Source organism: Lynx canadensis, chromosome B2 (assembly GCF_007474595.2).
Source record: "Lynx canadensis isolate LIC74 chromosome B2, mLynCan4.pri.v2, whole genome shotgun sequence".
Lineage (NCBI taxonomy): Eukaryota > Metazoa > Chordata > Mammalia > Carnivora > Felidae > Lynx > Lynx canadensis.
The window spans coordinates 128851295-129139652 of NC_044307.1; the positions used below are offsets into that span (position 1 = coordinate 128851295).

The window sequence follows — 288358 nt, forward strand, 5'->3', positions numbered from 1 at the left end:
ACAAATCTTTCATTAGATGCTAAGCTCCTTAATGGTGAGAGCTATTTAAATCTGTAAATCCCTAGTACTTTGTGTGATGCCTGATGCAGACTAAGTATCTCTAACCTGTAAATTAAAAAAAAAAAAAAATTCTTAGTGTTTATTTATTGTTGAGAGAGACAGAGAGACAGAACATGAGCAGGGGGAGGGCAGAGAGAGAGGGAGACACAGAATCCGAAGCAGGCTCCAGGCTCCGAGCTGTCAGCACAGAGCCCAACACGGGGCTCGAACCCACAAACTGCGAGATCATGACCTGACTGAAGTCGGCCACCTAACCAACTGAGCCATCCTGGCACCCCACTAACTGGTAAAATTAATAGATGATTGAGTGAAGAAATTATACTGAAATCATCAAATTAAGGTTCATTATGTTCAGAAAACTGTTCCCTGCTATTGTAGTGTGAGATAAAACTAGAATGAGAATTGCATCGAAAAACTCTGAAATCATTGATCATTGTTATCTAAAAAATCCTCATTCGGTAATATCAGAATAGTGGGATATTGGGTAGAGTTCATCCATGCCGCCCAGAAAGTCTTGATTACTAATTCAAACGCATGGTTCTTTATCTGTTGAAATCGTGAAGGGTAACAGTGAATCAGATGTCCTCAGAGCATCCTTATACACTAATAACATCCGAATAACAACATCCATGTTCTCTGCAGATAGTTTATGTGTTCTTGGTCTATCCATACTCTTGGAGAGATTAATATGCTCAAGCCATCCGAATTATTTAACAGAAAAACCTGCATGTATTAAAAATAGGGGGAAAATACGTGGACTGTATTGTAATTGAAAATAATTAGTGTGTCTGAGGGAATTGTAACTGAAAAATTATTTTTACAGGTGAATGGACAAAGAAGCGGACGTTTAAAATGATAGAAACTGCCACTGAACACTGAAACCCGAACACTTTTGGGGAAGTTGGAACCCATTTGAATTTTTTTCCTCAATACATATACTCTCTTCTGTCCATTGGTCCAAAGACAAACAACCGAAAAAAGGAGTGACAATTATAAAGCCATGGGCATAGGGTGACATAACGTAAAGAGTATTCTTTTGTGAGACAGGAAACTGGGTTTCTGGTCCCCCTGTTGCCATAGTCGGTTCTACCACAGACTTTGCCTTTCCTGACCCTCCTCTAAGCATTAATCCTGTCACAGATAGCGTGAGGGGGCGGGGCTGGAGACCTAACATCCTTCTGAAGATCTAAGATTCTTTATGCTTCTGAATAATTCTTAGATTTCTGTAGACAAAATTTGAGGTCTGCGGTCCTCGCATCGCCTCTTATTGAACTAGATTCATTGTTACATTATGTTTTCAAAATTTAAATCCTTACATCCATCCTATTTCATAAATAAATATCCCCTGAATATCTTAGGTCAATGTGCCAAGAGTTCAGCAATACATCCCTTTGAATAAATATTGAAACAAAGGATCAGGACGGCTAAATAATTACTGTTCCTTTGGGTAGAGAATTTTCTTCTGCCAATGTGAAGATTCCCAGTGAGCAAAGATCTGACAACGAAGGTTTCAGAGCAAAGAATATCCCCAGGGATAAAGAGAGTCATTTCAAAATGATAAAGGGGTCAATTAGTCAAGAGAACATAACAATCCTAAAGGTTTATGTTTCTACCAAGAGAAGCTCAAAATACATAAGGCAAAAACTAATACAACTGCAAGGAGAAATAACAAATCCACAATTATAATCAGAGATTTTAATACCCATGTCAATAATTGATAGAACAGTAGGAAAATATGACTGGTATACTGGACCCTTAGATTTGTCCTTATGACCCTGTTTCTCTCATGATTGGAGAGTTTATTTCTATATGTGTGAAGATTGCAAACATGTCTGACTCTTTTGGTGATGAATTAAAATGAGAGTGGGGGCACTTGGGTGGCTCTGTCGGTTAAGCCTCCGACTCTTGGTTTCGGCTCAGGTCATGATCTCATGGTTTCATGAGTTCAAGCCCCACATCGGGCTCCAAGCTGACAGTGCAGAGCCTGCTTGGGATTCTCTGTCTCCCTCTCTCTGCCCCTCCCCCACTTCACTATCTCTCTCAAAATAAATAAAGTTAATTTTTTAATAAAATGGGTGTGTTCAGTTATTTATAAATGAGTATATGTATTTATTGAGTATATATACTTATTGATTATTTTCTTAATACTGTCTTGTGATGCTGCTTGTAAACAACCCATGATAGGGGCAGCTGGGTGGCTCAGTTGGTTGGGCATCTGACTCTTGATTTTGACTCAGGTAATGATCTGACGGTTCATGAGTTGAAGCCCCGAGTTGGGCTCCATGCTGACAGCATGGAACCTGCTTGGAATTCTCTCTCTCTCTCTTTCTCTCTCTCTCTCTCTCTCTCTCTCTCTCTCCCCTACCCCTGCTCACGTGTGCACTCCCTCTCCTCAAAATAAATAAATAAACATTAAAAAAATTATTAGTGTTTATTTATTTTTGAGAGAGAGAGAGCATGCACATGAGTGGGGGAGGGACAGAGAAAGAGAGGGGGACACAGAATTGGAAGCAGGCTCCAGGCTCTGAGCTGTCAACACAGAGTCCAACGTGGGGCTCGAACTCACAAGTGGTGAGATCGTGACCTGAGCCAAAGTCGGACACCCAACTGACTGAACCACCCAGGTGCCCCAATAAATAAACTTTTTAAAAATCCCTGATATTCTATGTATTTTCAAAATGAATTAGTCTGAGAGTTTTTGCTATAGTGACTTAGAATACATTTTTTTCCCAAGCTGCCTGTAAGTCTGCAGCTTGGGAAAAAATGTATTCCAGGTTACTAGAGCAAAAACTCTCAGATTAATTTTATTATTTATTCGTATCATTTTTGAGAAAAATACCAGTACTGCAGATAGAATAACATAGAGAATCCCATTAAGTATATATTTTGTGTGTGTTTATAAAATATTATATATCATATATCTCATATATGCATATATTGATGTTTATGTATCAGTAGTAATCCTTTTGAAAATAACCTTTAAAATTATGTGGACCAAAAAGCAAAGAAAATTAGGAAACAACTTATTTTCTATTATTATAACCTAAGAGCACGAAGTTTTATTAGAAGTCTCTGCTGCTCAGGAGTTTAAAATCTATGTAAGGAGTCAGATGTGCACAAGTAAACATAACTGGAGGCATAGTTTTAAGTGCCATAAAGAGAAAAGTCATGAATTGCTATTGAAACTTAATAATTTTTTTTTCCCCAGGGCACCTGGGGTGGCTCAGTCGGTTGAGCATCTGATTTCGGCTCAGGTCATGATCTCACCATCAGTGGATTCGAGTCCTGCATCGGGCTTTGTGCTGACAGCTCAGAGCCTGGAGCCTACTTTGGATTCTGTGTCTCCCTCTCTCTCTGCCCCTTCCCCACTCACACTCTGTCTCTCTCAAAAATAAGATATGATAAAATAAAATAAAATAAAATAAAATAAAATAAAATAATTTTTTTCCCCAAACTACGGAATCTGGACAGGACATTTTCCTGGGGTGGTGACCTTTGAGCTGCACCTTATTCCAATAAAATGAAGTGGGTAATTAATGTAAAGGGAAAAGCATAAAAAGAGAAATATAGTAGTGGGAAAGTGCATGATACCTTTTCTTCAATTATAGCAAAACAGCCATAAGGAGAAACCACCTAACAGAGTATAGTCATGTCGTCCCAGAGAGGCAACAAAATCTCTTAAAGATGGAACAGATTCGAGTCTAAACCCTTTCCTACTATATAAATCCTAAGGACATTCTAAATCCTCCTAAATAAAGTGTTTTTATTCTTTCTGAAGCTGAACGTGTATCTGCTTGTAGATGCCAACTTGATATAAGCCCAGGTCTCTTGACAATCTTCATCCATGCTGCTCTGTGCCTTACATCTCCTAGAGACTAGGATAGAAGGAAGGAAGGGTTCACCCTGGGGAGAGTCCTGTGGAACAGACAAGACAGAACAGGGTTGTGGGGAGAGCAGGGTAGGCAGGAGAATGGGAGGCAGGTGAAGGGGTGGATATTTTAAGATTTTTAGAAGACAGAAGTAAGGGAGCAACTCCGTCTCAACAATTTACAGGAAAAGTCACTAAAGTCCTGCTCGGAGACTCACTGCTGCCCTGTCTGTTCAGGGAGTGCTTAAGGTATGTTATCTGGATGTTTAAAGTTCTGTAAGAAAGTTGTAGAAAAATTCACAGCATGCTTTCATAAAAAAGTTTCTGAAGACCTTACCAACTAATCCCTCTTTCATCTGGGTATGAAAGAATTGGACTAGGATTGGAGATAGCCTGTCACTTCAAATGAGTCTTTTGAAAGAAGGAATAAATTGTATTAGGAGAGTGTGTGATAGAGTCACGATTTACCTTCTCAGGAAAGTCTCAATCTTCAGACATTTAAATTGTTAAACGGCTTGGGGAAACTGAATAATCCTGGAAACTCGAACTCAGTCCTAATGAAGTGTTAAAAATGCTAGTAATGTGACATGAACGCTTTGATTCCCAGCTTTATGGAGAAAGCAGAGCTTGAACATAATAGGGTTTCCTGGCGTTGTTGAAACCCCCACTTACCCTCTATCTTCACTGTGCCTCATGCTCCAGGATACTTTACTTGACTGTATAAGGCTCTGTGGTCTTTCTGCCATTGTCAGAGCGACATCAGGGTATCATTTCTTGATGTCTCTTTAGAACATTTTTTTTTTTTATTTATCCTGAAAAAGGATCTGTGGTTTTGGATGAGAAAAAAAAAATACGTCTTTTCTTTCTTAATCTCTAGCTGACATTTAACATTCCCGCAGTTATGAATACAAAAAATAATTTAGTAGAATTAGCACTTCTTGTGACTCTGTCACCAAGAAAAATTACAGAGATTTTCCTACCTCATTACAGCCATTGCAGTTGTTACTGATATATTGAAAAGTCATTTATGGGGGCACCTGGGTGGCTCAGTCGGTCGGATGGTTGACTTCGGCTCAGTTCCTAATCTTGCAGCCTGTGGGTTCGAGCCCCACGTCAGGCTCTGTGCTGACAGCTCAGGGCCTGGAGCCTGCTTCGGATTCTGTGTCTCCCTCTCTCTCTGCCTCCCCCACTCGTACTCTGTCTCTCTCAAAAATAAATAAACATTGAAAAAAAAAAGAAAAGTCATTTATGGTTACCACTATTTTGAATTCACAGACAATATTTGACCTGTTCTAGATATTAGTGTGTTAATAAAGGCAAACATGTATTATTATATTGCTCATTTGGATTTTAATATATCTTTATTACTTATTTCTGCGTAACTATTTCATCCATAATCCTAATTAGGTAAAATAATGGCCTTCAAGGATGCCCACACCCTAACCCCCAGGATCTGTAAATATGTTACCTTACATGGCAAAAGGAACTTTGCAGATGTAATTAAGGTGAAGGCCCTTGAGGTGGGGAGCTTATCCTGGATTATCGAGGTGAGCTCAACCTAATCACAAGCATTCTTAAAAGTAGAGAACCTTTCCCAATGTGGTCAGAGAGGAGAATGTGAAAAGGACTTGATCAACCTTCGCAGATTTTGAAGGTGGAAAAAGGAAGCCAGCAGCCACGGCATGTGGGTGGCCTTTAGAAACTGGACAAGACAAGGAACGCAGATTCTCCCTTAGATCTTCCAGAAAGAAGTGCAGCCCTGTCAACACCTTCATTTTAGCCCACTGAGACCTCTGTCAGACTCCCGACCGTCAGAACTTGAAGATAGTTTATTTGTGCTGTTTAAGCCAGCTAACTGTGTGGATATTTGTTCTGGCAGCAATAGAAAGCTAGTATACTATTTATTTTATATATTTAAAAATAATACTCTGAGGGGCGCCTGGGTGGCGCAGTCGGTTAAGCGTCCGACTTCAACCAGGTCACGATCTCGCGGTCCGTGAGTTTGAGCCCCGCGTCGGGCTCTGGGCTGATGGCTCAGAGCCTGGAGCCTGCTTCTGATTCTGTGTCTCCCTCTCTCTCTGCCCCTCCCCTGTTCATGCTCTGTCTCTCTCTGTCCCAAAATAAATAAACGTTGAAAAAAAAATTAAAAATAAAAAAATAAAAAAATAAAAATAAAAATAATACTCTGAGAAACTTCTCCAAGGGCATTTATGCACAAAAATAGCTTGAAAACTCCTGCCCACTTCTGTCTGTTGCTGCAGTTCAAAGGAAAACCTTAGGTAGTTGCCCAGTGACACCCGTCAGTATGTATTGGGGCCCCAAAGGTAGATTGTGTATTTTTTTGACAATGGTTCAAATGTTCCCGTAGAAATTTTTGTAGCAAAATCACAACTATAGTTCTCATTCAAGCTTTACTTTTCTTCCCACCTTCTTTCTCAGTGCTTCGTATTTTTTCTGGCTTCCAACATTTCCAAATCTGGATTACACTCATATATGCAGCTCATTCATGTGGGAATGAGAGCCAAGGGAGGAGTGATTTTAATCCTTTTAATCGACATTATTACTTTATGAGCTTCCAAATGAACCCAGCAGCCTCCAAAATATCATGCGAGGGAACTGTTGTAAGGAAATGAAAACCGAATAAAGAGGACCTGTGCCAAAGGAGATGTGTTTTCCATTCCCAGTGGTGATAGAGTCTCTGAAGATTCTTTACTGAAATTCTTGGGATCAATTCCTAATTTGTTATAACATGTTAATGCAAAAATGATTTTTAAAAAGAGTTTTCATTTCCTTACTTGTTAAAAGTAAATGGCACCTTTTGAAGTATCTGATTAATTAGAATTGGTAACAATGTTTGGGTTCTGGAAAGTTCTAGGGAAGTACCTGATAGAATTCTACCAGTGCATTCTTATCTATTATTTTGTGTGTATCAGAATGAAAAAAAAAAATCTTTCTTTGTATTTCCAAAAGAGATGTTTCTTCCTCCATAGAAAACCACAATCATGAAGCAACATGAATATGCCTTTGTCAACAGCAGCGGCATCTGTCTGCTCTGAGGCACAACTTACAACACACCCCTCTGCGTGTCCGCGTTCTCTTGTTACCAGCAGTCTTGCTAAATGTGTGCTTTTGGATCTTCAGAAAACAGAAAACAAAAAAAAAAAAAAAAAAATAGAACTGCCAATGCAAACATTGTAAAATTCTAAATTATTGATCAGTGTGCTTTGGAAAATATGCATAAAACAATCTAACCTTCCTTTCCCAGGACTGGCTCCTCTGGGTGATTAAAGACAGAGCTGCTAGTTCTGCTGAGGTCAAGTACATACAGTATATAATAAAGTATGATATCTGGACCTTGGACAAAATGGAATGCCAAACCTAGAATGTTGCCAGCTTTCCACTGTGCAAGGTCTCATTTAGTTGATACATCTGCTTTCCATACTTCACGAACCCCAATGCATTTTCAGGAATCCAAAGCTAATATTTCTCATTACTAAAGATGCATAGTCATTCTGGCCTCAGGGACATAAAGTTGTGTTAAATGACGCGTATTTTTACATGGAAGATTTTTTAAATGCCTTATACAGAGTTTTCTAAAATGTAAAAAAGTATGGGGTGCCTGGGTGGCACAGTCAGTTAAGCGTCCAACTCTTTATGTCGGCTCAAGTCATGATTTCAGGTTTTGTGAGATCGAGCCCCGTGTCTGGCTCTATGGTGACAGCACAGAGCCTACTTGGGATTCTTTGTCTCCCTCTCTTTCTACCCCTCCGCCACACGTGTGTGCTCTCTCTCTCTCTCAAAATCAGTAAACATTAAAAAAAAGATTAAAATGAATAACATGTGAAAACGTGATGCTAAAATCTAGCTTAGAAAATCCATAAATATTTAACTTGTGTTTTATAGGAAGTTTTTTTCACTAAAGCAGTTGCATACTTTCACACCTGAAAAACATCTCACATCTCTAATAGCAACCCTCAACTGAGACTAGCATTTTGTTGGTATTTTCATATAACTACACACTTCCTAAATGCTTGTGCATTGTATGGTAAATGCTGTTAACAGGCAGAAAATGCATATTGGTGATGCAAACAGTTTGCACCTAGCAGCTCTGATTTTTTTTAATTAATTTTCTCTCACAGAAAATGGCATACTACCAAAACCAGACAAGGATGCCCTAAGGAAAGAAAATCACAGGCCAATATCCCTGATGAACACAGACAGAAAAATCCTTAACAAAGTATCAGCAAACCTAATTCTCCAGTGGTGAAGAGTTTGAAAAAGAAAAGCTCTCCTCCCCAAGAAATACTGATAGCTCGCTGCTTATCTCACCCACTCACCTCTTTTAGCATCTGTGTGTAAAGAGAAATCCCAATGTCTGTTGTACTTTTTCAGCTATATCTATGTAGAAAAAGCATGTCAAAATCTCCTAGGCTGGCCTGCTTTTCTTAGTGAAATTCCATTTGTCTGTGCTGGTCCGTCTTCCACTCTCTCTGGCCTAACACTGTGGATAGATAAGAATCATGAAAACCATAACCCCCACTGTACACAGTTACTTCAACTCTTCCCCATGAGGCCACCTTCCACCCTCATCCACCCACTGCACGGAGCTTGGAGGATGACAACCCCCCCCCCCCCATCGCCCCCATCATGGCTGACTACTTTCTGCGATGTGTGGGGAATTGGGATCTCTGACAGGACACACAAGAAGAAAAGCCACCGGGAGGAAGAGGAGGGCGCTTGTGTGATCTCAAGAAGCAATACTTACTGAGCAGAGGGAGAGAGGTCTACTTTTTCTAGTTACTTAGGACTTCTGTTCACCATTTCTTATCTGATGCTTTATCACTCCACGAAGGCAAAGACGATGTTTCCTTCACTGCTGTATCCCCAGGCCCTAGACTGGTGCCTAATACATTGTATGTACTCAGTACATACTTGGTGAATTACTTAGATTGTCTGAAAGAAAATCAGGAACCCTCAATAGATCCTCCTCTCCTAGCCATTGAAAGTGGGGTCCCTCAGAGCACTGCTCCGGTTTCTTCTACCTCTCTCCATACTTCGTCTCATCTGCCAGCCAACCTTCAATTAACATTGTATTTGCTGATGATTTCTAATTGGATTATTCAGACTAAATTCTTTCTTCTGTATTCCAGACTTCACTTGAAATTTCTGTTGGGATGACCGTAAAGGCACACAAATTAAACATGTCCGAAACTAAACATTCTCTTACACCCTCCACCATCTGACCCCTCACTAAAGTCTTAAGGAATGTGCACACTTTCTACTCAGCTTATTCAACTGTATAATCTAAAAGTCATATTTGATCCCTATTCTCCCTTATTGCCCACATGCAATCCATTAAACACCGTATCTTTGAACTCCTAATATCCAATCTGTGAATAGCATGTTCTTTGACTCCTACTACCACGACACTAAGCTACCAGTCTCTCTCACCTAGATTCACCTGGAGAGCCCAATGATCCTCCCTGAATATTCTCCCTCCCTCCCCACTCTCCTTTTCACCACCATTGAGTCACTTTTCACAATCTTAAACTTCTGTACCACTGCTTACATACCCTCAGTCTGATCCCATTGCCCTCTGGATAAAGACCAGAATCCTTCACCATTCCTCTCAGGTGCTCTGTCATCTGATCCACACCTGCCTCTCTAGTTGGTGTCATATCATTCTCTGCCTTGCTGTTTGGGTTAAGCCACCCTAGGCTTCTTCTTGGTCCCCCAAAGTCATTGCTGTATCCTGTCCCAGAATTTTCACATGTACTGAAGCTATGCCTAGAAACACTCTCTCCCTCAACTTCATTCTGTACTTAATCTCGTTCAATCTCATTCATTTTTGACATCAGATAGATTGCATATGGAAACATTTGTGTTTTAACACACTTTTGCAAGAAGAGAACTTAAGTTCTAGATTTTACAGTTATTTGAAAAATTACTAATGAATATATATTTTATTAGTAATTTAAGTGTTTCTCATACTTCACTGTGTATTCAAGTAAACTTGACATTTCATTATAAGAATTAAGAACACTAATAGTATATTTGCCTGGAGAAGATACATCCCTTCATTAGGGCAAATTAGCACTGATTCTGTCAAGGTATTAAACAATGCTACCAATAGGAAGAAACCTCAGGACTCTATATCATAGAACAGAGATCAGCAAAGTATGATCTATGGGACAAATCTGGCCCACCACTAGTTTTTACCAATAAAGTTTTACTGGAACATGATCATTCTCATTCATTTATGTACTGCCTGTGGTTACTTTCATGATGCAATGCAAGTAGTTGAGTAGTCATGACCAAAACTTTATAGCTCCCTGCCAAAGAAAAACTAAACTATTTCCTTTTTGGCCCTTTAGAGAAAGTTTCCTGACTCCTGTCATAAAATATAATGACAAAGATTTTAATCTAGAAAGTTCAATGCCAGGAAGTACCAGTAATCCTGAAAGACATAAAGCATGAATTCTTCAGAAAATCTAGTATAAATTATACTCTACTCTGATGGCCCCAACAGGAAGAGTTGCCCTCAAAAGTCTCCAAAGTAACAGAATCAGTTAATTTGTCTAAAGAGTGACTGAGAACTGTAGTTTTTGAATGTTAGATATGTATACCAAAATGTGTATGTGTATGTGTGTGTGTGTGTGTGTGTGTGTGTAGAAGTTAATGTTATGATGTTGAGCTCTTCTATTGGGAGTAACTAGTCAGTCACCAGACCCTACTCTTAAGAATGTCTTAGTTTATGATGGGAAAAAGCCATCTTCATTGAAGAAAAGGATTTTTCTTATTGTGCATGTGTCCAACTTATCTAAAACCCAAATCCTTTAGATATGTTAATGAGAGGTAGGCAATGGCTTTTACCAACTTCTTTTCTATCACTTAGCACTGGATTCTGATCAGCCAAGAGAATATTTCTCTTATCTCCAATTATAACTGTAACATTTCAATACTTCCTTTGAGGCAGTTGTTAAAAGTATGTCTTCCACTCTTTCAACCTCAGTAGAATCAGTAAGTGCATGCTTATGTACATAAACTAATCTCTAATTTTGTATTTCTGGGTGTATGATAAATGCCAATAATTATCTCCTCATGGGTAAAAATAAACAAATATAAAAATACAGGCCCTGGGTTCCAGTAACCTGAACAAATTCAAGCTCAGCAACTTACTAGCCATGTTGCCATGGACCAGTTACTTAAAACTACAAAACTTCTGTTTCTTTGTTTATGAAATGGAGTATATAATAACACCTACCACATAAGGTTTGCTTGAATAAAAATAGGATATTTTTGAAGCACTTATGTGATGTCTTGTGTAGAGTAAAATATATATGGACATGTTTTAGGGCATGCTGGTGATGAATCATGCAGATGGGCCCATCAACTTTTCCCATCTCTGGACACTCAAGTTGGTGATAAATCAACACAGGATGCAAAGAGTCCTAATCCATGATGATGAAAAAAACATTGTATCTTCTGAATCTGGTTCTCAGCGTGAAGTAAGAGCACAGCAGTGACTATCAGTGGAAAAGCTGTCCCTAAAATCCACTTCTTCCCTTTCAAGCTATAGAATTGACATATCCAAAACTCTAGTCTCTGAAGAAAAAATATGTTAAAATATGAAAAAAAATGTCTAAATAAAGTGGGAGACATAATTGATAAAGGGTAGGGGATTGCTTTTTTGAAAATAGAATAAGTCGATGCTTCTCGAATGTTCTCTGGAAGGCAGAGGAGAATGAATGGACACCTGCCAAGTGTTGTGGAGCAGAGCAGAACATGACATGTCTCTGAAATCATGAGGTGTCAATTACGATGCATAAAAATGTTATGTTCTACGTCTTATTTTTTATATTTGTTAGCTTAAAAATTTCCTTAAAATCTCAATGAAAAGGTGCATCTTATACATTTGAGGTCTTCCCAGCACACTGGTACTTTTCCAGTAAGACGCACAATTTGAACAGGGCTTTGTCTATGGTATATATAGAGGGAATATAGAGGGAATTTTCTTTAAGGAATGAATTAATCTAGTTAGGGAAAAAAAAACTATCACTTGGAATAGCATCAAAACAGTTATAATGATAAAAACAATTTTCTCTCAAACCCTATAAAGCTAAAAGTGAGAATAGAGAGTCACTATTTAAACAATCCTTTGGGGAAATGGTTAGATTTTTATTCAAGGGAAGCCAAGGCAATCTTGATCTGAGGAAGCTGGTTATGTAATACAAAAAAATGAGGATTTTGCAGTCAATGTATTACAAACCTGGGCCTGCCATTTGTTATGTGAAGGAGAGTTATTTAACTTCTCTGAGCCTCAATTTCTTCACCTGCAAAGGGAAATAACAATGAAGAGTTGTTTAAACAGCCAGAAATAATGGTGTGAAATGCCTGGATTGCTTACTACATGGAGTTGATGCTTAATGTAATAGATACAGTAATACTTTAGGAGCTTATTAATTCATTTATTCATTTTGGTAGAACAGTGTGTCACTGAGACACGGTGAAAAGTAGTAGTATGAATACTATTCTTGATATTTTATTGATGTCTACTTGCAGAGGCTTCTCCAGGTACAAGCATAGATCACAGGGGGCATCAGCCACTGAGTAACCCAGAGCAATGTGAACAACCTGTCTATAAAGCAATGAGGTTATAAGTCCATTAGGGTGGGTTTGCATATAGGTTCACCTAAAAAAATAGTTATTGAGCTTTGACTATGCAAAAAAGCATCATACTAGCCACAAAGCCCGTAAAATGGAAGGACAAATTATAAAGAGAGCAAAAATTGCTCTTCCTAACTTCTAAGGAGCTCACCTCTGAAGGAGTGTAAAATGATGAACATGCAATAAACCCAGTGCATTTGTTCTTGGAAAAACACAATGAATCTAGGCTCTGGGAAAATTCTCAAAGCTCATGAATAAAATTTTCACATCAATGGAATACTTGCAGTTGCAGAAAGCACTCAAATGTAACTTAGCACCATCAGCTCTAAAATTGCTATGTAGCTGGGCCTAGAGGCCATCTACGTGGAAGGAGAACCAGACAGGTCTGCTTTGAAGCATGGTTGACCTGTACTCTGACTTTATTTAATAATGTACCTTTGGTGGTGGTGAAGACTATGGAGAATGTTTAACCACAACCTCTACCCACCACTCAGACCCAGTGACCCCTTACCACCATCTCGGAAATTTGGGTTGAAGAACTGGTTTTATCCTTACTTTTGAAGCCTAAAGATAACACCTGTCCTTTGACTATATACTGAGTACCTCATATGTACTCTACCAAGTGCCAGGCAAAGACACAATATGTTTTCCCAAAGGGCTCAGGGTCTAGTTCAAGGGACAGAGACCTGTAAATAAATAAGTACAGCAGTGTGATAAGCATTCATCTGGACTTAATTCTTTTCAAGTTGGTGTACATGGAATGGAAATCAGGCTTCCATCCAGAACAGGCAGGGTAATCTTTCCACAGTTGGGGTTGGTTAGCATAAATCCAACAAGATCCTGGAAATCTTTCTCCACAGCCCAATTTCTAAAAAATAAAATGTTTATTTTCAAAAGTCATGTTTCCTATAAGTATTATCTTCACTGGTAAATTTTTAAAATGGCTCAAAATATAAAAGATTTATACATAACTCTCCTGAGAAAGCCAAAAATTGAAAGAAAAAAAAAAAAGGAAATCACTAGCACCTTAATGTTGCATTAGGAGAAAAAGAAAAGTACTTTGGCTGCCCATTGCTAAGGCAGTTAATTAGTACACAATGAAAGTTAAGCCTTGTTATAAAAAGTTAGATATATTGAGTTACTATCATGAACCAGAGATGGTTCTGGGTGATTTACATGTATTATCCCTATCAGAATTCCTCAGAATAGTCTTCTTTTTCTTCTTTTTTTTTTCCCTCAGAATTGTCTTTTTAGACAAATTTTTATCCTAGAGCCCTGAATTAGTCTTCCCAACAATGTTTTGATTTCTAGGAACAACCTTCCCTTCATCTACCAAATACTACTTCAAGGGCAGAGTTTGAAAAGCAAGGCCCTAAAAGCCTTAATTTCCTTTTGATTTTCATCTATGTGGGATCGCAAGTATTTGGTTTAGAATTGACCATTTCTACAGTAAGCTTTAAGCGAGAAAAATTCCAATGTGGCTCTGACTGAAATATTTGACAAAGCCCTGAGGCTGTCGGGAGAGTATTGACTTTATATTTTCATTTTTTTACTTTTTTAAGTGTTTATTTATTTTGAGAGAGAAAGAGCGCGTGAGCAGGGGAGGGGCAGAGGGGGAGAGAGACTCCCCAGCAGGCTCCATGCTGTCAGTGCAGAGCCTGATGTGGGGCTCCATCCCACAAATCATGAGATCACGACCTGAGCCAAAATCAAGAGTCAGATGTTTAACTGACTCAGCCACCCAGGCAACCCTGGATAGTATTGACTTTATAAATAAATGGGTCTCACTGAGGTATAAATGTGCTCTTCTCCTTTGCCTAAAAGTAGTTAGTTTAGAAGATGTTTACTGATATATAGGATAAAATATTTACTTGTATCTCAAGTTTATTCAATACCAAACCTTGTACGCTTCAGATCACATAACGTAATGAAAGACACGTAGGGTGCAGCAAGCCCAGTCTGCACCTTACAGGTGCACCTTATAGGTGACGAAGTCAACTCAGAAGAGGAGGAGTCTCCCTGTGATATCATGCAGCTTGAAGAGAAATGCAGATCAGGATACTGTGTAGCTCTCCTCACTCCATTTCCTGCCTCTCCTACTGCACCTCTACATCTCTTACTGATGGCATGGGTGCTATTTGTATGCTGAACTCCCAAGGAATGTTCTCCCAGTGTATCATTTTGGAACACTATTTGGCTACTCATCCCTTAGTTTTCTTCATTACCACTGAACTTAAAAGAAGCTCACTCAGGAAAAGTCTTTCATAAGACAATACCCAACTGTAATCTAAAAGCATATGACACTTTGTTACATCAGGAATCCCTGCCTTCCATTGGTTTGTGGGATGCCAATTTGTAATAATGGTAGTAAAGAATTCATTGGAAAACCAAGATAACACATGGCCAGAGTTCAGTGGAGAGGCAGGCATGTCAACTGTGGGAATGGCTGAGTTGACAATGATATAAACTCAAAAGAACATGTTCTAGTTTCTGTTAATTAATAGGCCTCCAGAACTTCTTGTATTTTTTGACAGTGTTTAAAATCTTTCCTCCTTTTGAAACTGTTTTCTATTGGCTTCCAGTGCATTATTCTATCTTAGTTCTCCCTCTCTCCCTCCATCTGTCTCATCTTCTGAACATCTGCTGAATATCATCCTTCTACGACACTGATGTCTTTTTCTCTCTCTTTCTCACCATCATTTTTCCATGGAGCTACAATTTTACATTTTCAAAACCCAGAGAGTATCCACTATTTATTTCTATGGCATCCCAAACTCTGTGTGTCAAAACTGAATTCATTTTTGGGGCACCTGTGTGGCTCAGTCGGTTAAGCGTCCGACTTCAGCTCAGGTCATGATCTCACAATCTGTGAGTTCGAGCCCCACGTTGGGCTCTGTGCTGACAGCTCAGAGCCTGGAGCTTGCTTCAGATTCTGTATCTTCCTCTCTCTCTGCTCTTTCCCTGCTCACATGCTGTCTCTCTCTCAAAGGTAAAGATTAAAACATTTTTTTTAATTCATTTTTTATACAAACTTCTCTTTCAAAGGAGTGAAGCATATTTCTCTATTCCTTTAAGTTTGAGCTGTGCACAGTGACTTCCTTACAAAGTGTATAGTATGAAAAAGAGGGGAAAGGATTGTTTCACAGTGGAGGAGTCTGGAAAACACCTCAGTCAGATAATCAAGATCAACCACAGTATTGATAGTACATCCCCTTAACATGATGTGATGAAAATGGTACTTTTTCTCTGTGGTCTTCTTTCCAAAATGCATAATCCTAGTGTAATCATAAAAAAAAAATCAGACAAATCCCTATCAAGGGATTCTACAAAATACTTGGCCAGTACTCCTGAAAACAGACAAGATCATCAAAAACAAGAAAAGTCTGAGACACCATCACAAACAAGATGAGCCCAAGGAGACATAACAACTAAATGCAATGTAGTAATCTGGAAGATATTCTGGAACAGGAAAAAAAAGACATTAAAACTAAGGAAATCTGAATAAAGTCTGGACTTTAGTTAGCAATAATGTATAAATATATGATCATGAATTGTGACAAATGTACCACACTAAGAGGTTAAGAATCGAGAAACTGAGTGTGACTAGATGGAAACCCTCTGTGCAATCTTTACAAATTTTCAGTAAATCTGAAACTATTCTAAAATAAAAATTTTGTTAAAATAATGAATTCATACGGGCCCCTGGGTGGCTCAGTCTTTTGAGTGTCTGACTTCAGCTCAGGTCATGATCTCGCAGCTCGTGAGTTCGAGCCCCGTGTCGGGCTCTGTGCTGACAGCTCAGAGCCTGGAGCCTGTTTCAGATTCTGTGTCTCCCTCTCTCTCTGCCCCTCCCCTGCTCATGCTCTGTCTCTCTTTGTGTCTCAAAAATAAATAAACGTTAAAAATTTTTTAAATCATGAATTCATAAATTTCCCTCCCAAGCCTTTTTTTTTTCTTTATGCTCCCTATTTTTGTCAGTGTAATTGTGGTGGGACAACCAGAACTTTGTCCCAGCTATTCACATTTATAAGGCACATGGCTTTTAATAAACAATGTTTTCTTAATTCCGAAATTTAATATCTGAGTTTAGCACCTACACATTGAGAAAAAAATAGTTAACATAGGAAACTACCAGATAGCCTCCATTTGTTAATGACACAAATCTGGGTACCACACCATAAAGTACAAAGTTGATTTGAGATCATCTGTTGTGGAGAAATCAGAATGGACCCACTTTAACTCAGATTCAGAAAACTTTAAACTTATTTTTCTTTTAAAATCTTTTTTTTTATAGCATTTATTTATTTTGGGGAGAGAGCATGCATGCACATGAGTGGGGGGAGGGTCAGAAAGTGGGAAAAAGGATCCAAAGAGGGTCTCAGACTCTCCTTGAGATCATGACCTGAGCCAAAGTTGATGCTTAACCGACTGAGCCACCCACGCGCTCCAAGAAAACTGTAAACTTTTTTTTCTGTAAATTCTCTAAACTGCCTCGTCTGAAGATAACCCCACATGCTGTTCTGCCTTTTCTGCCTGCCAATTTATATTCATTAATGTCTTTCCTGTTTAAATCCTAGAATAAATTTTATGCTCCTCCCTCAACTGTCTCTGCGTCTTCCCTTTCTGCTTGTCTGACCGGAGGTGATGTAACGTCTCATGTAGCCTCTGTGTCCTGCTGCGTGAAGAGGAAAGGATCACCTAGTCTGCCGCCATGTCCTGCCCTCATGGCTTCTGCTGGGTCTCATACCACTTCCGTGTTCCTTTCCAAGACATACAGAAAGTCCTGGATACCTTGCAATCCACACACAGGCTCTGGGAACCAGGAGGGACATGGAAGGCCCATCCGCCTAAACCCCTTCTTTGTCACTGACATTACTGTTTTGTTCATGACTGTATTCTTGGCATGTCATTCTGCTCTGGGATTATGCTGAATGCAGGCCTTTTCAGAGGGGCCATGCCATAGGAAAGAAGGAACAGTCCTCTTCTTTGGGATTTTCCCAAACCAACTGGGTTTTTTTCCACCACAAGGCCTGGCACCAGATCCTCTACTCCTTTACCTTGGTGAGGCAGCAATGGAGCATGGACTGGTTCCCCAGTTGGCCCATCTGCTCCTCTCTTCGTGTTTCACTGCGTTCGTGAGCTCTCTCTTCTACCCTCTCTCTCCCCACACACCCCAGCTCCTCCCCCTAGACTTGGAAAGAATTTTGATTTCCTTTTCCTCCCTAACAGGAACTGCCTTCATGTCACAACCACATCCTTCTTTGTTCCATAATTTAATATTAAGACTTTATGCTATAGTCCTGTTTATGACTCTTAATATTCAAAGCCTAGCTTTGGAAATTCTAAGAACACTCTTTCTCTCCCACAAAGAAAGGCTCTGACAAATCAAAAGACTTCTTTCAGACTGTCATCTCGTGACGGACTTCAAAATTTTCTCTTTGAACTTCAAAGCGGAACAATGATTATTGTCTAAAAATTTCTTTGTCTGGATCTTCCTTCTGCTGCCGTTAAGCAATAAAATCAGGCTTAGGTCTTAGCCTTCTTGGCAGAAAGGCTGCCAAGGACTAACCTCAGTTACTCAGAGAAAAATGCCACAGGTTGTATTTAAGATATTATCTCAAAGTACATGGTTTTTCTCTGCTTGGCTTCAATTCCAACCAGGCAGAATGCTTAGCATGGTAATTGGCTGCTACAAAGCAGGCACACGTGGTTGACTCCAATAACATTATTGTTGATGTTATTGTTACTATTATTATTCTCAAAGGTCTGAGATGTTTTAAGAGGTTCATGATGGGGCGCCTGGGTGGCGCAGTCGGTTAAGCGTCCGACTTCAGCCAGGTCACGATCTCGCGGTCCGTGAGTTCGAGCCCCACGTCGGGCTCTGGGCTAATGGCTCAGAGCCTGGAGCCTGTTTCCGATTCTGTGTCTCCCTCTCTCTCTGCCCCTCGCCCGTTCATGCTCTGTCTCTCTCTGTCCCAAAAATAAATAAACGTTGAAAAAAAAAATTAAAAAAAAAAAAAAAAAGAGGTTCATGATGAGAGAGACAGTGAAGGCAGAGTAGGTAGGCTTCAGGGCCATGCAGCTGGTTGGCAGGGGGGAAGATCATGAACATAGGTGGGAAGGCAGGAAATCACAGAGCAGTAAGAAGGCAGCAAGATGGAAACAGAAGGAAGGGAGGGAGAAAAAGATTGGAGAGGTAAGTGACAGAAAAGTTACAGATGACCATAATTTCTAAGACTAAGAATTTGTATTTTATTTCATAAGCACCCAAGAAGTTTTTGCTTTATCCTCACAGAAAAGTTATGAGTGTGTGGTGTGAGCACACACATTCACCTGTGAATTCTACAAACTAAAATCAGCGTTCAAAGGACAGCAAAAACTAATGGATCTGCCTGTTGAAGCAAACAGGCTCCTCACATTTTCTGAGTAGTTACTTCAGAGTTTTTTAATGAGATAAGTCCTTACACACGAAGTTGAAGTACCATAATCTTTTATTCCCATTCTATTTGCCAAATACATCATCGAGTTTGTATGTAGTACCTGTTAAATACTGGTGTGTGTGTGTGTGTGTGTGTGTGTGTGTGTGTGTTTATGTGTGTGTGTCTTAAGTTTATTTATTTTTGAAGGAGAGAGAGAGAGTAAGCAAGGGAGAAGCAGAGAGAGAGAGAGAGAGAGAGAGAGGAGAATCAAAAGCAGGCTCCAGGCTCTGAGCTGTCAGCACAGAACCCAGTGTGGAGCTTGAACCCACAAACTGTGAGATCGTGACCTGAGCCGAAATCAGACATTTAACACACTGAGCCACCCAGGCGTCCCTAGTTACCTGTTAAATATTTTAATATTTTTTAGCCTTCATTTTAGTTTTGCAGCAAGGTTTTGCCTTCTGCCTTTGGTTTATTCTTAACAAAAAGAGAGAGAAATGTGTCAGGACCAGGGATAAAGAGAGAAGGAAATTAATATATGACTTGGAAAAACCCAGGGATAAATCTCAAGAGCAAGAGTCTCATGAAAAGCAAACTTGCTTAAGTGAAATTGTAATAAAGAGACCCATATATCTAGAATAACTTTTCAATAACCACTCCCGCCAACAAATAACCCAAATAAAGGACTAAGACATATAGTGAGGCAGGTAAGAAACTGAATCTGTTTTATCTTTGGAAGCAAAACTCCACACGAACCCAGGGCTGCACCAATAGTCAGGTTGGGAAGAATTCAAGATTCAGTTCATTGGGTGATCGATTGCCAAGCTCTTAGCAGGAAGAAACCATACGCCTTATGTACGGTATCAGCACCTGTCACTAACACACACCTGGCCTTCAGTGAGTTTATTGAACTGAACCAAACTGAATACCTGAGCACTGGAAAATATAAAATCTGGCCCTTGAATTGGGCTGACTCTTCCCAACCTTTTTGGGGAGTTCTGTATTATCCTCCATTGGCTATATGATCCCTGGCCTGTAGAACTTGTTGAGTGAAGTCTTGTTTAATTTTACGTTCTTACCAAGGAATGTGTTATAGGGCTGTTTATTCACTTACTGGCCCTTCAGTATAAAGAGCATTTACGTATCATGATTTCAAACACACTCAAGGATCCAGTTGCCTCCTTCCCCCGAGGTTCTCTGGAGCTTCAGAGAATGGACCAGACTTCCCAAGAAGGACGGTGTTCTAAATCCACTCTTGATTAACTCCATCCTGCTTCCTATTGGGTCCTTCCTAAAAGACCATGAGATGTTCTGCAGAGGCTTCAGAATTACTAACGATAACTAAGGAAAAGGAAAGAGGTTAAGAATGCTAGGATTGGTGGGTTAATAACAAAATAAAAACTTGAAATACTGTTCTGTTTCTTTACCCCACGTCCTTTAGCCTCTTAATTAACCTCTTCAATGTATAAGAAAAATAGGACCTTAACTCCCGGGGGATCAACGTTCTTTGAACCTTTATGGTGCACTTGAATTACAGCTATTAATACTGAGATCATGAAAGAGTGAGTAAGACATTCCTACTCATTAAAGTGCTCCCAAACGATACATTCAAAACTTTAAGTCCTTTAAGTGGATGTAACTTTCCATTAATAATGAAGAAAAGCTCCTTATTTTAAAATTTCTAGAAACTGGAGTCTTGGAATACATCTAACATAAAAAAGGTCAGTTCATTTGTTATGAAATATCCTTTTCCCCTCTCTTTCCTATTATTGGGAAGGAGTGATAGAGTCCTATCTTTTATTCCTATGCCTCTCAGGGAAGTTACATGTGGATCAGTGAAGATTATGTTAAAGATTCAAAAAGTCTAAAGATGTAAAAAAAAATGCAGATACTCTTGATATTTTGTCTTTGCTATCACTCCACTAACTTCCATTTTACCCGTTAACTTTTTATTCCCAGTCAGTGGTTTTATTCTGCTCAAAAAAGTCTTAATTTTTCATGAATGTTCGCTTTTAAATATCAGTTAAGTAACAAAATGCTTTCCCCCTGAATTTAGATGGAAAAAAAAACAAAACATTTTTTAAAAAGGGAGGGGGAGGGCGTCTGTTCCTTGAAGGGTTATCAGACACATTTTGGGGACATCTGTGTCCCAGAACAGCTCTGGTTACCCAGATCTTTCACACACCAAGTCTTCTTAGTTTGAAAAGTAGTTGCATAGTTTTTAAAATTATTACTCAGTTTGCAAGAATCTTCTCAAAAGGATGAAAGAGTGTGTGTGTGTGTGTGTGTGTGTGTGTTTCAAAGACAAAGAAAACCCATAATTAAAAAACAATTCTAATCTGCTCAGGCCTGAAAATAGCCCCAATTCAAGTTCCTTTTTCCCACACAGCTGAGGTGCTTCAAAGTTGTAATGGAAACAAAATTGAAATGAACCGAGAATGATTTTGAGTGTAAGGGAGAACTTTCCAGTTTTACTTTTGTTCAATTTCCTGATGGATGAGGCTGTACCACAACCTGACAGGGGAGGAGGTAAGGCTGGCCACTGTGCAGGCTGGAATACTCCTGCAGGGGCACAGAGTAAAAATCACAGACCGAGCCAGATTCACATTTCTGCTCTACACTGCTTCCCAGGAGCTTCACAAATCTAAAACACGTGAAGAAAGTAATTGAGTAGCTATAAATTCCATCATAAAACTTTCCTACTGGGAATAGGCAATAAGTCCATTAAAAATAAACCACAACAGGCATGCTTGATGGTGGAAAACATTACAAATAACTCACACGCTGGCAAGAAATTACAACCAATAAGTGTGTTCTAAAAATAGTGGGCCAGGAGAGGGAAACTACCTACAATAAGTGATTTCCAAAGGAAATGCCAATTATTACAAAAAGGCCAACAAAAATGGTGAGGATGGCCCGGGCTCCAGCCTGCAGGGCTCTGTCTCTCTCCACTGGCTGCAGTTAAAAGGAAGGATTTTTTTTTTATTTCCCCATTATGAGTAGTTCCCATGCTTTAATATAGTCAGAAAATTTACATGTTTTTCCCACAATGTAAAGGGGAGCCTTGTTCTTTTTTTTTTTATATGAAATTTATTGTCAAATTGGTTTCCATACAACACCCAGTGCTCATCCCAACAGGTGCCCTCCTCAATGCCCACCACCCACCCTCCCCTCCCTCCCACTCCCCATCAACCCTCAGTTTATTCTGTTTTTAAGACTCTCTTGTGGTTTGCCTCCTTCCCTCTCTGTAACTTTTTTTTCCCTTCCCCTCCCCCATGGGTTTCTGTTAAGTTTCTCAGGATCCACATAAGAGTGAGAACATATGGTATCTGTCTTTCTCTGTATGACTTATTTCACTTAGCAAAACACTCTCCAGTTCCATCCACGTTGCTACAAAAGGCCATATTTCATTCTTTCTCATTGCCAAGTAGTATTCCATTGTATATATAAACCACAACTTCTTTATCCATTCATCAGTTGATGGACATTTAGGCTCTTTCCATAATTTGGCTATTGTTGAGAGTGCTGCTATAAACATTGGGGTACAAGTGCCCCTATGCATCAGCACTCCTGTATCCCTTGGGTAAATTCCTAGCAGTGCTATTGCTGGGTCATAGGGTAGATCTATTTTTAATTTTTTGAGGAACCTCCACACTGTTTTCCAAAGTGGCTGCACCAGTTTGCATTCCCACCAGCAGTGCAAGAGGGTTCTCATTTCTCCACATCCTCTCCAGAATCTATAGTCTCCTGATTTGTTCATTTTAGTCACTCTGACTGGTGTGAGGTGGTATCTGAGTGTGGTTTTGATTTGTATTTCCCTGATGAGGAGTGACGTTGAGCATCTTTTCATGTGCCTGTTGGCCATCTGGATGTCTTCTTTAGAGAAGTGTCTATTCATGTTTTCTGCCCATTTCTTCACTGGATTTTTGTTTTTCGGGTGTGGAGTTTGGTGAGTTCTTTATAGATTTTGGATACTAACCCTTTGTCCATTTGCAAATATCTTTTCCCATTCCGTTGGTTGCCTTTTAGTTTTGTTGATTGTTTCCCTTGCAGTGCAGAAGCTTTTTATCTTCATGAGGTCCCAATAGTTCATTTTTGCTTTTAATTCCTTTGCCTTTGGAGATGTGTCAAGTAAGAAATAGCTGCAGCTGAGGTCAAGAGGTTTTTTCCTGCTTTCTCCTCTAGGGTTTTGATGGTTACCAAAGCAGGAGGCCTCACAATCCCAGACTTTAGCCTCTACTACAAAGCTGTAATCATCAAGACAGCATGGTATTGGCACAAAAACACATAGACCAATGGAATAGAATAGAGACCCCAGAACTAGACCCACAAACGTATGGCCAACTCATCTTTGACAAAGCAGGAAAGAACATCCAATGGAAAAAAGACAGTCTCTTTAACAAATGGTGCTGGGAGAACTGGACAGCAACATGCAGAAGGATGAAACTAGACCACTTTCTTAGACCATTCACAAAAATAAACTCAAAATGGATGAAGGACCTGTATGTGAGAAAGGGGGCCTTGTTCTTAAAGAATAGGAATTGCAAATGATTCTTACCATTACCATGCCCAGAGATGTTCATATTTCTATATCTTGAAGAACCACCTGTAGAGCTTACAAGTGAAGCCTGATGGTGGCCATAAGTACTAGTCATTTAAGAAATGTAGGCATATAAAGAGCACATGTGTTGATTGCCCACCGAGAGGCACTGGGGATTTGGAGTCAGACAAAACCTTGGCCTGTCTCCTCAATGGTTAGACTTGAATAAAAGAGATGGACAAATATGAAGGTTACAATATAATTTGTGCACTAAGAAAAGTATGCAAAGAAGCCCCAACCAATGAGAGACATCTAACATATTGGGAGGCCAATTGCTTAAACTCTGGAACCTGGATTTTCTCACCTGAAAAATGGAAACAAAAATAACTATACCACATGTATATTGAAAGGATCAGATGAATTAGAATGAAGGTTTTTGAAAGTTAAGAATACCATACAGATGTAATTGATAACTAATTTACTTCTAAAATGAAAAGATTTTTGCTATGTGCTAAGCACCATTATTAGCTATTTATGTATATGAACTGATTCTCTCAATGACCCTACGAGGTAGATAATATGATTATTGCTACTTCACAAATGAGGAGACTGTGGCCTGGAGTCACCAGATAGGTAACTTATGAAAGGTTACAAGGCTAGGATTCAAACCCAGGCATTTGGCTCTAAGCTAAGAATTTACCATGAGTTAATGAAGCTTAAACTTTGGGACTTCTCATTTGCATGGACCACTCCCAGGCTCTGGGTGGAACCCCCGTAGTATCTTCACATGGTCATATGTTCTTACAAGATTTGCAAAAATAAGATATTGTAGCCAACTGATCAAGAATACTCTCCCTCTCCCTTTCCACTCCAACTTGAGATCTCTCAAGCCGAGTAGAGCTGGAGTAACCACGTCACTTTTGAAATCCAGCTAATGGGGAGTTGAGTCAACGATACATTTAGTTTAGGTTTAGCAAAATCTATTTATATAGTTTGCAGTCACTCCTATGTCTGGCAGGGTTATAGGGAGGCATCACAGTCTAGTGGAGGTAAGATTTAGAGGTTTGTCTGGCTCCATTGATAATGCTCCTGACCCTTCCCTGCTTTTCATGTGCTTAGTGATCCATACACGAGTGTTTGCTTCCTTCATTTAAAAGCATGGTAGTCTCTCCTCAGCCACCAAACATCATGTGACACTACTTTCCATGTCCTACTTGGCTGAAACAGACCTTTCTAGTTGATGTTCCCTTCCCTCTCTCCCTATACACTACACTCCATCCAAACTTCACTCCTTCCTTTCCTGGACCATGCTTTTTGTTCATGTTCTTATTAATTTCATCAACGACAAACTGGTTAATGAGTGTTGGCAATTCAATGAGCATTTAAAATAAGTCAATAGACGGGCGCCTGGGTGGCTCAGTCGGTTGAACATCCAACTTCAGCTCAGGTCATGATCTCACGGTTTGTGAGTTCGAGCCCCACGTCGGGCTCTACGCTGACAGCTCAGAGCCTGTTCTGATTCTGTGTCTCACTCTCTCTCTGCCCCTCCCCTGATCACGCTCTGTCTCTCTCTGTCTCAAAAATAAATAAAAAAACATTCAGGGGCGCCTGGGTGGCGCAGTCGGTTAAGCGTCCGACTTCAGCCAGGTCACGATCTCGCGGTCCGGGAGTTCGAGCCCCGCGTCGGGCTGTGGGCTGATGGCTCAGAGCCTGGAGCCTGTTTCCGATTCTGTGTCTCCCTCTCTCTCTGCCCCTCGCCCGTTCATGCTCTGTCTCTCTCTGTCCCAAAAATAAATAAACGTTGAAAAAAAAATTTTTTTTTTAAAAAAACATTCAAAAAAATAAGTCAATAGAAAACTTTAAATGTCAAAAATCCTATAACTTGTAAATGTAAAAAGGAACTTGATAGAGGTTCTCTAGATTTGGTAAGAATCCTAAAAATTGGAAAGCTGGGTGGTTCAGTCAGTTAAGTTTCTGGCTGTTGGTTTCGGCTCAGGTCATGATCTCGGGGCTCCTGGGTTCAAGTCCCATGTCAGGCTCTGTGCTGAAGGCATGGAGCCTGCTTGGGATTCTTTCTCTCCCCCTCTCTCTGCCTGTCCCTCTCTCTCTCTCTCTCCGAAAATAAATATACTTTAAAAAAATCCTAAAAAATTATAACATTATCAGTATTGGGTTTTGAATCTGAAAACTTTCTAAGATATCAAAAACTAATTAATGACTAATCATTTTAGCCTCTCATAATGTTGGAAAGATTGAATTTTCTTCCCTTTCTTGTCAAAAGAGTAAAATAACAGTTGTTATATACAGCAAAAAATAGATAGTAAAAATGTATTATAAGGTGGCTCAGCAGTTAATTAATGAAATACCTTTTCTGTATTTTCAGGTTTGTGGTATCGGTTTTTGAAAATTAGTTATTATTTCTTTTTAATTTTTAAATAAGTATTTGTTTTCCTACCTGATTCATTCTTCTCCATAATGAGAGTCCCACAAATTATATGATATTGGAAATCCACAAAACATAGATTTTTCTCCCTTCCCAGCCCATACTTTTTAAGAAGTCATTCTGACGGTTAAATAATTGCTTTGTTATATGGATTACAAGTTATTTGATTTTGCTTTTTTTTTTTTTATTTTTTTATTTTTTTTTTATTTTTGGGACAGAGAGAGACAGAGCATGAACGGGGGAGGGGCAGAGAGAGAGGGAGACACAGAATCGGAAACAGGCTCCAGGCTCCGAGCCATCAGCCCAGAGCCCGACGCGGGGCTCGAACTCACGGACCGCGAGATCGTGACCTGGCTGAAGTCGGACGCTTAACCGACTGCGCCACCCAGGCGCCCCTATTTGATTTTGCTTTAAATGAATGTTTATTTGAAGGAAGACGGCAGCATATGTTGGACAGAGCTCTGCCTGGGCGTGAGCAGAGCTGAGTTCTCAGTGTGTCCAGGTGAGTTTTCCACGTCTCTGTACCTCTTTATGCTAATGCTACCTTAGACTACATGTCTCCAGTGGCTCCGGGTTCTGGGTTCTCTGACAACTCTGGGAAAAATATTCTCTCTCTCCCCTTAATTTTCTTTTGGCTAATAATAGGAAATGAACAGGAGAAACCAAAGAACCAATGACTCCCTGTCTGACTGTGTAAATTCACTTTAACCCTATTAACAGCATCACTGAAACTTCTTTATCAATATCAATTAGACTGAAACTCTAACAATTGCTGTGAAGTAAAGAAAAATAAGCAGGTTGCTGGGGCCAAAGCAGAGTTCAAGGTACAGCAGAATCCGCTGTGGGAAGGCTGGCTGGGCTAGGGTATGGCTGTAAATCATAAGTCCAGAAACAGGTGTGTGAGACTAGAGGGCTGGCAGATGACTGTGACAGAGGAGGGAGGCCACAGCAAGAGCAGCAAAATCAGCAAGCTCACAGATCAGGCCATGCCAGGCCACCACTTAGGTCTGTGGTTCCCAGGGCCAGCTGAGTATGAGAATCACCCGCAGAGCTTTTAAAACCAATAATGCCACCAACCCACATTATAATTTACATTTCTCAGGTGATCCTAATGTGCAGTTAGTTCTGGGAAACAAGGACCTCAGTGCTGTGCTTTGGGGGCAGCCCAGAGGCTGGATGCTTATAGCTCCCTTTTAAAGAAAGGCCAAATAATAATAATAATAATAATAATAACAAAATGAAAAATAAATAGCAAAGGCTAATATCAGAGCTGGATTCATTTAGTAAGTGAATTTAGTTAAATACAGATCTTCCTGAAGGAAAAATATCATTAGTCACTTACACTTTAGTACATCCCTGTCCAAGAAATGGAACTTTCTGTGATGATAGAAATGTTCTATATGTAGTGTGGAGTCCCATTCAGTGGCCTGCTAACCACATGTGGCTATTGAGCACTTGAAATGGGGCTAGACTAATTTAGCAACTAAGTTTTTAATTTAATTTTTTTTAAAAGAACACTGTTTCAATGCTTATATATTTTTGATAGAGAGAGAGAGAGGCAGAGAGAGAGAGAGAGAGAGAGAGAGAGAGAGAGAATCTGAAGCAGGCTCCAGGCTCTGAGCTGTCAGCACAGAGCCCAATGCGGGGCTTGAACCCACGAACTATGAGATTGTGACCTGAGCCAAAGTCGGACACTTAATTGCCTGAGCCACCCAGGTGCCCCTTAATTTAGTTAAATTTAAACTAATTTAGATGGAAATAGCTACAGGTAGCTAGCGGCTCCCATTTTATAGGTCAGTGCGGTTCTGTTGTAAATGACTGAGGAATGAAAAGGTAGAGAGAATAAGGTTCTGGAAGACCCAGGGAAGGGAGCAAGAAAGCAGATAGGTAGGGAAACAAGGGTATTTAATAAATGGCTTCAGGGCAAAATACTGTGGGAGACAAAGATGAAATTAGATCTGTAGTACATATCAAATATTTTTTTTAAATCCTAGAAAAATAACCCAGTGCTTTCTGCATTCAATATAATTTACACTGTCATTGAATTAAAAAACATCTGTATAGATCAGCATAGATAAAGTAAAACATAAAACGCTGAGAAACAGATAAGGTCGCAGGAGTATGTTTGGCATGCCACCACTTATTCAACACTTTAAAGTAGAAAAAAACAAGTGCGTATTGTTTGCAGAGACATACAAATGTGCTAAACACAGGAAAACGTCCGGACAGAAAACTCCCAACTTTCAGGTAAGGGTTGCCTCAGGCAAGTGAGCTGGGGAAAGGAGAGGGGGTGGAGGACATTGTAGTTTACAGACCTGAAACAAATATGGCAAACTACGAATGCTTACTATCAGCATTGGGTACACGTGTGTTCTAGTATCTTCTATGCTCTTCTCTGTGTTTGAAGTGGAAACTGTGAAATTTTCAAAATTGAAAATTTACTTATTGTTAATGAAATAAAGGTTTGCCATCAGATTGGGGCAGGCTTCTGGGAAGAGTTGGTGGGCAAAATTCTTTCAGTCCAAAATCAAATTATAAAATGTCATATCTTGGGGCGCCTGGGTGGGTCAGTCGGTTAAGTATCCGACTTCGGCTCAGGTCATGATCTCACGGTCCGTGAGTTTGAGCCCCACGTAGGGCTCTGTGCTGACCGCTCAGAGCCTGGAGCCTGCTTCAGATTCTGTGTCTCCCTCTCTCTGACCCTCCCCCATTCATGCTCTGTCTCTCTCTGTCTCAAAAATAAATAAACATTAAAAAAATTTTAAAAAAAATAAAATGTCAGATATATTTAGATATTTTTATAGGTAATTGAAGATATTCAACATTATTTAGTTTTTAAGAAATTTTTTTTAAAAATCTTTTTGAGAGACAGAGAGAGAGCACAAGCGGGAGAGGGGCAGAGAGAGAAGGAGACACAGAATCCGAAGCAGGCTCCAGGCTCCCAGCTGTCAGCACAGAGCCTGACGCGGGGCTGGAACCCATGAACTGTGAGGTCATGACCTGAGCTGAGGTCTGACGCTCAACTGACTGAGCCACCCAGGCGCCCCTCAACATTATTTTGTCATGGAAAGTATTCTATGTTACTTTCAGAGAGCATTCTTCTCTACTTTGTGCTATACTACATTGTACTACAAATTCTACTGATCTACCAAAATTTTCCCATAATTAAAGGTTTATGTATAAACATCCCTGATCGTTGCCCTAGAAAATATGGAAGCCAAAATTTTATCTTTTAAAATGCAGAATCATGAATAATAATAAATGAAACCACTATTGCTATATATCAACAAAATGGCTCATATCTATACTTCACGTTCATCTTTAAATATACTGACAAACTCTTTACAGTTTTAGCAAAAATACAAGGTAGCAATTTGTACTCTTACCACTAACTGTTCACATGACTAAGCAACAACTAATAAATGGTGAAATTAATATTTGAATCCAAGTTTATCTGTTTCTAATTCTTACTATGAAATACTAAGCTACACTCTCTTACTTTCCTTATCCTTAACACGGAGAAGTATTAAAATGAAAAAAAAAAATCATCGAAGACACATCACAACTTTTAATGGTGGGTTAATTGCCTTGGCTGCTCTTGGCCACTTCATGGTGATCGTTCTTGCCCAGTCTTTATAAAAGTGCACAGGCGTGGGCTCACTTCAATCTAATTCTGTACTCTGAGACGGGAAGAATGAGTACATTCCAAGATACTGGTTTGTTATTAAAATTTTGTACTGAAGCTATTTTGTGTGTGCAGTTCCCCGGTCAACTTCCCTTCTTACTAATCCGAATCCTAATAGTAATAAACACAAATAAAATGCTAACAGAAGTGTAATGAAAATATGAAAAAAGAATGATTATAACATGCTGGATAGAAAACCCTTCTTCATATAACTTTAAATGATACAGCTATATTCTCTCCTGTTCATTTGACTAAAAAGACCCAACCTCCCTCATCTTGACATTCTTCACGTAAATGTTTGATCTTGCAGATACTGTCCTGTTCTTCGATGCAGTGCATCTACCAAGGAGAATAGTTAATGTAGAGAAATTATAACTTAGAAAAAATGATGATCAATAAAATATGATACAGCAGTCAGAGCATTGCTATGAGAAGGCTAAAGATATTAACGTAAGGGTGGTTTTATATGTGAAAATTGTGTATCTAAAAAGAGATCACTGTTCACTGCCTCTGGATAAATTTACAGATCTGTGTAAATAGTAATACACTAAACTTAGCAAAATTCAGATTAAACAAATTGATTTTTCTTCATTACAGGACTTCTCAGAGCCTCTATTTTGTTAATCTGATTGATTGTTCTTCAAGAGAAAGGTTTACTGTGCAAGACTGTGTGATCCTCCACTTAGTTCAGACCCTCTTACTTGGTAAATGTTTCCAGGAACATACATTGAGCACTGCTGCTCCTAAAAGCTATGTCTTTCAATATCCTATCTTGCTTTTTGCTTAGTAAGCATTTGTTTATCGAATTCCTGTTAGGTACCTTGTACTATGTTGGAGTCTGGAGACCTCATGAAGTTCAAAGTGTACTTGCAAAAGCAGATATCCAAACAAAATTGTTACACAATAGGCTTAGTTCAAGGTTGACTCTGGGTTAGAAAAATACTAGCAGATAGGGAAGAAAAATCTTTTGCATTAACAGCGCAGAGGAGAGTAAAACATCCCAACTGCAGGCAGTCGGAGAAGTGAAATTTAGGGTTGCCCCCACGCCAGACTGAGAAGTAGGGAGTTAACCTTTAGTATCCACAATAACACTGCAACTCCACCAGGAAGGAACCGTGATTTTTGTTTTTCTTTTCAGCAATAATATTCAGTGTATCTAGCATAGAGTAGACATTCAAATGTTTGTTCCTTAATTACTAAATGAATGCATGGCCCCCACTTTATAAGCCCACATCCTTTCCAGTAACTCACTTATAATACTCTCCTCTGGAGTTGTGGCTCTAATTCTTTGTTTCCAACTCACTCCTTATATTTAGGGCTGGACACCTCCTGAAACTCTGGTCTCCCTATTCATAACTGAAGATCTCTTTCCTGAACCAATTGAATAGGACTTCCTTTAGTTTCTCTAGAAATGTATTTTCTTATCTGATCTCTCAAAGCTGGACTTCTTCTATTTTCCAAGGAAACAGCTACTCTGTCTGATGTACTGATTCTCACTAATGTGCTAATTGGGAGTGTGTTAGTTTTAGACTTCTGAGAAGCAGATGCCAAAATGGAATTAGGAGTGCAAGAGAGTTTTGGGGGGACATGCTTCTGAAGGTTAAAGGGAAGGGAATGGGGAGGATGTGAGAACCTTCCATCTGACCTCTGTGAAGGAAAGAGTGAGGGCAGGAGGACTGGGGTGGGGAGAGAGTGTCAGACTACAGCAGAGTTCTGAGATTTTGGCCAGGCCAATGGAGGGATCTTGGGACAAAGCTACCCATCACAGCAGACCCCGCCAGGTAGGAATGGCTGGCCCTGATGCCCCTGCGGTGCTCAGCCATTGGCTGGGAGGGAACCAGGGGGTGGAGATGTGGGGTGTGATGGGAGCAACAGCTGGAGCCCTTGGTCAAATAGGCTTCCCACTGCAGGATTGTTTTTATGATCCCCACCGGGAAAGAATAGAGATCTGCCCCTTTTGTGTCTCTCTCCTTGCCCTGGTAACAAGTGCGCATTTTCTAGTGCTCTCTGGAAACAAGGCTCTGCTCTCATTTACATTCACATTTCCCAGGCTTTTTTGTGTGTGTTTGGGCACACATAGAAAAGGATAATGTATTGGCAGCACATTATGGAAAATAATGGAGGCTGCTCCAGGCAAAGGTTCAGGGGCCCAAGTAATTCAGAGGACTGAGGGAATAAGTATCTCAAACTCTCTTAATCCCTTTGAAGCACACTGTACGGAATCTGCTTTAACCCATCAGTTATTTTGCAGAGGGATTTTCTCTGCACGGTGGTTCTCAACTCTGGCTGTACGTTAAAATTACCTGAAGAGATTAAAAAAAAAAAAGTGAATACCCTGATCCCACTCCAGACCATAGGCAAATCACAAGCTCTAGTGGTATACTAGTGGTATACTGATTTTTGTGTACAAAGTTGAGAACCACTATTCTGGTGTCTCCTATAATGCCAGGGCAAGACCATAGGGCAGGCAGTCCCTAAGGCATACATCCTTTTCTCCAAAATGAGGGGGTCCTGAGAAGAATGATAATGTGTGAAGAGTATTAGGGTAGTCATTGCCTTCACTGTCTTTTTTTCCCCCATTCCTCTGGGTTTTCTAGGAGCTGGGAAGCCTGTACAAGGCTGAGTTTCATCGCTTACTACCTAAACCTGACTTGCAATAGTGCTTTGGTACTGAGTTCATATGGAAAGGCAAAAGACTCAGAAAAGTCAACATGATACTGAAGGGGTCTTGTAGTTTTTGAATTTTTCTACCAGGAAAATTGGCAAATATTACAAATCAGTGACTTTTCTTTTCCCCAGTCAGTTTTACCATGTACCATTGTTTTTATGTATATTTTTATACTGAGATTTCTCCTTCTAGTTCTATTTATTTTGTTGTTGTTGTCCAATTTATTTGTTGCAGATACCTGGTTATTTTTGCAGATTATAACACACTGTGGTGCGGTTTAACATGTATTTCCTATAAATAAGCACGCAGCGTGACCAGATTCATGTTGATAGTTTTGAAGACCATTTTATTGGTGTCATGCTCTTCCATAAAGAGGCACATAATTAGTGCTTCTCCTTCTTTTTGTGATGTTTACAGCCAGTGATACTCAAGGACCTGATTCATTAGGTCATTACAGGTTACAATGTCATTCTTACTTCCATTGCCTGCCTGGAACCCATCTATAAAGAGAAACTCCTCTTGACTATGATTTGGTTGTACAGTGACATCTATTTTATAGGAAAGGCAGAGCACACATTCAACTTTTTTCCTTTATTTACCATCCTTGTAATAACCAATCAGTTCCACAGCATCCTCTAGTGACAAACATTGGGTTGTTTTTGGTTCCCAGAATTACTAGAACTCATGGATATAAGCATATATGATATGTTTTCGCCCATTGTAGTCATCATCCTAATAGATGTCCCACATTTGATTGGTGGGACCGCTTTAGGTTAGAACCTGAGTCCTTCTGACCCACTTCCAGCCTTTCATAGGTTCATTCATCTGCTATGATAACATGTTCCAGGCTCATCTTATATACTTCCTGTCCCAGACCTAGGAATTATATATATCTTTATGATAAGATTCTTTTTTAGTGAAAAATAGCACTCAGGGACCATAACTCAGGGTCAGGCTTTTCTACTACTCACTATTTCTAGGCCTTTTCAGTGAACAGAGCTACAAAAAAATATAAATTAATTCTGGCACAATTATTTCAATGCAATTTCAGAACTGTATGGGTTTTAGGTATCCTCAACTATCTTAAATTTTTGTCTCTTCTCCAATACCAAGAATTCTAGTTTTACAGGATAATGGGATGCTGAAATCTGAATATCACATAATTACTCATTTGATTTAATACATGTGATTCACAGAACACTCTCAGAATAATGACATCATTACTGCTAACAATGTAATTATTGAAAGAACTAAGCATTTTAGCAGTTCTTCTGTCCCTTGATAACCTACTAAAACTACATGAATTTCTGTATTTTAAAGTAATTTGAAATATTTCTACTTGGCACACTCGTGGCATTAATAAATGCAAAGTAGATTTACTTGTTTTTTAAGATAATTTTTGATATTTAGAAACACTTTTTTAAATTTAAGTTTTGTTTTAAAATTATGTAGCATTCATATATGCTTCAACATGCAAATCTACAAAGACAAGAAGTATACAACGTCAAAATTAAAATTTCCAAAATATTTCACGTGAAACTTGAACTTGCTTTTTTGAGTGTAACTTTTCTTTTTTTTTTTTTTTTTTAAATTTTTTTTTTTTTTTCAATGTTTATTTATTTTTGGGACAGAGAGAGACAGAGCATGAACCGGGGAGGGGCAGAGAGAGAGGGAGACACAGAATCGGAAACAGGCTCCAGGCTCCGAGCCATCAGCCCGGAGCCTGACGCGGGGCTCGAACTCACGGACCGTGAGATCGTGACCTGGCTGAAGTCGGACGCTTAACCGACTGCGCCACCCAGGCGCCCCTGAGTGTAACTTTTCAAAGTCAGTTTAAAATAGCAACATGGAATTCCTTATCTTTGATGAAGAAATACTTGGTTCACAAAGCAGTGATAGAAGTATTACAACCTCTTGTTTTACCCACCCAAAAACTTACAAAAGTTGAAATTTTACTAAAGAAACTAATGTCTCTTTTTCTTCTTTTGTGGATAAATGTACTATGACCATGTGTCCTGATTAGTGAGCACACAGGCTTGGAGTCACCACCACCTGGTGCTACTGCTGCCGGGGGATCTGGCCAAGCTTCCTCACATCAGCTGACCTTGGTCTGTCCCCTGTCCCTGGGGCACCTGGCACATAAGGTCATCCCACGGCTTCCCCACGGGAGGAACATGATGGGCAGTGGCGTTCTCTGAAGCTGGTTGCTAATGGAGTTGTCCAAGTGGTTTGACAACTTCCCGATGATCTTGGTTTACCAGTCGTATCACTGAGGGATGGGAAGTGCTGGATGCTTGTCACCTGCAGAGACAGGGAAGTGTGCCACTAAGCCCTGTGTCACCACTTACCATTTGAGAAGATCCAGACAAATCTGCTCTTGGTCAGAAATGACCATCCCCGGGGCTCTCGCCCCCCCAGAGTGGTGAAGGAATCAATATCTCCTGGTACACAAGCAGCTCATGCCGGTTGAGAAGAGCTGCCTTCATGGACTTTAAGTAAAACACATTTGAGAGCAAATGTTCTTTTTAAATCCTTTCCTCATCACTCTCTGGTGGGTGCCATAAAGGGAACGTAGGCTCAAATAGCTATTTTTAAATGGCATGTTTGAAGATATTTTAAAAATTGAGAAACAACCCTACTGTAGATTTTATCTTATGTGGGTAAAAAAGAGAGTTTTTAGGTGGAAAAAAAAAAACAAAAAACTATGGGCATATGAGTTGTTTTTCCTAGATTACTTCTCACTTTGTCAACCAACTGTACTTAAGTGGTTATGACCATCCCAACTGGGGCCCTCACATTGGGAAACTCATTGTGGCCTTGCCTTATTCCATTCACTACAACTAAATCAGAGAAATACAAAAATTATAGAGAAAGTTCTACTTTTTGAAGAAGACATCCCATAAAATCATCACTTCCATGTACATTGAAATCTGTTAGCTTATGGGCACCCAAATTCTGTCAATAGATTGAGAACAACATAGCAAATTTCTCAGATCTCCAGACAGGGCTCGGGAATAATGTAAAGAAGTGTGCATGCGTGTGTGTGAGGGTGGGTTGGGGGTGGATGTGTGTGTGTGTTGGATGGTAGAGGATAGGCAGTAGAGTAAGAACATGGTGGGAGGAGAGGGAAAGTAAAGACTGAGGGAAAGGCTGGAGATGGAAAAGATTTGGTTACAATAGAGAGAAATATGTGGTCAGAGGTAGAGACTGTTATCATAGGCACAGAAGTGCCCTTTATAAACTGTTGGTTAATTCCATAAAAACTTTGTAAGTGCCTGCTGCACTGACAGCTGAGATACAACGGGGCAAAACCAGGTAAATCCCCTACCGTTCACATTTTACATTCTGGCACATTTGGTGTAGCTCCCAAACCTCAGTGAATGACCATCTTATAATATGTTTAGGAAAAATCACTATTAATAGTGTGTCTTGAAGGAAAGACATACATTCAATTTGATTTCTAATCTTGAGAAATGTAGCAAAACAGAAAATAGTATACAACTGTCTTCATTTCAAGAAATATGATGATTTTTAAAAATGCATAAAATGTCACAAACGGTTTCGTGCAATGTTATAAAAGCAAAGTGTACGTTGCATTGTCAGTCTATAACATGATATATATTTTCCTTCCTATATTTTTATAGGAATTATGTGAAGTCTGTGTTTTCAGGAAATTTACTTTCTGATTGCCCATTGATCCCACTATGCAAAATTACTTTATAAACTATTTAATTATATACAGAGGAGACAGGAGGCATTCTATCCCCCACTTATCGTATTTCAGGGAGCTTCCCTACCCTCCTCCAGGGGCCCTGACCTACGCCAGGTCAGGGTAAACAAAACAAGCCATCTTATCACTCTTTAGTAAATGGAACAATAGTGCCAGAGGTCTTGGCATAGTGATGTACCAGAAAAGCTGCAAGAGGCCAAGGAGACATATGTCTGAAGACATACGTCTATTTTAGGTAGAGTATTTCAGGAAGGATCAGTTTCTGTCACCCCTTCCAGATACACACAGGACCTGAAAGTACTCACTCTTTCAGCTCCATCAAAGGGAAAACCAGATGGAATTCCCAATTCTTAGCTCAAACGTAGAGAAAGAAGTGAACCACTGGGGACAAGACAGAAAAGGGAATACGGCCAGAGAAAGACAATGAATACTCTCATGCTCATACGAATTTATCAGTTTGGACCAGGCTCTGGAATCCAAAATAGGATTTTCAACTAGTAAGAATACGGCTAAAGAATTTCACAGATACTTTATTGTTATTATTATTGTTGCAGTTGTTGTTACCATAGAGACAGACTCTAAACATGCCTCTCGTCACACCTCCCATGAGATCAATGCCTGCCCCTAAGATTCAGACAACGGGGTGGGGGGGGGGTCACAATGAATGTCAGCCAGAGCAGACCACGCCCACTACACCATGTCCAGGGGATTGAGGGCGAAAGAGCAAAGCTGTACACATTGAAGGACCCAACCGTCATCTTTCTCTTCTTTGAATTCTCAGCATGTCCCTTTTGTGTCTGTCCTGCTTTGGGATTAGAATTTGACTGTAGGCTGTGGACTGTTGTAAAATAAGAACTACCCAGTGAAAAAGAACAGAGTCCTCGCAGAAGTGCGAGATGCCTGAAGCTTTACTTTTCTCATTTAATCCTAAAAACAATGCCACATATTATTATTTTTATTACTGTTATTTTGCAAATGAACCAACAGGCTCAGAAAAGTTAAGTGAATTGTAACATGTCACCTTGGGCAATAAGTGGGAAAAACAGAATCTATCCCTAAATCTATCCAATGCCAGAGACTATATATTTTGCACTATGTATCATTGTCATGTTAATTTAAGGAGCTCTGTGAAATTGCTTTATGTGTCTACAGTTGCATAAGTGCTGTGAGGGCCACAAATGAGTCACTATTTTGTGTACTTGGTTAAGTAGCTCTGATTTGTGGGCTTACATGTTTAGCCAGACTTGTTTCACTCACAGCAGGCATTCAGCCTTCTGAGGAGGGAATTCTAAGTGTTTATCTCTTCTGATGCTATGAAGATTGTTTCCTGAGGAAAATATTCTTTGATCCCTTCTTTTCTAGGACCTGCTGTTATTTCTTTGGGTATGGAAGTAAAGTATATGGGTCAAAAGATGCCCTTTGGAGGCAGACAAGATTTGGGTTCAAAAGCTGGTCCCATCACTTTCTAGCTATGTGATTTCAACCTAAGTTTTCTCATCTGCACAGTGGGGATAATGCTAATATCTATTCATGGAGTAACTGAGAATTAATGAAATAATGTACTTAAAATCATAGCACAGTGTTCCGTAGTAATCCAGGCAGCTGAGTGAATCTACTTGGAACAGTAGGCATACCTTGGAACAGAACTAGGCATACCTAGGTCAAGACGTTATTATTTAACTTTCATTGCCAAGGGCACTCATTCTGACTCTTTTTAAAAACTGCTTCCTACTCATTTTTTTCTGCCTAAAAGGTCATAATTTCTCTGTAGATGGTTCTATTTCTTCTGGAAAAAATAATTTCTTCATAAATAGCAGCCCTGTAATGATTTGGTGCTATTCTAATCTTAGCCATGCAGAAAACCCATGTTTGCAGACAGTGATGATAACTCTCCATCTCAATTTTCCATGGTGAAGTTTGTTGTTCCTTTTCTTCTTCAGCCAGGCCACCAAAACAGAAAAGCTCTTAGCTATGTGAGTGGATCAAATATGTGTCAGACATCTCTAAAAAGCATGCTTGTCTAAGAAAACATGGCTCCCTCTTCAATGCCAAGACATGGGAAGAGCTCAATTGTTCATCAGGAAAGTGTTTGGGGTAACATTTTTAACGAGCCACATCCTTCTTTTCTAAATATTTTGGTAAGCTCAAGTGGATTTGTATGAATTTCACTTAATTCAGAGATTTTTCAGTTATAAATTGCAAAGTCCATCCCCAAAGATGCCTTTCTTGGGTGGGAACTGAGACCCAGACATCAGTATTTCCATGTGATATACAAAAATCTGGGGAAATGAGAAGGTGGCTGCCAGATGTTAAGAAAGTCAGCCTGATGTGGGAGGAAAATAGATCAAAGGGCTGCGTGCAACTAGTTTGCTCCAAAAGGCCAGAGGAATCCCTTTTAAGTAGCTTCTGATTCATGTATGCTATATTCTAATGGCCAAGCCCTTCCTCAGCTCTTCAGGTGTCAGGATGAAGTCCATAATGCACGTACCTAACAGAGATTTTATTGACTCCCCTTGTACTCCCAGCAGGCTTCTCACAAAGTGAAGAGGAAGGCATATATCCTGCCTTAGGAGCTTATATTTCAGTTGAGTAGACTTGAAATGACTCTTCCCGAAGACAAACTTGCAAGGCTTGTTTTGACTTAATATCAAGTCAAATGCATTTAGACTCCTAGATGATGAAGAGTGGCCATGAGACAGAAGTGGGAGGGTTACTTGGGTTTAAGGTCAAGAGATCTGGACTTTTAGGCCAAGTTTGTCTCAAACTTTCTAGATCACCTAGGACAATCACTTTATGTATTCTAGCCTTTGATTTCTTTCCTAATAAAGCCCTGAATAAATAATCTTTAAATCTCTTTCAGTAATCTATTTCTACAATTCCAAGTGCAAATTATATAATTCCAGGCAACAATACTGTATGTAGGAACCTCTAAGCACTGTGCATCCTGTCCCCTGGAATGGTAGACTGAGGGATGAATGAGTCATAGATCCTATGGACAAGGGCTTACTTTCTATTGGGCAAACTCGATGTGCATCCAGTGTGGACCTGTGGCTATAGAACAAAGAGGGCTACATGTTCTAACAGAGGCCCAAGAAAAGTAAGACAAGAGTGTCTGGATATATTCATTGATTTTATGTCTTTTACTTTCTCAGGAACTGGAAAAAAGCCAAAAGGTCATTCATACCAGATTGATAACTTCTCCCTGATCTGAACCTCTGTTACTATTTCAATCTATATAGAGATATTTCTCTCTCTCTCTCTCTCTCTCTCTCTCTCTCACACACACACACACACACACAGACACACACACATCACATCACATTGTACATCATGGGCAAGATGTGTTTAAATCGTGTTTTGTTTTGTTTTTATATTAACCAGTGTTCTAGCTGCACAGGGGAAAATGGTACCTTCATCAGGGTTCTTCAGTTGCAAGCAGAGTAAACAGACTCTGGACAATTTAAGTAAAAGGGAATTTATTGCAAGTTGCTGAGTGAGATCACAGAATTAAAGAAGTATAAGACCCAGGGTAAGAAAGTTCAAGAAGCAGTTAGCTCCAGGGGTCCTTGTGGCCATAAAAACCCTATTGCCTTTATCAGTGAACCACCCAAACTAGAAGGTGTAAGCTCCAACAATCTTTTCTGACTTTAGGCTCAAGAGTCAAAATCCTTAGAAGACAAAAGCTCATTAGCATAGCTAAGGCTTTCTGCTAACCTTTTGGCAAGTCAGGGAGGGCACACTGTTTTGTGATAGCTCTAAGACTGCAAACAATGAAAGGCTATGGGAACTTCGGAGATGTAAATATCCAAGGAAAAAAAAGAGTGAATGGGTGCTGAGGAGTGTACACCAACATCCATCCACTGTAGTAAGCAATTTGAAGAAAGCCTGAATTTTTCTTTAATGACCAATCACCCTTGAAGTTTTCCTTTGCCAATGCAAAATGAATAAAACTTGTAGAGATTTTAGAAGAGAGTTTTATTCTAGCCCAAATTAAGATAGCTGCTCAGGAAACACAATCTTCACAAGGAAGAAAGTGCTCTGGGGAATGAACAGTTTTTACAGGAGTATATACCTTTTTACATCTTGTAAAAGCTCAAAAGATTATAGATTATCATATGAGCAGGAATCACAAGATTTAAGGCAAGGCATGCAGGGAGTGGGAATATTGATCAATATCTTAAGACCAAGATGGTTTTCCTTTAGGCTACTCATTTACAAACAGGTGCACAATGTATGGTTGGTGGTCATAAATCAGGCTTATGGTTTAAACAAAGTTTATGTGCAGTCATGTTGACTTAGAAAGAAATCTAAAATGGCCACCCTTATACCTCAGGCCTTTAGAGAGCTTTTTGTCTCATCACCTTAAAGACCGAGGTTTGATTACTTTTCTCATTTATTTTTAAAATTAACGTTATTTTTGGGGCGCCTGGGTGGCGCAGTCGGTTAAGCGTCCGACTTCAGCCAGGTCACGATCTCGCGGTCCGTGAGTTTGAGCCCCGCGTCGGGCTCTGGGCTGATGGCTCAGAGCCTGGAGCCTGTTTCCGGTTCTGTGTCTCCCTCTCTCTCTGCCCCTCCCCCGTTCATGCTCTGTCTCTCTCTGTCCCAAAAATAAATAAACGTTGAAAAAAAAAATTAAAAAAAAAATAAAATTAACGTTATTTTTAATATATCTGTGATTTTTCAGATTTTTTTTGGTAGGTAAATGGATATTCCAGAAATATATACCATGTTTATTCTTGGCTGTCAGTAACCCTTAACACATCCTGTGAAGCTCCTGAGAACAATTATGGTTATCTAGGGAAAAGGAAATGTTAAGAGCTGATGCTGGTGTCAGAGAATCTACATTTGAATCTTCATTATCTACTTGGTGTACAACTTTAGATAAATCATTTGACTTCTTTGAATCTCTGATTTTTAAAGTATAAAGTGCAAATAATCCCCGACTAATGTGTAACGAATATAAAACACATAGAACAGTTCCTGGTAGCTACAACATGTTAGTTATATTGTAGTTGTTACTGCATCGATCGATGATAGGTCAAAGGAGAGAGGTAAAATGTGTATTTTACTTTCTAAGGAACTGGAAGAAGTCAAAGACCTCTCCGGCAAGACTGATAATATCTTTCCCCTGTTTTAAAATGTTCCATAAAATGCGGGTTTCATCATTCTCTATTCTTCTTAGAATGTGCCATCTAGCCAGGTATATCTCATATTTCCTACTTATATCAACTGCAATACTTTTTGATGGTAGTGTCTTTGCCTAGAAGTATGTTTCCTTCCCCCTGACCCTTTTCACATTTATCCCATTCATACATCCAGATGAATCACATCTTTCACTTCTTTTCAGCTTTCCAAAGAAGCTGGCCATCTGCTAAGTGCATTCATGGGATGTCAGTCACTAACAATTGAATTCCACAGAAAGGGAGAAATGGGAAAGAATTATATCTGAGGAGTCAGAGAACTCAATGTTGTTCTGGGCTTTTTCTTTTCTAAAGCGAATCAAACTTGAATATGTATCCAACTGTCTTAGCTCAGAATGTTCATGGAACAGAGATCAGAGTGGTCCCAGAGATGGTCATTACTGGTCATTCGTGTTCTGTTTCAGAAACCTCAGGACCTCCATGAACCACCCCCCACATAACTTTTCAGTATGTTATGGGCAATTTGAGAGGCTGCCTCTTTAGTAGCTCTGGGATCATTTATACCTTTCTCTTTTTTTTTCTTAGTTAGGAGCTTCTGAGGCAGCAGAAGTCAGAGCTCTGGCTCCTTACTCTAACTCAGCAGTAAACATAAATAATCAATCACAGAAAAACAAAAAAGTCAACAGGTCGTCAGGGGTTTCACATCTTTGTATCCAGGCAGAATTCTCCTGGGATGATGATTTATACCCATATCAGCATTCTTATTTTTTAAAAAACAAGTTCATTATTCCCCTTTTATCAGTAATTTATTTTTCACTGATTTACTGATTTAGCTCGATGACATTTCATGCTTTTTTCTATCACCTGTTGTTGTCATTTACCTTTTAAGCCAAACGACTAAAAACTTCGTTCTAAGACAACATTAAATTTACTTTATAGGATATTTAGAAATATATATATATATATATATATGTTTATTTATTTATTTTGAGAAAGAGAGAGCATGAACAGGCGGGGAGCAGAAAAAAGGGAAAAAGAGAGAATCCCAAGCATGCTCCACACTGTCAGCATAGAGCCTCAGGCGGGGCTCGAACTCATAACCATAAGATCATGACCTGAGCTGAAACCAAGAGTTGGACGCTCAACCGACTGAGCCACCCACGCACCCCTTTACATTTTCTGTAGAAGCTCCCTGCCCAACCTGGGTCTTTACATACTTTTATCTCTAAGTATATACATCGTGTTTCCTACAAGAAACAAGATGCTTTTCAGTTTGCTCTGGTTTCCACTGTGACCACCGACTTGTACCGACCACCCACCAGATCCTTGTTTTTCATGCATAAAAAATTTTAAAACCACATGTTTCAGCGAACATTTCTGGTAGAAACTCCTACCTCGAGGGAGGGAAATTAGGTATTCTTTTGATTTATTAATTAGCCATTAGGCAAACGCATTTACGGGAATGCAGAGAAACACATGCGGCTATGACGTCCAGGTGGCTAAAGAAAAGTTTCCTGCAAACAGAATAAAAGGAAACAAAAGGAAACCTCATAGAAACCACATTTAGGGAAGTTCCAGAGGGCATATCTTTATTAGCCTCAAGTACAGAGACAGTATACAAATTTCTAGTGGAATTCCAGGCACTTATCAAAATATTCCCTTCACTCAACCCATGGGATATTTTAAGGAGGAATTTAATAACGACTTGGCCGTGAACAACTGTGGGGCATAGCTACCAAGTTAACATTCAGGTTTGTCAACATTTCAAAAAGCAAGTGTCCGTGATGTGCATTTCTGTATACCTGGGAGGTACGTAAATGGTTTCTGTTTTGTTTTGTTTTGTTTTGTTTTGTTTTGACCTTGTAGTGCTCCAGACACAATCCAAGTGAAAGCCTTTACAGTCTTTTTTTTTTTTTTTTTCCACATCCTCTTATAAACTATTCGGGTTCTGTATGGACATGGGCATGCTGTATAATAATAAGGTGCTGTTTTCTTTTGATCTTTTTAAGGATGACCACCCCCCCCCCCAAATGTCACATTCCAGTTGCCATTGTGATATTTTTCTGACTCACACTAGAATGTAGCTGCAGGTTGTGAGCCACTTAAAATTGGTAGACAGAACTGATTTCCCAGGTGCTGGCAAAAGCCTTCTCCTAAAAATTACCTTTGCTAATATTATCAATTTTTGAAATTTTACCATTAGATATTTATCAATTTTGTTCCCTATGTGTTGAACTATAAGTACCCAGGGAAGAAGGCAGCTGTAACACTTCTGGTTTTAGCACTTACTTATGGTTCTCTCAACTTTCTAGTTGGCGGTGGATTTTGATGAGGGGAATGAGAGAAACAGAAAGACCGTGAGGTACCCTGGATCAGAGGCATGGGGGAGATGCTATAAGATAAAGAAGGAAAAAAGGGGAGGCTTTATAAAAGAGAGATTAGTATGAATGTTCACTTTTTTTTAAGAGCTCATTTAATGCCACTTTCTCCCTGAAGTCTTTCTCGTGTGATCCAGTCAGAAGCAAAATGGTGCCTCTCTCCTATCAAATCCAGGAAGATTCAGCAACCAATGTCATGATATTCACACATACTCCTTTGCACTGCAGTCATTTTTGCAAATGTTTAATCTCCTGATTCGTGAACACATGTATTTTGTAAATCTCTCTCCTTCTTTTCCCTCCACCCCCTGCTTCTAATTCGTAAGAGAGTTGGCCTAAACCTGGAGCAAGTCATTTTCACAGTGTTTAATTCTGAAGTCAAGAGATGAGGAGAGAGAACAAAGTGTTCTCTTTCATGAGAACAAAGGATGCTTCCCTGAACTAGGACTTTAGAGAACCCTGTCAACACAGAGTCTGCCTTTGGCTATAAGAAAAGCATGCTCTACACCAGAAAACAGCCTGGCTTAAGTAAATGCTCTATATGACTAGATTATGTGCCATTTGAGTAATAACAGTAATATTCATGTTGACATAGGTCTTTATCCTCACTGCAATATAGCAATTCTGGGATGATGTCTGGGGTTTGTTAATTCCTCTCTCTCTTTTTACATTTTCTGTTTCAATAAAGAATGAGTCATCTGAAGCTTAGACAAGTTAAATGACTTGTTTAAAGAGCAGAAAGTTCTCATGTCTGCAAAGCATACTATACCCAGAAAGGGAGAGTCGGATCACTTTAATATCATAAGTGTCTTATTGAACCTTTTTTTTTTTTTTGCCTACGCTTCTTCCTCTATCTCATTTTATAATGACCATCTTTCTGTTTATCCAGATACAAGCTCAGAACCATTTTGTCTCTTTCTTTGTCCCCAGAAAGCAAGATCCCTCTCTTCTGTTTAAGGTCTGTTTCCTCGCCCAAACTACTGAAATATGCACACACTAATATCTTAACTTTCCCACCCATTATCTACACTTGTCAGACTATTCTTAAAGTTTTGAATATTTTGCAACCTGCTTCAACTATCCATTGATAGATGTGGGATAAAATGCACATTCTACTTAGCAAAATCTTCAAAATATGGCCTCTTATTCCCCATCTCAAGAGTTGATTCCCTTACTTCACGTTGAGTCATCCAGGAAAAGAAGAATGTATCTCGGTCTTTACCAAAACAGGTCCGTGCTGTTCTAATTCTGTGCTCCTTCTCACGCTTTTCTCAGCCTCATTTCTGTATCTAAAACTTATTGAACTTCTTCCATAGCCTGAGGTCTGTTGTAAGTAGTGTTCATACATTATCTATTACTTATTTCTCACAACAATCCGATGACGTGAGTTTTCTTCTCCCCATTTTAGAGTTGGTACACAGAGTTTTAGTAAGCTTCCAGAGTTATAATGCAGGCAGAATGTGAATCTGCCTCTACCTGACTTTAAAGTGATGCTCTTCATGTTTCTTCCTTTCATTTGGAATTTTTCCAACTTGCATACTTCATCTCAAATACAAATATTTTGTTCCCCTTCTTACACTCTTTGTGTCGCATTGTATTTAATTCGCTGATGTCATTAAGGATTTTTGCAGCTGAACTTCTGGGGAATATTTGTAGGGTTTTTTGTCTTGTAATTTTTTTTTTCTTTCTGATTTTTCTGCCAGAGGAATAATGCAAGTTGGTACATATCCCCCTTTTCCATTTTCTGATAGCATTTGTGTAGGATTAATATTATTTCTTTTATGTTTGGTAGGATTTATCAGCCAATCCATCTGGGCTTGGAATTTTTTTTGTAAAAAGCATTTTAGTTATGAATTCAGTATTTTAATTGGCACTGGGACATTCAGATTTTCTGTTCCTTCTTGGAGTCAGATTTTAATAGTTTCTTTTGAGGAAGTTATCCATTTAATCTAAGTATTAATTTATTGGCATACAGTTTTTCATGTATGATCCTTTTAATATCTATGGAAAACTCTCTTTCATCTCTTTCATTCCTGATACTGATAATTTGTGTCTTTTTTTATTGCTCGGGTGAGCTAGGGTTTTACCAATTTTATCAAAATTTTTAAAAAGCCACCTTTTTGTTTCACATATTTTCCCTATTGATTTACTCCTATTTCATTAATTTCCACTCTTTTTTTGTTTCATTCATTCTATTTAGATAGGGTTTTATATTAGCTTTTTAAGTTAAAATTTTATATCATTGATTCTAGATCTTTCTTCTTTTCTAAGGTAAGCATGGGTTGCTACAAATTTCCCTTTGGCCCTGCTTTATTTTCATTCTACAATTTTGCTATTATGTGTGTTCACTAGCATTCATCTCAAAATATTTTCTACTTCCCCTTTTGATTTGGTTTTTGGCTAATTTGTTAATTTGGTTTCTAAAAACTTATTTACTTTCCAAATTATTTAATTTCATAACATTTTGACAAATTTCCACATATGTTTATGTTTGAATTCAAGTTTCCTTTTGTTATTAAATAATACACTTTGTACAATTTCAATCTTTTAAATTTATTGGCAGTTGTTGTATGGCCTATGGTCTGTATTGGCAAATACTCCATATATGTTTAAAAAGATTGTAGATCTTCTTGGTTTATGTGGTGTCTTCTGTGTGTGTCAACTAGTTGGTTGATAGTGTCATTCAAGTCTTCTATATTCTTCCTGATTTTCCTATCTATTGAATACTGAGAGAGGAATATGAAAATGTTCTACTATGGTTTTAACTTTATTTCCTCTATTTCTCCTTTTATTTCTGCCAGTTTTGGGAGATCTGTTATTAGATGTATGTGCATTTACAATTGTTGAATTGACTCTTTCAACTTCATAAAATGTTTCACTTTTTTTGCAGTCACATTCCTTGGCTAGAAGTTTATTTTGTCTTATATCAATACAGCAACTCCAGTTTGCTTATGCTTGCTGTTTGCATGCACACTATTTTCTATCTTTTTTCTCTCAGCCTATTTGCATCTTTGTATTTAAGGGTGCCTCTTTTAGGCCACATGGCATAGAGTCCTGCCTTTTCAATCCAGTTTCACATTCTCTGTCTTTTATTTTGTGTATTTGGTCAATTCACATTTAATAAAATTATGTCTATTATGGACTTTAAGTCTGCCACTTTGTTGTTATTTTTATTTGTTTCATTTCTATTTTGTTCCTCTACTCCTCCTTTCCCTGCTTCTCTCTGTGTTGAGCAAATATTTTGCATCCTGTATTTACTTTTTAACATATATCTTGCCAATTTGTTAGTGGTGGCTCTAGGGATTATAAATGCTACTTTTATTTTTTAATTTTTTTTTTCACTTAAGACAGGGAATACTTTATTCAAATCCATGAGAGAAATGTACAGCTTGGATCTATAATGAAGCATTGTGTTTTAATGCATAGGTCAGAAATTGTATATTAGAGAATACACTGCTACATACAAATTAACTGATCAGAGCACAACTTTTCAATATTCAAAACAGAATAAGCTTCCCTGTAAAAGCAGCACTTTTGTGACATTTTTAACTTTAGTATTCCTCTCCTTCCTCTTCACCCTCTCCTTCAACAGAATCCACACCAACCTCCTCATAATCCTTCTCAAGGGCAGCCATGTCCTCACAGGCCTCAGAAAACTCTCCTTCCTCCATGCCCTCACCCACATGCCAGTGAACAAAGGCATGCTTGGCATACATCTGGTCAAGCTGGTGGTCCAGGCGAACCCAGGCCTCAGCAATGGCTGTGGTGTTGCTTAGCACACACACAGCTCTCTGTACTCTGGCCAGGTCTCCATAGGTACCACAGTGGGAGGCTAGTAATTAACGCCAACTTTGAAGCCAGTGGGGCACCAGTCCACAAACTGGATGGTACGCTTGGCCTTGATGGTGGCAATGGCAGCATTGACATCTTTGGGAACCACGTCACCATGGTACAACAGGCAGGAAGCCATGGCGAGGGTCACATTTCACCATCTGGTTGGCTGACTCAAAGCATTCATTGGTGATCTCTGCTACAGAAAGCAGTTCATGGTAGGCTTTCTCAGCATAAATGACAGGGGCATATGTGGCCAGAGGGAAGTGGATGGGGAATAGGGTACAGGTTGGTCTGGAATTCTGTCAGATCAACATTCAGGGCTCCATCAAATATGAGGGAAGCAGTGATGGAAGACATAATTTGACGAATCAACCTATTGAGGTTAGTGTAGGTTGAGTGTTCAATATCAAGATTTCTACCACAGATGTCATAGATGGCCTCATTGTCTACCATGAAGGCATAATCAGAGTGCTCCAGGGTGGTGTGGGTACTGAGGATGGAGTTGTAGGGCTCAACTACAGCAGTGGAAACCTGGGGAGCTGGGTAAATGGAGAACTCCAGCTTGGACTTCTTGCCATAATTGACAAAGAGACATTCCATCAGCAGGGGGGTGAACCTGGAAGCAGTTCCCCCTCCAAAGCTATGGAAAACCAAGAAGCCCTGAAGACCCGTGCTCTGGGCGGCCAGTTTCCGAATTCGATTCAAGACAAGGTCAATGATCTCCTTGCCGATGGTGTAGTGCCCTTGGGCATAATTATTGGCAGAATCTTTCTTGCCGGTGATGAGCTGCTCAGGGTGGAAGAGCTGGCAGTAGGTGCCAGTGCGAACTTCATCAATGACTGTGGGTTCCAGGTCTACAAACACTGCCCTGGGCACATGCTTGCCAGCACCCGTCTCACTGAAGAAGGTGTTGAAAGAGTCATCTCCTCCCCCAATGGTGTTGTCACTTGGCATCTGGCCATCGGGCTGGATGCCACGTTCCAGGCTATAGAGCTCCCAGCAGGTGTTGCTGATCTGAACACCAGCCTTGCCAATGTGGATAGAGATGCATTCACACAAGGTTGTTGCTTTGCAGCTGCCGAGAAGATGGCAGAGAGGAGGTGGAGAGGTTGTTGCTTCTTACAACGCGACTCTTAGGCGGTGGATGTAAGAGAACCTCTACTTTTATTTATCTAAAAACCATTTTTTTAATGTTTATTTATTTTTGAGAGAGAGGGAGAGAATGTGAGCGGCAGGGAGGGGCAGAGGGAGAGGGAGACCTAGAATCCGGAGCACACTCCAGTCTCCAAGCTGTCAGCACAGAGACTGACGTGGGGCTCAAACTCACGGACCGTGAGATCATGACCTGGGCCTAAGTTGGACGCTTAACGTATGGAGCCACCCAGGTGCCCCTATAACATGCTACTTTAACTTGATCAAAATTTACCTATTCCACAATGACTGTCTTCTAGTTGAATATAGGAAACTTCCAACAATATGGTTCTGTCTACCTCTCCCTTCTTTGCATTGTTTTCATCTATATATACCATAATTTCAACAATATAGTAATATACATTTGGTTTTAACTATGCACATATTTTTTTAAAGAAGCCAATAAAAAAGCAAAAAATACATATATTTATATGAACTCACATGTCACGTACTTATCCTTTCCAGTGCTCTTTATTTCTCCTGGTATATCTGAAATACCATCTGCTGCAATTTTCCTCTGCTCTGGAAAACTTCCCATTTTAAATAACGCAGTTCTGCTAGCATTAATTTCTCTCTATTTTAATTGAAAAATGTCTTAATTATAGCTTTAATTTTGAAGGATAATTTCTCCATGAATAATTCTGAATAATTTTTTCTTTCACTACTTTTAATATGTCATCCCAATATCTAGCCTCCATTGTTTCTGATGAAAGGTTGAATGTTAATCATACTGTTATCTCTATGTACTATGTCATTTTTCTCTTACTGCTTTCAAACTTTCCATTTATTTTTGACTTTCGTTAGTCTGAATTTGATGTGGCTGGATATGACTTTCTCTCTTTTTATTCCAGTTAGGTTTCACAGAGCTTCTTGGACTTGTTAATTTACGTTTTTCAACAAATTTAAGAAATTTTAAAACATTTTTTCTTGGGGCGCCTGGGTGGCGCAGTCGGTTAAGCGTCCGACTTCAGCCAGGTCACGATCCGTGAGTTCGAGCCCCGCGTCAGGCTCTGGGCTGATGGCTCAGAGCCTGGAGCCTGTTTCCGATTCTGTGTCTCCCTCTCTCTCTCCGCCCCTCCCCCGTTCATGCTCTGTCTCTCTCTGTCCCAAAAATAAATAAACGTTGAAAAAAAAATTAAAAAAAAAAAAGAAACATTTTTTCTTTAAATGTGTTTTTTTCTCCAGCCAATTTCTTTTAGTCCTTTCCTTCTGGGTCTCTGATTACATGTGTGCTGTATCAATTGATAGTGTCACAAGCTTTTTTCATTTTCTTCAATATTTTCTTCTTTTCTATTTGTCAGATGAGATAACTTTTCAAATACATGGGTTTTTTTCTCTTGCATCATCTGAAATCTGCAGTTGAGTTTATTGCTAGTTTTTAAATTTCAGTTATTATACTTCTTAGATTTGGATTTTTCAGTTTCCTAAAAGTTTCCATTTCTTTTTTGGCATCCCTACATATTTACTCATTAATATGATTTTTTTTAAATTATTTGAACAGATTTCCTTTAATTATTTGAATATATGTACAGTAGTATTGTGAAGTTTATAACTATTAAATTCAACCCCTGGGGCCACTTTAAATTAGTGTCTATCTATATCTTTGTTCCTTGATTTTTCTGTGTAACGCTTAATTTTTTTTTTCCACGTTTATTTATTTTTGAGACAGAGAGAGACAGAGCATGAACGGGGGAGGGGCAGAGAGAAAGGGAGACACAGAATCGGAAGCAGGCTCCAGGCTCTCAGCTGGCAGCACAGGGCCCGAGGTGGGGTGGAACTCGGCAACGAGATCATAACCTGAGCTGAAGTCCTACGCTCAACTGACTGAGCCACCCAGGTGCCCCTGTATAACATTTCTTTTATAACTAATAAATTTTAGTTGAAAATTAGACCCAGTGGCAGCTATGGAATCTGTTTTGCTTTTCTGAGGACCTTCAGATTTATTGCTTCGTAGCCTGTAACTTGCGTGGATTCAAATTACAAAACCTGTCTTCATGTAGTGTATTGTAACTGAGGTTTCTGCTGCCTAATTTTGTGGGGTTTTAGTTGCTGTCTTTTTTTTTTTTTGGTTTGTTTTTTGTTTTAGTTGGCATCCTGGAAATCGCTATTGCTCAGGAAAAAAATTCATATGACAAAAGACGTGTGTGTGTGTGTGTGTGTGTGTGCGAGAGAGAGAGAGAGAGAGAGCACACCTGCGTGTGCACAAGTGACTTGTCTTGATTTTATCTCCAGTTTGCTTAATGAAAATTGACAGTTGAAGGACTATAACGCACTGAGAGTCTCTCCACTACACTGCCATGCCAATGGACTTTTTCTTTCCAAGTTGACATGTTTATCCGTTTCCTCATTCAGTCTTGCTTCCACTCCCAGATGGTGCCAAGGGGGTTCTAGGGTGCTGCAGAATCCATCCGGTCTACCCCACTCTGCTTCAAACAACAGGTTACTGGTTTGGGCCATGAGTGTTCTACTTACACTGAACCACCTGAGCTCTGCCAACTCGGTTCAAGGTCTTCTGTTTGTAGTCTCTTCTATAAAGGCAGGATTTTATCACACTTAGAGGCCCTTCTTTATTTACTATGGTTCAACATTCTAACAGTGTGCCATACTGTCACCAAAGATGAAGTTGTTGATGTTTTTTATGACATTCTAGACTAGAAATCTGAAAACAATTTCAATCACCTGGAAAATATTCAAATAATAACAGACACCCAACACGTCGTAGTTTTCAAGGTGTTGCCCCATCTCTTATTTAATGTGATCCACACAATATGTGGAACAGGTGCTGCTATAATTCTAATTTTACCAAAATTAAGCTAAATCTTCAAAGTCTTTTCAATAGTTACGATGTAGATTCACAGAACGCAGGAGACAATGCTTTAATATCCCCATGGTCCATGCCATACTCCATTCAACTTAGCTTCTCTGAAACTATGGCAAGGGTCCATATTAATTTTCATGCCAAAATTAATGCTTCTTTCATTTTAAACTGTTTCCAGAGCCTTAAATATCATAGAACTAGTCATTATATCAAAAATATTAGTCTTATAAATCTTACAATTAAACCTAAAGGACAAATATTGAAAAAATATCCTTACATTTTAAACTTAGATTAAATTTGAATCAGATAAATTTATATATAATTATAAAACATAAGTCTCACACTTACATTTATGTAACATATAGTTCATCAATTTAAGCCAAAATATTAATTTTATCATATCATTGTTTTGAATATGAATATTAAGGAAAATACATAATGTAAATAATTATAATCTTCATAATATATGCAAAGTAAAATGTGGCCAAAAAGAAAAAAAATATGGTATAAACTTATTAATAAATTGTCTATAATGTCAGGGAGCAATTTGGGGTTAAGTTTGATTGAAGGAAAGAAGTTTACATTTTTAGGAGTAAATTTAGTTGCATAAAAGAATAAATAACAAATTATCAAAACATTGTGGTCAATCCTTTATTTTAATGACTGGAGAGTATTTCGAAGACAAAGTAATACTAAATGTAATACTTTTGTTAACAATAACAGCTATTGTAATTTATTGAATCCTTAGTCTGTCCCCGGCTACATAATTAATAAGTGTTTTATATTTACTGCTTTTTTTTCCGTTAGGTCTAAAAAGGAAACTTTATTACATTGTTAAAATCTGATTAATAAATTTGAAAAGTGACTTTAAATATGAGCACACACATAAAAATAATCTTGCAGTCTGGGGCTATCATTCCACTTTCCGTGAAATATTGAATAATATCTCTCATTAAGTTTTTCACACATGAGACGCTCAGGAAATGTTGATTTGCTAATAACTAAAAATAAGAAATTCCCAATTGCTTATGACTCTTGCTCTGAGGGTTGCATACTAATAATTACAACAAATTATTTTACATTTTCTCATCTACTTTTATAATGATTCACTGAAAGGGTAATTTGTTCCTTAAAAGACAGTGACCATTCTAAATATGTTTGAAGACTAAATCTAACCACTTCAGAATATGACTTTATTTTATGTTTACTGTGTTAGTGCGATGAAAAAGACTGAATGAAACCCAAGCAGTGCTTAACAGGAATAGATTAATAGTTCTCTTGTGCTCCATTGGAATCAGTTCCTACCCAAAGCAATGACCTATGCCTTGATTATAAGAGTAAAAGCTTGTTGAGTCTAGCTGAGTTGGGAAAGCAAGATCTGTGATTCAGGGTCATTTGGGGAAAACATAAAAATGATCAGGCGCTCTCAGACATGAATCTTGTTAATTTTGGCACAGATTTCCTTCCATTTAAATCAATGGCCAGATTAAAAATATATATATATAAGTATGTAAGCTAGTGTAGCAATTCTGTTGATCATAAGTAGTATTTAGCATTTAAACAGTAGCCATGTTAAATTTCACATATGTGTATGGGGATGCTGACAAAGTAAACCAAAAAAACAATTTGTGGATGTGAATGGTGATTTCTTTGATGCCAGCCATAATTTTTTTAAATGGGTGAGGAGAAACTGATGATAGATTTATTAATGTGGTACAGAAACGATTAAGAAAATATCACTATGGGTACTGTTAAATATACTGTTTAAATTATTTTTAATAAAATACATTAAGAAATACTTTATTGGTTGAATTAGTTTGGATTCTAGACATAGTTGCCCATGCCCAAATGCACTAGCATTTTCCATGTCAAAATATTTTTTTTCCTGAAACTACCTATTAGCAGCTGTCTATGTGAGAATAGAGGGAGGATTGTGTTCACTTCACTCAAAGATTAATGATATTTTACAGCTTCAAAAGAAGTTTTTAATTCTGGCTTTCATGGCAGGCACCTCCTTCTTGTCTCCTTGAACTTTACTGCCATTTTTAAAACATAATTATTCATTCTGTGGCATATTAAAATGGTCTACAAAGCAAAAGTTTTTATTGGAAGTAAGATTTTGCTTGCTGTTAGCTCTGTAGAAGTACACTTCCCTCTTTCTCTCATTTACCAGGTAGCATTGTAATCATTCCAATCATTTTTTGTTTTTATTTTTGCTCAAATATTTAATGCTGGCTAATGGAGACAGGGAAAAGAAGTGAGAGAGAGGAGTTGAACTTGTTCTATTTTCCTCTAGCTTCTCCAAAAAATATGTAGCAACATTTCAATGATAAAAATGAAGTTCTGAAATAGTGAAATTCTTTTGCACATCCACGATCTCTGATCTGTTGTCAGAGCTGGAATCGGGTAGCAGAAGGTTCATAAACTTGTAATCCGCATGGTCTCCACCAGCACTGTCCTGTTTATGATCACCACTTAACTCCATCTCAAAAGCCTGGGGTTTACCGGCCACTTTGTAACGTTATGTGTGATTTCTGCAGGACACGCTCTAAACTTTAAGAATTAAACTTTTAAAAATACATGTAACTATCAATCACAATCTCAGCAAGTTACTTTGTGGATGTTGATAAACTCATTCTAAAATTTATGTAGAGAGGCAGAAGACACAGAGTAGCCAACACAAAGTTAAAGGAGATAAAGTCACAAAACTGACAAGACCTGCAGTCAAGACTTACTATAAAGAGACAGTGATTAAGACTATGGTAGTAGTGAAAGAACTGACAAAGAGATCAGGGGCACAGAGGAGAGAGTACAGAAATAGACCCACATAAACATAGTAACTGATCTTTGACAAAGGAGCAGGTACAAGGGGGAGGAGATACTCTTTTCAGTTAATGGTGCCAAAACGGTTTTTTGCCACATGCAAAACAACAACGACAACAACAACAACAAACATCAATTCTGGACACACCATACACCCTTCATAGAAATTAACTCAAAATAGATCACAGACCTAAATGTAAAACACAAAACATTAGTCTCCTAGAAGATAACATAGGAAGCATTAGATGGCTTTGGGTAGAAGGATGACTCTTTAGTTATAACACCAAAGGCACAATCCAGGAAAGACTTCATTACAATTAAAACTTCTGCTCTGCAAAAGACAATGTCAAGAAAATGAGAAGACAAGCCACAGACTGGGAGAAAATATTTGCAAAGGACACATTTCATAAAGGACTATTATCCAAAATATATAAGGAACACTTAAAGCCCAATTGTAAAACAACTCAATTAAAAAATGGGCCAAGTCCTTAACGGACACCTTAGCAAAGAAGATATACAGATGAAAAGTTAATATATGAAAAAAAATGCTCAATCATATGAAATCGGGGATATGCAAATTAAAATGAAATATCACTACATACCTATTATGATGGTGAAATTCAGAATGCTGATAAAACCAAATGCTGGCAAGGATATGGAACAGCAGGAATCCTCCGTCATTCACTGCTGGTAGGAATGCAAAATGGTGCAGCTACTTTGGAAGACAGTTTGGCAGTTTCTTACAAAACCAAATACATTCCTACCATAAGATTCAGCAATAATACTTTTTGATATTTATACAAAAGAGTTGTAAACTCACATCTGCACAAAAGCCTGTACGTGGATATTTATAGCAGATGCTTTCATAATTGTCAAGACTTAAAAAGCAGATGGGGCGCCTGGGTGGCGCAGTCGGTTAAGCGTCCGACTTCAGCCAGGTCACGATCTCACCGTCCGTGAGTTCGAGCCCCGCGTCAGGCTCTGGGCTGATGGCTCGGAGCCTGGAGCCTGTTTCCGATTCTGTGTCTCCCTCTCTCTCTGCCCCTCCCCCGTTCATGCTCTGTCTCTGTCTGTCCCAAAAATAAATAAAAACGTTGAAAAAAAAAATTAAAAAAAAAAAAAAAAAAGCAGTCAAGATGTCATTCAGGATGGCTAAAATCAAAAACACAAGAAACAACAAGTGTTGGCAAGGATGCAAAGAAAAAGAAACTCTCTTGCACTGATGGGAATGCAAACTGGTACAGTCACTGTGGAAAACAGTATGGAAGTCCCTCAAAATGTTAAAAATAGAACTACCTTATGATCCAATAATTGAACTATCGGGTATTTACCCCTAAAATATTACAAAATTACAAAAACAGTAATTCAAGGAAATATGCATCCCTGTGTTTATGATAGTACTATTTACGATAGATGAATAAAAAAGATGTGATATATATATGTTATATATATAGTAAAATATTATTCAACCATAAAAAAAAGAATGAAATCTTGCCATTTGCAATGACATGGATGGAACCAGAGGTATAATGCTAAGTGAAATAAGTCAGTCAGGGAAAGACAAATATTGTATGATTTCACTCATATGGGGAAGTTAAGAAGAAACAGGAAAAAAAAATGAGCACAAGTAAACAAGAGAGAGAGAAATCAAGAAACAGATACAACTATAGAGAACAAACTGATGCAGAACATCTGGCTGGCTCAGCCGACAGAGCACATGACTCTTGATCTCAGGGTCGTAAGTCCAAGCCCCACATTGAGCATAGAGCTTACTTTAAAAACAAAAAAACAAAAAACAAAAAACCCACACTAACAAAGTGATGGTTTCCACAGGGGAGGTGGTGGGGGGATGGGTGAAATAAGCAATGGGGATTAAAGAGTGCACTTGTGATGAGCACTGGGTGATATATGGAAGTGATGAATCATTGTATCATATACGGAGAACTAATATAACACTGTATGTTAACTATACTGGAATTAAAATTTAAAAGAAAGATGTCCTTCAGTTGGTGAATGAATAAACTGTACTATATCCAGACAATGGAATATTATTCAGCACTAGAAAGAAAGAAGCTACCAAGACATGGAAGAAATTTAAATGCATGTTACTAAGTGAAAGAAACCAACATGAAAATGTTACATACTGTATGATTCCAACTATATGGCATTCTGGAAAAAACAAAACTATGTAGACAGTAAAAAGATCAGTGGTTGCCAGGGATTAGGGAAAGGAGGGATGGATAGATGGAGCACAGAGAATTTTTAGAACAATGAAAATACTCTGTGTGATATTATATAATGTTGTATCCATTAGACATTATGTATATGACATTATGTATGTCATTATACATCAGTCCAAACTCAGAATGTATAACTAGAATGAACTCTAACATAAACTATGGACTTGGAGGCGATTATGATGTGTCAGTGCAGTTTCATAGTTTTAACAAATGTACCACCACTCTGGTGGGCGGTATGATAATGGGGAAGCCTGCGCCTATGTGCGGGCAGGGGATAGATGGGAAATCTCTGTATCATCCTCTCAATTTTGCTTTAAAAAAAATTCTATTAAAAATAAGGTTAATTTGGGGGGCCTGGGTGGCTCAGTCGGCTAAGCATCCAACTTTGGCTCAGGTCATGTTCTCACTGTTCCTGAGTTTGAGGCCCACATCAGGCTCTGTGCTGATGGCTCAGAGCCTGGAACCTGCTTCGGATTCTATTTCTCCCTCTCTCTCTCTCTCTGCCCCTCCCCTGTATGCCCTTTCCCTCCCTCTCTCTCTCAAAAATAAACATTATTTTTTTTAAATAATAAGGTTAATTGATAAATTATGCCTTTGGAAGTGAAAAAAATAACATAACTTTAAAAGGAATGAAATTCTTTTTTTTAAGTTTATTTATTTATTTTGGAAGAGAAAGAGAGAGAGAGAGAGAGAGAACAGGGGAGGGGCAGAGAGAGGAAAAGAGAGAAAGAGAGAAAGAGAGAGAGAGAGAGAGAGAGAGAGAGAATCCCAAGCAGGCTCTGCACTGTCAGCACGGAGCCCAACTCAGGGTTCCAACCCACGAACTTCGAGATCATGACCTGAGCTGAAACCAAGAGTCAAACAATTGAGCCACTCAGGCACCCCAAAAAGGAATGAAATTTTGATACGTGCTACAACATAGATGAAACTTGGAGACTTCATGCTAAGTGAAATAGCCAGACATGAAGGGAAAAATACATGATGCACCTGGAATAAACAAAATTCATAGAGATAGAAAGTAGAATAGACATTGCCAGAGTCTGGGAGAGGTGAGAAAGAGGAGTTACTGTTTAATGGGTATAAAGTTTCAGCTTGGAAAGATGAAAAAGTTATGAAGATAGAAAGTAATGACGGTTGGCTCAGTCAGTTGAACATCCAACTTTGGCTCAGGTCATGATCTTGCGGTTTGTGAGTTCAAGCTCCGCATCAGAATCTTGGGATTCTCTCACTCCCTCTCTCTCTGCCCCTCACTTGCTCTCTTGCGTTCTCTCTCTCTCATTCTCAAAAATAAATAAACATTAAAAAAAGAAAGCAATGATGGTTGACAACAATGAGAATGGACTTAATGCCAGTGAACTATACACTTGGAAATGTTGAAAAGGTAAATTTATGTTATGTGTACAGTAAAAAAAAATTGATATAATTCACTATATTCTTTTAACTTTAGTTTAAAAAGGAATTTTAGAATGTTTCAACAGAAGAGATAAGAAATTATAAAAAGCTATATGTAATACAAACGGCAAATATACAAATGGCACTTAAAGGGAATCATGAAAGCAAGTCTTGTAATTTTCTTGTCAAAAACAGGACTGGTTTATAGAGGACTCAGAAAAGGTAGTTTCTGGTGAAGGTATTGCTCACAAGATTATTGTGTTGGAAGGGTTTCAGTTCAAGTGTGCTGAATACCCAGTTTACTTGGTTTGCACATTTGTAGTAAATACAGAAACACCGAACAATCTTCAGTGGATTTGTCACACTTCCATAGTCCAAGATCTCCGTCTTGACTCCATGGCTGTCAGCCAGAACATGAACATTTGAGATGGCCAAATATGTTACACTGCTATTCAAGGAATGCTTCCTACAAACTATACATAGGATGGGAACATATGGACACTAAACAGAATCACAGAATCCAACTCGGTTTGATTTAACAACAAATTTTTGCTATTTATTCTGTTAGTGAATCTTGCCTTCTTCAGTGAGGGGATTTTTTTTTTTCCATAGAAAGATCTGATTCTACTTCTAATTATTATTAATAATAATAGCTTCTGTCATCTCTAAGTTCTGACTCTGCCAAACATTTTGCAAATAGTGTCTCTAAGCATAATAACAATTAGTGAAGGTGGGCATCGTTTATTCCCATTTATAGATATGGAATTGGGATTGAGACCGATGTTTGCCCAAGGCCACCTAATGAATGAGTGATAGAGCCTGGGTTTGTATTCCTGCTTCTGGGGTTCCCAACTGTGTGTTTTCCCACTGTGCTATGCTTTCTACTGGAGTCCCAAGTTCAATGCTCATTCTGCTGGATCCAGGTTCTAGAACCTCTTGATTTCTTACTCTTTGAGAGTAAGGTAACTTTCAAAGGTAAGTTCAGCGAGTAGTTATTCTCTGGGCACCATTTTAAACAAATTTGACAGCTCATTCATTTTTTTAACAACCCTTATCTACAGTCTAGTAGACCTGTCTTATTTTCAGTCATATTTCTTGGCCTGGAATTGTGCTTTCCTTTATTCCCAATTGTTCTGGCCCTACCAGGCAATTCAAACAAGAAAATTAGGTTCTCCAAGACCAGTATATAAAATACAATTAAAGGTACCATTAAAGAAAAGAAAAAGAAAAGTTCAAACTCTGGCAATATTCCATACCAATTAGCATACTAAATATCAAAATCGATAATCAATGATCTAGTTTGAACTCAGGCAGGCATAACTTTTAGAGAAAATATATTCAAAAGTTTACAACATGTGAATAGATATCTTGGACTGAAAAATAATTTGTATAAATCTAATGAAAAAAGCTTATTTTTTCAAACAGTAGAAATTTTAAACTAGTCACCATTTTACTAAGGAATTTGTGGATTCAAAAATCTAAGATCAATTTTTCCTTCCTAAAAAATCCACAAAGTTGACTCCATATAGACTAATACGTCTACTGAGTTTTTTCTTTAAATACTAAGACAGGAATTTAGTCAACTGTGTACATGTTTGATGTATTTTGTGTGTGTGTGTGTGTGTGTGTGTGTGTGTGTGTGGCATTTGTTAGTGCTCCTAGAAATATAAGCAATATGCTGACTTTGATTTTTGTTTTACATCTTCTAGACTAAAACTTGGCACAAGAGCTGGTTATTTCAGAACCATTTAGTAGCATTGCAATAAAATTTAGTAGGATGGAATTGTTATGTTTTAGAAACTAGCAAAGGAAATGGTAGCTATCGTTGTTCTTGACAACTCATATACTTATTTATGCACTGGGACAAGATTATAGCACATAGGTATGTTAAATAAAATGTGCTAAATAAAAAATATAAGGGGTGCTTAGGTGGCTCAGTTGGTTAAGCATCCAACTTTTGACTTTGGCTGAAGCCATGATCTCATGGTCGTGAGATTGTGAGATTGAGCCACAAGCTGGGCTGCACGCTGGGCATGAAAACCTGATGAAGATTCTCTCTCTCTCTCCCCACCTCTGCCCCTTCCCTGCTCATGCTCTCTTTCTCTCTCCCTCCAAACAAGTGATATTACTCCATCAATGTTAAGAACGTGCACTTAATTAAAAGGTATGGCATAGGAAAGGTATTATTTGTCTCGGAGTATAAATTCATTTGGCTCAAAAGGGTGAGGAGTTTACATATTTTGAAACTTACACTGTAACTGAGTTTTTAAGCATGGTTTTTGAAAAAAAAAAACAGAACAGATGTACTAAAATTCAACCTTTTAATTAATTCTCAATAAATGTGCTCAAGTTTATATTCTTCAATTCTTAATCATTTCCACCATTGAACCCACCATTTACATTTTTTTTCATGACCATGAAACATTGTATTATCAAACAAACTCCACCTTCAATGAGAGTTGGAGATACCTGTCCTCTGAAGATCAGTATGTGAGCCTGGAAAGCTAATGGAGGAAATAGTAGTCATTTCTCAGATGGAGGTCAAACCTAAATGCTTGCTGAGATAGAGACCACTAGCGAGCAAGCATTACTGTTTTCAATCCAGGAAGGCTCAGAAATGGGAGGCATGCAATTCCTTTGATGTCACAAGCGAGGTAGGTGACTGCTTTAGGATCTATATAAGGAGGAACTTAGGACCACAGACCTACTAAGAGGAAACATCAGGGGTAAAGGGGGATTCTGACTAAACCAACTTGACAGGATCCTTGTGCAGGGATGTTAGGATGATCAGATACTACCTGGGGAATGACAGGGATGCATAATTTGAAAAATTGGTTGTTTGTTCGCCTCTATATTTATTCTTGGCCACATACTATATGTGGCCACATATATTCATATCTAAATGAAATGGCATGATGTCTTTTGTGTTAGAGAGTGTGTTTATTTTTTTAATTAATTGGCTTTTCAAAAAAATTTTTTTAAATGTTTTTATTTATTTTTGAGAGAGAGACAGAGGGTGAATGGGGGAGGGGCAGAGAGAGAGGGAGACATAGAATCTGAAGCAGGCTCCAGGCTTCAAGCTGTCAGCACAGAGCCCGATGTAGGGCTCAAACTCACAAACTGAGATCATAACCTGAGCTGGTCCGATGCTCAACTGACTGAGGCACACAGGCACCCCATAATTAATTGGCTTTATTAATTAATCATTTTTCTCCAATTGTAGAAAACTATCTCAGATATTAAGCTCTGTAACAGTAAAGGATATTAGTATTGGTTTCACAAAGTGTTTGCTTCCTGTCCCTATTTGTTTTTCTCCCATGAGGAATCTGATTTTCCCCTCTCTCATGCACACACCCCCACATGAACACACACACTTACACTTTCCATTTAAATTCCTGGAAAATTACTTTGATTTAAAAAAAAAGTCACAGAAAACTTGTATAGAATCAACTCAGGAAAGCAAATACATAATAAAAACTATTCCTTCCTGTTTGCTTGTCTCTTTTTGGCCTGAGTTATGAGTATCATTACAATTCACATGCTATAACTATTGCTCAATACTTTTTTTTTTTTGAGCAGCAGGCAAAAGTTTATTAGAGTAGAAGTTTAGAAAGTAAGAATAGTAGGAAAGCTCTCTTTACAGAGAGGGGACATTCAAAATTGAATGCCTCTATTGCTTAATACTTTTGAAATGAAAAGATAAGATTGCCCAGATAAAATACGTTCCTTTAAGTTATTTAAATATCTTTGACATTTGATTGTATAATACTTTATCAATTCTTTCAATAACAGTTGTTATATCAGTCAGGATCAGCTAGATTATACCCTCGTAACAAATAGCCCCTAATCTTAGTGGCCTACAGGAACAAAAGCATATTTTACCCACTCTCTTCCCTAAAGGTTTGCTACAGGTCCAAACATCCTCACTCAGGAACGGATGAAATCAGTGGACGAAATCTCCACCCTTTTGTAATATTGCCAGTTGCTGCATCAGGAAGAGACAGTGACAAATTGCACTTTGCTTTTTAAACACTTCTGCCCCAAAGTGATATATGCCATTTATGCTCACATCCTATTTCCCAAAGCAAGTCCACATTACCTGGCCTGACATCCTACGGAAAGGAAAGAGCACTCCTACCACGTGCTGAGAAAGAGAAGCACCACCCTGGTAAACATCCCACAGCTATAGCATCTGAAAGTAGCAAAAGATCATGTATAATCATGTAAATTAACAAAAACACAGTCAATCCTATGTTGTCTTCATGATGCCAAGCATCAAAGAGCTCAGATGTCTGTTATGTAGGTTTGGACTAGGTAAGAACCATGTCTCCTTGACTTCAGAAGTCTCTGGAGCCTGTTCCATGTTTTCCATTTCCATTCCCACAATATTTATTTTCTCACTTAGGGCTACTGTGGTCCTCCCCTGGCATAAATCTTCTCTACTATAGTCCATCCCAATTAATTTATAAACACTGCTTTCATCCTGTGGCTCCCTTGCCAACAAGCTGAACAAAAACAGAAGACAGTTAAAACTGAGTCAAACTCCTTAGTCTGACCCTCCAAGCCTCCCACAATCTGCCATCAATTAGTTTTTCACTCCTTATCGGCCTCCAGAATCTGTAACTGCAGCCAGACCATTTGCTCACTTGCCCTCAAATATTTATCACCGTTTCCTATATTGCGGCAAAAACAGTCTCACTGCTTCAAAGTCTCGCTGTTTTCCTCTTGCACTGAAAATCAAACCTATTCTTTAAGACTTAGTGGAACTTCTCACTCATCTGTGAGAGGCTATTCTACCATTGCCAAGGCAGCTTGACAGAGATTTTTAGAAAAATCTTAGAATGCAATGCTTGTGTTAAATAATTAACTTTTATCAAGCACCTAATATATTGCAGGCAGTGTGACAGTTGCATGTCTTAGAGTGTTTAACACACATCTCACATTCACCATGTCCAAATCTGAATTCTTGATTTTCCCTCCTAAACCTGCTTCTCCCTCAGCCTCCTCCTTCAGGTATTAGCAATTCCGTTCACTCATCTATAGAGGTGAGAACACCAGAATACTCCCCACCTCTGTTTTTCCTCATACTCTGTATCCAGTTATCAGCAAATCATCTCCAGAATATCACAAGTTGAAGAACTTCTCACCAATTCCATTTGTCACCCTAGTTCAAACCATTATTGTCTCTTTCTTTGATTATGCAGACTGCTAAATAGTCTGCTTCCATTTTTGAACTCTTTAGATTCTATTTTCCAATATGTCAGACCATACTTTTGTCTATTCAAAATTACTCCAATATTTACTTATCCTACAAAAAAAAAAAAATCCAATGCCTGTTATATTGCCTGTAAGACAAAAAAAAAAAAAAAATTGGATTTTTGTTATCTCTCAGATCTCATTCCCTCTTTTTCCTTCAAGTCCTGCCTCTCTGTTTTCCTTGCTGTGATATGCAGGCCAAGCCCATCCTACCACAGAGCATTTGTACTTGCTTGTCCTTCTTGTTTGGAACACTCTCCCTTCATATAACTGCCTGGTTCTAATTTCCACTTAATTCAAGTCTCTTCCATGATGACCTCTTGTTCAAGAGGCTTTCTCTGACCACTGTGCACAATCTCTTCTTTTTTTTTTTTAATTTGAGAGGCGGGGGGGGTGTGGGGGAGACGGAGAGAGGGAGAGAGTAAATTCCCAAGCAGGCTCCCTGCTATCAGAGTGGAGCCCAATGTGGGGCTGGAACTCACAAACATGAGATCATGACCTGAGCTGAAATCAAGAAACAGATGCTTAACGGACTAAGCCACTTAGGTCCCCCATCACAATGTTTTGAAACAACACCACAATGTTTTGAAACCTCTCCTTGCTTTTATTTCATGGAACTTATCACCACCTGTATAGCATGAATCTATTTTTCATTACATTACCATCTACCTCTCCTCCATACCAGGTGGAATTTAAGCATAATGAAAGCAGAGACTTTATTTTTGTTTACTGCTGTAATGACAGCACTTAATACTTGACATAAAGTAGGCAATCAATATTTTTCTTGATGAATGAATACATGAATGAAAGGGAAATTAATAATTACATGAATAAATGTGGCTCTTATTATTGCATTCATTTATGCTTGGTCTTCTTATATAACTCAGGATTGTTTCCCAGTTTTTGAAACTGTGAAGTTTATATATTCAGCTGGATTCTCAGAAACACTAATTCTCACCATGCTAGTGAAGGCCAGTTTTGGAGTGCTTTTAACATTTATTTATTTTTGAGACAGAGAAAGAGCATGAGCAGGGGAGGGTCAGAGAGAGAGGGAGACACAGAATCCAAAACAGGCTCCAGGCTCTGAGCCGTCAGCCCAGAGCCCGACGCGGGGCTCGAACTCACGGACCGTGAGATCATGACCTGAGCCGAAGTCGGACACCCAACCGACTGAGCCACCCAGGCGCCCCTGGAGTGCTTTAAAAGCAGGGTAATACAATAGCCGAAACACCTGTATGCTTGTACTTCCTGGATCCATATCTTTTTTTCCTTGCGTTTCTTCTGACCAGACTACACTCAACCCTCTATGTAAATGCTCCAGGCAAGTATAGTTGCACTTGGTTTGGTTGGGCAGGGTTGTAAGTGTCGACTTAGAAAAAATTGCGTTTAAGCTCTGGTTGCCTAGATGCTTTTAGGCCAAATGTCTGTCTGTATAATGCTGGCATGAAGACTAAAGGAGGTGCTGCATGTAATTATCTCAATAGAGTTTCAGGTGCATAGGCAGCTCCAATGGTGGTGATTGCTTTCAATCATATTTTTATTATGAGTGGAAGACTACAGAGCTGTCAGTACATGAAAGTCACAGCAGCCTACATTAACCACCGAACTAGGAGAGTCGGACTCACAATGTATGTCATGTCAGCTTTAAAACAATAACTAATTTGTTTTGATTGTATCACAGGAAACAAGGGTTTTCAGGAAGTAAACTCTAATGAACTTGATGTTTCTCTTAGACGTTGATAGGAATGGATTATACAAAGGATCATTTTTGAGCACTTGAACAGAATGAAGTATTACTAAGAGCCAGTAAAAGCTCACCAAGAACAAGTCCTATCCTCAAACTTACGTTCAGGGTTGAAAACCGGAATGTCTTGATTGGTAAGTAGATTAGGAGAATATAAAAACCATATGAATTTTCTGACATAGTGACCTGCGATCACGTGCGGGCTCCCGTTGGGGAAAATGTAGAGGATCAGAGTAAGGCAAGACAGATAACTGGTCGAAAACGTGTGTCTTCCAACACTAATTATTAGTAAATCAGTACTACTAAGTAGCAGGCCCCTCATGGAATCCCACAGGGCTTTGCTTGGGCCAGTGTTGTCATTCATAACTGCAATGAAGGAAATAGAATTATTAAATTTTCAGGTAACAAAAACTCGGAAAATACTGCTGACAAGATTAATAAAGGAATCAAATTTCAAATTGATTTCTACAAACTGATACACTGGTTTGAATGCAACAAACTAACATTTGCTGCGCCCCGTGACATGGATTCAGATTATTGCCTTAGGGCAGGATGGGCTGTCTGACCTGGAACAGCTCATGTGAAAAGACATGGGGCCAACAGTGAGGAGAGGCCATGGGGGGAAGTACAGCACCGGAAGTCAGTCAGACATTGGTGTGGCCTCAGCTTTCTCTTGCTTGCTGTGTGATCCTGGGTAAGTTGCTCAACCACTTTGAACTTTAATTTCCTATCTTTAAATAGGAATAATAATCATTTGCCAAGCATTTGAATTTGTAGAGAGGCATCGTATTTTTGTGAGATTAACTTTTTGTTTTCTTTTTTCCCTTTATTTATTTCCCCTTCTGCTTCTTCCTGCACAAGCTTCTAGTTGCTGTATGTTCACAACTTCTGGAAATAATGGGGCAGAAAGAAGAAGAAGAAGAAGAAGAAGAAGAAGAAGAAGAAGAAGAGGAAGAGGAGTAAGAAGAAGAAGAAGAAAAAGAAGAAGAGGAAGAGGAGTAAGAAGAAGAAGGAGGCGGCATTTAGGATCCCTGGACTGGTTTTTCAGACCCTAAAGCAGAACACCAAGAGAACTGACAGGATTGGAGGGATGAATGAAATGTTGAGACACAGCAGAGAAAGACAAGCTACCTCCCTTCTCAGGATAGAAAGGGAAGTAAGAGAGATTGTGGGCGTGTTAGAGTGCTGAGCCCTTTGTTTCCTGCCTGCCTCCTCTCTGATCTCTATGAGATCCCAGACAGGGGCCAAGGGTCCAGAATGGGAAGGGCTGTTTGAAGGGAGCAGGATGGCAGACAGCGATGGCCCATCAGGAAGTCAAGAAAAAGCCACAAACCTGGAGGGGCCTCACTGACAAGATTGATAACCTTTGCAGACTGATGACCAAGCACCGAGCAGGTTGATATCTGCTGACATAAATAAATCAAGGACCATATTTTTTTCTACTCTCCCTGCTGAAGAAATCAACTAGCCTGTTGAAATGGAAGGAATCGAACTGGTTAAGGCAGCATGAGAGATTAAAACAGAAATTGGACTGAAGAATTACTTATAAATTAAGATATATGTCTTGAACAACTAGATTTGTAGTCCAAAATTTATACACTCCCTGCCATGCAGTAGATCAACATAATAATAGGTACTCCTTTTCCTACTATAATTATGTTATGGGTTGCTCAAGTGGTCAACATTAACTTTTATTTAGACAAGAGTACTATCCAGTTCAGGAAAGGTAAGGATCTCACTGTTATCAAGGGCAACAAGTAGAATCCACTTTGAGTACATTGTCAAGAGGGCTGATACTGGCCCCTGTTTTGATAGCAAAGGGTGAATCCCATGTGTAGTGAGGAGTCAGGCACTGAATGGTTAAAATAGCCATGGTTGCGGAAACTGAATAAGGAAAAGCTGAGTGGCGAGAGATGATAGCTGTCTTCAGATATTTGAAAGGCTTTTTGTGGAAGATAGAATGTCCTTGTTCTGAATGGAAGCTGATGGCATGAATGTTTGATTCAATCAACAGAAAGAGGAAGTTTCTCATAGCGAAGTGTTCATCAATGCTAAGGATTCAAACAGATGTTCAATATTCATTTTGTCTGGAATGTTGTCAGAGGATTCCTGTGTGCAAAGGAATGTGGTCCTGGCACTTTCAGTTTTAGGATGATATATGAGGCAAGCAGAGGCAACCGATATTACCAAATTCCAGGAAATACGCGGGGTGCTCTGTATTGTTAGCTCACTGAATCTGCCTGATGACCCCATGAGTTAAACATTGTAAGTATTATTACAAATCAGGTTTATAGTTTACATAGTAAACTACCAGACTTAATAGTGCTGATAAATTACAGGAACAAGTTTTGAACCCAGGTTGTTTCATTAAAAGATCATGTACTTTCCTCTTCACACTCTATTTCCCTAACATGCTCTTTTAAAGAAAAAGAACAAATCCTTAGTTTGAGGACAGAATTACCAAAATACACAGATTTTACTAATGTACTGATTAATGACAGGCACTGTCTCCAGAAATATTTTACCTATGATTCATGTAAACATATAGAAATAACAAAAGATACATTTATGAACGTTGTGACATATAATAGCACACGTAAATACACATGGCTTTTAGACATTAGGTACATTTGTTTCAGTTACTATGATGGTTAATTTTTTTTAAGTTTATTAATTTATTTTTGGGGGGGGGGGGCGAGAGAGCGTGAGCCAGGAAAGGGCAGAGAAAGAGGGAGAGAGATATAATCCCACTTGAACTCACAAACCATGAGATCATGACCTGAGCCGAAATCAAGAGTTGGCTACTTAACTGACTGAGCCACCCAGGCACCCCTATGATGATTAATTTTATATGTCCACTTGATTGGGCCATAGAATCCGGATATTTGGTCAAATGTTACTCTGGATGTTTCTGTGAAAATGTCTTTTAGATGAGGTTAACAGATCAGTAGACATTGAGTAAAGCACATTCCTTGCCATAATATAGGTGGGCCTAATCCAATCAGTGGAAGGTGTCAACAGAACAAAGACTAACCTCCTGCAAACAAGAAGGCACTCTGCCAGCACACTGCCTTTGGACTTGGATGGCAACTCTTCCCGTGAGTGTCCAGTATGCTGGCCTACCCTGAAGATTTTGGACTTGTACCTCCATAATCATGTGGGCCAATTCTTTAAACCTCTCTTTATATGTGTATATACATCCTGTTTGTTCTGTTTGTCTAAATCACCCTAATACAGTTATGTCTATTTCCTTGTCTGCCCTTGTGTTTCCAGCTTTAAAATTCTGAGTGGAACAACCAGATGTATGAGTTTGGGAGCAGCTCACGCCTCATCGAGCCTTCAGATGAGACCACAACCTTAGCCAGTCTTGGGAGACGCAGCGGGCAAAGCTGCCCTCAGATTCCTAAATCTGGGGACTGTGAAATAGTAAATGTCACTGCTCAAAAGAAAATTCTATGAGTAGAACGTAAATGTCCTTGGGACATTCTGGCGTTAATAGAGACCGATTTGAATTGTGCAGTCCTCACATCTCTGGGTCTCATTTCCCTTTCTGTCACAAGGGAGCGCTGGACAGAGGAACTTCGGTTTTCCTTAAGTGCTAAATTCAACATCTCTATTAATTACACTGTTTATTCATCAAAATAAACATTGATAAAAGTCATAAGAAGAACACACCCTGGATTTCCAGGCCTCTGCATTTGGTGGCAGCATTCCAGCTTCCTTTCTGCCAGGAGCTGTCTGTGCTCAAGTCCTGCTCTGCTTCTTCTTCTTCTTCTTCTTCTTCTTTTTTTTTTTTTTTTCCACCCCAACAGTTTTCTATCACCAGCCAATCAATGTTATATAAATTTTTTGGCACCTTTTTGTGTGGCCTGTGCATGTATACGTGTGCATGCTCACAGTTCAAGGCGGGCTGAACTCTGGATGTGTATGTTGCCCTATCACCGGGAAGATTTGCCTCCAGCATTTCACAGATTAACTCCCGCAGTTCACAAGGGGAAGGGAGGTACTTTCCAAGTGTGAGTCCTTTTTTTTTCCCTCTTCTCATCTCCAAGGAGGTGTGTCTGGATCTTTTTGCCAGTCGGCTACTTTGTAGGAGCACTGGAATCCAGGCAGTGGACTTTCCCCAGTGAGCAACCCGATTTGCTTTGCAAATCGATTCTGCTGAATGAAATGTCATGGGAACACGTTCCCAGCCCCCCTGTTAATATCTCTTCAATTTTCCTATCTCTAAGTCCCAGAGGAGCAGTTCTGGTAGGTGGGTCTCAGCCAAAACTGTGCACCAGTCTGCCACCCGTTCTAAGTTTTGCTTTCTCGGGATCTCTATGCACCCACTTTCAGCCCCCCGAGTCTGTTCCTGCCTCCTATCACACAGTACCCACTCCCCTTTCAAATACTTCTTTCCAGAAGGGATGTGAACAGTTCAAATTAAGGGCAATGGCAAAGAGTTTAAGTATTATCACTCTGTGGGTTATGGAGAGGCATTTAATGAAGACTAAATTCTAAGCCCAAAGCATGAATCTCTGTTTGTGGCACTGAAGGCGGCAGCAGATCAGGGGCAGAAGGCGGTGGGTGTATTTGTCGTGGGTGCGGTGGTGGCCACTGCGACTGCCGCCTTCTCGGCCTCTTCCTAAGTCCGGTCTTCATCCTCCCTGGAGAAGGGTGTGGTGGGAGAGCATCCCCTTTCCCCGCAGAGACCAGGGGATGCGGCGCCGGTATGGGGCGGCCGAGGTCGTTCGGAAGACAGACGGACTCCCCCTTCACTCCGATTATTAGAAAGAAAAAGAACAGAAGAACGAAGAAAGACTAGAGGAGAGAGGTGAAAGAAAGGAAAGGCAGAGACCAGGGAAGAAAAGGACAGAGAAGAACAAGGAAAGGGGAGAGAAGGAAGCCGGCGGCCCCAGAGCTTGGCGCAGGGACCCGCTGGGCTGGGGACACGGAATCCCAGCAGGCGGGCAGATGCCCACATCGCCGCCGCCGGCATTCCGAGCTTCTCTCTTTTTTTTTTTTTTTTTTTTTTTTGCGCAGAGTCTCCCGAATTCAGGGCTCGAGGCTTTCTGCTGACCTCGGGTCTGCCCCGTCCCCTCCCCCGCCTGGGAGCAGAGCCCGGCCCGGCGCCAATCGCCCACCCCGGCCCGGCCCCCGCAACGTGCGCCAGGCTGCCCGTCGGGGGAGCGCCTCTCCCGCCCCGCAGCCGGACTTCTCCCTCTCTGCCCCGGGGCAGGCGATCCTGGGTGGGGCGGCCGCGCTTTGGGGACGGCCCCCGCCGCGGAGCGTCGAGACTGGGGCCGCCCCAGGGCCGCGCGGGGCCCGGCCAGACGCCGCGCGCCGCCTGGGCAGCCGCACCTGAGCCCCCCGCCCCCCACAGCTCGGGCCGAGCGACTGGCGCGGGGAGCAGCCCGGGCCCGCGGGCGGGGGTGGGGGGGGGGTGGAGGACGAGAGCCCCGGCGCGGTGACCACGTGCCGCCTCCCGCGGGCGGGGGCGAGGACCTGCCGGGTCGGACCCCTCCACCCGCGCGCGGCCCAGATCAGCCCGCGCACCCAGCACCGGCTCAGGGGCAGCCCCGCCTGCCCTCACCTTCTCGCCCTAACTTTTCTTAAACTTGTCTGGAAGGAGGAACCTGCCGCCCTGTCCGCCCCCTAGCCGCCGCGATCCGCACTTGAACTCCGCAGCGCCGGCCTTCCACCTTGCGCCGCCCCGGGCGCGGGCGTGGAGTGGCTGCCGGGAAACCCCGATGAACTCTCCAGAAAGTGCGTGAAGGAGGGTCGGGCAGCCGCGCGCGGCTCGGCGGGGGGCGCGCGGGGTCTCCATCGGGGAGCTCGCAGCAGCAGAGCCGGGGAAGGACTGTGGACCATGACCGTGCGGCCCCTGCGGACCTTAATGCCAACATGTAAGTCTCACCTTTCAGCTGAGAATTCCTTCACACCTTTACCTGTATCTACCTCCTCCCCCCCACCCCCCCACCTCAACTAAATGATTTTGCAAGGACTTCAACTGCATTGACAGAATAAACCGGTTTGTCTTCAGTTTGACCCCCGAGGCACCGAGGAGCGAGCAGGTATTGCCAAGGCGGAGCTGTGACTTGCGTGTGCGGCTTCCTTTTTTTTTTTTTTCTTTTTTTTTTTTTTTTTTTCCAGCGAGAGGTAAACCTCACATTTGGGCGGTGTAAAGCGTAATAAAAAAGGGCAGGGCTTCAAGAATGGGGAAAACGTGTTTTCGAGTCAAATTAAACAAGGAGTAACCGGCATCGCTCCTCCATCCAGGGGCCTTGCCCTGCCAAGAAAGAGCGCTCCTGGATCAACACCTGGGGGCTTGGAAGGTACTGGTTATACCGGGAAAATGTTGACTTTACACATTGTCACCCTTGACTGTAGAAGTTATTCTTGGATCTTTGGGTTATTTGAATGGTTTAAAAAAAAAAAAAACGCGCAGAAAAGTTTCTTGGTTGTCTTGTGTAGATTAAAAAGTAATGAAGGACTATGTCATTTTACCGGATGGGATGTGGGAGGCTTCTTGTCTGGAATTAGAAGCGGGGGACATAGGGTTATGAAGGGTCAGAGAAACCTAAAAGGTTTTAATTTTACGGAATTACCATCGAAGTTCTGAGGTTTCTCCAAGCGACCCCGCGAAAGGGCCGCTGAGCGCAGCCTGGGCCTTCCAGAATGGAAAAAAAGGAAGATAGTTCTAAAAAGGCCCTGTTTTTGTGTCTTACTGAGAAGCTGCCTTTTCTTGTAATATGTAATTTTCCCTCTGATGTTTTATTTAATCTTGGGCAGATACGCTGACATTTTACTCCCGTCCACTAACATCCAAGAGTTTCTAGAAGTTGATATTCATCCTCCCTCCTCCAGCTACCGGATCCTGATGTGTTTCCATCATAATTTCCTCTTTCAGCTTAATACCTGGGTAGAGACTTGCGCCTCAGGCCCTGTCTTTCCCTTCCTTGCAACTTCTACCCAGCATTTTTAAAACAGGAAGTGTAGTACCCACAAGCCTAGCCCTCTGCCCCTGTGTTCCTGGTGGTCAGCAGTAGAATTAGAAAAGAGCTACTTATTTTCATTAAAAGCGCGTGTGCAGTAAATCCACACCTGTGAATTTTAGGGTTTCGTTTATGCCAGTGGATTCAGCGAGGTACAACCTGAAATAATTTATTTTGAGATGCAGCCAACAGGCTCACAGGAGACTTGTTCTCATATACAGGCGACACATTTTGAATGAATGTGAATTTGTGTGAAACTTCAGTTTTTCCTAAAAATATAGGAAGGCTTTTAACAGCAGATATTTGTCTAGCTTCCTTCAGCTTTCCTAGGTAATTTCGATCTTATGGGAAATGAAATAAACGTATGAATACCAATTTTTTAAAAATAACATGAAACTGATCCACAGGTATTGTAAAAATTTCTTCATGAAATGAAGTTATTTACTCCATTTGAATTCCACATGTTTAGAAACTCTTATGTCATAGAGCGTCAAGATATGAACATTTAATCACATAAAATATAGTTTAATACCCTGATTTGAGTTTCTTTATGGAGCTATTCTGTCTGAAAGTTTTTCCATGTCTTGCCAGATCAAAATGGTTTCTTTTTTCCATTTTGCTGTTTATAATTCATATGGAGTGGTTTAAGATGATCTGATTCTTTTTAGATATTAGTATGTTAGAATATATGGAAATAATACCAACCTTTCCAAAGTAAACGTTCTTACTATCTTGTTGAAAAATGCTAAAATGGGGAACACAAACGATATTATCTTTTAAATTTTTATTTTAATGGGTTCAAGCACACAAACTAAGGTATTTTCTGCCTACTCTGTGGGGGGAGAATGTTAATATATTCTTACATTCAAGTTATGAAGTTATAGATTTCATAAATATATTTGGAGTTGTACTGACTACATATTTTTCATATCCTAAGAAATTTAGTAGATTTAGCAAGACTTGTGTTAACTGATCTCAGGCTGCATGAAACTCCTGTTCCATTTATGGCTTATATAAATTACATGACACTGTGCTTTTCCAATGTGAATGGTGAATGAGGCTATTGTCTCTTGGCTTATGGGAAATATTAGAAGCTTGTAGTTTTACTGCCTAACTGGACACGTCACTCTGATTTCTGGAAATAATGATTTGAAAGAGAATCAGTTTATACATTAAAAATAAACTGACAACTACTTCCTTAAACTTGACCATTTTTCTAACTGCCCATCTCTTCCAGAGTTTATATTTCTGATGGGATGATTAAAAGTTTCTAGAGACTATTTAGACTTTAGACTAAATAGAATAAGGCTTTGTTCAATGTGTGTGGCATGCTTGGGCAAAAACCCATATCTTTCCATTTCATTTCTGGTGGGATAGCATTATTGCATTATCTATATTGGATGGCATTAAGATACATACTTAGTGACTGGGGTGACAGCATGTAAAGGACATTTCAGTGGTAACTAAAACACCAATAAAACTTGAGCCTGGTTACCTGAGTATCATCTCACTTTCCTTTACGAGCATCACTCAGGATGCAATTATTTGGAATGCCTAGGGCATTCAAGATTACTGTATTTAAAATATTTATAGTGAATATGACAAAAGCTTAGCATATTTAGTATAGCATTTGTAAAAAGAAACCACAAATTAGGAAGAAAAATATTCCTATTGTGATTGACAACTACAAAAACAATTTGAACATGCCAGTCCAAATAAAGGAAACCCAAATGAGATGCTACTTCTACCAAACTGGCGATGACTAAGGCACTCATACTGATGGGAGTGTCATGAGATAAACATGGATACACTTCAGTGTAAATGTGTGTGAGTGTGTTTACATTTATTTGGAAGTAATTTTAAACTGGGACGCCTGGGTGGCTCAGTGGGTTAAGCTTACAGCTCTTGATTTCCACTCAGGTCGTGGTCTCACGGTTCTTGAGTTCGAGCCCAGCATCAGGCTCTCTGCTGACAGCGTGCAGCCTGCTTGGGATTCTCTCTGTCTCGCTCTTGCTCTGCCCCTCCCCCACTCAGGCATGTGCATTTGCTCCCTCTTTCCCTCTCTCTCTCGAAGTAAATAAATCAACATTTTAAAAAAATAAAGCATTTTAAACCTTCATAAAAGTTGCAAGAATAATACGAAGAGCGCATGTATATTCTTTAATGTGGAATCACTTAGTGTATCCCATTTGTTTTATTGTCCATCCTCTCCTCTTCCCTCCACCCTCCCCTCTCTGTACATGCACCACAATATTTTGCCTGAATCATCTGAAAGTAAGTTATATATGCCAGGGCTTCAGGGTTTACTTTTTTAATTGAACATTTTATTGAGATAGTTGTCGATTTACAGGCAGCTGGATGAAATGGTAGAGATCCTATGTACCTTTTACCCAGTTTCTCCCAGTGGTAACATTTTGCAAAACTGTAATACAGTATCACAACCAGGAGATTGATACGCTATCCTTTTTTTCAGATAGTCCTAGTTTTACATGGAGTGTATGTGTGTTTCTCAGGGTTGCCTTTTAATTTCACCCGGGGTACAAGCCATGGTGCAGTGGATGCTTCTGCTCATATAAGAGTCAAGATTTGTGCAGATTTGAAGAATAAACCTTTCTACCTTTTTGAAATGGGGGGGTGAGCCAAACTTAATAAAAGAACTTGAGTGATAGAATAGCACTTTTTCTTTTTGTTCATTGCTTGAGATCAGGAACATGATCTTTAACCAAAAGGAGAAATACAATTCTGCTCAGACTTGAATGAACCAAATTCTGTTCTTTTCATTCTAGAAGAATTAAGGTACTCTCTTTGCCACTCCTCATGGTCCTTTGTGAAAAGATTTGACATAGAAATACGGTTGGGATCTGAGGAATAATCTGTAATTCTGACTATTGCTAGTAATAATAGAATTAGTGCCGTGTCAATTCCTCCACTGATTTTAAATTTTCTTCATCAATTTCTCCTTAAGTTGGACTTTTAAGGAGTGAAGAGGTGGAAGACGTTCGGTTTTCTAGACTACAGATTATTTCAGTGATGCGTTTGGATTGAGTCACGTTCATAAGGGGTCATTCTGACATTAACAACAATTCAATAACAGGGTTAGGTTCTAAAGTTCCTGAAATAGGACTCAAACATATTGTATGTTGTAGCCTGTGCTGATTGAAAAGTGGAGCAAGTTTGCAGTGGAGGTGTCTTGGTTCTCAGGGACAGGTGAATTGGAAGCCAGGTGGCATTGGGATGTGTTAGCTCTCCCACCACTGATTATGTGATCTTGGGCAAGTTGTTTAGTATTGTACTTTCTTTTTTCTTGCCTGTGAAATGATAGGTTTCATTGCTTGGATTTACATTTCATGCTTAGATGGTTTTCAGGTGACAGAAGTCTATGTAGGACTCTCCTTTACTTAAAAATGTTCTTGGTCTCTTCAACAGAACTTTGAGGCTACGACTCAAGTAATACAAGATTGTATTATATTTTTTTGTAGCTCCTATTTAGAACCTTAGTAACCCTGATCTGGATTTTCCGTTCTTGTGAGAAAGTTATTTAAATCTCAGGGATGTGTCTTTGCTAAGCGATCCCCTGAGAAGACACATAGTGCTTTCCTTCCTCTGTTCTATTCTTAATTTGTTTGTTTCTGTTCTTCAGTAAACAGTCAAGTGGATGAAAGTTGACCAGTCATGAGGTTTAACTTTGGTTACGAGTGCTTGCCTTGTGCTGGGTTCCTTTTCAATATGAAGTGATGGAGTCTTGGGAACCAGAATGCATGAAGCCCTTGGTCATTATTTGCAGCTATTGTCTGAAAGGATACAGCTTCAGGATTGACTATGGAATCCCTAAATAAGAACCTGTTATAGCAAAAGAAAGTTGCGTTACGAAATAATACTCAATGTTGCCAAGCTAACAAAGATGATTCCTTAAGGATTTTTTTAAGTTTATATATTTATTTTGAGAGAGAGAGAGAGAGAGAGAGAGAGCATGAGAGAGGCAGGGGAAGAAAGAGAGGGAGAGAGAACTCCAAGCAGGCTTTGTACTCTGAGTTTAGAGCCCAAGTTAGAGCAGAGCTTGAACTCACGAACTGTGAGTTCATGACCAGAGCCGGAATCAGGAGTTGTATGCTTAACCGAATGAGCCACCCAGGAAACCCTCCTTGAGGATTTTTTAGAGAGCACATAAATTTGAGAGGAGACCATTCTCCAAGTATTGACGAAGGAAAATTGTCATGTGCCGTAGAGATTAAGAGGCTGGGAGTTCTCTCGAGCTGATATTCTCGAATATAAATGGTAGGGCTGGTAGCCAGGTTTGATTGCTCTGCCCCTTTATGTTTCTGGGCCTCAGTTTCCTCCTCTGTGGGATGTGAAGGTTAGACTTCATCTTTGATATTCCCAGCTCTAAACTTCTTTGAATATATAATTGTGTTTGTTTGTTTGTTTGTTTGTTTTAGAAGCATGCTAATTCATCCATGACCTGAATGGGAAACACCTCATTCATCCAAAATGAATGGACCCATTCTTCCAAATGAGTGAGCCTTTCATGTGATAGAAGTTTATCATCTCCCCTTTTTAAAACACTTACTAAGTGCCATGCAGTAGTGACTCTGTCTTTTCGATGGATGACATCCTATACACAGAAGAGAAAATAGTCTCAGCATTTTAAGGACTTGCCTCTAAAGTCACACAATAAATTGAGGCACCAGGTTGTAACTCTGTGCTATTCCAAAGCTCACATCCATTCTTATTATATTATTATGATGTACTGTGGCATATTGCTTCCCATAAGCAGTAACATTGCTTCAAATTTCAAATATTTTGGATGGATGTATTTTAAAACATACCCTCCATACAGAAAACTACTCCTCAGATCTTAAGCTTTACCTGGTTTAGAATTTCCATTAGGAACCAAGTGATGCTAGAAATTCTAGTTGGGTGAATATAAAAACATGGCATGAATATCAGGTACCGCTCAGAATTTCTGGATTAATGGCAGGCATGAGTAATCCATCTCATTTCTGTTCCCAGGTGATCCAGAAGTAGTCACAAAGTCAATTGATTGGTGTTAGTTTAAAACATCATATGGTCCATTCTTGTTTAAGGCTTTTCTTTTGATTTTACTGTGGACGAAGTAACCATACTTACATTAGAAAGCCCAGGGTAGTAGTAACAATAATAGCTAATATTTGTTGAGCACTTGCTAGGCAAGTGTCAGGCACTGTTCTCAAAAGACATGCTCTAATTTCATCATCCAGCAGCTCTGTGGATTGGAGTTTCTGTTTTACAGGTGGAAAGTTGGAAGTGCAGGGAGGTCCAGTACATTTCCAAAGGGGTGCATAGTTTACAAGTAGCAAACCCTGGTCTAGCTCACTCTGGAGCCTGTTCGCCCTGCTATGTAGGTGGTCTCTAACAGTAAAGGATGGACTGGAAACATCAAAAGAAATCATTTGATGTCTATTTTTTTCTCCTTTGAGTATTTCCTTCCCTGCGTATCTGGTTTTGTGATTAGTATTACGTATTTTACTCCAGATAAGCAAGCTTCAGGTAAAGAAGGTGTTACTGTGATCCTAAAGTATCTGATTAGTTGTTTCTCTTTTTAGAAATAAAGATTCTCAACTGTCACCTGGAACCATGGAAACTCCCTTTAGAGACTTTTAAGATCAGGAGTTTTTGTTTTTGTTATTGTTTTTGTTTCACTGCTACGTAACCATTTTCCTGCTTCATGGCTCTCTTGCTAACCAGTCCTTTTGTGGGCCCTTACGGTGGCTTGCTGCCCCATTCACTGACTTGTCTCTTTTGATGGAGGTGAGTCAATGAAAGGTTTCATACCACTGTTTTAAGCCAAGATAATATGGATGTTCCTGTCTAAATTATTGGTAGGTGCAATTTTGAGTTTAAAGACGAGACCACTGTAGAGTTAATTGTAGTTTCTATAATACTTGGTGTTTGGTAGCCACTTGAAAACATTGATAGCTATCATGTACAAAGTAGTTATTCTTTTTGGATGTTAATGCTTCATTGCTTAATTTAAAATAATTTTTTAATGTTTATTTATTTTTGAGAGAGAGAGAGAGAGAGAGAGAGAGAGAGAGAGAGAGCGCCAGCCAGGGAGGGGCAGACAGAGTGGGAGACACAGAATCTGTAGCAGGCTCCAGGCTCTGAGCTGTCAGCACAGAGCCCGGTGTGGGGCTTGAATTCACGAATCGTGAGATCATAACCTGAGCCAAGTCGGACACCTAAGCAACTAAGCCATCCAGGCTCCCCTTCGTTGCTTAATTTTAAGGGAAAGAAGGCAATTGGGCACCTTATTTTCATTTTAAATTGTTTCCATTTGTAACACAGCAGATGTCATAAAACGAAAGCATTTCCTTGAAGTCTACATTTTTGGGAGATTATAGGAGAGGTTGATATAAAAATCCTCTGGGGTAAGACGGGCATGTGACTGGTGATGCTGAAGGTTGAAGCTGAAATTGCTTTAGTTTTTGATTAATGAATTTGAATTATCTGAATATTTCCCACCTTCGTTGGGAAACCGCCTATTCTATAACGATTGCTTTTTTCCAGTCTCTGCTGAAAACCTGCGCTTTGACTGTCATTGTCCTACTGCCTTCCTGGACGCTGAGTGTCCTGATGGTTGCTTTCTTGCATTGCAGGATGATTCACTCAGATCAAATGTGGAACTGTCGTTGGAAATGGAAGCCAGGTTCTCTTCCGTTCTTCATTGCTCTGTGTCTTGTACATGTTCCTCTTTCAGGTGAGTAAGACCCTTTCTCTTTCAAACCCTGAATTTAAGAGTGGTCACATTGCTTTTAGTTTCAGTGTGCTATTCATTTATTTGTTATCCTTTTCTGTTTCCATTTCGGTCCTTACAGGCTTTTACTGCCCATGGCCTCTCTGACTTCTGTACGAATAGTATGACTTTGATCATTGTTCTGTTTTCTAATGAGTGTATTTCTTTAATCTTTGCTGCATTTCTTTTAGCTGTATTTATTTGTGTAGCCCATGTTGAATGATGAGATAGCTACATATCTGACATTAAAAATGTGCTAGCTGTTTCTTCAACCATTGAACAAATATACAATATTCAAGTCTTTCTCTTTTCAAGTTTTCATAGAATCATTTATGGAAAGTAAAGACTTTACTGTTTTTATTTATCCTGATTTTCTTACCATGTTGCAGCATGAGATAGGAATTTGAAATTAAGTTTTTAGATCGTGAGGTTTATTTAGCTAGCCTAAAAGGATGTGAAAAAGTTAATTTTAATTACAGTATTTTTGGAATAAAAATATCAAATCTGTGTAATTACAGTTTTTTTCTGAACTTTGAAATAAGGTCCTTTTAGTTATGGTTGCAAGCTACATTTTCTATCGTCAGCTAATTGTATGAATGAGCCAATCAGAACCTGAGGAATGGGAGTGATGTTTAAAAGTTAACTGTTTCTTCATTATCTGGTTTTGTTCCTGAGCAAACTGCATTTCTCTTAGGTCCATTTTCTTTTACTCTTTTTTTCTTTAATTGCTGTATTCATTCAGTTTACCGTATTTGTTTTTTAGAGGAAAATTGTTACTCATATAGTGTTATGTATTACATGTGCTTAATCAAGGTTTTATACATTCCATATTTAGGTTATATATCTATACATTATAAACAATACGTTTAATGAATCATGAAAATAGATTACTCTAAAATTGTTTATTCACAGGTTAAGAAATTCAAGTTATATTTAATATATAAATATTTCTTTGCAAGCCATCAAGTATTTTAAGAGTTTCAGCTACTCGGAAAATTCCTGGCACGTGGTTTAATGGCCTCAAAACAAAACAGATTCTTTGAAGTTTCTTTTTTTGTGTGTGTATTTGTTTCAATTCCATGATAAAGCCACTCTTTCTTTGTTTTACTGTCATTGCCAAAAGAGGAAAAAAACTTGTGAGGAGAACTGAAAACTAAATATACATTGGATTTCTTTGGTTCCAGTGTTGAGCTTTTTCTTAGCTTTCAAAAGTGACTCACCAAGAACCCATCACATGATGTGAAGTAAGTTATGAGATTAAAATTAGTTGAAGTCTAGTTACTTTCATTTGTGTTAGGTCATGGCATTTGTCAATTTTCAAGGCTCCTTCAAACCTTAAATTGAGACTTTTATTTTCATGTCAGTGTTTTAATTGATATATCCACATTCATTTTAATCACTGGAATAAATGAAATGAAACACATGTTCTCAGACTAATTAAAAGGAGTCAGCTGACTGGGGCTTGGATGAGGCAAGGGAAGCACCTAGGTTGCAGAATTGAAGGAGGCAGTCGTTATCAGGGTCTTGGGAAACAAAGTCCTTACGTTTGTTTTTAAGTTACTGTCTCACACAAATCTTTTTTAAAACTTCCTTTCCTTACTCCACACTTTATGTGTATCACGTAAGGCTTTGTGACAGACAATAATCTGTGTTTACTCATGAAGCCAGAACACTTTCTACCTATTTATCTGGAACCATGACTTACTCACAATGCCACCACTTTACCCGTGAGGATCTGATACCACAAAAAATACGTTAGGGATTATTATTGGCATTTTAATATAAAATGTTTGCCTTACAACTCAATGTAAGTTTCCCTAAAATAATGCATATCAAAACTTGAGATGTATGTAATATTCAGAGTCCTATCTTTAAGTCCTAGGGTAACTCTGAATAACCTGTATTTTTGAAGAACGTGTGGTGCTTACCTGTGATGTTGTATCACAGTGTATGCACCCTCTGACTCTTTCACTTCTCTGTGTGACCCCGATGTGGTCTTTTGGAGTCCAGTGGCTTTTAATGGCATCTTGATGCCAAATCCAGTTTGTCAGCCCTGGCCCCTTCCTTGACCCTGGAGTCACCTCTATGGTTGCTTATATATATCTAAAATGGGTCTCAAACTTCACGTGTGCAAACAAGACTCTTGATTCCTACCTCCTATCCCCAAATCTACTTCACTTTCAAGCTGTATAATCCATACCACTACATCCTGCTGTTCTCCTCTTCACCTTACTATTTTCTAGACCTATTGGCCCGCCTGTTTCTTAACCATGCCTTCCTAGGACCCTCTTCTTCCTAAACTGCACACACCTGGTTCTTTTTTTTTTTTTTTTTTTTTGACACTCAGATCTTAATCATTACCACCTCAGATAAGCCTTCCTGTCCCCGAATTCAAAGATGCCCCTTTTCACTCTCTTACCATGTTACCCTTCAGTGATAATCTTTATAGATTTTGGTTGCTCCCTTGAGTGTTAATGTTTTGGTAATTTGGCTATGACAGCTGGAGTAAAGGTTTTGACAGAAAACCTCTTTTGATTGTTAAGATTGACACCTAGGTGAGAAGATTAAAAATTAGAATACCGTAGTTTAATTTGGATAACATCCTTAGTTCAATTCATATCATAGAATTGCAAGAAGAAGTCTTCTGCTAGGTACGTTAATGTCTGTAGTTTCACGGGGCATTTACCAAGCAAGTAGTATAAAGTTTTATGCCCTTCAGTATTTAAAAAAGCAAGGTCTCTTGACAAGTGATGAATATAACTTTCAATAGGAACTGTAATCAAATTACAGCTGAATATTGAAACTAGTCCCACAGAAGCGTAAATTAAAACAATAAGACACGATTTTTTAATACACTAGCTCTATACTATTTAGAAATGTTGATAATATCCACATCCAGTATTATCACCTTTGCTGGGGAGAGGGCACATGCTAACATGGTTGGCTCTGTCCCTTGGGAGAGTTAAGTAGGCAACATTGTTTAAAAATTAAGAATTTGTATTTTCTTTAATATATCACTCCCCCGGGTGTAGGTATCTATCTGACAGAAATTTTAAAAACAAACAAACATAATATGTAGAGAAATATAGGGGCGCCTGGGTGGCGCAGTCGGTTAAGCGTCCGACTTCAGCCGGGTCACGATCTCGCGGTCCGTGAGTTCAAGCCCCGCATCAGGCTCTGGGCTGATGGCTCAGAGCCTGGATTCTGTGTCTCCCTCTCTCTCTGCCCCTCCCCCGTTCATGCTCTGTCTCTCTCTGTACCAAAAAAAATTTAAAAAAAATAAACGTTGAAAAAAAAATATGTAGAGAAATATATACCAGTATGTGAACTGTAACATTGTAATAGCAAACATTGTTATTCAACAGGGGAATGATTTTGTAAATTATTTTACATTAATACTATGAAATACTGTGCAGTCATTCCAAACAATGTGGTCAAACTGTGTATATTGGCTTTGAAAGATGTCAGTGATAATGTTAAGAAACAAACTGCCAAACAGTATCCCAGGTTTGTAATAGGTTGTATTACAAAACTGAAATGTGTTATGTATGTGTACGTTTGTATCAGACTGTATAAAAATTATAGTAAAACATAGACGCATGTACACGTCAGGCTTTACAATGGGTCACCCTCAAGAGCATAGGTTGGAGCGAGAAGGGAGAAGGCAATGGAACTTTATACAGCTCAGAATTATTTGCCTTGTTACAATGAACGTTACTTTAATAACTTGGAAAAACAAACAGAAGAAAATCTGGTAATTTTTTTTTTTTTAAAGCCACATTAAAAATGGCCAGAGAGGCTGTGGATGTACACAAATGTTACAATTTTCTGTTAGACACGTAACCGTTACTCTGGCTCTTCCCTTACTTGATAGGCATCTCTTAAAGGTATTTCAAATAATAACCTCTTTTTATGTAGCATGACACTCCATGACTCTGAAGATGAATGATGGTATCTCAGGCAGACTAAAGGTTACCGCTTCAGAAACAGCCGGGAGCCAATGAATTCCTAAGCAACCAGGGGCCTGTTTCCATACAGATAGCCTTAGTCATGAGCGCTGAGGGAGGGGCCTCCCTTCTCTCCTGAAAAATCGATGATATCAGCAGATTATTTCAAAGCTCAGTGATAGATCAACAACTAAAAGGGGGAATGTTTTTGAAAGTGCAATCTGGCCTGAATTGTGTACTTTCTAGCCCAGAGTGCAGTGCAGTTCTAGAAGGCAGGTAGGTAATTGGGTAAAAGCAATCTTGTGCTGTTTGTTGATTTTTCTCATGATCAAAGAAGAAGCAATTATTCTATAACATCAATTACATTGAAGTCTGTATTTATGTGTTAGGCATATCACTTTATACTATTTTTGTATTTGGTCAAAGAGGCTTTCAAATGCATAGAAAAATAATCCTTTTACAAATCTGCCATGTGTTTTTGGCCATTTTATTATTAATGTGTCTGAAAGATAAAGAATAAGGTTCTGATTGTGCAAACCATTCTTTTTTTTAAATTACAGCATAGTTGGGGCACCTGGGTGGCTCAGTTGGTTAAGCGTCCGACTTCAGCTCAGGTCACGATCTCACGGTCCATGAGTTCGAGCCCCATGTCGGGCTCTGTGCTGACCGTTCAGAGCCTGGAGCCTGTTTCAGATTCTGTGTCTCCCTCTCTCTCTGACCCTCCCCCATTCATGCTCTGTCTCTCTCTGTTTCAAAAATAAATAAATGTTAAAAAAAAATTTAAAAAAAAATTACAGCATAGTTAATATACACCGTTCTATTAGCTTCAGGCGTACAATGTAGTAATTCAACAATCCCATACATCACCCAGTGTTCATCATGACAAGTACACTCCTTATTCCCCATCACCTATTTCACCCATCTCCCAACCCACCTCCCCTCTGGCAACCATCAGTTTGTTCTCAGTAGTTAAGAGTCTGTTTCTTGGGTTGCCTCTCCCTTTGTCTCCTTCCCTTTGCTCATTTGTTTTGTTTCTTAAATTCCACATATGAGTAAAGTCGTAAGGGATTTGTTTTTCTCTGACTGACTTATTTCACTTAGTGTAATATATTCTAGCTCCATCCACATCATTGTGAATAGCGAGATTACATTTTTTTTGATGGCTGGATAAGACTCCGTTGGATGCATATACATCCCACATCTTGTGATATACATACCATGTATCATACCATACCAAATATACATATCATATCTTCTTTATCCATTCGTCTATCAATGGACACTTGGGCTGCTTCTATAATTTGGCTTTTGTAAATAATGCTGTGAATCACTCATCGTCAGGGAAATGCAACTCAAGACTACAATGAGGTATCACCTATCACCTGTCAGAATGGCTGAAATAAAAAACACAGAATCAACAAGCATTCGTGAGGATGTGTGGAAAAAGGAACCTTCTTGCACTGTTGGTGGGAATGAAAACTGGTGCAGCCACTCTGGAAACAGTATGAAGGTTCCTCAAAAAGTTAAAAATACAACTACCCTACGATCCAGCAAACTGTTTCATCAAATGAAAAAAAAAAGTCAGAATAATGATCAAGTGACTAACAGAAAATTACACTGTCTAGTAATAAAGTTTGTTTTTCAGTTAGAGTCAAAATGCTCCAAATTACGGTCCCTAGGTTGCCTTCAGCTGAAAGGCCGTTTTCTTATTCTGCACTTGAGATTGGAGGAGCCAATGTGATCGAGTAAACAAACCCCCAAGTTTGTACACAGAAGTTTCCTCAACGCATCTTCCAGATAATTTCCCATGTGTACCCTTGAGGAGATGATCTGAATTTGATGTAGGGAACTATGAAATCCTATTTTGGGGTCATAAAGCCAATCACATAGATGTGGAAAGAGGATGACTAGTCACCACGGTGACAATTTTACGTGACTGGGCAGCGTGATGGGGCCAGTGATGAAACGGGCCCCACTTAGGCGGCATCAGGAAAAGAGGGTAGTCAGCTGAGTCCTGCTGCTCCCTGGCCAGGTCACACCGTCTCTGGGCATGGTTGCCGTCCTTTAGACAGAATCCGTGAGCAGGAGCAAGAGCAGGCAGGGCCGCTTGGTGATGAGCCTTGAGTGGTCAGAGGAGCGTTTCGGGGCATCTCTGTCTCCCCTGTGCCGTGAGAAGCCTGTGTGGGGGTGGGCTGCCCCTGGAGACTGGAGTCCTTTGTCGGATACCACATTGTTGCTTTTGTGTAACAATTTGTTTTGTGTTTGAAAGAGTAAAACTCCTGCGGAAAAACAGAAATCAGAGAAATGTCACATTTACTTTGGAATCCTGAAGTCAGTCAGAGTAAGGTAGTGGTCTTCAGATATTTGAAGCCTGGTCCTTTGGAAGTGATAACAGACTTTATCTTACCTCCCAGCAAAGATAAGACGGTTGAGCTGGTCCTCCAAGTACCAAAGGACTCTCCTAGCGATTGGTTGCCAAGAACTAAAACCAGCTATCCTTCACATTCCTCATCTCTGGAAATCAGGACACAAAGAAGGAATCTTAATACTGAAGAACAATTGATACTAAAAATCTTGAAGGGCCCCTTGGCCTACCGCTTAACTATAGAGGGAGTGTGTGTGTGTGTGTGTGTGTGTCTAGTTTTTTGAGGCACATATAGTCTTAATTGTTTTACGTCAAAAGTTTCCTCTGTGTGTGTTTCCTTTCAGTTTAGCAGGGAATTTTTACATGGAACTGGAGATTAGGCAGGAAACACCCTCTGACAGAAGAAGCCTGTGGGAACTCTAGACTTTGGCAGGTACAAAATTTTCCTCAACTTTCAAGTTAATAATTCTTTAAGGAGTTTTCATTTTATTTTCAGCAAGTGGAACATGTGCTCTTTGACACCTTTCTCACTCCGACTGCAATGTCATAGGATTCTGTAAGGAAGGAATGTGGAAAAGAACAAAAGGGAAAAGAACCAAAGAGGGGGGAAGAACTTATTCCAAATTTAAGAAGTAAATATATCTTGCAGGGTGGGGCAGCAAAGGAGGGAAGTATAGAGGTTAGATGAGAAAACAGATTAATTCCACAGTGAGCATGAAATCACAATATTATAAACATCCTTTGTCTTCCGCTGAACTAAGACAGTTAAACACCTGAAAGGAGAATAAGGTCTTTTGCCAGCACACAGGTAGGGCTATCACCAGTTCAGATAAACCTTTCTAACTATTAAAAAACAAAACAGGGCGCCTGGGTGGCTCAGTCGGTTGGGCGTCCGACTTTGGCTCAGGTCACGATCTCACGGTCCGTGAGTTCGAGCCCCGCGTCGGGCTCTGGGCTGATGGCTCGGAGCCTGGAGCCTGCTTCCGATTCTGTGTCTCCCTCTCTCTCTGCCCCTCCCCCGTTCATGCTCTGTCTCTCTCTGTCTCAAAAATAAATAAACGTTAAAAAAAATTAAAAAAAAAAACAAAAAAACAAAACAAACAAAAAAAAACCCAACTCTCTGAGAGGAGTGAATTAGTCCAGTGGGGGCTACAATAACTATCCTATTTCTATGATTAAGACTAATTATCTTGTTTTTTTTTTTTTCCAAAAAAATCTTTTAAATTATGTATAGCCAAGTAATCTCTCTTTTTAGATGAGCTCATTTCTTGGGAAAATAGGGTGAATTATGATGCATTTCATGTGAAAATATTAGTTTGCAGTCATTCTTAAATCAGCTTCCTCTTAAACTTGTGGTTTAGAAATGATACACTTTTTAAAAAAAATTTGCAAAATTCTTTTCATTACAACTCTTATGTAAGAGTCAAAAAAGTTGTTTCTAACGCAGTCTGCTTTGAGCTTGTGCTGCTAGTTTATATAAAGAACTGTTCACACTAGAGCTCAGATGATAGATTGTATCTGCTCAATTAAAAATCAGGTTCTCTTTTTCTTCTCTGTAATTATAAAATTACACGAGTAACTATTATTAGTCTGGGCAAAGCTACAGGAATCAACTACTTTTCGTACTTTTTGCAAATCTCTAAACAAAGAGATCTTTTTAGAAGATTTCTTTACCTGGTCAAAACTTGAAAGAGTATTGTCAGAGTGAAATTACAGATCTGAAAAAAGAAAACAGTCTGAATGGTAATATTAATCACTGCTTTTAAACACATTCACAGTTCTTTCTTTCCCTTTCTTTCTTTCTTTCCTTCCTTCCTTTCCTTTCCTTTCCTTTCCTTTCCTTTCCTTTCCTTTCCTTTCCTTTCCTTTCCTTTCCTTTCCTTTCCTTTCCTTTCCTTCCTTTCTTTCCCTGAGGTATATACAATGAATACTGGCCTGTATTGAGAGTAGGTTACCAGTTTTGCTGCATTACTGGCTTTATCAAACAGAATTGTAAGGCACATGATGAGAGTTTTCTGGTCCTGCTGATTTTGGTGGCCTCAGTGATTGTGCTATAGGGGGGAAGAGTGAGACGTTTAAAGATATTTTGCCTTGGTGTTAGGTATTTTACAGAGAATGAGCTCCAAGTATGCTCACTAAGGGCATTGTGGACTGTGGCCCCCACCCGTCCCGAATGCTCTTAATCACCCTGTGTCTTAATCACTCATCTCCTGGCTGGTCAATATTAGCTTTTTACTTGGACTGCTCATCACATCTCTTTTTAGAAGGGGAACCTGAAAATTCTGTTACTTGGAGGGAGCTCATGACCACAGCATTTCTATTCCAATACTGATGTCTCAATAAACAATGCAGTTTGTGGCTTTTCTCCTGGAGCCTTTGCTAATTTGACATCAGACATTTTCCGTCCAGTTCCCCCTTGACGCTTTTGCTGGTGTTTGGTTAGGATTCTCATGACTCACCATTTGACCTGCTTACATATCTCTCACACACGTATTAGAGAGGTCTGCACCTTTTAGTCAGGATGTCAGAAGAAAGTCCTCTCTGAATTTTCAACCATTTCTTACATTTAAGGCGCTGTTTATACGTATAATGCTATGATTGTGTGGCCCCAGAAGAAGTCTCCAGTAAACGTGTAGTGAATGAATCAAACTGCTTTCCAAACTGCCCATCTGTGATGGGATTTCCCTTAGCAGGGAGAGTCTAGATTTAAGAGTTAGGCCTTCTTAATCAGAGCCTTTCCCCTCCTGCTAATATTATTAAAATATGTTGAACATTTGTGAGAGCATTATAGTATTTAAATACCAGACAGAGAACACAGAGTTAATATTGCTTCTCCTAAGTGCTTTTAAAAACTAAGGGATATATTATGGTAATATTTGAGTGGTGTGTGTGTGTGTGTGTGTGTGTGTGTGTGTGTGTGTGTGTGTGAGATATATTAGAGAAAAATCATGGTCTTTGATGTCAAGGGGTTTTTGACATTGTTGATGAGGAGACTGATGTGAGACAAATAGGAAATACTATGATATATGGTCTAATAGAGTTGCAGAGGTGATATCAAGGGATAGCAGAGAAGATCTCAGAAAAGTTTTCATGGAGGGAGCGATGTTAAAACTGTGTCTTCTGGGGCGCCTGGGTGGCTCAGTCGGTTAAGCGGCCGACTTCAGCTCAGGTCACGATGTCGCGGTCCGTGAGTTCGAGCCCTGTGTCGGGCTGTGTGCTGACAGCTCAGAGCCTGGAGCCTGTTTTAGATTCTGTGTCTCCCTCTCTCTGACACTCCCCTGTTCATGCTCTGTCTCTCCCTGTCTCAAAAATAAATAAAACGTTAAAAAAATTTTATTTTTAAATAAAAAAAAAACCTGTGTCTTCTAGCAGGGGTGATGAACAAAATATTTACAAAGTGGTGTGGCTTCCTACTGACCATTTGAAGACATTTCCCTGCAATCAGATTGTGTGGCTGGCTGTAAAAACTGAGGCAGTCATGGGAGTGGTTTGTACCCATAGGGTATCCCCTCTGGTGGTAACAGAGAGCAGGAAGATGCAAAATGAGGTTGGCAATAGAGATGGGCAGTGTAGGGGGGAGAAAGGGCCAAGGCAAACCCACGGATACATTGAAAATGATTTTCTGGAAGGATAAATACTTCTTTTACTAGAATAAAGGGTCTCTGCACAAGAGAGTAAGGAGTGAAGCTAGGTCATGGGAGGCCAGACTGTGAGGGATGTCAATGGGGTCTGCGCTGACAAAGCTGAGGGATGACTGCCAGCCCAGGAGGGGAGAGAGACTTGTCACCACAAGCTCAGATCAGGAGGATATGTGCCATTAGAAATGCCCGCGAAGGGAACAGAGGTGAAGAGCTTCCCCGGGATTGTAGTTAGGTAACTCAGGAGCAGACTGTTTTTTGGTTTTTGTTTTTGTTTTTGTTTTTTTTGAATCCATAGTTTATGCTTTTTCTCTATCATACCATTTCGCTTCAGAAATGGCAGCCTCACTTTTCTCACTGATGTGAACAGCATTGATATACATATCAAAAAGCTGAAGATAGAAGTTTATAGAATTCCAGCCACCCTTGGTGTTTTTCTTGGTCAAACCCGTATTTGTGACCAAGAGTTGCTGAATCTGCATTAGAAATGTGGCCTTCCCTTTAGAGTTACTGCCCCCAAGGTGCCCATCTCCACCGGGTGTGTTGAATGGGCTCCTAAGTCATCTCCCTGCATCGTGTGTGTGTGTGTGTGTGTGTGTGTGTGTGTGTGTGTGTGTGTGTGTTAAACTACGACTGGAATCTTGCCGCTGCCCTGCTTAAGTTCCTTGAAGATTAGTCCTTAATTTAGGTAATTTCATGGCTCCCTAGCCTCTTATGCCCTAACCAGTGTCTGCCAAATAGTAGAGCCTCAATTAAATGTTGAATGAGTGCTGAAGGTAAAGAATTTGTATACTTTTGCTAAGCAAAATTAGGATTTAGCCACGGATATTCAGTTATTGAAGAGAAGTTGTTTGTGTGTGGCATAGATGCTGTGTTGAGTTTAAAACTAGTGAGTCAACCCTCCTATCTTTGTGGAAAACCAGCTATTTGAGAGGAAATTTCATAAAACTTTACAAGAATTACGTGTGCCAAAAGAAGAAGGTGGTCACTGTAAATGTGTACAATAACCAGAATAGTTTATTTTCACTTGCTTCAAGGACTGAGTTTCTGGTGGAAATACATTGTTTTAGCTCTTTTGTAAAAAACAGATACCAGTCTTTTTAAAAAGTGTCTGCTTTTGTTGAAAATGCAAAGAAGGTGATTATTGTCTTAAAATTCTTAAAAAAATTTTTTTTTAACGTTTATTCATTTGCGAGAGACAGAGAGAGAGCATGAGCAGGGGAGGGGCAGAGAGAGAGGGAGACACAGAACCCAAAGCAGGCTCCAGGCTCTGAGCTGTCAGCACAGAGCCCGACGCGGGGCTCGAACTCACGGACCACAAGATCGTGACCTGAGCCGAAGTCGGACACTCAATCGACTGAGCCACCCAGGTGCCCCTCCCCCGTTTTTTTAAAGAAGGCTCTGAGCCCAGTACAGAGCCCAACGTGGGGCTTGAACCCACAAAGTGCGAGACCCTGACCCGAGCCCAAGTCTGACGCTCAACTGACTGAAACATTCAGGCGCCCGGGTCTTAAGATTCTTTCAGCTAGTCTCTTGCTTCCTCTTGGTCCGTCTTTTCCACAGCTGTCCCCACTATTACCTGTAGCTTAAACTTTGATCTTGCTTTATGCCTTCCAGCTTAGTTCGCAAACATATTCAGTCTTGTCTTTTCAAGACAATTTTCCACCTCCCCTCAACCCTTCTGTTCTTTTAGGCTGTCGTTTTCATTTGTTACTTCCTTCACTTCGGAATGTCTTGAAGGAATACGCTACATTTGGATTTATTACCTCCACACCCTTACAAAATAGATGATTCTGTTTTAGAGATGCATTGACAGGTATCGATTTGAGGGGTGTGTGTGTGTGTGTAAATAATTGTGTTGTTTTTCTAAAGCCCTAAAGGTCTCCTGAGTTTCTGCTGTTTTCTGAAGGTTTTATATTTTTAAGAAATTTTTGAAGTAGGTGGAACATATTTGCTATGATGATGTTTGTTATTAAGGGAAGAAGAAAACACTTTCTTCATAGAAAGTCTGTCTTAGGATGAAATTGTGTCACAAAATGAATGACTAATGATTTGGAATTTAGTTTATTTGCATTTAACTTTTGCAAGATACCATTTTCCATATTCTTCAAATTGTTCCTTTAGATGCCTCTGACTTCCTATCAGCTTATATTCTCCTTTTTTTCTCATTTAAATCAAATTTATATTCTGATTTACCTAATTGCTTCTGTTTTCCATTCCTGTTTCTTTCCTTTTCAATATTCCCATCATATCTTAAAATTTTCTGTTATTAGGATATTAGGCAGTTCTGAGGATATTTATTTCAAAGTGGTTGGTTCAAGTGAAACAAAAAAAAACATGTCTTTAGTGTTTGTTCAGTATGTATACTTGGCTTCACTTTACAAAGACCTTTATTTTTGTTGTAATTATATTCGAAAGAATTTTAAATTGGGAGGTTTTGGTTAATTTACATTTGAAGCCCCCATTTGTGGGAAGCAGAGATATATAAACTATAAAAAATATAGTGCTGAAAAGTCACAACTATTGTTTTGGTCAGAAAAAACATAGAGTTCATTAGGCATTGTTTAAATAGGTTGGAAGTCTTTTAGCTCTGAAGGCAGAACATGTAAACAAATCTGATTTTGCTATTCATATGGAAGCAAAAAAATTAGATTTGAAATCTAATAATAAAATTGAATCGGTGTGATTTTGTTTTCTGTATTATTAAAGGAGGCCTTGTCATTTTTTCAAAAGTAAGACCATACTGCCTTCTGGGTGTTTTAATGTTAGTAATCCTAGTTAGAAATAAAATCAGAAAACATGCTATGGGCTATTTCAGGTTAAAAATGCTAGTGAATCTTGTATTATTTGACAGTAAAAATGTGCCTCTGAGAAACATACTTTAAAAATTCAGACCTATGTTGGATTTTATTTAAACTTGAACTCCATGTACTGGGACATCAAGTTATTTTTAGAATGCATCTAAACTAATGATGATAATGAAAAAGTTGGTGTGCTGTGGGCGGAACTGCTAACTTGATCAATCAGTAACATGAGTTAAATGCTGGCTCTGAAATTCAGTTTTACAAAGATGCTCATTTGCAGTCAGAGATACCTTTTCAGTGTGTTCTGGGGCTTTGTTATAATTACTAAATATTCAACATAGCCTAAATATCCCACAATATGTGATTTGATAAATTATGGTATGTTTCTAACTTTATTTTTTCAAATATTTAGTGAAATGTGGAGCGGGGGGATCAAGATTCAAATGTAATTGAAAAGGGCAGGGCATCAAACTATGACTAGTATGATTTTTTTTTGTTTAAACAATGGTCTGAATTAAAAAAGAAATAGAAAGAAATACAGATAATTGCAAACTCCGTGCCCTTCAGATTCAGGTGTTTCCTTTTTCATCATATTTTAATGTTTCTAGCAATAACATGCATGGATTTTATATTATTATGAAATCGATGCATACTCAGCATTTCTATAGTTTTATGTATGGATGTGATTATAAAACACCATGATTTCAAATTGGCATATATATATTGGCATATATATATTTATAATGCTCATTAGTTATATGTACATAAAGTTCCGTAATCTAATTCTACTGGTTAATGGTTTTGCATAAGAAAATTGGTTTGAATAGTGGTAATATCATCCTGAAAACTGGAGTACACTTCATCTCCACTAGGTTAGCTAGAATTTAAAAAGACTGACACATACTAGGGGTGGTGAAGATGTGGAACATTTGGAGCTTTCATACATTGTTGCAGCAAGTGTAAAATTGTACATCCGTTTTGGAAAACCAGTCAGTAGTTTCTTCAAAAAGTTACATACACACAAATCTACACTGTGATTTAATAATTTTATTATCGGGTATTTATCCAAAAGGAATTGAAACATTTGCCCACAAAGCCTCCATAACTATTCCATAATATTCACAATATAATATTCACATATATTCACATAATATTCACAATAGCCGCAAACTGGGAAAAATCCAAATGTGCATCAACATGTAAATGGACAGATTTTGGTATGTTCATACTACAGAACAGTACTTGGCAAAAAAGAAATGGAACTGCTGACATGTGCAACAACATGAATGGGGATCTGTAAAACATGTTGAACAAGGAAGGGACATAGAGTGTATTCTCTGCGATTTTATTTATATGGAGTTCTAGGACAGGCAAAAGTAATCTCTAATGATAAAAACCAGAACAGTTGTTGCCTCCAGGGAGCCACGGACTGGAAGGAGACCCAGTAAGATACACTGGGTGGATGGAATTGTTCCAAAGTTTGGTTGGGATATAGTTATATAGGGGAATTCATCTATCAAAACTCCTTGAACGGTATACTTAAAATCAGTGCATTTTAAAATTTTTTTTAATATTTATTTATTTTTGAGACAGAGAGAGACAGAGCATGAACGGGGGAGGGGCAGAGAGAGAGGGAGACACAGAATCCGAAACAGGCTCCAGGCTCTGAGCCGTCAGCCCAGAGCCCGACGCGGGGCTCGAACTCACGGACCGTGAGATCGTGACCCGAGCCAAAGTCGGATGCTTAACCGACTGAGCCACCCAGGCGCCCCGTAATCAGTGCATTTTATTGCATGTCGGTTATACCTCCAAACAAAGAAATCTCTGCTAACTGGAAAAAATGCCAGTTAATAGTTCTAGGGCACAATAAATAGAATTCCAATGCCCTCAGAGCTATCAGGATTTTACTAGTTATATCAAGAATTAAATAATAGCTTTTTGAAAGCAGAAATTCTTTGCTGTATTTGCTGTGCTTTTTTTTTTTTTGCCAGCAGGAAAGGAATATTCAATATTACTGTATATGGATTAGTTATAGTATTTAGATATTTTTACTACTTAAGAATTTTCTTTTTTGTGTGTGGGAGAAGAAATTTCTACAAAGGATATGAACTTCACCTAGCTCAAGCGTAAACTTGCATTTCACCCTTCTCTAGCCCCTACACACATTCTCAAGTTCAAGTTACTACACCTTTGCCTGGCTGCATTTTCCCTTGAGAGCTTCTTTCCTCCATCTAATAAAACGAATGCAGTGATTAGCAAATCATTTTTTCCTGTTATATTTTTCATACCTACATTGGATTTTGCCTTTTAACTAAAACCTTATGGTAGACTTATTGTATTTTTGGCTTATTACCTTTAATTAAAATTAAAGATAAAAAAGGTGGCCCAGGAAAACCAACTCCAATTGCTGTTGTTGTAAGCATGTTTTCTTCTATTTTGTCCTGTCTTCACTGAGGTGTTTATTTATTTCAAAAATTCATGGATCTTGTGAAAAACTTCACAAATCTTTTTTGTAAATCTGATTGCTCAGCAAATATAAAGCATGAATCAGAAAGTAAATTTCAAGCAAACACTTGAAAATTCCGACCTAGAGTAGAGTCAGCACCTGGCGAGTGGTTTCTGAGGGGTTATTTGTTCTGCCCCAGCTACTGACTTGAGAGGTTTACCTGGGTAAATAGTGGGTTGAAAGCATCAGTCAAGACGGTCTCATTTCTGGAGAAGCACCTGCTATGACTGTATCCCTGCATGAAGGTCGCTATTTGCTCATGAAGGGTGTAATGTGAATGTGGCCATTGATTGAAGCAAAGTAATGAGACCCTAATCATCGACTGTTAATATTAAGATCCAAGATGATGCAGCAGTTATACAAAAACATCTCTTGAATGCAAGAATGTAACCTTATTGGATGGATAGTTTGAGGAAGCGCTATGTATAATTCAGTAAATCTAAGGAAGAGTGGTATAATTTCAAACTTTGATAAATATTACAAAAAGGTAAAGCTCAACTTTTACATCTTAAATTCTGATCTCACTTCTGAGTTTCCTACAAGTTTAAACTTAAGCTGATTTGGCAGATATTTTGCTATGTAGGATCCGTGCTAATAATTATAATAACATTGGTGTAGCCATTGAATAGGACATTTTATTTTCTTAAAAATCTTCACACATTATTAGGGTGCCAGGGGCACCTTGAAACCAAGCTTATAACATGGTAGAGTAAGAGAAATTTTATAGATCTTCTCTCTTGTGAAGCCACTGCTCTCTGTTTGAGTTCCAGTTACCTGTGCAGGGGCTTGGAAAGTACTCTCAGACAGACATATGGGGCTCACCTCATGTGTTAATGTGTTTCTTTTCTGTCAAGGATCAGAGCCCTTTTCTGTCAGTTTTACAATGTCTCAAAGCAATTGTTTCATATATTTTGTCCTCTTCTAGTTTTTCTTATGCTGGGAGAAGTCACATACTTATTACTTCATCATGGCTGGAGCCAGGAGTCCTTAACATTTTATTTGAACTTAATGTAAGCTTGAATTTATTTGCTATTCTTTTCATATAGCACCAAGTCCTTTGAGGATAGATCTGAATTAGAGCTCAGTGTTGTCTCTCTTGCTTAAATCATGCCCATAATATGTCCATGATTTTGAATTTTCCTTCCTTTACAGCGGAGAGAGATTGCTTATGAAGTGTTCTGAACAGAATCTTTCAGGTTCCCCACCAGTCAGTCATTAAAGACCATCTTCCCCATAACTAATTGAATGGCTATTCCATTTACCTTTATAAAAAACTTTCCTAACCATTCAGCTAAGTTTTCATGGACTCATATATCCTTTTACTTTTGTATTAATATTGCTTCATGTAAAATATAATACGTTTTGTAACTACAATAGGAAGTACAATTACTAAAAAATAGTCTGAGGACAAACATAATAAGCACAACTCCACTAGTGAGAAGCAGCTGACTTCAAACCTCACAAGACTATTCGCTTCCACCATTCAGCTTGGATCTTTCTTCAATCTAAGCTGCTTTTTCCTGGTTTCAGTGTCTCACTAATCCCAGTATTTTTCTTCCATCCAGAATCAAACTTTCAGAGGTATGTTTGTCTCTTTTTTAGCCACACTTCTCAGAGATCTTATCCATTGGTAAATTTGTGAGTGTCTCTTGTATCCCCCCCCCCCTTTTTTTTGAGTCCTCTTTATTTAATGCAGACTCTTAATTGCTTCTTGCCTCAACTTTTGTAATAATAGAAAAAACTGATGGCTGTTGTCTCCTGTCTTCCTCCGTCATCTAGTAACAAACCACTTTCAAATAAACCTTTAAAAAGTGTAATTTTCTTGGGAACCTTGGAGAGCTTTCAGTTGCTGAATGAAATGCTGCCTTTATGGATTGACATTCAAGGTTCTTCACCAGGTAGCTGCAACCAGTATTTTCTAAGCTATTTTTGAGTTTCCTTATTCCTAATCTAAGAAAAAAAATAATTGTAAAACCTGTTTTTCTCTGACATGCCACTAATTTCCCTACCTCCAAGTCATTCTTCATACCTTGTCCTCCACTTAAATCTCATTCCCCTTTGCTACCTAATAAAGCACCTCCCCATCTCAAGACTGATGGTAAATGCATGCTCTTGATGTCAGAAGCATTTAAAACGAGGCTAGTAAGATGGGCAGTTTCTTTTCCTTAATTTTCATGTATGTGAATACCCATGTAACCACATATCAGATCCCATTTTAAAGGTAGAATTGGAGCAAGAAATCATTTTCTAAATCTACAATTTTTCTCCATCTCTCCTTTGGGACTCCGTAACAGTTTGTACTTATTCTGTGTTTTGTTGGTGTATTGTGTTTCATGATTGTTCATGTTTATATTTTTTCCTTATTAGTTAAGAGGTAGGGACCATGCCTTCTTTGTTTTTTTATTTGGCACAAAACCAAAAGAGTGTAGGTACGACGATATGAATGAACTAAACCACATTATTTAAAAAGAGACATTTGAGACTAGGGTAACCCATCCCCACCCTACAGGTTTGATGTGAAAGGCACAGAAGCTGTGTGAAAGGCACACTCGTGCATTTCACTTGTACTGGAACACGTTCACTTGAACTAATCAGATTGCTGCAGACCCCAGGTGGCCCATTCTGCATTTCATTCATTTTGACCTTGTTGATGTATAGACAAAATGACATCATACTTCCTCAGAAGTTGGTAACATAAAAACCGTGGACTTAACAAAACAACGAGTCTAAAAGACAAATATCATGAAGCTTGCCTCCTCCTGTTCTTTTTTTTTTGACCAAACTATCCCTGGTTTGTGCTCCAAGAACTTCCTTCTGCTGTCACCCATGTTCCTTCCCTTTCCACAGGAGAGGAGCAGAGGTACCAGAGTTTTTCCTACTCTTTACATCTCCCATGAGGCTCATAGCTTAGCAGAGTCTTGGGCTGAAGTTCCAGGGTATGAAGTGGATTTGGGATTCTGGGTTGCTATTAATTTTGTTTTAGCTATGTTATGAGTTGGCCTGGGATTTTAATGGGATTTTATAATGTTATTTCCATGGGAAAAAGAATTTTAAAATCCAAACAACCAACTAGGAACTTATTTTTTGCAATATAAGAATTAGTACATTTTGGACTTGGTATTTTTGACTTTTTAAGACCAAATATGTCAAAATCTGTTGTGTCTCTTCCTTATTTTTAAAACATCAAGTTAAAATGTCCTTATTGTGAATTATTAAGAAATGTGATATAATAAATGCTTTAAACTATCAGTTTATCTAATATGCTTCTTATTTGAATGAGATTTTTATTTTACTTATTTATTTATTTATTTAATTATTTTAAATATGAAATTTATTGTCAAATTGGTTTCCATACAACACCCAGTGCTCATCCCAAAAGGTGCCCTCCTCAATACCCATCACCCACCCTCCCCTCCCTCCCACCCTCCATCAACCCTCAGTTTGTTCTCAGTTTTAAGAGTCTCTTATGCTTTGGCTCTCTCCCCCTCTAACCTTTTTTTTTTTTTCCTTCCCCTCCCTCATGGTCTTCTGTTAAGTTTCTCAGGATCCACATAAGAGTGAAAACATATGGTATCTGTCTTTGTCTGTAGGACTTATTTCACTTAGCATAACACTCCAGTTCCATCCATATTGCTACCAAAGGCCATATTTCATTCTTTCTCATTGCCACGTAGTATTCCATTGTGTATATAAATCACAATTTCTTTATCCATTCATCAGTTGATGGACATTTAGGCTCTTTCCATAATTTGGCTGTTGTTGAAAGTGCTGCTATAAACATTGGGGTACAAGTGCCCCTATGCATCAGCACTCCTGAATGAGTAGCTTTTTAAAAAGGATTTATCTCTTATGATTAGTGGATTTATTATACTAAAATTAAATGTATATATTTGATTTTTAAAAATAGCCTATGATGGATGCATCCAGGAAGATGATACTGTACCTTCTGATTAATTACTGGGAAATTTACCTGTAAATTTAATAGAAACAAAGGCTTTATACATAAAGATGCTTATTTAATACCATCAATGGTAGAAAAAAAATCCACCTAAAGTTCCATTAATATAGAATAATTTATTAATTATTTCAAAATGAGTACAATTATAATGTAGAAATACAGGGTTTGGAACAATAAAATATCAGCACTAATATTATATACCATGTTTGCAAAGTATGCATGCATATGCTACTGGGAGGTAGTAAGCAAATATTAAAATAGGGGAAAGAGAGTTAAGAATAATTAGCTTTATTTTTTCAAAATGTGTCTTCAAAGTAATTCTACCTAATTTTAAATGGATTGCTTCTGGACCAGTAATGCAGGTTGACTTAAAGCAGTATGCATCTGGATGATTTCAGAATTAGGATGTTTCTCTGTATTCCCTCCTAACAAGAAAAGTGACTGTTAATAAGTGATCCTTGTTGTTCCCTGCATTGCTATTCCACTTGAGAATTTTCAAAACTCCCATAAAAAATACATGGGAATTAAAAGTCATAATTTTAGAAAGATAATTGGCATATCTCATCAGGCCTAATTATTTATAATATGCAGTGTTAAATCATAATTTTTCAGACTCTCTGCCTTTTTTTTTTCCTTTTTGGTCTTGAATGTGGTTCAAGATAAGTGTCATGCTGAATGCTGACTCCTTTTCCAGAACAGAGTTGTTTTGTTCTTATGTACCCCTTGACTGTTCACTGTTCTTTTAAATTAATGGTGCAAGGACAAACTCATTCTATGAGCCTGAGATCATCTGTTATCAAAACTTAGTTATTAGGTGGGGACAGAGACCTCATGGCTGAAGTGATCACAGAAGCATCTGTGAAAAGGGCCATACAGTCAAGTTGTATAAGGGTAAAGTGTGTGTGTGTGTGTGTGTGTGTGTGTGTGTGTGTGTGTGTTGGGCAGAGGGGAGGGATCAGTGATGAGTTGGCTGTGAACCCTCTGTAGACTTACAGGATCTGTATTTGCATACATTTGCTTTTTATTTAAAAATCTGTTCCCTTTTTTTGTTAAATTTTTTAAAAGTATTTTTTATTTATTTTTGAGACAGAGAGAGAGCATGAGCAGGGGAGGGGCAGAGAGAGAGGGAGACACAGAATCTGAAGCAGTCTCCAGGCTCTGAGCTGTCAGCACAGAGCCTGACGTGGTGCTTGAACTCACAGACTGTGAGATCATGACTTGAGTTGAAGTCAGATGCTTAACCGACTGAGCCACCCAGGCGCCCCTAAAAATCTGTTCCCTTTAAGAATCCTTTTCAGATTAATTGACATAATCATTCTTTTAGAAACTGTCACCATCCAGAAAAATCTTAGTACATTATTTAATGATTCAGTACCAAATTGTGGACATTGTGAACGTATAATGTTTCATCTTGATCTGATTATGAAAGACTAGTGAAGGGGCAAAAAAATGTTCCCTTCTTCTCTTCTAGGTTCTTTAGCTGGCTGATAGTTAAACTGATACAAGATGGGTTCACAAGAGAAAAACAAATTTAACTTTGTACCTACTGGATCCCTCAAGATATGATGCTCAAGGGCAAGTCCGTCAACTGAGGCTTATATACCATCCTGAGCTAAGGAATGGTCTTGGAGCCTGGGGCTTCAGAGGGGAGGAGGGTGATTCATAGGCCTGATAAGAAGAGTAGATGTCTGGTAATCAGATGTCTGTCCAGCCACATCAGGGCAGGTCCCTGTCTAGATTTTTTTTAGGTTGTAAAGGAGAGGCAACAATTTGTCTTGAGTCTGCTGGGTCTTGATTTCCTTTTGTTCACAATAACCCACATGCTAAAGTGGCACATTTTGGGGTGGCACAGTCAGCTTTCCCTCACTTGTGTCCCATCTTGTTTTAATACTTTGGGTATTTATATTTTATTAATTGTTTCCAGATGTAATGCAGTCATCAATGGGATATTTTTTTAAAAACGTTTTAATCTTTAAAGCGTCATAAAATAAAAGACGAGGCAAATAAACCATGGCTTCGACTAAAATAATGACAGAGAAGAAGAGAAAAAGAGGAATTTACGCTTTTTTAAAATTTATTTTCTTTTAATAAATCATTGACAACTAGGAGGAACTGGAAGTACTATAACAGCAACTTTCTGTGCAAACTGGAAACTCCCCTAATTCAAATTTAACAACTAAAGTCCACCTTTTACATTAAGAAATGTTTGTTTCTTTTTTTAAAGGATGTTATTTTTAAGTAATTTCCACACCCAATGTGGGGGCTCGAATTCATAACCCCAAAATCAAGAGTTGCTCACTCTACCAACTGAGCCAGACAAGTGCCCCAGGAAGTGTTTCTGAACACAATATAAAGATCGGTGCCGGTAAGAATCAAATTTTGTTAGCACTGACTTCAAATAGACTTCCGAGGCTCAACAGTGTTCTTCAGTTTGACTTACAAATAGCTATTAGAGAGGAGTGACTGGGTGGCTCAGTTGGTTAAGCATCCGACTCTTGAGCTCAGCTCAGGTCACCATCTCCTGTTTGTGAGATCAAGTCCCGAGATGGAGCCCTGGGTCTGGCTCTGGGCTGACAGCTCAGAGCCTGGAGCCTGTTTCAGATTCTGTGTCTCCCTCTCTCTCTGCCCTTCCTCCACTCACATTCTGTCTCTCTCTCTCAAAGGTGAATAAACATTAAAAAAAATTAAAAAGAAAAAAAGAGCTATTAAATACTTTTAGGAAATATATATTACCTTTTCTTGATAATTACATAACAGCAGAACTCCTTTACCTGTGTCTAGCAGTAAATGTGGAGGACTTCTTACCCATCACCTTTCTCTCAAGAGAAATTTATTTCTGTTCCTTCTCCTCAAGAGAATTGTGTAATCAGTTTCCATTCATTTTATTTCTCAGAAGTTATTTTTATAAAGGATAAACGCTTTTTCATCTTTCCCACTAAGTTCTTTTCCATGGTTTCCTCTCTTCAGGAAATTTTTGAGTTAAAATACGTTCTAATCATGACTCACAGTGATCAACAGTCATAAATTGGTATAAAATTTAATTTTCTCTGAAGAAAACAAGTGTCTTACATTTTGAGATTAAATCAAGTGTAATCAGAATCACAATGTTACATTATTTTGTGTATTGTTCCTTGGTGTTTGAAACATTTTTATTCAGTTATTTCATCAGATGCTTATAGTGTTCCAAAAAAGAAGAAGGGGGAGAAGGAGGAGGAAAGGAATGATTTATTCCTGTGTTGCACTGAAGGGGGAACTGACTTCAAGAATAAGCACAGCTATGTAGTTCATCTGGCTCCTAGTCTTGATTCTTTCCATGTTGTTGGAGGTAAATCCACAAAGGGCCCACAAATACCCAGCAAGCAAAGGTTGTGAAGGTTCGCACAAGCTCACATGGCCTGTTCTTCTCTGATTAAATGTACTTCATCTCCATAACCATGATTCAGGGTATGTATTTTATGCCTAACTTTTATTCATGAATAGTACTTAACAAAGTATCTTCCACCATGTTTCAATTTATGTATCCCTGCTATGATGGTATGCAGTTCTTAAAGTGGGGTCCCGTCTTGGGACTAAGAGTTATCAGCATCACCTGGGAACTTGGTAGGAATGCAGATTTTTAGGCCCCATTCCAGCCCTACTGATTCAAAAACCCTGGGTGTGAGGTGCAGCCATCTATGTTTTAACCATCCCTCTGGGCCATTCTGATGGAAGCTTAAGTTTGAGAACCACTGTTTTAAACTCTTGTTCACCGCATTTGAAATTCAAGTTAATTATTTTTTTTTTCTGAGACATGTAAGGAACCCACGCGGCATTTATAATATATTTTTTTAATGTCTGCACCCCCCACTTGGGGTACCTAAAATGGTAGAGGGTAATGGTTCAGAATGTGGGCCCTCAAGACAAACTATGAGACAGAGTTCTGGTTCTATTATTTACAAATCATGTGGTTTGGGGGAGAAGTTACTTCTGTGAAATGAGGTCATGACAGTTTCTACTTCCTAGAGTTGTGGCAGTTAAATAAGGGAATCCATGCAACGTGTTTATCAGAACCTGATCCCTTGGAAAGCACCAGTGAAATGTTAGCTATAATTTTTATCATTAACTCAGAACGGTGGTTTGCACAGCGAATTATTATGCACCAAGTAAATATTATTTTGGAAAACAGTATTTTGTTTCAACCACGGATCTTAAAAATGAACTTTTGAGGAAATGACCAATTTAGAAGACTTTCCAACGGCAGTAGTACATAATGTGCGTGCCTCATTAGCAGCTTTTTTCCTTTCTAAATATTTGTGATTTCATCTTAATAAATAATGCATTAATAAGTAAAAGTAGGCACAAAGAGATTATTATCCCCCCCACATCACTTGAAGGTAATATTCCTCACTTTCTTTCCTCTAATATTTTACTTTTGGAAGGGAAGCAAAGAATAAGCACATGACTGCTGGGCATCACCATTTACTTTTGTTAACCCATGGTTTTCATGATCTTTACCAAAGGAAAATTCTAACGAAGTAAATTTAATCTACAACTTCGAGTGTTTCCTCCTTGCTTCAGTGACTAATTGTCACTTGTAGAAAGTTCCCATCGCTGAGTCATGGCTGTTGTGATCCACACAAAGGGTGGAGGAAAGGACCTGTAAGTGACGGAAAGGCGTGCTTACCCTGAAGGTTTCTTTTTCATTTAACCATGGGTGCTTAAACATTGAGGTAGTGAAGGCATTCCGAGTTTACCCCTTAAGATTGCTTGCTCCTCCTGCACTTTTGCGGTAGTGGGGAGTTTGCCACCTGTGGTAAGAAGAGGGGCGAAGAGAAGCCTACGGGCAGGGAGAGGCACCTGCGCAAAGGTTAGAAGCCAAGTGCCGCAGTGCAACTTCCTCTTCAGGGCAGCCCACGGCCAGCAGCTGTTTTTCCTTCATTTTCGTCTTTAACAGCTTCTGGCAAGAAATAATCATAATAATTTAAAAAAATGTTCTGCTGGAAGAATTTTTTTTTTTTACTTGCCACTGTAGCTTTTTTTAAAAGCAGAAAAACAGGGTAGAGGAGGGCCCAAGAACTAGGTGGTGAGAACATTATTTTCTTGGTGGTATTCTCAGCCAGAAGGAGCTTATGCAAGCCGGAAAGATGTAGGAGTAAATATGGTAATGTCATTCATTAATCATGAAAACCATATTAAGAAAAGGGCTTCCCTACCCCTCAGTGTCAGATACTAGGTCACTGGATCCCTTTTTGGACTGAGTTTTCTATGTACTCTGTTCGGAATCAAGAAACAGCTAGTGTAGCATTTTGATACCTTGCCTTTCCCTCCAGGAAAAGAAATAACATGTGCTTGAGAAGAAGGCAGATTTGATTTACTAGAACCTAGTAGTGTTGAATGCATTCAGTGGGCTGAAAGTTGAAAACGGTTTATGTGCCTTTTCCCCCTAATGGTCATTAATTTGGGATTTTGAGGAGGAGGAATTTACAACGTACTGTTTCCATTTTCATTACCAGAGTATAAAAAACATGCTCTTTCTCTCTTGAAAAATCAATTTTCAATTTATTATGCATCAGAGGAACTACAGCCCAGTGTTTTTAAAGCATAGAATTCTTGCCCACGTAAAAACATTTCGGAATTGTTTTCATAAAAGGGGTTTTCAAGCCAAATTTGTGTAACTGGGCCTGATCAACAGTTTTGTCTGTGGGAGCTCAGAAGCAAAACTCAAAACTCGCCTTTGCCTGGAAGTCACCATCGGGACCCAGGAAGGCCAGGTCTCCTTCAGAGTTGAGATCAGAAATGCCTGCGAGGGAGATGGATATTCTAGAGCATATAGCAGGAAAAGAAAAGGAAAAAAAAAAAAAACACACACACACAACTATCAGACTAGTGTTTTTCGGTTGTCCTGGATTTTTTAGTGTTGCCCTACTAAGTTCTAACCTTTGCCACCCCTCTCCCTCCACTTCTGAGAAGATACAGTGCCTGTTCTTTCTCTTCTGCTTCTACCCCCTCCCCGCCTTGAATCTTATGGCTCCTTTAAAGTGTGTAGTTCAAAGAAAAGCCACAGTGAAAAAGGGCTGTGTCTTTTTAGGTCCAGTGAAACATGTCCCGCAGCCAATGAGCTTTGTGTGAGGCTTTCTGTGATCCCATCTTGCAGGGTCAGAAATGAAAAGAGATTCTTCTGTTCTGTGTTTGCCGGTATAATCATCATGCTGTATGACGAAAATGCAGTGGGAATCCAACAATGACATGACCCTCTGAAAAGGATGCTAAAAGAAAACTTTTTAGAAATGTCATCAACTTGACCTTGCTTTATTTTCATTGATGAAAATAGTTCTGAAATGCACTGCATTCACAGACTGTGGATCTAGAGTGGTTTATTAAAAAAACCATTTTTTAAAGCAAGAATATTGATCACTATAGGCAGGGTTAATGGAACAGAGTAGTTGATAAAAACTTTTGCCCTATGTTCTTTTATTTAAACTGCCTTTTTTTTTTTTTGTACTTCTGACTAAGTAGGAAAGTATGTGTCACTGCTTCCCCCATCCCTTCTCCATTAACTAATCAACTTAATTCACAGCTTGTGGAATTTGGCATGTTTTCATGTTAACGTTTTTGTCTAGAATGTTAGACCATCTTTTAATGAGATGTGAAGAAATATTGTTACAGCAAACAAGTTAACGGCAATTTTACGATTCAGGACTCGATTGATATCTTGTGTTAGCAAGAGCTGCACAGTGGGGCAGTTAAGTAAAAAACCTTTAGACCTTTAGAATAAAATACTGTCAAAGCTAAAATTTGTATCATTGGTGTTTCAGAAAAAGAGAAAGCATATATAAATTCAGGTATGACATACGATTCTTCTTAAAGTAGATGTAACAATTTGATGTTGAAATACCGGTAGATTACCCCTTGTTGATTACTTTAAAATGACTACATCTCTGCCGTAAAACATAGGTTCCCATCCTTCATTTCAAAAGACTTAGATACAGAAGTGTTGTAGCAGAAAGGCTGTGCTTGTTAGCATAGTGGTGAGTAGGTAGCATGTCCTCGAATATTAGTGATAACCTCTTCGCATTCAAGTCACAAATTTAAACATATGTAAATATTAGAAGACATGCCAGAGATGGAAAATTTTTATTTTTAATAAAAGTAAATTATGTAAATATTAGCTTGAAATTTTTATTTTTAATAAAAGTAAATTATGTAAATATTAGCTTGATGACCTTTCTGTGTTCTCCGCTAAACCAGAATGTTTTTAACTAGGATGTTTTTGCCTCATTTGTGAAGGAAGTCTGGGTTAAGCACAGTTGACATTCTGCTGGCTTAGATAATGAGCCACCTCATTCCAAGGCAGTTTCTCTAGGAAATGATTTCCTTTCTTTATAAATCTTGCTGTGAGGCTTGGATGTTGTGTGGACATAAAACATTATTATTTACTGAGCCAAGATGGGATAGATTTTTTGAGAGAAATAAGGATAGGTTATGTTTATTGTATATACATCTGTTTGGTTTATCTTTGGACTTTAATCCAGATCTTCCTCTGTAAATTATTCTATGTAAATTAGTGAGAATACCCTTGAGCCCTTTTTCCTCCCACTCCCGAGAAGCAAGTATAGAACCACAATATGGGCTGAAGGATCATGGCAGGAGGAACAGGCCAATAGGAGTTCTTGAACCTTCCAGGGAAGGGCTTCTGTCCAGAAGCCTGGAAATTTAAGCATATGGCAATGCCAGTGTGCTGTCTAGTTAGGATCCTAGCTCAGCTACACTAGGAAATTGACTGAGCATAAAAATAGCCTGGCACTTACCTTACTGGCTGAGAGGTATTTGAACTGTTCCAAAAGCTAGAGAGGAGAGATGGTCACAGACTTCCATCACCCAAATGGTGATAACATTACAGAAGTATGATCCCGTAGTTTGCCTCAAATTTCAGAGCAAAGAGAATATATGAGACTTGACTGAAACAGATTAGTTTATTTTCTTGCTTGCGTTTGTTTTTTTGTTTTGTTTTATTTTTATTTTTAATATGAAATTTATTGGCAAATTGGTTTCCATACAACACCCAGGGCTTCTCCTAACAGGTGCCCTCCTCAATGCCCACCACCCACCTCCCCTCCCTCCCACTCCCCATCAACCCTCAGTTTATTCTCAGTTTTTAAGAGTCTCTTATGGTTTGGTTCTCTCCCTCTCTAACTTTTTTGGGTTTGTTAATTAATCAGTGTCTCAGGAATCACACCTGCCTAGGGAACACCATTGGACGGGATGGGAGGCCCAGGTGGTTAGAAAAAGAGCATTGTTTGTTGACTCATTTGTTTTAATTCATCATCAAATATATTTAATGTTGGTTTTTCAGGGTTATATTCCTTCTTAACTATTTTGTTTCCTTCAGTGTTTGCATCCATCATTAGAATCATAAAATAAAAGACACTGGATATCAGGGAATTCTTCTTCCTCATTTGAGTGTATGATATACTCAAGAGTGGGGATTGGGGTCAGGTGGACTAGAGCCCTTAACTCACCTTCATCACCTTTAAGCTTCAGGCTCTGGGAACTTGGAAATAGTACTTCAGGTTCTGATCTTTTGAGGATAGGATCAAAAAATACCTATGTTACACTATGGTGAGGTTGAAACAATATAACAGATGGCTGTGGAACATTGTAGTTTATTATTATTTAGGGATGAGGAAGTTTGAGTTGCAGAGAAGTTCATGGATTTGCCCATCATCACACAATAGGACTTAGTGGCTGGGTAGAGCTTAAATTCAGACCTTCTGTCTCTAATCCTGTGTGTCCTTTCCACCTATCATTCCTCTTAATTCAAATAGATTTTAGTGACTACAGTCTGTTCCAGGGGATTGTATGTATGTAAACTAATGGTGTTTGCTGAAGGAGAGCTGATACAAATTACCACCAGTTAATGATGTTAGATCATTGACTTGGGGAGGAAAGTGGTTTTCCAAAAATTCCCAATGAATGGATGTGGCAGTCTGTTCTGTGGTAGTTTCAGGATATTTCCAAGGTGAGCCCCAAGGTATGGCAGCTCAATCTGAAATTCTAGGAATATGAACGTTAGAAGAAACACAAAATTCCTAGGTGAAAGATGGAAAAAAATAATGAGGAAGCTAGAAAGAATAGCGTTTCATGTAAGAATCAGGGAATCAAAACAGTGGCTAAAGGAAGAAAGTGGTAAAGAAAGGAAAAACAAAACGAATTCTCATTATCAGGTATACTAGACAAATACCATATAGGTTAGCAGCTAGGAGATCCAGACTCTATCAGCCAGTGCCCTCTAAAACAATAAAGTAGATTTGCAAACATTAACAGATTGTAGAAATAACAGAAGCCCAAGTGTTTGTAGCACTAGAGTTGGGAGTGATGAGGAAAAGTTACCAGGAAGTATGTCTTGGCCCAGAGTGAGGAAGAACTTTCTAACAATAAGAGCTGCCAACAATGGAATGTCCCATTCCCCAAAGTAACGAGCTTCCTCTCACTGGAGAGTCAGACAGCAGCCAGAACATTGTCTGGCAGGGGTACCATCAGGGGTTGTAGCACTGGGTCACAATTTAAATCGGATGAACTCAAAGGTCCCTTGCCAACATTCTGTGATTCTATGACTGTTTTGGTTACACCTTATTTCTCTTTCATACTCAAAGTTGTACTGTTTTTCATAAATATCCTTTGATATGCACAGAGAGAGACTTAGGCTTATGAAATGAGATTAGCTGTGACAGTCCTTTAAAAAGAAGTAACCGAATGAAATTCAAAATAATGTATGTTTCAGGAAAATAAGCAGAATGTGGGATTCTTTTGAAAGTCATATGGTATAAAGCCTATGGGAGTGTTTATAACTCTCAGTAGGATTAATGCAATTTGCAGTGGACACAAACACATGTAGGAAAGAGTTTATCATCGCATTTAGTATTTGGTATTATTCTGGCAGAGACAAGAGCTTACACAGAGCAGGCGGAAGGTTGTATTAGGAGCTACCTGCAAATATTTTTCTCTAGTATAGCTGATGGGAGGACAGTATTAGTAAAAAGGCAGTCAGAAATAGTGTCGGTATTTCGGTTCAGATGTTTGGCCTTTGGACACCTGATTTCTATCGAAGGGTTATTTTTTAAATGGAAGCAGACATGCTATGAGGTTTGTTTTACAAATACTAATTTGGTATTGATGGGGAAAAAAGGTTTAGGAAAGAAGGATCAGAAGGGAGGGATACAAAGTCTGGGTGAAGTAAGTTGAAGGCCAGAACAGAAGTGGGAATTCAGGTCCGAGGAAGACAAAGTTGCCTTTTGCTAAAATGGGAAAGCCATGGAGAGGAAAGGGTTTGGAGGGTATCCGTGAAGGCACGTTGTCTTCTTCCTTTGACAGCCACAAATGCAGAACAGAGGTCAGGAACTGCAACGGAAGTCAGGAATTGGAGCAGAGATCAGGAACTGAATCTCGGATTTCTAATCGTATTTCATAATCATGTTTGATGAAATTCCAAAAGGAGAAACTGTCAGTGGAAAAGAGACCTCTAAGCTGAACTTTGGGGAACAGCAAAATATGAGGAATGAGAAGGAAAAAATCAGAGAAGGCAGTAATAAAAGAATAATGAATAAGGAGAATAACCGAGAGATAGTATTTCTTGGAAGCCAGGAAAGAAGAGAATTTCAAGCAAATGTAGTCAGGGACCATCTGAGAGACTATAAAGGTGGGAAGGAAGAAAAAAAACCTAAGTTGGAAGTTTCCAGAGAGGGTTTGAGCAACCCTTCCAGAGCTTGGAAACTGAGGTGACCGTATAATTTTTTAAGTGTGAGAGAATAAAAAACCACCACGTTATAAATTAGTTACAATTTCGTTTGCTACTTGCAGTGACTTTTCATGATGTCCTTTTTTCCCCCTTCTGGGTGATAGCAGTGCCTTTCTATGTGTGGTATTCTGCCCCACACTGCCGCTCACATTTCTATCAGGGATGAACCTTTAAGTCAGACTTAATTCGTAGTTTTGGATAAGCTCCATTGGAGATGGTGTTTCTCTTGTTTTTCTTTCTTGGAGGAAGTAGGCAGCTGGGGCGTACTAACGTGGGACTTCCAGTTATCTCTGAAATAAGGTACAGGTGATAGCATTGTTGGAAGACTGACTTTGGTCTAAATAGTTGAGAAAGGTCAAATCCTTATTCACAACTGGTTTCACTATGCATATGGTTAAGACTGGAATTGAGGACTATTTACAGGGTTTCTTTTTTTTTTATGCTTTTTTTTTTTTCAACGTTTTTATTTATTTTTGGGACAGAGAGAGACAGAGCATGAACGGGGGAGGGGCAGAGAGAGAGGGAGACACAGAATCAGAAACAGGCTCCAGGCTCCGAGCCATCCACCCAGAGCCTGACGCGGGGCTCGAACTCACGGACCGCGAGATCGTGACCTGGCTGAAGTCGGACGCTTAACCGACTGCGCCACCCAGGCGCCCCTACGCTTTTCTATTTGATACGATAAAAGTAAATAACTGCTCTAGTTGAAACTTAAGTACTTGATTCAAAAAGTTACCTGCCAGATCATAGCAAATGTAGTATATGTGACTGGTAATCTAATACACCCGTTCTATTAATATCAATATAGCAGCCACCACATGCTGAGGCATGCTCTAAGAGACTTTGGTATACATTATGTATCATCATACACACACACACACACACACACACACATACACAAACGTGCATCTTCTTTTCTTCTTTTGTGTCTTCTTCTTTTCTTCTTCTTTTCATATTTTCTTCTTTTATGATAATCTTAGGTGCTATTATTGTCATTATATGGATGAACAAACTGAGTTTGTAACAGTTTGTTTTCCGATCCAATATTCTCTATCCCTGTGTCATGTTGCACTTCCTGGGATATGGAGATATTAAAGTGGGGACCACGCAAGGACTTCACTGCCAGGGTGTGAGAATGAGTGAGCTAACATGCAGAGAAGTTCAGGACCAGCCTGGCAGGTCCTGCATCACCCAGTGCAGCTTCTCTTCCACTACAGTGTGCCTCAACAGGGGCGGGTTTTTCTCTTAAAAAAAATAAATAAATAAGTTTATTTATTTTGAAAGAGAGAGAGCAGGGTAGGGGCAGAAAGAGAGAGAGAGACAGAGAGAGAGGGAGGGGCACCTGGGTGGCTCAGTCAGTTAAGCGTCTGACTTTGACTCAGGTCACGATGTCACAGTTTGTGAGTTTGAGCCCCGCGTCGGACTCTGTGCTGACAGCTCGAAGCCTGGAGCCTGCTTTGGATTCTGTCTCCTTCTCTCTCTGCCCCTACCCACTTGTGGTCTCTCTGTCTCTCAATAATAAATAGATGTAAAAAATAAAAAATAAAAATAAAAAAAGAAAGAGAGAAGGAGAGAGAATTCCAAGCAGGGTCCACACCATCAGCACAGAGCCCAATGTGGGGCTCAAACCTACAAATCTTGAGATCATGACCTGAGCCGAAACAAAGAGTCAGGTGTTTGACCAACTGAGCCACCCAGGTGCCCTGATTTTTTTTTCTTTCTGAGTACACTTCAGAGACCTTTTTGTCCAGTTTTAGTCTTCAAAATTCCTTGCCATTAGTGTTCTTTAGGCTCATATGCTGTCATTTTATTATAATTCTATGTGTTTTCAAGAATTTCTTGTGGCCTGATATTCTTTGTGAATTTGGGAATACCAAAAAAAAAAAAAAAAACTGCAACTCTTAGAGTGAACAAAATTTCCACTTCCTAGAAATATTTCAATGGTGTCAGAGTTTAAGAAAAATTTCTCACTCTGTCTTTTGGAAGTTTTAATTCAAACAAAATAAATTGTGGTTCTGTTTTAATTTTCTATGGACTGTTTTAGTGACTGCTGCATGACTCAAGCAATGAAACCAAAACCAGAAAAATGACAACAGTGATAGTGTAGGTAAGGGAGAAGCATATCTTTTCGTCTGATGGCTCCTCCCTGTGAAGAGAGCTCCAGGTTTTATTACTGGAGGTTTTAAATGATGGGCGATTTGTGGAAGGTATAATGACATGCTCAGCTCGACTCCGTCCTCCTATGTGGACGTGACTTCCTACCTGAAGTAGGAGGCATCCTATAGCATAGTAGCAGATCCCTAGGAACACCTATCCATGTATGCAAAATGAATGTTAGTGAGTAGTTAATATCTGATTGTTCACGTAAATGTCTACCACTGAATTTAAATATACTTCTCGTGTTGAAAATGAACAAATATTCTAATAATAAATCTTTTTTTATGCCTTGTGTCTCTTTGATACTATATTGAAATTGAGGTAAATCTGTGCTTTCAATTATATTAAAGTTGTTTCTTAAACAATGTTGAGAATGTCTAATCTTTGGTTGTAGTTCAGTTAGAGCACAATTTAATTCTTAATGAAGGCTCTGAATAAAATATTTATTATATTACATAAATTTAGAAATTTAGAACAAATGCTTGGTATTTAAATAATGGCTAATAACTTCACATTTATATAAAGATTCATCTTAGCCATAAAACTTTAAGTTATCCAAATTAATTTTCTTTGATATAATTTTCATATAAAAAGTTCTCAGCAAAAATTTTACTAAGGTAATACCATTTCATAGACAGTTATAGTTAACATCATTAGATTTATATATTCAGCCCTATAAATAACCTAAAAGAAATTAAGCATAACTCATAATTTTGTCTGGTATGTAATTAAACCATTTTAATTATTTTTTCCAATTCAAATAATAATACCTATCATTCATTTATCCATTCTTTCGTCTATCCACCCCCCGCTCCCCGACTCACAAGCTTGGAAGCAACCCAAATATAAATGAACTTTTCTCTCAGTGGCTAATTATTCCAAAAATTTGTCAGCTCCCCTGACAGACACAAACATAGTCCACATCCCATTGGATATGACTTACATTGTATTAACTCTAAGCTAACATAAGGATTTTATCGTTTTATTCTTAAATCTTCATATTCAGGACAATTATTAATTTGTAACCCTGCCTTAGCCAGCTAGTGTACAGATCTCAGGTATTAATTTAAGTATTTATATTCATTAATAGTGTTGTTCATAGTTTTGAGCCAGAGACCCTGTCGAGAATCTGACACTTGATATGCGCAAGCTTTTACAATCACTTGGTGGAGGTTAGTAGAGCTCTTAGAACTCATGCAAGGACCAACCAGGTGGAGAATCCCTTCTATACTATAAACCGCCCATTGTCATCGGAGATATAACAACAATGTGAATGCCTCCAAAGAAGCGGAAATCAGCAGGCAATCAAAACCGACATGAAGCACTGCAGCTAAGGATTTGATTTAGGAACTATCAAGCATGGTTATATCAGGACTGGTCTCAGAGCTTTCTAGAAACCACACTAAAACTAGAACCCCTTCTTTCCCTCTGCAGTGCCAAGAATGAGTACTGATACAAACTTTTGGTCATTTCTTTTTCTCTTCTCCTGCTTTGCTAGAGTACCCTGATTTATCATTCTTTGTTATTACTGGCATTGTCTTATGTTAAAAAGCATAATCCTTTTGTGATTTCCAGGGGTGGGTTTGTGCAACACTCTCTCACACTTGGCAGTCATGAGCAGGCCTTCTGCAAGACTATCCATGCTTTTAGGATGTTTTGACTTTAAGGATTATTATGTGCCTTACTAGAAGTACAGAATAAAAACCACTATGAAATTACCTACATAATCTTTTCATTACAGCTGTCTATATTTAATGCCAGATAATTGTTTCTGGATTGTCTTACATCACTGAAACTTTAGAAACCAGGTGCTCCCCCCACCCCTCCGCACCCCACACCCCCCTGCTTTTATTCTCGTGTATTACTTGCTCTTCAACATAATAGGGTAAGTATTCCCTTCTGTGCCGCACTGTTATGTGGCATGTGTGCTGCAGGGGTGGTTGGCATTGGGAATTCTGGCTCCTGATCTGCAGACAGAAAAGCTTTCAAACATTAGATGCAGAGTTAGGTGATGCTAAGCCACTCCTGTTTGATAAATTTAACTCTTTACATTGTCTTATTAATGCTAAATGTTGCCTATCAACAGTAGCTTGTATGCACAGTGGGATTGGGCTCTTGCCTGTATGTAACTCTACCTCTGTGGAAAGAGGAATACTAGAAGTGGGTGTTACATTAATATGTGTTGTGATGCTGACATACCAACAACCACTGCAAGTCATTTTACAAGGAAGACAATGTGAAATCCAGATGTATTCCCAAGAATGAATGTCCATCTGTGGCAATCTGTACATCATGAAATATTTATTGCCTTATCCACCAGGTACAAGTCTCCCTGTTCATGAATAACCCTGAATTTCTTCAATTCCCAGTGGGTGCATTTAACTCACTGTAGGAGGTTTTATGATAGGAACATCACTTGCAAGAATTTAGAAGTGCTCATAGAGATTTAGGCATATGACATTACAGAGCATATAATCGTAAGTGCTCCATGTATGTCATGTAAAACAAAAACTTGAATGTGCTAAGAAAAAATTCAAAAGGATATCTCTTTACCCTTTAGTTAGGAACAAAACAAAGAGATAAAGAGACTTCCATTCTGTCTGGACTTTTTAGGCTCTTTGAGTCATAGACTTTCCCAGAGAGAGAAGCATCCTGTCTCCCCACCTATTCCAGGTAGAATCAGAGAAATCTTTATTTCTTAATCAGTGATGCTGCTGAGTTACAAGTGGGTAGCTTTTAAAAACTTGGAGTATCTATTTGAAGTTTAGATAATGCATGTTTCTGTTATCGTAAGGTCTCTGAGGATACTTTCATAGTAAATTAAGGGATTTAAATGAATAGAGTATTGCTCTACTATATTACTGTCTCTGTTCATCTTCAACTGCAAGGCACTGTAGGATGACTTGGGCTGTAACATTTTTAATCTTTACAGAAAATAACAGTTTGATAAAATCCTGAGGTCGGAATTGGTATAGGAAGTCATTATGGAAAGATGTATTAAAAATTAAAAGGAACGTGATAAGAGAGTCTCCTTCTTGCTGGTGGATTTTGAGAATGAAGGGGTCTTCAGAATGAAGGATGATAGCCTAGAATTGACTTCTGTATTTGAAGGTAATTAATAATGGGACTCCTAGAGTGACAGAGAAGTCCTGGAGTGGATTTCTTGAGTCTGATTCCTGGTTCTGCCACTCAGAAGCTTTGTGACTTGGGTACAAAGCTTAATTTTCTTTAATCTTTGGTTTTATTAACTCTTCAATAGGGTTATTAATAGTGTCTGCCTCGTTGAGCTGGTTAGCATATTATAAGAGCCTAATACATTTTTTTAATGGAAAACTGAGATCTTGGTTTATTACTTGCTTGGAAATATGAATGGAGAGGTCATTGGAGAGCAAGATTCTAATCATAGTTGTACCACTGACTAATGTGTGAGTAACGGTGTGAGTAATTATGTGGCCTTGGACAGGTTACGCTGTCCTCCTTCCCTTTCTTCCTTCTTCTATTTTATAAAATGAAATTGTGGGTTGTCTGGTCTCTAATTCTACTCCAGTTAGAATTCTGTAATTCTATGAGTATTTTATCAGTGAATACCAACTTTTTAAAAACCTCAATCACTCAAATTTGAAATGTCCCCAAAACTGTTTTTGTTTTGTGAATGTCAGAAGTAGAAGCTGGTGTCAGATCCAGCACCTAGAAGGTGTGCCATTTAGGGCTAATCTAGAAAACACATTTTTGGTGTTTGGTGACTCAACTTGTTATAAAAGCCTGCCTTGCAAGGACCTGTGCGCAAAGAAGGACTAAAATGAAGTGAAAGGGAAGCAGGGCAGTGGGAGTTTTGGAAGGAGGAGCAAGTGGTAAAGAGGCAAAGTGTAACTGTGTGGAAAAACATTCCCCAGAGACTAGAGAAAATTGTTGAAAGGAAAAACATTAGGAAACTAAGTTTATCTCAGGGATTTATTCCAAAAATCAAATTCCAGAGGAGATCCATTTTTACAATGCCTTCGCAATCCATATTTATGCTGTAGTTGATTATTATTCAAAATGAGAAATTATAATATCCTGAAGAACCAAGGGGGAAAATGGATGATTTTTATTCTTTCGTGGCACATAGTGTGTTCTGTTAAAAAGAATTTTAGGAGAAATGATCCTTGTCATTAACTTGAGAATATTGATTATGAGACGCTTAATTTCGTGAGTATTCTTATTGAAACATTACCATCTAAGTAAAGCCTACAGAAGTGTTCATAATTACCTGGCCATTTCAGCTGTTCTTTTACCGAGTCAGAATAATAAGCCACAAAGCTGACAGTAGTGTTCTTTCCATTGGGTTTTCTTTTTCATTTTACTAAGTTTATAAGAATTTTTTAAAAAAATTATCAAAATTTCTTAGAGCCAACCATATAGTAGAAAAACGAATGAAATCATTTTCATTCATACTCATCTGGCATGAATTATCTCCCTACACTAAATATGTTAAATATATTTAGAAGAGAAAAGTAATGGAAAAGACCAAATTTTATTTATTTTAAAATATATTTAGACAAGTAAATTCTTTGCTGAGAATACAGATGAGATTCCGACTTCTAACTTAGTCATGTACTATTGCTTTTATATGTACCTCAGTGTGGCTCCCAGATACACATGAATGGGTGCTTTGTATTAAGCTGGATAAAAATATTTGTCTGTAAATCTATTCCCTGCATTTTCTGTAAAATGAGATTTTTTGACAAGTATATAAAAATATTGCTTGCTATTCCTACACTTGTATTTAATAATTAAAAAAATTAAGCTTATTTTGAGAGAGACAAAGACAGCATGAGCAGGGGAGGGGCAGAGAGAGAGGGAGAGAGAGAGAATCCCTAGCAGGCTCTACACTGCTGGCACAGAGCCAGACGCAGGGCTCAAACTCGTGAAAACGTGATATCATGACCTGAGGTGAAACCACGAGTCAGTCACTCAACCAACTGAGCCACCCAGGTGCCTCTATTTAATAATTTTTTAAGTTTATTTATTTATCTGGGGGGAGAGAGAGAGTGTGTGTGCAATCATGAGTGGGGGAGGAGCAGAGGGAGAGGGAGAAGGAGAGAGAGAATCCCAAGCAGGCTCCCTGCTGCCAGCCCAGAGCCCGACATGGGTCTCGATCTAAGGAACCATGAGGTCATGACCTGAGCTGAAACCAAAAGTTGGACACTTTACCAATTGAGCCTCCTAGGCACCCCTCACTTACTTGTTTTAACGTGGTACAAAAAGTTAAGACTTTTTGTGAATTATTTGGCAAAAGAAAAAATTCAAAAAGGGGAGTTCTCAATTTATATTCTGCTGAACTGAAACATTAAGATTTATGATACCCCATCATATTATATATTTAGTACACTTCATTAATTTAAAATTCACAGCACTGAATTCCTGTTTCTAAAGCTTATCTAAATGCTAAATGAAATATGTGAAAGGTATCTCTGCTGAAGAAGAGTTACAGGCCCTACTGGAGTTTTTTGGTTTTTTGTGTGTGGTTTGTTGTTGTTGTTGTTGTTGTTGTTTTTCAGTTGAAAGGCTGAAAGGGTGTTTAGACAGAAATCAGAAGGATCTAGCTTGCATGCTAATACATGATTTATTATTCTGGACTTAATACTCTGTGAAATGTGAAAAGGAAAAAAAAAACCTTCTGTAGATGGTGTCACTGATTGTTTTGTTTCCAGAGTATTAGTGATAAGAAAAATATTGCATGAGGTCAAAATGGTAAAAAAAAGAGAGAGAGAGAGAGAGAGAGAGAGAAACCATCTAACAATGTGATAAACCATATAAATATGTTTTTCTTTATACTGTAACCTTGTACTAAAATATGTGAAATGCTTTATTCATACTATCTGAATATTTTACATGAGTTTTAGCATATCATACAGAGCTCTCCTAGGTCATGACTTGAAAGGCATAATATGGTTTATCCTTTGCATTTAAGATTAACTTGGCATTTAATTACAAACATTTTAAAGAAAACAGTGGGGAAGAATATTTAAAGAGAAGAAAACTTCTGAGGCTAGTCTAATAATTTACAATTAGCTAGTTAATGTTTTCTTTAGACTTTTGATATTATGACAAGAGGCACTGCCTCCTTCAAAACTTTTGTTAAGGTAGTTAGGTGCCTTAAAATGGTAACTAAAAACTGTTTCCATTTCTGTTTCCACTCTATTTTAGGCAGTAATTTGTAGGTAAGATTTAATGGAAAGGAAACAGAAGAGATACCCCCACACACACACCTTGTTTAACATATCTAACGTTGTGATATTCAATTAGTTCTCTAGTTGTCATTGTGATAAAATAGATTGATGAATACAGGATATTTGCAAATCTCTTGAAATGACAGTGATATGAGGAAATGAACTGACTCTACTCCCTCTTCAAACAATTCCTGGTACTCAAGGGTAGAATGAAGCAGAAAGGTAAGAGACAGATTAGAAAAACTGAATCCTGTCAGTCCAAATAAAGATAAGAATTAGGAGTCATTCGTTAACTGCATTGTAAAATATTGTCCATTACAAAAGCCAAAAGGGACGTAAGGAATATTCCTTTTGCATTTTAGAAAGGTTTGCATGATTGAGAAATTTTCTACAGAGTGGCAAAGGAGAAAAGAAATGTGTGCTGCAGATTTGGTGATGTGTTGAATTTTTGATATAAAAATGCAGTTGTCTCTAATCTGTCTTCAGTTTTCAGTTAGGAACTAGATGAGGGGAAAATGTATATCACAGGAAGAAATCCCTTAGTATCCTTGGCAGAGTCTGTTCTGCCCATACTTGTTGGCTGATCTCTATAAACATTGTATACATAATGAAAATACGGAACAAAAGTTTGGTTTGTAAATATGAAATTAAACATGGTATTCAACCTCTTGCTTTTTTGGTTAGAAATCCTTTTCACAACATGATCAACTGTGTTTGGATTCAAAAAGTCTTTCTGGTTTACATGCCAGCTAAACGCATGAATTTTTAGTGGGTGTTTCTGACATGCAATAGAGAAAGAAACAATAATCCTAAAGATTAGCCCCTCGCCCTGCAGGCATGTTCTGAATATGCCCTCTAAGCTGGTGTATTTTATGTTTCATGCAAATTTATGGTCAAGTGATTTCAAGTAAAACTGCACTTTTCCCAATGGCAACATGGCTAATAGTCTGGGAGTAAAGCGTAACAAAGTGAAAAAGAAAGTTTTATTATTTCATAATTAAATTGACTGTTTCAATAAGCAGACTTAGAACTACGAGCCAGATTTTCATTTGCAGCAAAATTGGCTTATTATCTTAATCGTTAAATTAGTTGTTATGTCTTAGATTTGTGTTCAGAAGGCAAAAAATGTAAAGTTGTTTTCTTATGTTGGTAACCTCACTGTAGGTTCTGTGCGGGGAAATCCCGTGGTGTCTGCAGGGCTGAATCAGAATAGTGGGCTATCTGTAGGGAGGTTGATGAAACTTTCTCAAGAGACCTTTCCAAAGGCTACTCTTTGCCATGGTGACTTGGTCTAACCTGCAGTCTAGAAGGCTCAGAAGTTTTAGTTTAAACCCACTGTGAAAGTATATCTATCTCCTAACAGTAGATTCATCCAGACTAATGTTTGTTTGTTCATCCATTCATGCATTCTCAGAGCTAATGCCAGGACCAGGAATTATACTAGGGTTTGGAAATATTGTACTAAATGAAACAGTCCCTGTGCTCACTGACCTCACAGTATAAGAGGGAGGGAAAATATTAAGCAAGTAACTGGAAGTATACTTACAAATAAAGGTAAATGCAGAAGTTACAGTCAGAACTGATATTCACCTGTTTTTAATGCTCTGCTTTCCTGGCCAGTGTCTACTCTGATTGACTGGGGCCCATGTCTAATTGTTATGGGTTGTTAAATATTTTTGATATTGCCCCTGTTTATATTGCTGTCATGGGGATCTCTCTACTTGAGAAACCAACTTGTAATGAACAAATTTGTTGATATGTAATGAGTAATATCAGAGGAACCAGAAGAGTAGATGGTCCACCTGTGTAAGAAACCAGACGATGGTCTGAACATGACTTAGAACACTGTGATGGCTCCCATTTGTAACCTTTTCAATCCAAATGAGCCTTGTGTATCCATCTCCTGAAAGACTTGATCTTATTAGTGGCACCCGGTCTCTGGGCCATTTTCTAAGATTTTCTTGCTAGCCCATTATAGTACTTAGATAGGTCGTACCGTTGAGTTTGTATTTTACCATATGAACTCATACCCTTATACCGCACTCATTGTTTTTCTCTGCATTCGTTCTAATAGTCAAGTCTTAGGAAGACTTTTTTCTAAGATGATTATGTCTGTTAGTATCAATACAAAAGAGTTAAAATCGAATACTTTAAAGAACAATCTGATTTCTAAATTCTTGGGGAGCTCTTCATCATGGCACCCAAGTACCAATGAGAGTTTTTATTTGAATAAAGTTGCTGAATATTCTCCTGGATTCCTGTGTTAGTTTCTTTTTATATTCTGGACCAAACTACCATGTTTTTTCTGGCCAACAGATTTGAAATCTAAACATAAAGGTTTATTTTTCATAAATATGTTTTGAATTTGACCTTCACAGGGAACATTTTAAGTGTTGTGATCAATGAGGTTTCAGGTACCTCTTTACAGAGAACTACTGTGATTATGTTTTTGTGGTTGGATTTTTCTGAACCCATTAGCTACATGGTAATGGAGTGGTGAAGTTAAGGTTTTGAGAATCATTACACCACCCGCTTACCAGAAATTCAATAAAAAAACAAACATGAGTGATAGCTTTATGTTCTAGTACAGTATATTTTTAAAATGGTGTTCGTTAAACCCTCTAGAGAATACATCAAAGGAAATATAAAAATCCAACTTTGAACAACTGAACCTTCTTATAATTGGACTCAGCATCAGATGTTAAAAGATCAAATGGAAGAGGCAAATTTAGATACAGGCATGAGATAGGTCATTTTTCCAGCAGAAAAAAATGTATGCCTTTGGATTGGTAAAAAATAGGATATTAGGAAAATGTCATTTTCTAATTCCCTAGATTATTTAAAAGTATCCTTCCACTGTTCATTCCTGAATCATTTGAAAGCATCTGCTACTTCACTGTGCACAAAAGTGCGCTTCAGTAACTAAATAACTTCCTCTCTGTGCTTCAAAAAATTCATGAGTCATGAGCACAGAAATATTTAATCATGGAGTTTTCTTTTGAAATACTTAGCAGGACTAGTTTCATCAAACTTACTTTCAATCTTAATGGTAATATAGGAAAGTTTACTTACCAATAATATGTTTTTATTAATGTTCCATAATATATTATTTAGCAAATTTCTACTTGGTTAGATTAATCTGGACGGTTCTGCATTCCAAATATGTTAAGAAAAACATCATAATCTTTATTTTATTTTTTAATATTTATTTGTTTATTTTGGGGGGGAGAGGGGCAGAGAGAGAGAGAGAGAGAGAGAGAGAGAGAGGAGGGAGAGAATCCCAAGCAGGCTCCATGCTGTCAGCATAGAGCCTAGAGTGGGGCTCAAACTCATGACCTGAGCTGAAATCAAGAGTCAGATGCTTAACCAACTGAGTCACCTAGACACCCCAAGAAAAATATCACAATCTCTGTATTCATTATCTTGGGTCTGTAAATTGATTAGGAATTGATAAAAATAAAAGTATTGATTTTTTTCAGTACAGGTAACTTTTTCCTTGGCCTGGTAGAAACACTAGGGCCTAAAGACAGAACTAAAATGAGGGAACTTAAACTTTGTGTCAGAGTTATAATCCATCACATTTTAAACCATTAAAACTGAGACCTTAAGCAACCCAACATACCCAGGTAGTGACTGGCACCAGGCTTACATACATCTTTTACTTCTCACTTCAGTATTTTTCTGTCACATCAGTGCAGTTTGAATGGAGATTTCTTTGTTGAGCATCCTCAATGCCTGTTGTTTCATTCGAGCACAAGACAATGAGATGATCGGATGTTACAGGTTGAGTTCTTGCAGCTCAAACTCTGAGATGGAGATTAGCATGTGTACTCTTCATTCAATGCCTGTGAGGAAGGGAAAGAAGAACAGGGCAGAGGGAGAAGCTGGGCTTCAAATGGCCGCAACCATAGCCTCAGCAGACACTATAGGCAGCTCGGGAGCCAGAGTGCCCTTCAGAGTTGGGGCAAGGAGGCCGGGCCTTGTATTGCTACTTTGGTCAGTCACCAGATGGGGGTCTGACTATGGGTGAGGTGTCTGTCTTCAGCTGATGGCGGTCTTCTGAGGAAGACTCAACCGTGAACTCTCAGTAGCTCACAGTCCTAGCATCTGAGAGAAGGGGGATCTCAGGGGAACCTGGCTGGTTCTTTGCAGCATCCATTACACCATTACAGGTGCTTTGCAGCATCTGGCTGATGTAATGGATGGAATGGATGGAATATATGGATGGAATATAACTATGTCATATTCCAGCTGTTGCATAAGGTACTTTGTATAGAATTTCACTAATCCATTCAGTAGCCACAAAAAAAAAAAAAAAAAAGGAGGTGATATCTTTCCTTTTCTAAGAAGAAATAGAGGTTTAGAGGTTAAGTAACTTGCCCAAGATCACATATAAATGGCAAGTCCCCCTTACTCCAAAGCTCATGTTCTTTTCATGTTGCTGCTTCTTAGGGTAAGAAACATGGTGGAGTGGGTTATCTAAACTCTAAGATTCCTTGAAATCCTTTGGTTCTAAAGAAAGTTTGGATTAAATTCATTGTTATTAATACTGTGACCATCCATACTACCGCCACTTAGAAGTAGACGTAGCATGCAATGTTGACTAAACCAAGTTAGATGTGATCCCTGGCTTTGAGAGGTATGGGCTAGATTGTAGAAGTGAAGAAGTACATTCAAACAATATGCAGAAATGTCCGTTTTCTCATTCACAAAATAGTGCAATTTGCAAGATTATTATAAGTATTTAATTTACACATGGAAAGATAATTGTGCATGACCTCAGGTACTGTAGGCACCCCAAATTTATTCACTATGTTTAAATTGAATAGAAGCACACAGATATTAGACAATATTTGCATTAACCCTAGTTGGGAAGCAGAAACAATTCCATTTTGATTTTCATTCATGGTGTTCTCATGGGAAAGACTCCTGGGCTTTAACTTCCACATCTGTAAAATGAAGGGCACGAGGTGGGTGAACTAGAAGCAGTGATAGCCTACTGAATGTTACAATGATAGAGATCCAAGTGGTTCAAGTTGAAGAAGCAGCGCATGAAATCCACAACTGTCCTGAAGTGAAGCAGCCTCCTACATCAGCAAGTTTACGGCATCTCTGCTGTGGCTTCTTGTTATCCCCAAGGGAAATAATTTTCCTCTTTAGTACCTATAGTCTGTGCCTTACACATAGTAAGTAGAGATTGACTAGAGTGTAGCAAACATATTCTATGAATTCAAATAGAATCTCAGCCTAGAACAGAATTCAATTCAATTTTTATCGTGAGCAGGAAGGAACAAATGACTTGATGCTCTTCTATCATGTAAGACTCATGGTTATTAAAAATTATCTTGTAACACATATTTTAAAATATATGTAAACACATATGTGTTAATGTTGTGTATACTTTGAAGTATACATGTGTGCAGTATGTATGTCTGGTTTTTCTCAATTTCTGGGTGTTTGAGTGGTGAATCCTTGCCACGTGCCATTGTGCACTAGAGATTTAGAAGTAAATCGGGGAGACATGCTGTCTGACCTCATGAAAATGGTCTACATATATACCATATATAAATCCAGAATGCATACACATTATGTTATACATGTAGAACTTTGCCCTTTTTATTCTTTACTGTTTTGTTTTTAGCTTGACTCATCTTATGAATTCATGGTATTTACTCCAGGAAAAAAAATATTTGACAAAGAAAGAAGCGACTAAAATTCGATGAAGGATGCCAAGAAAAATAGTCTTAAATTTCAGTGGTAGTACCACAAGATTTTCAGATCCCCCACCCGCCAGATGCAGCAACCAAAAACAACCCAAAAAACAAGCAAAAAAGAAAAAAAAACCCAAAACAACAAAAAAAAAACCCAATCCTTTCTCTATGTGGGATGAAGGAAGTCTGTAACTTTGTGTACTGGCATTACACAATGTCACAGTCTGAACTCAAGATAAGGGGGGTCATCTTAGAGATACCATTTCTTTTTTTTCTGTCAACTTCCATTTTCATTGGATAGAACCCAAAGAATCAAAGGGGAAGCAGACAGCAAAAGGCTCCCACCCAAGCTGTGTCCAGAATATATTTTATTTTACTTCTTTGTATTTCTTATTACCAGCTACCAAAGGAGGATGACAGGAAAATATAATCGTTTAATCTGCTGTAACACATTTCCACTTGTGGCTAACGAGATACCACTCGCCTTGCAATGATTCAATCCCATCTTCTATCAAACACTCTTAGTGTAACATGTTCCCTCCCGGCCTTTTCCTAAAACCCTGAATCACATCAACTGAGCATTGACATTGCCTTTTCTTTTTCTATTTTTTTAATCCACAAAAGACAGCAAAAGAATAAGCACATTAATATTACTTGGATGATGTACCAAGTGGGGGACAATCAGATGTACTTTTTTCATTAAAATTTCATTAGCATTCACGTTTGCCTTTATTAATGGTTTTATTTTTATTTTTTAAAAATTTTTAATGTTTATTTCTGAGACAGAGAGAGACAGAGCATGAGTGGGGGAGGGGCAAAGAGAGAGAGGGGGACACAGAATCCGAAGCAGGCTCCAGGCTCTGAGCTGTCAGCACAAAGCCTGACGTGGGGCTCAAACTCACAGACCGCGAGATCACGACCTGAGCCGAAGTCGGACACTCAACCGACTGAGCCACCTAGGCGCCCTTATTAATGGTTTTAATAGACCAGTTACTCCAACTTAGGAGATTTTCTAACCAAAGTCCTCATATTCCTGAAATGAGTGTACCCCCGGAGGTAGATGTACATCTTTTTACGTGACTTGTACATCACTAGAAGCCACGTAAAAAAATCAAACTGTGAATTGAAAGGCTGCACCTAAGCATGACATCATGAAGAAAATTGATTGAATGGAACAGGATATAGTGCCGCCTTTGTCTTTTGCATCGGCAGCCCAAATCTAATTGTTGAATAATGTGCTTTAGAGGACAGTAGTGTCTTTCACTGAAACGCTGTGCAGAAAGTTCCAGCCAGTCAATGTGCTATTTCTAGTCAAGTGTATGCAGGGTTTACATACTGAGAGCAGCTGTAAAGATGTTGGCATAGGAGCAACTTCAAAGCCAGTTCAACTAGAAATTTAGTTTGGTGCCCAAAAGAGCTTCTGTGAACTACAGGTGTTTAATTTTCAGCTTTCCTGGGAAGCAAGTGTTCAAATATAGTAAACAAATGGCAAGACAGGCTGTCCTTTAAGGTTTTGCTTTCTTTTTTTTTTTCCTCGTTCTGTGGGCAGGGCTTTGTGGTGTCTGAGTTGTTAATGACCACATGTGATCCTCCGTTTGTCAGCCCTATGTTGTCTTCCATCCAGACACTTAGAACCTTTGCTCTTATGTTTTAACCAGGAGCCTCTGGCCTGCATCTTAAGTTGTGTGTGATACGTATGTTTCTTACAAATTCTGTTTGTTATGAGACAAATAGCTACTGAGGAACTTCACCCGCCTTGTCTTCTTTTGAATCGTGGCTTAATTTTATAGAAAATAAATTTGTAAAGTATCATAAAATAATATCCACAAAAATGATGTAGAGAAAAAAGTATTTTTGGTAATTTAAAACACTATTCCTTTCAGGCAAAATCGCATGTATGTAAGCTATTTCCACCACTTTACAAGCAAATATTAACTTTTATTAAAATATCAACTTTGCTTTTTGGCCCATTTTGCATTGTGAGGCTAACAGTCTTTCCACACAGAACAGGGCCACGCTGGCTGGGTGGTCCTTCACAAAAATTCCTAGTGTCTTGCCCATCTAAAAGACTGAAAGTCAAGGGGCATCGGGGTAGCTCAGTAGGTTAGGTGTCCAACTCTTGATTATGACTCAAGGTATGATCTTGCAGGTTTGTGGGATCGAGCCCTGCACCGGGCTCTGCACTGACAGCATGGAGCCTGCTTAAGATTCTCTCTCTCTCTTTCTCTGTCTGCCCCTTCCCCAGCTCATATGAGTACATGCATGCTCTCTCTCACTCTCAAAGTAAGTAAATAAACATTAAAAAAAAAAAAAACTCTGAAAGTCAGCTGTGTATATTGGAGGGAGAAGAAAATCCTTTTGATTTTCTTGAGTAGAGACTCAACTCAAATTATCTTAGTAAGTAACTTTCAGAAAGATATGTTATCTAAATATCTCCTATTTACTTTAATGCATTATTAAAGAATCCCCAGATTGAAAGTTTCTCATCTTTTGGGGGGCTCAGATTTGATGCCAGAAGGACAGAGTCTTCCCATCATATACCCTTCCCTAGAAAGATATATATGTATCTAAAGCTTTGTATTTACATTGGAATCCCAAACTGCCATTATTTGAAATTTCCCTTTCAGTTTTTCTGTAAAATGGACTTCCCTGTGTCATTGCAAAATTCTCTGGGGCTCAGTCTGCCTCTTCATCAGTGTTATTATAACACTCTGTGTTATAACTTGCACTGTCCGGGATAGTGTTATACCTATTATTGTTCCAAAGTCACTTCCTTAGTGAACACCCTCCCAAAGTTGCCTACTTGATATTCTACATGGGATCATGAAAGGAATCTGTATGTTAAAAATAATGTTTCCCTTTTTTCTCAAACAACACTGCAAAGCCAAATAGTCAGGAGCGTAGAAGCAATTTGACAGAAATTTCGAGTGATCATTAAGCCGCTCAAATAGTTGAGCAAAACAGATGTTTGCAGCTTGAGCACTCCTAGGCTCTCCAGTGGCAGTCAGTTTGCCCCCGTTCAGACCTCTACAGACTTCTGTTCTTAGGTCTGTGCCTCCAAAGGGAAACACACTGCACTGTTTGCTCTGTAGACCACCCAGCCCGCCCACTTTTGGTGGTTTGGGCTTCTCTCTGGCTTGCCTGCAGGTGCGACCTTATTCACCCACCTATCACAAGTCACTCTCCCAGTTTTCTGGAGTTTAAAAACAAAACTGACTAAAAGACAGGAAGCAAGTAGATTCTTATACTATCCTGGAAGTTTGTGATTACAAAGTTCGGTGACCTTCATGAACTTTTTCAAGTGTGTTTTTACTGCAGATTGTGTGGTTGATGTGGAGGGTCCCCGGGGTAGAGGTGAAGCAGTGTAGATGTGGAGAAGTTGATGGAGTCGCCTGGATGTGCATCGCCTGCCAGAGGCACTACAGAGTTGGTGCCTACACCACCTCATCCCCAACCCGGAGCAATTCAAAATTAGATAAACATTTTGGCAGTGGTGTGGCAAACCAAAATTCAACTTCACTTCTCAATAGGTGTATTAAGTTTATAAAAGTAATTAACTGGTTTTTCTTTTGTAAAGTAAGCTTGTAGGCATCAAGAACACACTAAAGCAGCTACATTAGGTAGAAAGTAGGTGATTTCCCCCCCCCGATGTAACCACACTCTAAATCTTCACAATCTGAGACAGCTTGCTGTGTAATTTTAAGCCAGCAATATTCAAAATAGCACAATAACTACTGTTGGCAAGATGTGGAAATTTTCTTGAGCAGTCGGAATATATCCCAGAAGCCAGGATGTTTTCTGACCATTAGGTCTAATTCCATTCAACCTGTGTTGCCTGATTTACAGCTCCAGAGCGGACAAATGAACTCAAACAGGCAGGGACTCGTGAATGCTCAAAAAGACCCTGTTGCTTCATAATCTGGTTCTTTCCCTTCCAGAAGTGTCAGATATCTCCATGACTCTCCCGGAAGCTTCCTCCTGCTAAAGGGAGCAATTGATGCTCTACTGTGTGTGAGGAACTGAATCTATCACCAAACTAGGGTTTTAGAACTAGAAGAGACATTTTTTCTTTTCACACGTGGATACCAAGGCCTCCATGGCTAGTGACTAGCCCAGATCCCATGGTTGGTTAATGGAAGAGTCAAGACCAGAATCTGCTGTGATCCACTTATAGTATTACCAAATAGTCACATAAACAGATTATTTCAAGAGGAAGCCAATGTACTTTTCTCTCACCTGGCACAAAGTAATCACTCACCAAATTGTAGTGGTTATTATAGTTTTTGTAATTATCAATTCTCTGCTTCTGTGTATATGGAAGTATTGTTTGGCTTGTACTGAAATTTTAAAGAAGTATTTTACCTTCTTGGAAGGTACAATTTTAGATCTGGAGGGGATCTTGAGAGAGCTTCTAGTTCAGCATCACGAGTGTATTGTTCTTGCCACAGTGTTGTTTTTCAAAAATAATAACAAACCATTTTTTATTAGATCTTTGATTTAGCTAGAAAGGAGTTGGAATAGAAGATATCTTTTTAAAGTTTAATTTCAGAGAGTGTTGAGCAAACTTAAGATCATCTATTTCTCTTCCTCCCTCTCTTTCAGACTGTCCTCTAATATATTATTCTTGAGATCTGTGTGCAAAGTTGACATTATATAAATATTTTGAAAAGTAATTAATTCCAGTAATGGACTAAGTTAAGGCAGTGAGACAGCGTATTTAAACAACCTATTTATGTATAAAATGGAAACTCTTACTGAAAAAACATTTTTATTTTAAAAATCTATATTATGGAATTTTTACATCAGCCCTTATTACTAAAATGTTTACATAAAAAGTATTCCATAAAGGGACAAAATTATGCCAGTTGCATCTATAATTTACTTTTCTCTAAGCTATCACTATTTAAATGGCTGTCATTTATATGTACAAGCCTGAATATGTGTGTGCGTGCATGTGTGTGTGTGTGTGTGTTTAATACCCTGAAATTAAAGACTCATTTGGAAAAATTGAGCTACAGTGCACATTTACTCTGCCACTGCCATCTTCTTCCTAATATATTCTCCCAACTTATTGGGAGGGTAGGTTAAACCAAAACTTGTTCTAGCTATTAATTTCAGGTTCTTCACCTGCACCACATAACATGGAATAAATTGGAAGCAATAACCTTTCACTCCTACCTTCAACCCTGACCATCCTCCGATAACCATATGTAAAGATATCTAAGACAGAACTAGAAACGAATGAAAGTAGGGGCCCAGAAAATTGAATGAATGAACAAATGATCTGAAACATTGCTAACATGCTCCACTATTAATAACCACAATCACAGCACCAAAAACTAATGTTATTTGGGCATCTTACTGACAACCAAGTGCAGTCCTAGTATTTTATATGGATTATCTCATTAGCTACATTCATGTGCTCAGAAGTTAGTAATGTGCTGATGAGCCAATAATGACATCATTGCCTTCATGGCTATTAGAACTATAATTAGCTGTAATTAGGATAAGATATTCTCCACTTCTGTTAGTTTTATTTAGCACTATTTTTCTGGTTTAGTGCCAAAACAAACCAGTTTTACTTTGCAGCATTGCCTCGATAATCCATATGGAAAAGTTTTCTGTGACATTCTCAAGTGAAATGAATGTTAGGTGGGTGCTTGTTTTTCATAGTTCCCTCAGTTTTTGGTCAGGGGTGATAAAACACAGAAGATCAGAGTAAGACAGATCTTCGATGAACATGGGATTGGTCGCTTTGCTGCTTTTATATCTTACCCATCGGCAGTTAGGCTCTGCTGCAGGAAGTCCCTGTAGAATTAGTCTGCCTACTGCTGGGACTGTTCTTTGCTCTCCCCAAATAAGCTGCCAGGGTAGTTCTCTGTCTTTTTCTTCTGGTCCTCTGTCAAGTCCCTTGAATGAGGCTGCAGTGATTCTTACAAGGATCTTTGTTGTATGCAAGAGTAAGGATTAAAAAAAAAAAAAAAAGATCTGTGTTAAATACAAATCTGATTGTTTTGCTTTCCCATAATTAAAACCTTTTCATTTTCTGCTTTTAATATAATTTTTCTTTTTTTTTTTTTTTAGTGTGGCTTACAGAATTCTGCCTATCTTGAACCTTTATCTCCTATTTCACCCCACTTTAGATACTACATTTCCACAAAACTAAACTCTCAGGTTACTTGAACAGTCAGCTAGCTCTTTTACCTGCTGGTCTTTGCACCTGTTGACCTACTGCCCAGAACACTTCTCTTTTTCTACCCTGCCTCCCTCTTAACTTGGCCCACTTCTGTGCTGCATATTTAGGTCTTAGTTTCTCTCATCTGTTAGAAATGGCACTGTTTGTACGAAGTCTACACCTAGGTGATTGCACTCATCTACCTGCTCTATCAGAGCAATTTGCACAGTGTGCTATTGCTATCTATTTATCTGTATTTGAAATAATCTGTATGTTCCATAAAGTCAGGGATTATATCCTGTCCACGATATGCTTGGTATTCCTAGCAGCCAGCACAGTGCCAGGTGCAGAGATGCTTACTTAATAAGTATTTATTGAGCGAGTTGATATGGGGATGGTAAGGGATGAGTTAGACAGTGTGAACAGGACAGTATAGAGTGCTGTATGTGTCATTCAAAGAGGGCTTGTCCTTTTGGATCCCAGAGAAGATTTTGAGTTAGAGAAAACATTTTTATCCTTACATTTTCATTTTCATAGATCTTTCTTGTAGTGATGTGGAGGATGAGTTGGAGGTGACAAGACTATTGACAAAGAGGCTAGCTACTGAGCTTTTGTCCAAGAGAGAAAAGATGTGAAACTTAAGCTAAGTAGCCATGGGAATGGGATAAGGAGATGAATTAAATAACCATGGGTAAGATAATGTCATAGTCCTGGATAAAAAATTCGAGAAGGCGTGGGAGAAAGAAGACAGAGGAGGATATTCAGAGGTCCAGTTTGGATGTTTCTCATGCTACTAACAACTATAAAGTGGATAAAAACAAATAATTTGAGGAATGGTGTTTGAATTGAGGGATCTATGAGACCTTCAAGTGGAGACATTGAGTAGACATTCACAAGTGTGGGTGTGGTGCTAAATAGGATATGCGTGTCACCAGCATTTGAACATAATGAAGGCCTGGGTTTGGATGACATCATCCAGAGAGAATGAGTGTAGACATAGAAAAACTGAAGGGAGAGGAGAGCCCTGTAAAGTACTGCCTTGAGGCACACTTGATTGTAAGGAACAGAAATCTACTAAAGCCAGATAAAGAGAAGTGAGATGGTAGGTATAAATTCTTGTCCTAGAATTCAATGAAAAGCCACAAAGAACTGCTCCTTCCATTGATTTCTGGACATGGAATGTCTAAAATTAAAGTCTCTGTGTTTCTCACAGTTTTGATGTTCTCTCACCTCTCTGTTTTCTACATCTGTTATCTTTCTCTTTTCTCTGCCCATCAGTGCCCTTTGTTTGCAAGTGGGCAAGGTAGCCACTGTTTTTCAGTTTGTATAACTTTGGCATTCTATTTTTCATCATTCTCTGAATAAATTATCTGTGTCCCTAACTTCACTTTCACAGAGAGAGAATCTGACTGAGTAGCTGAGACTGTGATTTGGTTCCCTTCAGGTCAGGGATCCTTCCCTGGGGTGATGGTTACCAATATGACTGCGTGAGATGTGGGAGGGGCAAATCCCTTTGGGAGAAGGTGTATGCACGGAGATTGTGACTGGCTTCCGTAGTATGTTGTGATTTAAGGGAGTACCTCTCAGATTTTGATGTACTTATGAGTCACCAGCATATCTTTTGTAAAATACAGATTTTGTTTTGTAGGTCTGGTTGATTCTGTGTGTCTAACAAGCTCCAGGTGATGCTGAAACTGTGGGTCTGAGAATCACACTTGAAATAGAAAAGATTGTGAGGGCAGTTAGAGCAGGTGCCTGCTGAGAGAGGGCTGAGAGAAGGGCAGGAGGAGAATAAGGAGAAGGTAGGAACTATGAGTGAAAAGACTACTCAAGAATCTGGGAGTGTTCAGAGACATCAAGTGTTGAAAAGGGTGAGTGAGATAAAATTGGAAGCCGCTATAATATAAACAATCTGAACAGTGTTGTGGATTCTTTTCAGCAGTGTTAAGAAGCCTATGTATTAGAGAGGAAGAAGGTCCATGTTGGATGAATACAGAGTTGGGGTTTGCAGTGCAGGAATATGGAAGAGGATAAGAGACTTGAACATACTAACCAGAAAAGGTAGATTAAGTGATCGGCCCTACAGCTTTAGGTTGTTTCAAATTATGCATTGCCTTTAGATTGTTTTTTTGTTTGTTTTGTTTTTTAAACGCTTGGAGAAGGATTCAACCACTGGTTAAGAGAGAACAGTTTCCCATGAACATGTGTGTGGGTGTGCGTGCATATGCATGCACATGTGCTTGTGTGTTTAATCCTCTTGCAAGGGAGATATAGCTACATAATAAAGTGAATCTGGAAGCATTTCCATCATTTCACTCATTGGTTCAGAAAATATTACCTTTCAGAGTTACGTATGGAATGTTCTTAATGCTCCAGTGGTTATGGAAAGGCAAGACTTGAAGTTTAAACATGAACAATACTATAGAAGATAGAAATGTATCTGAAGGTGTGGTGCATATGAATCGGTTTGAAGATTCAAAAAAAAGTTGTCAAGCTTAATGGTGCTTCATCAAGGAACTTTCAACTTCTTGTTAATTTTCTGGCCATATCAGACTTATCTGATTCAAGTAAAATGGTACCCTTTTGAACTAATGTGCAAGTCATTGCGATAGCTTCATATTCGTGGTGCCTCCAAAGAATGTTTTGAGGCTGAAACATCACAGTGGGAAGTCAAACCATTTTCTGGTTAGCTCTGGGGAAAACAGTATTTTAGGAGGACTTTGGGAGTGAATTGATATCCTTGCTTGGCTGCTGGAAATTCCAGCAGGAGATTGGAATGACCAGCATAACCCTGGTTTAGGAGGGATCCTCCTGTCCATGGAAATGCTGTCTTTGAGTGTAGGGTTTGCAGAGGCGGGGTGGGGCGGGCTGGGGAGGGGGAGCTTGCCAAGTGTGTCACATTGACAGAAACGCAGATGTCACAGCCAGACTGCCTTCAGATTCTCTGCTGTCCTGAAAAAATATGCACAGAGGCCTGAAATCACTTAAATTTAAACACTTCACTGTAATGACTCTGTATTATGTATAGTTTTGTATATTATCAGTCAATCAATATATGCCAGCATCTAAAGTATTATTTCTATTTGACATTTTAGCAGCGTTACATCTGGCAGCATTTTACTTGATCTGGAGCAATCCTGTGTGGCTCTTCCTGGCTTTGTGAAGGGTTAGGCATTAGAACCGATCCTGGAATTCTCAGTGGTTGGCCTTTACACGTCATCTTCAGAAACCACCACGGCTACTAAATATTTTAAACCTTTTTAAGCAACTAATAACCTTTATTCATTAGAATGTTATTTATTCACATAGATAATTGAAACAATGACTCCAGATGGATGCAAACTGAACAGGCGACTTAAAGCATCATTTTCTGGAGATGATTTTCACCAGCTAGGTTTTCCAGCAAATTCATCAGCGACAGTTTTATACGCATTCAAATAAAAAAAATAAGATTTAATTGTATGCATTTTGTTCACCACTTAACACAGTATAGGAAAACCAGTTATCCCATCTACAGATCTGTGTTGAAAGCAGCTAAAATGGATTTCTTTTGATTTATCTTTTGGAGCCGGATATTCCTGCCTTAAATTTTAAAGAACATACTATTTGAGTTACAGGCCAAGTACTTGAAACCAGGTTGGAGTAAGAATCCAAATCTCTGAGATTAAAAAAAAAAAAACAAAACAGAACAAAAGATAACGATTATTAAATCTGGATCTAAATGCTCTTTATAAATCAAAATAGGCTTTGGCATGACTGGGAGGTTTTCAATCTTAGATTTGAATTTCTTTGAAGAATAAAGTTTTGCAAAATAAGGGAAGTAAGCGTAAGTAAATTCTTGCTAAACCTTTGCAGGCATAGGCAAGAGCTAGGGATGGTATTTGGTTTGTTGTTTAGATTACTGGAAAACTTTGCTTGTATAAATTTATAGGTGTGAATATGTTACTGTATCCGTCTTTGAAAACCATTTGAGCCAGATATTTTGAGTTGAGTATTGTTTAGAAAATATGTTAACTCTGGTTTTACCAAGACCTCATTCAGTGGCTACTTTAGGAGCCATCTTTTTAAGTAGGTGTGCCTTTAAATTTTTTTTTTTTGTTTGTTTAACATTTATTTATTTTTGAGCGACATAGATAGAGCACAAGCAGGGTAGGGGCAGAGAGAGAGACACACAGAATCTGAAGCAGGCTCCAGGCTGTGAACTGTCAGCACAGAGCCTAACATGGGGCTCGAACCCATGACCTGTGAGATCATGACCTGAGTGAAGCTGGCCATTTAACCGACTGAGCCACCCAGGCACCCCTTACTTAAGTAGCTATGCCTTTAAGAGAGAACTAATTAATTTCTTTAAAAAAAAATGTTTATTTATTTTGAGAGAGAGAGAGAGGGAGAGAGCGTGCAAGCATGGGCAGGGGAGGGGCAGAGAAAGGGAGAGAGACAAAATCCCACACCCGCTCAGCACTGTCAGCACAGAGCCCATTGCTGGGCTCGATCCCATGAACCATGAATCATGATCTGTGCTGAAACCAAGAGTCAGATGCTTAACTGACTGAGTCACCCAGGCATCCCAAGAGAGAACAAATTAATTTCTTAATGAACTAGTTCATTGTATAGGAATCAATTAATCGTGACATATGATTACTCTAAATGGGCAAATTCAAATCACCATATTTTAGACTACCTAGTATTCTTTACTAAAATATTTCAAAATTAGTTTCTTAAAATATATTGATATCAGGGTGATTACACTATGATTAAGAAATTGCCCATTAGAAAACATTGTCTCTTAAAATAGTATTTTGAGCCCACCACTTTGCTGTCTTTTGTTTAGTTGTGGAAACTTTTTTTTCCCCTAGGAAAACACTAGACTTGCATTCGGAAGAGCTGGTTTGAATCTTGGTCCTCTTATCAATTAGATGTGTAACTCTGGGCAAGCTACATAATCTGTATCAGCCTTATTTGTTTCATCTGAAGATAGAGGTGGTATTAATTCCCAGGGTTGTTATGATGTCAGATAGTATATGTGAAAGCCCTTTACCATGAAGTTATCTATAAATATGATTAACATGATGATACTATACCTAGTTTAACCGATTTTTCATCCAGCTAAAATAATCTCTATTTAGTAGCACTATCTCTAAATGCTATCTTGCAACTATAGATGAAAATCATACGGAAGAATGCTGTAAATGTTTTTGTTTTTTTTTTTTTAATAGATATTATGGGTGTCTTCCCTTTCTCTTTTTCATCCTAAAGAGGGCCTAAGGGAAAAAGAGATTCTATTAAAGTGGAGTGCTGTTTTTTTTTCCTCTCTTAAATTATTGATGCACAGATTCTGGGTTATAGCAATGATTAATAATAGTTAACATTTATATAGTGCTAACTGTGTGGCTCAAGGACCTTGCATTAACCTACCTAATCTTCTCAATAACCTTGGGAGGTAGGTGCTTTTATTGTTGTGTGAAGATAGTGAAACTGAGGAGATTAACTTGTTTGAGATTACAGCATCCATGTGGACAGATTGAACTTTCCTATACCTTTCATTCAGCTGTTAGAGAAGAATTTGACCAAAAATATGTACATCAGGCTAAAGGAATTCATGAACAGTAGTTGGGTTTTGGATGTAGTGGATAGCATTTTATTTTGGAAAAATGCTGTTGTTTCATGCATGTTGAGATGACACAGAGATTGTATCTTATTTTCTCTTTTTCTTTTTTAATCTTCAGTGCCTTTTACTGGATACATTCCTGTTAATCTATTAGGATTATTTCTCTCTCTTGAGCCCAAGGTACAGTAACAGGAAGCTAAAGTGTCAGGCCCAGTGTTCTCAGTCCTATACTATGAGTGAAATAACTGGAAGAAAGAGCCCTAAAACCCCATCCAAAGAGATATTCCAGAGTTCATGCACGCTGTCTTTTTCTGACTTAGACTTTGTTTGGCTTATACCGTACTTCATCCTTCTTTAATTGAGACATGTTTCCATTGATTTAAGTTATTCATTTATTTGTTCATAAATTTAACAAATTTTATTGAAAGTCTTCCATGCACCAGGGATGCTGTGAGGTCCTGAGGAGTAAGATAGTGAGTATAACAGTACATACTCTGCTTGTTGGGCTCAGAGAAGCCGACAAGAAGCAAATAATGTCACAAGTGGAAGTAATACACTGCTCTGATTAAAGCTACAAAGGAGACGAATGTGGTGGCTCAAGGATGGATGAGAGAAGGCATTTGGCCAACACTTAGTGATCATAAATTGTTTTCCTCTGTCTTCAGCCCTGTACAAGACAATGGAGACCCAGGGAGGAAAAGCAGAGGGAGGGCAAGTTAGAATTGATGGGGAACAGAGTTGTCAAGGATACAGCACATAACACAAGGTGGCCACAGGGAAAAGAAAAAAGAAAAACCTAACTTGAGCAGTGTAGTGTATCTGATAAGTCCTTGTTTCTTTCACTGAATCATGGAAGAATAAGCAGTATTTGTAGTAACTACCATGTTCAAGAAAAGTTATTGCATACTTTATTCAACCCAGCAAAAGAGGGAGGAGTACAATACATTTAGAGTGATTTCCATTAACATGGCCAAAGTATTTTACTGTTTGAAAGTGTAAATGTCAGTTTTATGGCACTTTATTTATCCAGAATGTTGAATACATGAAATTACCGCCTACATTTATACAACTATAGAAAGAAACGTGAATATTAATTGCAAAAGCATGACTAGATAGAAAGACAGTAGACCTTGGTTTCTGGTTCCAACTGGTGATTATGGCCTGGAGGGCTAATAGTTGAGAAATAAGTGATTTCTTTACTTTTCTTCCTACCTCATATTACCTTCTGTCATTATATTGTATTACTTATTTGGGCCCCAAACTGAATTGTAAGAATCATTCTGGCATAGACTTTGTCTTTCTTGTTGACTAATCTATACTATTTAGAATAGTGCCATATAAAAGGCACTCAATTATTATTCACTGAATGAATAAGAGATAATCAGACAAGTACATACGTAACAACTGTAATGAACAAATGAAACAAGTGAAAGTATTTTCAAAACTATAAATATTCCACACATGCAAGGTGATGCTATTTATTTGAATTTTAGAAAAAAATACAACCTGCCCGAAGATAACTTGTTTGCTTGTTTATTTTGTATTGGTAGCTTTCTCTTTAAACATGTATTTCCTAAGTATTTATCTTCCCTTATATCTATGGTTATAATATTGACTTCTACCTTTGCGTTTCTATAACTCCTTGCACCCTGGTTCAATTACTGTCTAGAGTACAAATTCTTAACCTGGGCCAGTGCACCTTTGGGAAATCCATTGTTGCCTCTTGAGGCCTCATATACTTCCTAAAACAATGTACTGGCTTTCATGTGTTTTACTAGAAAGAGTTCCTGTAACTTTTATCAGATTCTTAGAGTATATGACCCTCCCTCCCTGCCAAGTTTAAGAATCATTGCTCTAAAACTTTGTATTTTTCTTTTACTTTTTTGTTCCTTTCTTGCTTTTTCTCCTTGAGATGGCTTCATTCTCCTTTTATTTTTCATGGTTATATTTTGGTATTTTAAAATATTTACTATTTGATTGTCCCCAGTGTGTGGTATTCTTGGTTTATTGTATGCCTCTAATCCCCACCCTTGTCTCTGTTTCTCTTTTGTCTGGCCAACAGTGTGGGGCTGTGCCAACTGCAGAGTCGTCCTATCCAACCCTTCTGGGACATTTACTTCTCCGTGCTATCCTAACGACTATCCTAACAGCCAGGCTTGCATGTGGACCCTGCGAGCCCCCACCGGCTATATCATTCAGATAACGTTTAATGATTTCGACATTGAAGAAGCTCCCAATTGCATTTATGACTCATTATCCCTTGATAATGGAGAGAGCCAGACTAAATTTTGCGGAGCAACTGCCAAAGGCCTATCGTTTAACTCCAGTGCGAATGAGATGCATGTGTCCTTTTCAAGTGACTTTAGCATCCAGAAGAAAGGCTTCAATGCCAGCTACATCAGAGGTATGTAAACCAAAGACGACGCCAACCTTCTGCTTTCATTTAGCATGTTCTACAATAAACACCAGGACCAGAAGACAAGAGTTATGCTCTTTTATGTGAATGTGAATGATTAGGATTAGAATTTAAGGGCAAGAATCTGTTAATATCCTTCAGCATTCTCATTAGCAATATATAGTTACCAGATCCAAAATCTGGTTACAGTAGAGCTGAATTCTTTTATATTGTTTATATGCAGAGCATTTAAAGGCTGCTTGGAAGATATTGTAGATATTCCACAGCTAATAATTAAAAGCTGTACTTCTAACATCACTGAACATTTAAATTTTCCTATTCAGAAATCATTTTATTTTAGGCTTTTAAGATGCTGCCCTCTTAAGGAACTATGCTACGGAACAAATATAAAAAATTAGCATATAAATTAAAGTTAGTTATTTATAACTTAAGCTAATGAACAACATAGCCTGAGGAAAACACCTTAAAAATTTCTTTCTTTTTTTTTAGTTGCTTAAATTTTTTTTAAATTGTGGTAAAATACATATAACATAAAATTTATTATCGTAAAACAGTTTTAGGTGCACAAGTCCATAGTGGTAAGCATATTCATACTGTTGTGCAACAAAGCCACAGAACTTTTTCATCTTGCAAAATGGAAACTCTATCCATAGAACAGCAAACATCCCATTTTCCCCACCCCCAGCCCTTGACAAACACTATACTTTCTGCTTAAGAGTTTGAATTCCCTAGACTATAAGGGGAATCATATAGTATTTGTCTTTTTGCGACTGGATTATGTCACTAAGGATAATGTCTTCAAAGTTCATCTATGTTGTACCATAAGTCAAGTTTTCTGTCCAGTCTAGGGCTGAATAATATTCCCTTGGATGTACATACCACAATATCTTTATACATTTATCCATTGAGGGATGCTTGGATTGCTTCCACCTGTTGGCTATTGTGAATAAAGCTGCTACAAACATAGGTATACAAATATCTCTTCAAGGGGTACCTGGAAAGCTTAGTTGGTTAAGCTTCTGACTTCGGCTCAGGTCACAATCTCACAACTTGTGATTTCGAGCCCCACACTGGGCTGTGTGCTGACAGCTCAGAGCCTGGAGCCTGCTTCGGATTCTGTGTCTCTGTCTCTCTGTCTTTCTCTGCCTCTCCCCTACTTGCGTTCTGTCTCTCTCTCAAAAATAAGTAAACATTAAAAAATTATCTCTTCAAGACCCTTCCTCGGTATTTTTGGATATAGCCAGAAATGGAATTTAAGATTATATGGTAACTGTAATCTTAATTTTTTAAGGAACCCTCTTACCGTTTTTTTAATGAACCAACTGCAGTGGCTGCACCATTTTACTTTCCCACCAGCAGTGCACAGAATTTACAACTTCTTCACATCCTTGACAGCACTTGTTATTTTCTGTTTTGTTTTTTTTTTTGTATGTTTGTTTTTTATTTATTTATTTTTTAACGTGTTTTATTTTTTTATTTTTTTAAATTTACATCCAAATTAGTTAGCATATAGTGCAACAATGATTTCAGGAGTAGATTCCTTAGTGCCCCTTACCCATTTAGCCCATCTCCCCTCCCACAACCTCTGCAGCAACCCTCGGTTTGTTCTCCATATTTATGAGTCTCTTCTGTTTTGTCCCTCTCCGTGTTTTTATATTATTTTTGTTTCCCTTTCTTTATGTTCATCTGTTTTGTCTCTTGAAGTCCTCATATGAATGAAGTGATATGATTTTTGTTTTTCTCTTACTAATTTCGCTTAGCATAATACCCTCCAGTTCCATCCACGTAGTTGCAAATGGCGAGATTTCATTCTTTTTGATTGCCAAGTAATACTCCATTGTATATAAATACCACATCTTTATCCATTCATCCATCGATGGACATTTGGGCTCTTTCCATACTTTGGCTATTGTTGATAGTGCTGCTGTGAACATGGGGGTGCATGTGTCCCTTCGAAACAGCACACCTGTACCCCGTGGATAAATGCCTAGTAGTGCAATTGATGGGTCATAGGGTAGTTTTATTTTTAGTTTTTTGAGGAACCTCCATACTGTTTTCCAGAGTGGCTACACCATCTTGCATTCCCAGCACCTTAAAAATTTCTAATGAAAGGAAAAAATATATTTCTATCAAATGTATTTCCCAGATTCTGGCATATCATAACATTTGAATAATCTTGGTCTCTCTAAAGCCTCTCTTTACTTAAGGAAAATTCAGGATTCAAGACTAGCTTCTTAAGTAAATATCATGTATGAAAGAAAGAACAAAAAAGAAAGGCACCATTATGAAAATGACTGACCCTCATTATTATAAACTTGGGTTTTGGTGGTAGAGTTATTTACTGTTTGTGAGTCACAATCACAAATGTGATTCACATTAGGTGCGTGTGTGGTTAATTGGAAAACATGTGCTTTAATTTTTCAAATGATGTTTTCAAAATTATAAAACCCTACAGGAAATTAGAAAAAAAAAGAAGCAAGTTAGAATTATCCATACATCTGTCATCTAGCCATAACTACTAATAAAACATTGATGGACATATTTCTTTCCAGCCCTTTAAACAATACATGTAGTATACTGGGTTCATATTACGTAAGTATCCCTTTGGGTAAATAGACCTATAAAGTGCTTTATATTTAAAAAGTAGACTGAAATCCACAATTCTATTAAACTCCATCATGCAGTTTTTACTAGAATATTTACATGAAAATGATGCCTTTACCATAGACCTATATTAAAATCTATTCAATCTAGCATTCCTTGAAGCCAGCATTAAAGAGAATTTTTGAGGAGAGCTACTTCTGTCTCAAACCGGTACATGTTTCACAGTGTCTATTATATTAACATAGGGTGAAATCCATTGTATTACTTACTAATTTCACATGTGTCACAGAAGGACTAGGCTAACGCATTTTATTTTGAATATATTATGCAGATGATAGTAATCATTATTAGTAATCAGTAACATTAGTAATTAGTCCTAGCTCTATACTGACTATAGCAGGCACTGTTCTAGTGCTTTCTAGGTATTATTTGATTCCTACTGACCACGTGTGCAATAGGTGTCACCGTCCTTCATTTTATGGATGAGGAGAAGAAGGTAGAGAGAGGTGGAGTAACATGTCCAAGGTCACATTGCATTTTGTGGAGGAGCTGGGATTGGAGGTGGCTGTGTCGCCCTTTTTACCTCTGCCCCTTGCCATCCCTCACAAAGGAACTCAAATACCCAGCTGTAAAGGAAATATAGCTTAAAATTCCATTTTTATTTTTACTTTTTTACTAGACTGCCTCTCCTTCATAGAATTATCTTTACCTTTGCTCCTGAAATATCCTGGTGATGGGGAAAATGAATAGGATATGGGGTCTCTGAAGGGGAGAGGGTGGCAGAGGACGGTTTGGGAAGAGTAAAAGGCAATTGTTAATGAAAAAAAGAACTATTAGCTATTACGTTTAGAAATTATTTGAAAACTAATATATTTTTGAAAATTTTAATGTATAAACAGCTTTCCTGAAACAGTAGTTTCCTGAATTTGGGTTTTTGGGATTTTCTTTTTCAGTTCAGGGATTAAAAAAAGATACTTATCAACTGGGTTGGCTATAACTCAGAAGTTTTGCTGTGAGATCCCACATACTCTAATGATTAGAGTTAATATGGATGGGATTACATGTAGTTTTACTGATACAAGGTAATGGGTTTGTGACAGTCATGAAGGAGGTGTGAGGCAAAAGTCAGTTGATCCAGAGTGGTGGGGGTGGGAGGGCATATCAGATGTTTTGCATCTCATTAGTTCGTATTTGACGTTAATACATTTTATGTGTTATTATGCTTTGTCCTAGTTGCTGTGTCCTTAAGGAACCAGAAGGTCATTTTACCGCAGACACTAGACAGTTATCAGGTATCTGTTGCCAAAAGTGTCTCTATTCCAGAGCTCAGCGCTTTCACTCTCTGCTTTGAAGCAACCAAAATTGGCAAGGAAGACCATGAATGGACAGCCTTCTCCTACTCAAATGGGTCCTCCACACAGCTACTCGGTTTTGGAAAGGCCAAGAGTGGTTACTTTCTTTCTATTTCTGGCTCAAAATGCTTCCTAAACAGTGTGTTACCTGTAAAGGATAAAGAAGACATTTTCACAGAAAGCTTTGAGCAGCTCTGCATCACTTGGAATAATTCTCTGGGCTTTATTGGTGTAAATTTCAAAAGAAACTATGAAGCAGTTCCCTGCGATTCTACCATTAATAAAGTGATTCCTGGAAATGGGAAATTGCTGTTAGGCTCCAGTCACAATGAGATTGCCTCTCTAAAAGGGGACATTTATAACTTTCGACTTTGGAATTTTACCATGAATTCCAAAATCCTCTCTAACCTCAGCTGTAATGTGAAAGGGAATGTGGTCGACTGGCAAAATGACTTCTGGAATATCCCAACCCTAGCTCTGAAAGCAGAAAGCAACCTAAGCTGTGGTAAGTCTGGGCATATTCACACTTTGTTTTTTAAAGCATTGTTCTATGGATGTTGGTCAACAAGAAATTATACATAAACACACACACACCATATACATATACATATACATATATATGTGTATATATATATATATATATATATGTATGTATATATAGGTAGTTGTCATTAATGAGCTTTTTTTTTTTTTAATGTTTATTTTTGAGAGACAGAGTATGAATGAGGGAGAGGCAAAGAGAGAGGAAGACACAGAATCCAAAGCAGGCTCCAGGCTCTGAGCTGTCAGTACAGAGCCCAGCGTGGGGCTCGAATGTATGGACTGTGAGATCATGACCTGAGCTGAAGTCAGATGCTTAACTGACTGAGCCACCCAGGTGCTCCTGAGCTTTTTAATTTCTAAAATTTTGTATGCTCAGCCATACACAGCATACATTTGATTACAAACCATATTTATTCAATCAAAGCTTTTGGTCCTACCATATTAAAGTTTTCCTTATGTCATAAAATGTCACACAGTTTATCACTGATGTAACAAGAGTGGTAACTAGGACACCTCAAATAGAAATGTTTACACCAGGACTGAAATAAAAGAAGTTAATAAGTATTGTTTTTAATCACAAAGATATCGTGAAAAGTTGATCTTTATGACATTTCTAGTACCTTATTTAAATAAACAACCACCACCTAAAAGAATGCTGTTTACTCAGCCAGGATAAAATACCAAAGATATCCATTTTATGGAAAAATCTTTGATAATCAGGAATTATCAATTTTTTCTTTGAGCTTTTTTTCTCTGTTTGAAAATGACTATTTGTCATCTGTTGCCCTTTATGGTTGCTCTTTGAGAGACTTAAATGTGATATTACTGGAAGTAGCTAAATGCAAAATATTTAGGAAAATAATTCTATATAGCAACATTATATTAAAATAGACTATCAAACATTCTTTATGTGCATGAGTTAATTTTGGAAATCATTATTTTATTACAAGACTGATTAAAATACAAAAGTAGAAGTTTCATTATCACTTTTGAATGTCATATGACTAAATTGTTGATAATAGATACTTTTTAGTCACAGAGATAACTTTCCTTAAAAGAGGAAAGAAGTGGGGGTCGCCTGGGTGGCTCAGTTGGTTGGGCATCCGACTTCAGCTCAGGTCATGATCTCGCAGTTTGGGAGTTCGAGCCCCGCGTCGGGCTCTGTGCTGACAGCTCAGAGCCTGGAGCCTGCTTTGGATTCTGTGTCTACCTCCCTGTCTGCCCCTCCTCCGCTTATGCTCTGTCTCTCTCTGTCTCTCTGACTCTCTCTCAGAAATAAACATTAAAAAAAATTTTTTTTAAAGGGAGGGGGATAATAAGGGGTCTAATATTAAAAAGAAATTCTCATGTGACTTTGGAGGGGGTTTTACCAGAAATACATTCCCGATAATATGAACAAAGTGGGACCCATTTGAAGATCTGGGACCACCTCCCCAGTTTGCGACCGGTGTGTATCCTTCTGCTCTGGGGAATTCTTGCCCCCTAACCCTCAGGGTAAGTCACTCATTGCTCTGTGTGGTCCATGGTGCGTCTGCAAATGGTGGGAGGCTATTAAGTGGTGTCATTGGAGAGATACCTCCTTGTGGGTTGTTGGACAGAGGGTAAACCACAACTGTATTCTAGAAGAAGACCGAAGAAGTTTGTGAAGGAGCTAATGGTGTTCCTCAACATCCCCTCAGTCTGCTTAGCTACAGAGGATGTTCAGGGACTCCTGAGAAGTCTTTCATTCGGTGAGGAAATGGAGAAGATCAAGTGTGTGGGTTTGGTGTGAGATGGTGAGCGGTGAGAGGGCAGTGATGTTCTTCCTTCATCCAGGGTGATTCTCTTTACTCCAGGGACCTGTTTTCACCATAGCCCATTAAAAAGTCATAATACAGACCATTTAATAGTTGCCTTTCTATGGGGTTATGTTTGAGGACTGTGGCAACCAAAAAAAATTTTTGAGTAGATATATTAATAATTGCTTATACTTAAGTTATACGCTTAATTTGAATACTCAATACATATTATGTAGTAGGTACTGTTTTAAGGTCTTTACACATATTAACTGTTTTCTACAACACAGATCCCATGATGTGGGTTTTATTACCAACCCTATTTTGCAGACGAGAAATCTGAGGCACAAAGAAATTAAGTAATTTATGCAGTGTTACTTCATTAATTAGTGGCCACGCCAGGAAGTGAACTCAAAAAGTTAGGTTTTAGAGCTGTGCTCTCTTATAAGTGTAAATTAGACCGTCTTTTGGAAAATGCAGCACTAGAAGGTGAGCCACACTAGAGTAGGTGAGCTGCTTCTTGCCTGGATGAGGAGTATGATGGTTCAGGTGTGATCGGTGGGAAAACACTAGCTTTCCAGGGCATGAACACTGTATTTGTTTATTGGGGTTTTTTTAGACATTTATTCATTTTTTTTTTTTTTTTTGAGAGACAGAGACAGTATGAGCAGGCAAGGACAGAGAGAGAGGGAGACACAGAATCTGAGGCAGGCTCCAGGCTCTGAGCTGTCAGCACAGAGCCCGATGTGGGGCTCGAACCCACGAACAGTGAGATCATAACCTGAGCCGAAGTCAGAAACTTAACTGACTGAGCCACCCAGGCGCCCCAACATTGTATTTGTTTTAAGCAAAATTAATAAGATTTCTTTCCTGTGTTGCTTCTTGGATACATTAGTATGATAAAATGTGAAGAATATACATGGATTCCTAAACTCTGTAAGAAATCCTCTAGACCAGAGGTTGGCAAACTAGGAAAGTTTTATTGCAACCCAACCATGCCTAAGAGGTTTTGTATTGTCTAAGGCTGCCTCTGGGCCACAGTGACAGAGTTGGTGATTGTGAGAGACAGAAACATGGCCCGCCATCCTAAAATTTTTCTGTCTGGCCCTTTAAGAGAAACTTTGCCCATCCTTAAAACTAGTCCAGAGAATCATGAGGGTCCAAGTTTCTGAAGCACATACTTGGGATGACACTGGAAAAGATCTGCTAGATCTCCTGGGCCACATGTAGTTAAACCAGCCACTTATGGGCTCATTTAGCTTTCAGACATTGATGATGGCAGTGGCCTTTACCTGTTATCCTTTATTTGTAATTGTTCCACATAATGCTTTTAAACAATGATTTATTACCAACATTAAAAAATTAGACTTGAAATAAAGATAAATTTTTGGATTCTCTGGCAAACAAGAAACTAAACCTGGGTTAGTATTGGTGCCTGGCCAACACAGCTGGGGGGAAGTGGTATCTGCTTCTTACAGAGGGAGAGGACTTCTCAACCCTTACCATTCTTTGTATTCTTTCCACGCCAACCCCCTTCCATCTTTAGATGGCCTTCTGGCCCCAGTAGGCATTTCTGCTTGGGAATCCCAACTTAAGCTAGTCTCTTCACTTAATATAAGGCAAGAAACTGAATTTTTTTTTTTTTAAAAGTGGCCAAGGCAGTTGGTGAGCTAAAATGTAGATCTCCTCTCTCCCTTCCCCAGGATTCATTTATGGATATTCTTCAACACTGTCTTTACAACTCCTTTCCCAAGGCTTAGGATTACTGGAATGCATCAAACACATGCTTGGGTAACTTAGCCATCTGTAAGTTTTCAAAATGATTTCATTGAAAGAGCACAAGTTACAGAATCCGTGTATTTGAATTCCTTTAATTTTTATGGTGGTCCTCTTGACATTCCATGATGATGCAAACACCCCATTCCATGGATTCAGATATCCTGGGCTATGTTTCAGGAGTCATAACGGGAGAGGGAGTTTCCTGCTGCTCAGTCATCAGCTTTGGGAGTTGAAGAACCCAAGTCACTTATTAACTGACAGGAAATACCTGTCACAGAGATCATATCTAAGCTTGTTAGCTATGCAGAACTTCAACACATAAAAAAGTTTGCTCTATTAACATTTTAACCTTTCTTTCTTTCTTTTTATTTTTTTTTTCTGGAACATTTTGGCTTGCTCTTTATGGTAACTAATTTCCAAAAACTAATGATCAGTACAGTAACCAATGGGAAAATAGAATTTCATGCCTGACATTCCATTGGACTGACAATATCTGTTAAATATGACCTTTAATTCCAGAATCAACTTGCGGTAGAGGAATGAATAGATTTTCCAAAGGTCTATTGCCGAGTAAATTATAATGTGAAAAACGATGGTAAAATAGAACTGATTCCATCTAATGTTAAAACATTCAGTCATTTGTTTCAAATAGTAAATACCCTAGCCTTCATGTAATCAACGTATAATTAATTAATGTTTCAACAAGTTCAGAATTATACTTTTTTTGTTTTCCTACACTAGCCTCGTTGGGGAATTATACCTTAATTAAGAAATTTTCAGCAGGTCTTTTTTATTATTAACATAGTTAATCTTGTCAGCCTTTTCCAGAAGGAAATGCTTTATTTAGCAGTAATTCTTTTTCATTTTATAGCATCATTCTTTTTCTTAGAACAATTTTATTAAGCTTATTCAGTTTTATGACCTCTATGGATAGACGGTTTTCCTAGTGGACTCTTTAATTATAATGGCAAGTATTCGCCTGTGTTATGATTCAGTTTAGATACTGGCTAATGTCCATCACTTTTCACAAAGAACAGACAGTGCCTTCTATACCAGTTTTATTTATTTTACTGACGACTGCTCTTTCCTGAGGAGTGGTACAGTATAACTCTGTGAATAGTCCAAGTTCAAACCAACTACATTTAGTTAATAAGCATTTATTAACCACTTCCATTTATTAACTGCTTGTGGATGGAGAGATAAGACACAATTCTTAAGTACCCAACTTGGTTGTTATTCTTTTCTAGACATTTTTGGATTGGTACTGATTTTTCTTTTCACTTCCAGCATTTTGCGCTTAATTATCAAGGCTTCATCAACTCTTGGATTCCTACCCTTCCATTTTCAATTATTACGGTTCTGTCTTCCACAGCCATAAAATTCTGACTCATTGTTGGCTCCTTCCTTTTATCTCTAAAAAAAAAATTACTGAGTGTAGCATTTTTAGATAACTGAATTATTTTTTAAATAATAAAATAAAGATGAAATTACTTTATCTTTACAAAGGACTTTATTCTTTGAAGATGTCCAAACTCTTTATGAGCATAAATAGCTTCCAGAAATAATGTGTTGTAAATATATTTATGAAAATTTATAAAATTCTATTTAGTAATCCTGCAAAGAGGACTTGAAAGCAATTTTTTTTTCTCAATGTTGCAACTCACTGTGAGGATTTAGTGCTACTGTTATTTGGATTATCATTGTGTAGAATGTCAGATGAGCTGTTAGGTGTGCATCAGTCTTTTTTACCACAACTTGTGTAAATAGTGACTCCTTTCAAAGCGGCAGGATTTGGGAAGAACAACAGAGAGAGAAGAAAGATTAATAGCTTTGCAGCTTTTCAGTGATTACATTCCCCCCCTCCCAGGGAAATTTGGCTCTAAATGTTACAGTTAATATTAAGTAAATACCCTTAAAAACCTTTCTGGTATCCATAAACATCAGTGAACACACATAGGTCACATTTTGAAAATAATTCCTTGATACTAATTATATCATTATCCAGGAATGAGAATTGGTTCCTCTTCCTTAACAATCTGGCCTATAAATATGTCCACCTAGGAAAATTAATTGCGAGAATAACTTTTTTTATGCAGATGTGCTGAAAATGGAACCAGGTGGGAATAAAGAGTTTGTGTGCCCTTTTTATATTTTAGGTATTTGTTTACGTAATTTGGTATATTTGTAATGGAAGCTTTCATTTATCAGTGTAATTTCCTTTTGATTAAATTTGTCACTTGTACTTACACTATTTAGTCTTCAGATTTAATTTCTGTTGCCACAGTGAATTGTCATAAACCAGTGTTTATTGAGTGTTTTATAATACAGTATCAATTTGCTAAACTGTGAGTACCCAAAAAAGGACAACTGATCAGTTTAAATATTGAGAAATGTTACTTTTTCCCTGACAAGGACGTCACATACTGGAACTTGCTATCATACAGTGAAACTGAGGAAATGTTAAAGAAAATTGTTAAATATCTTGCTCTAAATCATAACTCTTCTGATTTTCTTTCCTCATTTCTACCCTGAGTCCTTCAATATACTGCAGTGGACGTGTAGTTAGCCTAGAAACTTCTTTCCCACAGCACTGTCTCCTTATCTTTCTTTGTCTTCCAGAGATACTGTATCAGTGTCAGAAGTGGCCTAAGGAACCTTTGACTGCCAGCATTGTGTGTAATCTGAGCAGCACAGGAACTCCATCCAAGGGTCTCTCTCTCTCTGTCTCTCTCTCTTATGTTGCAGTGGCTGACATTTTCTCATTTTGAGTTTTAAAGGTTTTTTAATTTTCAGAAGTTCCTCACTAAAATATAAGTACCTAACAGAGAAGTGAGACTCTTCAAGAAGGGGGGAGAAGTTGAGTGTGATAAGAAAGAATAGTGGACAGAAAATATTGATGGTAAAATCCTACCTGAATCCTGACTAAGGCAAGACTCAACTTCTGCCTCTTCACATGCCTTTTTCCATAGTCCATTTGTCTAAGTTTTCAATCTTTCAAACTCGCCCTCCCTGTCTCTGCTTCCTTTCATAGCCAACCTTCCTCTTTTTGCATTCACATCTCAAATGGCGGTCATTCGTTCTTCATTCCCACGCTACTGAAACTAATTCCTGTACAGCTACTACCAGAATTCCAATGTAAAGTTAAACGTCTTCTCGGTTTTGATCATTCTTGACCTTTCTAGTATACTTGACACAGCCACACCCTCTGTGAAACTTCTGTAAAACCACCTTCTACCAGAACTGGTTTTACTTCTCAAATTTAGAGCTCTTTTACTTTTTAAATAGTATGATACTTAAATATAGGAATGTCTATGATTCCATCAAATCTACACTCTAGCTTGAGTCATCCCAGACACGTCTGTAGATTCTGTGGCATAGTTTCTTGGCTAGACCTCCCAACAAAAATGTGTACACCTGCCCGCGTATCCAGATGTCACACAGGCACCTCATTTCTCATTACTGGACTTACTGTTCATTCCACCTCACCTAAGTTTTCTTTTAGTATTTCCTCTTTCCTTTTATGAGATCATTATGTACCAATTTCTCAAGCTGGAAACCAGAAAAATGTCCCCTAGTCTATCCCCTAGCCTTCTCCTCCAATTCGTTACCAAATGTTGTACATTCTATCTTCAGATGTCTTGTATCCATCACTTTCTTGCCATCCTCACTGTACTCAAGTCTGAATTATTAATATTGTTTATTATTATTGTATCTTCTCTTTTACCTGTCCATGGAGACTCAAAGGCAGTTTCAAATTTAAAATCTAATTTTCTTACTTAGTTTCCTTTCATAGTTTCCTTTAAGAAAGAATTCAAAATGTTATCAACCATTGATGATGCATCTAGAAATTTGTTCAGTAAAGCTTGAGTACCCATCTACTAGGTGTGTGGGATTCACCAATGGAAGACAGAGCCCCACCGTTCATGGGGCCAGCATTCTATAAGGCCCTCCACAAGTATCGGTTACCTATATATCTGATCATTCCTACTCTACTCCAGTAATGCCATATCACCCAGGTTCCCAGAACTTTTACTAGAAAATCAACTCTAAACTTCTTTCTTGCTGAGGATGTGTCAGTAAAAAAAAGTTTGAAATGAAAAGACACAGAGACCAATTTGAAGTCACAGAAGCATATTTCTGGGATTGCAAATAGCATACGCTGGTGCCTGTGAACCAGAAATATGCATTTTATGAATATTAATAATATCCAAATTCACTTTTGAAACTTAGCTTTGACGTTTATATTACTTTATTTATATGAATTTCTAAATCTATTCTATGAAAAGGCCCCGGACTTTTTACACAAACTCTAATGGGCAGGAGCACTTCTCTTCCTTTCATCTGTGAAGTGTCAATAAATGGAGTTACAGATTTTGAGGGAAATGTTGGTAACTTGATTTTACATTTGTGGAAATGAAGACCCAAAGATTGAGAGACTTTCTTGATGTTGGAGTGTTATTGCTGGACACTTCTAGGTCTGCTCCTATTATGCCAACCAGAAGATTCATGGATTTTTTTTTCTTGGATAATGCCATTAAATCCGAAATTTAGATAACTTGTGTCATCCTTTTGTATTGATCAAGGTTCCTACCTGATCCCACTCCCGGCCACAGAACTAGCCAACTGTGCAGATCTGGGGACCCTCTGCCAAGGTAGGGAGCCAGCGTTGTCCTCTGGACTCTGTGTCCTACTTGCTATTTTGGGTAATGTGTTTGAAGTTATTTTGATTATTATCTTAATTTTCACTTGAGAAGCCAAAGCCCAGCAAAACAGAAGAATTTCTGGCTGTGTCTTAGTTGTGTGGGTGCATAGTACATACACTGTGGAGAAAGAATGCATTCACACACTAGATGACCGTATTTCCATAAAGCATGAGGTTTTTTAAATGTGAATGATTATATGCTATTAAACAGGGATTTATTTCATTTTTTTCTCTTTTTATTTTCAAGATTATTGCAAAGGTCCGGTATAAATATAGTCACACACTATTTTGAAAAAAGTATTCATGTGCGACAAAGAAGGGGATAATTAAGTTAAATATTCAGTTAAGCTTATGACAAGATTATAAGGCAATTTATGGTGTATAATATAACTTAAATATTAAGATGAAAATACTTATATTAAACTAATATTAATATAATTTTATTATTATAATTCACATTGACTATATTATGGCCAGTATTCCAATTATATATTATTATTAGATAGTTGCATGCTAATAATATATAATTAAAGTCATGTAAGTTTTGAGATAATAATATAAATATTTTGCTTTAATTTTATCATTGCTCCTTCTAATTACTCATGACCCATTTCATCCATTTGTTCTATTAAATATTTCTTTATGACGTAGCATGTTCTATGTACCACATTAAGAATCATGACAGTGCCTTTGAAAAAGCTGGATCTCTTATTAAGAGAATCGGAGAATGATTCTCCGATTATAGAAGGGGTTATAGAAGGGCTTCGAAGTGGATCAAAACCTCAGCTCTCTTCTGTGGTTCTAGTGTAGGGGTAGATGTAATTCAGTATTAGCTTTGCTTCTTTTCTAATACATTATTTCTTGATATCATTACTGATGAATAACCTAGAAAAATAAAGTCATTTGAATGACCTATAAAAATAAAGTCATTGTGTGGTGTCCACAATCAGCATAGTTTTAAAATAGTTATATAAAATAGAAAGAAACATTAATTGTGCTTAGTTCAAGATCTGAAGGGTTTAAAATTTTTTTCTTTTAATCTGAGATGTCTATCGAACTGATTCCTGAGTCTCTGATGCTGGGCAGGAAAGCCCAGCATTTTCCCCCTCGTGTCCTAAGTGACCAAAAAGCATTTTCATAATCATTGATGTATTTTGCACTACGATAAATATAGTTGATTGTCCATTATTTTAAAAAATAAATTCTTAAGCATTATTTATTATTTTGAAATGGAAAATCATTTTAGTTAAGGATGTATATTTTGAGTCAAAGAATTTAGCTTTCAGAAGGTAGTCATAATCACTTAAACGTTTTTAAATTTAAGTAATTGTAAATTGAGATATATAAGAAATGGTCATTGTACATACAAATGTACATCTAATACAAGCATACTCCTAAGATAAACTAATATTGTTTTACTACATATATAACTCTTTGAGTCTCTTAGAAAGCTATTAAAGCACTACATAAAGGTTTAATCTTGGAAGTTTTAATAGTATAAAAAGCATAGCTATGACATAATTCCTTGAAAATGGCCTCCCTGTAAGGCTTTTCCTTATGAAATTCATTTTATCTGTCAATGTTTAGTAGAGTTACTGAGATCTGTAAATGGTTGATTCTATACATTATATTCCATATAGTCTATACATTTCATTCTCTTTGTTTTGTTTACATTTATCTTCTCAAGGAGATATACATTTTCTTCTGAGACTTTAGTTCTCTAGCCTCAGCATATCAGGAAGAGTAACTTAGTTTAGAAAGCTGACAGGTGAGGTGCAGACTGCCTTCTGCGACCTTCTTTTTTTCTTTTCTTTTTTTTTTTTTTTTTAATACAAACTTAGGAAATCGAGTTCTAGAAAGATTGAATTAGTAAACCACTACGTGGTCATTAACCTGTTAATGGCAGACCTCGGTCTAGAACCTCGACGTTCTTTCTCCTGTTCCTTTGTGCCAACTCCAGACTCCTGTGCATTCTAATACCAAAGGCCATATGAAGTGATTCTTAATGTGCCATAGGAAGCATTGCTTCATTTTACGCATTATAACCCTAGAGTCTGTTGTAGTTAGTAGCAAGAAATGGTTCCTATTCCTCCTCTATATATTTTCAAGCATTAATTATAGAGTGCTCGTCCATATTAACTGTCATTGCTCCTTGCAAAATTACATCTCTCTCATCTTTATTACCAGCTACTGTAGACTCTCCTAGTACTACACCACCCACTGTCACCACTAACATGCCTGTTACTAATAGAATCGATAAACAAAGGAATGGTAAGAAATCATTACCTTTTATATTTGTAGTATGTCTGATGTGATAACAAATTGTATTCTAAGAGTGGGGATACCTAAGCGTCAAACAAAATTTCTGTTTGTGGAATAATTGGGAACATTTGTACATTTGTAAGGTTAGTAAAATAAATCGATGTCCCTTGAATCCCTTGAATTCCTTTTTCTAATGACCAGTGGAATGACCACATTTCCAGTACTACTCTCATGCACTTTTCGCTAACATTGCTGTCAAAGGAAGCTCTAAGAGAAAGGCACTTAATTAAAAGGAATTAATTTGCTTTATGTGAAATATCTGAAAAAATATTCATGGTATTTTGTCAGACTATTCCCTTCATGAAACCAGTTTTTTAAGGAACTTTATGATTTCAAAAAAACTAATGCTGGTGATGTAATTTCTCACTGAAATCAACTTTTATGTTTAAGCGTTAGTGACATTTAGATCAATTTATATGGTAATACGTTGCTGTCTGTTTTTATTTGTTGAAGAATAATGGTTAGAATGTGATTGCGTATCAACTAAGTCCATTTTTGGCTGACAAAATTTCAGTTAAGTGCCAATACTTCTTGACTTTTTTTCCATATATACTTCACTATATATATTATTTGTAATTTGCAAATATGGCAGTTAATAGGATATAAGATACGAGCAGGGAAAATGCCAGGTAACTTGAATTATTATTTAGTCTGCTACCTATATGGACCACATAGCCTTTTGGTAATTCGGAGTAAATGATTTAAGTTTCTTCTAGAAAAGAGAAATTCCAATCAGGTGACCACAGCATTGCCTTGAATACAGTAATATTCTCAAATATGAGCTATTAGAAACAAAGGAATTTTCTCAACCCCAATCATTTCACTTGTGAGGCCAAAACATCTGCAGTATATCACCAAGGACAAAAACCCAGAGAAAAGAAACCCACATAGTTCATTTTTTCTTTGGCTTCGGGGGTTATACCAACTTCCTCTGTAAGGACATTTAAATTGGAAGTATGGAATATTTTACATGAAACATAGATCTAAATTTCACTACAGTTATAAAGACATCGATTCAGGGAAGTGTTTATGGTTATTCTGGTAGTTACACCAAGGAGATTTATGATGGGGCAGACATTCCAGCAACCCCCAGGAAAAAGCAGCAACAGCTGAAGTTTCCAGTGCATATTTCACATGGACTCCAGCCAGTAGATGGGAATATTATAATTCTAACTAAGTATTTCGCTCTTTGTACGAACATACAAAGAGCCTCTGTGGCATTCTCCCTCCAGGACTGGCACGTCCTCTACTGCCCAAGAACGTTTATATGATGCTTCAGAGTCCTTGACTTTGGTAGAGTGGAGCTGTATTCACTCAGTCATGTCATTTCTGACATTCTTGAAGAGAGCCTTGTTCAGCCGTCTCTCTCTGCGTCATAACCTTCAATGGGGTTTCAACAAAGCGAGCAAATGTTAGAATCAGTTAAAATGGTTTGACTTGACTACATTAGAGGGAAAAACCTAATTTAGATGATTCTTGATAAAAAACGCAGTCCTAGCATTTAAAAATATTCAAAAGTCATCATGTGGTAGAAATATTCTCAAAATCACGTCCTCCAATCTGTGTACCATCTGAACAATTTTTACCATATATTTAGCCACCTATACTATTGATTTAATAGGTTTTGTTCCTAAATTGACTCACATTTTTACTTAAGCATTTGTGTTTATTTGGGAAAATTGATATTGCTGTTGTAAAACTGTTGTAAAATAGAAATGAAAAATGAAAATGAATATAATGAAAATATTATTAAATTCTCTCCATCTCCTATTGTTTTCTTGTATCTCTACACCTTCACTACGCCTTCACTATCTTTTTAAAAAGGGAGAGTAACAAAGTGTTAGAGGCAGACTGTAATCTAATTAATATTTTTTCTTTGATGTAGTCAAGTTAGAAATAATTGGAAAGAGAATTACTTGTTCACCTTGTGAATAAATGGAACTTAAGGTCATGTCTAAATCATTCACATACTGTCAGCAACTCCAGATACACTTCTCTTATTCCTCGGGAAATGGATTCAGTAAACATTCTCAGGCTTATCATGATCAGATATATTAGAGAATCCTATTTTGTTGACTGTAAGAAAGATAGGTACAGCTATCAAATTTGTCATCTATCGTACCCAATCCTTTAAACTCCAGACTATCGAAGAGTTTTGCTGAGTCTACCAATGATGATATGCTGGTGTAGGGGGTGGACAGGGATCGAGATTGACAGACAGACTTCTTCAGTGTATCGATGAAATGCGTTTTCCTAGACTTTGTGAAATGTTCCTATGTAAAGTTCCTTTTGTTATTTTCAAAAGGACTTTTATCTGATACCTCAGACTGTATACTAGGAAAATCTTTAAGTTACTTTTCATAAACAGATATTTCAGTCTGTAACGGATAACCGAGGTATTCCCACAAATAATTTTTTTGTGCCTTTTACATTACATTCTTAAGGAAAGCTCTTGAGTCGGTTATTATTTGCATACCAAATCTTATTTTCTGTGCTTGAAGCATCACTCCAGTGCCCCTGGATATTAAATTTTGTGGGGTCAACACAAGTAACCCAAGCAAGGAACTAACTCTGTTAGTCCTTATTATTGTTCAAAAAAAGCCTAGCTTACAAGTATTCATTGTACCACTGCTTCTAGTTTCTTAACATAAATTTACTCTCTGGGTGGATGTATGGACCAGACAATCATTCTAGCTTTACATTCTTGTTATCTAAAGAAATCGTGTGTATAGGATGAGCAGGACTCCAGTCTTCTTGTAAATGCTACTTATGTGTTATAATTGCCTCATCACTGGTCCAAAGACATCATTTTGACTCTAAAATAACATTTGGTTTATATTTTAACATCTGTCTTTTCAAATAAATATTTTAAAATCTGCCTTTCAAACCTATACTTCACACCCTTCAATATAGAATAAAGTAGTCTTGTTTCTATATCTTTTAAGAAACTCTGAAAAGGGTGTTAAGGACCAAAAAAATGATTAAGTGGAGAAAGACCTATAGACAGCAATACCATTTTGATGCCACGTCTGTAATGATAAGCAATGATTTCTGCTTTGAAGTCCTGCATGGATGAAAGAGTTATCTAATTGGAAAATGGATATACTCTTAAATACTTTCCCCCCCCCCAAGAAATGTCTATCATGAATTCTTCTGGCTTGGATGCCATTAGTAGGATAATACATACAGCTTTTGAAGTCTCTGGAATATATGAAAATTTGTAATAAGCTTTTCTAATGAGACACTGTGAGAGTTGTTACATCTATAGAGGACCACTTGACCTCTAGAATGACATGGGAAAGCCTGCCTTAGTGTGTCTTAATTGTGTATTTTCTGCAATGGCAATGCTTAAGCCAATTATTTTGCTGCAAACCAAAACCCTTCTTACCAGTTCTTTGGTGGACATTTTATCTAGTGTTGACAGTCCACTCCTGGGCATTTCTCATGTTTAGTTGTTGACTGTGTTATTCGGAAATTTTAAGTAAGTTTAACAAGTAGACTCCCTTGAGTATATGGATACTTCATTCCAAGGCTTCTGAAAAGAAATGACTTTGAAAGTGATCTATAACACAGGAGAATCTGTAACACAAGATGTTAGGTTGTTTTCTGTGTTCACATATTTTATTTGCTGTAAGCAATATAACTCTAGGGAGAGTACTATATTCATAAATTCATTTAGATTATCTCTGATATTGGAGGTCTTTCTCCTTTATAAATAACAGCAAATTGAAAAATGAGGCAGCAGATATCTAAAATTTAAATAAAAACATCTTAAATGTTTCCAAAACATTTCAGAAATCTCAGTGATTAAAAATAATGATTTTTAGTATTTTGCAGTATTTTCCTGAGAGGGAAAGAATACTGGTCTTAAACACATGCTTTACGTCTCCATCTAGTGGTGGCTTTTCGGCTACTCTGCTGGCACAAGTGAACATTCCCAGAATTGTCCTTAGGATCCTGGAATAACTCTGGGACCTCTGCAATTTGAATTTCTTCTTTCAGAATATCCATAATTTTATATGATGAGACATACAGTCTGAATGGGTTTTGTTAATCTGAATTATTATCATTTGTTTTGAATATATTCCTCTAAGTATTTTAAATTCAGAATATTTTTAGAGGAACATAAAATCAACTTCATTAAAATACCTGAAGAGTTTTAGAAGCTGAAATAACCTAGTCTGCATAAGTTAAACCCACTTGTCCTTGGACTTGTACCAATTTCATGTATTTAGACTATTACCTCTGGGAGCGGCAAAAGTTTTAGTATGAGATTCTGACCCCATACTGGAAAAACATTCCTTTGGTAGTGGGACTGGAATTTGCATTTTGGTAGATATGGGGATTTCCAGAGGCAGAGTTTTATGTATTTTCTACTGACTTTCCAAATTTTTCATTAAATCTATTCCCCAACAGTATTTAAATTATATACTTTCTACATTTTCTATGCATACTTTCCTGAAGAGTTACCAAAATATAAGCATGAAGAAAGATGATTGACAAAATAATGGAGAATCAATTCGTTTCTATATATAACCTAACATATTTTAAAATGATATTTTTTTCATTAGCTATTTATAGTAAGGTATCCTATAACACACATCTAGAGAGATTCAGCAAACCTTGGGTGGTGACTTTGATTTGCATTTACAAAAAAAAATACATCAGACTACTTTAAAGATCCCCAAAAGAAAAAAGCAGAACCTTCTTCTCACATAAAGTTTTCTTTTTAAAGCAACTTAGTCCAGTTAAAATTCTATCTGCAAATATTCTTTCTTCCCTCCCCCCTTTATTTTGATACAAGCGACTATATTTATGGAATTTTGATGAAAAATCTGGTGAATGACTTAGAAGTAAACGCTGTGGGGGGTGGGGTGGAGAATAAGGAGCAGAGGGCAACAAATATGTGTGTATCTGTTCTTTTTCAAGCTAACTTCTGCCCATCATCCCACTTAAGTTTTCACCCCCCAAACCCTGTCATTCTTTATAAGGTACAAAAAAAATGATAATTTCTTATTACATGAGATCAAATTGTACATGAGAAAGTCATGAAAAAATTAGAGTAAATATCCAAAATCTATAGAATTAAAGAAACATATATAGGTGACAATGTAGGAGAAATGGGTTATTTCTCAGAATAAACTAATTGATAACTCTTGCTAAGCAGTTGCAAAGGTCAATGAGCATTAAGTCAAAATATCTCAACTTTTCTGTACCTGTGTAGAAAGTGGTTTTTTGTTTTTTGTTTTTTTTTTTTAGTTTTTTCTTAATCGAAGTGTAGTTGACACACAATGTTAGTTTCAGGTATTCCACAAGTCTGTGTGTGATGCTGTGCTCACTGAAAGTGTAGCTACCATCTATCAACACACAACACTATTACAATACTATTGATGGTATTTTCTATACTGTACCTTTTATTACTGTGACTTATTCCATAACTAGAAGCCTGTTTCTCCAACAGAAGTCATTTCTTTTACATTGTGTGAAATTGTGTGATTGTATATTTAAATTGATAATTGTAGGACTATAAAAGATAATTAACGACTAAATCCTATTTCCAATGGACAGATGGAATTATCTTTAGAATTTCCATAGTGATTCAAAACATCCTTCATCACCCTGAGGTTAAAGTACAGAACAAGGTGGCAGAATGGGTAAGTGAACTTATATAATTTCTTTTGTGATTTGAAACCTTTAACCTCTGGAAACCTGCAAAGGAATCTACTGTCTGGGTTATTGAGTCCGTAGATCATACTGAAACACAGACACTGTTCCTTATGCTTACTATGAATAGACATAGAAGTAAGGTGTATGCTGATGCATAGTGAGGGAGTGACATTTGAATCAAGGACAAGCCTCATAGATGTTTAATGTCTAAATAAGGAAAGTACCACACAAATAGAAATATATTTTGATAGTTATTTTTATTGACTATTATATCCCTACGTTTTCAGCATAGCTTTTAAAAAGTAGATTCTATATTTTTTATTTAATTGTTTGAATGTTTGATTCATAAACCAAAAAGTATAACAAAATATATCGTGAAAGTACTCTGACCATCTTTGTAGCTCATCTCCCTGGAGACCAACCCATCTGCTTAGAAGTCATTGTTAATTTTTCTTGTTTGTTCCCCCGCCCTGAATTTCTTTGTGCATATAAAAGAAAACAAGGCTATATATTCTTGGGGTATCCGGGTGGCTCAGTTGGTTAACTGTCCGACTTTGGCTCAGGTCATGATCTCATAGTTCATGAATTCGAGCCCTGTATCAGTCTCTGTGCTGATAGCACAGCAGAGCCTGCTTTGGATCCTCTGTTTCCCCTCTCTCTCTCTGCCCCTCCCCCCTCTTAAAAATAAATAAACATTTTTTAAAAGGACTATAGATTTGTATTTTTCCTCCTGTTTTTCACTAAGAGCATATCTTACATATCATTGTACTTATTTTTGTAATTGCCAGGTTTCCATCAAAGTACACAGAGACCTTCCTTATCTAAGTTTTCTTTTTATTCTTTTTTAAAGGTGCATAGTATTCCATTATGTGACTGTCTGGTCATTTAAGTCTTCTGTTTTTGTTTTTGTTTTTGTTTTTTTTTAATCTATCTTTATTTTTGAGAGAGAGAGACAGAGTGAGCAGGGGAGGAGGAGAGAGAGAGGGAGACACAGAATCCGAAGCAGGCTCCAGGCCCTGAGCTGTCAGCACAGAGCCCCATGCAGGGCTCGAACTCACAAACCATGAGATCATGACCTGAGCTGAAGTCAGAGGCTCAACCGACTGAGCCACCCAGGCACCCCTTAAGTCTTCTGTTGAGGGAGATTTAGGTTATGCTAATTTATTTAATCAGTATTCTATTAATGAAAATTTTGGTAATTTCCAATTTAAAAAAATCAGCATTTTATTTTATTTTCCTTATAGATACCACCTATCGTTTTTTAATTTTCATCTCCAAAACAAAAATTTTGTTTTCCATAGGCTTCTATTTTTTCTATTTTATTTTCTATCTATAGTATACAGTGGGACTTTGTACTGCTTTATATACAGCACTACTACAGTTCACACAGTTTTTGTGATTGAAGTCACTCGAGTATACATTTTGAAGAAAAATGGGTTTTCTTATGCTGAAGCCTGGCAAATATGCTGTTCATAGCAAAACAAGGCTAAATACGTTGAGAGGTAGTGGTGACTGTCTAATCTATCTATCTGTCAATCATCTATCTATCATCTATCTATCATCTGTCTATCTATCTATCTAAAGAATAACTGATATGACAAAACAGTCTTATTTTGAAGAGTCCATCATAAGAAAAGCCTTATTTTGAATATGCTTTAAAACAAGATGACCACAGGAAACAATAGTGTGTAATTAAAAATTCTGTTACAAACTTGAGGGGAGGAGTGAAATTGTCTAATAATGACAAATGCTGCTGTTGACTTTTTGGACTGGCATATTAAAGCCAGTAACAAATTGAAACACTAGGATATATGTATCATTTCTAAATGGAGAGCAGCTTTCCTAAAAATCCCTCTGGAGGTGATACACAAATAGGAAGATCTCATATCAGTAAAGAAATCCCATTTGTGATTGTATTGGACAATGTAATTGTTACTTATATTGAGAAGAATCTGTTCCTTCTTTAAAAAGTCTGATGCTCAGACCCATGAGGCTGTTAAATAGCCACACAATAATAAACATAGTTCCCAATAATATTGAACTCATTTTGTTTTTTTTAAAGGTTTGTATTGTTAATTTGTAATTATTCTTACTAATATCCTTATGAGATGATAGTTACTAGAAAAGGATGTGTTACTGCTACAGTGTTTGTTGAATGAGGAATACGAAGGCGTTTATTGTGCTAATCCTCCTATGTACCCTCTTACAACTGTGTAGTGTTCAGTCTGTGGGCTAATTTGAAGAATCATTATAGTGGAGCCCATTATAATACAGGCTAGAGAGGAAAGTATACTGTTTCCAGACAGACTTGGGATTTAGTCTGGGATCTGCTACCTCTTAGTTGAGGACATTGGGCAAGCTATTTCTCTCCATGAAGCTCAGTTTCTTCATAAATAAGGGTGAAGGAGTAGATAATACCTATCTCATTAGTTGTTGTGAGATCGAAGAAATAACCTTTGCAAAGTTCTTGGCATATAATGATCCAGTAACTGTTATCTTCACCTTTCTTTCACTCTGGCTCTCTGGGATTTTCCCAGGGCATTATTCCAATAACAGCTTATCTTTTGGGAGGGAAGAAACTCGATTCAGATTTTTTTTTTTTTTTTTAGAAAGTATTATCAAAGCTCACTCTTTCCCATTGTATTTTTCAGCTCAATTTAACCTTCCAAAATTGGAACTACACTGTTTACGTGGTCAATATCAGGTAATGACAGAATTAATTATTTAAGAAATAAAAAGTAATTTATTTACTTATTTATTTAAGTAAATAAAAAGTCTCATTTAACGCTATGCTCTCTCTCTCTGGTTATACCCCACACACAGAGCACAAGTACACACATACACACATGCACCATATTTATAATCTTTCTAAAACAACTCTATATTTTTTTATTTCTGTGCACAAAAATCTTTAGGGCTGTAGCAATTGGTTTTAATTTTTTGATCATGGATCCCAACCTTTAAAAAAAAATTATATGTATTCCCAAAATATGTTTGCGATTTCAAATAAATTTGTGTGTGTGCATTACTTAGCCAGTATATGTTATAATATACCATAAATTAAAAGAAGATAATCACATATACATAGAAGTCCTGTTAGTTTCATCTCACACCCCAGTGGACCATCTGTAGCACCCCAATTTGGAGACTGTTTTTCTGTTAGATGAGATATCTATAGTCTGCACCTAGCTTTTCAAAAATATCTTTTACTATTATTTTTAAATACTATAACTGCCTAGGAAATAGTATAATCCACATATCCTCCTCTGCACCTTGTTTCCATAGTTTTATTCTTAGTTTTCAAAAGTATGTTTCATGAAACCTAGATGTGTATTCTGTGAACCTGACAAATGTTGTTAACACAGAAGAAGGATCACGTTGAATTAGCCTGGAAGTACATTCTTAAGCTGAGTGCATCTCTAGATATCTGAACATCTCATATTCTTTAGTATACTAACATGTGTTGTGAATCTTAAAATCTTGTCACACGGCTGCCAAACTTACTTGACCATGGAGCCATTTGTTCTCAGACATGTGAAAGAACTATACTTTCAGGACACATGTTTGGAAATAGTGGCCTAGAATGTTCATTTTGCTTCTTTCTTTCACCTCCTCAAATTGTGTTGTTGATGATGTGGCAGATGAGGTTGATAATGAATGTACATATTTGTATTTATAGTTTTCACCTGAGCACTGGAGAGGACAAGATTAAAGTCAAGAGAAGCATTGGAAATGATCCAAGGTAACACTGACAAAGTCTTAACAGAAAGTGTAACATCCTTTCTCTCACCTGTTTTGACTGTCTGGTAGAGAAATGAGAATAATGAAATAGGAGGGAAACATTTTAATCAAGTAGCACTTTTATTTCTTTAGCACTAATACACACTGTTTTTTTTTTTTTTTGTAGTCAAAACCATCAAATAATAGAGTGGATAGAAATGTACATCTGATGAAAAATAATTCAGAAGTAGAACACTTAAAATGTCTGAGTTTTTATATTTAGTATTTCTAGCTCGTTTATGATAACCCATTACATCTTATTTGAAATTTCAAAAAGACCATCAAAGAAAAAAAGATAGTTAAAGCTTATGTATGGTGGCATCTAATAATATGGGTAATAGCTACTTTTCAGAAGTTTTCATTTTAAAATTCGTATCAAGACCAGGCAGGTAATTTAACAGATCTGTCCACGTTGCAGAACCCACTGGCATTCACAGGCCAGCTTCAGAGGGTGGTATAATTAAAAACAACTTTAACTCCTAAATGAAATAAATTTAGCTGTGGTCAGGTAGTCTATTACATCTCCAAAGAAGAAAAAAAAAAGTAGTTGAAAAGGAAAAGTTCATGTAATTCTTACTCCATTTCAATTGACTGAACTGATTTTATAGATTTACAACAGTAATGATGGAATATACTTCTTTTAAGGTGATGTATTCTTACTAGAAGACAAAAATAGAATTTCATATGAAAGTTAACCAGAGAATTTCTTCTTACTTTTTTTTTTGCTTTCTGTTTAATATTAAAAAAGCAAATTTTTTTTTAATTATAGTTGAAACTTTTCATTTCTGTGTATCTTCAACAGATTGGCTTGAAACATCCGATTAGGGAAAGAAAGTTCCTTTTCCTTTATGATCTAAAGAACAGAATAATTAGGTTAATGCTATATTCTTGAATGGTGGCTGGACTTCTCTGTTTGGCCAAATAACTTTTTCTCCAACCTGTGCTGCTAGATCATATTGAGCTTGGAATAATGGATGCATGATACAGATCCCTTTGTTGGACACTTTGTCTAACAATTGGGGCAGCCAAAGTTGCGGGTGTCCTCAATGGTATATCCTCTGTAGGAAGTCAGCATTGCCCTTTTTAGTGTACCTTCTGTGATTCTTCTACTACCCAGCAATACTGAAGTCTGCCATCACTGGCATACATCAGTACCTCGGAAACTCTTGCTTGAAAGACATTTACATTCATGGAATTTCAGTTGTCTGTCAAACCAATGGGTAGCTTCACAGAAAATTAATATGGAGAGGGAACCAAGACCATATATATGGGAAAGTCCACATGTGTAGTTTTTATTTGGTATGAATCTTTGTTTCACAATTTTTTGAAACTGTTTAAAAGCTTATTGTTTGAAAAAATTTTTAATCATTTTAAAGTTATTTACAATGTATTCTTACAGACATTCTCCCCTCTTTTTTTTTTCCTACTCTCTACTTCTCTTATGCTCATTGATAAATTTTTAGTCTCTCATAGTGTTTTCTCAAAACCACAATCTACTAGTTTTACACACACTTTTTTTCCCCAAAGTTTTCCTTTCAATTTGATTGTAACACTTAACACAGGCCATAACCTCAGATAATGCTATCATCCTCTATCGCCCAGACAGGAAACCAAAGCCGCAGAGACTGGTTTATTCAAATAAAGGGTGATTGATGGTAACAACTGATGGAACTTTGTGGAACCATGAAACAGTTTCAGTTTTCAGGATGAGAGAGGAAAATACAGAGATAAGGCCTGTGAAAATGCATGGTCATTCTTGAATTGCTGAATTTGGGTATTCAGTATCATCCCAATACATTGTGTTCATTATGTTCTTAATATTCAACAGAAGTAAAAGGTCATGTTCCCAACTCTAAGCTGTCAGTAACTAGAGTGGCAAAGCTTATCTTCCAACAATAATTTAATCATAAGATACTTTTTTTATAGGCCATTTAAAAAATTATTAAGTGATGACAGTTCACCATTATATTTATATCTGTTTGTCTTGCTCATCCTGAAATATGACTTATATATGAACACGAAGCAGTAGATCATTTTAGAGATAAATAGCTTTTCAGACTGAATTATGAGAACAGTTCAGCACTTTGCCCTTGAGATGAGCAGATATTTAGGGGGAAAAAATAGAACTCTTCTTTAATTTCACCTGACCTTGAATAGCATAATTTCAAGGAATCTTTCTTTTTTTAACACCACAAATATATCAGTACTCTATTTCATTTTTATTGATACCCACATAATTTTATAACTTAGATATGCCATGCCTCTCTCCTGGGAACACTTATTTCAAAAGCATTGCTACCACCTTGACTTCGACATGTTTTGATTTCTGCTATTGACTATGGCTATGATTACAGTTGAACAGAAAATTACATTATTTTGAAATGTAGAACCAAAGGTTTTTATGGGGCTTTTAGGATGCATCTCTGCTTCTCTTAGAAATATTTTCTTTTTAAAGACGTTCAAGGTCAGACAGTCTGTAGACTTCTGCAGGATGCTGGCCAATCATCATGTATATTTTAAGTATTTATTTTATAACTTTTCACCATATAACATACTTGGCAAATGCTTCATCAGGATGGAAAATCATTATTACAGTTCGGGAGAAATTGGAACATATTTGTAAATGGTAATACCCTTAATAATCTTAAAGTCAAATGATCATTTTAGTCATATTTGTTGGAATTTAATTTTTCTAAAAAACTTTATTATTGGCTATAAAGAAACAATGTAGAATTAGTCATAAGTGTGGCCCTTTCTTGCATGTACACTATAAATATTACTTAAAACATTTCTCAAAAGAAATGAGGTTATATGATATGATATAATAGAATTATACATGCAGTAATCAATATAATCTATTCATATGTAGATATTTTTAACATTCTAATTTATCCAGTAATAGGAGGTTTTGAGTGTCGTGGCCTGTTGAGTCTCCACACTCCATGGTCATCCCTCTTACTACCATATTCAAATATACTGTTATTCCACACCCCCTACCCCCCCAAAAAAATCAACCAACAATTCCAACAATTACATCTAAAATGTTTTTCTAGGTTGGTGATTTGGGCCCTTCTAGTTTACAATGCTACCAACAATCCCAATTTAGAAGGAAAAGACATTCAACAGAAGCTCTTAAAAAATAATGAGTCCTTGGATGAGGGCTTGAGGCTATATGCAGTGAGTGTAAAACAACTGGGTAAGTTCCTTTAATTTTTTAATAAGTATTCTATATAACTATTCAGGTTTAACTGAAACAGCCACAGAAATATTCTTCCATTGTGCATCGTTTGCTTATTTAAAACTATTTTTTCTGATGATGAAATTCATCCTATTGGTGGCGTTGTAACAAATGGGTGACCTGGTTAACGTAAAAGACAACAACTCAACACGTATGAATCTAAGGGAATGAAAGGGGCAGAGGAGAGTTTATACTCTTGTGGGGGACATATTCTGGAAATGCTAAGAATATGAGCAAAGTGCCAGGATAGCCTTGACCAGAATTGGCTTCAGCAGCAGGAATAAAGAGTGTGTACATGTACATCTAATGAGGTAAATCTTGGAAAAGGCAATTCGATATAAGAAAACATCTTATGTTTTCTGTCTTCGTTAATGATACCACTGTCTCCACAGGGATAGGCCAGAAATCTGGGAGTCATCCAGGGTTTAGATTGAGTTCCCACCTAGACACGATTCACGTCCTGAGCTCCAGCCACACACGCGGGAACGCTTGCCCTTGCCCAGACATGCCATGCCCTTTAATGCCTTTCTAGGTCTGGCTCACACTGCTCTGCTCTGCTCCCACCATCCACCTGCTTCTCACACCATTGTTTTAAAGACAACCCAAAGTCATCTTTTCTGTGATGTGTTTTATGACATCGTCATGTGTAAATAGGGTCATTTGAGCCTCTACTTCATGCTGTCCAGATACCTCGAGCACTGTACAAATCAGAAGGTCATAGTGTTTGACTGGACTTGCTGACATTCTTATGGATGCTTTCCTTAAACAGGAATCTCTTCTCACTTGAGCACACATGTTAGTTTTTTTCACACCCTCATTCCCCACCTCCCCCGGAACGTAGCACATTCCCAGCACTTAAATACTTGAATAAATAAATGAATGAACTTTGATGGAACTATTTTAGAAAAATCAGTGATCACAAATATGGACAACGAAAAGTAAAGTTATTACTCTGTTGCTATGTGATTATAATTATATTACGATTAAGTGTATTCATAGAGAGAAAAGGAAACTTTGAGACTTTTCCTTAGACATGTGCAGGAGGCTGAAGCGAGGGCAGTGGGCAGCCCTCAGTCTCAAAGAAGCTGGTGTAACTGAGGCCACAATCCCGGCGTGATAAAGAAGCAGACAATCTCTGTTTCTGTGAGGAGCTACCCATATGTAATGTGTCAACATACACAGTTACAGAGAACTCAAAGAGGGCGGAATGCAAACCATCCATCCGTGTTGTCACCACAAATAGTTGTTGTTTCTTCTTCTTCTTCTTCTTCTTCTTCTTCTTCTTCTTCTTCTTCTTCTTTTTAAGTTTATTTATTCTGAGAGAGGGAGAGAACACAAGTGGGGAGGGGCAGCAAGACGCGGGGAGAGAGAGGATTCCAAGCACTGTCAGCACGAAGCCTGATGCAAGGTTCAGATGCGTGAGACCATGACCTGAGTGAGCCAAAACCGAGAGTCAGATGCTTACCCAGACTGAGCCACCAGGCACCCCAGCATGGACAGTTCCTGAGCCTCTGTGAGAGAGTGCTTGCTTGTTCACAGATGGGCCACCCTTTCACACATGAGTCTCCACGAGGAAGGAACGTGAAGAATAGTAGCTTACATATGACCAGGAAGCCGTGTGAGTGTCAGCTGGCCTCGTCTTTGTTCTAGAAAGCTGAGGAAACCCGGAAAACTGTCCGCATCCCTAGATGTGTAATTTCTACTACTTTAAGTTCTGCCCTTTACTGTTTTTCTGCCCAGTGGGCCTATGAGGAAAAGTTTGTACCAATTGAAAAAAATAAAGGTCAAAACCCTGGCAATTTGAAGCCTTAGAATGTAGGTGGGAGAGTTCTTTGAATGTTCAGTTGGTGACTATAACACCAGTTCCCAACAGTCTGTCTGGTATAACTTGCTGTTTTTCAGTTCTGAAATAACAAGATTTTGTTGATCTATTGCTCTTATTCTGGTGTTTTAAAAATTGTAAAGTCTGAATCATTTATGTCATGACACTTGCCCAGAGAGTTTTCAAACAACAGGTGGGGTGATTTGAGGGTGAGGGCATGTGTGAGAGACATGTGGTGCCGGTTCACAGCTCTCTTTTTACTATCCTCTCAGCAAACTTCCAGGCATAAGATGCTTTCCGAACAGCTGGAGATTTTTCCATAAAATATGCGAGCAACTCAATGACTACAGTATTTTATAGCCTTTTCCCTTTGGAAAAATATCATATTACATTTTGAATTTTTCAAGATCATCATTGTATGTAGGGTTTACTAATTTTTTTAAATATTTTTTTATTATTTTTTTACCATTGATTCATTTTTGAGAGACAGAGCATGAGTGGGGAAGGGGCAGAGAGAGGGAGACACAGAATCCAAAGCAGGTTCCAGGCTCTGAGCTGTCAGCATAAAGCCTGACATGGGGCTCGAACTCACAAACTGTGAGATCATGATCTGAGCAGAAGTCAGACTCTCAACCAACTGAGCCACCCAGGTGTCCCTAAATGTTTATTGATTTATTAAAAAAAATAATGTTTATTTATTTTTGAGAGAGAGACAGAGCATAAGTGGGAAAGGGGCATAGAGAGAAGGAGACACAGAATCTGAAGCAGGCTCCAGGCTTAAGCTGTCAGCACAGAGCCTGACGCTGGGCTCATACTCATAGCCCTGAGATCATAACCTGAGCCAAAGTCGGATGCTTAACCGACTGAGCCACCCAGGCACCCCTATTTTTTAACTTGAGAGAGACCGTGCGAGCGAGCAAGTGGGGGAGAGGGGCAGAGGGAGAGAGAGACAGAATCCCAGGTAGACTCCCTGCTCAGCACAGAGCCCGATGTGGGACTCGATCCTGGGACTATGAGATCATGACCTGAGTCAAAATCAAGAGTTGGAAGCTCAACTGATGGAGCCACACAGGTGCCCTTGTAGTGTTAATTTTTTGAATAAACCTTTATTTTACTAATTTTGTCTGCTAATTTACATGAGAATAATGTATGTTTCATGATTCTACTCCCATACAGGTGTGACTTTGATTTGGATAATTTTTGTGTCTGAAATGTGCTAAGTGTTTCTTTTTCCTAATTTCTAAATTTTTGCAAATTCTGAACATAAAAGCTAGTATTTCAGTATTATGTGAAACAAACACCTAATTCCCAATGTCATCATTTTGCTCTCATCTTGCACCTCTGAACTTCAAAGAATAGATTAACCTTTCTGTGTTGGTTGTTATTTTCACATAGGTTTATGTTATGCCGATGAGGATCCCAAAGGCTATCAATGGCCACTCATCCCACCCTCTGTGTACAACTTCCCTTGTCCAGGGAAGCAAGGCTTTTATGCTTCAAGGACATGGTAATGCTTTTATTGAATCCTGCCAGTAAAGCTCCACATTATCCACCTCAACATTTGTGCTGTGCTGTTGGTCCCATGTGTCATATATTGATAGGAAAGGGCAGGAAAGTCTGTGAATACCTAAATCATTCACTTCAAGGAGGGCAAAGATGATGTTACCAAAAAAAGCTTTTTACTCTAAGCAACAGGCTGATTCAGGCTTTTCCAAAGAAAGATGGGGAGATCTGGAAACCAGAGTGGTCTGTAGAGCAAAGCACCTTGTATATGGATGAATAAGTGCCTGCTCACAGCTTTGGAACATGTAGCTGAAATTCCAAGACTTTAAAAAAAATTCTTTTTTTAATGTTTATGTATGTATGTTTTTTTGAGAGAGAGAGAGACAGAGTGCGACTGGGGGAAGGGGCAAAAAGAGAGGGAAACACAGACTCTGAAGCAGGCTCCAGGCCCTGAACTGTTAGCACAGAACCCAACGCAGGGCTTAAGCCCATGAACTGTGAGATCATGACCTGAGCCAAAGTCGGAAGCTTAACCCACTGCGCCACCCGGGCACCTCTGAAATTCTGAGACTTTTAAACAATTTGGAGGGGGAAGGAGGCAGAAAAAGAGGGAAATAAAGTCAGAATGCAGGTGAGGGCAGGCTGCTAATGGAGACTGTCAGGGTGTAGATTTTCCCTAAGTGTTTAATAGAAACCCCAGAGATGGGTCGATGGCAGGGGATTCAGTGAAGAGCAAGTTGGACCCAGTTCTTCATGCTCTACCTCACCCCCCAGCGAAGAATTTTCTCGCAGGGGTGGAGGGGTTCAGAAATGGAAAGTGCCCAGACCTTGCACCTTCTGCCGCGTTTGGTACATGCTAGGGAGGAAAGAAGGGTCTTCAGAGAGTCACTGACCCTAGTTTGAAACAAAGCTGTACCTCTTCTTGGCTGTGAGACTGGAATATTCTTTGGTTTCTCTAAGTCTTTTTCCTCACCTATAAAGTATGGATTATAATCTGCTATACAGAGTTATGGGTAATCAATCAGATTTTATCTGAAAAGTTCTCAAAGAGGTATCTGACCTGTGTTACCAAATATGCTTTTAACCTCAGTAACCTGATATATTCTAGCTTAGGATGTCGGCTCTTGCTAGTATTTTGTTTCTAGGATGCATGGCTTCTGGTTTTTTTCTAGTAAGAATTCTTAGTAGGAGTTTTATTTCAATATATTGCAGTTTTATTTTCAAATGAAATTTACCTAGCTATCAAGGCAGATTTAAAAACTTATTATTAACTAATTTTGTCAGTTATAATGTCATTTATGCCAAATAGTTGAACGATCTTGTTTTGTTCCATAGTTACCGTGACCTTGCCAACACATCTTTAGCCTACTGGGGGCCTCCTGACATCTCTAATTGTTCAAGTAAGTGAGCAATTTTTCTTCAGTTCTTAAAGGCAAAATGAAATGACTTCATCCTCTTTATCCTCTTCCGACATATTTTTCTGCTTTGTCATAGCCATTGTGATTAAAAGCTAAGCAAATGATTGTTTCACTTAAGGTAGAAAATTCTGTTTTTTCCTGATTCCAACTTTCTGTTCTGTTTATTCTATCAGAAATTGAAAATAATAAGACAGTTTTAGAAGACATAAAATATAAACTGATATTTGTGTCAGTGTCTTATAGTTGTGTATTATTTTTAAACAGGAGGTATATACTTATTTTTTGTGATTCTGGGGACATTTCTCTTAGAACTGTATATGAAAATAGGTTCCTCCAAAGTTGAGACTATGAAGTGAAATATCATAATAGGTTTTGGATTCCTGAAATATTCAAAACTTTGTGTGTTGTTTTCTGCCTTTTTTTTTTTAGGGGAAGCAAATGAAGTAGCCAACCAGATTTTAAATTTAACTGGTGATGGGCAGACCCTAAGCTCAGCCAATATTACTAGCATTGTAGAGCAGGTCAAACGGATTGTGAATAAAGAAGAAAACATTGATATAATGCTTGGTTCAACTTTAATGAATATATTTTCTAATATCTTAACCAGTCCAGACAGTGACTTGCTTGAGTCTTCTTCTGAGTAAGTGTTCTTTGATTCTTTTGGAAAGTAAAATGTATTGGATACATGTTATATAATTTCTCACTTATCTGAATGCTTGGTACCCAGCTTTCATAATTTATTTATTTTTTTTTTTAATTTTTTTTTTCAACGTTTATTTATTTTTGGGACAGAGAGAGACAGAGCATGAATGGGGGAGGGGCAGAGAGAGAGGGAGACACAGAATCGGAAACAGGCTCCAGGCTCTGAGCCATCAGCCCAGAGCCCGATGCGGGGCTCGAACTCACGGACCGCGAGATCGTGACCCGGCTGAAGTCGGACGCCTAACCGACTGCGCCACCCAGGCGCCCCTAATTTATTTATTTTTTAAGTTTATTTGCTTTTGAGAGAGAAAACACATGTGCACGTGAGTTGCCGGAGGGGCAGAGAGAGAGGGAGGGAGAATCCCAAGCAGGCTCTGTGCTGATAGCGTGGAGCCCAACGTGGGGCTCGAACCCACGGACCCATGAGATCATAGCCTGAGCTGAAATCAAGAGTTGGGTGCTTAGTTGACTGAGCCACCTAGGTGCCCCTCAGCTTTCATAATTTAAATGTCCATAAGACCCATTTATATTTCTCAAGATAATTCACAAAGTGAACTTCAAAGTTCTCTATTTTCTTTTTTGAGAAATATAATCTACAAAATGATTAGGATTGTCCATCTGCCAAAATATATAAATAGCTGCAGGAAGACATAATCAATATTTCATTTTTCATCTGAAAGAATGTTTACTGGAATTAATTCACAAGATAAGCTATTATATATATTAGCTGATGTCACTTTGCAAAGGAGACACTTAGTGAACAATCCACTCACATCTATTTGGCATAACTTGGTGACTGTCAGTTCTGTCCTACAGACTGACATAGAAATGCTGTAGCTGTGTGATCGTTGTACTTTGGGAATGAAAATGCCAAGGGCAGGGTGATCTGTACCTGTTTTTACACAACTAGTTTTCATCCATTTATTTCATTTAATGTGTTAATATTTCTTCTGTTTCCTTCCTTTCAAACAAATTTATTCAATGAAAATTTTATGTTTTTACGACGTACTTTCGAACTTACCTTATCTTTGTAAAGATAGCAAACATTTTTTATAGTGTCTTAGAGTTTAAGAAATGCTTTCACACATTATTTTCTTTGATTCTCACTCAGTTATAAAGTAGAAAAGGTATTTTTATACGAGAAAAAAAGCCTAAGAGTTGAAAAACAGTATCTTTTTAGGATGATTTAATTGTTGGTATTTCTTAAAGCATAATATTTCTCCTGAGGATGCATTCATCACTATGATTCTGTGTTTTCACTGATGTTATTATGATTTGGGGTGTCAGTATTCATGTTAGGATCAGAAAATTTAAAGACAATTTTATTTAGTTTCTATTTTGTCTTTCAAGTCACATGTGTACAAGTTTGTAAAACATGTTACTTAAGAGTGGTGTTGTCATTTCCTTAGAGCTTTAAAAACAATTGATGAATTGGCCTTCAAGATAGACCTAAATAGCACATCACGTGTGAATATTACAACTCGGAATTTGGCGCTTGGAGTATCGTCCCTGTCCCCAGGGACAAATGAAATTTCAAATTTTAGCATCGGTCTACCAAGCAATAATGAATCCTATTTCCAGGTAATGAGCCAATGGTTTATTTAATTCTAATTAATTAGGCAAACAAAGACTGATCTGATCACTTGCCAGTTTCTGCTTCAAGATCTTGGGTGGTGGGGTGGCAGGCAGGTAGGTCAGAATGTTTGCTAAGGTTGTCGTAGCAGTAGCCACAGTTATTTGGACACCGAGATATCCTTTCAGAACCTGGGTGACAGGGTGGTCAGCTTATGTTCTACCAGAGGTGATAATAGAAGGAAGTGTTAAACCACGACTGGGAACTGCCCTATTGAGAGTGGGGGGAGGACATCAGTTCAATCAGAAGAAAGGGCTGTATTAAGGCCCCAAGTGGGAAGAAGCTTCATGTATTCTCTTTGGCGGTGGATGTCCAGCTGCATTGTATCCCCTGGAGGACTTGTCAAAACAGATTGCAGGGTCCCATCCCCAGAGATTCTAATTTAGTAGGTCCTGGGTGGATCTCCAGAGTTTGCACTCTGAACAATTTCTCAGGTATTGCTGATTCTGCTGGTCTTTGAATGAACTCTGAACTGGTTCATGAAGCCTGGGAATGGTAGGCAGTGATGAGGCTGGGCCGGAAAGCTGGGCCAGATTAGTGGAGAGCCACTCTGACCTGTTGAAGCGACCTTTTAGCAAATATTTTTCAGGTTCCTACTGTGTGTGTGTGTGTGTGTGTGTGTGTGTGTGTGTGTGTGTGTGTTAGGGTCCTACTGTGTGTGTGGGCAAGTGAAATGTCACAACATCATCCTTGACATAGGAGAATACATTAAGGGACATGTACTACTACTCAACTGCGGACATAAACCAAGATAAAATATTTTAAAATCTGGTTAAAAGGAAGATTCCTCAAGATTCTTCTTGAGAGTATGGGCTCTTTTGGATAATTCTGTTTCACATTTAAGGGTGAAAACTCGGTCAGCCTCAGTCTCATCCCATGTCCATTTGCGGGAAGATACTCTTTGGCCTGACCCGCGGGTTCAGGGAAAACGATATCCAAGAGTATTCACCAAACTTCGGCTGCTTCCTCTACCCAGAGATACTTATTCTCAGCAATCAGACAAACTAACTCCAATCTTTTTTTTTTTTTTTTGTAGTTATTTCACTGTGTGTTTTGAGAAAAGCTCAAAATCTATTAAGTGTAAATCTAACTCATTTTTTAAAATGTTAATTGATTTGTAGACTTCTCATTTTGCCTTAGTTAAAATCAGTGCATCTTCCATTTTTCCACCTTTGCAAAACTCAGATGAGACCCAGGCCTTTGTCTGTAGCCATTCATTCAGGAGGGCAGTGCCTACAGTGGAGGTAAAGGGGAGCCCTGGCCCTGGCCAAGTGCTGTTCTCCTGCCTTGTTCAGTATGTGGGGTAGTTATCACTGTGATTTGTCATTAGTCAATCAGTGTATCTCTGTGTGTCACAGATGGATTTTGAGAGTGGACAAACCGATCCATTGGCTTCTGTAATTTTGCCTCCAAACTTACTTGAGAATTTAAGTCAAGAAGATTCTTTACTAGTTAAAAGAGCACAGTTTACTTTCTTCAATAAAACTGGACTTTTCCAGGTAAGGTTCATTAAATTGTTTTTTAATTGCAGATTGATTTTCTTTGCTCCAAAGGCAAAATAAAAGTTCAGGTACCTTGAAAATATATCAAGGGGCTTAGAAAAGTTAATATATCGTATCTTCAAAAATGAAACATTTTATCATAATTATTTAAACATTTTATTTCAGGTAATCATATGCTTATTTAACAGATGTGTTCATGTAGGGGTTTTTTTTCTTAAATAAATATTGGATTGAGACTTGCATGGCACAATTAGAAATGGAATTTGTGGAGGAGCTACTATTTATTATTCCTTGTGTTAAATATTTTATGCTCTCCAGCAATTTAGACCTTCAGAGTTAAAGAAATTGTGTGCCAAAGGAAAGGTTTGCTTTTTGTTTCCTTTTTTTTTTTAATTCAGCAGGAAGCACTGTTTACATAATGAGCAGCATTCTTGGCTTTAATCAGCTTTCCCATTAATATTTCAAGTGGCCTTTGGCCTTCACACATCCCCAGAGTCGAATGGCATTGTGCAGAGCACATATTGTCATTTTTATTGGCATCATTTCTAGATACTAGAAAGTTCCCTGCCAGCAAACACTGGTGACCTCTGGTTGCCTTTGAAAGTACAACCAGATCCAGAGAGTTTCACTGGGCCCTTTTTAAAAAATCAAAGTTATTTATTAAATTAAAGATACCAGCGTATATGAAACAATGCCATCTATGTAAGAGAAACTAGCCAAGTCTCAAGGCCAGTAGAATTGTTTCTAATTGTTATGTATAGAGGTGTGGAGGTGTAAGTTACGGGTAAGAAAAAGGAATACCATGAAATCATTTCCCAGAATTCTAAAATGTTAAGACTTTTTTTTTTAAAGGTTTTAGAAACAAACTGTGTAAAATTTTTGAGTAGATTAAGAATGTAATTACTAATTACTCTGAAGGATTTAATAGCTGTGTACGCCTAAAACTGCATTGGTTAAAATCACTTGAGGCTTATGACGTCACTTTTAAAAAAACAAAACAGAAATGCAGTAGGTGTCACAAAAAAGTCACGGGTGGCAGGGCTCTGTTCAGAGGAGAGGTTGCACCCAGTGGGAAGGATTTGGGTTAGAACTGTAAGAATCTGTTATTGTTTCATTTTGAGTCCGCCTTCTCCACGCTACCTTTCCCTTCTCCCTTGGCATCTCCCCATCAACGTATCATTAGGAAACAGATACTTGGTTTTTAATATGAATTTATAGCAGAGTCAAAAAATGTTAAGGGTTCTGTGATACTTCCCTAACATAGTGAACAAGATATGCGTATTTTTTAAATAAAAGACAAGGTATCCACAAGCCATTGCCGACTTTATTGAGCGTGATCACACTATACAGTATCCTGCATGCCGAGATTTTATTTGGCATGTAAGAAATCCTGTAATTATTCCCAAACAACTGATTTATAAGCTGCAATGGAGAAATGCAGGATGTTTGACAAGAATAACACAAGGGAAGAAGGAATAAGAGGTGATCTTGCGGAGAGAGACGCTGTTGACCCCAGTCATTCTGCAGCACGGATTCACTGATTTGATTTCCTGACAACCTTGTCTCTGAAGGGGAAGCTATGGAGGATGGCAAGTGTACAAGCAGAGAAGGTAGAAGTTCTGGATGAGACCTTCACCCACCAGAATTACATTTAGTTCTAAGTTACTAAACACATCAGGCTATCGGCATGGATGTGAAATCTGAATTGTTAATTTTTGTTGTTGTTGTTTTATTTTTCACACCATATTTCATTTATACTTCTGTAACAGCAAACAACTTAATGTAGTTTTCTAGGGCAGGGAAATGGTCTAATTGTTTCGTGGCTTTTTATGAGTTTATATTATTTCTGGGTTCACATTGTTTCAGATGTTAACCGGCTGACATCAGTCACAGCAATCAAGAGTGAGGTTTTATGAACACTGCCTTACAGCATTGGCTCATAATGTTCCCTCAATGTATTTATTATAATAAGGGAAATAGCAAAGCTCTTTCAGGAAAGCCAGCAATTTAATCTTATAAACAGGATGTTCTATAATTGAAGATCTTAAATGTAAAAAGTGCTGACAGTTTGTGTGTTTGGGGGCACCAAAATCAAACAAAAGTGTACTGAATGATATAATACATTTTTGTTTTCTTTAAAAGGATATAGAAACCAAGAAAGGCACCTTAGTGAGTTATGTGATGGCATGCAGTATTGGAAACATTACTATCCAGGGTTTGAAGGATCCTGTTCGAATTAAAATCAAACATACAAGAAACCAGGTAAGAAAATGCTACAAAGAACAGTGGAACAGAGGCAGACCATATCAGAGAAGTGCGGGGCCTTTGTTTTTTTCTACATGGTAAGAATTTTATTCTGGTACTTTCTCAACGAGGCGGTTTTCCAAAAAAGGGGAGAACGGTTAATCAGGTGGTGCCGTAATGTCACAGTAAATGGTGGCAAATGGAGGGATTCATCCCCTTTAGGATTCAGACATGGGGAGAACAGGAGTGAAAAAAAGGGCCGTTCTTTTTAAGGAACAAACAGTGTATTACTTCGAGAAATTAGATACAGATGCAGTTGCACAATCCTGCCATTAAAGGTTTGTTTTTTTTGTTTTTGTTTTTGTTTTTGTTTTTTTTAAGTCAGAAATTATTGCTACTGGGAAAGCAGAAGGGAAAGAGGGCAGAGTTAACTCATTTTTTTTGAGAGGTTAGCCATTATCTGAAATCTTGGCAAACGTTGCTTTTTTGTTGTTGCTTCATTACCCTTCCTATCATGTTTATTCGATAAAATTATATGGGGTTTCTTTTGGTCCCAGGTGAGGCTAGGCACAGTCTTTCCCCTCTTTTACAGAGGGTCCCTCTCTTGATTCTGCAATTTTTAGGCAAGGCAGGAAGCAGGCAGGCAGGAAGCTGGCTGATAAGGACTAAGGCTTGGAAGTTAAGTCATCTAAGAACTAGCCTTGCTTTGTCACTGGGCCCTCTGAGACCTCGTTGTTCTACCCTTTGGCGTCCCTTGTTTCAGTGCCTTCATCCATGAAGAATTTTTTTTTTTTATTGTGGTAAAATATGCGTAAATCATATTTACTGTTTTAACCATTTGTAAGTGCTTTCACATTCATGATGCCATCCACTTCGGGAACTGCTCTGTGGTCCCCAGCTGAAACCGGCAGACCCTCGTGTAACAGCTTCCCTGCTCCCCTCCCCTGGGCCCCACACCCACCATCTTACTCTCCATCTCTGTGAATTTAACTACTCGAGGCAGCTCATGTAATTGTAATCATATAGTATTTGTCCTTTTGTGACTGGCTTATTTCATTTAACATAATATTTTCAAGGTTCATCCATTTCATACATTTTTAAGGAAGCATGTATCAGAATTTGCTTCCTTTTTAAAGCTGGATAATAGTCCATTATATATTTATATAGAGAGAGACCTAAATATCTCTCTCTATATATATCTCCCACATTTTTTATCCATGCATCGTCCGTCCATGGGTACTTTGATTGCCTCCGTGTTGTGGCCATTGTGAGTAACGTTGCAGTGAACATGGATGTGCAAATATCTGTTTGAGTCCCTACTTTTAATTCTGGGCACATAATCTAGACATAAAGGAAAATTCTGGAGATGAAGTGAAATTGCAATGTAAAGAGCTTTGATAAATGCCAAGAAAAGCTTTTTAGGACAGGACATATAGAGTAACCTTTAGATAAATGGAAGGCGTGCTTCCTTATGGGACTACGGTTGATTTGCAGTCAGTGTCTCGGGACAGGAGATCCTTCTGGACCGCCTGCCATTCTTAGGTGGTATTGGCATGACTAAACCTGGTCTATTTCTTTGCGAAAACCTCAGCATTTTGACTCCTTTCCCATATTCAAATCATAAGGTTTTTCACTTATTTTAAACACAATTTCACATGTTTATTCTTATGTTAATATAGGCAGTGCCTCATCCCATCTGTGCCTTCTGGGATCTGAACAAAAATGGTGAGTTTTAAAATATTGGCTGTCTTAAGAACAACTGAATTTTAAACATTGTTCGACACCCCCATTTCCTTTCGTTCCATCCTAACCAGAGTGAGTCACTGTGTAAGTATGATGGCAACTGGACTGCAAATCTTAGCGTAGGTAGCTTGGGAAGTGAACCTTAATTTCTGTAACTTTTTACTCATTGCAAGAAGAAATAAGTAAACTTGACTTTTTTTTTTTAACCAAACAACCTCTTTGATTTCCATTATTTATAAAATACACTATGTGTTTTTATCGCCTGTTTTTAAAAACTTTTTTTAAAGTGTATTTATTTTTAGAAAGAGCATGAGCGGAATAGGGACAGAGAGACGTGGGGAGAGAGAGAATCCCAAGTAGGTTCCTCACTGTCAGCGCAGAGTCCAGTGCGGGGCTCGACCCCACCTAAAGTGAGATCATGACCTGAGCCAAAAATCAAGAGTCGGACACTTAACTCACTGAACCACCCAGGCGTCCCTTATTGCCATGTTTTGATGAATGTCGATATGAGCTCATTCTTGGAAGGACATCTCTAAAGAGACTATTTGATATGTATGAGGCATGCAGTTTAGAATCCAGCTTCCAGAATCTCATATTACAGAGAAAGCGTACTAAAGGATTATAAATTTAGAAGTGGTTATATTACACACACACACACACACACACACACACACACATAACTTGAAAGAAATGAACTCCTTCCAAAATGATGTTGGACAATTAAGAGAAAAAGGCAACAGTAACAGATGAGTTACTAGGTATAAGGTGTGGGGATCTCTTTGATGGGAAGGACAAGCTATGAACCTCCCACCTCTACCCCATAAGAGTCACCTTCCCTTGGGGATCTGCAGGGGGATTATCATGGCCACATCAAACCAGCCCCAGTACAGGCTGCTGCCTGGTAGAAATGAAGTCTGAAGGTGTCCAGACCCCTGTTTTTGATATGCCTTATCATAGCTGGGAAGTTTTTTATTGTTTGGTTTCTAGTTGCACAGTTTTGAGAAAGTCCTGATTTACTGGACACATAATTAAAAATGATATCACCTTGCAGTCTTAAGATATTCTTTAATTATATGAGTCACTCATATTCCATATCCTGCCATAAAAGTCAGACAAGGTATGTTAAAGGCATTTATAATAAGTTGCCACCCTGCATGGTTGCTGTGTATGCAATAGTGTGTTACAAGAATGCAGACCTCTGTCCTCGTGTCTACAAAAGCAGAGGCAGACGCACAGAAACAAATGTTGATCTTCAGAGACTTCATTTGTATGTAATATGTTCAAAAGGGGATATTCTTTTCATGGAAGTTTATTTTGTAATACATACATTAAAACCTAAACTTGAATCAGACTTTTGCAGGACCCCAGAGGCACTTCAGTAGAACGCAGTTGCAAACCACTGACTAGGATAAACTCTCCTGCCAACCCAGCACTAACCTTCCATGATTCCGGGAATCTAAATCATGCTAAGTATTGGCAGAATTAAGAGTAGTATCTGTTTTACTGCTAAACTTAAGGCAAAAGAGACTGAGGCATATTTTCCTGAAGAAGCTAATGTCTATTATAGAAAAGGAACTGGCCTGCTATTATTTTCACACTGTTTGTGGACTTCCTTTTACAGAAGGTTCTGGATTTTGGAACACATCAGGATGTGTGGCACACAGAGGTTCAGATGAGAGCGAGACGGTCTGCTTATGTAACCACCTCACACACTTTGGAGTTCTGATGGTAGGGGAGGAATTTCTAAACTCATTTTGAAATGATATAATTTGGGAAGGCATACTTCTTTTCATAAGTCAGCCTTTTTAGATGATGTGTTTGGGGAATTATTTCCTGATAATTGTAATCTGTGCCTTGAATCTTGCTAATTAGCAGAGATCACATATTTAAAATACGTAACAGTAATTATAGAAAAGAACCCTACCTTTTTTTTCTATTGTATTAACAGCGATGATAAATAATCCTAGAAACAGAAAATCACCATGAGACCCTTGAATTAAGAGAGAAACAGAGTCGGGGAGACAGAGAGAGGAAAGGAGGAGGGAGAGAGAGGAAACAAGGGAGAAAGAGAAAATTTAAAGAAGAAGAAAATGTTGGTTTTACTAACATGGAAAAGAACTGTGAAAAGTTTTATAAAATATTGTTCTTGCGTTATCACTCATTATTTTGAATGTGACTTTATAGCAGGTACTGGGCTAGGTGATCCAGTGGTCACCCAAAATTATGCGCCTCCCAAACCCTGCTGGAGAGCACAGCCTGTTAGGACAGACTAGGGACTAAGGCAACAGGGAGACCTCAGGCCTGCAAGAGAGTTGATGGGCATGACATGTCTCTTACCACTAGGCCCTCATACTACTTTTTCCTTCCTTCCTTCCTTCTCTTCTGTGGCCCCGTTTTTATATCATTAGCCATCCCGTCCAACAGTTTTAAACCAAAATTAGATCACACTAACATGTTTTTTCTCATCCCACCAAATTTTTGAGAGCCACCCTACATGCAACAACTTATTTGAATTTTTCATCCACAGACTTAACACCTCTGCTTTATGTCTGATACACTTGTGCTCTTAGAGATAATTTTCTGGTGCGCAGCATTCCCTCCACACTAACAGAGCCACTGTTTCTGGTATCTGGTATAGTTCCAAAGGATCATTACCAAAGGATTTTTTAATGGTGATGGCAGCAGTGTGTGCTGAGTCAGTAAAGCTCTTTAAATTGGAATCACAATGGTTATGTTTCTCCCCTCCCTTAGGTCTCACCCCCACTTCCCACGGGACTGGGCGGGAGCGGTGAGGGGCTGTGGGGTGTGGCATTGGGCTCACGAACCCACTTGGCCTATGTACATGGCCACTGCCATATAGCAAGCCTGAAAATAATTTTCCTGACCGTCCACTGCATAAATGGCCTGGGGGATAAAAACAAGGCCTTTCAAAAGGTGACAATCATAGCAAATCACTTTTTAACTTTTCCAAAATACAAATATTTTCTTTACTGCCAGAGCATGAAAATGAACAATTAAACTATGGTATGTTTTCCCTAAGTAATAAAAACAAAAAAACACCCTCAGTTTTAACTGCCATGTTCTCCTTTCTCCAAAACTGACAGTTGACATTCTCTTAGAAATCACTTACTTTGCATCATCCTCATTCAGGTATAAGCTTTAGCTTAATTCATTTAACTATTTGAACTGTGTATGTGTGCATGTACATGCATGTACGTGTGTGTATGAGCATGTGTGTTTGAGCATGACTGTGTATGTTGTAGGTATAAGTTAAATAGATAACAGTAATACAGTTCACTTTACAGTGGTGACTTATATGTAACCAAAGTTTGGCTTACCATTTTTTTTAATGGCCAGTTTCTTCATCTATTGTTTGAATTTTACTGTGAATTTGTAATTGTGTCTTTTTCTGTTGCCATTTGATTAAATAATTAGTTTTACATATATGTGAATATATGCATTTTTTAGTACTATCCTTTCCACCTTGGCTGCTCTTATAAGATTATAAACTGCTGGAAGAAAAACTTTCCAGAATTTATCCTTCCTGGAGGTGTGCCCACATCCTTTCAGCTTTTCCAGACCACCAGGACTTTGTTAAGAGTCTTTCTTGATTTACAAACTCTTTATTAACTTGTGTAAGATATTCCCAGAGTCTAAATTGCCCTATGACACATTTACCGTATGAGAAGTTAAAAAAAAATGCACCCCAGCCCCATAATTCTATTTTCTAATATACTAACATATGATGGATTTACTGTCCCCTACTACATTTCTTCGTAGTTTAAGATTTAAGATTTTTCACATTAGTATATTTTCGTGTTGGCTAGTTCAGAGGAAAAAATATTCTCATATTCTTCATTCTCAGAAGTACAAAACAATGTGAGAGTTGTGTGTAAATGTATATTTAACTTACACTTTAAATTGTGGTTTCAATCGTGGCTTGCAAGTCTACTGCCTCACCTAGATGGGGGCCATAGGTTTTCAAGAGGTGATGACGAGTCACCTGAAGATTCCTCAAGACCATCTCTCTGTTTCATGAAATCCCGTAGTAACCAAAATGTCGATCAGGTGGCCTATCTGGTGAGTCCACTGGCACTGACTTGAACCCCATCCCATGTGCCAAGGAAATCCCAGGTCCTCCCAGTGTTTGGAAAGAGTCCTTGGAGAGAAGGTTTGGGTGAGCCCCTTCTGACCCTGGGCCTCTGTATCTGCTGAATTCGGCCATTGTGCATTTCTGGGAGCCACTGAAGTGCTGTTACCTGTTTTTTACTGCGTCAGTAAAACCTGAAACAATCCCACATCATCATGTCACATATACATACTCATATGTAGACACCACTTACTGGAGTCTTTGTGTGTGAGTAACAAATTTTATGGACATTTTCATGAAAATTAAAGAAAATTAACACATAGACTGAAAAGCCTATTAAAACAAACTTTCTTTTTCATAATTTAAGACCCCAAATTTCATATCCTGTTTGGAATATGACCTTCTCCAAGAAGACTCCATTTTTTAACATGCTGCACATTGGAAGTGTCTTTATCTTCCAACCAGGATTGAGTGGATGGTCTTAACTCAAGATTTATTCCTAACCCACTTCCCTATATAAGGAGGAAAATAAAGATTTCCCTACCAGGCCCAGATTTGTAAATCTGCTTCTGCACAGTGAAATTAATACTTCATGTTAATATTCTAGGAAGTGTTCAATTCTTTCCATTCCACAGCCCCTAACACTTTAAATGGTGCCCTTTCAGGTCTACAGAGATATAAATAAATAAATAAATAAATAATAAATAAATAAATAAATAAATAAATAAATATGACCTAAAAATTTGTAATGCCTTCTTATTTATGAAAAAAAATAAAGACTACCTAACCCAGTACATACCAAGCTTTAAAATAACCATAGTTAAGATCCTCAGCACTAAGCTCAGAGGTACCTGACTCTGGGTGTCCACTGGCTGGACCCCCCCCCCCCTGCCCCGCACTGGACAAAAAGAACCCAATGTGTGCTGAGGGCTCACATTGGCCATGGTGGCCTCCATTTGTACTTGTGCCGCTAGCCCTGCAAATGTGAGGAAGGGGCCTGATGATTTGTTAGCCAAGGCAGTGACCTCCTCCCCAATTTCTGGTGGGCGACCAACCTGGTGTTTTTGCTCTTCATGCTATCCCGGTGTGCAAAGAGCTTCGATTACAAGGTAATGATAGAAAGCAACATGGAACTCTCTCAGTAATGCTATGCTTTGGTTTCATAGAATGATCTGTAAGAGTATAATAAACACAAGTTTCCATATTGATTTGCACTGTTTTTCCACCTAAGATTGAGCTAAGATTGTAAGTGCTAGCAATGAACTTTCTAGTAAAACACCATTCTCATGAAAAGAGATTCTTAACAGCTGCTTCCCGTGTCTTATATAGGACCTTCAAGGAACTGCCTCACAGATAGATGCAACAAACACCAAAGTTCTCACCTTCATCACCTATATTGGGTGTGGGATATCTGCCATTTTTTCAGCAGCAACTCTGCTGACATATGTTGCTTTTGAGTAAGTATTTTTTATCTGTCAAAACCCAGTGCTTTAACTATCCTAAAATGTGAATAAGAAAATTGCCTTTGCTTTTAAAGACACTTACATACTTTTTGAATCGTGTGGAGTGGTTCAACTTTAATGTACAGGCTTCTCATAACATATATCATGCAACACAAATTTTCTAGCTATAGAACCTTGATTTATAATTACTGTATTTCTATGGAAAAATGCATTTAAACCTGGAAGAGATTTTTTTTTTTAAGTTTTTTGACGTTTATTTATTTTTGAGAGAGAGAGCACGAGCAGGGGAGGGGCAGAGAGAGGGAGACACAGAATCCAAAGCAGGCTCCAGGCTCTGAGCTGTCAGCACAGAGCCCAATACGAGGCTCGAACTCATGAACTGTGAGATCATGACCTGAGCTGAAGTTGGAAGCTTAACAGACTGAGCCACCCAGGCCCCCAAACCTGGAAGAACTGATCAACATATAAATAAAAATTGTATAAAGTGCTTTTTTACCTGGTAAAAGGTGAAAACTTGTGCTTCACAGATCTTATAAAAGTAGTCCTGAATCAGAAACTTGTTTTTTTTTTTTTTTTTAAAAAAAAAAAAAAAAAGGATCCCTACTTCATTAAAAATCAAGAAACCTTCCAAAATTTTAGGGAAGTTGTTTTTTTTAAACAAAAATCTCATTGTTTTAACTAGAATTTTTCTTGAGTTAAAAAACAAATTCAATCTGTTGAAACTAATTGGAAATTTGGAAAACACTTAGAAACAGCTTTGAAATAAAATTAATATAAAAAAAAGTTATAATTTGCCAAATACTCATAAATATCTTTAAATACTCACAAGTCCCTTCCTTCCGGTGGGGCTGCATTGCAAAATGATGCTATGTAACCTATTACAGAGCTTTATAGAAGATATGAATTTACCACCTGTGGTTAAAAGATTATTCGTTCTCCTCTTCCTGTTTCCCTTTGCAGGAAATTGCGAAGGGACTATCCCTCCAAGATCTTGATGAACCTGAGCACAGCCCTGCTGCTCCTGAATCTCCTCTTCCTCTTGGATGGCTGGATCACCTCGTTTCACGTGGAAGGCCTTTGCATGGCTGTCGCTGTCCTGCTCCATTTCTTCCTTCTTGCAACCTTTACCTGGATGGGGCTAGAAGCAGTTCACATGTACATTGCCCTGGTTAAAGTATTTAACACTTACATTCGCCGATACATACTGAAGTTCTGCATCATTGGCTGGGGTAAGCTGCCTCAAAAGTTTTGGTTCTGTTTTTAGTGTCACGGAAATCGCCAGGTTCTCAGAGGAAAATCCTATTTCAAAAGACTAGTGCTGCTAAAAGAAACTTCAAAATTGTGAATGATGAGGATTTGATATACACATCCCAAGGCAGGGATGGTATTTTTAATTTTTTTTTTAATTTTATTTTTGATTTTTCAAATTTTATATCCAAATTAGCATCTAGTGCAACAATGATTTCAGGAGTAGATTCCTTAGTGCCCCTGACCCATTTAGCCCATCCTCCCTCCCACCACCCCTCCAGCAACCCTCAGTTTGTTCTGCATATTAATGAGTCTCTTCTGTTTTGTCCCCCTCCGTGTTTTTATATTATTTTTGTTTCCCTTCCCTTATGTTCATCTGTTGTGTCTCTTAAAGTCCTCATATGAGTGAAGTCATATGATTTTTGTCTTTCTCTGACTAATTTCACTTAGCCTAATACCCTCCATTTCCATCCACGTAGTTGCAAATGGCTATTTTTAATTTTTTTAATGTTTGTTTATTTTTGAAAGAGAGAGAGAGAGAGACAGAACATGCATGCATGACTAGGGGAGGGACAAAGAGAGGGGAAGACACAGAATCTGAAGCAGGCTCCAGGCTCTGAGCTGTCAACACAGAGCCTGACGTGGGGCTGGAACTCATGAACTGTGAGATCATGACCTGAGCCAAAGTCAGATGCTTAACCGACTGAGCCACCCAGGTGCCCTTTGTCTCTCTTTTTTATTTATTTATTTATATATTTTTTAATGCCAGAATGGTATTTTAAAAAACTGTGCAGCCATCCTTCCTTACTAAATTCAGGAGTAAAGGAAAAAAGCTTTAGCCTCCTGAGTCACCACAAACTTATTTCCTGTGACCAACGCCAGCCCACCCAAGTCTGAAGAAGCAACTGGCAGACAGTGGTGCCTTTCCATTATGTTTGAAAATATAAAGGCCAGCTCAGACTATCCTAGCTATCCTCACCCTCTAAACAAATGCCCGTGTTTTGGAACCAGTGAGAGAAGGTTATTTTTGTGTGTGCAACCAGAATACTAGCCAGAATTCTTGACTTGAACTTCTTAACATGATTCCTCAGCTAGGCATGGATGGTAGCATTAGCCTGTTTGGAATCTTCTAGATGGACTCCTTTCTTTATCTGGCCTCTTATCAGAGCAAGCATTTAGAGCTTTTTTTTTTTTTTTTTTTTTTTTTTTTTTTTTTGGCAGCTGTCGATATAGAAGTATAGGACATTTCCAAGGTGCTGCCACCATTCTCAGAGGCACTAAAAGCATTTTTCAGGGAATTAGGGTGGTGTGGCCTTCCCCAATGAAATATACATGAAAATGTGTATTTGCTTCAGGATTCAGAATAAACCAGATTTTGGCTCGCTCATGAGTGCCAGTAGACAAACAGAATACTTAAATATCTGTCATTTAAGAGTGGGTTTTAATTGTTGCCAGTTACAGTTGGATGTTTGGTGTGAAACAACCAAAGAGGGAATTTTATTGTTGTTTTGAATCAAGTTGTCAATTTGAAAACATTTGTTTCTGTGATGTGGAGGGTTTTCTTTCTCTTCTTTTTTCCCCCTTGCCATTATCAGTCACATCAAACAGTTCCAGATGCTTCAGAAAAGTCACTTATGTCATGATCTTTCTGTAACAGGTCTGCCTGCCTTAATCGTGTCCATTGTTCTCGCAAGCAAAAACCAAAATGAGGTCTATGGAAAAGAAAGTTATGGAAAAGAACAAGGCGATGAATTGTAAGTAATAAAAACTTGTTGGGAATTTGTTTGTGGTGAGTACATATCCTTTGCTTCCTAAAGTTTAGTACAAGTTTCCAGGCCAGTAGTGAGCCTCGTATTTTGGAAGGTTGGAATGCATTTGCACGCCTTAGCTGAGGTCTCTGTTGTCTCGCAGCTGTTCAGCTGGGTGCCCTGTCCTGTGAGCTGCTTTTCCATGGTGACCTGTGCTCTGTCACCTGGGAGACTGACAAGGAAGTCTGTTATATGCTCTGCTAGGCTCAGAAGACCCATTCTTTTTGAGGAGATTCTGTAAGGCTCCCTTTCCTTAAACTCACACACATCTTCAAGAAAATCAAATCAGTGTTTGTATTTGGAAAATTCCCTTCACACTGTGGGATCGTTGAGGCCAAGATTTGCATATTGTTCATGTCTGGCAGTTCTCTCATACTTTATCTAGCCAATAAGAGGTCCTCAATAAATATCTGTTGATTGAATGAATTATTGATGCACGAAGAGCTTACTCCTGAGATGAGGCCTGTGAGGCCACATTTCTGTGCACATTTCATGCATGGATAACTCGTTCATATCCAGTCAGTGTCCAATCTGTGCCCCGTTCCCTCATGGACTTCTTTCTCTTATCTTTCCAAAGCAGCACTCAAAAGACCCCACAAGAACTAGCAGAAAATAAAGGATCCAGGTCAGGCATTTCAGGATCCTAAGGGGGGACTTCTGTATGTGAAGGAATATTAGCTCCAGAGATAAGCAGCATCATTTGAGGGATTTTTATAATAAGATATATTAAAAGTAGAAGTCAATGCATCAGTTCCTAAACAAGGGAATTTTGCAAGTATGTTAGTCAAGTCTCACAGGACTTTAAAGCACATTTAGTAAGTTGCTGTGCCATCAACGGCTGTCATTTATCGAGCATTTATTCTATGCCGAGAATCACGTTAGGTTCTGGGATTCAAGCTTGCTCAAGATAGCCTTTGCCTTCGTGGCAGTAATGTGCTGGTGTGGGACACATAACCCAGAATGGTAGCCATTTACTTGAGAATTTTAAGTTGAATTTAATTGCTTTAAATAAATGATCCAATTTCTGAGGCACCTAAAAACTTTGATGGTGTTAATTAGGAATGGGGGCATCTGCAGATTGTGGTGTTTGTCGACTTTACTCATAGGACACTTTATATAAGTATGTTTTTTTTTTAATTTTTCTTAATGTTTATTTTTGAGAAAGAGAGACAGAGCATGAATGGGGGAAGAGAGGGAGAGGGAGACACAGAATCTGAAGCAGGCTTCAGACTCTGAACTGTCAGCGCAGAGCCTGACGCGGGGCTTGAACCCACAAACCGTGAGATCATGACCTGAGCTGACATCAGACACTTAACTGACTGAGCCACCCAGGCCCCTAGATGAAAGTAATTTAACACACATGGTATAGTTTTTTTTTTTTTTTTTTTTTTTTTTTTTTTTTTTAATTTTTTTTTTCAATGTTTATTTATTTTTGGGACAGAGAGAGACAGAGCATGAACGGGGGAGGGGCAGAGAGAGAGGGAGACACAGAATCGGAAACAGGCTCCAGGCTCCGAGCCATCAGCCCGGAGCCTGACGCGGGGCTCGAACTCACGGACCGCGAGATCGTGACCTGAGCTGAAGTCGGACGCTTAACCGACTGCGCCACCCAGGCGCCCCACATGGTATAGTTTTTAAATTACTTTCATCTCATTGTGCCTGGGATGGCTCAGTCGGTTAAGCATCTGACTCTGGATGTCAGCTCAGGTCATGATCTCATGGTTCGTGACTTCAAGCCCCACAATGGGCTCTGCACAGTTAGTGGGATTCTCTCTCTCTCTCTCCCCTTCCCCCCACCCTTCCACTGCTCCTTCTCTCTCTCTGTCTCAAAATAAATAAATGTAAATAAAAAATAAATTGCTTTCATCTATTTTCTGATCTATATACACCATTCTGAATATCAAGTATATTCCTCCTCATCTCATAAAGATGTAATTGGTGTAAACTTTTTAACCGTTCATGAGAAGCGTCCCTGTGAGAATATCACAGTTCTCCAATCAGGTCTTGCCTCAACTAGGCTAATTATGTTTACAGGAATTATTTTGCAGCAGTAATGGAATCCATGATCATGTGCGTCTTAAGTAGGAACTGGCTCTTTCCACATGACAAGAGATGTAGAAGTAGGCAACAGCCAGCACCGGTTTCATGACTGAAAATGTCAGGGCCAGCGATTCTGCAGTGATCTTGGCCTTTGCCTCAGAGATGTAAAGGGAGAGCTTCAGCTCCAGACCTTGCATTCATGTTGGAAGCAGAAAGAACAAAGGAGGGCCTTGCCAATTCAGTTTATTGAGAATAGCTCTCCCAACAATCCCGTAGCAGATTTTGCTTCCATATCATTTTGTAGAACAAATGTCCACATGGCCACCACTTAAGTGCAAAAGCAATTGAGAAAATGAGTACTTAAATTTCCCACTCTTGGAATGCAGTCACATAAGAGAAAGGGGGGTTAGGCATGGTTTCGAGGGAGCCAAGAGTGTCTTCACATAAAGTCAGAATTCAAGATGCTACTTCATTTTCTTTTTTAACTGTTGATTTAAATAACTAGATATTAACATGATGGCTATCTAAAACACCCCCCCCCCAAAAAAAAACCAGACAAACAAAAAAACGTGTAAACATCAAAAAAGAAACCGCGGCCCGAGAAAATGAAATGACTGTCTAAAGACACCGAGAAAGGCCCAGCTGTGAAATCTGCAGAAGTCCAAACTAAGCCAGGAGAAGTCTTAGGTAAACAGAACATGGTAATAAATCTTTCTTTCTTCTTTCTTCTTCTTCTCCAAGCTGTTGGATTCAGGATCCAGTCATATTTTATGTGACCTGTGCTGGGTATTTTGGAGTCATGTTTTTCCTGAATGTTGCCATGTTCATCGTGGTTATGGTGCAAATCTGTGGGAGAAACGGCAAAAGAAGCAACCGGACCCTGCGCGAAGAGGTTTTAAGGAACTTGCGCAGTGTGGTCAGCCTGACGTTTCTGCTGGGCATGACGTGGGGTTTTGCTTTCTTTGCCTGGGGACCCTTAAATGTCCCTTTTATGTACCTCTTCTCCATCTTCAATTCATTACAAGGTAAGGTATATGGTACCTTGGTGATATCTGCATTCTAATGTTATCGTGTTTGCAAGCAGTTTCTCTGTGGGACTGATGCCGTGCTAAGTGTCCACTGCATTGTTCCAGGTGATGAACACAGTCCCAGGTACAGGGCACTCATTAAAAGGATCTTGAATTTTTTGCGGCGATGTGTATCCCAACCACTTGGAACAGTGCCTGACGGATAGTAAGCACTCAATAAATCTACATGATTATATGACTAAGTGGGGAGTGTAAAGGGAGGCATAGACAACGTTATCTTCTTCACAGTTTCGCTTAGTATCCATGTAGATGTAACATGGCCCCGAAGAACTTGTAGAATCTATGCAGGGACAGAGCAATTCACCTTGATTCCTTGGCTCCTTGGATTTCAAAATAAATACCAATAGTCTAGTTCAGAAATGCTCATTTTCTTATGAGATAGAGCAGTTAGTTCAACAATTTTGCAAACATTTGCCAATGGCCTTCTTTGTACAGAAGTCAAAGGCTTCCTTCAAGGAGCTTCCTGTCATGCTTCTGATTCCATAACACATACCCGAGTATACTCTATGAGGACTTCAGCGTTTAAACTTAAGTAAATATAAGTCATGTTTTTTGAAAGCTGAGTGACATTCTTTAAGACATTGGATGTCCCTTGGGTCATTGATAAGCTCCCTGATGTTTAGAAGCACGGTGAGGCCCACACTACAAAAGGAAGGAGGTGGCAAAGCTTGGGATTTTTGAGTAGGGCGGTACCACAGGCTTACCAGCAGCACCTGGCCATGCCCTGGTAGGTGTGGGGGGAAGGAGGGCTAAGGAGAGCTGTGCTGATCTGAGCTGGGGTGGACAGCATGGGAGGATGCAGGCTTGCTCATCAAACTCCCCAAACGAGATGTCTGGGCAGCTTCTCCCCTACAGGTGCGTTCTAAGAAAAGCTGGTATTTACCAGCAGCGGAGTGTTTACTGTTTCGTACCGTACTATCATATCGTATCGATACTTCGCTCTGCCTCCTAGTTTTCCCACCAGCTCATGAGCTCCTGAAAAACAAACAAAAAAAATCTGTCATGAAGCAGGTGCTCAGTGATTGTTTGTTAAATGAATAAATGGATTGCTGGATGAAGAAAGGGGGGAGCAGCTTTGGAGATGGCTTAAATCCAACCTGACACTCTTCTGGCATAAAGAGGCATTAGTTCAGCAAATTTTATTCAGGTTCACTGTCCCGTAATAGAGGAAATATGTGGGCTCATTATCTTTAGTAAATAGAATAATAAGCCTGGAACACCCCTCCTAAAGCTGGAAACTGGATAGGTAGCATTATGAACACATCTTCATTAGGATCTAGCTTTGTAAAGTGAGCATTCCCCTAGTTAATCTCTTCTATAATATACAACTTAAAGTGCCTAGATAAATATTGACAGAAATGTCCATTAACATTAGAAATTCCATGGTTTTATGTTTCGGGCCCATTAATCTGCCAGCCCAACCTTGTTTTTGCTTTTAGAATTTCCTGGCAGTTTCAGTAACCTTCAACAGCTACAGTTGTCTGTTCAGCTCTGTTTCCATTAATGAGAATTGGGATGTTTTATTTTTCCCAGGATAGGTCTCCTGTCAGGAGGGAAAAATGTTCTAAACCATCATCAAGTCACAGTTCTGCATGAATCGCTAACTTTTAAGACTGCTGTTAAAATTACATAAAATCAGAACAGATTTCTGCACATCCCAGGGACATTAAAAACGCTTCCTGAAAAGGAAATTTACATTAAAACACAGTGGTCCAGAGCACAAGAGGCCACCAACAATTGCTTACTGGCCAGGACTGTACAAAAACTTGTCAGGACGCTACAGAAAGTCGCTTGATGGTTTTTATTTGAGTCACTTTTTGAACCGTCTAAGAGAGGCTTGGCTGTTGTTGAAAGTATATGCTTTATTCAAAGATGCATATAGAACCTAGGCAGTCTAGAGAAACAATTCAGTGAACTCAGGTAGTACTTAGGCAAACTACTTTGTCTTTTTTATTCTTTCTGATTTTTTTTTTTTATTCCAGCAAAAAAACCAAAACCAAAAACAAACAAAAACCTTGACACGATCCCACTTATCTCACGGAGTTTCTATTCTAGTAGGAAAGACCGATATTAATCAGATAGTCACCATATGAAATGTAGCTGGTGGTATTGGGAGCACATGACAGAAGCCGTGGTGTCTAAGCTGGAATCTGAAGGACCGGCAGGGATGAACGAGGTGGAGGTGGATGTAGAAACAGAGAAGAGATGATTCCGGGTGGAGGACACTCCGTGTGCAAAAAACCTGCTATCATTAGTGATTATAGTGTATGCCCCAGGAATTAAAAGAAAGTTCCTATAACCAGAGAACCAAGAATGAGCCGTAGAGTGACAGAGTGATATGCATGGCACAAAAGGGAGCCTGGGGCTGGACCATAAGGCCCTGTATTTTGATCTTTCTAAGACCAGTGGAAAGTCTTTGAAATCTTTTAGGTATGGAATGACATGATCAGATGTGCATTATATAAAGATGAAGCTGGACCTATGGAGAAGGGATTAGAACGGCCCAGCAGTGGCTGTATGGCAAGCAGAGAAGAGGCTATTCCAATGGTCCGGGTGAGACAAGACAGTGAAGTATTTTAGACTGCAGTGGGGATGGGGGAGCTGGAAATACATGAACGGAGTCAAGAGAAATTTTGGAAGTATGGTGCCCCAGGACACTCATCACTGGTTTGCTCATTAAAGTAAACTCTTGGGTGCCTGAGTGGCTCAGTCAGTTAAGTGTCTGACTCTTGGTTTAGGCTCAGGTCACGATCTCACGGTTTTGTGAGTTCGAGCCCCACATTGACCTCCATGCTGACAGTACGGAGCCTGCTTGGGATTCTCTGTCTCTCCCTTTCTCTCGCCCCTCCTCCACTTGTGCTCTCTCTGTCTCTCTCAAAATAAATAGATAAACTTAAAAAAAATTGTTTTTTTAGAATGGTCAGGGTGAGTGGTCTTCTTGCTTAATGCGATATTCTAGCTAACTGAAGCCTATCGTTATTAGACTCAGCAGTGGCCAAAGATGTAGAGTGTAATACAATATTATGAAAATTAAGTTTATGCCAAACAGATTTTAATCTCAGATGTAGCTTGTAATGAAACATCTGAAAATCGGACCCCTCACCTTTTAGTGTTCTAGAGATCCTGTGTGCAGGAATGACAGGTGTCCAAGCTGGGTCTGTAGTCAGATCGGGGCATCTGTGTCACATGAGTGGCTTTTGTGAACAGGTTTCTTTCCATTTTTGTGTATGTCTTCAAAACTTTGGTTCAAACATGCTAAAAATCCATTTTATCTTTCAGGACTCTTGGAAATAAATGCATATATGGATGTGAGGGTGCCCAAACACACATATACATGTGTGATCATATGGGTGCTTACATAAATTTACATAGCCTACATATTAAAAGGTTATGCATGCTTTATTTTTATATTTTATTTTAAGGGTCAGTTTTAATACGTATTTTTGTTATATGTATTTTTAATTTTTTATGTACATTTACAGCCATACAACTTAACTGCCAAAAATGGTGGTATCAGAGAATTACTATAATCTGTGTGTCATAGCTTAAATTTTACCTACTTGAATAAGCAAATGAAATCATGAATTGAATCCAGCTTAAGCCTAAGTCTATTATTTTCTAATTTTTCACAGTACATTGCTTTGTTCTTTTTATTTTTTCTTCTTCACTTGAGTAAGTTATATTTTAATCAGTCCACTGATTTTTTTTTTCTCTTAAGATGAAAAGATAACTGTGTCTTCTCTTGCCATGGTGGGGTTGCATATCTGTTCTTACTGTCTTTGCTGCTTTCACCAGATAAACTGGCAGATCACTGTATTTGAAATTTTAATTTTTTCCTGAAGAATACAACTTGAGAAAATGGTATGGTGTACAAATTGCTATTTAAAAGGGAACAGATGTTTGACAAAAGCATATCATAATTCACATGCCTGGGAACATTAGCCTACACTTCAGGAAATACAATGTAACTCATTTTAAAGAAGTAAAAGGCAGTTCCCTGATTGTTGAGAAGGTCTTGGCCAGAGTCCCCTTGGGCACCTCTGTCCCTTAACCATATTGACATACTTGTAGGATTAGATTATTGTCTGTGATTAAATAAGTGCACATAGTTGCTTATAATAAAAGCGATAGAGGTTCCTGGGTGGCTCAGTCGGGTGAGCATCCAACTCTTGATTTCAGCTCAGATCATGATCTCACAGTCCTGAGATCAAGCCTCACATTGGGCTCTGCACTGGGCATGGAGTCTGCTTAAGATTCTCTCTACCCCTCTCCCTCTGCTTTGTCCCTCCCCCAGGTGCACATGCGCATCTCTCTCAAAAACAAAACAAAAAAAAAATTTAAGTGATAAACAATGGGGCGCCTGGGTGGCTCAGTCAGTTAAGAAGCTGATTCCTGATTTAGGCTTAGGTCAGCATCTCATAGTTTGTGAGTTTGAGTCCCATGTTGGGCTCTGCACTGACAGTGTGAAGCCTGCTTGGGGTCCTCTTTCTCTCTGTCTGCCCCTCCCCTATTTGTGCTCTGTCTCTCAAAAAATTTAAAAAAAAATTTTAAGTGATAAACAATATTCAGACTGTATGTTTTTTTTTTCATTAACTACCAAAATATTTGATACTATCAACTAGATTAGGTTTTTTCAACACATAGGGAAGTTTAACACTCCTGGCAAGTTTATCAAGATCTGTAATTAGTCCCATAACAAGAACTTGGTCTTCAATTTTCCTTTTCCAAGCATGTGAATTCAACAATATTGATTGCTGGTCTCGGGCACAATCAGCCCATCTTTTACAATTCTGAAAATAGAAGCTGCCGTTGCGAACACACAAGGTTATTATCAGTCTACTCAGAGATAATGTTTGCCATTAATTTGAAAATATGAAGATACCCAGAGCAACAGAAATAATTTATATTTTCACAGTTGCATTGTGGCTTACAAAAAAACTCTCACACAACATCCATGATTTGATGTAATTCTTAAAACAAGCGTAGAAAGTCTGTACCCAAGAAAGAGGGTATTGTCTCCATTTTATAGATGAAGAAACAGGCTCAGAAGAGTTCACAATTCCCCTAAGATCAGTTGGAATCAAGAACGTAATATTTATAACATAGCATATTACATATTAGGGGATAAAGCATAAGAAAAATAAAACCAATCACTGCTCTTTCAGTTTTTTGTTTCAAAGTTTCTAGTGAGTATCTGTATCCATTGAGAAAATCCATTAGTAATTACATGTTTAATGAGTAAATGGTAATTTACTCTTACCCTTATTCAGAAAAAAAACAATTTAGGGACAGATATTTATTAGTATTATTTTAACCTTATTGGTAAGCTAAGAAAATTAAATTAAGGGTCAGGAGCCTCCTGACTGTTAAACTGTGCTGTAATCACATGTGCAACATTAGGAAATTGGTGCCAAGGTAAATAGAGGAACCACCTTTAAACCCTAACATCTGAGACGACATCATGTTGGCTGAGACGTTACACACTGCAAGGAAATAAATTACTCATCTTTTGGCACGGCATTTTCTGCCACAGAGAAATAATTTTCTAAAGGGCATCTTGGTAGGATAAAAGCAGGATTCAGGAGGTTCCCAAAGAGAGCCATAAACCCAGCCCCGCAGCCAGCTGGCTATGTCTATGTGACAACAGAATATATGAGCTGTTCAGAGACATGGACTCAGGCTTGCTGGGGGACTTAGAGGTAATCTAGACCATTCGTATCGAAAATCAGTTATCTAGAATATGCATCCTTTTTTGCCCACATGTGGTTTGATTAATTCTTGATTGCTTTTCCCATCGAAACTCCAGAACCACTTGTGCCTGTGGACCTAAGATACCATTCACTCTTCATTACTACCCGCACTGAGTCTACCCTGCATCCCTGAACTTACCTATATCTGCAATCTTCCCCCTAATTGTGACTCTGGATCTTTATTATCCAGAGTAAGAAAAAGTTAACTGAGGCCATTTGTCGGAATTTGTTGATGACAGTCTTGCTCCAAGTGTCAGTTGCTTTTAGTTAATAAAGCATCATTAGGAGCAGAGGACCTGAGGTTTTGGTTTTGGTTTGCTTTTTTTTTCCCTCCACCACAGCTTCTCGAAAATGACCTTTTAGAGCCGCAAAAGAATGGCAATATGTGCTGTCCTGAATTGTACTGTACAGATTTCACTTTTATATCCAAGGGGAACTGTTCCTTGGCAATTATTTTTTTTCAACTTTTGATAATCAGGCTAAAGATCTGAGAACATCCCTTTGGCTACTCATTTTACATCTGCCTCAGAAAGCCACAGTCTTTGCCAGAATCAGCCAAAGAGAATGAGTCCCATGTGGGGGCCAAATTCCTAGCCAAAATATTGAGGCTCAGAATTTTTTTTTCTAAATACATAGTTAAATAGCTTTTTTAAAGACCAAGGTTAAACACAGACCATAACATCTGCAGCGAATATAGTGCCAGTACTTAGAAGGAAGTTTATTATTATTTTTTTTCCAACATTCTGCTTGAAGGTGTTCTCAGGTCAATGAAAGGACTAGATATCAAAAACCAGATCCACTTTTTTTTTTTTTCTAAAGAGCATGAGTTGGGGTGGGGGGGGGTGGGGGGAGGTAGAGAGCAGAGGAAGAGAGAGGGAGGGAGGGAGGGAGGGAGGGTGGGAGAGAGAGAGAGAGAGAGAGAGAGAGAGAGAGAGAACCCTAAGCATACTCCATGCTCAATGTAGAACCTGACTCGGAGCTCAATCCCATGACCCTGGGATCGTGACCTGAGCCGAAATCAAGAGCTGGACACTCACCAGACTGAGCCACCCAGGCATCCTCCAAATCCACTTTTTGATGAGAGTTTTCAGAATGTTTCTCACTCCAAGTTTAGATGGTTCTTAGAGGTGTCACTGCACCGTATTTGCTGACCCAGCTTTGGCCTGTGGTGTGCTTCCCTGGGGGGATCTGAGGAGGTGGAGTTCCTTACCTTTTCCTCCTTGACAATGCCCAAGGGCAGCCCCACCCTCCCACACCCTTGGGACACCATCCTCTGTCAGGATTGAAAAAGTCATTTATTTTAAATAAGAAAATTTCAAAATTTGCTGAGAAGTAAGACATCTTGAATTTGCATAGTGGTCTAAATTTAAAAAAATTTTTTTAAATGTTTATTCATTTATTTTTGAGAGAGAGAGAAAGAGAGGGGAAGAGCAGAGAGAGACGGAGACACAGAATCCAAAGCAGGCTCCAGGCCCAGAGCTGTCAGCACAGAGCCCGACACAGGGCACAAACCCATGAACCGTGAGACTGTGACCTGAGCCAAAGTCAGACGCTTAACCCGCTGAGCCACCCAGGAGCCCCTAAATTTTTGTATTTTTAGTGATCAGATACCTCTAATTAGCGAAAGATGGTAGTAAAAGGAAAACAAGGGTGAGGGGGGATGGGTGGGTAGAGAATGGGTTAGATATCTCTTCATTTAAAATTGGTTCAAGTTTTTGTTTTTCTTCTTGTTCCAGCATGGGATCTGAATCCATGTGAGTAAAATAAAGAATCAAGGCAGTTATCAAGCTTAAGAAACTATTGCTAAGGAACTTTGGCGTGGATTCATTAGAGCAGTGGTTTTTCAGGCTAAAATACACCCAAAGAGGGACTGACCATCCTGAGCTCTGTTTTGTGAGACATGAAGGTCTCATGGAACTAGCACTAACCTGTCAAGATGAAGTAAAGGCTTTAATTCTGATTCAAATCTTTTCAGCCATTTCAGCTTCCAACTTTTATGGACATTGTTCCCTACTCCCTAGTCGGTTAAATAAAGCTGTAAGTCAGTGTGAAGAATAAAGGCCAATTATCCTGGTCCCTGGTCACAGCTTAAAACCCTTCCCAGAAAGCTAGAAGAGCATATTTTTCCAGGTGGTGTGGAGATACTCTTTGAGGTGCTGTGTGGTTGATAGGAATATCCTCAAAGGGAAAATATTTGCTAGAAAAGAGAGCATAGACCGGGAAGAGAAATCAAACAGATTCCCTTGGATGTCAGTGTAGAAGTCTAAAGTTTTATGATTTTAGTTGTGCTTCTGGCACCAAGATCTATAAATAGATCAAAAAAAAAAAAAAAAACAAAACAAAAAAAAAAAAACACCAACCCTCAGAATTGAGGAGGGAATAGCCCTCTGTTTTCTCACTTTGGCCTCCAGATTCCCTTGGCTGTCCTGCCACATTTCTCCTCCTCCTTTCTGAAGTGTTTAGAATTTCTTTCCATACTGAGTATGTGCGTTCTTCCAGATGCACATACCTACCACATTTTCCACAGTTGAACTGTAGAAGGGATGGTTTGTCCTGTAAGAATTTGGGTATAATATTTATTGTCAGACTAATTTAAATTCACATGAAAAGGTCTAGTTACTATGACTAGTAAAATAACCTATTACGAGAACCCTGTTCCGATTTAAAATGGAAACGTATCTCAAGGCTAAAGAATGAGCATAATACTTTGCCATTTAAAAATATATTAAGTCATAAGAATTCTAATTTCTCATGCCTGTCATCTAATTTTGTCTCGTAGCATCACAATTCATAGTGGGGGACGGAGCATTTCAGTGACTGCTATCACAGCAGTTTAGAGGAGATGTTCAGATTTTGAATCTAATTTGTATTCCAGTGTCTCTTGAATTTATTGGATGCCTGTATATTTACTGGCAAATGCAGATGCTTAAAAATAGGCAATGTCATCTAATGCCGCATAATTATAATTTAGAACAGCACTGCACAATCTAAAAAATTGTTTTATTAAGCCAGTTTTATCTTTAACCTCTTCCTCTGTGACTCTGGTCAGCATCAGACCCTCAAAATAATGCACGTTAGCATCCCAGTAAGGGTGACAAAGCGAATCCAAGAATTAGTTCTCTCCCAGTGTCCTCGAAACACCAGACATAACCTCTGAAGTTTTTTTTTTCCTCCAGTAGATACGACATTTATAAAATTTGCTGAGTGTAACGCAAGGGAAGCAACATCTGGCAGCTTTCACCTTCTGCTCTCAACGAATGAAAATCATTTACTCAGTGGGAGGCCCTGTCGCCAGAGATGCTTGGGAAAGAAAGTTTCTAACTGAAGTTTATAATCTCTTCCAGCCCTAATATGTGACTTTGCTAAACAATTGTTTAAGAACACATGGAGAACACATAGTTACCTGTATTTTCAGCTGTGTGTCAAAAATACGAAACCTACAGATTCTGCCCCAGTTAACAAAAATAGAGTAAACCGAGGCAGGGGCTCCTGAATCTGTCACTTGTGTTCACCTTTCCTCAGGCATCCATGCCTCTTGCTCCCTTTACTCAGAAACTGCCACCACCTCTCGGAAACTTAAAAAGAGCTGTTAACCAGTTTGTATCATTTATACACCTTGACTATTCACACTACCAGTGATAGTAAAAGGCATGTTTACTTTTTAAAGGGATTCTGTGTATCAGCAAACTGCATAGGGAATTGGAGTTGTAGGTGCGGGAAGGCTTTGAAAAGCCACCCGATTTCATCAGTCAGTGTGAAGGTGAGATCCAAACCCAGTGATGTCTACCCCCTACTCCCCAGGAAGGTGGATTGCCTGAAGGTACCGACTCTGAGGGTTTCAAGTGTGGAAGAAAATCCTCCCCCTGCTCCGAGATTTGTCGTGCCTGGGCCAGGCCAGTCTGCAGGCAGGTCTCCTCTCTCTAGCTCCTCCTGCCCAAGCAGACTGGCACCCTCCTGTCCATAGCACAGGACCTTCAGGAGCTGTGTGGGTGCCTGTTCGTTTGTGGTCAGAATGACTGGAATTTGGTTCATATTTATTAGAGGTTTCTTTTAAAGTTAGAACTTCCCAGAGTGCCTGGGTGGCTCAGCTGGTTGAGCGTCCGACTCTTGGTTTCAACTCGGGTCATGGTCTCACGGTTCAGGGGTTTGAGCCCTGCCTTGGGCTCTGTGCTGACAGCATGGAGCCTGTTTGGGATTTTCTCTCTCCCTCTCTCTCTCTGCCCCTCCCCCAGTCACACTTGCACTGTCTCAAAAATTTATAAAAAGTTAAAAAAAAAATACAATTAGAACTTCCCTACCCTCTCTGATATCATTCCAGACAAACAACTAGGTCACTAGGATATATTTCGTTCACTGATTACTTTATTAAGAATAAAGTAGTAATGGGGTACCTACGTGGCTCATTTGGTTACATGTTTGACTCTCGGTTTCAGGTCAGGTCATGATCTCAGTTTTCATGACATCTGACAGTGCAGAAGCTGGTTGGGATTCTCTCTCTCCCTCTCTCTCAAAATATATAAATAAACATTTTTAAAAAGAAAGTATTAGTAATAAAAATAATAGTTTTACTTATATAAATATATATAAAAGATATAATCATAAAAAAATAATGAAATGGTAATATTACTGATGCCCAGTATTACTTCATTTAGGTCATTGTACATCTGTTTATACCCTTCATAGATAAATGCATTTGCACTTCCCAGGAGTTTTTTAATAGGCTACTTGTCCATTTGAAATCGGTGACCAGTAATTTCAGTAGGAAGTTATAGAGCACCTCCTAAGTGTCAGGCACTCACTGATGACCAAACAAGAAATCAATCCCAGAGGAAGAGACTCAGCCGTGGTCCTTCACTGCAGTCCGGGCCCATCCAGTAGGCTCCTCTTCTAATAGTTCATGATGTAATGTATTCTATAATAAGATTTTGAGCCATTTTGAGTTACGATATTAAACCATAAAAACATACAAGCCTAACTTTAGACATATTTTGCAACTTTCACTATATACATCAAAAGAGAGCACTTTCAGTACTTTTCCCAACTTTTCTGATTGTATACACTACAGTGTAATTTACAGTTTTCATGATGAATACAACACTAAAAAAGAACAGATAAGTCAATGTCCCTTAAATGTACTGTCATATTTTTACTTTTATACCTTTCCATGCTAAACATTTCACTTCATGAAAGCAATAATCGTCTACCTTGTTGACTTGTGAATCTCCAGCTCCTGAAACAGTTCCTCCTGTTTGGCAGTGCGTAAGGGTCACTGAATGAATCACCCTTCTTAGACACTTCCCCTCCTCCCCACCCAAAGCTTTCTTCAAGTTCAGTTCAAGCCCCACATCCTCTAAAAGACCCTCCCTTATGTAGATGTTCTGCTTCATATGGTACATTACTAAGGCAGTACCTGTGCATCTAACTTGCATACTTTTTAGAAACTTTTGCCGTAAACATATTTTCATTATAGTCTATGGATCCTTAATTAGTGTTCTACTCCTGCGTTTCATCCCCCATCCCCAAATACATTTAACACGTACAAATATACGTATAAGTATTCAGCCAACTCATGTAAAATAGATGAGCAGTTAATCATACTATTCATTCAACAAACATTCATAGAGTTCCTGCTTAGTCCCTGGTATCCTTCTGGGAATGGCCACTACAGCACTAGGTGACACCTGTCCCTCTGCTCTTGGAGCTTATTATCTACCAACAGGAGACAACCAAGAAAACAAATGAATAAATAAATGAGGAATACAAGAATATCAGGTACTGATAAGGGCCATGAGAAAAGTATGTGCAAGGGTGTGACTAGAGGTTAAAACAGAAAAGGAAAAGGAAAAGGAAACAAACAGTTGATGATGTCCTCTTTGAGGAGTTAGCAATTGATCTGACACCTGAGCAGCAGGGAGCAGTACTGGAAAGATTTGAAAGAAGAGCCTGTGAAGTAGTTTTGGGTAGGAATGAGCTTGAGATATTGGTGTGAGGGTAGTGATGAAGAGGATGTCTGTGTAGAACATTAGTGGTTTGAGATGCTGCTCAGTAGAGATACAGCAAGTGAAGGTGTCCTGTAAGCAGCATGGGTTGGCGTCCTGGTGGAGGTGGTGGTGACAAGAAAGGGGATTGGGGGCAGGTGTAAAAATTAGCATATGGCACGCATACAACATGCCCGGAGGAGATGAGAACCTACTGGGACTCTACAGCCATAGAAAAGATAGAAAACAGGAACTAAGTCATGGACATGTCAACATTTACAGGTAAAACTGAGGAATCTGCCAAGGAGACCAGGAAGCAAATAAGGAAGATACCTAAGAGAAAACAGTATCAGGAAGCAGAGAATAGTCAATCGTGCTGAGTGCTGTTGAGGGGTCTACTCAAATGGGAACAAAAAATAAGTTAGTGATGCTGGGGTTGTGCTGACCTTTACAAGAGCAGTGGCTTTGTAGCTGTGGGTAGTAGCCCGTTTGGAGTGAGTTGAGAAGAGAAGAATTGAGAAGAAGTGGAGATAGCAAAAGTTAACCATTTAAGAAGCTTTGGAACTAGGAATGAAAAAGTTGAAGCCGAAAGAAGATTGGGGGTTAAAGGAGGACCACTTTGTGTTTGATTTTTACAGAGAGTTACTAGAATATGCTGGTAAGCAATGGGAAACCCAAGTATAGAGGAAATGAAGGAGAAATCAATTAGGGGGTGAAAATGCAGAAGCAAACTCCTTAGAAAGTTGAAAGTGGTTGGCTTCCAAAGCCGGTTAGTGATCCGGTTCGTTTTTGATGGGTTCGGGGAATACCTATAAATATGAAGACTGTTTCACAATACAGAAATATTTCTGTATTAAAATGTTGAGAAATTAAAGCAGGCCAGTGGAGCCACCCGAACTTGCTGATTTTCGGCCATTTTTTACATGCAAAAATACCATTTTTCTGTGGCCCAAACTTACAATAATACGTATATATAAAACAGCTGAGAATACACAAATTACAATAGATGAAGAACTTATGGATATTTTCCATTTTCTCTTTTCTCTAAGTTTTATGAAGTACTTTCGAATAATTTTAAAACAAGTATAAGGGAAATATTAAATGCCTCTTATACTGAATACTGTGCATTTCAGCTTAATCTTCAGGTTAAGTCATAATAATTGCTTAAAAGAACAGCAAAGGCAGAAGCAGCTCTGTGTAATTATTCTAGTTTTAACTGAACCTTTGCGTTCTGTTCTAAAGGATTAAACCATCTAGTACATACTTCAAGATTCCTTAGGATCTTTGTTTCTTAGTGACTCAGATGTAAAAACAAACAAAAAAGAACTTCAAGTGAAGCTATGTGTTTTACAAGATTTATCTTTAAAAATTTATCTATTGGCTTAAATGTTTGCACTGTCTTTTGTTGCAGGCTTATTTATATTTATTTTCCACTGTGCTATGAAGGAGAATGTCCAGAAACAGTGGAGGCGTCATCTCTGCTGTGGTAGATTTCGGTTAGCAGACAACTCAGGTAAAGGGGCATGTTGGCAATCGGATTTATACCTGAGGTCAATCAGAAACCTTTCTCATTTGGTCTTCCATTGTCAGAACAACCCAGTCCCGATGGCAGAAAATTGTAAAGGTGGAGGATGTGAAGATGCTTAGTTGGAGTCTTAGAACATTAGGACTGTAGGAGATCTGAGGGCTCTGGGCCTCACCCTTCTGTTCTGCAGAGAAGCATGAATTCCAGCCAGGTGTGAGTTGCCCAGGGCTCTGTGTCTACTTTAACAGCTCCGACATCCAGGGGTTCCACTATAACATGTGCACCTTTCCATGTTTTTGAGGTTCTCAATCACATTATTAGGCAAAGAGATTTTTCTTATTATAAAAAAGAATACTTGAAGAATAGTATTACTTTTTTTTTTTGGCAGTGATTGCTTCTCACTCTTACAAAATTAAAGTCAGATTTTAAACAATACACGCAACGGGTCAAATTAAGAAACTTACTTCAGTTTATTATTGTTCATATGCCAACCTCTTCTCTGAGCCATTGCTAGCATATAAGAAAATGGGAGGCCTTGGATAAGTTTCTTAATGTGGTGATGATTCTTCACAGGACATATTCCCCCTAAAGCAGGTTCATGAAGAGATATTATTTCTTTCAGACTGGAGCAAGACAGCTACCAATATCATCAAGAAAAGTTCTGATAATCTAGGAAAATCTTTGTCCTCAAGCTCCATTGGGTCCAACTCAACATACCTTACATCCAAATCTAAATCCAGCTCTACCACCTACTTCAAAAGGAATAGCCACACCGGTGAGTTATTCTGGCAGTGGGAAAGATGTTCTCTGGTGCATTTCTCATCATATTTTTATTGCAGTTGCCATATCATGAAGATTGATAGATCACAGTGCCCATGAGGGTGCTTATGTTAGATTTATGAAAATCAAAATGTATTTGAAGACCTTATCCAGCACTTTTGTGAATATTTTGTCTTTTTTTAAACCTTTACAACCAAAATTGAATCCACATAGCCATATTATTGCCTCTGAATATTATTTACTTCATTTGATTCAAAGATTAGTTTTCTTTTTAAAATATGGTATCTGAGTTTAAAAGTTATGTTTTTACTTTAAAAATATAGAAATTGAGTTGTCATTATTCACAAGAAAGCATATTTCATGTTTCATAACTTACTATGAAAGTTAATTGGCAAGTTGACATAGGAACAGGTGGAAACACCATCCAGGATGTATGTTACATTTGAGAATCAATTCCTTAACCATTGGATGTGTTATTGGAAGATGCTATGTAAGTCACTGAATAAATATGATAGAGAACATAACATTTGGAAAGTGATACAGGATGGTGAGAAACACCATCTTTGTTCATCTCCTGGTACTACTTGATATTTACAGTGACCACAGGTTGTAACACTGAGCATGTGTATGACCAATCCTGAAGACAGTGTGGAAATAAAGACTCTCTTGCAGTACTTGATAGCCAGCAAATGGTGTGAAATGTTGCAATCTTTTAATAGATCTAAGGAAAATAGAAGAATTTCCACTTTGAAATCCTAAATATACCTCAAGCAAACAGCTGTCACCACTTAGCACCCAACACTTTCCTCATTAAAGATGCTTCTAAAAGGATAATAGAAATAACTTTTTAACTCTGAATTTGTTTAGTTATTAAACATAAGCAGAGGCAAATGGCACTGAAGAGATTAATATTTGGTATTTTGCAAATAGTACGATGTGCAGTGTATATGTAAATGTTCACATTGCAAACACTTAAATTTCAAATGACCTGCATATACATTTGAATCCTTCCACATGTCCCTGCTTGCACCACGACCTGTGTACCTTGCCACTGGAATGGCCACTGCCTGAGATTTAAGATAGCATTATGGAAAAATGTTTGAGTGTTTAGAGAGTTTGTTAATTCCAAAATTCTTAAAGATCTAAAAACTTGGAACAGGTTAGGACAGCAGTTTTCAAAGTTTCTTAGAGCAAAGGACATTTCTGAGAATCAAATAAAAGCTGTGGACTCTCTTCCAGAATAAGATACAGCCTCTGAGTCCTGTACGCAAACAGTCTACCTCAATTAAGAGATCTGTGTATCCTTCTTTAAATACCTCTGTAAGAAATTTGGTGACAGGTATATAGTCTGAGATAGGTTATTCTACCTAATTGGTAGTTTCCTGGCACAAAATACATTTTACTTATAATGAATGAATTTTTTACTTTATTTAGTCAACCTTAAAATTAGATACATATATGATCATTTCAATGGATGCAGAAAAAGAATTTGACAGAATACAACATCAGTTCATGATAAAAACAAAGTAGGTTTTAGAGGAACATACCTCAACATAATAAAAGCCATATATGAAAATCCCACAGCTAACATCATACTCAGTGGTGAAAACAGAGCTTTTCCTCTAAGATCAGGAACAAGACAAGGATGTCCACTCTTATCACTTTTATTCAACATAGTATTGGAAGTCCTAGCCATAGCAATAAGACAAGAAAAAGAAAAGGCATTTCATTATTTGTAGATGACATGATATTATATATGGAAAACCCTAAAGACTCTATCAAGATTACTATAAGTGATAAATGAATTCAGTAAAGTTATAGGATACAAAGCTAATATTCAGGGATCTATTGCATTTTCTATACACTAATAATAAGGTGGCAGAGAAATTAAGAAAACAATCTCATTTATAAGAAAAAAATAGATACTCATTTTGCCTACCCTTCGAAAAGGCAAATAGTGTGTATTCTATATCAGTTATGAATGAATAGGGATTTGACCAATCAAATTGTTGTCCTCTTAACACATGTGAGAATAGCTAGAAAAATGTCACCAGGGGAGAAATGATGACAGGTAGATCATTTGGAACAGGGGACATTTTGGAAGTAGTAATGAAATATTTAGAAGTATTTAAGGATCATGGATAAAACTGACTAAAAGATAAAAGGAAATTCAGAAATTGAGGTACCAAAGAAAAACTTTGCTATTTTAAAATGTTATATATGTTTTTTTTAAGGAATGTATTAATGTTTTTCTGTTTCCCATAACAAAACCCTTGGGGTTAAATGAGTTCTTGTCATCTAGCATAAAGATATAGTCAGCTATATGACATTACTTCTGCGATATAGTAATTGATGGTTTCCAATCAACTGATGTATGAATGACCTTTAGCTACATAGCCATTTCTCAGTAGGACTGCTGGTGTACTTGGGTCACTCAGAGTATGCAAAAAGTCCCTGCATATCATCATGGATATCTAGTTAATTTATTTCTTGGAATTGATCTAGAAATTCATATGTTTATGGTGTAGATAATGTCTTCTAAGAGCATTCCTTCAGCAAAAGTGGATCATTCAGGTAAACTTCTATTACTTTTTGAATGCATGAATTTTTTGCAAGGTAATAAAAGAATGTTTGCATGGATTAAACTAAGACTCTTGCTGCGCCAGCAAAATTGCTTGTTCTTTACGATACTTCTCGGCTAGCACAATGACAGTCCTGCACTGAGCTGGAATTTCTGAAATTTCAAATGGTTGTGGCTGTGCTGGCTCTTCTCTGCATGGGGGTGTCTGCAAGCTGCTCCTTCTAGGAAATGTACCATGCTCTGGAGTTAAGGGATCACATATAAGGTAGAATAGTGGTGGGGGGGAAGCAGTACTTGAGAAGTTTGTTATAGAAGTTTGTTATAGAAACTCTTTACTCTTCCATTGCTCTTATGAATTACTGGATATGTCATGGTACATTCATAGAAGTCATAATAGAGAAATTATCAGTTCCAAGCCTGCTTTTTGAAGATTTTTGTCTGCTTGACATTTCAGCCTAGGTCAAATAATAGTTCATTTCCCTAGCCCCTGGTTTTCAAACTTGCAGCTACAACCAAAATCTCTATTGTTATTGATGTAATATCTAACCAGAGGATTGGGAATAGCATATATACTGAAATATAGCCCTTGCTCAGAGTTTTACTTTATTGACTATGAAGACCCAGAAAATTGGGTCACATATTTGGAAGGGACCTAATCAAAATATCTAAAAGGTGTCAAGCCACTGAAAGTTGTCACTGAAGCAAAATGAGTGTATCCTTGAAGCTTCTTTGAGTATGCGTGCTTTTCTAAAAACGTTAAGCACAAATTATTTGTTACTGATATCTAAATCAATAGAAAAATCCCCAGCAGAAAACCAATGGCTAGTGAATGTATGAACTGAAAGAAACACAGAATCAATCAGCTTGCTGAGAGCTAAATGGGGAGGGGCCCTTCTACAATGGCTCCCTAAACCTTTTTCTCACCAGTCCTGGTATGTGATCATTCTGCTGTGCTTCATGAGCCATCTGTTCTCTCTTTCTTCCTTTAGTATGGGATGAACACAACATTTCCTCTTTTAGTCTTCATTTTATTTAGTGTCTGTTTCAACATAGGACAACAATTAAACAATTTGAGTCATTTCCAAAGACAACAGAGACAGTGATGATGGCTTTTATCAATTACTGATGGATTTTTAATGTTGTGTCACATACTGGGTGCAGCTTACTCAAAGCATAAACATGCCTGCAATGAACATTCCAGATTTGGAGCCATGATTCCTTGAAGCAGTTTTTCATCATAGAGTTTTAGCTTCTTCTGCAGTGAATAGAGAAGATGCAATGTAGAGAACTGAGTGCTTTGTAAAAGGTCACATTTGTTCCTTCATTTGGTGTGAAATCTCTATGGTTAACTTTTGAGTAGAATTTTTCTCCAAAATGTGTTGGGAAGGGGAGGAGTGTAGATACTTACAAGAAGGTATTTACAGGGTAAATGAAACAGCCATATGTATTTATAAATAATAGAGCTTATGTGAATTTCAGAGACTATCTGAACCAATTTTAGAAAGGTTTTGGGTCTAGAGAAATAATATTTAAATTGTATATGATATTGAGTGTTGAATCACTGAATTGTACACCTGAAACCACTATTACATGGTATGTTAATTAACTGGAATTTAAATAAAAACTTATACATAAATTAATGAATTAATTTGAGAAATTCAGAGCAGAAATGTATTTAGCAGTCCTTTATTACTATCAATTATTTTGATATTATTGCCATCAGCAATAACATCATCCTGAGACTATGGCATAGTTAATAAAATACCCTTTCTTGTTTATTTTCATTCACTTTATTCCCCCAAATCCTTTAAATTATATTTTATAAAAGCTTCCTTTATGAAAAGTGTCAAACATATATAAAAACTAGAGAGGACAGTATGATGAATCCCCTTGTGCCTATCAACTCATGGTCACCTTCCCATTTCTCCCTCCCTGTATTATTTGGAAATCATATCTTGGACATCAAACATTTCTTCCATAGATGTTTTGGCATCTTCTATTTGTTATATAATCTGTCCCTGCTTTTTTTGAGTTATTTGCCAAGTATATTTTTGTAGCAATTTTCTAATTATTCTATTCATTGACTCTGAAAAATACCACTTACGGTAATATTTCTTGAAACAAATTCCAACACAAATTACTAGAAGGCAAATTAGCATTCATTCATGCATGGGAATGCACTTTGAAGATGAAAAGCATAAAATTTTGGAGCTGCCTGTTACCTAACCTAAGAAAGAAACAGAGCTTCATTTCCTTTATGTATTTCTTTAATGTGCAAAATAGTGTCCAGTCTGGTGGCCCTTAGGCATGTCACCCACTCATCTTGTAGCCTAACTCTTTGTATCATTTCTTTCAGACAATGCTTCCATGAACAAGTCCTTGTCCAAATTGACCCATGCCGATGGAGAACAAACATCAATCATCCCCGTCCACCAGGTCATTGATAAAGTCAAGGGTTATTGCAATGCTCATTCAGATAACTTCTATAAAAATATTATCATGTCAGACACCTTCAGCCACAGCACAAAGTTTTAATGTGTTTAGTAGAATAAAGAAGAATCTGTCTACAGAAATGTGAAAATCTGCAAGCTGTGGAAGCTATGACTGGCACTTGTGAACGTGCTATGACCTAGGTAACTGCATGTTCATATAGGAGGAATGTATTTTGTTAAGAAGGCTTTTGTAAAATTTTAAAATCTGTCTTTCAGTGTATTTCTTCCATGGGGGAATTTCCACCATCACTAAAACTTTAGTACTGAGAGTAACATGACCCAGTAGGTACAGGGGATATGAATTTTTTAAATATATAATTGGATCAGACTCATCAGAACTCGGGGAGCCAGGGGACATTAAAGTTAGCAGACAAGGGAGGGGCAGAGCTAGGAAAGTGTAGTTTATGGCTCATAAACACCCCACTTTTAGGTTTTGGATATGGCCATTGGCTACATCATCTTTCTCAACAGTGAGAAACATATAACTAGTCATAACTAAGTTCTGGTGCTAGTTTCTATGAATGCAGTAGCATTTCTACATTTTCAATAACATTTCAACCACAGATACAAAAGAATACTTAATGTCTGATCCAAAGATTGGGAAGGAATTCTTTCTTATTCTACCAAATGCTTAACCTTCAGGACATTAATATGCTTAAGAAAGAAAGAATTTCCAAAATTTTGACCCAGTTAATGTGAGACCCTGTAAATTTCTACTATTTCACTTATCCTACGCAAGACACAAGGCTTAAGCGTCATCATTAACTAGAATTTAATCCCATACATTTGAATCAAGTATAATGTTGATTTTCCATTAATGTAGACTTCCCACTACTTGTGGAAGAACGAATTCCTTAGACCTCTGGTTTTTCTCCCCTACTGTCGTTTGAACCCACAGACTTATGGGAGGAACAAGAATTTCCATTAAGCATATTGTGTATAATAGTCTCTCCCTTTTAGGAAATATAATCATTGAGACTCTATGGTCCTGTTCTTGCCCTAGAGACTAAGACATTTCCATTTGCACAATTAGAAAGCCTCTTCCTTTTCAAGTGCTTTGTTCCAGAGAATATAAACTGAGGCATAGGGGTAACTTGTCATAATCAAAATAATTTATAAGCACGTGGGTCTGCAACTGCTAGTCTAAAAACCATTTGTACATAAGTCCTCTGATTCTAAGAGCCAGAGCAGATCTGGCAAGATAGATGGTGTGTTTTTTATGGATTAGGTTTCTGTATGCAAGGCATGTATATTAAGCAGTTTTCTTAATTTTCAAACTACCCTAAGTAATATGCTTGCTAGTGAATGTGTTGGAGACGATAATTTAAATTGTCTTTAAGTGATAGAGTTGTATCTAGGTCCTTAGAAATTGGTCTCAATACATATTGTACCTTTATATTTGCTCTGAGTTATCTGTGAAGTATCAGGTTCTGGGAGACATCAGCCTAAGTGACCAGGAGAGAAGACATTCTGGCACCACCAATCTACTTAAAGGCAGAAGCCAGGACTGAGCACTTGAGAGCCTTTCTCTCTGCTCAAAAAACAGGTGGCTCTCAGTCTGAGACCTAGGAGAGTTGTCAGGCTGTACAGCATCTGAGGGGCCTCTCACCTTTTGCTGATCTTTAGTCATAAAGCTATTTGCCAGACTTGACTGGATGGTAAGATAATATGGTGTGGGGTTTTATTACCATTTCATTTTGCAGCAGCATGGAACATTGCCCTAGGAGACATGAGCATTCCCTGGCTTGGCTTTCACAAGGGAGGAGTGTATATAGTAGGAAAGGATAATAAATCTTAAGGTCACTAAGATTCACTACAGTAGAGCCAAATCCTTTTCCATAGGCGTATTATTAACAGGCTGCTTATTCTGGCAGAGGTTACATGTAGACGAAAATCAATCATAAATAGTCACTGAATCTTCATACACTTTTCCCCAAGCCTTAGAGATTCGTGATGGAATTTCATTAGCTTTCTACTATGATATTTCTATCCCAAAGCTCCTATTTAATTAATAGTAACTGAGAGATAGCTTCCAAAGTGGCTTTGATTTCTACTCATATTCATTCAGATCTGGGAAAATGTTTTCTTTTTTTTCATATTTGACAACGATGTCAACTCTGAGTTAGAAATTTCCAGTAATCAGGTAAGGAGAGATGAAGAAACAGCTGAGTAAAAGCATTTGCAGGTGGATTTAAGACTGAGCCAAATTCTACGCTCCGTTCCGTGCATGGGCTTTGCACCTTCGTTGGGTTGCCTCAGAACAGAATTGCAGGAATTTAGCTGTGGAGCCAAAATTTAGGTTAGCCTAACCTTGAGAATAATATCAATTCAGCTCCCCTGTTTTTGTTTTTAATTCTTTTTCCTCTTTTTTTTTTTTTAACTGCATTGTGTTCATCTAGGGTCCTCAGATATCATCGTCTATTCTTATCACTGTTCCCTGCATCGTAAAGCTTTTCTTTGTCCATCATTGGCATAGACTCTTTTGTACATATTTATTTATTTGTGTTTATAAATGCCAGCTCGTTTCGTATCTTAGCTTTATATTGCCTGGATTTGTTATTTTTATAATTAACTTTCTTTGGCAGAGACTGTATGTATACATATGTTTTTCTGAATACTTTGTGAAATCGTTTTCTGGAGCAATATCTTTGAATATGATGAATAAACATGACTGTGAGTGCAAATTAGAATTAGTAGTAAGAAGCTACTATAGCTGATTTGCCATTTTAATTAAATGGAAAGTGTTTTTCACATAAATACTTATGTTGTTCATGTTCCAAATTATTCAATTCCTTTATGAGTAAGCATTTTGATTTCTGACTCTTAAATAGGAAAAGATCATTTGACAGCCGGAAAATAACCCGCCACCAATTAAACCAGTGACATGTTGCTACTTTGCCAAAACACTGAGAATGAATATATTACAAAGATCCAGTTCACTGGGGATTAATGCATGTGGAAGTTCTTGAATTTTCTTAAAACGATTGATGTGAAGCCAAGCTTTGGAGGATGAGAAATAATGTAGGTTCCTTTCTGAGGGTGTCTTCAGCATCTTGAAAAAGAGAACCAAGTCGGTAATATTATGTGAAGTTAGGTCCTGAGGTGTTTTTTTCACATTTATAGTTGCTGTTTTCATTGTGGGAATCTTAGAAAATGACAGAATTTAGCCAGCTTCACTTGCATGATTAGAACAGAACCTCCCCACATCCCTTTACTGTGGTTATTTCGGATAACTCTTTTCTGCAGAGGGCCAAGGCCAATTTGGCTCACAGCCCTACTCAGTGCTAAGTTGTGAGGCGTGTTGGCCGGTCACCGTGAAATCAGGTCTTCTGAGCCAATGTTCACAACTCCCGGCCAAGCCATGGTAAGAAAACTGTCAAGTGGTTTCTTAAGATTCATCTACAGTAATATAGAAGCAGGCCACTTCGGAAAGCCCAGGGAGTAGCCACAGCAAGCAGACGGGAAACACTGATTTGATTCGCAGGCTGGCCTGTGTTTGTAACATTGTGAAATGTGGAGGAATTGGGCTTTACACACACAGTGTTTTGGAAGCATTTCTGTTTTCAGTTGAATAAAATTCTACTTTTCTCATATAAAGGCATTTAAGATCTCTCTTTTCACTCTCACCCTCCCTCCTCACAAGCTTCCTCCTTTTCTCCCTCTGCCTTTCTTCCCTCTCCCTTCCTTTCTTCTTCCCACCCTCCCTCTTCATTTTAAGGGAGAATACTTAAAGTAACAGTTTTCTTTTTCTGTTTCCCTAGAGAAAAGTAAGAATAAATGTGAAATATTCAAATGTTTGCATTTATATTCTATAGCCTGTCAAAACAAAAAATGGGGAAAAAAACATGATGTGCTTTATTACCCCAAGCAGCTTCAGCCCAACGTGGGTAATTTGGACTTGATAGGAAAAAAATCAAATTTATAAACACGTTTGGATACCAAATACTTCTTTACTCCCTCTTCTAATTTTCAGTAGTATTCTATAAGGGAGTATTGTTGTTCTAATCTTCCATTAGGGGAAATTGTTGATTAAAGATGGTGAGTAACCTGCTGTGGCCACATGGGAGGTAAGAGTGGGTTCAGACCTAAGTCCGTTGGACTTTGTGTTCACTATTCTACATCAGAGTGCCTTGTGGCCTTCTTCAAAGAACCTGCACCTTAATGAAGGAAGGCATTCCAAGGATGGGATGCATGTCATGAGATTGCAATGAAAGCTTCCAGAACTTCAGATAGAAGCTCTGGACCAGCAATGTGTCCGTGACGTTTTGGTCTTTGAAGTTCCAAGAGATTCTGGTAGGCTTCTCCTGACAGTAAGGAAAGTCATTTCAGGCATGGAAAGTCCATGGCAGTGAGTGCAACACAGCTGAGGTTGGCTTGACTGTGGGGTGGGGAGCTGTGTGGAATCATCAAGAGGCTGAGTCCAGCTCACAATGTAAGACTGGGTGTCTGTCTGGGGCAGACACAAGGGAGACCTACAGGCTCTAGGCAGGGAAGGAGCTGAATCCTCACTGCAAGGTGACTTTAGGACAGTGAGTGTAGAAAGCCAATTAGAAGGCACAGGGCCTGGACCCAGGAAGAACAGTGAAGAGGCCTTTGGAGAACTTGTCAGAAGAGCAAGGGAATTCAAGGAATGGTGTGTTGGCTCACAGGTCTTAAGGGAGTGATGACACCTTCCACAAGGCTTCCAAAGCAACACAAGCCCACCTTTACCAGGCATCAGCCCACTGTACTTAGAATGGTAGTGAGAGGTGCATGGGTGGCTCAGTCGGTTGAGCAGCCGACTTCAGCTCAGGTCATGGTCTGGTTTGTGAGTTCGAGCCCCACGTCAGCTCGCTGCTGTCAGCACAGAGCCTGCTTCCCATTCTCTGTCCCCTTCTCTCTGGCCCCCCTCCACTTGCAGTCTCCCCAACATAAACATTTTTAAAAAGGGGGTGAGGTCCCCAGTTGTTCCAGATGCCACAGGGTTAAAGGAGCTAAGAAACAAAGTAAGTCTTCCATGAAACAAAAGCTGCTTATATCAAGAAATGTGGCAGAAGGGGGGAGAAGAAGGGGTGGTCTTATGTGAAGGAGTACAGTTGACCCTTGAACAAGATGGGTTTGAACACAGATCCACATACACATGGGTTATTTGTATAAATACTGCAAATGTGTTTTCTCTTCCTTGTAATTTTAATAACGTTTTCTTTTCTCCAGCTTACTTTATTGTAAGAATACATTTACAAACTATGTGTTCATTGATTGTTTATGTATCAGTTAGGTTTCTGGCCAACAATCTGCTATTAGCAGTTAGGTTTTCGGGGAGTGAGCTTATGGTGGTTGTCAACTGCATGGAGGTAGGCACCCCTAATCCCATGTTGTTCAAGGCTCAACTGTACAAACATAAGGGACAGGTATCTCATGGAGTTTTGTTTCTCATTTATGAATGGAATACAATTAGTTGAAGGTGAAAAGGAAGGCAGAAGAGGATGGATGTGTTGGTGGAAGGGTTCCAGAGGTGAGAGATTGAGAACTGCAGGGAGAGAGTTGGCCTTGGCAAAGGGAAGAGACCGTGTCCTTTGAAGGTGGAAAAATGATTATTGCATGAGACAAGGCGGGGGGGGGGGGGGGGGGGGTGGATAACCAGACCGATAGTAAGGAAAGTTTGTTGAGTTTCCTGATTTTTATCAGTTAAAATAGTTAGAGGCTCATTTCACCTAAGAGAGGTAGTATCCGGATGAAGATCTGAGTAAAATTTAAAAGATTTAGAACAACCTTACAGGGAATGCAAATCCTTGGCTAATTTACATTAAATAAATTAATAAGTGGTGTTTGCCCTTAGAGTAGCTTTTACAAGTATATTCCCTAAGTCATCTCATTCAAATATTTTTATTTGATGTTTTTGAAAAGCTAGTTTATTTCAAGGTCATAACCAAACAATGTTCTGAAGTCTCAAACCTTATTGATCAAGGATTTACTTTAAACATTTATAAATAATTGGATGATGAATTATTTCAGACAAACTCCAAAATCTTTTGAATCTTTCAAATGACATCTTCTGGTTGGCTTGACTTACTTTCATTCTGAATTCATTTAAATGATTTTTGTAAATTCAGGATGTCATTAGAATAAAATATTTGATATTCACGTTAAATATATTTTAATATTAATATGGATAGTGTCTGGTCACAGTGCATTGAGAAAATAACAAAACAAAATAGAGTTTGAGTACTCTAGGAGCAAAAGAAAGACCTATAGAGCACTGCAGTATTTTCCTGATTTTCCTGTTTCATCGTCCTGAATAAAGCTCAATCAATGAAGGATATTAAGTGATTACAACCATGTAGCCTTCCTACAACGAATTCACTGTTCAGAGCTAACAGATATGTCATGAAACTCTTTTAACTCAAAAGATAATATGTTTACCTGTAAAAATTTGAAATAAAACCATTACTGCCAAATTAGAGCTAATGGATCATATTCCTTAACACAATAGCAATAAAATGCCCACATAAACTTGACACATTATATTATGCTGTTTTTTTTTTTTTAATTTCACATGTGTATGGCTTTTCTACTGAATGAGGTTAATATTAAAGGTTATGTATATGCTCATCATTTTCATAGGTGATAGCATATTGCTAGCCACGTAACAGGTGTGTGTTTTTAATGTTTATTAAATTAAGCTGAAATACATATGTAGTTTGCTGGGTTCGTTTGCATTTTATGTTTTGCAAAAGTTGATCTCCAAAATACCTTGGATTTTGGTGGGCTTGCGAGAACATAGATTAGAAATACAAAGTAAAGAGGAAAAATGTATTAGAATTATGCTATCCAAGACCTTTACCCTAATTACTATCTGTCACCTTATATGGTACAGGCAAGTGCAATAAGAATTTAAAAAAATACCCATCAATTTGGTATTAACTCTAAATCCTTTTTAATGGTATTGGAAAAGGAACTAGGTTCAACTCAAGTCTGAGATAAATAAACCTGCTTTTGAGCAGTTGTCTTGGGAACTGTTTAACAGCTCAAACTAACTTCAATATTAGGGAATTTAATGTAAAAGCACAGAGGTACCCATGGAGACTGGCAACCACATGTGCAAACAGACTTGGAAATCTGGCACCAAGGGATGATGGTTTGAACATCAAGCAGTAATTTTTTTGTGATGCTATACTTGTTTCTTTTGTTTTTTAAGACTTCATTTTTTACAGCATTTGTAGGTTCATAGCAAAATTGAGAGGAATGCACAGAGTTTCCCCATATACCCCTACCCCCTACTCATACTCAGCCCCCACCCCATAATCAACATCCCCCACCAGAGTGGCACATTTATCACAACTGGTGAACTCGCACTGACACATCATTATCATCCAAAGTCTGTAGTTTACCACAGGATTCATTTTAGTGGTGCACATTCAATGGGTTTTGACAAATGCAGAATGCTGTGTGTCCATCACACAGAGGATTTTCTCTCTCCCAGAAATCTGTGCTCTGCCTATTCATTTCTTCATCCCCCAACACCTGAGAACCACTGAGTTTTTTACTGTCTTCAGTTTAACCTTTTCCAGAGTGTCATATCGTTGGGATCATATAGTATACAGCCTTTTCAGATTGGCATCTTTCACTTTGGAATTTGCATTTAAGTTTCCTCCTTGTCTTTTAGTGGTCCCATAGCCCATTTCTTTTTAGTACTGTGTAATAAATAATGCATTGTCTGGATTCACGGCAATGTATTTATCAGTTCACCTATTCAGGGCATCTTGGTTGCTGCCAAGTTTTGGCAATTATGAATGAAACTGTTACAAACATCCGTCTGCAGGTTTTTGTGTGGACATAAGCTTTCAATTCCTTTGGAGAAGTACCAAGGAGCACGATAGCCGGATTGTATGGTGAGAGTGTGTTTCATTTCATAAGAAATCAGCAGACAGTAATGTAGTGAAGCTATGGTGTTTCATCTTTGCCCACTGATCCGTATCCACCGCAGACTCACTTCCTCTCAAGACCTCCTAGCTATGTTGTACATGAGGTCTGAAATTATCATTGTGCCAATGCTGGCCTCAACCCTAAATGTGAATTTACATCCCTGGTTCGGAATACCGTGTAACCTTAATTTCGGTATCTCTTCATTTAAATTCTTGAGAAAGACCCCCGGATTGGATTAAGAGGTACAACCTTCCAGTAACAAAACAAATTACAGGGATGAAAGACACAGAATAGGAAACATAATCTATAATATTGTAATAACGTCACGTGGTGATGGATGGTACCGATACTTCCTGCGGTGAGCACAGCATAATGTATAGAATTGTTTTATCACTATGATGTACACCTGAAACTAATACAATATTGTCCGTCAGCTATACTTCAATAATAATGATTTTAAAAGAACAGTAAGAACCTTACAAATCAGAAAAAAAAAATAATTTAAAAAGGCCCTAGTTGACCCAGCTTTATTCGGGGGTGGGGGGCGGGTATACCTTGTCCAAGAACACACAATATGACTGGCCACCACAGGCTTACCCATCAAAGAGGCTGTGGATGGGAGAGGGGTGAACTTATTCAGACAGGACAGGTGGATTATGAAAAAAAAGTGAGTTATTACTAGCTCACTGTGTCAGCTTGGGTCATCCAGGGAGCAGTACGGATATAGAAACTCAAGTGATTTACTGGGAATAACACCTGTGAAAGACAAAGGAGCTAGAGAGGGAGAAGGAGGGGGCAAAGGAGCGCCTGCCTGCAGGTGTCACACCCATTTAAGGAGAGTTGGAGGGAGGAGGATGGTGTAGGAAGAGCCCTGGAGTGCAGTCCAACTCTGAGGAAGTCCTGGCAGCCCAGCGGGGCACCCTGGCACCAAGATCTCTCATCCCTATGCTCATGTTGGGTGGACACGCTGGCCCCGCCACTCCCCCCCTCAGCTACTGGCTCGGACCAACTAGGGAGAGACGGTCCTCAGCTCTACACGGGCAGCAGACCTCTGAGGCGCCGAAACTAGAGGCCGTCAGCCGACGCTGCTTCTTGCAACAAGTTCTCTTTTGAAAGATCCAAGGGGCGTGCCCCTGGGGGCACCCGTCCAAATTCACAGAAATGCAAAATGGCTAGACAGTCTGCCTCGAAGGCTGTGCAGCCAGGAGCCACGCAGAGTCACCCTGGTGCAATGCTACCAGGCACCTTCCAAGTGCTGCTGACACGCGCCCAGCGGATGCCAGGTGCAGGACACCACCAGTGAGCAGTGTCTTCAGCCAGAGATTTACAAAGAGAAGAGATTTTAGTAATTAAAAGGGGGGTTTAGAGATCAAATGGACTATTCATTATTCACATTTCTCTCTCTCTACGTTTACCGTGTGAAATCAAGAGATGTTTAGGAAGCATGATGAATTGAGCATTTGAAAATTAATTTTTATCCCCATCTTGTAAGCTCACCGGTTTTCTTGAATGCCTGTTGGGTTGCAGAGAGAGCAGTGGTGATTTGGCTGACAACACTCCAGTATTCTTTAGACTTGCTTTGTCTGAGCTTCTGGTAAATACGTTTTTGTTCTGGTTAACTTGTTGCAGTTAAAGAAAAGTCTGAGATCCCGAATAGCTAATTAGCCTGGGCTCTGTTACTATCTGTTCTAGCAGTTTCTGCAACTAAGAAAACCATGGTAGAGCTTGCAGAAAGGAGAGTAAGGTATGTTAGTGGTAATTCGTAGGGTAAGAACTAGAGAAAACAGTCATACAGAATTAGTATTGTTTAAGGTTTAGAAAGATGTGTCGGTCCCATTTTGCTAAAGCCAACAGTTCTTCACTCTGAAGGAATCATACAATGTAGAAGAAACATCACAGGCTTAATTTTTAGGAAAAATTGACTCTTTTAGCAATGGCCTGTGCTGCATGACTTTAGTCTGTCACCTATCTGCAGTGGGCCTCAGTTCCTCTGGTAAATAAAAGAAGCTGATTAAGAGCTCAAACGTAGGGGCGCCTGGGTGGCGCAGTCGGTTAAGCGTCCGACTTCAGCCAGGTCACGATTTCGCGGTCCGTGAGTTCGAGCCCCGCATCAGGCTCTGTCTGGGCTGATGGCTCGGAGCCTGGAGCCTGTTTCCGATTCTGTGTCTCCCTCTCTCTCTGCCCCTCCCCCGTTCATGCTCTGTCTCTCTCTGTCCCAAAAATAAATAAACGTTGAAAAAAAAAAAATTAAAAAAAAAAAAAAAAGAGCTCAAACGTTTTCAGCCCTAGAATGTTGTAGTTCCCTTTAATTTCTTTAAATATAAAAATACTCATTGTTTCCATTTAAACACAGAATCCGATGTCTAAAAACAAATTATCAACCAACACATCTGATCTTCAATCTGAATTTTTCAAAGGAATATATGTATTCTATATCTTTTTATTCTCAAAATAAAAGCCTTTTCTATACACATACTTTAATATTTCCAAGGCACTAATGAAATCTTTAGGGATTAAATTAGTAAGAAGATTCACTCTCAAATACAAAGGAGAAGATGACCCACCAGGAAGTCAGTACTCATTGTGAAAATCAGAGATAAAAACCCCAGTTTTCTTTGAACAAATCAATGGAATTAATGATCCCCCCCAACATGGATACAAAAAAATCCCATTTCTCCTCCCCAGCTGTGTTACAACAATGTGCACAGCCACAGGGGAAAAGAAGAGAACAGATCAACCGGAAACACAAAGAGAGCGAGGAAAACAGATTTGCCAGTTGCCAAGAATGGTCCTCAGACGTGCAATACAGGATCTCTTGCTGGGTGAGTGAGAAGGCAAAACCAATAGGTTTCATTTAATACATACACATGTACGTGCCTCACAGCAGAGAGGAGTATCTTACCTTTGCCCCTGGATGCCTAAGTCAGGGTTTGCATTCAAATTAAAGCTGTTTGCATATAAGTTATGGAAGGCAGTCCTTAGCACAGAACGCTGCCAAAGATCCAAGATACACTTTGAAGAGGTAGTATTTCATTTGATTCCCTTTCAAGGGCCCTCAGAGTCTCTTAAATTGTGAAATATGAGTTTACAGACATCATGACAATGGGAAATCGTCTATGGCAATGCAAATACTGGGGTGGAGCAGGGGAGTGGGTTGAACAACTTGGCAGTCAATACAGCTATTAGATTAGTATCTTTTTTTAATGTTTCGTTTTTTTGTTCTTGTTTTTTTCCTTGTTTGGAGAGAGAGTGCGAGCAGGGGAGGGGCAGAGAGAGAGGGAGAGAGGCTCTCCACTCTCTCCGTGCAGAGCCTGGCGGGGCTCGAACTCACGAACCGTGAGATCATGACCTGAGCCGAAATCAAGAGTCAGATGCTTAACCACTGAGCCACGTAAGCACCCCAGATTAGTATCTTAATGTTAATGCAGGTATATTTCTGCAAACAGAAATTGTCACTAGTTTGATTAGTCTGCTTCCAGTTAACATTCTAACCTGAGGATAAAAAAACCTTGTTTCCTCAGCATTTTTGGTAGAGATCTATCTATGTATGAATGTGTATACACATGCACACAGACTGCTTTCCAAATAACGTACTCAGAATTGTTAAAAGAATATTTTCTTGGGGTGCCTGGGTGGCTCAGTTGGTCAAGCGGCCAACTTTAGCTCAGGTCATGATCTCACAGTTCCTGAGTTCGAGCCTCACATCGAGCTCCGTGCTGACAGCTCAGAGCCTGGTGCCCGCTTCGGATTCTGTGTCTCCCTTTCTCTCTGCCCCTCCCCCACTTGTGTGCTCTCTCTCTCTCTCTCTCTCTCTCTCTCAAAAATAAATAAACGTTAAAAAATTTTTAAGGATATTTCTTCTCAGAAATAATTCCAAGCAAGTACTCCAAACATAAGAGTTAGAAAATGTTTGGGGCACCTGGGTGTCTCAGTCAGTTAAGCATCCAACTCTTGGTTTCAGCTCAGGTCATGATCTCATGGTTCATGGGACTGAACCCATAGGGCTCAGCACTGACAATTTGGAGCTTGCTTGGGATTCTCTCTCTCCTTCTCTCTCTGTCCCTCTCCCTACTTTCTCATTCTCTCTCAAAATAAATAAACATTAAACAAAAATTTTTAACAAAAAAAAAGAAAATGTTTTACTAGACCTTTGCCACAGTTACAGAAAAATCCATCTGTAGTTACAAACTATTGAGTTTTTGTTTTGTTCTGGTTTGATTTGTTTGGATTTTTGTTGTTGTTATTGTTGTTGTTGCTGTTGTTGTTGCTGTTGGTTTTATCCACAAAAGCTATAAAGGATTACTAACATAATTTGGCTTTCATTCTCAATTGATGCAATTGAAATTGAATTTGATTATTGATGCAATAATTCTCAATTCACTTGGAATATTTTTCAAAGGATCTTTCTCTCTAACTTTTGTTCTGCTATCTTGCATAGTGTTTACTCAGTAAAAGCACTAAGCATTCTCTCCCGAATCCTTAAGTTGATTTTTTTCCCATATCTCGCTGCGCGTGTATTTGGAATGAAAGTGGTCACAATTAGCCTGGAGTCACAGTGAGGAGTAGGTATTTCCATAGCCTTTCCTTGTTTTTAGCTGCCTCTTTTATCCACCAATCTACCCAGTGTGAGTGACTGCCAGGGTCTCTAAGCACATCCAGAAAGATCTATAATGTGCAAACCCTTGCTTTCTTCTCCGTAGTCACAAAGAAGTAGCAGGGTAAATCCATTGCACCCTAACCCCTCCCTCCTTCTAAATTCTCATGAGCACAAACCTCTGTAAGTGCAGCATGGGTTTTGGGAAGGATCTGGAATATAATGTTTCCCGAATAATAATAGTGTCATATTCTAAAATTCATGAAAATGGACTGTTAGTTTTCATGAAACATTCCTTCCTGTACAAATTGTTCCCTATTGTTTAGGCAAATGAAAATGGTCTGCTAGAGGACTGGAAGGCAAACTGAGTCCTTATCTGTTTCCTTGTCGGAGAAGGAAGCAACTGAGATTATTGCCTTCTTTCTTGAACCCTGAAGCTCAAACCTAGAGACAATCAAGGGGTGGTTGGCATCATCTTAAAATGATAATCTGTTTACTTGATCAGCACACTGGGTTTGATTTTATATGGGGACAGTAAAGCTCATTCATTCAATGGTTGCATTGAGTATACATAGATATATGTGTGTCTATGAGTTTATGTGTGAATATATTCATATATGTTAGAAACTATATAACACACCTAACATTATTGATTATTTAGAGTTCTCCAGAGAAACAAAACCCCCAGATACAGAGAGATTTATTTTGAGGAATTGACTCATGCAACTGTGGACACTTAGCAGGCCCAAAATCTGACGGGAGAGGCCAGCAGCCTGGAGACAAAAGAAAGAGTTGCAATCTGCATCCAAAGGCAGTCTGCTGGTAGCATTCATTCTTGCTTGGAAGAAGGTCAGTGTTTGTTCTATTAAAGCCTTCAACTGATTGGACAAGGCCCACCCACATCATGGAGAGCAATCGTCTTTTCTCAAAGCCCACCTATTTAGATGTTTATCTCACCAAAAAAACACCTTCACAGAAATACACAGGATAATGCTTGACCAGTTGGGCACTGTTGGCCAGCCAAGCTGACATGTAACATTAACCATCACCAGTATATTAATAGAGAGGGACTATGTGCAAGGTGCTTTTTGCAGAATGGAGTGATATTAACCACTTCTCATATCTCTTCTCATTCTTGGCCCCATATAGGGTTAGGACATTTTTGGAAGGCAAATACTTTAGCACTTCCTGGAGTTTATAAGGGGCAGTGCTAGCTTATGTCTTTGGAAACTGTCTCTGAAAAGGCTAACCTCATCCAATTGGAAAGAAGTCATATGGCCCTGCCACCAACTCCTAACTTGTCTGGACCTTATTTCTTCTTTATACTATCTTTCCCTTCATTTGAGCTATGGAGTGCCCTCCAAAAGCTTTACTGTCCCCATATAAAATGTCATTAATTTCAAATAAAAATGTTAACAATACTGATGGTTCTTTCTGTCTCTTAAGTGTGATTGCCTTAAATCAGAAGTTGATAGTACAATGTTGTGAAAACATTAAAGGATTTGCCATTAAGAAATAAGTTTTGCAGTCCTGACTATCACTTTGTAGGAAATATCTTTCTTTCCAAGCCATGGCTTTCTCCTCTAAAGGGAGGTTGATTCTGATGATGATAAAAATACCTCGATTGGAAAGATTAGTTGAGATAAAGTCTGGGAAAGTATTTTATAAATTGTAAAAGATGATGGCCTTGATTAGTATAACCAGTTTTCTATTAAGTCAAATTCCCTGAGTTGTAGAATCCTGAGCCTCATTCAAGGTCCCAGCTCTCCTAACATGACTGGAAATTGTGATTCCTCACAGAAACAATCTCTTGTATCTCCATGGGTTACTAACTTGTCACTCGGGAATTTGACCTTAGACTTAGGGACTTCTACCTAGTGACTGGGTGGCCCTGGCCAATACACTGTCTCCTTCCTGGAATATGGAATTCTCTATTAGACAATCCCTCACTTCAGGCGATGCTTTTCTCCTACAGCACAGCCAGCAGACTCTGCAGTGGCTGTAATGTTCTCAGAAAATTACTGGATATACCTTCTGTCCTGCCCGGATGGAACTAAAAGCAGAAATGTGAAGTGTCATCAGGCTTTGTTGCTCCTGGAGAAAACGAGTGTTCCTGATGCTGGTGACAACCTTGTGCCTCCAATGCCCAGGCTCTCACATAGCCATGTAAACATAACATCTTAGCCGCATTCTGCAGACGTTGCCAACTTGTTAGTGGAAAAAAACCCCAAGTGCACAATGTCTCCAAAATTTATGATGTTTTCCTGTCAGAATCCGGGTTTCTAGCTATGCTAACATTCTCCATCTCTTAGAAGAATTTCCTTTTCGTTGTGGCTGGTCTAGAAGATATGTTTCTGTTTTACTATGATCTATCATGGCATTTTCATACTTCAGTAAGACTCATTACCCTACTCTATCCTGATCATTTCTCAAAATAACTGTCAAATAGTAATACTCTATTACTAGAGTAATCATAGTAATCGCAGAAAACATTCTCTATTTATTCTGCACATAAATTTCTATCTGTGTGTAAAATCACCCACATTTCTGTTAGATCCTGTAGCAAGTGTATATACCATATAGCATAACAAGTACTAAGATTTTGTGAAACATCATGTTACTGTTTTATCAACTTTCGTGGAGAACTCTTTTGCATTGATTTTTTCCTTTGTTTTTAAATTCTGAATTTGTAAAGCTGTACGTTCTAAAACTCATCCAACCAGCTTTCATTGAGTATATCATGTTGTATGTGTATTGAACCTCACACACACAGAAGCCTGATTAGTTTTCCTAAATCTGGGTTCTGACTGTATCACCACCTACTAAATTAGATCTGAAATCCTTTCCCTAGAATTCAAGGCTTTCCTAATATTCAGGTCCTATGATTTGTCACAGACTCTAAGTCTAAAGTTCTCTCTTGTCTAGCAAGAGAGCGGAACGCAGGATTAAAAGCGAGAGATGGCTAATGTCCAGGGAAAGACAAGAACCCTCAATAAGGGTCCTTGCCCCGTTTTTATCAGGATCAAAGGCTCACAAACATGGCGATGGACGTGCACAAAGAGACAATGAATGTGTGAACATTAGCTCATGGACGTGAGGGATAGGGGGTCTTGAGGATATTAGGGGTTAGGGGTCTGGGTTAATACAAAACAAAATCCTGGTGCTGGGCAGTCAGGTGGAAGGTTGTTTACAGGGGACATGAGGTACCACCTCTGTTTATCTTAGCTAGCCTAGGGGATGAGACAGGTAGGACAGGAGATCTCAGAGTTAACAAGCCACCTTTCTTTTGTTAATCATCTCCACTCTGGGCTGCTTAACCTGCAGTGCTGCGGTCCAGGGTCTAATTTACCTGTTTATCTAACGTGGTTCTTCCCTCCTGTGAAAGCATCTTTCTGCTATAGTACCAAACTGGGGGGCACTTCTGCCCTGAATACCTAATCTTGGTTATTTCATATACCTATGTTCTATAGTGAGGACTTTGCCCCACCTTTTCTATGCTTATTTACCTAATCTTGTGTACCCAAACTTGGGTGTGAGCATCCTATGGCTTTGTACTTCTTTATGCTCAATGGTTAACTTCTTGTTAACCCATTAGTGGAAGCCCAGGGAATTTCTAAGCTTATTCCCCACAATGATTGATATATATCTATATGGAAATTTGTTATGGGAATTGGCTTACATGATTATGAAGGCTGAGAAGTTTCAGTAGCTGCTTTCTACAAGCTGAAGCCCAGGAAAGCCAAAGTCTAAGTCTGAAGGCCTGAGCACCAGGGAAGCCAATCGTCCACATTTTGTTTCGTTTAGGACCTTGACAAATTGGATGATGACCACCCATACTGGGGAGGGCAATTGACTTTACTGAGTCCACTAATTCAAAAGCGCAGCTCATCCAGAAACATCCATACAGATATACCCAGAAATAATGGGTAATCCGGGCACCCATGACCCTTGCAAGGTAACACATAAAATTAGCCATCACACCAGCCCTGATGAAGAGCAATGCAGTTAGTGATTGTTGAATTCCAATAAGAGAGGAAACACCTGTTAAGAGGCCTCATGGTAAGCCAGAGTCATTGTGAGAAACCTGTGGTAAGGAACTTAACATTCCTTAAAGACACATTTCTGGTTTTGGATTAGTATACCTGTGTGCCTTATATCTATTTTCTTTCCCCCTGAATCAACTTTATTGATTGCATTCATTTTAAGTGCCCAATTCAGTAAGATTTGACAAAAGCATAAACCCACGTAACCACTATCACAAACTACAGAATATTCCCACCTTCCTGAAAGGTCACTCTTACCCTTTGAAATCTCCTTAATCACAGAAAACCACATTCCTGTCACTACAGATTCATTTTGTCTATTCTATAAGTACAATGCTTATTACATAGTATACAGTACTTATTACATACCTATTCAGTACATACATATTTATTTCATTCAGCACGTTTTTGAAATCCATCTACACTATGGCCTCTATCAGTAGCTTTTTCCCTTTTATTGATTTTATTGATAGCGTTGTTCCTCCAAATCTTTTTTCTTTTTCATAGTTGCCTTATCCATCATACGTCCTTTGCATTTCATAAAAATTTTAGCACAGATTGGCAAATATTTTCTAAGGGCTGGATAGTAAATATTTTAGGCTTTGGAGGCCATAAGATACGATTTCTGCTGCAACTACTCAGCTCTGCCATTGTAGCGTGAAAGCAGTATTAGGCAGTGTAGAAATAAATGAGCACGGCTGTGTTCCAGTAAAACTTTATTTACTAAAGCAGATGGCTGGCCAGATTTAGCTGGCAGGCTCTGGTTTGCTGACCCCAAGATTTTTTTTTTAATAAGTTGGAGGTATATATACATATCTATACCTACATCTATCTATCTACACACCACACACACACACACACACACACACACACACACACAAATACACACGCATATAACATACACATATGCCTGCTGGGATTTTAAATGGAGGTGCATTGAATCTATAGGTCAATTTTGGATACTTGACATCTTAAGAATACTGTCTTCCAACCAATGAATGGTGTACGTATCTCCATATCTAAAGAAATTATTTAATTTCTTTAGTTATGTCTTATTTTTAGCGTGTGTATATATATATCTCATTTATATCTTTTGTCAGAGTTATTGATTCATATTGTTAATGTTATTATAAATTGTATTTTTAAAATTTCAACTTTTTATTATTAATTGCCAGAATATAAAAACACAATTGCTTTTGTATCCTGCAACATTGCTAAAGTCATTTAGAAGTTCTAGCAACAATTTTCAGGATTCTATTGGATTTGTCATCCAGAAATAAAGCCAGTTTGATCCTTTGTTTTCACTCTGGATGACTTTTACTTCTTCATATTTTATTTCACTAGCTGAAACCTTCAGTTCAATTTTGAATAGGAGGGATAGCCAAGATGAATTTCATCTTAGAGAATCACTCACTGTGATGTAAACAGAGTCAGGTAGAAAAGTCATATGGCCATCTCCATAGATACAGGAAAGTCCTCTTTATCATGAACACCAGTTGGCAAGCTAGGGATAAATGGAAACTATTTTCATCTAAGATATCTACAAAATAAAAGCCACTGTAAATATCTGACTTCCTATTAAAATATTAAAAACTTTGTTTTTACATTTGGGAGCAAGACAAAGATGCATGCTAACATCTATTCAACAGGTCTTATCAGGACACCAAGGCAAGAAAAAAAAAGAAATTATGAGGATTCAAAAGAAAGAAATAAAAATGTAATTATGTGTAGATGCTGTGATTCTGTACACAGAACATCTAAAAGAATCATAATATAAATTCTTAGACTTCACGAATAAATTTAATAAACTTACTGCATAAAATGTCAAATAAGATATCAAATGTATTTCTCTATTTTTATATATCTGCATCCTATGTATATCTATATATATGCAATAAGTTACATGAAAATAAAATTATAAAGAGTGCCACTTGAAATAGCATGATAATCATAAACGTGGAGAAAAATATCCAAGATCTTTACACTGAAAAATATAAAACATTGTTGACAATCTTGAAGATGGCCTGGATAGAATAGGGATGTATACCGTGTTCATAGATTTAAAAAGTCATTAATATGAAAATATCAGTTCCCCTCAAATTGGTCTATACATTCAGTTCAATCCTATTTAAAATCCCAGTGGGCTTTGTTAAAATCCCAGTTTAAGACAAACTTAAAGATCCAAAACTAACATTTTCATCTATCAAGTCTTATTATAAAGCTACAGTAATTAAGACAATGTGATATTGACATGAACAATTGACAAATACACAAATAGAATGGCGTCCACATATAGACCTGTACGTTCATTATGGTGTCTTGATTTATGACAAAACTAACAGCTTACAGAGCATGGTTTTTTCAATAAATGATGCGAAATCAACTGAATACCTGTATGGAAAAAAAATAGAGTTTGACGCCTACTGCACACACAAAAATTAAATCTAGGTGACTGATAAATCTGAATGTTGAAGATAAAATAATACAGCTTCTATACAATAACATGCAAGACAGCCTTTGTGACCTTGGAGTAGGTACATATTTCTTAAAGAGACCACACAAAAATATTGTTAAATTTTTGTCTTTATGTTTTGAATTGCGAACTTCCATTCATTAAAAGCACCATTTAAGGCATTGAAAATGCACACTTATAAAAAAAATGAAATATATATATCCTGAACATGACTTATGTCCAGAAGATTTTTAAATTCCTACATAAAAAAAAAAGAAGTAACCTAACAGAGAAGTGGGCAAAAGACTTCAACAGGAACTTCACAAAATGAAAATTAAAAAAACACCGAGATATGCTATAGACCCCATAATGGCTGCAGTGAACAAATTGTCAATATCAAAAGAACCTAGAACTCCTGTGCATTGTTGGTGGGAATGTAAATTGATAGAACAGTTTGGAAATCTGTTTGGTAGTAATTCCCAAAGCTCAACATACACTCACTTTCTGCCCAGCTAGTTCATTGTTAGATATGTAACAAATAGAAATACTAATTGTGTGCACCAAAATCTGTGCACAAGAATGTTTACCACAACCCTGGGTAGAATAACCCCAAACTGGAAACAATATTAATGTCCACAAATAGTGCGCTAGGTTAAATGTTAAACTGCCTTATAAACACATAACAAAATATTGTTCAGTCAGGAAAATGAAGAAACTCTAGCTATGAAGCTCAAATTTTGAGTGAAAGAAGCCAGAGAGAAAAGAACACCATTGACTTCTTTTATATAAATTTCAAAAATAAGTAAAAGTCAAGATAGATACAACTTTGGGGGAAAGCTGGTAGTGACTATGAGGTGACTATGCAGAAGCACAAGAGGGGCTGCCTGGGACACTGAGAATGCTCTATTTCCCTTTTTTTTTTTTTAAGTTTATTTATTTTGAGAGAGTGAGAGAGCGCAGGTGCATGAGTGGGGGAGGGGCAGGGAGAGAGAGGGAGAGTGAGAATCCCAAACCAACTCTGTGCTGTGAGCACAGATCCCGACACGGCTCGATCTCATGAACCGTGAGATCACAACCTGAGCTGAAATCAAGAGCCAGAGTCTCCACTGACTGAGCCACCCAGGCTCCCCTATTCTATTTCTTGATGGATGCTGATAAATCAGGAATACCCACTTTTTCAAAATTCACCAAGCTGCAGTTACAATTTATGAGCTTCTTTCGTGTACATTTTTTTTTTTTTAATAAAACAATGTGATGGTTGCTAGAAAGCCAGTTCTCATTCTTCTTGGAATATTCTGGAATTTTCCTGAGGTTCTGTAATACAACATCTGCTGTTAAAAGACAATGGAAAAATTGATTTGAGATGCCTACGTACTTTTTGGGAGTATTTTCTGAAGCGTGCCTTTACTATAAACTGAAGTACTCCTGCGTTTAGAGATAATCTCTTTTACCTGTTTCCTATGGCTGCTCTAACACATTGCCACAATCTTGGAGGCTTAAAATGATTATTGTCTTATGATTCTGGAGGCAAGAATTCCCAAATCAGTTTCAGTGGGTTAAAGTCAAGGTGTCAGCCAGGCTATGCTACCTTGGAGCCTCCGGGGAAGAATCTATTTATTTGCCTTTCCCAGGTCCTTCTGCATTCCTTGTGTTCTGGCCTGAGTTTTTCCTTCATTTCTAGAGACAAATCTTTCTCTGCTTCAGTCATATTGTCTTCTTGTCTGTGCACATCATTCCTTCCGCCTCCCTCTTGTAAGGACATTCGTGATTGTGTTTAGGGCCCACAAAACTAACCCAGGATGATCTCCCCATCTCAGATCCTTAATTCAATTACATCTTCACGTCCTTATTGCCATACAAGTTACCGTTCACATATTCCAGGGTTTAGGACTTGGATCTCATCAGGAAGCATACCTTAGCCAACCACCGTGAGCAAGGGGAAGAGTGAAAAATCTAATTGACATCCAGGAGCCTTACCATAACACAGCCTTTTAAGGGTTTTATTTTGCTTTTACTGCAGCTGATACTTTTGTGTGTATGAGAATGACATTCATTCTTACTCAGTTGTAATTCAGGAACTCAATGACATTTTACATTAAATATTAAGCATCACTTTCCAATTTGCCCAGCTTCAGGCACTCTCTCTGCCAGTCTGTCTCCACCCACAGTTCTGCCACGTGAATTATAGCAAGCAGCAGTTTTGTGGCCCGAGCGTTCATGGTTTATTCCCTGTCCCGTTTGCTGTTGCACCCTGCAACTCTCTAAGTGGTAGCTATTCACGAAGAAGGTAGGGTGGCTCACTACAGACGTCTCTAGAATTTGAATCTTATCGTGTTAATCGCCTGTTGAGTGACGTTAATCCAGTGACTGACCTCAACATTTCAGTTTGACCAACAACGGGCATACCTTGGAGATGCTGCAGGTCTGGTTCCAGACCATCTCAACAGAGCTAATCAAGTGAATTTTGTTTCGTTTTGTTTTCCAGTGCATAAAAAAGTTATGTTTGCATTATACCGTAGTCTGTTTAATGTGCAATAGCATTATGTCGTAAAAAAAAAAAAAACAATGCACGTAAACATCATCATCTGGCTTTCAGTGAGTCATAATCTTTTTGCTGGTGGAAAGTCTTGCCTTAATAGTGATGGCTGCTGACTGACCAGGGTGTGCTTATATGCGTGTGGTTCCTGATGCCCCCAAACTATTACCATAGTAACATCAAGGATCGCTGATCACCATTACACCATAACAGATAAAACAAAAATGGAAACTATGAAAAATTTCGAGAATTGCCAAAATGTGACACAGAGACACAGAGTGAGCAAGTGCTGGTGAAAAAATGGCACCGATCAGCTTGTCTGACACACGGTGGCCACAAACATCAATCTGTAAAATAATGCCATATCTGCAAAGCATCGTAAGGTGAAGCACAATAAAATGAGGTGTGTCTGTGTATATGTATGTGTGTGTACATGCATACCTACACACATGTATATACACACACATTAATGTATATGTGTACATACATACACACACACATATATACGTATATATAGAAATACTACCCATTTCTCAGAGCTGTTATAACAGTTAAATTTAAAATGACACATAAAAAGAGCTGTCAGGGGCACCTAGGTGGCTCAGTCAGTTAAACATCAGACTTTGGCTCAGGTTATCATCTCATGGTTCATGAGTTTGAGCCCCACATCAGCACAGAGCCCACTTCAGATCCTCTGTCTCCCTCTCTCTCTGCCCCTTCCTGCTTGCATTTTCTCTCTCTCTCTCTCTCTCTCTGTCTCTCTCTCTCAAAAATAAACATTAAAAAAAGAGCTGTCAGATTGGCTACTCACTAAATAGTAACTTTGTGTGATGTCTTTCTGATTTGGTGTATACAGTATAGTCATGACAGGGATGATGTAGTTTCAGTAATTTACAATCAACGCTATCATTGCTGTGATCAATTTCAAGTTAACCCGCTTTTATTAGTTGTCTACTATCTGCTATGACCTGGGCACTGTAAGGGATACATTGCTGAACAGCATCAACCCCTCTTAATAAGCTCATGTCTGGTGAGGAAAGCAGCTGTGTTAAACAGGTGATGACAATGCACAGCGATTGAAGCTATAAACTTAAGGAAATTTGAATATGGCATTTGGTATGAAGGAATTACTAACTTTGTGAAGTCTGATACTAGCACCATGATTATATTAAAAGTCATTATTGATTAGAAATATGTATGGTATTAGTTTCTTATTACTACTGTAACAAATTTGTACAAATCTGGTGACTTGAGACAACACAAGTTTGTTCTCTTAAACGTCTGGAGATCACAAGCCCGTCATTTCAGAAGACTCATTTGTCTTCTGGAGCAAGGTGTCGGTATGGCTGATTCCTTCTGGAGGCTCTGGGAGAGAATCCACTGTGCTTCTTCCAGCTTCTAGAGGCTGCTAACACTCCTTGCCATATCACTTCAGTCTCTATTCCTGCTGTCACATTGCCTTTTCTGGTCCCCTTGCCCCTCCTGTGAGGATACTTGTGATTACATTGGATCGATCTGGATAATTCAGCATAATCCCCCAATCTGAAGATCTTTAACTTAATTACATCTGCAAAGTCTCATTTGCCATGTGCATTCTCATATTCACAGGCACTGCATCCCAGAGAAGGGAGAAACGGTGATGACACTTTTTCAACAGGAAAGCTGAAATGCTTAGCAGATTTAATGGGTTTCAGAGCTCTAATTACTTAGAAGCTCTCTAGGACAATCCATATTTTATAGGACAAACTTTCCCAGAGAAATCACACATCACAGTAACCTACCCAAGCTTCTAAAAAAACAAACTTTGTTCACAAGGGTTTATATTAAATATGGTGGGAAGAATTTAGGAATGCCAACGCCTATTTTTTTTCCTAAAGGACCAGGCCCAATAGCAACCGAGACTTGAGAATTTTCTAGGGAGTCAGAAATCTTAGTGTTAATTTGAAATTCTTTAAAAAACAGAAAGAAAAAAAAAAAAGTCCCATCTAACCAATGGCGCCTTCATCCTTTCATTCCAGGTAAGCCTCAGAATGTCCACAGGGGGGCGCCCCTCACCATTGTTCAGTTCCTTCTTCAGCCTTCAGGTGTATTTGTTCCCTTCCAGCCTTTCTGTTCCTAGGTTTGCTGAGATTTCTCATTATAAGTGAGGGTTCATGTTTTGTCATTTTGCAGGGAAAGTGAAAAGATTTTATGATATACAGAGATCATATTTTTTATTTTATTATAAAAGACATAAAATGTTCCCACACTATTTTCTATGTTAAAGCAATACAAAGCAAAAAAGGAAAAAGTCCCTCAAGATTTCATTTTCATGGTGCAACTGTAATTATAGACACTGCCAGCAGATGGCATTGCACCATTAATAATAGCTGAGCATATGATTAGAACGAGGTGAGTTCAATTTTTAGAGATGGGTAGATCTATATACTTGGGTGTTTATGAATCTCCCACTGTGTGCAAGGTTCTTATCAGACTCTGGGTTGTACTGGTTAATAAGCAAAAAGTGCTCTGACAGAGGGTAGTCCTAGTGAAGTAATGTGTGTCAACTGGAAGAAAGAATAGTCCAAGCTTCTCTTTTTAAATTTCATCTCTCCCTTCCTAACCTTGCTGAAAGCCACATTGCTGAGACAAAATGCTATAGTGAAAAGAAAACAAAACACAGCTAAACTCCTCTTGTATCTAAGGAGACTTAAGGGAAATGATTTTTCTAGACACAAAACTAGTGATAATTAGATACATATCAGTTGACCCAACATTTTCTCTAACATTTCGCCACATTGATTTTCAGAGTCACAAACTCAGTGTTAAAGAGTTCTAGCCCTGGGGCACCTGGGCTGGCTCAGTCAGTACACCATGGGACTCTTTATTGCCCAGGGTCCCGAGTTCAAGCCCCATGTAGGGCGAAGAGCTCACTGAAAAAAAAAAAAAAAAAAAAAGTGTTCTAGTCCCATCACTGACCCTGGCTTCCTAAGCAAGTTATTTAATCTCTCTGGGTCTAAATGTATTTTTCTGTAAAAATGAACGCATTGGACTAGGTAAGTAAGTTCAAATATTTTTCCCAGTGGAATCTTTTTAAAAAAAAATCTTAGCTCAGCGTGTCTGTGTGGTCCAGTTGTTTGAGTGTCTGACTCTTGATTTCAACTCAGGTAATGATCTCACGGTGTGTGAGATCCAGCGCTGTGCTGACAGTGTGGAGCCTGCTTGGGATTTTCTCTCCCTCTCTCTGCCCTTCCCCCACTCATGCACACGTGTTATCTTTGGCTCTCAAAATGAATAAACTTAAAAATATTATCCAAAAGTTCAAAATATAAAATAAAGTCCTGGACTTGAAGGAGACTTGTACCCCACTTTGTTTCCATCTCTCTTTGAACTTCCTCCCCTTGAATCTTGAACCTCCTCAGAGCACAATCTGGAAACTACCAGCCTGAGTGATCCTGCAAAATCCTTCCAGCTCAAAATAGCCATTGTTCCCCAAATTCGTCGAACTAAGTGTGAGGTAGTAATAATCTCAAAAAAAATCCTTGCTGCTTGGTAAAAACAAAAACAAAACCTAAATCCTGATTATGACAACTGGTGCCATTAGTCATTAAGAACAAAGGGAAACTGATATTTAAAGCATCTTTGATATTTTGCACACAGTATCTTCTGAATAACGACATTATCTTCATGCTTCACTGTGCTCTCAAACACATTCAGCCAGATTTCAGCTGTGACCCCCCCTCTGGCACGTGCTCTCAGAGGTGAGGCATTTGCCCATGGAGAATGCTTGTTCCTCTGCATTTAGGCATCAACCACACAGGCTTTTGGCTGAGGTAATGCCAAAAGCCAGAGGTATATGGCTTACTGCTAAATCAGAGTCGATTGAGCCAAAGAGTTCTGGAAACCACTGAGCCACATAGCCATAGGCAGTGATGGGAAGGGCGACTTAAGGTCGAAGGATGTCGGGAAAGTGGCTAACAGAGACTTGAGAATTGGTCGTTCCTGGGTTTACATTCCAGCTCCCTCGACTGCTTCATAGGAAATAGAAGATCTTATAGGGCGAATTGCAGTAGTCAAACAAGAGGAGGATATGGACATCAAGTAAAAGGTTCAGCTGTCTCTCAAGGATTCTTGCAGATGTCTCCAGGCTGGGTCCTCACTGCCCCTCTAGTCACCTTCTGATCTGTTCGCCATGTAACAGACTGCATGACCTTTAAATTATATGTCAGGTCACATCACTCTGTGTTTAAAACCCTGTAGTGTCCCTTCTTTGCACTTGAGGGAAAACCTAACTCTTCATGCTGACCTACAAGCCCCGTATGACCTTTCTTGACCACTCTCCAACCTTCACTTACCACTTGCTGGTCACACTCCAGCCCTACCAACCCTGCCGGCGGCTTCTGGAAAAGCGCGTGCCTTTCCCACCTTTTAGAACTCTTATGCTTACTACTTCCTTTCCCAGAAGACACTGGCATTTCCTAGAGCCTCAGCTAAAATATTTCTCCTCAGAGAGGTCTTCTCTGACCATTCTGTCTAATGTATCAAGAATAAAGTGTGCTTTATTCCCTAGCACAGGGTTTGGAAAATTTTGACCCGTGGGCCGAACCAGCCCACATCCTTTTTTTTTTTTTTTTTTTTTTTTTTTTTTGCATAGAGTTTTATTGGAACACAACCGTGCTCGTTCATTTGTGTATCATCTATGGCTACTTTGGTGCTCCAATGGCCAAATTTAATAGTTGCAAAGTTTAAGACAAACTATGATCTTTACACAAAAAGTTTATTGACCCCTATTTAGTGTACTATCATGTTTATTCTCTTCACCACACAGATCACATTGCTGGTGTTTTACCTATTTGTGTGCTTGCTCATTTTCAGGCTCCTCTTTTTCTCTCCATGAGGCTGAAGAACGTTTCTGTCTTTTTCTGTTATATGTCCAGGACAGTGCCTAAGACAAGTTCTAAATCTGTTGATATTACAAATCACGTTGCTTGAGGAAAGCGATACTTGTTGGAGAAAAATAACAGAACCCAGAATCTCATAACTTACCATGTCCAGGATGCAATCCAAAGTACCAAGAAAAAAAATAATATATAATTGTATCTCCCATAAGAAACTCATTAATTAAAAAGGTTAAAACAGTGGGGCACCTAGGTGGCTCAGCTGGTTATGTGTCTGGCTCTTGGTTTCAACTCAGGTCATGATATCGCGGTTTGTGAGCTTGAGCCCTGCATCAGGTTCTGTGCTGACAGTGAGGAACCTCCTTGGGTTTCTCTCTTTCCCTGTCTCTGCCCCTTCCCTACACACTCTCTCTATCTCTCTCTCTCTCTCTCTCTCAAAATAAATAAATAAACTTAAAAACATTTTTAAAGGTTAAAATAGTAACTTCACAGTGAAGAAATCTGAAAATACTACCTTAACCTGGTGATTATAGTTAATATCACCAGTAATAGGGTACATATTATGTGCTTCCCAATATAATGTACTGAGAAAGATGAAACATTCTATGGTATTTTTGTCAACAATATGAAGGCTGAATCTAGCTATAAGGAAACATCAAACCAACTTCACTAGAAGGATGTTCTACAAAATAAATGGCCTGTGTTCTTCAAAAATGGAGTAACCAAAAAGGGAAGCCTGGGTTTTCCATATTAAAGGAAATTTTAAAAAGCTTGGCAATTAATCGTAGATTGAATTCCAAACAAGAAACATTAAATACACACACACATACACACCCCTATAATTTATTTTTGCTATAAAGGGTATTAGTGGAACAATTTGGAAATAATTTGAATAAGGCCTGTAGATTATATAATATTTCTGTATCAATGTTAATTTTCTGATTTTGATAGTCATGTGTGGTTATATAAAGAGAATGCTCTTATTTTTAGAAAATTCACACTGAAGTATTCATCAATAAATGGATACCAGGTCTACAACTGACAACTTATTCTCAAACAGTTGAGGAAAAAAAGCTATCTATCCATCTACCTATCCACTCATTTATTTATCTGTCATCTATAATCCACAGACGAGAACCTAAGACAGGTTGAATGATAAAGCAAACCCGGTAAGATATTGACATGTGGGGATCTGGGTTAAGGGTGAACAGAAATACTTCATACTATTTTGTACTTGTTTACAAAACTAAAATTGTTACAAAATATTATGCTAAAATATGAAGAATGTAGGTTTTAGGGTAGCCTATGGGAAATGTTATAATTCAGTCCTCACACTTCAACATCATTTCATGGTCAATTATAGTTACCTTTGCAAGATGAAACACAATAATTGTCAGAAAGGCTTGATAATTTCATGCCTTCCTCCCCCTCCCACACACAGTAGAAACGAGCTGGCAGGCTGTATAAAACATATTAATAGTGTTGATCTGTAAGCTGTAGATTTCCCGGTGCCATTTATTTTCTTCTTTAAACTCTCCCATCTTTCAAAGTATCTATGATGACCACTTACTACTTTCGTTATTGAATCTTTGAATTTCTTCATATTTCCCACAGTCTGAGAGAAACAGAAGGGGTGGAGGGGGGAGACAGACAGACAGACAGAAGGACAGAGAAGCCCTGAGATCTTCCCTGGCTGCCTGGGAGCTACTAAATGCACCTGGAAGGGAAACTTCCTAAAGTTGCATAGTGTGGGCTAATGCTTGCAAACTGGGGCCTGAAGCCCTGTCATGACATGATCTGGCTGGCCAGAAGGGAATGTAACTGTTCAGCTCTCCAGGCTTGACCACTTAGGAGTCATTGACATCTGTCTGGTGGCTAGCCTCTAATTCCATTCCTCTTCTCCTCATACCACCCTACAGAAAGAAACTCAAGTCAAAGGCATGAAAGCAGTAATATCCACACACAAAGTCAGTGATGACACTGCCAGCTGGAGCCTGACACAGCGAGGTAGGCGTGAAGAATTGAGACTGGCACAGGGCTGGACAGTGACAAAGGAATGCGTGCGAACTCCTGGAATGATTCAGATACTTGCGCGGTGGATGTCTGTTCGGCGTTCAAACCCTGGAAGAGTACCAAGTACCGCAAAATTCACAATTTCCTTTTCCAGGGACAATTTATTTATTTAATAGCAGCCATGGCAAGCTAAAATAAAGCCTTTTATCCACTAGCGATTTGACTTCTCTCTTACTCAAAGGCACGGAGAGGTGTCTTCCTCCACACCTGTCTCCTACTCCTGTAGATAGATTTACACCCCACACCTGGCATTGCTCAGCCCGCTAGAGTGTGGCACGTTCTCATTAATAAAGCCACGTGCGAGGGTGGGAGCAAGTGCGGGAGAAGGGATGTCGCACAGTTTAATTATTTGGTGGGGGAATAACTCAAAGTGCTCTAGTCTAGAGGGGTCTTAGTGGCGTATGGTAAAGAAACGCCTGGACTCATTAGGCACTGAGCTCTCTGAGTCTCGCCATTCTAGAAGACACCTGTTCTGAAGATGTTTTATAGACTGTGGGGTGGGGGTGGGGGGCATTACCTCACTTCTGAGAGGCCACGTTGCTTCCTGTTTCCACTTTCTTTCTAGCTACATTTCACTCATTCACCCACTGGCCATTTGGAGCCATGGTGTCAGGAGAACACACATCATAAAAAATTATTTTTCCTGTCATGGCTCAGAGAGAGACAAAAAAGCCAGCGTGCAATGCCTCCTTAGATTCAGTTAAACCGAATACTTCAGGGAATCAACGATTTGGTCTGGCGTTAAACAGTCTTTTCTGCAATCACTCCACTTTAAATACCAAATCTACCCTAAGCCTGTCCTCTGAGTTTCTGCGATAGGCCGCATGAGGAAGAAACATAGATTTTGCCTCCATGTGCACCAGACTTCTGATCCCAGCTCTAATCCAAGGTCGCTGTGTGACCTTTAGCAGGTTCCTTGCTTCCGAGAGTTTCACTCTCCTCATGTACAAAATGAGATTAACAACAAGTACTTGTTAGAGTGTTTGTATTAGGATTAGAAACAGTGCATAAAAAGAATCTTGCACACATTAGGTGCTTCACCAGGGCAGTGCCTCTTATAATTAGTACTACATGAGAATGTGGCTTATCCTTTGACAAGTCCCAGGAAAAGAGGTTTTGTTTTGTTTTGTTCTGTTCTGTTTTTAATATTCTCTAACCCAACTGGCAAAAAGAGTTGAAAGGAAATGTTGGAGGGAAGAGGGTAGGAAGGAAGGAAGAAAGGAAGTGAGGGAGGGAAGAAGGAAGGGGAGAGAGAGAAGGAAGAGGAGAGGGACTGAAGGAGACAGAAGTCAGGACAGAAGGACGAGAATGAGCAAGGAAAGAAAGACCTGCCGAGCTCCCGATGCATCCATCCCTCCCTCTCACCTCACTGCCCACTCACGACCCCTCCACCGTCCCAGAACGACTAACCCAACCCGCCCGCCGCAATCACGCAGGCCGTACGGAAGAGGAAGGAAGGAAGGAAGGAAGGAAGATTGATTCAAGAGTCTATTAGGATATTCTGGAGACCTGAGCTCTGTTCCCTGCAGAAATTTAGACATAGTCCCTGGGGCTGTGCATTTCATTTTATACAAAATGAGGGCATCTCTCGTTGAGGGATGCAGTTTTTGAGGAAGCAGTTGCTGGGCGTTGGCTTGAGAAAGAGTACACTGCCCCTGTGGCCTGAATGGCCAGCACTCTCTCCTCTCCCCATCCCCAGTGGAAACTCTGCACAATTTACCTGAAGGTACTTCATTTCTCAAGGTGAGATTTCTCCCACAAGAAACTTCCAACTGAGAATTCTAGCATCCAGAAGCCCTCACCTGCAGCCTCATGATAAGAAGCACTCCCTGCATTTAATCTGTGTCAGCTCAGCACTTCGTTCTTTGAGAGTTAAAAATATTTTATTCAAAGGAACTTGTGGCCATTTCCTGCTGCTGGGTTTTCATTTCGCCTGGTAAAATTTTACTCTTTTATCTTGTCTTTCTATTTGAGTACTCTTTACATTGTTTTATTGCCTTTTTTTAAAAAGTATATTTATTGGGGCCTGGGTGGCTCAGTTGGTTAAGTGTCTGACTCTTGATTTTGGCTCATGTCATGATCTCACAGTTCATGAGTTCACGCCCCACACGGGGCTCTGTGCTGATAGCACAGAGCCTGCTTGGGATTCTCTGTCTCCCTCTCTATCTAACCCTCCCCCACTCCCTTGCTCTCCCTCTTGAAAATAAGTAAATAAACATTTTTTTTAAAAGTTTATTTGCTTATTTTCAAGAGAGAGAGCACCTGAGCGTGAGGGGGGTGGGGCAAGAGAGGGGGAGACAGAGAATCCCAAGCAGGTTCCACCCTGACAGCAAGGACTCAGGACCCTGTGGACTGAGCCACCCAGGTGCCCCTGTCTATCTATTTTTAAATGAGGTCTAGGAAATGGCTGCAGGGAGCAAATAATCCTGAGAAAGGATCATGCCACAACACGGATGTGTCTTCTTTCCTGTTTGCTATGCAGAGATCTACCCAGCCAGCAAGGGGCACTGAGATGCCCACCTTTGATGAAACTCTTAGGAATGATGTTGAGTTTAGAATCGGTTTTCAGGGGATTTCAGGAGAACAAGAGTCTGTACCACCACCTACAAAGAAAGACTGTGGTGACTGCGAAGAGAGTACTCGGCTGGAAGAGGATGAAGGCTTTGTTTTCTGTGTTCTCAAACTCAACAGCAAATAGCAGTACAGTGTAGGGGGTGAGAGCATGGGTTCGGGTCCAGGCTGCTGCATTTGAATCCCAGCTCTGCCATTCACCAGCTGTGGGACCTGAGGTCTGTACGTGATGTATACTTTCTGTGCTCCGTGGCCTCAATTGTGAAATAATACCACTCCAACAGTTGTTAAGAGGATAAATGAATTAATTTATAAAACTCTAAGAACCAGGCCTGACACATAGAAAATGCTATATTCGAATATTAGCGGCATAAAAGCCACTCTCGCTAATAAACATAATTAGAGTTTGGATCTTCCTCCTGAGCTGCCTGTTCCATGGAGGGTAAAGGACGTAAGTAGGGGTCTTTGTTACTCCTTTTCCTCCTCCCTCCATGAGTACGTGTGTCTCCACCCTTGTCTCTGGCTTTACTGCTCTCCATTAATTTGCTTATCAACCATGTGCGATTAGCATTGTCACCAGTTGGCAGATAAGGGTCACAGAGGTCAACTGACCCCTCAGGTCACAGCACTTGTAGAGAGCAGGGACGGGATTCGCATTCCTGTTGCCAATACCCAGGGGCTGTTCCTTCTCCACTTTCCGCAGCGTTCAAAGGTACAGACACGCATCCTCCAAGTTCTATTTGTAAGAACAATTTTGAATTTTTTTTTCAACGTTTATTTATTTTTGGGACAGAGAGAGACAGAGCATGAATGGGGGAGGCGCAGAGAGAGAGGGAGACACAGAATCGGAAGCAGGCTCCAGGCTCTGAGCCGTCAGCCCAGAGCCCGACGCGGGGCTCGAACTCACGGACCGCGAGATCGTGACCTGGCTGAAGTCGGACGCTTAACCGACTGCGCCACCCAGGCGCCCCTGTAAGAACAATTTTGGGGAACAACCAGGTGCCTTTTCACAGCAGAGGTTCTGTGACATAAGATAGGCTGAAAGGCCCAAAGTGGTTTTATTAGAGTTGGGGGGATCACAGACTTTTCTATTTTCTCTACTTTTTCAAAATTTTGCTTTATTAAATTGTATTCCTTTTACATAAGATCGTGTTTATTTTTAAAGCATCAATTATTGGTAGAATTGTTTTAATGGTCTCTACTTAGACTAACTCTGGCTATTTGCTTTTAAGGAAGAGATTCAAAGACTTCCCCCTCCCCGCCCCCAGACATGAGAACCCAAGAGTCCGGGCTACGGCTGGAGGTGGTAGGATGGGGCAGTAATACCTAGACGTATGGGTGTCCCCTTTTTCCAAATCAAAACCCGTATGTATGCTATCTTCTCCCTTTCAATCTGAGAGGCATTGTTGACCATCATCAGTTCAGGGAAACTGCTTTAATTCACAAACAGGCCAATCCCCAACGTTTCCCATAAACATTCAGAGAGTGCACGGAGGTAGCTGTGCGGCTGCCGCGGAGATGGAAGGTAGGCCAGACGCCTTCAGAATACAATGGCCAATAAGGGGCCTCAGGCCCTAGGAAGCTCAGTCATTCCAACTGTTGAACTTATCAACCTACACTCTAAGCATGAATCATTTTGCGGAGCAACTCACACAGGCACCCTTGGTTCTGAAATACACCTGACCTTAATCCCATCCTCTTACAGGGGACAAAACATTGAAGCTGATCAGCATGTCATTTTCCTTGCTGTACTTGGGATTTTCCACCCTATGAGTCACAGTGGATAGAACCGACTCCCATTTAGAGAGTGAAAAGTGTGCCTGCTCAACTGGGCCCTGCCACTGATCGGAGCCATCTCTTCAAAACTCTGAATTGAAAGACTGATGCAAACGAGTAGACAAAGTGAGAATTTATGCCTTCCAGGAACGGCAGCAACTCTAGGCACTTCGAAGGGCTGGCAGAGGCCAGGGTGCCCAGGCTGTATCTGCTGGCGTCAGCAGGAAAGTTCTGGCTAGTGATTTTGGAGCCTTTCCCCTGGGCTCCACATGTTCCTGCTTGCGGACCAGCCTGTGTCTCCATCAATTCCATGAGGAGTTGACATCACTCGTACCTCATCCCCAATTCTAATTACATCAGTCAAGACATGTTATGACCCTTTATAGATGGATGATTCCTTCAATCCTTAGTGATCCGTCTTAGAAACCTTATCAATTCTTCCGACACCAGTAGTGGTAATCACAATGGCTAACATTTATAGTGGCTGTACTATTTGCTATATACTTTCTGGTATTGCATGAGGTAACACTTAGGAAAGACAAATATGGGTTACTTCTTATTGCAATACCAACTTTACTGATTAGGAAGTGTGCCAGGAGTGATTACACAAGTGTCCAGTGTGCACAAGCCAGTATGTGACAGAGATGGAGACTGAATCCAAGTCTGTCTGATTTCAGCCCCTGAATTCAAACCACGTCACTATCACAACTCTGGGGAACCTGACGAACTGTGTTCTACTGCAGCCTGGAAAACTGGGTCAGGCTACAAATCAATCACTATAGAAACATTTCATCCAAATTTCAAAAGGCAAAAAGTAAAAGTTTTGCAAATCTGAGAGATTTGCTGAATCATATTCTACAATGATTAAAACATTTTCTCCTTTTTTTGCAGAGACGGAGGGAAACATTGGAATGTTAACATTCCTTTGTAGTTTCAAGAGTCAAGAAAGAAGGAATTTAGAGAAAAAAAATTTTCTCTTGCTCTAGGTGTCAGGTCCTCTTGCAATATTTCCAGTGGGCAAAGTGACTTTGCTAGAACGTAGGTCAGTGTGAGCATACCAATTTCTGTCAATTCAAAAATCAAAGCAATTCTAATCAGTGCAACTTTTTTAGTGCCAATTGAAGGCATTATGGGTCAGGCAGAATAACCCAAAAGACTAGATCTGATCCAAATGACTTGAACAGTAAAAATATATATATTTTTTCCTCTTTCCAATAGGACGCTGATAAAACAGACTTGGAACTCTTAGTGTAAAAATTCTTTCCTAGTAAGGAAGATATTGATAGACCCCTAGTTCCCCCTTCATAGTCATTTAATACATATTCAGATAACCCTTTAGTGGACAAAAAAAAAAAAAAATCAACGTCAGGCTCAGAAGTGGTACTTCTTGAGTCTCATTCATTGGTGCTTATCTCCTTAAAGGCAATTTTAAAATTTTCTTTTCTTATGTTTTTGGTCTATCACCATTACTTTCAGGCTGTACCTATTTTTTGATGATGGTGATAATTAAGAACAGGGCAGCCAAACTCTAGAAACCACAATAAACTGCACTGTCTTTTCTGGCAGGAGGGAAACATACTAAGTCCAGCTAGTAAGTGACAGCACATGAGTTGGGCCACAATCCCATATAAGGCTTTGGCTAAATGACTTGGTTATATCATCTATATTTTCCCAACCAAAAGCTGGGAATGGTACCCTTGTGTCCTACAACTCAAAAGTATTGCTCAAATTAAGTGACTATGTGATGTGTTGAGAGTACATTTATAAAAGAGAAGATTTATAAACTTGTCTAGTATCTTCCCTCATGTTTTTCTGTCTTGAAGAAATTTACTATGTCATTTATGCTTGCCTTACTGTAAAATGATGATGTATCAGCTATGGCAGGAGAACAAGTTTGATAATGTATTCTTCAAGAAGAACATTACCACTGACTTATGCTATAACCAGCCTTCACAGGGCAAACTAATCCATATTCCATTAGAAGCCCAGAGGAGCTAATGAAACATACCATTGACCTTCAACCCTTATGTTCTCTGCTTGTTACTTTTTTTTTTTCTTCAAGTTACTATACCCAGTTTTATTTCTAATGAGTCTCTTCTCTGCTAACTGCCTTCCTACCTTTTCCACTCTGCCTGTCCAAAGTAGAAACACAGAGGCTTCGAAGTGGCCACCATGACATGAACAACCCCCAGGGAGGTTGTGAGCGGCACCTACAATTCTTCACAGGACTCTGCTCCAACACTTACCAGAGCTTCACTGGGGGTAACAAGAAGCAAGAGATGGGCAATTCTGCTTCTTGTTAGGGTCAATATTGCCTCTGAACTAAACTTTGTTTCTCTGAAATTAGCTTTAATTCTGCCTGCTTTTTAAAATATTTTTAAATGTTCATTTTTGAGAGAGAGAGAGAGAGAGCACGTTCAAATAAGCAGGGGACGGGCAGAGAAAGGGAGAGAGATGATCCAAAGCAACCTCTGTCCTGAGAGCAGAGAGCCCAATGTGGGGATTGAACTCACAAACTGCGAGATCATGACCTGAGCCAAACTTGGACACCTAACAGACTGAGTCACCCAGGTGCCCTCCCCCTACTTTTGAGGAGAACAGACTCAACATACAGCAGTAGAATGCAGAAACTTTTCTCAAGATGAGAATCCTGTTTTCCCCTCTAGCAGCTGTAGTGTAGACCATTAAAATAGGCACAACTGGGATCGAATCATCCAGATTATATGCCACTTTACAATGTGACAATTTCCTTAATTTCTCAGAACCTCGATTTTCTTTTCATTTCTCATAGGATTGCTCATATCATGCAAAATCCTCGCATACCCAATAGGCACTCATGGCATGTTGGGTCTTTCCCCATAATAATTTTGGAGAGCTAGAGCATTTAAAAATTAATATACCAATGTCAACTGAAGAATATTTTTATAACAAGCACAAATCACACACACACACACACACACACACACACACACACACTTAGCACTCACAAAGCTGTATATTATGTAAAATATTTAAAAAGTGTAGTCACACTCTGAATGCTTTTCATGATTTCTCTGGGAAGGGGGTGGGGTGTAGAATGCAATGCAAATGAGAAGAAGAAACAAGGATTTTTTTAAAGATTATTTTTTAGAGCAATTTAGGTTTTATAACAAAATTGAGAGGAAGAAACAGGATTTTTTACTTCTAATGTTTTTGAAAGGGAAATATTAGCACAAGGCTGATGTTTTACAGAATAAGATCTTCGGGCCAAAATATATCATCAACAACTGTTCTCTGTCCCCAGTAGAATTAGTATTGTTTGGATCATAAAGGAATAAATATTATGAGTCCCAACTGACCAATTAATAGCATGCACAAACCAGCTACTGAACAAATATAGATCAAAAAAACATCTGGCTTTTGGCAATAGGAGGGGGTATACACAGCGAATGCAGCGGGAAATTACTCAGGGAACTGTGGAGAAATTAACTGTTTTGCCTTTTCTCAAAGAAGCCACATCCAAGGTCATGTTATGCAAAAAAAGTATTGGGATGCAACCATCCCGTCTTGCTGATACAAGCTTCAATTCTATTCAATTCTAGGAGTACTTACTGAGCACCTACTATGAGAATCCACTCGATACGTCAACATTTCAGTTGACATTTGTGGGAAGCAGGGACACAAGAATGGTGACAAACACAGACTTTAGTGTCAGGCAGAGAGGGTTTGAAACAAAACTACATCACTTACTAGTTTTTTGTTTGCTTTTGCCTTGGGGAGTTTGATAGTTTTCTCTGTCTAGAAACAGACACTGAGGAGGGTGATGTCCAGACAGATGGACATTCATGGGGACACGATGATAAAGAGGTAACAATAATAAAGACCATTGGTTGCCTGATGCTTGGTAATTTGCTAAGTACATTTTATACACTATATTTCATTTTGATAGAATACTGAGGCTAAAGAAATCTAACTTTCCATTCTTGTTTCTACATCATGAATGATTAAAGATGATCCAACCATAAAGAAGCTATTGTTTGTTTGTTTGTTTAGAAGCTACTGTTAAATTTAAAAGAGTGTCTTTGGATCATTAGCAATGAAATGAGGACTTTTACAGAAACAGTGGCTGACACATAGCATGACTTCATGTCACGTGGCTCTACTTGGCTCGGATCACAGTTGTAGGAAGCAATACCATTTTAGCAAGGATCAGAGGTGAAGAAGCAATAAAGCTTTTAACAATATGAGGGAGTACGTGCAAAATTAGCCTAAATACAATTTGCTGTGAATAAACTGGAGGTGTATGCCTGGATCCAACTACCTTAGAAGGTAAAAACACCTACCCAGGAACTAGTGGGACGACCAGCTCTTCTTAGAATTTTCTTTTGAGAAAATAATTTTTTATTTCACCTATTAATTAAAAAAATAAAATAAGTATGATTATAAAATAGGCTTTGTATTAGTCATGTTGGGTTTTAAAAATCTAAAATGCTTTATTACAGTCTTTCGTCTACTCTAACAGGGACACATACTCAGGATTTGTTTGAGGTGTAATTGACATGCAAGCAACCGCACACTTTGGAAATGGCCAATTTAAAATTTTTGTATAATCATGTACAAAAATAGTACAATTTTCAAGGTTTTGGCCTATGTATACAACTGTGAAGTCATTACCACAAACAAGACAGTCACCGTATCCCCTACTCCCAAAAGCTTCCTGTCATTCTTTCTAATCCATACCTGCCTCTCTCTGTGCTCTACTTCTGCCCCCAAGCAATCACTAACTTACTTTCTGTCAGTGTAGGGTAATTTGCATTTTTTTCAAGAATTTTAAATAAATGACATCATACAATATGTGTTTTTTCATGTCTGGCTTCTTTCACTCAGTATAAATATTTTGTGATTCACCAATGTCACTGCATGTGCCAGTAGCTTGTTTCTTTTTATTCCTGAGTAGTTTTCTACTACATGGATAAATCACAATTCATCTAGAGATGACATTTGAATTATTTCCAGTTTGAGGATATCTTTAACGGGGCTGCTGTGAACATTTGTATTTAATTCTTCGCATGGGAAAATGCTTTCTTTTCTCACAGGTAAAAATGTGAGGGGACTGGCTGGATCATATAGAAGGGGTGTGTTTATCTTTTTAATAAACTGATGAATTTTTTCCAAAAAGCCATACCATTTTATATTCCCACCAGCGGTGAATAAGAGTGCCCATTCTTCCATATTCTGTCAGGGCTTAGCATTAATTTTAGCATTCTGACAGGTATCTAATTATGGTTTTAATTTGGGTTTCCCTGATGACTAAAGATGCTGAGCATCTTTCCGTATGCTTTTTTGCCATCCCTATGTCTTCTTTGGTGGAATGTCTGGCCAAATATTTTGATCATTTTTTTAAGTAGGCTCCATGCCTAATATGGGAGTTGAACCCATGACCCCGAAATCAAGAGTCACATGCTCTACCAACTGAGCCAGGCAGGCATCCTGATCATTTTTTAATTGCCATTTTTTCCTTATTATTGGGTTTTGAGGATTTTCTATATACTGGATACAAGTTCCTTATCATGTATATCTTCCAAATACATCCAATCTCTAGTGTGTCTTTACATTCTCCTAATAGCATGTTTTGAAGAACTAAGGGTTTTCATTTTGATGAAATCTGGTTATCATTTTTTTCTTTTATGTTTGGGGCTCCGAGTGTAGAATCTAAGAAATCTTTGTCTAACCCAAAGTCACCATAATTTAGCCTATGTTTTCTTCAGAAAATTTTATCATTTCAGGTTTGACATTTAGTTCCATGATTCACTTTGATCTAATTTTTGAATATGGTGTGACGTATAGCTCGAAGTTCATTTCGGCAGAGAGAGCATGTGGATGTCCCATTATTCCAGCACGATTTCTTGAGAAGAGTATTCTTTCTCTACTGAATTGCCTTGAACCTTTGTCAGATACCTGTTGCCCATATATGAGCAGTCTATTTCTGGATTCTCTATTCTGTTCCCTTTATCTACTTATCTGTTTTTAGGTTAACACCACATTATGTTGATTACCATCACTCTATAAAAAAATCTTGAAAAATTATCCAAATTTGTTCTTTTTCAAATTTGTTTCACATATTCTTGGTTCTTTGCACTCGCATATGAATTTTAGAATCCGATTGTCAATCCTTACTAAAATAGACTGCTGGAGTTTTGATTGGGATTGTTTGCAACCCATAGGTCAATTTTGAGAGAATTAGTATCTTCATATTGAGTCTTCTAACACATGAACAAGGTAGTATGTCTACAATTATTTAGATATCCGTTATTTAATTTCTCTCAGAAACATTTTATAGTTATCAGTATACAAGTCTTGCACATATTTTGTCAGATTTATCACTAAGCAGTTCATGTATTCTTTAAAATTTCAATTTCTGGTTGTTCATTGCTTATGTATACCAATACAGTTGGCTTTGTATATTGAGCTCATCCACAGTTGTATAAAACTCAGTTCTTGTTCTAGTGATGAGAGTGGACATCACGTGTGGTTTTGTTGAAGAATGGAAGATTGGTTAACATTTGAAAGTCAATCAATGTAATCACCAATTTATTAAACTAAAAATATATTCTCTTAAACGATGAAGGAAAAACATTTGACAAAGTCTAATATCTATTTCTGAAAAAAAAAATCTCTCGGTATGCTAGAAATAGAAGGGAATTTCCTCAGCTTGAGAAAGAATAACCAGGAAAAACAAAGAGCTAATATCACAGTTAAGTGTGAAAGATTGAACGCATTCTCCCTAAAATCAGAAATAAAGGTGCTGTCACCTCCGTACTGAAACCACTACCGCCTTTCACATGGAGGGCTTCAATGACCTAACTAGCCTTGTTGCTCCCACTATTTCTCCTTAAAAAGGATTCTCCACACAGAACTCAGAGTGATATATTTTAATTTCTTTTTTAAACTAACTCCAGAGTTAGAAAAGAATTCCAGTAGTTCAATAAACTCCTGCTTAACTTTACCCCGATATATGAATTTACTAATATTTTGCCACATTTACATTCTTCCACTCCTCTTTATCCCTAAGTGCTTTAGCATTAGTTTCCTAAGAACAAGGATATTCTCTGACATAAATACTGTGCAATGACCAAATTTGGGACTTTTGCATTGATCCTGTAATAGTATTTAATAATACATACTTAAAATTTGCCAGTTTCCCAGTGATGTTCTCTATAGCAACCCCACTGCCTTCAATCCAGTATCCAATGTCAGTACTGCATATTGCATTTCATTGTGTTGTTGTCTTTTTAAAACTCTTTTGATCTGGAAGTGTTCTCCATCTTCCTTTGTTCTTTGACTTTGACATTTTAAAAGATTACATATCAGAATCTGGGCTTATCTTTTCTTTCCTCGCAATTAGATTCAGGTAATGTATTACCAGCAGAAATATAGCATGATGTATAGTGACATGACACATATATAATGACTCCACATTGGCTGGCTTCTTTTCCCTACTGCACCCAGTCTCTTGCTCACTCTACTCCAGCTGCCCTTGCTCTGCCCACCACAGAGCTTGGGTCATTAGATTCTCACTGCCCGGCCCCTCCTAGGATAGGTTTCTTGAAGTCCCTGTTTGAATATTCTCTCAGATCAGTATATACCCCATAATATCCAAGTAGCACCACCTTGCCCCCCCACCCCCCCCAGCCATTGCTTTCTCTCTTACCACCCAATTTCCTTCATGATGTTTCATATGTTTGAAATGATTGTTTTTATCTATGTGTTTACTTCTTCGCTGTCTCCCCAGATAAGAAGCTCTTCGGGAGTGGGAACTCCTCCGTTTTATTAACTACTGAGTTTCCAGCATCTAGAATGCAGAGAAAAAAAAAAAGTTGTGACTTTCTATTTCTCCTTCTGCACTTTGCTGTCATTTTAATTTCAAATATGAAATAAGAATGGGCAATACATTACTGAAGCAAGATTTAGAGTTCGATGCCTAGTATTTAAAACATCAGGCAAGGGGCGCCTGGGTGGCTCAGTCTGTTACGTGCTGACTTTGGCTCAGGTCATGATCTTACATTCTGTGAGTTTGAGTCCCCGCGTCGGACTCTGTGCTGACAGCTCAGAACCAGGGGCCTCCTTCGGATTCTGTGTCTCCCTCTCTCTCTGACCCTCCCCCGTTCATGCTCTGTCTCTCTCTGTCTCAAAAATAAATAAACATTAAAAAAGTTTTTTTAATGTTTAAAAATTTTTTTTTAATGTTTAAAAAAATTTTTTTAATGTTTTAAAAAAAAACATCAGGCAAGATATCACAGTTGTTCATGTAACCAAATTTGTATTTCCATGAAATTTTTCTCTTCTAGATGTTCCTAAGTGTCCTACAACCACTTCTTTTTCTACTTTGTGCCATAGCAAACACACACTTGGCAATGAAAATGAGACAGTAATTTTCTTTTTTATTTATTAAAAAAAAATTATTTTCTTTTACTTTAGGGAGAGAGCACGCACGAGCAGGCGAGACTGGAAGAGGGAGAGAGAAAGATTATCCCAAGCAGGCTCCAAGCTCAGCACAGAGCCCAACACGGAGCTTGATCTCACGCCCCTGGCATCATGACCTGAGCCGAAATCAGGAGTCAGTCGCTCAATGAACTGAGCCACCCAGGTGCCTCAAGACTAATTTTCTTACCCAATTCCGATTCTATTACAGACAAAGTTTTGAATAGTTTTATAGTTTTGAATAAGTTACTTTCTATAGCTTTAGTACTTAACTCAATCACTGGATTTGATGGAAGGAAGGAAGGAAAAGAGAAAAAGAGAAAGAAAGAAAGAAAGAAAGAAGAAAGAAAGAAAGAAAGAAAGAAAGAAAGAAAGAAAGAAAGAAAGAAAAGAGAGAGACAAAGAAAAAAGAAAAGGAAAAGAAAAGAAAAGAAAACAATTTTCCCAATCATAGGTATAAACATTCATTTACTTTAAAGACCAGAACATTTTGTCTGTCTGTTTCAGGATAAAATCAGGCCCTCCAATCACTTCCTGGACCCAGAAGTTTCTTTAGAGTTTTAAGCATAGAGTATAGAATAGCAACCTGAACATATTACAAAACGTCTCTGTTGGAATCATTCTGGAAATACACACTTAATGTGATGGGAGTCATGCTCAGTTGCTAGGAAATAGGAGGTTTAAAAATATATTGGAATAGTGTAACTATAGAAAATTTCCAAATACTGTGTTCAAATGCTCATTTAAAAAAAGAAAGAAAACCTGGACAAAGATTCACTTATTTTTTTAAAGTTTTTATTTAAATTCCAGCTAGTTAACATATAGTGTAATATTGTTTTCAGGTGTACAATTTAATGATTCAACACTTCAATACAACACCTAGTGCTCATCACAACAAATGCCTTCCTTAATCCTGTCACCTATTTAACCCATCTCCCATCTACCTCCCTTCTGGTGACCATCAGTTTGTTCTCTATAGTTGAATCTGTTTCTTGATTTGCCTCTCTCTCTCTTTTTTTTCTTTTGCTCATTTGTTTTGTTTTCTGAAATTCCACATATGAGTGAAATCACATGGTATTTGTTTTTCTCTGGCTGATGTATTTTGCTTAGCATATTATTCTCTAGCTCCATCCATGTCATTGCAAATGGAAGGATTTCATTCTTCTTTTATGGCTCAGTAACATTCCCTTGTGTATATACCGCATCATCTTTATCCATTTATCAGTCGATGGACTTCACTGTTTTCATAATTTGGCTGTTGTAGATAATGCTGCTATAAACATTGGGGTGTATGTATTCCTTTAAATTAGTGTTTCTGTATTCTTTGGATAAATACCTAGTAATGCAGTTGCTGGATCATAGGGATCTTTAATTTTGGGGGGAACCTCCATACTATTTTCCAGAATGCACCAATGTTCATTCCCACCAATTATGAGAGGGTTCCCCTTTCTTCCCATCCTTGCCAACACCTGATGTTTCTGCTGTTCTTGATCGATTCTGAAGAGATGAATTTTAATTAAGATTGTTGCTTATCCTTTCATTTATAGTTAACTTAATCCATTTATTTCCTAAAATCACCATATAAACTCATCAGTACTCTGGGTGCTTGTGCATTCTTTAAGTCATTTCTCATTTGTAACTGCTACCAGTTAACGGAAACTGGACTAAAGCTTACCTGATTTTTTTTTTAGTTCTAGCATTGCAATTCTTTATTCACACACTGACCTGAGAAAAATCTCTTTAAGTTGATAAAATCATGCTATCTTCTCTTATCAACTTATAAGCATGTTTCTAAGATTTTTTTACCTCCATAGACGTAGATGGAGGCAACTTTTTTCCTCCTTCATTCATTATTCAACCAATCATTCAAGAACACGCGTTGAGTATCTCCTATAGACATAAGACCTAAGTCTGTCCCTTGTAAACTAAGAATCCAGGACAGTTCAGGCTTGTGCACAGCATGGCAATTACTATGACAGAACTATGGGTGAGTTACTCTGGAAAGTCAGGAAAACAAATGGAGCTGAGGCAGGGAAAGTAGGAAAGCCATCACAGAGGAGGTACTGGACTTGACACACGATGTATGCGTTCATCAGAGGGGAATGAGGAAAAAGTAGTTCTGGCTGACACCGCATAAGAAAACAGACATGAGAAAGGGCAGTCAGTGGCACTGCCACTTACTGAAATTAGACAACAGATAAACTGGAAGATTAACATGTCAGTTAATCTCCAAATAGTTGTGTAACACCCACTAATTGAAAGCTCTGGGCCAAATGCTGGGTGTGGGGAAAGTGGATTGTGGGAACCATTCCTGTCTTCCAGGTTATATTCTAAATGGGAAAAGAAGACATAAGGACATTAAACGTAAACAATGACACAAGGCTATAATGAATGCTAAAACATTTAGGAAAATGGAAACTATACTGATTAAAGCAGTTGGTTCTCAATGTCCTCATTACTCATTCCTACCAGTAAGAAGTGTTTGAGGGTGCATGCCTTTAGATGCGTATTTATTTACTTAGAAACAGTGCACTTACACTATTGCCCCGATTCATTGAGATTAATAAAGTTTAGTTTTTCTTTTTAGATGAAAGCAAATAGAAATAGAAATTCTCCAATGGATGTCCTTGTACAACTCTTAGGCTGCACACACCTCCTTGGAAGACCACTAACTTTGAGCATTTAGACAGAGTTTCACAGAGAGCATATTTTTCTTTTTCACAGCATGGCATAGATTTGGCCCAGAAATGAGTGACATTTTTAAGGAAGAGTGAAAATGGGAACAGGATGTGTTCTAGAAAATTCAGGAAGAAAGAACTTACTAGATCTTTGATTAAAAGAGCCCATTATAGGGGCGCCTGGGTGGCGCAGTCGGTTAAGCGTCCGACTTCAGCCAGGTCACGATCTCGCGGTCCGGGAGTTCGAGCCCCGCGTCGGGCTCTGGGCTGATGGCTCAGAGCCTGGAGCCTGTTTCCGATTCTGTGTCTCCCTCTCTCTCTCTGTCCCTCCCCCGTTCATGCTCTGTCTCTCTCTGTCCCAAAAATAAATAAACGTTGAAAAAAAAAATTAAAAAAAAAAAAAAAAAAGAGCCCATTATATGAAGCGTAGTACATGTAGCACAGGATTTCTCAAGTGCAATCCATGTACCCTCTGCATCAGAATGACTTGGGCCCATTTATGATACATGCTGACCCCTGGGTCCCAGCCAAGACTCACTGAATCAGAATATCTGGAAATGGGGACAAGGAATGTAATAAGCTGATTTTTTTTCATCACTAACATTTAAAAACAAATAATCTTAATAATTTTTTAAGTTTACTTATTTATTTTGAAAGAGAGAGAGAGCGGTGGAGGGGCAGAGAGAGAGAGGGAGAGAGAGAATCCCAACCAGGCTCCATGCCGTCAGCGCAGAGCCCAATGTGGGGCTCAAACTCACGAACCGTGAGATCATGACCTGAGCCAAAAGCAAGAGTCAGATGTCTAAACGACTGAGCCACCCAGGTGCCGCTAAAAACAAATAATCTAAACAATAAAGACTTCAAGTAGCCTAAATGACATTTCAGTTATGTAATCTTAAAGAGTCACAGAGATTATAGATATGTAAAAACAGTCTCTCACAGAATCCATAGGTCACACTCTATAACGAATCTGTGAAAAAGACCTCTTGTCATTGTTTGGTTTTGCCAAATAAGGGAAAACTTGCTATTTTGATCTTCACTCAAAATAAAAAATACTTTCTCTGAGAGTAGTGTGCACATTTGCAATTAAGGTTATACTTTTTCCTGCCTCCCCATCCCCACCCCACCCCCAGCAGACAAGATGCTATATTATGCAGGAAAGTGGTTTTAAGTCTCTGGAGCTACTTGCTTTTCACGTAGATGAGTATAGACAAATAGTGATGCCTGATTGAACACTTCTCTGTAATGATCATTAGTAAAGCTTAGTCTTTGGTTTATAGCTCTTGTCATATTTTAGAAGTTCTGGTACAATTATACTTCAGATTCTGTGTCTCCCTCTCTCTCTCTCTCTCTCTGCCCCTTCCCTGCTTACTCTGTCTCTTTCTGTCTGTCAAAAATAAATAAATGTAAAATAAAAAATTTAAAAAGAAGTTCTGGTACCATTAGCTCTAAGGCTAATTATATATGAGATAATGGAATTAGAACCAAAATTTCTGATTTGCTTATTTGATCAGTATATTTTGTTGCACATTGGAACTTTCATGCAATAATACAAACTGATCTTTTACCTTAAATTGAGAGGAAACCAAATATTCATGTTGCTATTCATGACCTAATTCTAATTTGTACTCTATATCCCCTGATTGAATTGGAACACACACCTTGTTTGTGTCTCAATGACCCCATATTTAGATCTAGATTTTGTTGGGTTTAGAAAAACTGTGAGCAGCTTTTTAAAAAGTCACATCTGTACTACCTCCAACTGAAAGTAATGACTTTCTAAACTCCCTTAACACTTTATGTATACTTCTACGACACATGTCACGCTCTCACTTGTATGTCTCTGTATATATATGTCTCTGTGTATATCCCTGTGATGATGTATGCTTTACAGAAGCAGTGCTTGGGTTTATTCACCTTTGTAAATCCCACCATAATTAACAGTAACTTAAAAGATAAGTCTCAAAAGAATTTATTTAATATGAAATTTGCCCCCAACGTCTAATCAAGGGTCAGAGAAAATCAAGTTCATACCTACAAAAGTAATGCCTGCTTTTAGGTCCTATTTTGTACCCTCCAAGTTCAAACCACAAGCCTGCAGCTCTACGCCAGGCAAGGCAGGGACTTGAGTGTACCACGTACCCACTCTTGGCCACCCATTTGTGTCTTAATTACTAAACGATAATTAATCTTTACTGTGTTACTTTATAGAGTTGAAGAAACTGATACTTACGGAGTTTAAACAAGTTGTAAGGGTCACATAACATAAAGTGGACAGAGCCAGTCTTTCAAACCAGGTCTGTTTGCCACCAGAAACCACTACCATATTCTACCTGTTCTCTGTTGTTGACTCATCCATTTCTCTATTCTGGTCTCTGCTGCTTCCTAAATTTACGCAACAGAAGCAAAACATATTTACAGTATATTTACAGTGTTTAACACCGAATCATCATGGTCGGCGAGAAAATGTTATTTATCAATTAACTTGTGCATTACATTGGTTTGCTCATAAAAAGTGAAGAACGTTGGCCACATTAGACAAACACATAGCAGAAGCACTATATTATTTACACCCCGAAGTCTGAGAAACACCCCAAGCATTTGCTGGGAAGTTATATTTAAAGGTATGAACATTCTCTGAAATAACTATAGGTACTATTTGCTGAGCATCGATCATACATCAGGCATTATACTATCCATTTTCAGAGATAACAAAACTGCAAAGAGAGAGTGGATAAATTGCCCGTTTTATATAAAAGCAAGCAGACTCTGGTTGAGGGTGGGTTGGGAGAAGGCTTTGTGCTCCTTGAGGCACAGTTGGGAAGCGATTCTCAAATCTTTCCCCCTCCAAAGCCTTCTTCCCTCCAATAAACCACATTCTGCTCCCCCGCATGTGTTTCTCTTTCACTCCAAAGTCCTCCCTCCGCAGGGCGGAAAGGGGTGCCATCCCTGAACATTTGCTGTGCATGAAGTATCAAAACTCTCCTGTGCTCATTTCTTAATTTTCTACGTTGGAGAAGTTCTGTAACTCTTTAGTTTGTACTTCTTTCCCTCTGACTAAGACATATATTTTCTCAATTAGCTGGGCATCCAACATCTGATTAATCTCATAATCTTGTTCTACTCCGTTTTTTTTCCTCTCTGGCACGTATTCCCCATATATTTATAATTCTGTGCGCCCCCCGCCCCCAAGAATGGGCAGATCCTTCCCATTCTCTTTTGCTATTTTTGAAAATCATTTTTCTGCTGAGTCTTTCCTTACTGCATTTCTTTATTCCTCACACATTGGCATTCTCCTCAGCACCAGTACCAATGAAAACAAGCAGTATGAGGCGAACTGCGAGCCTGCCTCCCATCACCTGGTCTATAGAGAAATCCACATCCTTGCTTAATCAAAATCCATTCTAGGGCTGAAGGAACACTGGCCATATAAAATATTAACAGTCCAAACTCCTGCCAGTTACACATCTAGAGTAAGTTGCTCTTTTCCCCAAAGGATTCAAATTATGCTTAACATGCTCTCACAGGGAAGACTTTTACTGAATTCTCTCTCCTCTGATTGTGACCAAGAAGAAATAGGAAAGAAAAAAAAAAAGCTTGCTATTTTAGCTCTGGTGGAGGCTATATTTGGAGAGGAAGCTTGTGTTCTATTGGAGGCTAATTTTGGAGAAGATTACAGTGGAAATTAAGGATAACTAAGATGGAGGGCATTAAGTGCATAAACTTTAAAATGTTACTTTCCCTTTAATGAGTCAAACTGGGAAACACTAGTACCTGTGTGTAATACTTCTTCAATGCCCTTTTGGAGATGCTATAGATTCTTTATTAGAGATATAATGCATTCGCCAGTTTTTTAAATTTTTTTTAAGTTTATTTATTTATTTTGAGAGAGAGAGAGAGAGAGAGAGAGAGAGAGAGAGAGAGAATCCCAAGCAGGCTCCACAGGGCAGTGGGGAGCCCGATGTGGGAGTCAAACCCATGCACCATGAGATCATGACCTGAGCCAAAACCAAGAGTTAGACACTTAACTCGTTGAGCCACCCAGGCTCCCCTCACCAGTTTAAACCCTCCCATCCCTCATTCAAAAAACTGAAGCCTACTTTTTAAACAGCACACTTGCATTGGAGAAGATGAAATATTCTGAGAGGATAAATGAATAGTAATTTACCACCCAAAGAATAGGTGGTAGGCAGGCTAGGTGGGACACGCAATGGCCATGAACATCTGCTCCTGACATACTCAGACCACCTGTACATCTCCTGGTCTGGAATGGAAAATATGAAATGTTTGCCACACCATTTCACTCCTCCCAGATGAATACTACACTGCGTGAACAGTGTTTTACTTCGGGAGAGATTTAACACTGGAGATTTAACTGCTTTTTGCTTGTGAAGGGTGGAGGGAAACGTGGTCCATGAAGGATGTCAGTGATGGAGAATTATAGGCCACGTAAGTAGAATGTTGTAGGAGCTGATAGAATATGCAGCAAATGTGTATTTTTCTCAATTAAAATTGTTAGTTAAAAATCAAAAGCAGTATCTTTTTATTTAAAAAAACTAGAAAATTTAGATAAACAAAAAGAGAGAAAAGAAAAAAACACCTATGATTTTTCCTATATGTAGAGAAAATTATATGATATTCCAGGAATTTTCCAATGCATAAATCTATATTTTTCCTAAAATATTTAACATATGATTTGCAAATTGTCTATTTCACTTAAATATATATCATAAACAGGCTTTTAACATTAAATATGCCTATTCTCTTATTCATTAATTTCATATTTAGCAATATATTTATATATTTATATTATATAGAATATATTTAGCTATATTAAATTTAGTAATTTTTAAAAAGAATTAAAAATTTATTTATTTATTTTTGAAAGAGAGAGAGAGAGAGAGACAGAGCGTGAGCTGGGGAGGGTCAGGGAGAGAGAGGGACAGACAGAATCCGAAGCGGGCTCCAGGCTCTGAGCTGTCAGCACAGAGTCTGATGTGGGCTTGAACTCACGAGCTGCGAGATCATGACCTGAGCTGAAGTCAGACGCTTAACGGACTGAGCCACCCAGGCGCCCCAAAACTTAATAAATTTTTAAATCTAATTCCTTTGCTTCCAGTTTTTAAAATTATTAATAGTGTTGTGATGAATAATTACATAATTTAATCTTTCTACTTAAAAATTATTCTCTTTAGTGGAATTACTCAGAGCAAATATTCAAAATCACAAAATTTGAGGGCTTCTCTATATGCAATAAAATTATTAATTATTTTGAAACAGATAATTGTATAAACAGCATTTACAACCCCCTTTCAAAAAAGTTGCAAAATTATTTAAATCCATTTCAAGTCAAATTGTTTGCAGTGAAGAAATTCAGAGGTAATTTTCAATTTACAAATGAGTGTGCTCCAAAGGACAACTTCTAATCCAGTTATTCTTTCCTTTGGACATGTTTTGTGTTTTAGGTTTGCACAGACTAGTGCAGTCTCTAGGTCATTCCTCATTTATTATTCATTTGACAGATCTATTCCTTTGGGCTTTCTGCTTACAGAGGTATGGTTAAAGTCTTATCTCTGCTGGGGAAATGGTAACAAGAGCTTCTGGAAAGATGAAAAGGAGTAAAACAGAGGAAGAGGCAGACATGAGGCTACTGTAGATGAGCCCCCCTACCACCCCATGCTCCAACCTTGGCCCAGCCTTTCATTTGTGTACTGCACCCTGTCTTCTCTTTTAGTCTCAAGGCCACCGCTTTACAACTCTCCCCTCTAATTGTGCCATCGGATTACTGCTTCTTTATTGGGTCAGTGGGTCACTTACACCAATATACAAACATGTTTTCCTATTTCCCATGTTAAAACAAACAAAACAACACACACACACACACACACACACACATGCACACACACACACAAATAAAACAAAACAAAAAAAACCCCAACCCTCTTTTGACTCAATTCCCTAAGGGCTTGTGCCCTATTTCTCTGTTCTCCTCTACAGAAAATCCCTCAAAAGCATTGACTATACTTTCCAATTCCTCTCCTCCATCTCCTCCTTTAAAACTCAGCTCAGGCATCTCTTCGACCCCAAAATCTCATACATAGGACTCTCTGAATTTGAGATAGATGGTCTTCCCCTGTCTTCTTCTGCCCATCACGGTTCCTACTACCTGGTGTGGTAATGATCTGCTTACTGGACACTTCTCTCAGTAAACTGCAAGTATATCCTGAACAGATACAATGTCTTATAAAATATTGAGTCCTCAGTGCCTATAGTAGTGTCTGGGCAATTATAAGCAACCAATAAGTGTTGCTGAATAAATGGAGTCTTGAAAGATGATCCGGAGTCCACAGTGAACCATGAGAAGAGTATTCCAGACAGAAAGAACAGTATGTGCAGGAGAAAAAGGCCAGATAGAACATAGCAGGTACAGTCAGTACAAGTCATTCAGTTGTGGTGGGAACACAGGATGGGTGTGTGAGGATGCAGAAGAACAAAGTCGAATTTGTTCCATCATAGGTCGTTAAGATTCTAATACCCAATGGTAAGGAGATTAAGCTTCATCTTATTCACAATAAAGACTCACAAATGAAGTATAAGCTGGCTAGTAATGTGATCAAATTTTTATTTTAATTGTGTTAACATTTATTGAGCTGCCCTATGCTTATTTTACATAGAAGGACATTAACAGAAAATTTATTTGAGTTACTAGGGTACATAACCAAGAAGTAGGAGAGGAGGCATGCAAAGCCAGATCTCTCAGAGTACAGAAGACTCTTTAATCTCCATATTCAGTACAGAAATATCACTTTGGCAATAATAAGGTACATTGGAGAAATGCACCCGTTAGGAGGCTATTGCATAGGCTGGCGAGACATCATGATGGCATGAACTAAGCTAAGCACGCTGAGGGCAGAGACCACATGTTCGTCACCATTGTCTGCCATGATGTTCCCGACACATTTATATGTTTAATAAATATTTTCTTAACTAAAAAGTGACTGAGAAGAGGACAGCATAAATTTACTTAAGAAGTAGAGTTGACAGGGGCGCCTGGGTAGCTCAGTCGGTTGGGTGACCGACTTCGTCTCAGGTCGTGATCTTGTGGTTTATGGGTTCAAGTCCTGCATGGGCTCTCTGCTGTGGGCGTGGAGCTCACTCCCTTTCTCTAAGAATAAATAAACATTAAAAACAAAAAGAAGTAGAGCTGACAGATGGGAGGTAAACTGTGAGGGTTACTGAAAAGAAGTTGAAGAGACTAGTTTCGAGTAGAAGCCATGAAGTCAATAGTGATATCATTAACTGAGATGTGAAGCCCCAGAAAAGGAGCAGCTTCAGTGTTGTTGAGGAGGATAGCTCCATTTTGGGTTTTAGGAACTTGTGTAATGCTTGGATGGAGATGTCTAATTGGTAGCTGCAAATACAGATCTGGAGTTTGGGAGAGAGGTCTGAAAATAGTCATCAACATATTGGCAGGCATCAGTATAGATTACAATATAAATGAACATGTGTGGATAGAACTTTATGGGCAAAATGTGCAATAAAAGAAGTCTTCCAAGGATCAGATCTGAAGTATGGAAACATTTTACAAATGGGCACAGGGTGCTGTTTACGAATGGGCACAGGGTGCTGAACCTGTGAAGGACACTAAGAAGGAGTAAGAAAACTCAGAAAAGAACAATGCCATCAAAGCCAAAGGGAGAAGTTCAAGGAGAGAGTGGTTCACTCTGTCAGATTCTGCAAGAGTCCTTACTTAAGTGTATCATCCAAAGAAGGTAACAAAAAACACGGCAGGTATTATAAGCAGGAAGGGATGGAATTCAGGGCGCCTGGGTGGCTCAGGTGGTTGAGTGTCTCACTCTTGATTTTGGCTCAGGTCATGATCCCAGGGTTGTGGGATCAAGCCCTGTGCTGAGCATGGAACCTACTTAAGATTCTCTCTCTCAGGGTACCTGATTGGTTCAGTCAGTTGAGTTTTCAACTTTGTCTCAGGTCATGATCTCACAGTTCGTGAGTTCGAGCCCCACGTTGAGCTCTGTGCTGACAGCTCAGAGCCTAAAGCCTGCTTCAGATTCTGTGTCTCCCTCTCATCTGCCCCTCCCCTGTTCATGCTCTGTCTCTCCCAAAAATAAATAAACATTAAATGTTTTTTTAAAAAAAGATTCTCTCTTTCCCTCCATCCCTCTTTCTCTCTCCCCCCCCCACTCTCTTTCTCTCTCTCTCCCAAAGAAGAAGAAGAAGGAGGAGGAGGAGGAGAAGAAGGAGAAGGAGAAGAAATAGAATTCACTGAATTAGCTACTTACAAAATTGTGGGAAGAGCTGAAGCAGTAGATTCTAGGCTATGCTTTCCAATCAATACTGGAACTGGGTCTTGTCTCTTTATCCTGGGTCCCAGGCTGATGGAGCATCTCTGGTTTGGCAAGGGGGAGGGAACAAGGACATAGGAAACACTGCTTCCTAAAACTTGGTCCAGTAATGGCATATGTTGCCTCTATTCATATTTTATTGGACAAAGCAAGTCAAATGGTGACACCTACCTTCAGGAAGCAGAAGTGTGCTGACCATGCACTTTGGAGGGGAACTGTAGTAGTGGTGGACAGACTTAATGACTCCCACGGGGAAGTTATTTAATTTTCTACACCTCCCCTTATTCATCTGTAATAATTCTACTGTACTTCTCTTTTAAGGTTGGTAGAGTATTAAATGAAGCAATGTGTGTAAGATTCTACAAACTGATTATTATAGATATTATAGATCAATATAAGAAACCCCAAATAACTTTTAGGCATTGTTTTGTTTCTCTATTCTTTTTCCTTAATGCTTCCCCCCTCCGGTGCCTTCCTTTCAGCCCTGGACTTCATCTGGCCAATGTGCATTTTGTTTTGTTCTACCAGTGAATTCATTCTCCAAATGAGAAGAGCCCTTCTGTCCATCCCCCACCCCACAAAGCCACTGCTAGGGAAAAAGAGGAGAGCAGAAAATTCCTCTTCTTCCTTGTGAAAATAAATCAGACTTCTTTCTTAAAAGATGAAAACTCAAGGAGATTGTAAAATGATATCTAGGAAACGCCCTGTACCCTCTACATCCCCTAATCGGTAACAATGGCCTGGCGCAATGCGCACTGAACAAGAATTTGGGGCCACTTGATCCCTTACCTAGTTAGCTCTATGATAAGCCACTAAGAGAAATTTTACTTTTAATCAACCCTGAATGGCTTGGAACTGCATATTCTCTGAGGCAGTATCTCAGACAAGGTAGAATGGGTGTCGACAATCTTTCTCTCACTGTGAATTCTCTCTTTCTCTCTAAACCAGGGAATTGTCCCAACCTATTTTTGTCCTCTCCCTGAGAGCAACAGAATCCATCACAGCTATAGCCTGGAAGGGGAAGTATCCTGAGTACAAACAGCTGTGTGAGCTCCTCAGACTAGGAGAAATGCGGAAGAATTTACAGAGCCACACAAGGTCAGGGAAGGCCATTGCCCTGAGCCTGAGACCCTCTTTCCTTCCCACCCACCCCTTCTCTGAATCTCCAGCTCCATAGCAGTCTAAGGCACACTGGGTTGTCCCCTGATGCCATAAGGTTTTCTTCTTTTCCCTAGTCTCTTGGGAATCAAGAGACTGATGAAAACTATCTGGCAACAAAATACCACTTCTTGGTTCTGACCTTGCATTCTTAATGAAGGAGGGATGGTGATATTTTTCTCCATACTGTCATCCCCTTCAGAAAGACATTGTCTGGGATGTCTGAACGCTCCTACTGCTTTCTTATAGAGTGCTTCAGAATGAGTAAAGACATCAGTCATAAGGCTGTCCCTACCAACCCTACCCCCCCTCTTCTTATAGCCCTGAGTGCCCTACCAGTTTATCTCCTGCAAGGCACCTGCCATAGCACACACTCTAATGGCGTCAATTAGTCCACTGGTTGACTAGGCACCGAATTAAGCATCGACTACATCAGCATGCCCTAGATACTGAGGATATGGAAGAGACATGATACTTTGTTTTGCTCTCAAGAAATTAATTTTTATTTTAAAATAATTTAAGTAGTCAAAAAATACACCAATTAATATAATACTAAACAGATATAAACATCAAAATTTGGCCAAATTTTCTAAAGACTTTATATTGGTAAAAAAGAAAATGTAACCATGAGAATCAAAGAGACAACAGTTTAATTTTCCTTCCTCCCTCTTTCCTTCCCCCTCTCCCTCCATCCTTTTCCCCAAGGTAACTACTAGCCTAGTTACCTGGTGGTCATGTGTTACAAAATGCATGATTTTGGTTTTTAAGGATATATCAAAGTGGTATCTTACTTTATAAGCCCTCTCAGACACTACATCTTCCATTCAAAATTATGTTTGTGACATTTTTCCAATTTGACATATGTAGAGTTAATAACAGTATATTCTGCCAGTTTACTGTGAATCTGTTCTATGAGTTTACCTTAATCTATCCTTTCTACTTTTGATGAATATTTACAGATTTAAAATTTTTTAATGTTTATTTTTGAGACAGAGAGAGAGAGAGAGAGACAAAGGATGAGGAGCAGAGAGAGAGGGGACACAGAATCCAAAGCAGGCTCCAGGCTCTGAGCTGTCAGCACAGAGCCCAACATGGGGCTCGAACTCATGAACCGTGAGATCATGACCTGAGCCGAAGTTGGACACTTAACTGACTGAACCTCCCAGGCGCCCCAGAATATTTACACATTTAAAACTTTTCACCATTAAGAATAGTGCTGTAGTGAGCATTCTTGTATATGTCTCCTTGCTCGTGTGTGTGAGAATTTTCCTAGGGTGGTATTTTTCAACGTTGTTTTGACAAGGACACAGTTTGACTACATTTTACATCATCGTCCACAAGCCCAAGTGCAAACACACATAAACGTATACATGTGCATCTAACTTAGACAAAATTGAGGTGCAATCTGATACATTTCTATTCTATTCTATTCTATTCCTTTCTATTCCTTTCTAAATTCTGAGAGTGACTTACTATATTGATTCTATAACCCAGCAATGAATCAATGCCTAAGGTTTGAAAAGCACTGGCTTGTTTTCAAAGAATTGCTCACAGAGTATGATTGTCCTCAACTTTATTAGGTATTATAATATCTATATAATATCAAGGTATTATAATATCAAACTGTCCTTTCAGTAGCAAGGTGTATCCAGATTTAGAGATATTAAAATATGAGAAAATGTGTATTTTATAATTTAGGTTATGTGAGATCTGAATGCTAATTCTTTGCCCATTGTGTGAGTTTCCAGTATTTTGTTTACTTGCTTTTTACTTTCTTTACGTGCATTTTTTTTTTTAGTGGAAGTTTTTAATTTTAGAGTAGTCAAATATATACTTTTTTCTATAAAGTTTATTTATTTATTAGGCTTTAAGGTATTCCTACTTGGTATCATAAAGATAATCTCCATCTTTTTCTGAACTTCTGCAGCTTTAATTTTTTTACTGTAGATCTTTAATTCATGTGGGGTTAATGTTTTGTTACAGTGTGACATAGGGATTAATGAGAATAACTAATTATCAGATAAAAAAACCATTTTGAGCAAACTATCCTTTCCCTATTCATTAAATATTTTTTTAACTTTTATTCATCTTTTGAGAGACAGAGAGCACAAGTGGGAGAGAGGCAGAGAGAGAAGGAGACACAGAATCTGAAGCAGGCTCCAGGCTCTGAGCTGTCAGCACAGAGCCCAACGCAGGGCTTGAAGTCATGAGCCTTGAGATCACGACCTGAGCTGAAGTTGCCTGCTTAACCGACTGAGCCACCCAGGCGCCCCTCCTCATGCATCTTTCATGCCATCTCAGTCGTGTACCAAGTACCCCAAATAATGTGAGTTTGTTTCTGCTCCATTTTTTTTCCAGTTGATGTATTTATTTATCTCCACGCCAATATCACAGTATTATTTAATAAGGCTTTTAAAAAAATCTCCTGTCAAATTGTGTTGTATCGTCTTGATGATTCATTTTCTCATAATCTTTTAGAATCAGTTTGTCTAATTCCATGAAAAACCGTACTGAGACTGACTGGAATTACATTGAATTTATAGATCAATTTCATGAGAACTGTCAGTTTAACTATTTATTTTTCTAGTTCATGAATGTAGTATATTTCCTTATGCATTTAGTTATCCTTTTAGGTCTTACAATAAAGTTTTTATAAATTTCTCCATAAGTCTTGCATATTTTTGTTAGATTTCCTTCTATTGTTTTTACATTTTGATAAGTGACATCTTACTTTGTTATTGCATTTTCAAGTCAATGCAGTTGAGTAAAAATATGATATTTTTATCTTTTATCTAGCAAAATTGCTTAACTATGTAATTGACTTTAGTAGTTGGTCTGTGCACTGTCTTTGATTTTCTATGTAGATAAGAATTATCTATGAAATAAGATAACTTACTGTATCCATTCCAATTCTTAAACTTTACTTCCTGACTTACATTGTCTTGTTGCTCTGACTAGGCTCCCATTACAAATATTAAAAGCACATCTTCTACAAATGGATATACTGAACCATTTGAGGCACTGAGAAGGACACAACCTTATTTCTGTGTTAATCGTACCAAAAATGCATAATCTCAGCCCAGTTGTTAAACAAAACGGGACAGCAAACAAATCCAAACTAAGACATATTCAACAAAATAACTGATCAACATTTGTTAATGTGTCCAGATCGTGAAAGACAAGCAAACACTGGGGAACGAGTGCAAATTGCTGGAGACAGTTATGTCTAAACAAGGAAGTGTGACAGAAACCTCTTTAGGAAAGTAGACCAGAAAAAAGGGTATTATGGAGAAATTTGAATAAGGTCTTTAGTTGATAGCATTATACTGATGTTAATTTCCTGGCTTGATAATTGTACTCTGGGTCACATAAAATGTTAATATTAGGGGATCCTGGTGAGAGATATAAAAAAAATTCTGTACTTTTGTTTTTCAACTTTTCTGTAAGCTTAGAATTTGTTGAAACTAAAACGTTAAAAAATCATAAGGTTGTAAATCGGCATCCTTGTGTTATTTGAGACTTTGCAGAAATACCTTTAATATTTGACAAATAAAGTATGTTGTTTGCTATTAAGTGTTTGTTAGGTAGATATCCTTCACCTGTTTAAGGGGTTTCCTTCTTATTCCTAGTTAGCTAAGTAAGTGTGTCTGTGTGTATTTGTGTGTGTAATAACATCTGAATGTTGATTTTCACCTGATACTTTTTCTACATCAACTCAGATATTCAAGTACTTTGTTTTCCTCTTCTTTTTCCTTTTAAAATGTGGTTACTACACATTTCTGATCTTACTACATTTGTTAATATCAACATATCCTTATCTTTCTGTGATAAGCCCTCTTTTGTCACACGTATTTCTTTAAGATGTCAGTATTTTAGAGAAGTTTTCGATTCATAACAAAAATGAGAGGAAGGTACAGGGATTTCCTACATACCTCTGCCCCCATGTGTGGATAGCCTCCCACATAATCAACATCCCCCATCATAATGGTACATTTTTTACAATTGGTGAACTTACTTTGACACCATATTATCATCCAAAGTCTGTAGTTTACATTAGGTTTCATTCTTGGTGTTGTGTATTCTATAACTTTGGACAAATGTATAATGACACGTATCTATCACTATCCATAATGACATGGTGGTGAGTATTCTATAATTTGTGACAAATGTGTATTCATCCCATAATTTCACTCCCCTGTACTATTCATCTTTTGCCCCAATCTCTGTCTTTATTCTTAACATTCACTGCTAGATTTGGTAAGCTAATGTATCATGCACTGTTTTTATACCTATGTTGATTAGATAGATTACTAGTAATTTTACTTTCTAAAATTTCTATTGCTTCATGGGCCATGGTCCTACTCTTTTTTTTTCCCCTCCCTGGGTTTCATTTTACTTCCTCAGTTATGGTTTTCATATTGCTTATGACTCATTCTCTGATGGATTGATTGATTCATTCATTCATTCATTCATTTATTCATTTATTTAGCAGTTTAGCCTTCTCTCACCCTCCTGCTTGAATCACCTGTTGTAGAAATCTAATTGACTGTATTTTCCTTGGTGCTTTAAAGGTATTATCTTATTGTCTCCCGGTCTTTACTCTTACTGACAATAAATTTTGTTGTCAGTCCCATTGATCTTTCTTTTTAGGTGACCTGTTCTTTCTGTCAAGTTAGTGTGTTTAAGATTTTTTTCTCTGTCTTTGATAGCCCACAGGCTACTGAGCATCTGTGATGCTCAGGGATGAATCTGAGGGTCATAACTTTTCTTAATTCTAGAAAATTATCAGTTGTTATCTTTTAAAATATTGCTCAAATACATTAATTCTCCTTTCTTCTCTGGAATTATTTGAATATATATTAGATTTCTACTTCAGTCTTTCATGCTTCTTTCTCAGTCTTTTAAATATTATTTTTATGTTTGGTCTGTTTGTGCTTTTTTTCTGAGCACGTGCACCAGACTCATCTTCCAATGAATTGGTACTTTCTCTCCAGTTATGGTTAATCTATTGTTTAACCAATTTATTGAGTTTGTTAGCTTAATAACTACATATTTTTATTTCTAGAATACCTATTTTCTCTTTTCTAAGTCCACACTATTCTCCCTCCCCTATTTCCTGTTTATATATATCTTAAACACTTCAGTAACTATTTTATGGTGTATGTTTTTCATAATTTCGGACTCTGGGGATTTTTTTTTTATCTTTTCCAATTCTTGTCCCTTATTGTTGTGCTTGCTATTTCTTCCTTGTGGTAGATCATTTCCTTGTGAGCTCTGTAATGTTTTTTTACTGTTCCCTCATCTTTAGGTGTGGGTTTGTATATTTTGTATATGCCTTGATAGGAGGAGATTGTTCCAGTAAGATATTTTATATTTGTTTTGAAGTAGCATTATAGGTAATTTACTACTCTGGGACCAAATTTCGTATTAATGTTCTTGTTAGTGGGTTGAATTGTGCCCCCTCCCAAATGATGTGTTTTAAATCATAACCCCTTATATCTGTGAATGTGACCTTATTTGGAAATAGGATCTTGATAGATGTAATCAAAATAAGATGAGCTATACTGGATTAACATGGACCCTAAATCTAATGACTAGTATCTTTATAAGCAAAAGCAGAGGGAGATTTTAATACAGAGTCCCAGAGAGAGACACAGAAAGGAAGGCCATGTGACAATGGAGACCAGGATTGGGGTGATGTGGCCACAAATTAAGGACCACCAAGGATCACAAGTCACCACCAGGAGTCAGGTGAGTGGCCTGGAACAGATTCTCCCTCAAAGCTTTCAGAAGGAGCCAACAGTGTCAGAACTTGGATTTTGGACTCCTGGCATCCAGATCTGTGACAGAAAGACATTTCTGTTGTTTTAAGCCACTCAGTTTCTGCCATAATATGGTCATGGCTTGAAATTTCCTGTAAGGATATTAAACTTCCAGTTTTTAGCCTTTAGAGTTTTATCTGGGTTAGATACTCCCTGGCGTCAGCTTAGACATTCACTGCTTTGACTTTAAAATCTCATTTTACTCCTAGCACTTGAGGGTTTCCTTTTTCCTTATGAATGAATTCTATAGTATTATAATTTTGTTTTAAATATTTTATCCGGTAGAAACAAGTGCATCTAAAAGGAAAGATATCTACGTGTGGTAACTCAGTCTTCCGTATTTCTGGGCCCTGAATCTGATTCTCATTTACAGGCTTAGAAGAGAAATCCCAGTGGAGTGCTACTCAGGAAGAGTAAAATGCCCTATGGATACAAAGAGGTAGAAAGAGGTGGAAAGTAGGAAGTGGGAAGGGATGTCATACACCTCCCCAAAGTCTTCCACGCCTTCAATTACTCTCATGTTAGAGAAAGCACAAGCTCCTACATAATCTCTAAGACCCTGCCTGCATTTCCTGCCTTGCCTCTCACTGCCTCCTCCCTCTCATGCAGGCACAGAGGGAGTGTGTTTCATTTCTTCAAATGTACCATTGTGTCTTTCACTTGCTTGTCTCACATGTGAATTTCTTCTGAGAACATGCTTAGTTCCCTTGAGGAGTCTAAGTCCTGCATAAGCTTCAGGTTTTGTCCAGATGAGAAATGCCCACCAGCTACTAATTCAAGAATGGACAAGAGAGAAGCAAGACTGGTCAGGAGACCAGTCAGGGCATATGCGGTCAAAACTAAGGTTTGGGGATAGAGAGAAATAGATGGCACTTGGTTGGGAAGCATCATTGACTTCCTGTTATTAAACATGCGGTGCTGTCCCATCAGCAAATATCTTCCATATATTTTGTCTTTACCTTTCTTAACAGATCAGAGATTCCTTTAGGTCAGGATTATTATGGAAACACATTTTTACCCTACATAGAACCTATTCCAGGACTTTGTGCTGACACAATAAACACTTTTTGAGCGAGGAGATAAAAGGATAAGTTCATGAACATGTATTCACAGAAAACATATTTTCCCGCATATTCTAGTACATGTGGTCTGACTATCAATCAATGTGCCTCACTAGGGGGTTGCATTTTGGTTTTTATTTGGGGAGGAGTGGTATTTTGTGTTGTTTGGAAAATGGCTGGTGGAATTCATTGTATAATTCTATAGTTACGTCTCTCGTTTTAATCTTTTATTTTTCTAACCTCATTGTGTCTTGTAAGACCTCAGAGAAACGGCTTTGCTCATTCTATGTAACCGCGGAGGGCTTAGCGTATTTTTGGCCCTCATTAAATGTTAACATCAACAAGAGCATCATGAAGAACGATTACACAAGAGGGAAGTAAACAGAAAGCAAGAGTTGGCAAGCGCCAAATGGATACACCCACTTCTGTCCCCAAACTCATGATTATAGAAGGTATTCATGTTTTCAGCATCTTTAACTCTCTCATTTCTGGCTACAAGCGTGGAACTGAACAGATTGCAAAACTCGTTTTTCTAAAGAATTCATCAAGAACTCAAACTATTTTTTCACAGCAGCAGCTATTCCAAGAATCATAAAACAACATTTATTCTTTTGAAACCTCCAAGGTCAGCAGCATCCATATTGGTAGGAATAGTACACACAGCTCTAGTTTTCCTTTTGCTCCAGTGGGAAAGAAACTCTCTGGTGCCAAAGGACTGTGCTTGTTCCCTCCCGTCTGTAGCAAAACCAGGGAAATATATATATATATATATATATATATATATATGCAGGATCCAGCTACCAAACACCTTGTCTCCATCAACAGTTCTGGCTGGATCAGCTGCTTTCTGATTCTAATTAAGTCTTTCCCAAAAAATTTATATGTCAGCAGAAGTGAGAGAAATAAAGGAAGCATTTTTACTTGGCAACGGTGAAACTTTTCGTTGGCCAAAAAATATGTGAATGAAGTAAGCTTTTAAGGGCTTATGGTTTCTTTGTCAACATGAGCCTAATAAATTAAAATTGGAAATATTTTCTGCCATTCCCCAAGATCTCATCAATCATCAGTGTTCTTGGTCTCCCCACATCCTCCCTCCGATCCAATGAGGAAAGATACCTGGCAGGCTCTGGGGCTTAGATAAGTCAAGCCACATTTTTAGTAAAGAAACAGGACTCTTGCTAAAGGAATTCGAAATGCTAGCTGCAGGTTTACTTAATTTTTTTTTTAATTTTCATTTATTTTTGAGAGAGAGAGAGAGAGAGAGAGAACGAGCATGAGCAGGGGAGGGCCAGAGAGAGAGAGAGAGACAGAGAGAGAATCTGAAGCAGGCTCCATGATGTCAGTGCAGACCCCGACAGGTGGCTCATATTCATGAACTGTGACATCATGACCTGAACCAAAATCAAGAGTTGAACGCTGAACCGACTGAGCCACCCACACACCCCAGGCTTACTTTTTAAATGTGCAAATGGAAGAAAGGATGTTTTTTGATGAGACAGAGGGAGAAAAAGAAAAAAGAAAACCTTTGGAACCTTCAAAGTTGGTGTTTGTTGAGCTCACAGCTCAGTATTAGCACAAAACCCCCAAAGACAAGAAAATGCGAGTAATGAATTAAATATTGTCCTCACATCTACATCCTTCTGCTTGAATGGTGCATCGCATCACCCAGACAGAGAAGTAGGTGTTCTCTGAGGATAAATGTCAAAAACTATTTACTAGGTAAAATTTATACTCTAGTTAAATCATAAAACTTTTTTTTCCCTCCCAAATATCTTCTTAGGCTCCAATATCATTAACCTGTTTGTGTATAGTGTAAATATAATATGGACTGAAGTCCTCACTGCCCCCCTTGTTTTTTAAAAAGGAAAAGAAATGAAACGGATTTTTTATTTGGATCACTTGGATATTAAGCACTAAACCTATCGAATCGTGAAATTCAGAACATCGTAAGAAATTATGGAAGGCCTAGACCAGGAGTTATAAACCGACGTGTCTGCAAATCTTAAATGAGTGCTGCTGGGCCAGTACAAATTATTGCCAAGTGTTGAGGACTATGTCCAAGTGTAGAGCCCAATTCTTATCTTCAAGGTGTGATTCTTAAAAGTTATCAAATAAGTGAAAAGTGTTTTAGAAAGTACATTGAAGACCAAGAAAGACTCATCTGCAAAGTCTCTGGCTTTTAACTTATAACCTCTGATCTGATAAAAGACCTGCAGAGTTTCAGACCATTTTCAGATTTCCAACCAGAAAGGCCAGTTTCTTAGAAGACTGGGTAGAATACTCTGATGCCAACCTGGCTTTTGCAGCCACATTTGCTCGTCTTTATAACTTATATATATTCTAATGCTGACATATCAACCAAAACAAGAGATTTTCTTTACTTCTCTAGCTAAAATAAAATCTCATGTTGCAAAAGCCCTTCCCTACTGAGAAATCCACAATTGTCTTCTACACTAAAGAGAAATGATTATATCTTAATAACACTGCAGCTGCCCCATAGGAAACCAGAATCTAGAACCCAGAGTTCCCATTCGAGCTCTGCAGACAACATTCCATGAGGAAATGACTTCCCCCAGTGTACATATGTTAGCCAACATTGAAGAAGTAATGATGTGTGTTCAGTAGACAGATCATTGGCTATGAATAGGACAGATGTGAGTTCAAATTCTGACTCTGCTTACCATCTGATGAGCACGCATATCTATCTAACTTTATGGGTTTAGGAACATAACTTAAGCCCCAAACTTACTAAATGTGGAGCCTGGGATATTTAAATGTCTTACATATGGTTTGGTCCTTGTCTGGAGAAAGGTTGAGTCTGCAAAAGACAAAACCCATAGTAAGGAATTTGGAATCTAAGCTGGCAAAGACCTGGAAATGAGATGGGGGCTGACATCAGCTCCCTTGCAAGAATTTAACGGGAACATCATTTGCCCAGTTTTTGTAGCAGTTTTTGATAATGCTGTTTCTTATAAATGCAGTTGCATAAAATCTCATTTAAAGAGCTGGCTTTGCTATGATCTAAATATTTTCCCCTCATATTCAAATAAATATTTCCTTTGATCTCCCTTTGTTTGTATATTAATTAATTGACACTGATAACTCAAATTAGAAGTCACACCTTAGGGGTGCCTGAGTGGCTCAGTCAGTTAAGTGTTTGACTTTTCTTGGCTCAGGCTCTTTTCTATATCAGGCTCTGCACAGCCGTACTTGGGATTCCCTCTCTCTTTGCCCCTCCCCCACTTGCTCGTTTGCTCTCCCTCTCCCTCTCTCTCTCTCTCCCTCTCTCAAAATAAATAAACATAAAAAACAAAAAGAAGTCATACTCTATCTCTAAGGAAGAAGTATGATTTACTTTGCTTCCTGGAAAAAGGGATAAAAGAAATCTTTAGCATAGTCAGATGGGCTATGGTAGAATTTTCATTTGCCCCTCCAAACCCACTCTTTAACTTTTTCCACACATTGTTTGGTACCCTAGGAGGCTGATCTGTAAGGAGTAAACAAAGGAATCCATTGACCTCTGGCCTCCAGGTTAGTTCTACCAATGGTAGGAACCAGCAAAAGTTCAAAGGGTGGGGGGGATGAGAGGTGGGGGTTGGCTGGTCTTGGCCTTGTTCTTCTGCTAGAATTCTTACAACCTATCAGTTGCGTTTTCCTATCTAGCTTTTATTCCAGGCTCCTTTTCTTATCCCTTCAGGCCTGGAGGCGGTAACAGCTACCCTTTTACTTCCCTAAACCTTTCTTCTATCTTTGTAAATTGATCCGTCCCAGGGAATGGCCCCTGGGAAGCAGACTCCAAGATGGAGATGTGTTAGCAAGAAGTTTGTTAAGGAGTGCTATTAGGATCAAAGCCTGTGAAAAGGAATAACAGAAAGCAAGAAAGGACAGAGGAAGAGATTGGGCCAACCCAAAGCAATTGGGAGCTCAGAAGCTGGGAGGGACATTCAGTTACCTCGTTGAGGAAGAGGGGTAAGTCCTTATGCCCCTGTGCTGACAAGTTACTGGATACAGACAGCCCCAGTAAAGAAGTATGACACTGGGTGAGTGACTGGCTTCAGCCTATGGGAAATAGGTCCTGCAAACCTGACAAGAAACTTGAGCAGGGCAGTGCAACAACCATGGAAATCCACTCTTTGTTCTTCCTGGATCAGCGTCTTTTTATAAATTATGGAGAAGCTCCTCCAGGATACCAGTTAACCTCTTTTCCTGGGTGAGATTTATAAGAAAGCTAATGGGAAATAAACCTTTGTTTCAGCTGGCCTCAGGGTCACATTGTGACTTATTATCTTCCTCTTTAATTTTACATTTTAGATTCCCTCTCTCTTGGTTAGCACTTTGGCTGGTCTAGTTGGCAGGTGGGGCGACCAAGATTCTCGTTCCTGAGGACTCCAAGCCCCTCATCACCATGGCTTTATCACATTAAGGCCGTTGCCATTGTACATTTATCACCAAAATGGGAAAGGAGATTCTAAGGGACACCCAGCTAATTTGCTTAGGTGCCAAATATAATTCCCCTCTACTCCCATTGTGTAAAAACAGCCCCATCTCCTTTTGAAGGTCAGTCCGATCTCTTGACGGGGTAGAGATTCCTCTTCTTAAATTCAGGTCTCTTGACATGAGAAACCTAATGTTTCCAGATGGCAGCCTTAGCTTAATATTCAGTTGGATGCTTGTTGTATTCCCTGGTGGAAACATGTCCCCTTTGGGCACCAGGACCTCTAAACCCACAGAGCCTAGGCACAAACTACCCAATATGGTTGGTTATATTAATGGGAAGTGAAACTATTACTACTTATGCCCCTTGGTTCCCAGACACATTTGTTTTACCTGTTGGGGACACAGCACCATATAATGGCTGTTTATTTAGTGTATATACTACATCTGGGAGGATGGTGCTCCATCCTTACAAGATAATGGCTCCATGATGGCACATCTGCTATGTCTTCAACAAGACTTTCCATCACTCGCTAGTCTGGCAACTCCAAGATGGTGCAGTATGTGATAACACCCATAGATCCCATCATGGTCACTTGCCCATTATTTCACCTCTTTTCCTGTGAAGTGACTCACTTGTTTTGATGGAAGGTTATATGAGATACCATGTTAATGGATCAATCACTCCCTCAGCCTTCAAACAGTGGTGCCAGCTGAGTCTCTTCAGGCAGGAAAGGTACACTCAACCCACAAATATAAATCAATTCTCATAAAAATAAATCACCACTCTTTCTAACATAGATGGTATCCAATGTAGCCAACTTTCTGCCAAGTGGCTAATTGGTCTCAAAATAGAATTCCATACCAAGGAAGAGTGTGTATGTGGGGAGTAGGTGGGAGGGAGTCATCACTGTTTTCTGTTACTGGGAGGTTGGATACTTGTCAATATCAATGGCTATATTAGCACTGGAGAGTGGGAGCTCATGTTGTTGGACCTATGCAGAGCCTCCATTTCTGCCACCAGGGCATTCACACATTGTTTAGCACTGACATCTGACGATAGAGACTGGCTGTTACCAACTGGTCAAGTTATTCTTTCCTGTCTACTTCTTGATTTAGTGATAAACGGGTTTTGTTTTGTTTTGTTTTGTTTTGTTTCGTTTTTACATAATGGATGCTCTCAGATGATCATTATCATGGAATACAAAGATCTTTGTACTTCCTTCTCACTCCCTTAAGTTCATACATAGCTCTCTGATCCAGACCCTCTTAATCCTGATCTTTCCACTTGTCTTGACCCACTGGTAAAGTCATTTGCTTGTCCATGAATCTGCATATATTCTTATCCAGAGAAGAAGAAGGATGAAAGAGAAGAAAGGAGGAAAGAAAGAGAAAGAACCATTGAAATATTGGTTACTCATTTCATCACAGCGCTACGGGCAGGTATCGCATATTCCCACATAGTTTAAGCATCTGAAGACTCTAAAGACAAATATTTTTTTTTTCATGCTTGAAATATTCAGCAGGACAAATAATGCTGATATTGAAGTTACTTCAAACATGAATTATTTGACACATCCATAAATCATCTTCTTTTTTAAAATTTCCAACAAATTAAAAACAGGCAGATAGAAACAGTGTTCAGAATGAGGTAATTCCAAATAAATTTACATGAATTTACAGGAAAGAAATACTTCCTCCTTTGTAAAATGTTAAAGTAGAGAAGAGGAGGAGGAAGAGGAAGAGGGATGAAGAAATGTGCAGGACTTCACTCGTGATGTAACACACCTCACCCTCCTTCTGCAGCTCACAGTAGAAGGGAGCAGAACACAGGGAACTGCCACTTCCTTCCCAGGTCCAAACATTCTGAGCAGCTCGGGGTTTTCTGCATGATGGTTCCTCTGGCATTTTCAGCCTTCTTCCCCAGTATCAATTATGGCTTCAGCTCTTAAATCAGTTTTTATCCCTGTGAAAAAGCAAGCACACACTCTATAGAGAGAGGATAAAACTTTAGTGTCCTTTTTGACATTTATTATTAAGATTCTTAATAACTTTTGGTTGAGTGTCTCATAAAATGTTGGGTTCTGGGCGTGTATGGATGAGCAACACAGCCTGTCCAGTCCCAAATATAACAACATATCTTGCGCATGATAAAAGAAGTAGAAGGGATTATAGAAACAAATATTGGGGCATTTGTTCCAGTCTGGAGGGCATATAAGGGTGGGGTCAGAGACTTGAAATTGAAGCTGAGACCTGAAGGGTACTTAGGAGTAAGATCAGAGAGATATAGAGGCAGCAAAACAGGTAATAAAAGACTGGAGTCTATCACAAAGCCAGTAGGAAGCCACTGATGGGTTTTCAGCATCTTTCTTTCTTCTCTCCCTCTTCCCCTTCCTTTTCTCCCTCTTCCTGATTACCTTCATTCTCTCTCTCTCTCTCTCTCTGTTTCTCCCTTTCTTTCTTCCTTCTTTCTTCTCCTTCTTCTTCTTTGGTTGTGTGTGTGTGTGTGTGTGTGTGTGTGTGTCCTTTTAAGTCGGCTCCATGCTGGGCATGAGCTCACAACCCTGAGATCAACACCTGAGCCGGAATCAAGAGTTGGATTTTTAACCAACTGAGCCACCCAGGCGCCTCCTTTTTTTTTGGGGGGGGGGGGGGGCATTTTTGAAAAACAGCTCTTACTGACCCTTTGAAAATGGAAGAAGTGCATCGATTTAAGAGTTGTTTTGAAAGTGGATTCAACAAAACTTGGTTACAACTGATGTTGGAGTAAAAAAAACAGGCAGGTACAAAGAAGAACACTCTGGTTTCTCTTTCCGTCTGCGAGTAGATGGCGGCTTTGCAGACTGAGATTGGTAGCAGAGGAAGAGGAGCGGGTTCCCTTTCTGTTCCCCATCACAAGTATAAATACACCGTTTATATGACAGACTAGAGTGAGGATTCTTTTGTTCACGTGTTTTTACCCTCAGCACCTAGTCATAGATCTCATTTCAGATTTCATTTCAAAACAAATTGATGTGGAGCCTAATTCCTACGTGATGGCAGGGAATAAATTCTTTTCATTCAAAAGTCTATTAAATTGAAAATTCACTTTCTCATTTATGTATGTATTTATGTATGTATGTATGTATTTATGTATTTATTTTTTAGAGAGAAAGCACAAGCAAGGGAGGGGGCAGAGGGAGGGGGAGAGAGAGAGAGAGAGAGAGAGAGAGAGAGAGAATCTTAAGCAGCCTCCATGTTCAGCACAGAGTCTGATGAAGGCCTCTATCCTACTACCCTGGGATCATGACCGAGCCAAAATCAGGAGTTAGATGCTTAATTCACTGTGCCAGCCTGGTGCCCCCAAAATTCATTTTCATGTAGAATACAAGTGTGGGATAACCTAGAGAAGAAGAAGAAGAGAAAAAATAACAATAAGAATTAAATAAACACTATGGTGCATTTACACTGGGCCTGGGAAATAATGTCTTTTAGTTTTGGAGTGTTCCAGGATTTGGGCTTGGATTTCCTTGTCTTCAATACCTATGCTCATATTCATCTGATTCAATATCATGCATTTTAATACCATCCACACTTTGAGAACTCCTAAGTTTGTATCTTCAGCTCCAATCTGTCTGTTCAAGTCCAGAGTCATATATTCAACTCCCTAATCAATGTCTCCACATGACATCTAACAGAGGTCTTAAACTTAGCGTGTACAAAACCTTGTCTTCCCCCAGATTCCACTTCACCTGAATTCTGCTCCATTTCTATTCTTAGAAGGTAGAGGAGGGACAGTAAACTATCCCCCAAATTGAGAAGGCGCCTTGAAACCAGAAAGTGAAGCAGGTCACTCCATACAGTTGACACAGAGTTTTATTCGGGGTAGCTTACTGACAGCAGGGCTCTGGCAGAAGACAATCTATGGCAGCTGTGTGGTTATCCTCCACAAAATCGAGACCTTGGTCCACAAATTTTACAGAGCAAGGGGACGTGTGGAAGAGTATTGCAGCAAGACTAAAGGGTTCACACACACCTCGATGGGAGGCTTGCATGCACCTAAATAACAACTAATCTTCAATTAGATCTATGCCACAGACCACCTATGCCTCAGGAAGGGGAAAGATGATGACATATCTCACAGATTCCTGGGAGGCCAAAGCAAGCCTTCCCCCATCCTGGCCTTGGTGGCATTCCTAAAGTGTATATATTTATGTCCAAGGGATCCAGAACACGTAGTGCCAGGAGAGGTCATTGAGCAAACATGAACAAGACAGAGGACCAAAATGGAGTCAGTATCGTCAGCACTCCTACACTAGCCATCTAGTCTTTGAAGACACCGAGTCTTCAAAATGACAAAATGACCCGCCTGTCCATTGTTTTGCAGCCAGTGGAGACATTCTTAAAGCCTACAAAGAGCTCAATTTGATAAACTTAGAACCAGGGACTAGTTGAGCAATGGATGGCTATAGCCCCAGACCAATTACCTCTAGCCGTGAGCAACTTTATTCAATTAGCCCAATGATTGATTCAAATATTTTATTTTTTTGTGCATTTTATGAGCTGAAAAAAATCAGAAATGATTACATAAATTGTGATAAATTTAATATAAATTTAACTCTTAATATAAATAAAACTCTTCAGTACATAAACTTTCCCTCACATCCCACATTCAGTCCTTCCCCAAATTTGTTGTCTCCACCTTCAGGAAATGTCCAGACTCTGACTATTTCCCAACATCTCCAATGCTGCCACGCTGGTCTGAGCTGCCGTCATATGTCACCCGGATTCCTGAGATAACTTTCTAATGTGTCGCCTTTCCTTCATCCTGAAACATACAGTCCATGTTCAACAGAGAACTTCCTTTTAAAACAGAAGTCACATGGTAATGCCACTTCTTTGTTCAAAGCCATCAATGGTTTCCTAACTCACTCAAAATGAAGGCCAAGGAAGCCCTGTACGACCATATATACACTTAAGTAACTCCCTGACCTACTTCAAGTTTTTGCTAAAGTTTTACTTATTTGGTGAGTTCTTCCCTGACAATTTTATTGAAAATCACCTCAAAGGAGGTTCAAAGGAGGCTCCAATATCCTGGCTTTCTCAGTGTTGATGGTGAAGAGGGCCCTCTTGCAGATCATCATGGAAATGCAGTTTAATGACAAATGAACTTTGGTGTTATAAACTATCCTCCCTGATACAGAATCAAAGTCTGGGATCTTCATACTCAAGTTTGATATTATGGGGTGGCCGGACTGCATTGCGTTCTATTAACATTTCCGTGTGTGATGCTCTCGCAGTTAAGGTAGAATATCAGAGAGTTCCTCTAGACCTTTAGAATCGAGGGTGATTGGAATGTAGGTAAGAAAAGGTTTACATGTTTCCATTGTCTCTTGAAACATCAGTGTGTATGGAGACTGTGATGCCAGAGGAACTGCAGTAGTGATTCACTTCCCAAGGCAGCGTGCACATAGTGGCCAGGAAAAGGATAAACCAGATGTGGCAGTTAAGCAATCACGGTGTAAATGAACCTTGCCTAGATTGGGATCGATGTGTCATCAAGTCAATTCAGGTCTCTACACAATGACACTTTTAATCTGTTTGCAGAGCATTGTCCACCTGTCAGTGTTCCACACTATGCTCATATAAGAGGGACACCGAGTCTTCAAAAGGACAAAAATGACCTGCCTGTCCATTGCTTTGCAGCCAGTGGAGACATTCTTAAAGCCTACAAAGAGCTCAATTTGATAAACTTAGAACCAGGGACTAGTTGAGCAATGGATGGCTATAGCCCCAGACCAATTACCTCTAGCCGTGGGCAACTTTATTCAATTAGCCCAATGATTAATTCAAATATTTTACTTTTTTGTGCCTTTTATGAGCTGAAAAAAAAATCAGAAATGACTACATAAATTGTGATAAATGACACAAGGACATAAAATACTTTAGAAGTCACAGAGGGACAGCCCATCCATATACTTTGATTTCATTAAAAAATTAAAAATCAAAATTTCTGTCTGAATCCAACCATAGTGCAACTGTACATGACTTCTCAGGAGTTTACATTACAGCCATTTGAATTCTTGTCAAAATCTTTGCTTAGTTTTTAAAATTAAATAGATAGATAGATAGATAGATAGATAGAATGTGATAGGGATTCTAATGAAAGAGCATTCCAGAAACGTAATTGAATTTATCAATGACTAGAGAGGAAGTTTTCCCAGAGTTTGGAGGACCAGTGGACAGAAATCTTGTATGCAGAAGTCTGTAACATCATCAACAGCCATGCCCCTCTAGTGTGCTCATGGTGGCCAGATGAACACTTCTCTGTCAACCAACAACAGTTCACTGAAGGCTATGACCCTTCTGTTTGTAGCGAAGTTTCTACTCTCTTCTCTCCACCATTCCCATCCTTATCCATTACCGCTTGTCCAAAGGTCCAGAGAACACATGTGACCAGACATTTTGGGGCAGTACAAGGAAGAGGACCTGCCCTCATGTTTCCTTCTTTCCCCACCTCAAGCCTGACCCAAGAGTCCAAGGGGGTGATCTTCCCTACTCAAAGTGGGGCAAAACCCCAGGTGGCCACAGGCTGCTGTCACACTTATTCTGACCCACATCTCCGCTTAGTGTGGGCGAGAATGTGGGAGAGTCCCAAAGTGGTACCCAGTCTCCTAACATTGATGCAACATCTGTGAAACATTGTTGGATAATTGGAAACATTGCTGAGATACAAAGACCTTGGAGCACATGTTGCTGCCTCAATGTTCAACAAAAGGTCTGGGAAAGGTTATATGGTAATTCACTTACCTATAGCCTGTGTTGGAAAGTAAGTAAAGGATGCACCCACATTTTAAAAAACAATATATGATAGTTCCCAGGGACTGTGAGCACTGAGACATAGGTGGCTTCCCTAGAAAAAAAAAAAGGTCAAATTGGGATGGGGCATCTTATGACACTCCCCTTCTCACCTGATCTTGGTTATCAGATAAAGTAACATACCATTTGACCCCTTCAACATCCCAATTGGATAGCTTCTCTATGCCTCACTTGGGCTTCTGGAAAAAGCACATTGTCTGGGGCATGAAGAAGGGCTGCAACATGTTCACCTCTTGCTAGAGCCAAGCTCATTGAGACATATGGGATGGCCATACACTTCTGAGCTCCAACCCCAGTGTGAAAACAAGGTTCTGGTTGAATACACACACACACACACACACACACACACACACACAGTGCTCAGAAAAAAAATGTGAAAACCCTGAAACTTGGGCATTGTGTATAAATCTATGTGGGATGGAGACTATGAAGCAGTCCCGTCTAGAGATACTTTTGAATTCAGCCAACTTCATAACTTGCTGGAGAGGTGTTCCTGTATTCTGTATTCCTTTTCTTGTACTTCTTTGTAATGTGTAGAACATTTTTCTCATATACACCCATTCACTAGTGGTGAATGTCTTAAACTTCAAGGTACAACATTTAATGGCATGTTTTTTTTTTATTTTAAAAGAACATATCTATTCAAGTGTTATTTATTGAAGAGACTTTACTGAAACCTCTCGTGGTTTACTGGGGCTCTGTAGGTATTCTCTCGGAGCTTATTTAGAGTGAGCCTCTCTCTCCAGAGTCCTTAAAAGACAATCTCTGTGGGGGACTTTGGTAGAATCTGTGGTAACTGTCATCCATTCTATTGTCCCTGTTTCAGGATCATCCACCAAGCAGGACAGGCCTACCCTCATCTGTGTGCTCACTGGCATGCACACACCCATATACAAGCATAGACATGCATTCGTGCACATGTATTCACGTGTGTGCGCGCGCACACACACACACACACACACACACAAGGTGCTTTAAGGATAATGCAGCCTTTTAGTATGTAATCCCACTTCTGAATTCAAAGCATATGGTTAAGTTCTGATTTTTTAAAAAATGGCCAATTTGTATGCTTGCTGCACGCAAAACTGGTTTGACTTAGCTTGACTTTTTCCGGCTGAAAACTTTCAGTTGCTGCCATCAATGGGAAACAGATTAAGAGACAAATTTCAAATGAACGCTTGAAGCCCTTTCTTGAAAGGGGGAAAACAGAAGGGGAATGCTGTGCCGAGTCTGGTTTTTGCAAGGCTTGCTGTCATCAATACCGGCCTTATTCCTCCACAGTCACAGTATATATTTAACTGGTGCTGAAGTGTGCTGGGTTGTGAAAATGTGATTGAGCCCACCCCAGGAAAATTTCAGGGTCACATCATTTACTCGAATGCAATGATTTTTTTGCACAGAAGTTACCTATGTGTCTTTAGATTAAATGCACCAACTCCCCCCCCCCCAAACTATTCCACATCATTATTGAATTGCCATTTCATGCACTTAACCTGAAATTTCCATTCAGTCAGTATCACTCATATTACCCACAGCTTCAAAAGACTAAAATCATTTGCACTGTAACTATATATTTTTTTCAATACTAACCCAAGGATAAATGTGGTTACATTGATTTCTCACAAATGAACCTCAAACCCCTGATTTAAAATGAGAAAAACATTGCTCACCATCATTTTCAATCTGAGGTCCCCTTAATTGGCTTTTAAAGAAACATCGCCAACTCATTTGCAAAAAAACTTTTTGGACTGGCTCTCACTCCCAATGCCCTAGAACAAGCTTGACCATGAAATAACCTCTCCTTCTCCCCTGATTTGATCTACTTCATCCTTGCGGTTGTTTCTCTAGGAAAGTGAAAGCCATTGACCTCCTGCTGGATTCCCTTCTGAGTGCCCCATGCACTTTGGCCCAGGGTTGTTAACGTACAAGCCACAACTCGAATGGTCCCAGCCCAGACTCCAGATTCAGACAGTGATGTTTACTCTTTGATTCAGAGGGTGTTATTAACAGCAGATCTCTGCTCCTAGGAGCCATTCGTTTAAAGAATAATTATCAAATATTCTTCAGTCAGATAGGACCAGCATTGGTCCACCAAAAAGGTCAATTTGTCTTAACCTCACTCACTGCCATCAGCTGCACTGGGCACTGTCTACCCCTCAGATGCACTCCCCTTACCTGCTCCTGATGCTCTTGGAGAATGACCTCCATGTCAGCATCAAAGGGTCTCTTGACATCTGGCTTCCGATTGTGCTTAGGAACGGAAGCACCGGCTAGAGATGAGTGAGGGGGTAGAGTAACATCAGGGTGGGTATGTTTCCCTGAACTTGGTCCTGCCGGGTCATTACTAGGGTTGCTTGAGTTTTTTCTTTTCTTCCTTGTTTGCTCACTGAAGCCTGCAGCTCATGTCTGACAACTTGTTTACAAAGGCCTAACCACTGCACTTTCTTTAGATTCTGTTAGCTTTTTAGTATCTTTGTCCCTTAGACAAAGTGTGGTGATATCATGCCTGGGAGCTTTGTAACTGTGTTCCCTCAGTCCCACTAATTCCCTTCTAAAACTCAATTCAACAGCTTCTTTCAATAACTTCTCTGTTTCTGACGAAGACAGCACTGATTTCTTACTGTAACCTACAACCCGTTCCGTTACCTATACCTTCCCAGAAATTAGAATGCAGGATATACCTGCCACTCACTAACAAGTAAGTTCATTAGTCACTTAGAGATACAAAACCTGATAATTACCCATGCATGTGTAAGGGAAGAAAAAGACATGACCAACTCTCACGGTATTTCTTGTTACCTATCTGAGGATGCCCTGGCTAACTGCTGCACTCCCTTTAAGGCTATTCTTGAATGTTTTTGTTTGTTTTTTGTGGTTTTTTTTTGTTTGTTTTTTGTTTTTTTTGCCTTGGAACTGGAAATAAAGCTTATTTATTTGTCTGATTAGCATTCCTTCTCAGAAGATTAAAAGATCAATGATTAATTTAAGAAAGGTACACATAATTGAATTCGAAGCTACAAATTCGAAGTGTAGCTGATCTGGGTAACATAGACAGATATATGAAGGGAATATCAAACACCTCAAGTTTCTGCTTTGAAAGGGGATCAAACAATGACAAAGTAGTTCAGATGCAGATTGTTTCAATGTGATCTACAGATGGAAGCAAACCGGAAGCAAGGGATCCAAAATTAGTATTGATATTTCAGAATCGGATCATCTGGGTTTAGATGCTACTCTTAACGGCTCTATTTTTTTTTTTTTTTTGAGTTTGTATTTATTTTTGAGAGAGATAAAGTGTGAGTGGGGGAGAGGCAGAGAGAGAGAGAGAGTCCCAAGCAGGATCTGCCCTGTCAAGGAGGAGCCCAACTCGGGGCTCAATCTCAGGAACCTGTGAGTTCATGAGTTGAGCTGAAATCAAGAGTTGGATGCTAAACCCACAGGGCCACGCAGGTGCCCACCAAACAGTGGGATCGTAATCATTGCATTCCCTACTCTATACCATAGCTACTAAAACATATGTTTTGATTCCTGTAATTTAAAACATTTAAATTAATAGTAGGCTTTTGTTTATTTTTCTAGAATACCTAAGACCAAATTCCAAATATCTCATATTGACATTTAATCTAACCTTTCCTCTTCACCAGATCAAATGTCCTCCAGTCTTCAGATTTCTGGCATTCTCACCATACGCAAATACATTGACAGGGACATTTTAAGAGAAGGCTAACCCTAAACCCTCCTTCCTACTCATTTCTCTCACTGGTTAGAGAATAGGGATCCCCCCAAACATCTTATACTTGATTTCTTCTACACATTCCACTCTATTAAAATTCTGAAGGCTCCAGTATTCTTTGCAATGGCCTATCTCAAATCATTGGCTTCCTTCATTAATAACAGTTACATCAAATTGAGGGCCCTCATGGGGGACACTGGCAGCTTGTCATGGCTTACTGGCTTTCTCCTTGATCTTGTTCACATGCGCCATGAAGGTTTTTAGGAAATAAGTCTTCTGAATCAGGGTTTATAGATTGTATAATAGAAAAACCTGCTGGCTCTCTGAGGTAATGCTGAAAAAGCTGACTTCATTTTACTATTGACAAATATACAAGATAGAGCTAATAAGTTAGCCAGTGAGTTTAATAGGGGTATATTTCTTTATAAACAAACCAACAGATGAATAAGTATAGATACATGTGCTAGGGACCAGTTCAGACCTATCTATTCACATTTATTACTCCAGTAAATAGAGTATTCACAACTTACTCCATAAGAACCACCCTGCTGGGAAAGAGGCATCCTTCCACACACACAGGAACAGCAAGTCACAAAGCAAGAATGGCCATTCTGTGGTCATTAGCATACCTCCTGGACCCTTTTGCTTGTGCTCCCTGACATTGTTGCTAATTTGCATAATCAAGATCAAATCCATTATTCACAATATAATTTCTCTCCCCAATTCCTTAATTCTCATTGAAATCTCCATCATCCTGATCATCCAAAATGTGTTGCCTTTTTCATATTCCTATCTTTCATCCATATACCTATTTCATTACTGGTCCTGACATTCTTACAATCAATGAAAAGTTCTTCAAAATGTCTATCATATTATTGCTGAAAACAGCCATGATGTAAGAAGACTATATCATTTTTAAGAGGCTGTAAGCAAGAATGCCATTCTGAAAGCTGATATTCAGGAATAGAATTCCAGAGTCTTTCAAAAATAAATACCAGCTGCCAGCTGAATTATTACATTTGCGTGTGGCATATTGATAAAATAAAATAATTTTAAATAAATATTGATTAAGATTTTATATCTCCTTCCATATTCTTTAGTGTGGTATCTTTGACAATAGTTTTTCTTTTTATATATAGTTTTAAAATTTTTTAATGTTTATTTTCGAGAGAGAGAGAAAGAGTGTGAGCAGGGGAGGGGCAGAGAGAGAGAGGGAGACACAGAATCTGAAGCAGGCTCCAGGCTCTGAGCTGCCAGCACAGAGCCCAACTCAGGGCTCGAACCCACAAACTGTGAGATCATGATCTGAGCTGAAGTCAGACGCAGCTTAACTGAAGTTGGACACTTAACTACTGAGCCACCCAGACGCCCCTTGACAGTGGTTTTCCTTAAGCCTTTGTGTGATTTCCATTTTACTTCCTTCAGCTCTTTTCCAAGGTTGGCTCTCTGTCCTATAAGCACTGACAGTTTTGGGTTTTTTTCTCTTTTTTGTAATGCAAGTGCCTGACTTAAGCTTTGATTACATAACATTCACTTCAAAGAGGCATCCACTTTAAGGATGGCTATCTCAAATAAACACTTGGCCAGCCTCAGGACTAGACAAGGAATCAGCCTGCCTTCCCACCTTGAAGTGCCTTTGGTTTAGATGTTGGTTGATTTCAATAACTGATCACTTAGGCCACTTGTTTTTTTTTCTGTTCTGCTTTAAACTCCTGCTATTACACTTTAAACTCACCAGTAAAGAGTAAACCCAGAAATGCTAAGTCCCCCCCTTGATCCCAATAAAAGCAGAACCCCAGACCCATGCACACTCTCCCTCTTTTTCTCTTTCTTTCTTTTTACCCTTGAACTCACTGTGTGAACTCAGGTGTGCTATGTAACTTCCAAGTCCTATAAGCAATAAGCCTTTGTTTTGTAAAAGTTACCTGATGGTTATTACTGCAAAACATCTTGCAATGATAAAAAGAACCATGAGGGCTGGTCCAGCCACAACATTGGCTATCGACGGGCGGTGACCAACACATAACAACTGGTGTAGTTGGCAGGATCACACCATTGCCCTTGGAATTAACCAAGTGGAATGCCCTTTACTTGCAACTTGCTTGCGAACCACCTAACTCAGGTGGGTAACACCATCTGGAAAAGGAGCCCCACTTGCTGTGGGTCTGTCACACGCTATGCATTTTCGCATACGGCCTCCATTCTGTGTTGCCTGTGATATCCGGCCCAAAAGGCGTCCCAGTAATCCAACGGTCTCCCCAGAGCAGCATGATCAAGGCCATATGGTCTAACAAGATGATTAGGCTACTAATAATAAAGGCCTTAATTGACTATTAATGTGTGCAAGTGTTCTCAAGGCCTCAAGGCCAAGGAGAGCTAAGGAGAGTGGATTGGATTGCAAGGCTATTGTCTGTCACCACCCAAAGAGAGGTTCTGGGGTTGTTATGCCCAGAATTCGTGATCCCCAAAGACCGCCAGGGAGCTGAGTCCGATGTAAAAGCAAAAGAGCCTTTATTAGCTTGAGCTCAATCCCCTACCTGCACCGCCGCAGCGGTGAGATACCCGGGAGAGAGAGCGAGTTTCAAAAGGACAAAGGTTTTATTGGGGCCTAGGGGCAGTTGGTGAGGTAATGGCTGTGGCCTCAGCCGATTGGCTGGGGAAGGGTCCGAGTCCTGTTAGGCAGGTGGGGGGGGAGTTACTCAAGGGGAGGAGGTGTGGTCAAGGTGAAGGACAAAGAACAAGATGGAGTCGGCCGGTGTAGGCCCGCCCTTTCAGGGTAAAGGCCCACAGAAAAGACTTCCAAAGGTGAAAAGGACAATGGGAGAATTTTACCAGCAACCACTGAGCTGGTGGGTCATGCCAGGACTACATGTCCTAAACCAGAAAAGTAAAGTAGTCTTGCAACTGGAAACTAATAACATCTCTAAAGGGAAAATATCTCCTAGGCCTATGGTCTATGTGTCACCATTTCACTCACTGTTGTTGTTCTTTGCCCTCTGACCCGCTGGGATATCCCCGTGGGTCCAATCCCTGCTGTGATGTTGCTAAAAGATTAATGGATAAATACAAATGTCCTAAACCTCTGGTGCTAGCGTCTCCTAAGAACCCTGAGGAGATACACCAGCTCTTTGATAAGTGCAAAACCCCACGAACACTTCCTGGGTGCTATTCAGTGCCATGCACACCAGCATCCCCAGACTCGGATATTATACTCCAGACGCCTAGGAGCTTTTCCCAAAGACTCTGTGCATATCTCACTAATGGAGATGGACCCTAATCCCAGAGCAGTCTCTTGGGACACCTTAAAAAGGAAAACATCTACCTATGAAGAAGGTTCACAGTGAGGGAGGTTATCCAAAATTTTCTGGTAATTACACATAAGATTAAGGTAACAAGATAAAAACAAGAAATAGAAACTGAGATCAAAAGCTATAGCTTACCTGAAATTCAAACCTTTCTTTAAGATTTTATGCAGCAGGAAGGAGAGAGGGGAACTAATTGCCTAGTGTGGGTTTTCTCATTTGTTTGGAATAGGCTCTGAATTGTTACAGTTGCCAAAATGCAACTGACCAATACCTCTAAAGACCCTAAAATCCGTCATTTTCCTGAAGATCCAACTGGGCTATATGCTTGTGTCCTCTGAGATACCACAGATGCTGAGCCACCTCAGCTTTTCCTTTAACAGGGTAGAGCCAGAAGCACACTTCACAGGGCATCACCAAGAGAAGAGCTGACAGGGTGATTGAGGCTTCTAGTGAGAAGGAAGGCAAAAGCCCTGGGGCCACTGATATTCATAGCAGGGCCCTCCCTCTGCTCATTTGGATATTTATTACTGGTGCACTGTGCCCATTCCTCCTTCCCAACGACTGCTGCTAAGGCTCACAGGGAAGGAAAAACATTAAGATGAAGCCCATCTCCTGTTGCACAAAACTGACACGGTCCAGGGGATTTATCATTTTCATGACCACAGTGACCCAAAAGACCCGCTCTTTGTTTCTAACCCTGAAGAGGTCCCATTTGACCTGGAGTCAAGAGAATTACTTTTATAGGGCACTCTCCCTAGCTACAAGGCAGTGCTACTGCGTTTTATTGGGACTGCTGAAACCATCCAAAAGACCATAAAACTCCTGGGAGAACACTTACATTGTTTGGCTGTCCCTTTCAGATGTAAATCTTACAATGTCTTTGAAATGTAACCACCTTAGAAAGTAACAAAAACTGCCCACAGTTGCTGGAGACCGAAGGAAAAAAAAAGGTAGGGTGAGAGGAGAGGGCTAAGGGAGAGGCCTTTTAAATTACAAAACGCTGCACTGTGAGCACAGCATAATGTATAAACTTGTGGAATCACTATGTTGTACACCTGAAATTAATGTAACATTATGTGTCAACTACACTCCAATATACACAAAATGCTATGAAAGCTTTTGCCCCAAATTCAGTCCTTAGCCTCCTCAAGATTGCAAGTACAAATCTTGAAAGTCTCCGCGAGTATTTGTAAAATGCTTTAGCCATAGGAGGAGATAAGCTTAACTTGTTTCATCTGGAAATTTAGATTCAACTGTTATTACAAACTTCTGAGTTTTATATTGTTGTACCTGATTTGTGCTGAAAAGTTTGGAATGCAGGCTGTAGAGTCTCTGTTTCTGCTATGTTTACGCATGTCTATGGATGTATGTTATGTATATGTGCTTTGTCCCCCCTTTTACTTCCAAAAAGTACTACCAGAGTTAATTTGTAAAAGAGCTCTAATTGGCTTAAAAATTAGTGCTTATGAGCCATAAGAGACTCTTAAACACAGAGAACAAACAGGGTTGCTGGAGGAGTATTGAGTGGGGGGATTGGCTAAATGGGTGACCACTTGTTGGCATGCGCACT

General features: G+C 38.7%; 1 protein-coding gene and 1 pseudogene across 3 annotated transcripts; one reads left to right on the top strand and one right to left on the bottom strand.

Moving 5' to 3' along the window:
- Nucleotides 1-47037: 47037 nt before the first annotated feature.
- Nucleotides 47038-48402, bottom strand: LOC115513445 (annotated as a pseudogene).
- A 22031-nt stretch (nucleotides 48403-70433) lies between these two features.
- On the top strand, nucleotides 70434-210848 carry ADGRG6 (adhesion G protein-coupled receptor G6). Of its 3 annotated transcripts, XM_030316476.1 has the most exons (26): nucleotides 70434-70785; nucleotides 78510-78610; nucleotides 136564-136905; nucleotides 140755-141378; nucleotides 149554-149622; nucleotides 151860-151943; nucleotides 157563-157648; nucleotides 160313-160365; nucleotides 161341-161403; nucleotides 164495-164637; nucleotides 167897-168008; nucleotides 169340-169404; nucleotides 169852-170062; nucleotides 171534-171705; nucleotides 173116-173256; nucleotides 175402-175521; nucleotides 177183-177228; nucleotides 178868-178974; nucleotides 182666-182793; nucleotides 183760-184028; nucleotides 185705-185801; nucleotides 188637-188920; nucleotides 202123-202224; nucleotides 202859-203011; nucleotides 205545-205590; nucleotides 207954-208022. In XM_030316476.1, coding segments are annotated over exons 1-25 (3588 nt in total). In that variant the 5' UTR covers nucleotides 70434-70783; the 3' UTR covers nucleotides 205559-205590; nucleotides 207954-208022. The 3 variants fall into 3 exon arrangements, with proteins under 3 accessions (XP_030172336.1, XP_030172334.1, XP_030172335.1); XM_030316474.1 differs by lacking the exon at nucleotides 205545-205590 and having other exon boundaries at nucleotides 207954-210848; XM_030316475.1 differs by lacking the exons at nucleotides 151860-151943; nucleotides 205545-205590 and having other exon boundaries at nucleotides 207954-210848.
- The last annotated feature ends 77510 nt before the right edge of the window (nucleotides 210849-288358 follow it).

Excerpts from the sequence above, each read along its gene's own strand:
- ADGRG6 (XM_030316474.1), top strand. Across the intron at positions 173,257-175,401 it reads ATAAAACTGGACTTTTCCAG|GATATAGAAACCAAGAAAGG; the intron begins GTAAGGTTCATT and ends TTTCTTTAAAAG. Across the intron at positions 202,225-202,858 it reads TCGGTTAGCAGACAACTCAG|ACTGGAGCAAGACAGCTACC; the intron begins GTAAAGGGGCAT and ends TATTTCTTTCAG.